Here is a 237,170-nt window from a genome sequence, read left to right as displayed (position 1 = left end):
ATCCCAGGGTCCCACGGCCGTGCTGGGCCGCCCCGCTTCCTCCCTGGCCTTCTGTGGTCTCCAGGCGAAGGTCTTTTGTCACTCGGTGCGTGCCCGTTTTTGCGGGTTAGTTGTCCGTCCCCCTGGGCCCCCCCTGTTTCCCGCTCCCACCCCCCCCCTCCGGCCAAAGAGGAGATGGTAAATTTCTGGAAAAAAACAAAAAACAAACCAAAAAAAAACTGGATGGGCCAGTTAAGAGTCCAATAAAATTTATCAAAAGTGTTGCTTAAATAAAATGTAGAAATTTCAAAAGTTTTTTTTTAAATAAATGCTGATCTTTTGAACATTCTGTTCATTTAATGAATCCTGAATTTTTTTTCACTGTTTCCGTAAAAATAGCACAATGCATGTGACCCTGACTCGGTGTTATGGCGGCCTGAAAAATAATCTTTGTATCAAAGGAAATAAATAAAAAAACATTTATTTAATTGTAGAGCTTCACAAAATTCTTGCTTATACCTTTTTTTTAATCAATAATGCAAAAAAAAAAAAAGTTTTAAAAAACTGGACCCACAAACTTTTAAATGTGTGAATATAAGGGAGTCATAATCTGCAGAAACTTGCAGACAATTCTATACTGTTTTCGCAGAATTTCTTGCTTCGACATTCCCATGTTAAGCCTGCTTATGAGGACAAGAGATACTTGCACCTATGTATGCTAGAACACAAGGCCAATTTGTGTCTGCTTTATACCTCCTTCAGCTTTGCCACCTCCCGATTTCGTTGTTTCTCAAATTCCATCATCCTACCTCACATTCCTTTTCTGCACCAACTTTTCAAACCACCTGCCCACTCTTTTGCGTTACCTCTTTGCTCTACTCCAGACATTTTACACAGCGCTTCGTCCTCGGTACCACAACCCTTTTTCTCCTCGTCTGGTGTGTGTAGTGTGTGTCCACTTGTCTCTCTCTATTTGCCTGTGGCTGTGTGTTAGTACCATGGAGCAATTTTGAAGGTGGACAGGGCCAGAGAAGGGAGGCGGGGGAAGGGAGAGGAGACGGACGTGGCAATCTGTAGACCTGGGGGGCACACAACAACAACACACAGAGAGAGACTGGGAGGACAAGGGAGGGGCGAGACGACAAACTAAGGAAATAAGGACAAGTGCTCAGGAACCAAACGATGACATAGGAGTGATGGAGAGACTGTGGGCCTATGAATTATTTGTAATTGATGCTTTAACTCAATGTCTCTGCCGGATTTTGGCATCACAGCAGCGTATCGAGTAATAACACTTGCTCCTTTACCACATATACATGCCACTCTCATACATGTCCACACATTTGTTTGAGCTTTGATGTTAATTTGTCCGGCATGTTGCTATGGTGACCTCTCGTCCCCATCCCCCCAGCAGAGAGAGGAGAGGGTGACAAGAGATGAACTACAAGACACTGAAAAAAATTTGCCCTGGATAGGAGCGTACTCGCACACACCATCACAAATAAGAAACACACATCAACGTCACATGTGTGCAACACTTGCACACTAAATATTAAACCACTTTTTATTAGGATCCCTTCTTATGTGCTTTCACTGTCCTAACTATTTCAAAAAAGGTAACCCCACACAAGAGAGATGCTCTTCATCTTCCATTGTGTTTCTGTTTAAAGCCTCTGTCTGTTTTCCGTGTCATGTCTTTTTTCGTGCAGCCTCTGACACGAGTTACAAAGAGGGAGACATATGGTACGGTGGGAGGAAGAGAGCGGAGGGTTTTCTCAACCGGAAATAAATAAAGCTGCTGGCACCCTCCTCTCTCCTCCTTACTCCGGACTCCTCTGTCCTCTCTTTCATCGTGCCCTCCGTGTCCCCTCCTTGTTTTTTTTTTCTACAAGGATACATCCATTGGCCTCGCTTATGGTCTTCCTATTTCATTCTGTCTTTCTGTTTCAGGTTCCTTGCGCTATCATGGTATGTACTGCACGGAAACTCCTTGTGATGTTTTGTGCAGTGACATGTCTGTTGACCTGCTGGTGCTAGTCCACATTAAAGAGCTGGACCTCCCCAAAAATGAACATTCTGTCATTCATTTACTCAAAAAAAAGACCTTATGTGATGTCTGAAACACAAAGGATGATGTTTCAGCAGAATGCCTACAAGCCTGCTCTTATAATTACCGGACTTCGGTGTGAATGTGTGCCGAGGGGCGTTACGGCACATTAAACCCACGCCTCCCCCCCCACCACCCCTATAAACATAGTCCACCTGTGTTCAAACCCTGAGCTCAGAAGAAAGAATGTCATACAGATCTGTAAAGGACGTAAGAGTAAGTTAACCAATGACAAAATTTGCATTTTTTAGATGAAACCTCCTTTTAATATTGTGTAGTTCTACTCTGACCCCATAAGTAATCTCTGTGTAATTGAATATACTTTCTCATTTGACAAGTCTTTTGCATAATATTTATGCCCAATTTAAAGCAGGGACAAAATGGCCAGTGGTTCTCAGCCTTTTTGTCCCATTCAAGGCACACATTTTTGTCCAAAAACAGGTTTTTGTCCCACTTTTGTCCTTTTCAAAGGCCCCCCTGTCTAAGCTGGATAATATGTATCTTTGGTATGTCTTTTTAGTAGTAAAAATAAACATGTTTTAGTGGGGTTTTTCGTAGCATGTTTAATTGAGTAAGATGTTTGTTAATATAACCTAACTTTTAATAGACAAGAAGTAATATAACAACTCATTGGGGCCACCGTTTTGAAAGTTTGCTTGATGCCCCCATGGGTCCTGGCCCTCTGGTTGAAAACCATTACCCTTAGAGAGACTCGCATGCAAAAAAGCAAAACACAGCAAGTACACAATAATGAGCTACATGATTCTCTCGATTACAAAAATGGAACCAGACGCCTTTGATCCTTCTTATTACTTCAAACATGCCGAGCAAGAGAGCCTATATTTATTAAGCCTCATATTGCCTAAGTTGAACCTTTCATATTAACTAGAACCAAAATGGTCATGCGTGTAAGTAGTGGTGGCTGAGGTCTCCTGTATCAGACCTCCAAGTCTCTCTCTCTCTCTCTGTTTTTCTCTCGTATTTAAAACGGGTCACAGGCTCTTTGGTTTTAAAGTTAATCCAAGAAATATGCAAATATAGCATTGGGATTGTCACAAGTGCAGTGGAGGGTAAACATGCTGTATACACTCTGATGTGTGTGTGTGTGTGTAGGAGAAGAGAGGCCCTCACACGCAAGTCTGAGAGCATCTCCTCATGTTTGCATTTAATCGTGACTAGCGAGCATGGAACATTACAGAGAACAGAGTAATGTGTGCGTTCTCTTTCAGGTAGATGGCAGTCTCTTGTTTTAAAATGTAAGAATATATAATGGTCTGTTCACACTGAAAGAGCTTTTCAGCACAGCACAGCTTCTATATCCTATATATATGACAAAAAGGTTCTTCTATGGCATTGTGAAGCTACCTTTTAAAAATATACTAAAATTATAGTTAATACGTATGCTCACCAAGGCGGCATTTATTTGATTTACAAATACAGTAAAACAGCAACATTATAAAAAAAAAAAACAGGTTTGACCGTCACAGGATAAATGAATAAAATAACACCGAAATCGAAAAATATAATAATGAATTTTGAGCATCATTACTCCAGTGTTCAGTGTCACATGATCTTTCCGAAATCATTTTAACTATGAATGATCTGGTGCTCAACAAAAATTGATTGTTGATGTGGTGGTGTTGGAATGAATGTACTTGAGATTATGTTAATATGCACGTTTTGTTTTGTCTTATATGTTCATTAAAGTATTTGGTTTTTTAGTAAAATTACAGTATGTAAGATTTTCGTGGCATATGTTATACCAAAGTTCCAAGGATTTGTAAATCCAGAGAAACTTCCAGTTTTAAATAATGCCCTCGTCCCCTTGTCATTGTCTCCTATCAATTTCCGAAACTATGGCACCACACGGCACACAAAATGCTGCGGTACAGTTAACTAAATCCATTATGGCTGTCACAAATAAAAATGAAAATTAAATGAAAGTGTTGACCGCAGCATTTAATTTAGATCTGCTCAATGTTTTATGCATTTTTACAGTGTTGCGCATTATAACCAATCACACACAAGTCTGTTGAGCTTATGAATGCAATGGCCAATCAGATGCAATTTGTAAATTTGATAGTATTGTGGAAACTGGCGATCATCCATTTTTAATCACTCTTTGGACTGATGTGAAGTAGCTTGAAAATATATATAACTAGGATTCAGACAGAGCAACAGTTGTTAGTCTGAGATGCATTTGAATATTTTTATGATAAATCAAAGTGGTTTATTTATGTCAGGCATACACGTTTTAATGATTTCATAGGAACACATTTGAATTAAGTTAACTTTGAAAGACTTCTCATGACATTCGTGTTGATCACAGCAGTGCAGGGGGGGCCGCTGGCCATCAGAGCAGGTGCATGATCTGAAGCTGGTCTCAAAGCTCCGTTACGTTAGCCATTTTTGGAAGTCCTTATTCTACAAAAAAACGAACCTGCCTGCTTTGTGATACTTTAGAAGAAACAGTTTTTATGTCTCCTCTTTTTTTCAGTCTGTTTTTTTTTTTGCCTCCACCCTCTCTCTCTCACTTCATCTCCCCTTTTCCTGGCATTAAGTCCAGACCTGACACTGACACTGACTCTGTGTGTCATCCCTCCTCTCTCTCTTTCCCTCTCTCCCTCATTGCTTCAAGGACCAGAGTGCCTGCAGATGCATTTTCTCTGTAGACACTACCCCTCCCTCGCCTCCTCTCTTTCGCCCTGTCTAACTCTCTCAGCTTCTTTCTCTCGCTTTCCCTCTCTCCCATGCTCTCTCTCCTCTCTCTTGAACACAGTCTAAACATTAACAAAGCAAGACGAACAGACGGAAGGAGAGAGGGATGAACAGAAAGTGATAGAGACACTGAGCAAGTGTGGACCACTTTTACAATTCATCATCTACCAGGTGAGTCTCTGACTTCACAGCGACTGAGACCTTAATACAGATTCATGACTCTTTTATTGGAAAATTACTGGTTAATCTGTGGAAAGGTTATGGAAGACTTGACCTTTGACATTTTTCTGTTTGTTTTAGGCTTGAAAACATAATGTTGTGTTAACCCACCAAAGGCAGCATTTAAATAATTCAATTGTCTTTGCTTGAGACTCATACAAAAGTCCATATTTAATAACTGAACTAGTTCATTCAGTTAGTGCAAAACCTTTCCAACCCCCATTTTTTACGTCTATATACATGGCCGCATGATTTATTATATTAGTAATTATTAATTTACGATTATACTTCTGATAAATTCATTGTATATTTTATTATATACATAAGTCAGCATGTATTGTATATAAAAGAAGCCTTTGTATATGGATTGCATAATTTTTTAACTGTTCATTTCCTGGGTATATGTAGCTCTGATAATGTTTATTATATTATTATTTATATATTATTGTTAGTATATGTATTGTAATAATAATAGATATTACATTTTATTTATTGTACATATACACTAATAAATACAGCTGTAATAAAAAATTTTTGCACCTGCTCTGTGTTGTTCCGCTACACGTCACTTCTCTATATTTTGTTTCTACCTTCTGTTCCAGATTATTCTTTGCCTATTGAGGGGCCATGGTTTTACTCTCAAAACCAATGCAAAATTATTATTATACAAGCACTTTATATTTTATGGCTGGATCTATAGTATTCATGACGAGAGGCCTCCTTCCATGTAATGTTAGTAGTCTGACGTAGAACTGTCAGTGGAACGCGATGAGATATTTTTTTCTAACTCTTCAACAGTATTTAATTTATTTAGCTGAACACTGCTTATATAAATTATGTGCAGGTGCTGGCTTTTTTGAAACTTAAAATACACTTGCATTTTGGTTGTATGGCGATCATGCCTCCATGTTCACACTGAGCTGCATTTGTTGTGTAGTCGGAGTTTGTAGTCGAAAACGTGGATTGTGTGCCATTGTGTGCGTGATATCTATAATTATCTCACTTTGTGTTTTGTTGGACGTGAGGTGTCTCTCTGTTGTTTTCGTAGCATGGTATGTGTGGGTGTGTGTGTGTGTGTGGTGTTGTTAACATTATTAGTGGACAGTATACTGCTCCAGTCATGCGTGTGGTGTGTACAACGATATTAGACTAGAAGTTATGTACTTTCTTAATTACTCGCTGTATGTGTGTGTGTGTGGTGTAATGAACTTGTGTGTGGTGTGGGTGTCTGTGGGGGGGGGGGTGTAATGTATGTAGATTGTGTACGTGGGAACGAGAGATACATAGATAGATAAAGAGAGTTTTAGATGCAATAGTAAACATACTTTAAAGACATTCGATGGGTCCATTCATGCTCCACTTCTAGTTTGATGTGACCATTTTAATTACAGTTGTGATAAGTAAATTTTTTTAAGTGTAACAAAATTGCATTTGTGTCGTCTCAAGAAAAATACTACATTTTAATAAATGCTGGTTGTAGCTATTCCTTCAGAAACGGTAACAGGGTGGATTTTTTTAACAACCACTTTTAAAGTCAGATGTTTACTATAGAAAATCGGGACTTGATTAGTGTTTTAGATATACATGCAAAAAACATAATATAAATGGATAACAGTAAATTGGACTTTAACTTGTCATTGGAAAGTTAACTTCTGAAAGACGACAATGATGGCAATATGACAAATATGGAATAAGTTGATTTATTTTAAAAATTGGATAATTTGATAATAACAGGGTGGCACAAAACTAAAATCTAGGTTTTACTAAAATGTCTGCATATAGTTGTTAGTATTCTATAGCAGGGGAGATGTTGGAAACAAAGACTGAAGAATCAGGCCAAAAATTTATCATATAGCAAAATTAAACCACAATTTATAAAAAAAAAAAAATGATGAATAAAGAATGTTGCCTGATGTGTTTCCTTTTAAGTGAAATTATTTATAATTTATTAATTAATTAAATGGTAATTCTCTGTTAGAACACATTAACATAATCACTAATCACAGCCATTGGAATTCAAAACGAAATTGTTGGACTCCACATAGGCCTAAAGAATGAAAATACACCGTTTACTCTGCACATTAATAACTGAATTTATTGTATTTGATTTTTTTCCGATGACCTTTTTCACTGTTTTATCTCTTCTGTCCTTCATTCAGGGTTGGAGTGGCCTGGGTGATAGAAGGAGAGGGTCACTGTTTTCTCATACAGGTGACCATTTGATGTTTGACAATCGGATCATGCTGGAACTTACAAAACAGCTCCAACTGACTGGGCCCAACACACACTGGTACCACCCGGCCGACACCATCCCTCCCCAACCAGGAACAGGTACGTTGATGTTCTGAGTGATTATCTTATCTTGTATGTATTAGTAAAAGCACCTCTGTGTGTGAAGTACGCTGTACGTCTGCTTGTGTTTGTGAAGTCCAGCTTTTGGGTGAACCAGCAATTCTGTACTTGACTGAGAAACAAACAGAGGGTGCCCAACAGCTACACCATCAGCACCACGCATGTACACCCACCCCACACACAACACGGCAGTCTCTGGCCTTTGACCTCCTCTGTTTCATTACAGGAGGCGGAACTAAAGTGAGCAGCCAACATTAGACACAGAATTAGATGCCCATAATACAGTTGCTGCTTATTCACACGTACGCAAATAAGGTCAAACTGTCCAACACAAGATGCTGCAGTGCACTAGAACTACTCAGTCTTCAAAGAGACAGTTCTCTTTATGTAATAACACACATTTGCACACTGAAATGCAGCACTCTTACAAGACTCTCTGAAGTTGAATTTTTTTCTCTCTCAGATGGTTGTGTGGAAGATCTGAATGTGCAGGATGGCCGAGCAGGGAAGGAGTGGTGCAGGGAGAGAGGGATGAGGTGGACGAGTCGCAGCTACACCTGCAGCTAAAGAGGAAGCTGCAGAGGAACCGCACCAGCGTCACCCAGGAGCAGATAGATGCCCTGGAGAAAGGTGTGACTCAAAGCGCTGTGGCTCGCGCGTGAGCGTTTTCTATGCAAAATAATCTCAGTCCTAGAGACGAAGCATTTGTGTGGGATTGTTTTTTTGCGTTTGGGAAAGATGGATCTTTTTCATGTTCTGCCACATTCCTTTTCTTATATTTTTGCACAATTTTTTTTTTTTCTGTGTGGAACACAAAAGAAGATATTTTGAAAAATGTCTGTGTTTTTTTTTTTTTTTCTCCACAACATTGAAAGTCATGGGGTTTCAAAATGTTCTACAGTAGAATGTCACGCTGGTTTGGAACTACATGACAACATTCTCATTTTTTTGGTTAAACTGTCCCTTCAAAAAAAAAAAAAAAGTGCAGTTTTGCTTGTATTTAAAGTTTGGTCGTTCTGTTAAAATGTGTTTTTTCCAGAGTTTTGAAAGGACTCATTACCCAGATGTCTTTGCTAGAGAGAGACTTGGCTGCAAAGTTGATTCTTCCAGAGGCCAGAATTCAGGTGATACTGGCTTTGTGAAATAGTTTAATGATCCTCTTTGAGGTTTTTATGGTGTTAATGCTGAAGTGCCTTTAAACAATAAGACACTGTCCATCATGCAACTGACCATATTGGGTGATGACAGGTATGGTTCTCCAATCGGAGAGCTTAAGTGGAGAAGGGAGGAAAAGCTGAGAAACCAGAAGGAGATCAGGGGGCACCAGTTCCTGTTCTCAAACACATACTCCCCTGAACACGTCCTTTACCTCCCCTGTAATCACTCCCATCACAGATTAGCAACAGCTCAGGTACGAATCGTTTTTATGACTTACTTCACAATATTAGAACAAGTACAGCTTTGCTAAACAACTGACCGATAGATTTCTCCACTATTTTTTTCTTTTTTTTATTATTTATTGATTGGTGTTTTTTTGTTTTGTTCTGTTTGTTATGTTTTTTTTTTTTATTTTTTTAAAATCATATATTAATTTATAGTTCTGTATTGCCATGATTGGTACTTACAATATTACCAAAGCATCCATAAATGCTAAAGCAGTGATAAGTTGTAGTAGTAGTTAGTAGTAGTAGTAGTAGTAATTGTTTGTTGTTAATGTTACTATCCCTCTTGTGTTCTCTCATATAAGGCTCAATGCACAGTCGGAGTGATTCGTCTCTCCTCAGGCTACAGCTCTCTGTCTGTCTTCTCCAGTATGCAGTAAATCATGATGACTTTTCCCTTGCTGTATACCATATTGATCTTGATAGGCAAGATGTCTAACCAAATAGACATGTAATTCTACATCAGTACTGGATAGTGTACTCAGTCATTTTAGTTTTGACTTATAATAGTGACACCTAGTGGCGCGCAAACGCAAACGTTTGATGTTGCAAATGCCTACCAACATTATTTAAAATAACTTTTTCTGAGTACCACTTAAGAATTTCATACAGGTTTTAAACGCCGCGAGAGGGAAAAAGAATTAATACTAATCATAGGCCTATTTAATTTAGGGGAGAAATATCCGTTTAAAGCTCTAGTCACGCACGAGCGGGTTGTGTAACGCTACAGGTTCTGTTTACAAATCTCACAAACTAAAGACCGTTCGAATTTAGAATCCCCCACAGATTTACTCTCTCTGAATTAGTGAAGGCGAGTTATTGGTTACACAAAACGATGATAACTGTTTGGGGGGAAACTGTTTTAAAGTACAGTCGGCTACTATGCAAAATAAACGATTTATTCTATCGAAGACAATATTTGTTTTTAATGTCTTAATTAAAAAAGAATGTCCTCTCAAACATAGCAGCATCTGCCTTTTTGTTTCTTTAAAGCATGCAAAACAAAGTGCTTTCTACAACAGTAAATAATGCAGACAAACAATTCTAGTTGACGCACCTATTACGCAACTGAAAGGTAAAACCCTGGATCCGCCTGACATTCAAAATAATTTAAAATAGCTTAAAAGCGCCCTCTAGTGTTTCTTGTGGAATTACACGCAGCCTGCTGTAGTTTCTAAAAATAATCACTCGCACGTATACAGCAGGTTTACAGTTCAACCAGGTCCGATTTAGTCCATAAATCCGCTCCCTTTAGTCAAACAAATATATCTTCTTTATATTTAATGACCTCATGCACTCTTTTAAATTACAGCAACACACCCAGTTTGCTGCTCTGATAGGACAGTGGCACATTGAGCTAAAAACATCATAAAAACCACAGACTACACTTATGAGGGGTGTTTCTCGCATAATAAGCTGTCAAATGGTTTTATTACTGAATCTGTTGATACTCTAAATGAAGTGAGATTAATCTTTTATCTTTATTTGCTCTTCTCTCCTCTAGTCTTTGCCCTCCCAGTCCACTCCAACTTACTCCTGCATGTTACCTCCTTCTCCTTCTGCCCTCCCCCCTCTTTCCCGTAAATTTGACTCCTCATCTTACACCTCTCCCCACCTCCCACCCCCACCCACGGCCAGCGCAAACACAGGTAAGTGACGTTTTGTAACATATACTCCACCCTCACAGCCCAAATGAATACTCTAATCCACAGGCCAAACCACTGCATGAGCAAACAGTGTGTGAATATGGTTTAGCCACTTTGTGGTTTTCCTTCTGTGTTACAAATAAGTCATTAGAGCTGGCCACGAGTGAAGAGCGCACTGATAAGGCCTTGTGTTTCTTTCAGGATTCTTTCCAGGTGTTTCCGCAGCAGGACAGACTGCAGTTCAAGGCAGCGATCAGGAGCTGGGTCAGTACTGGACGAGACTGCAGTAAAAAAACACCTTATCATTATCAGACAAAACCAGCAGAGCTTCAATCAGCAACTTTGAGCAAATTATTTAACAAATCGTGTGTCAGGAAACCCTGCTTATTTAGATTATGTACACATCAGGGAAGCAGTCTATGTAAGCCATAATCCTGTGGAAAAAAAAATGGTGGACCTCACTGACCTGCACAGATGGAAGAGAAAATGGACTCCAGCCTTTTTGAGCTGCATAGTTATATAGGCCTACTCAGCACCATGCCAGACAATAGCTAGTCTGGCTAACATTCTCAGCTACTGGAGTTAAGTGCACATCTAAAAAAATTACAAAAACACCTTGCCTCATGTTGATGCAATGAACAATGTTGTTTAATAGATGTGCCGCTAACAATCAATGTGATAAACTGCATGTGACCAAAAATGAGGATGTATTAAAACTGCCTCTGTAGTTTGCTGTTCAAAAGTTTGGGTATTGTAAGATATTTTTAATGTTTTCTTTATGCTTACCAAGGGTGCATTTATTGATTAAAAATACAGTAAATGCTGAAATATTTGTACAATTTAAAATAACTTATAATATTATTTAAATATTTATATTTTAAAGTATATTAATAAGATTTATTTCTGTGATGGCAAAGCTGAATTTTCAGCATCATTACTCCAGTCTTCAGTGTCACATGACGATTCTAATATGATGATTTACTGCTCAATAAACATTTCTTATTATCAATATAAAAAACAATTTCGCTGCTTAATATTTTTGTTATAACCCTAACTGTGAAATTTGTTTTTTTCCAGGATTCTTTGATAAACAGAAAGTTTAAAAGAAAAGCATTTATTTGAAATAAAAATATTTTGTAATGTTATAAATGTCTATACTGTCACCTTTGATCAATTTAATGCGTCCTTGCCAAATAAAAGTATATTATTATTATTTAAATCTTACTAAACCCAAACTTTCGATAGGTGATGATGATGGTATTGAAAATGATAGATTTTGAGAAGTTCTGTTATGAGTCTATCAGTTACCAGCCCATCATAATATTGCACAGACTTGGAGAAACCAATGACAATCAAGCTATTACCCACAAGCTAAGCAGTGACAATCAATCAATCAAGTGCACAAAGTAGCTCAAAAGAATCAAAACTGAATATAAATTGCTGTTGCCAATGACAATCAAAATGCATTATTGCAAAAGGCTGCAAAGACAATCAAACATACTGACCATGTGTAATATACTGAAGTTAAGTTAAAGATTTATTACTGTACATTGTTAAATGGACATTACTGTGATTTGATTCTTGCTTTATTTCATCACTCTGTAACATTCATAGGTTTTTCCCCGTCAGATCCCATGAACTCACTGTAGATTTGTATGTTTGAATGTGTGTGAATATGAAAGAGAGAGACAGCAGCAATAGAGAGAGAGTGATAACATTTTAACATGTATTTATCATTAGAATTGTGAACATTTTAGTGTAAACCCTTTTGTGGAATTACTAAACATTGAAATAAAAATATTACATTGATTTTACACAACATGCATGTGTGTTTGTGTGTTTTCAGTCTTCATCATGCAAAGTATTTGTATTCATTCTTTCTTCTATGATTTTCTTTTTTTCTTTTTTTTTTTCCCCTCATCTTTATCTTTTTCTCTAGAGTAACTGTGAATTGGTTTCAATAGCGGCCGTTTGGGTTGTGTTTACTTATTGCTGTCACTGATCAGTAGCATTTCCTGCCTGTGTGCTGGTGGATTTCCTGTTTTTGTTACTTACATCACCACACCCATTGAAAATAATGTTCTGACAAAGTATTCTCACAGGGACTCAGACAGCATAGGGGTTATGAATAAGGTTTGATGTCATAAGATATTTTCATCTCACATACCAGAACAAAAATCTAGAAAATACTGCCACATGGTTATATATTTTGTATACAATAACCAAAGATATATTCAAATAAAACTTGGTTTAACAGAATTTTCTTATGGCACTCACAATGCAATTCCGGAAACTGGAACGGATACAGATACGGATACTTAGAGGTCTGGCTCTGCCCATATCTGAGATTTATCCTCCAAATTTCTGGTGCACTACACTTGATGAGTTTAATTAAGGCCGATGTTAACGGGCTGTAGAGACCAGGAGGGCAAAGCACGCAAATTTCTTAATTTGTGCAGAGGTCACTATAATAGTCACGTCTCTTCTATTCCCATAAGGCCTTGAGTCCCCAATCAGAGCATATTTTATCTAGTCTGTGTGAACATGGGGTCTCCTCCCCTCAATATCATGGCTCCATCTCTACCCCTCCCTCTATCTGTTCATCTCTTGCCCTCTGCACACAGTCGTGGCCTGTGGTTCTCACATCCTCTGTTTCTCATGCAAACATCCCTGGAACAGCTGAATGTGACAAATACACATTCTGATGCATTTTACTTTTGTTTAAATATTAAAAGGATGTTTCTGTTTGAGTACAAGTTAAGCTCAGATGACAGCATTTGTGGCATAATGTTGATTACCGCAAAAATACATTATATATATGTGTGTGTGTGTGTGTGTGTGTGTGTGTGTGTGTGTGTGTGTGTAAAATACTACTTTTTAAAGCACTTACAAAGAAGGTGAATGGAAGTCAATATGTAAATGTAAAAATACTTACTGTTTCAGAAGTATAGCCTAAAGACATAAACAATAAGTTAAAACAATTTTATAGTGTGAAAAAGAGCTTGCTTAACATTTCTGTGCAAAATTATATCCAATTTTACAACATTGTCACCATGAAATGTAACTCTGTAAACCCTAAACCTCAAAAATTACTGTTAAATTATGATTTAAACAACATATAGCTAAAATTTTAACAGAAAAATTAAGATAAATTTACATTAATAACATTATATAATAAATATAAAAATAGATATACAATGACAAGCTTCACATTTTTGCTTTTAAATCCCCCCAAAACTGGCCCCATTTACTTCCATTGTAAGTGCCTTACCCCAATGTTGATTTTTTTTTAAAGAAAACAAAGGTCCAAATGATTTTTGTGTTAATCAGCATTATGCCACGCATGAATGCTGCTGATTCAGAATCCGGAATATTCCTCCAGCAACTCACCTCATTTGACAGATCCTTTTCTAATCCAAAATGATTAAAATATTGAGCATATATGCCAGGTTGGCCTGATAAACAAAAGTAAAGTTATTCAGGTATAATTCTAGCACACAGCTTAGGTCACTGGGGTTCTTTTACTATATAGCAATATAGCATAGAAAATAAACAATAAGAACAATTCAGATAGGCTACATTTAATTTTCCTTAATGAACACAACATCTTTCTTTTTTTTCTCATAGAGGGGTAGCCATTTTGAACTCTGCACCACATTTAGAGTCCACCAAACTCTGTGTGTGTGTGTCTCTGAGAGTTCTTTGCTGGTTTCCTGTCACAGAGGAAGTGCCTCACCCAGCTGTGTTGCTCCCTATTGGCTCACGATCAGGAGAACAGTGATTTGGGGCTGATAGGGTGGCCGAGCGAGGGATAGATAGAGGGAGTGCGGAGCGAAGAGAGGGACAAGCAGTCAGGACAGGTCAGAGGGTAGGCAGGAAGAAGAGAGTGCACAGCTAAATAAAGACAGTCAAAATGAAGAGAGCAAGTGAAGGAGGGTGCAGACGCGAGAGCATATCATCTCTGCTAAAGAGGAAATAACTCTGAGGTAAGACATCAGAGAGCAGATGAAGCTTCAGAGAAGAAAAACATAGCTGCACGGACAGATATGAATTTTACAAGTAGCTATGAAGAAAAAGCTTGAGAGTTAGTCAACTTTGGATGATGAAGAATGTTGCTGCTGAGAGGCTTTTGTGGTAACTACAGATTTTATTTTAATTTCTGTACTGATATTTTCTGTAATTTCTTAATGATGAACAACACTGTGACCTTTTAAAAATGTTGTAGACTTTCAACGGTACTTAACCCAGAATATTTGCAAACTGATATACTCCTTAATCTCTCATTACTTTTCTCATAAATCTCAATTTCCTCTTGCTCTTATTTGGTCTTTTCAGCTTGAATCATTCTCAGCACTTTTATTTTTTATTTTTTTGCTAATGATGAACTTTTTTTTTTTCAATGCTCATCCAAACTTTCTCAACAACTGATTTCATAACATGTTAGCATGTCTCTGTTTCTCTGTCTGACCGTCCATCTCTGTCTCTCCCAATCCTTGTACCAGTGTCTGAATTACAGATGACGCTGGACGGGGTTTGGGGGGGGCTGAGGGAGGACAAATGCTCCCCAACTTTCCTGTCATCAATACAGACAGAAAAGTACCAGTCACTAAATACTCTCTTTTCTCAGTGGCTGACAATTCTGTTGTTTTTTGTCTGAAAATAAACCCTATTTGGTGAAACACATAACTGAGTGCTTTTATTTTACCTTGTTTTTTTTTTCATTTATTTTAATTTAGAGTGCATTCAATTCATCAAAACAGAAATTTGTCTTTAACACCATGCAGTACACAAGACAGACAGAAGTGAACAGTAAATAAACCCTATTAACAAAAGTAAACATTGCAAATAGGCATATGTATACGTTACAAAATAGCAAAGTAGCATTAAAATTAGGAGTAAAATAGCTCTACACTTAAAAATAAAGGTGCTTGTTATTAGCAGCGATGCCATAGAAGAACCATTTTTGTCAAAGGTTCTTTAAAGAACCATCTCTTTCTTGCCTTTTTTATATCTGAAGAACCTTCTTTCGCCACAAAGAACCTTTCGTGAAACAGAAAGGTTCTTTATGGAACCATTAAGACAAAAAGGTTCTTCTATGTTAATCGTGAAGCACCTTTATTTTTAAGAGTAGCTATTGGCTACTTAAAATTGTCGCGCTGATGAAAATTATAGCCAATGGAACACGTGATTTATTTTATGAAAGTTTTGTTACTGTACCAATTGAACATACTGTAATATTGAACTCTGTCCACTGGGAAAATGGCTTCGTCCTCTGCTTCTCCTCAGTGACATGCGCAGTGCGCGCAGCTAAACTCGGTCATTCCGTAGGACGGACTAATTGACGCGGTAGTAGCGAAACCTGCAGGGAGGGAAGGCGAAGCGCTGTCGGTATCGACAGGGAGTATCTATAACACCGATATGAATCACAGCTTCAGATCTGATTTGATTCGCCGTGAGATCTGACCTATATCTGAACTCTCCAATAGCATCAGACATAAGCGACTCTTAACTCGTCTGAAGTTTGACACATTTCGCGCGTACTGTATCTGTTTTGATTTAAGTATGCTAATCTTGTTTTAATAATCTTGTCTTTGTCGTTGCGTTTGGTTGCGTTCAGTTTTAACCCTCGCGACTCAGCTGACTCCTTCGGACGTCGAGGTGACATTATTTACCAGGTATGAACTTTTGTAAGACAGGTATTTTCTGGTGATGTTTGATTTCATCCAAGACAGTCTGTTGTTATCCTGACAGTCATATTTATGACTGTGAATATTTACTTGAATTCAGGTGTAAATGGTGGCATTGTACAGTGTGTCATAAAAAGAGTATCACGAATTGTTCATGTATGTCAAGAGTGAGGCAGAATTAATGTAAATAATCTTATAAACATGTTTTTCCCTTTTTGTATCTTAGCAATTAGTTTCAATCAGTCATTCATTTATGCGTTCAGTGCTACCAGCTTGATATTTCTCTGACACACAAACAGCCCACATCTCTAACCACATCTATAATGAACTTTGTAGATGTCTATTTTGTCTGTTAGTGACTTTACAATAGACTACTAACCAACCTAGTAGCCTATAGTAATTAACATACAGACAGACCAGACATCTACAGAGTTAGTTACTAGGGTTTAAGTTTTTCCACGTAGAAGGCCACTGCAAAACTGAAAACATACAACAAGGGTTGCGTCTCTACACGTCAGTGTGTGAAAAACAAAAGCAGGGAGCCACAGTCACCTGATGACACTGAGAGAGACTGTTTGACTTTCTGTGCTTGTTTCACTTGACAAGTGAAATGAAAGGACGTTGTTTTTTACTTGTCATGAACATGTAAAACGCTATTCCAGCCTGGTCAGGAGTTTGTAAGTCTAACAGTTTTGCAATGAGCTAAATTCCTCTTCTAATCTAGAGTACGTATGAATGTATTGTGAGTGATAAACATGCCACTACAGCAGAAGCTGGATGACGATGTTTTCTCGCTTCTGCTGTGAAATCCACACTTGCATGTCTAAGCTGGAAACTGGTTAGAATTGTGTTTGTTTAAATATTTTTAGCCTTTTGTGGTATTATGTAAACGTATACTTATAGTCTTTAGACCGCCTATTATTTTGCATTTTAGTACAATTATGGGTATATTTAATAATTCAAGTAATCACATAATATAGTATTTCATTATTCCACACATAAAGTCCAAAAGTAGCGTAGTAGTTTAATATATTAAATAAAAAAAACTCATTTTCTCATTTATGTGTGCAATAAAAACTGGCAGGGTCTAGTCTCATAAAAGTGGGGTAAGGAGGGAAAGCCGGTCAAGGAACAAACACATGAAAACATGTCAAGTGTTCTGAGTTGTGAAACTGCCTTGTTCTGCTAAAGAGAAACACAATTGCATACCCACAGTGGAATTTACAGGCTCTGATGAATCGTAATAACCTGTAAAGAGGAGTGAGTTTATGAGCAGAATGCTCACAGTGAATGAGAAGAATAATGGAATGATAATATGTTCTACAAAAAACTGTCATGGTGCTCTTCTGATGACAGTTCTCTGATATTAGGCTTATATACCACACACACACACACACACACACCCACATAAATGCACTGATATGTACTAATATATATTACCAGGAAGACACAAAGTCTTGTTTTCTTAGAAATGAAACAAAATTGAGAACAGAGATCTGTCAGTGGGCTATAAAATCTTTTCCCTTTCAATTAAGTAATTTTTTCTGAGCCCATTGGCATATATTTGTACTTTTTAAATCATAAACTCACTTCATTTTGGTCAGATTCTCTGTCATTTTTCTTTCCCAGTGTATCTTGATTTAAGAATCGTTGAAGTGTTTGCTAATATAGTTCATTTTTGCTCCATAGACATTTACATTTAGAGAACATATTAAATAAAATATTGATAAATTCTAAGTTTAATTCAGTAATCAGGCATCATATCTGCTAAATGGGGTGCTTCCGTTATGCAATCAAACAGAAAACTGTTATTACTTGTCTTCAGTGATCATTTTTAACGTTAATGCATTTCCACCAAAAGTTATGGAAAACCCTACTTAGAGGGCAGTATATGTTGTTGTCATGTTTGAAATGTTTGTGAAAGGCTATAAATGATGTAGATAAAATAACTGAGGTAAACAGACTGGAACTTCCAGCTCTCATTCTGTGTCTTTGTATGTTTGCGTGAGAAATAGCTCATAAGTAGCCTCTGTGTCTGTAGTTGTACTTTCACTTCCTTCATGTACCCACTATTAATTGCTGAAGTAACTCACTTCTCTTTCGATTGGATGGATTATTGGTTTTATTTTACAAGTGCCCCACTGCCCCTATTATGGGTTATGAAAGGTTCATATTTTGGTTTTGGGAGGCCCCAAAAACAGGTTGACATGCTTACAAGGTCAAAAAACACATTTATTGTCTTATAATATGCAATTATTTTTTACCTTATTTGTTCAAAGACTCTCAAACGATTCGCTCTCTCATTTTTCCAAACCCCTCCTTTGCGTGACACTAAACTGCAGTGATTGGTCGACTGGTCTCATTTTCATTTCATCATGAGCCTGTAATGCCTGATAAAGCACAGTGCTGCTTTGTGTACAGTGTTACCGGGGTATCGGCTATTTTTATCGCTCCAAATGCGGCACCTAGTGGCAAACCCAGCCGGCACATGACCGACCTTCAACGTTGAAATATGGTTCGAATAATGACAGTTGTTTCAATGTTGAAATTTTTTTTTTTTTTTTTTTTTTTTTTTTTTTTACAAGATCTGTATATTGAATCAACTTCAAGCTGGCTGTCTGGTGCAGTCTCAACAACCTGGAGCTGAACACTCTCAAAACAGTGGAGATGATCGTGGACTTCAGGAGGAACCCCACTGCTCTCCCCCCACTCACCATCATGAACAGCACTGTGGCTGCAGTGGAGTCATTCAGGTTCCATTCAGAAGTGGGACAATCACAATGACTCCATTGTTAAAAAAGGCCCCAAACAAAGGTTGTACTTCCTTCGCCAGCTGAGGAAGTTTAACCTGCCACAGGAGCTGCTGAAACAGCCATCCCATCCCTGAGTCTGTCCTGTGTACTTCAATAACTGTCTGGTTTGGTTCAGCTACCAAAATCAGACATCAGAAGACTACAGAGAACGGTTCGGACTGCTGAAATGATTATTGGTGCTCCCCTGCCCACCCTTCAAGAACTGTATACATCCAGAGTGAGGAAAAGGGCTCAGAAAATCACTCTGGATCCCTCACATCCAAGTTACCCCCTTTTTGAACTTTTGCCATCTGGCCAGCGCTTCAGAGCTGCAAATACCAGGACAGTCAGGCACAAGAACAGTTTCAACAGCACATGAACTGTTAAATGTTCCCCACTCATGCAATAAAAATATACAATATCCTTATATTTATTTGTTACCCCTCCATCCTAGTACATCCCTGCATCTCACTCTATTCTATTCCATTATCATATATAGCACAACTGTACATACAATTTATTATAAAAATATACAATATCCTTATTTTTTTTTTATTTTTTTTTTGTCTGTGTGTTGTTGTTGTCTCTGTGTACTGGAACCTTGTCACTAAAACAAATTCCTTGTATGTGCAAGAATACTTGGCAATAAAGCTCTTTCTGATTCTGATTCTGATTCTGATTCTGATTCTGAACTTAATGTCTTTAACAACATTCAAAATAATTTATGCCTTTTAAATTATTATTAAGATCATTATTATTATTTTATTAGCATTTTACAATATTTTGATCATGAAACCTAAAGAATGAATTTGCATTTCCATTCAGACCAACGTCAACATGAAAACAGCTTGGGATTCATTTTAAAAATGACTCGTTTTAATGATTCAGAGTTGACTCTTTCTTTTGAGAGACAATAACATTATACACAGTGCACTTTCAGATTTAAACGTTGCAGGATGTTTTCATTCACCTAGAGCTGTGTTAAACACTGCATGATAGGTCATTTTCAAAAATCCATAATAGGGGCACTTTAATGCACAATTGTTCACTGAACATTACACATACAAAGTGTGCATTGAACGCCAGTTAATCGTTTGTCTTGACAGAGAGTTGAGGCTCCGGTTTAGTTTTTTACTTGTGGAAAGAACATTGGCATTCTTGAGTGGTGTTTTGTATTGTTGCATAATATGAAAGTGTCCTCACATTTTAAAGAGTTTTAGTTCTCTCTCTCTCTTAGCGATGGCAGACGTAGTCAGGCCTGCTTCCCCCTCACCCTCCATCTCCCTCCTGGAGATCAAAGCGGAGGCGCGGTTGGTGCTGAAGTCTTTTCTGCGTCACTCTCTCTCGATTCCTCCCGGTGAGCGCCCTGGAAGGATAGGAGGAGAATACAAGGACCCCAAACAAATACAGGTGACACAGTCATTCAAACTGATACAGAATTAAACACTGTAATGACACAAAATAAAACAACTCATTTTGTAAGAATGACTGAACATCACAGACATAAACAAGACAATTATACAGCAAGCACCAGAGATTATGATAATCTATCTGACCGGTCTCTGAAGTGTATTTTTTGGACTCTTTCATTCCTTTTTGGCTTTGAATTCCTTTTAAATCATTCACGATATATTTTATTTGATTTTAACCTATTTTCGAAAGAATAGTGGAAGCTGGAATAGTGCTAGATGAATTATTTTTTCATCTGTCAGTTATTAATAATTAGTTGAATATATAATATAATATAATATATATTGTTACAATAATATAATATATATTGTTGCTTACCTCACTACTGTGACAGTTTCTCAAGGATCCTTACTACTAACTCTACTACTTTATTCAGTAGTCCTGGGGAACTTTTAGTGGTCAAGTCATCTAATCTTGGACCAAAGCCATTCTATTATCCTTAAATATATAAACATGCAAATTGGGGTAGTTTACCCCGAAAATGAAAATTCTGTCATAAATTATTCTCCCTCGAGTTGTTCTAAACTTACATGAGTTTCTGAACACACAAGAAGATATTTTGAAGAATGACTTTAACCAAAAGATAGCTGGTCCTCATTTACTTCTTTGGAAGTCAGTGGGGACTACATACAAACTCAGGCAGGTTTGGAACAACATGAGGATGTGTAAATGTTGACAGAATTTTAGTTACTGGGTGAACTATCCTTTAAAAGAAAATTTACCTGTTCAAAAAAGTTGAATATTTTTTGTTAACATGGAAATGAGAAAGTATGACCCATCTTTCTCTTTTTAGAGCCTCAACAAAAGACAAAATAAAGAAAGATGCAAATGGGTGGGACTCCTTGGATGAGGAGATCAGTGCCGCAGAGGAAAAGAAACATGGCATTAAAGATTTAATAAAAAGAAGACTGAGATCCCGTTCGTCTATGATCCGCCGTGCTAAGAAAGACGGCAGTTCTGACCCGACTCCAAACAACACCCTGGAGAAGCAGAGTCAGCCGGGCCAGTCTGACAAGCCATCAACAAATGGAACTCACAGTTTCCCCAGAAAAACAGAGGTAAAATCACAAGGACTTTTTTATAATGCAACGCAACAGTGTTTTTTTTTTTTTTTTTTGTCATATAATATTTAAATTGCTCATTTTATGTAGCTTCAGAAAAACTTGCATTGCAAATGAATTTGATAATCAAAACCTTAAAAGTGCATTTTTTAAATGAATGGTAGGCTCCTACACTTTCAGCTTTACACTGACTTGTGCTCATGCTGGTAGTGTGTAACCTCTTAATATAGGCACCAAAATAAATATGCATTGCCTAACATGCAGTGAAACAAGCAAACACTGTTGACTATATCTGTAGAGGCCAAAACTGGCTCTTGTTTCATCTGGTGCATGAACTTCAAAGCTAGTTAAAAACTTTCATGGGTTCAGTTTTACAAATTTACTGACCAGCCAAGTAGCCAAAATGCATTCGTTTTTTTAACTTCTTTCTTAACAGTATGTGCATTAACATTGCTCTTCAGAAAACTACTTCTTAATGAGACATTTTCTTTTAGGGAGAGATATTCACACCATCCTCTGCATCTGAAGAGGAAGGCGACAGGAAATCAGGGGACAAAAATAAGAAAAAGAAGAAAAAACTGAAAATATCTGATATACTCAAAAAAGTGTCATCATTCAAAAAAGAAGAGCCTCGTCCTCAGCACCCCGCCTCCCTGTCTCTCAACAGTGCAACAGAGGTTTCACAACCTGAGGACAGTTTCTGTGCACACCGGCTGTTTCACCATGTAAGTTTCAGACGTAAATGAATTTCTTTAACTTGTTTTATGGATACAGTTGAGACACAGTTAAGGATGTTTTAGATTGTCTTACTATGACTGTTCAAAAGGGTCTGTTTTTTGAAAGAAGTCTCTTATGCTCATTAAGTGGTGAAAAAACAAAAAGAATGGAATATTATATATTTAGTATGTAATACTTATATCCAGAGTATAAAGTAAAGTTGTTTTCTATTTGAATCTATTTTAAAAAGTAATTAATTCCTGTGATTGCAAAGCAAAGATTTCAGCAGTCTTCAGTGTCACGTGATCCTTCAGAAATCATTTTAATATGCTGATTTGCTGCTCAAGACACATTTCTTAATATAATAAATGAATTTTTTTTCCATGATACTTTGCTAAACAGAAATTTCAAAACAACAGCATTCATTGAAAATCTAAATATTTTGTAACATTTAAAAAAGGCACTTTCTATCAGTTTATTGCATTCTTGCTGAATAAAATCTGAAATCCTACCGACCCCAAACTTTAGAATGATAGTGTGTGTATGTGACGTGATGTGATCTGTTTTATCTCAGCTCATCCACCTCATTTTTATGACGGTGTGGCAGAAACTCTGGACAGAATCGCACACAAACACAGTGTGAAAAAGAAATCCCCAGTTAAACCAGAGGCTGTGCCAAGTACACTCAAAGGTACAAGTAAACCCTTAAGCCAGACTTGTTTATGTTTAAATTTGATCTTAATGTGTGCAGTAGATGCATTGTCAGTATCAAAGCAAGAGCAGTTGAACCTGTTGTCTTAGGTACAGAATTTCATGTTCAGTCCTTTAACAATAGCTTATTGTTATAATGGGTTGATGGTCCAGCTGATGCTTTTTGACTTGTATTGTTTGCATATTATGTTACACTTATTCTTTTCATCGTAGACAATGACAAAGAGGCTGTGGTTCAACAACTAGTTCAGATATTAACTTCAGAGGGGGATGCCATAAACGGAAGGTACTAGTGATCCCTAAGTCTTACTGGGATATAGAGTATTCTTAGCTTCTTATAATAAAGTTTTTCTTACATAAGTTTTGACTGTTCATGGTTATTTTTAGTTAATTACTTTGTGTTTGTCATTGTTAGTCATTGTTGATCATTGTTAATGTTGTAGATAAATGCCAACCCCTTCCTGCGGTCCACCCTCACACGCCTCTCCTACCCATCCTTTGCCAAACTCCTTGACACGTATGCCAGTCAGAGTGAGGAGCCCCCCGCTCCGGCTCCGGTCAGCCCTACGCTGCGGCGTCTCGCCATCACTATGGATGTATCTCGACAACGAGTGGTCACGGCCACTGGAGTTCAGCGTCTGACGGGGTATGCTGAACGCTACATGGAGAGCTTCGCACCGTGGGTGAGGAGTCACGGAGGATGGGTGAGCAGTACTTTTAGCATTTTCCTCAGTCTCACTATGATATTCTGTGTTTTGTATTTGTTACTTTCCTCCAGAAGGGGGCAGAGTTGTTTAGTAAACTGTGTTTTCATTCACAGGGGAACATTGCACAATTGGATGAGGTGCTGGAGTTTGATTGACCTCATTATGTTCATTATGAACTCTGGATCATGTAGCATGACCTCTGTGAGGAACGGAACAACAAGAACCAGCCAGCTGGACAATTGACACTATTTGATTATATGGGTTTTGTGCTGATGTATTTATTTTTTTATTTGTAATTTGAATGTTTTGAAATTTTTTTGATGTGAGTTTTATACCAAAATACATGATTTCAATCATCTACTGTTGTATGGCATCCTTATTTAGTTGTAATGACCTTAACAGACATTAATATAGTACAGAAAATTGGTTTAGTATAACGAAATCATCTGATTTCCATTTAAAAGAAATTCACTTTTGATCACAAGTTCATTGCAAGCAGTTATAAGGGTATTTAACAAAGAGTGCAATAATACTAGGATTTACTTTTCCACCTACTGTATACAGTACATTCACTTTATATTCATTTAATCATCTTAAGCACAAATTAATTATATAGGCATTTACCTGGTAAGTTCATTTATCTGAAATTCATCCGAGCTGTGCAACGGCATAATTTATGTGCACATGCATATCACATACAGTATCTCTAATAGGCAAGTCCATTTAAACATTTATTACATATTCAGAATAATGTTTTAAAAGCCCCTGGCACAATGGGGCGAAGGTAGGGTCAGTCCATGTATTTTTCTGCACGTAGGATTTGGCAGTACATCAGCATGGAGAACACCAAAGCAAGAATCTGGAGGGAGAAAAGTGCCGTCGCATTATATCTGAGTGCATGCAGCAATTGTATAATAAACAGACTATATGAGAAACATGAGTTTCAAAGTACCTGAACGATTCCAATGCAAACTCCAAACCCAAGCACTGAGGTGATGTTAGCCAGAAGCCAGTCTTTGGCCTTCTCATAGCACGGCTAAGTACACAAAATAATAAGAGTAATCAGGTTCAGTCAGCTGGTCATTATGACAAAATCAATTCTGACATGACAATCGGGGGTCTCTTATCACACACTAAAACAGTTTATTTTGAAATAAATATTGAATGGAAGTACATTATCTTTGCTTATTATTAATTATTCTTGAATTATCAGCAGCCGTTACTTCAGGCTTCAGTGTAACATGATCCTTCAAAAATCATTCTGGTATGCTGATTTGGAACGAATCAAGTATTTCAAGGAGCCATATAACAAAGAGCATTACCAGATGTATGTAGGGTTTTGTTCTTGCTTTCATTTTATGTTAAGCATATGGTTGCGATTACCAATAGTTGGTGAGATTTAGGAATGTGTGGTACTTAGCTGACCCTGTGACCCCAGAAATGATCTGACCTCTTCCCAGTGATGGCAGTGTTCAGTTTTATCTCTGCAGCAGGATTCAGGGAGTTTGCCACTGGACGTTTTGTTGAGCCCAGTCGGTGTGGTTGCTCACACCACAGCACTTGAACTGAAGGAAACAGAATCCATGATTCATGCTGAATAATCTCAGCCTTCATATTTGTGACTGTTATAAATTCAACTCACAATTCTCTGCATGTTGTCCCAGGAATCTCTTAGCCCCTCATTTGTGCGATAGTCTTTCATTCCCTCTCTTAGGTCATCCTTGGCTTTCTTGTTCCAACTAAATGGGTTTTGTTGTTTAAAACAGAGAGAGAAGCGGATAAACATAATAATCCAAAATAATATAAACAGGAAGTTGAAGGCTGAAAGGAAGGGCTGAAATATTTGCAAGGCTCAGACGTTAGTCCCTCACCTCTTCATGATACACACTCAAAACCAAAATCAGTGCCACTTCTATCAGGGACTAGAAAACAGGAGGATCACAAACAAAAAACTGAAAGAACCAGAAAGAACTATTAGACCACACGAATGACAACAGTATATATTTAAGATAAACAGACATGGTGTATTCTGACAGTATGCCCATTTAGCAAAGAAAAATCACTAATGAAATCTTTTTAATATCTCAGTTGTTTCTCTTAGGCAGCAATGAGATTAAACACAGAGCATTTAGAAACTTTTGCTTCTGTTTCTAAGATTTTTCTCCTAAAAAAAAAAGCCCTACTTTGCTCACATATGACTGCTCAGAAAAGATCTCAATAACGTGTTATTTTGGGCTCAGATTTGTCAAGATCAATGACATTCTTCGATTAAAATATGAGATCAAATAGTCCAAAGTATCTGAACTGTGCTATAGACACCAGTTTCACAGTTCTGTACTCGATAACTGCCTCTCATTTGTTTTTATTTATATGTCCTCTAAGGAGAAACACCAGAGATAAAGATGATACAACTGAATGAACATCTTTATATTCAAATAAATTAAACAGTTTGACATGAAATTTAAATGATTTAACTACACACATTGTATATCACATAAACATACTACAGGTTTGTGGTCGGTAAGATTTTTAACGGCTTTTGAAAGAAGTCTTTTATGCTTAGGAAGGAACTGATCAAAAATACAGTAAAAACAATAACATTATAAAATATTATCACAATTGAAAATACTATTTTCTATTTCCACATATTTTTAAATGTAATTTATTCCTGTGATGGAAAAGCTGATTTTTGTTTCTTAACTCCAGGCCTTCGGGTTCGGTCACCTGATCCTTGAAGATGATACTTGAATGAACGTCGACCTCTGGGCAGTTTTGCACACTTCTGTTTTTACTGATGTCAGTAAGGATCCAGGTATCTTACCGTCATCAATAGACACTTCTGCTCTTTCAGAGCACCAAGGCATCCGAGGAACCCTGTTACCATGGTGACGCCTCCAGCAACAAGCAGCAGGTTGGCCGCAGAGAGTGAAGGGAAGGACAGTGGTAGAGATGAAAACTCTATGACTGTGTGAAGGCGAGCCACACCCCAACACCAAATCAAACCACATCCTCCCAACTGCACAAACAGGCACACGTAAAGAAAGATAGCAATGCCATCCTCATCGTGTTCAGAGAAGTCACTTCCCATCGGTGTAAGCAGTTTAGGTTGTTCTGAGGGGACACTTGTAGTAGGCCTGCAATGGACCTTCATAGACTTTAATTAACTAATAGGCTACTTAATTGCATGGCCTTGCATATTTTATACATGTTAAACAGTTAAGGTTGGAATACAATACATGACTTTAAAATTCTGACAAGATTTTAAAATGCTATATACTTGCTAAATTTTTAGAGAAAAGTTGGACCTCAGCATTATACACTAAAGGAGTGAGCATCACACCTTACCAGACTTTCAAGTCATTACAAACCAATAAACTTAAGCAGAAACATGTGCCCTTTGCCAGGAGTACCAATGACCAAATGGAACGCTAGGAGTTCTGAAACTCTAGTCTTAACAGGGATACTCCACCCCCAAAATGAAAATTTTGTCATTAATCACTTACCCCCCATGTCGTTCCAAACCTGTAAAAGCTCAGTTCTTTGGAACACAATTTAAGATATTTTTGGATAAAAACAGAATAATGACTAAAACAGAGAATACTTTTTTGTACATGAAGAAAACAAAAATAACGACTTTATTCAACAATTCCTCTCCTCTGTCTCTCCCCACATCAGCGTAGCACCATTTTGTCAAATCTGAGATGTACGCAGGCGGCGTACGCTCTTCTGTGTCAGCCGCGCTGCACTGTTGCACTGTTTTCTTTCAAACCAAAGCGTAAATATATGTATAAAACGTATCCTTGTGGCGCGGCTGAAGAGCGTACACTGCCTGCGAGGAGAGGAATTGTTGAATAAAGTTTGTTATTTTTGTTTTTTTCGTGTACAAAAAATATTGTCGTCGCTTCATAACGTTACGGTTGAATCACTGATGGCAGATGGAGTATTTCTGATGATGCTTTCATACTTTTCTGGACCTTGACACTGTTTACTTTACTTGGATGGCAGTCTATGGGGACAGTCCCAAGCCTCCAAGTTTTCATCCAAAATATCTTAAATTGTGTTCCGAAGACGAAACTAAGCTTTTATGGGTTTGTTGAACGACATGGGGTAACCGTGATAATGATAACATTTTCATTTTGCGGTGGAGCCCTTTAAGCTAGACACGTGATTTCTATGAAAACTGTCAACTCTAATATCCAAAATCTGCAGACTGGCTATGACTTTCATTAAATGTAAATCAGGGGGGAAATCAGTTCCATAATTAAGATATTACTGATGAAATCTGAGAGCTTCCTAACCCTCCATAGACAGCAGGGGTCCTACAACGATCAAGGCACAGAAACATAGTAAGGACATTGTTAAACATCGCCCTTTAGTTCAGTTTTTGGCTAAGCAGCGTTCTTCGTCTGTTTTTTTCTGAAGATTTTGCAAGTAAGTAGGTGGCTACAAGTGATTTTTTTTTTTTTTTTTTTTTTTTTTTGTGTGTGTATGTGAAGATTTTCAGAGTGAATGATTCAATAATTCAATCCACAGCACTCATTCAGGTAAAGCCACTGCTGTCCTGTTATTCAGAGATGCTAACAGTTGATATTAAAGGGATAGTTCACACCCAAAAATGATAATTTTTTTGTCATTAATTACTCATTACTTGAAGCATGCATGTGTGTTCCTCTGCTTGTAAACAAGATGCAGTGCAATGCTATTCTATACGTCAGCAACCCCACAAACATATGTGTGTGAATGGCAGCCGGCGGACTGACCCGAAGGAGAAGAAATTGTTGACTAAAGTCTTTTTTTTTTTGCGCACAAAAAATATTTTTGTAGCTTCATAAAATTACGGTCTTTGAACCACCGATGTCACATATGGACGATTTTAAACAATGTCCTTACTATGTTTCTGTGCCTTGATCGTGGTAGGACTCTTGCTGGTCTATGGAGGGTTAGAAAGCTCTCAGATTTCATCAGTAATATTTTAATTATGTTCCAAAGATGAAAGAAGGTCTTGCGGGTTTGGTACGACATGAGGGTGAGTAATTAATGAAAGAGCTTTCATTTTTGGTGAACTAACTTATTGTTTACTGAACTGTGGCGGTATTACAAGATACTTCCTATCTTGATTCTTGATTAAAACTGGAACTGTTTTTGTTTTCGTCAAAGTGAAATTACCATGGATACCAAAACAGAATATCTAAGTTATGATATTTCTGTCATAGAGCACCCTTTTGTTTAAATGCAATAACACAGCCTTTGTGCATTTGATAGCCTCATATCATTAAGAACTGGGTTTAAAGTTCAAGAAACTCTTATGGGTTTGAATCAATGGTTGGATGTTCTTACTGAACTAAGCTTCCACAATCAGCCAAACTGTATGATTTGATAGAAGAGAAAAGCAGGAACTAACCCAGAAGATGAGTGAAAAAATAAACATGAGGTATTTCACACAGCAGAGGCAAACCTCGTGACACAGACATTCTGCATGAAAGAAGAAAGACAGGAATAGAGTCACCAAATGCACGATAAACGTATTGTTGTGTGCTTTCAGCGTGTAAACTTTCACACTCTCCTGAACTGAATGTAGCATGGAGAGGAAGGCTGTTTCCAGACAGGAAAAACCACCTTGTGTTGTACTGCTGATAGCATTAACTATAAAGCTATTACAATTAAAGCTATGATCCATGTCTGAAACATGCACTCATGTAGGGCCTCTCTTATACATTAAACTCAACAATGTATAACAATGTTTAATAATATGTTCCACTTCATTTTCCATGAGCGAAAGGCAGCAATCAGGCTGGTGGTTATTTTGCCCTTTTTGTTCAACAAAATGAGGTTCACATGTGACCACAGAGTATATTATGGGCCAAAATGTAAACATATAAGCCTCCTCAAAGTTAGGCAGCACATGGATTTATGACCTGATTCCAGTGGTATGTCAGTAATGGTTCTGGCAATTGGCACCATATGAATTTGTGAATTATAATGTGTTATTTAAATTTGAGAACAACAGAAGCCTAATCCTACTTTTATTTTTTTTTTATTTTTTTCAATTAGAAATGCTTAAAAAAAGAGGGGGAAGTAGCTCGAAGCATAACACACTATTTTTTTTTTCTTTCTTTTTTCAGCCTACTATTTTTTTAACAGTTCTACAAGTCCATAAATATGTTTATTTTTTTTTCTGATCTAAATAACAAACACAAAATATCCCCTAAGTAAATATCTGGGTTCCATAAACATGATATTGAATAAAATTTGTCATTGTTTTCTAAGGTACATTTCAGTACTGATCAAGAGGTTCGTAAACGGTACACAAATCCTTATTTTTAAAATTGCAAAAATTTATATTAAATGTGAAGCAAAGATATCACTTACCCTTGATGTAGATGGGAGACAGAAAAAGTGATTGACAGGCAATTGAAGAGTTTCTATTATTTTCACTTTGTCCCTGCAATCCAAAGCCTTCCTGTATTGTTCTTTTTGTTTCGTACTGATGAAGTTCATGAGATCTTGCGTTATTTATTAATAGATCAAAATGATCCACATTGCAGATGTGATTCCTCCAGTTCTTCTGGTTGTTAATGACTCTTCATAAGGTACAAAAAACCATTAAAGGATGAAATATTGGTCATGCAGTTTTGTGGGTTACAGAATTCTTCGTAAGCTATTCTTTCTTTGTTGTATAATTCCTTCAGACTCCTTCATTTCTCTCCCGGATTTCTCTTAAGGTTCCAAAATATATTTTCTTTTTAAATGTAACAAACAACGTCAAAGTATTTGTTTGCTTGTTAGTGTGTTCCCTGCACCTAATTACATATTTCTGTTTCCCCCTGGCATTCTATCTTTTCTATCAGCTATTTTCCTCCCTCTCTTGTTTCCAAATAAACTTCCAGATGTAGGTTATCAGCCCTCCCCTCTCACTCTCTTCCCTCTCTCCTCTCCCGCTGGTCCTCAGAGTCATCCATTCTCTTTCCAGACCCTCCTCTCCTGAATCGTTCTCCCTCCCCGGTTCTCTTGGTTTTGTCCACAAACAATCCTGTGGATGGTGGCCAGCAGACGCACATTTGAAGGCTTTGCAGTTTCTCTGTGTGTATCTTTCTGTTTAGACTGTAGATCTTTATAATCTCTTAAAACACAATACTAAACCCTTTGTAGAACAAAAGAAACACTTTTTTTGTTATTAACAATTTGTAGTTTTGAATTTATTCATGTACATAGGGGGAGAAGGGGAATTATTCATATATTATGTTACACACACAACACTTATACTTAGCTATCTAAATGGGGGACATTCCATAGGTGGTAATGGGTTTTTGTATCTACACCTAAAAACTTATAAACTTAAGTTTTACAAAAGACAAATGAGGACGGCCCCAAAGGGAGGTTTTTTGGAGTTTTTTTTCAAGAAGATGGGTTACCTCACTTTTGGGGGTACAAATTTTCTCCAGAATAGGTTAAGGTAGTTACACAACACACACACACCATACACACATATTATATATAGATATATATATATATATATAATATACACGCTAATAATATATTGCTGAATGCTGGAGCTATTCTGTAAATGTCCCCCAGTCAGTTTTTAATCACAATTATGGAGGAAATTTGCAGTCGGAGAATATTTGTCGGCCTAGCCAAGGAATCTTGTTTGTGTGTTCCATCTGGTGGTCATTGGTAATATAATTTTATTTAGTTGAATATGCCTTTTCTGTATTTTGATCATTTCAAGAAATGGGTATTTCGTTAGAGGACAATTGAAGTTTTTGGCATGAGATTTTAAACAATAACTAGCAATGTCATTGTGTTAGGACTCTCACACTATGTGACTACAATAGCACTAACAAAGTACCCAAGGAAGTATCTTAAAACTTATTCTTGCGTTGGAGTCTGATATCTGTAAAAACAAAAAAATAAAAATAAGATCACTGTTCTCTTCAAATACAAAAACCCCACCATTACATCCTTCTGTACCATCACTGAGTGACATATCTACTTTCTTGTTAGGCCACACCCTGTGTCCGCCTTTCCGAATGAATGGCGATGCTGGTGCTTCTGATTTCAACCTGTAAAATTTTAGTGAGATAGGTGTGGATAGTCACTTGCTTAGTCAATTACGTCGACCGAAACCCAAATATTAGATTTTCAAATACCGTCCCTATGGCGTCGTCTTGATGTAGCATTATAGGGAAAAAGTGAGATATGCTTAACGAGGTGATTTGAATGCGTGTGCCAGTTAGCCACTTCTAGATAAGGACAGTGACAGCCTCAGGATTACACGAATTGTAATGATTATACAATTGCATAAAATGTTAAAAGAGTATCAGAAAAGAAAGTGTTGGCTGCTAACACCAGTCACCCAGAAAATTTTGCAGTTGTTTCTGCAAGATCAACACAAAGAAAATATTTTTGTAAAAAAAACTGCATGGAAACAGTGTTTGGATGTTACCAAAAATCTGAACCATTGTTTACTATGCATATATTTGCCCATAACTCTCTATGCTTACAGTAAACGAATGTTTCATTCTCAAGAATGTAAGTCTTAAAATCTTAGAAAGTGTTAGCTGTTTTTTAACAAACACCAGTATTGTAATCAATGGCATTTATGTGCTACTTGTCAATAAAACCTCATGTCCTGTAGCCAAGATAGTAACCAACCTGTAACTTGTTAGATGTTTAGCAAAACATACATAGCAAACATTTGAAACGACAGCACAGGAGTTATGGTCACATTAAGAATGAACTGAGTCTGTAAATATAACTTCCACGCACATCATACTCCATCTCAACTTAAAAAGATCAGCTAGGGGTCACATTGAACAAGGCTGATTCAGTTGGCTGAAATCCAAGTCCATGATATATTCCAATAGACCAATCCATGTCAGGTAGTGTGCAAATTTGTCATGAGGGGTTAAAGCTTTCCCCACAGATAGCCTATTTTGCAGTGGGTTCAGATGGTCATATGAATTCGACCATTTTAACGGAATGGAGTGATGCTGGGTTTCAAAAGTTAATTTCTATATGGAACTGTGAGTTCACAAAATCAGCACACTTATTGAACATATAATGACTATTTTCTGCTGTGCAAAATTTTGCAGGAAGTTTGGCTAATATGACAGCACTTTAAATATAAAACAACTGAGAAAGAAAAATGAGTACGAATTTTAGAACATCAATAAACGTTGCACCATTGCTCTCTATAATGGAATTGCGGACAGTTACAAACAATATACTACAAACACTTATGGCTTAGGTCTTCTTTTAGTCCTTAATTTGTTAACACAAGTAAGTAATCAAATCCAAGTCTATTCCAACACCATTCCTATAATGTTAACTTTAGTCAACAGAGAGACTTCAGGACAGCTGTGGTGGAAGACCAACATCGAATAGGCTTTCTACTACGCTCCGTACCCCGCCTCGTTAGAATCCTCCTGTATGATAATCTTTAACCCCAATTTTTTCAACTCCATTCTGTTTCTCGCATCGCTCCAGTGTTTTCCAGCCTTGTATTTCATACATACTCATCTCTGTAAAGCAGAGGCTCCTGCTAGTCCAATTTTCTTAGCCTCCTTGGTACCGTCGCCCACCCACTTGACAGTAGATGCATCTCCGCCTTCCGGAGCGACGAATGTTGTGAGCACCATCTAATACCATCTGTTCCCACTTTGCGGCAATAAGACACCTCCTGTAACACAGCATAACATTCAACCCCCGCCTCCATTTTGGACAGGCCACGCCCCCGCATCATCCTATGCCCCTTTTTTCTTTCGGACCGTGTACTTTGTCAATTATATTCATGGGGCTGAAATTCCTTGAGGAGGTTGCTTTAGCCGCTGTGACACACAGTGAATGCTAAACACAGCACAAAAATGATGGCCACACACACAATATTATTATTAACCATATGGTTTTCATGGGCATATCACTTGGTTCAATAAGCACGGGTTATTTGTGGTGGTGAAATAGGTGGAGACTGATTCTTTGTCAGACCTCAGTGATGGGTAATCAGCAGTATTTTGAGGGAGCTGTGTAGTTGATTTTGATGTTGTTGAAGTTGTAAAGGAGGGTTTCAGTGCTGGTCTCCACAGGGTTGGACCACGATGGATGGAGACTCAGTCCAGTCTGCAGGTGGTGTGGTCAGGATGGATGTGGGGATTGAGGGCTTCGGGAATCGGTAGTCATGGCCACAGTGCTGTGGGGATTTCATTGTAGGACGTCTGTAGGACTGGTCGGGACCAGGAGAGGTGAAGCTAACAGTTGTTTCATTCTGACTTGGCTTGGGGCGTCTGAAGTGTATTGTTCACTCATGTTGTTTCCAACATTCAACAGGCAAGTAGTGGTGGTCACTGTGGTTGACTCCGTTTGTACAGTGTTGTTTCAGGAACAGTTTCTGGTGCGGGGGGTTTGATTAAGGACTCAGTGGTGGAGTACTCCCACCTGTTGGTGCCTCAAGGCATTTGGTGTTATTTCATTACCAAGTGTGGTGATGTCTGTAGTAGAGTACACGGTTTTTCAGGTGTGGCGCTGATGTTTTCAGAACTCAACATGACTCCACCAGTGTAATCATTTGGTAATAGGATGGTTGGTGTTTCATCTGTCTGTGCTGTTGTCTCTTGTGCATGAGTGGACTTGAAAACAGAGTACGAGAGCAATAAAACAAGAAAAAGCGAATTACCCAAAACAAGCCTCATACGTGAGCATAATGACCTAAAAAAACACCAACTCAATCTAGAAGCTTCCTACTTGCAGTTTCAGTGTTGTGGCAAACAGAGGTGCCTCAGGTGAGCTGATATTGTCTTTGTGGAGATCCACTTATGGAGCCTCGAGAACGTGATCAAAAACTGTGGACTATGCGGTTAGGGGGAAGCTGTTTGTAGAAGAAAATTTGTTCTTTTTACTTGTTCTCTGCGGGTTGGGTTTAGAGAGGGAATATTGCGTGAATCTTGGCCGGAAGTTTTTACACAAGCCTGTTCCTCTTCTTTTTCCTTTTCTCTGTCTCTCGCTCTTCAGTGTAGCATGGGCAGTTTCAGCTTTCAAATAACATGTGACAGTAGAAAAGACACCGGAAGAAAAAGACATTTATTTAAAACTTTTTTTTTTCATAAATAAAACTCTCAAGAATAATATTTTATATTAATCAGTTGTTGTAAGATTTGTAATGTTTTCAAGATGTCTCTTATGCTCAGCAAGGCTTTATATAGTGCCGGTCAAAAATTATAATAATAATATCTGGTGAATTTAATTTTTCTTAAAGATTTTACATGCATGTGTGGGTATTAATATCTACATAATAAATATAACACAGTTCACACACATACATATGGAACAAACACATTTTATTTGGATCGCGATTAATGCGTTTGTACGGCACCTACATGATTTAATTTGATCAAAAATAGAGTGTGACTTTAAGATTCAGTAAGTCCCAAATATTGTTACAATTCAAAATAACTGTTTCAATTTTATTATATTTTAAAATATAAGTTATTCCTGTGATGGCAAGAGCCTGGAGTTTCGCGCCATTACTCCAGCAAATTACATGATTTTTTAGAAAATCCATTCTAATATGCGGATTTACTGCTCAATAAACATTTTTACTTTGTATTTTCACCCGTAAAATATTCAGAATTATTCAGAATGCAAATATATATCATTTATCATTCTAAATAATATTTACTTATTTATTTTTGCTGGAAAGGTAGAAATTAAGTTCAAATGGTTTTATCCAAATTTTACTTTCTTGGGAGTTTTGGGAGCCCCATGAATTGGTCATTGTTTGTGCAATGCTCTACCTACCATATGAGCTACACCTTCATGTGAACGGGCAGAACAGAGGTACATCCTCAGGTTATTTCAGTGCATATCTACCACATTTACTAAATCTGACAATTCGAGTGCCAGCATGATGTTATGTTCTCTATGCTGCAATGGTAGTGTTTTTTCTTTCTTTTTTTTTGTTTACCTGTCCTCAAGCATCTTACACCATCACACCCACAACTGTTTACAGTTTGTGCCCCATTTTGATCCTTTATGAGTAAGTGGTTTGGACACTTACCTCATGCCTTGAGAAACGTTCACGGCAAACTCCGACGCCAAGACCAAACTACACATGTGAAATAGCAACACTCAGCATGCCGAGCCACACCATTCTCTGTAAATTTCTCCCTCTCTCACTCCTACATGCCCTATTTCAGTTCTCCACCCTCACAGAAGATCGTCCTTATCAATGCTTTACACATCTGAGAGAGGCTGCATGCCGAAAGTTAAAAAAAAAAAAAAAAAATTTAAAAATTATGCCAAAAGTTTAGGCTATAGTTTGGGTTATTATCTGAGGCTGAAGTAGAAGAAGGGAAGTCAGGCTCGAAAGGAAGCTCTGTGCCAGGGGTTCGTGTGACAACTTCTGTAGGTTTTGACTATAATGATTAGTCTGCCTGTAAACTTGATGTGCGTTTGAGTTGCACATGTTAGGTGGGCCGTGAGTATGCTTTTGGTTAGGTGAAGGGTATGCAAAACTTCGGAGAAGTTTGGAAAATTTGTGTCTAAAGTAAGTTTGCTCAAACAGTTCTGAGATGTACGTCGGTCTTAATATTTCACAATTAAAGACTACATATCTAAAATTGAATACGGGATTTGGCCACTTTATCAACTGCCAACTTCAGTGAGGTTCAAGAAGGTTATTAGGCATTTTTACATGAGCACGTATCTTGACTTGCTATACAGCTTTTATTTCGTTCTATCAGTGTTTGACTTCAGCAGAAAACTATTGAGAATAATCACTGTCATTGCCTCTTTACTGAACATTTAGCACCTTTCATGAGGTTTGTCTCTCAATCTCTTTTTCACCACTCGACACGACACAAAGCTGCATCATTGCTGTCAACTCTTTAAAAATGAATGATTTACACCATCTCAGAATCAATATGTATTTTGACTCACTTGCTTTCATGTGATAATCTAACAAGTGCAAGACAGCACTGTGAATTTCAAAAAGACAGTGTGTTATCAGAGATTTCTGCCCCTTAGAATGCTTCTTGGGCAAGTTATTTTGCAAGTCCTGATTCTAGTGATGGTGGCCAACACATCAGATGTAATTGTGTGCCTCTGAATAGGTCTTTTGTAAATTATGTTTTTCATTCCTGTACTGTTTTCATATCAAATAGAATTTGCTATAAAAAACCTGCATATTATATTCATGAAAGGTAACTCACAAATATGTGCTATTTTTTTATGTAAAGTTGTAATGGCAAGAGAAAGCCATGCAAATGCTTATTTTATTTTAATTTTTATTTGTTTTTCAGGGATGGAATTTCTTCAAAATAACCTAGAAAATTTGAATATTTCAGCAGTGTCATCAAACATGTGTTGTAGTTGGTGTGGGGCCGCCCCTTCACTTTTCCAAGTAAGGAGAAGTACTGTTTATATTTCTGGAGTTCACGACACTTCTCTGTCCCACATTTTAGTTTTGTCTGATTTCTGAGAAGTGTTATTTTACTTACTGACACATCCATTTAATTCACTGTAAAAAAAAAAATAGTTGAAAAAACTGAAAAACTTGAGGCAACAAGCTTTCAGGACTGGGTTGAATATACTAGTATGGGAAAATTATGTATTAACCTAAATTAATGGGCCTGTGCTGTTATCAAAAACATAATATAAGTTCTGTATTCTCTATATAAATAAACTTGTTATTTTAAGTTAAGATGAGCATTAATGTTACAAAATAGATGGTAATGTGAGCATTGTTTAGATTGTCAAAAGCTTGTGTATATGTTTGTTGAGCAAACTGAAAAGGTTATACAGAGGTTATATCTACACACCAAAACAAGTTGTGCATGTGTATAATCGCATGAAATGGAAGGAACTTCACAGAGAACATTTTAATGGTGACTTGAAATGAAACACAACAAAATCAAATCAAAAGCATTACATAGAGCTAAAACATCTCATTCTGAAAAACAAATATTTGTCATCATAAGTCCCCATGCTTTGACCAAAAACACAAATTATTGCATCATCAGCGATCAAACTGAGCATGCTCAGCTGCCTGTCAGCTGGACCCTCACCACCAAAAACTTGACTGCCAGTAATTGCTGCCTGCCCCCGGGTGTTGTGATCTGAATGTACCTACTTCCCAATATCTGAAGTTGTCACGAGTTTGTTGTGTTTGAAGTGCTTTGTGTTGAAAAGAATAGAAAAGCATCCTGGAAGACGGAAGGCTCATTCTTGCCCATTTCTTAAGGAAAATCTTACTGAAGCCAAAATGTATAAGAAGACATTTAGTCAATATCTAAAAGATTTTTGTTATATACAATATATATATTGTATTATATATTGTTATAAAACATTCCCGCGCTATTGTATACATTCCGCGTCTATCTTGTTGACAATTTCAGAATTGTGGTCAAAAAAAATGTTACAAGCAATATGCATCAAATGGTTATTTATGTACGTAAATCATACATAAGGTTTAATGGCGAGGAAAAAGCAATGCAAATGTTTTGGGAAAAAAAAAACAAATAAACCTTAACAGTCATGTTGGTGGTTCTCTCCCCTCCATCATGTTTAAGCTTATGGTCCACCCAATTCAGAAACATTGTGTATCACAATGATCTAAAATATGACGTTTTAAAAAGGCCATTATGTCCAGTTTATGCTTGGGAAACTCTTATTTATGAGTGATGGCAGCATAGGTTTGTTCTGTTTCATTCATTATTTAATGTCATCATGTCTATATGCAATAGTTCAATCAACCTAGAGTTTGTCTTTTTTATTTCTATTTATTGTTTTATTTTTTGGGCACAGCTGAACACAAATCCCTCTGATGATTAAAGGTGCATGTAGGATCACAAACACAATATTCTGACTTCTATTCAGACTTTTTTAGTAACTCAAATTAAAGGCATCCATCAAAATCCCTGGTGTTTTAGGCATAAGCCTGAAGGCATAGCTGTCCAAATAGTATCCTATGGAGCCTTTCAAAGTTTGTAACTATGTGTCCTACTGTCCTGCCTCCTTCATGCGCCTGTTTGCGTACCAGAAGTATGTTATGTCTTCAACAGTCACTCTAGGATGAATCACCAAGCTGTTCTCCTCATTATCCTGTTCCTGTCCTCTCCTCTTTCATCCTCCTCTTGTCCTTATGCTTCTTGTGTCGGCCTCCAGCGTGGATCCATTGACGTACCAGAACTCCACTCTGTCCTGCAACCGAAGCTTTGGGGTCGGTCCACAGGCCTCCTTCTCACTCTTCTGACCTCCTTTTACTCTACGCTTCATCGTTTTTTTTTGGAAAACCGACAGACGCAACAAAGGAAAATAGTTATTCCTAGAAATATGGTGGCGGGTCATTGCTAAAGTCCACACTGTGAGGAAAACAGACCAGCTTGCGATGGGCAACAAAAATGATTTTTGGATTTGGGTTCAAGCATGTAGGCCCTCACTTTGCTTTCTGTGTCATTTGGTTTGATCTGTTGTTTGTGGCATCAAGGCTGTTGTAAGTTATGATAGAGATGTGTGATATTGGTGGTGGTACACAGGGTGTGTCTGTTCTGTCCTGTTATCTCTTCCTGTGGTTTGCTTGCTGGAGTTTGTAGAACATGTGTATATTTTCCTGAGTAATAGAGGGAGTTGACATCCACCTGTTGAGGTGTGATATTCAGGTGCATCTGTAACTGTGGGGTAAAACCTTGTGTGTGTGGGTGTAGACGGTTGTGGTATGTGAAATATCTGTGTTTTGTGAAGTGACCAATTGTTATCACTATGTGCTGTTTGTATCACTGACATTTTGGATGTATTTGCTGTGGTTGTCTTAATGTGCCTCTCTGTGTTCACTTGAGAAACGTGTAACTTCCCTCAGTGCCTGTGTGTCCTCTCGACTCCCCTTTCATATTTGCAAAGGTGGCCTGGGTGGAGGTAGCTTCATCATTTCCTTCACGGCTTTCGTTCTTCATCCTCTTTCTCTGTGGAATATTTCCCACAGGAACTGTTGAGACACTGTCGAACGGGTCTGATAAAGTGTCTGCAGTCTGAACGGTGTGCCCGTCAGAGTTGTAACTATACACTTGATGTTGTTCCAGTTTCATTCTGTCATCCTTTTGTGCCGTCAGTCGTTGCAAAGTTAGTGGAAAACTGTTTGTATGACGTGTATTCGCATCGCTCATAGCCACATTACTAGCATTGCTTACGCTCTCGCCATCATCCATCGTGACATTGTGAGATTTTGAGATGGAGTTAATGCTGCTCAGTTGATGCAGGGATTGCTGTTTCCTGTGTGGGTGTTGCACATCTGGGTTATATCTGTCTGTGTATGCACTTCACCTGGGCCCCAAGACTGGTGGGGGGGGGGGGGGGGGACTGGTTATGCTTTTCTGCGTTGTTGATGCGGTCAGAGGTGACGATGATGTTGCATACATAAGGATCTTTGGTTCTGAGTTTGTTTTTGTGTTTGCTGAAGTTATTTCAGTGTAGTCACTTGTGGTGTTTGTTGGCTGTGTGTTGAAATTTAAAGAGCAGGAGACGATGAGGAAACTGAGTGAACCACCCTGTGATGGACAATAGAGTCATCTCCATTCTGACTTCTGTAAAAAAGAGCAAGAGACGACATGAGTGAAAGACAACGTGACAACAGCAAGACAGGGAAAACTAATGAAGAATGATGAAAAAAAAAAAAAAAAGTTGTTTTCTTCAGCAGTGTATTAAGACGAATGAAAACACACAAAAACATTTACATTTTTATTTTTTAAATTGTGTTAATGACTATACTTGTATACATTTTATATACACACACCATGCACATTGTTTTGTTTCTGTGAATTGTGGGGACTTCCATAGACTTTCTATTACTTTTATACTAACCAACAATATTTTCTATCCCCTAACCCTAAACTTACATTTGCAGTGTTACTCTTCAGGATAAACATCATTTACTATTTATAATATTTTTTTTTCCCTCATGGGGACCGCAGGCTGGTCCCCACAATGTCAAAAAAAATCAGGTTTTACAATTCTTGTGCATGGGGACATTTAGTCTCCACAATATAGCATAAACAAGTACACACACATATAATCTTTAGTAAACATGATAAAGTGTCTGCTCTGTCATATTATTGTATATACATATTTATATATATATACATTATATATATATATATATATACATAATATATCTATTAGATATATATATATATAAATATAAAAAATATTTCTGACTCCATAAACTTACGGAACGGTTAGCAATATGTGTGTGTGTTTATATATATATATATAGATATATATTTATACTATACGGAGCGGCATGTGTGTGTGTATATATATATATATAAACACACACACACACATACTTACATACATACACATAAAAGTGAAAGGGACGAAAGTACATAAAACATACATAGTACATAACACATACATAAACACACATAAACTAAATCACCAGGGTCAACTCTATAACATTAGAAATCTTGCTATTCGCTTGTGAATAGTCTCATTTCTGCTAAAATAACAGTTCTTTTCACTTCATTTAATGATCTGACAAACACTCCCAGGCCCTACAATGAACACAACAAACGTCAATATAAAATGGCATAAAACTTTCACACTATGCTGAATGTGCTCAGAAGATAAACGAGGAACTCTTACATAAACTTCGTCATGTATAACTTAACATTTAGTTTTTACGCTATTGATAGAAACAAATCAAAACAACTCTTACCTGATGTTAAGAACTCATCACGCCGTCTCTTCCTGATGCACACATGATTTCTTCGGCTTGCGCTGTGGTGCCTGCTGGGTACTTCTCTTCCTAGATGAAGCTTTCAAAATGACATGAGGAAATGACAAGTTTGATCACCATGCCAACAGTGTAGGATGAGGTGAGGAGGTGGGGAGTAAAGCAGGATGTTGGTTCAGTAGACTCCTCCTTCTTCTCTCCATTCAGTGCTGCTGTGGAAAAAAAAAACAGAACAGAGATGTGAACACATCCTGTTGAACTCATATCACATTCAGATTGATCAATTGCACATCGCTAATGAGGGAAAACCAAACTTACCAGAAAGATGCTGGTGACAACGGTGACGAACATGTCACTACAGCTTTGTGTGCTGTGTATGGATATAAATACTTGTATTGTATAAATATGTCAACAACTTTTATTGTGTAAATGTTTATTTAATGCATAAACTTTTATATGCAAAAAAGATGTGCAATATTCTTATATTATTTATTGACCCCTCCAACCCCCCCCCCCCCAATCTCTGCATGTGTACTCTCTTCCTAATGTTTCATCTATTGTTCATACAATTGTATTTATTTTGAATTTGTTTTTTGTTTTTTTGTTGTTTTGTCCTCTGTGTATGGAAGCGTTTGTGCACTAAAACCAATTACTTGTATGCATAACATACTTGGCATTCTAAAAGTGCTTCTGATTCTGATTTTTAACATAAGTGCTGATAGATTTGGTTGGATATAATACTTTGACATACAGGACATACACTACCAATTTTAGGGAAGTAGTAAGATTTTTTTAAAGATTTTTAAAAAAATTTTTTATTTTCCGCGCAAACTGCCTTTTATTTTTTTATTTTTTTTACAGTAGAATTGTCAAATATTATTACAATTTAAAATAACTTTTTGCATAATATAATATTTAAAAAAAAAACATAATTAAATATTTCAGTATAGCTTTAAATGCATTTTATTCCTAACTTTTCAGCAGTCATTACTCCAGTCTTAACTGTCACATGATCTTTCATAAATCATTCTATATGGGGATTTGGTGCTTAAGAAACATTTATTAACATTTTTGAAAATAACTGCACTGCTTCACACTTTCAGGATTCGTTGATGAACAGAAAGTTCAAAAAGAATATAATTTATTTGAAATTGAAAACTTGTTTGTTTACTATCGCTTTTTATTCATTTGTATCCTTGCTTTAAAAAGTATTGCTTTCTTTCAAAATTGCATTACTGAACTCATTTGAACATCAGTGTATGGTAACTTGCATTTCATTATTGCTTTTTTTTTTTTTGCCTGCTGGTACCTTTTTAGGCCACGACCCAACAGTTGAGAAGCACTGTGACTTCATTTACAACTTCTCATTTTTATTACACTTCTTTTTGTCATCCCTGTTTATTCATTTCAGTCCTGCAGATCTCATTCTCCTTTTCCACTCACTATTCTCCATATCCTAATTCTGCTATACAACTCCATATTGTTCCATATTGTCTGTTTATCTCCAATCCTTTTTGTCCTTCATTGATGCCATACATTGCTGTGTCCGTGTTTAATTGAGGATTGTCTTGGATTAGCTGTTTGAGAAAGCCCCTTAATCTGTTTGAGTCACTGAGACACAGTTTATGAGAGGAGAGCTGAGGGTAATCACAGAGAGTGCCAGGCAACAGATGGGCCTGTGTTAGTTAACCTGAGAGAAACCTTTGAGGAAAAACAGATCTCTTTGGGCAAAGACTTTAGATGGACAGTGAGGGTGTCAAAGAACTACAGAGTGAGGAAGACATGGAGCAGGAAGTGTCCTCTGACAAAGACGAGGACAGCGAACCAGAGGAGGAAGACGAAGCAGAGGAGGATGAGGAAGAAATGGCAGAAATGCAGGACAGAGGGGATCTGAGGGACGTGGAGGTCTGGAATGGGTTTATTTCGGGAGCAGGACTTGCAGCTGAAGAGGAGGCGCTGCTGGACTGGACGCCAGGTGACCCCGTGACCCCTCAGTATGTCCTCAGGCTACCAGGATACACAGACGGTGAGGACACCAGTTTATTTGTGTGCTTTTGTTCTTTAACTGCAATATTTTCTTTACTTTACTCTTATGGGTTATGTGTACAGACTACCTGTGCTCCCCAGAAGATAATATCTACAATATTAGCTTCTCACGATTCAAAATAAGAGACCTGGAAGGAGGATTGGTCATTCTGGACCTAAAACGACAATGTCCGACAGGTGTGTTGATGTCTTTTTAACACTTATTTTCTGTTTCACATGGGTGATTTTGTAAAAGACACATAACTTGGCTGTGTTATATTTCAGATTGCGTTTGAGATAGAAATGTGTTTATGCTAATGCGGAGCCAAACATGTCATTTGACCTCTAGTGGACATTATGTGTAGTAGCATTTAACAAATGTCTTGTATTTCACTCGTTCCTAAATCAGTTTTATGTATCTATATACCATTATAGTATTTATTCAGATTTTGCTTTAGCTTTTATTTTTATATTTTCGGTTTGTTTTCATTCAAGTTTTACTGATTTTGTTATGTGATTTTGTTTGTCAAATAATACAATGTATCAATGTATATTTATGTACTATTGTAGTATTTATATACACTTTGAATTACCATTTACTTTTATATTTTCAGTTTATATAGTGATTTCATAATGTGATTTTTGTCATGTTTTGTCAAATAATACCATGTCAAAGCATTGTATTTTTACTATGATAGTATTTATCAATATTTTGAATTAGCATTTAATTTTACATTTGCAGTTTATTTTCATTTTTGGTTACGTTTTAGTGTTTTAATGTGCTTTTGTCATTTTTATTATTACAGATTTTTGCTAATTAATATATTTTTTATTTCAGATGCAATATTCTCATTTTCATTTAAAAATGTCGCATTTTCAGTTCAAATAGAAACAAACACTGTCCTAAACATGGTATGAATTCCTCTTCTTTCTCTCACAGAAATCAAGGATGTCATAGAGCTGGATGCAGGCCGTTTCATTCAGTATCATTTCAGTCCTGCATTTCTCAGCCTCAGGGAGATTGGAGCCACGTATGTTTTTTTTTTTTTTTTTTTTTTTTTTTTGCTTTAGAGCCTTTAGAATAGATTGATTTTTGTTCATCCAAATCAGTATTTGCATAATGTGTAATCTCTCTTGGGAACAGGCTTGAGTTTACAGTGGGTGGTAAGGCAGTCAACAAGTTTCGGCTAATTGAGAGGCATTACTTCAGGGATCTGCTGCTGAAGACATTTGACTTTGAAATCGGTTTCTGTATCCCACACAGCAGAAACACCTGTGAACACATTTACTGCTTACCAGATCTGGATTCACACACAAGTGAGTAACACACAAACTTATGATGCATTTCACACATTTTACAACTGCATGAAAAATATCCACGTGAACGTAAGACTACAATGTTGACTGTGTTGTGTTATTTCAGTTGAGGAGATGATCAACCACCCTTTTGAGACGCGGTCAGACAGCTTCTACTTCGCCAATAACACACTAATCATGCATCATAAGGCAGAGTACTCCTTCAGCTAGTGAGAGCCAAACCTGAACATCAATCACAGTATGGCAGCAGAAGACTGGTAACATAATATACAGAGTAGTGCTGTATGTTTGGTTTCATAAACCATAAGCTATAGGAAAAGGCTTTTCTTTGTTACTTTCCTGATGTTTGTGCTGGAGAGATGTTGTGTTGCTTGCACACTAATAAAAAAAACGTTATCAGAAAACATGCTGGTGATTTGATGTTTTGTCAACTCAGCAAGAATAGATGAGGTAAAGGGAAGCCCTGATGATGATTAAGAAGAGAACAAATATCTTGAGGATCCATTACATGCATGGTTTATTTATTTATTGCAGTTAATGTTTCCCTTTATTCATTCAATCACGCCGAAGCTCATAGCATCCTGCCTATTTTTATCAGAACACAATGCATATACCCTTTCCTCTTATCAGGGGGTCTTACGCCTCCAACATATTTATAGCTAATCACATGAAATCATTCTAATATGCTGATTTGCTGCTCAAGAAACATTTGTCATTGTTATTAATTTTGAAAACAGTTGTGCTGCTTACAATTTTTGTGGAAACATTTTTTTCACATTATTATATTAGCGTCTTTTGTAACATTACAAATGTTTAATTAATTACTATTATTTATTTATTTTTAAACTACTAACCCCAAACAATTGTCATATGGTTATTCATACACAGCAGCCATGATCAGGAGTTACACGTGCATTCATGAGGTCACTCCCACTGAGGGGAAGAGAGAGAGAGAGACGAGAGAGAGAGAGAGAGAGAGAGAGAGAGAGAGAGAGACAGAGAGAGAGCGAGAGAGAGAGAGAGAGCGCGAGAGAGAGAGAGAGGTGCAGGACGTTATTGATCAAAACAACTCCCAGCTCTTGGGAAGGAAACCTGAAGCGGCGTTCAAGCGTGACTGTGTGGATGAAGAATACATGCACTATTCTCAGTGACTTCAACATCATTTGTATGTTGTTGTTAGTTGTTGTAGATGCCTAATGTTAACAAAATTCAGCTGTTTGAATTGTGCTCTAGGATATATTCGTGATTCGCTATTAATAGTTTTGCTGGTTTACTTACTGTGGTAGTTTGAGGGTGTGAACAGTGTGGACATACTGAATGAATGACCATGACCGCTGTTCTCACAATGATCGGCGCCGCGCTTCAGTGTTGTGAGCGCGCGCGACCTGTGATGATGCCGAATCAGTACGCGCGAGGAGTTGGTAAGAAAATACTCTCTGTGTGAAAATGAACATGCAATAAAATATTTTAATGTAATACAGTATTTTAATGTATAATTTATTTTAATGTAGGCCTATATCGAATGCAGTGTTGATTAGATAAGTGTCAAAAACGTTTTTTTAAGGGGCAATAGGCCTATTTGTCGCCTGAAATTAATTTTCAGGTTAAAAATTTTACGTTCATGATCATGTTCATAAAATTTCAACATTAAAAGTTGTTTTAAAGAAATCAGTGAAAAACCAAATTAAATAAATGACCCATCTGATCGATTTTGGGTGATATAATCTAATCATCATCAAATACAAAAGTAACTGTAAATAATAAACAAGCTATCATAAAAAATCTCAAACATAAACTGTGTAGATTTTAAAAATAAATATATTAGATTATGCATCTCTCTATATACAGTCTTTGTGAATTTCAAGTTTGTGTGCTTCAGTGCTTTCAGAACATGTATTTTTATATATATTAATCTATATATTAATCAAACAATGTATGTGTGTGTGTGTGTGTGTGTTTGTGTGTGTAGGACTGGTTGATTCGGTATGGGTATTTACCATCTCCAGACACTCTAACTGGTCAACTTCACTCCAGGGAGGGTATTGAAGAAGCTGTCCGTAAAATGCAGCGTTTTGCTGCTATTAAAGAGACTGGCAAACTAGGTGACAGTTTTTTTCTACACTTATTTGTACTGTAATGCTTTATAGGTTCAACCAGATAAAGAGCACTATAAGCTTTCTGTCACTAGCTCTGATGATTCCACTTGTCCTTTTTTGTCAAACTTTAGATCATGCCACTTTAGAACTGATGGCCAGACCTCGCTGCTCTCTCCGGCACACCGTCAGCTCTGAGGATCTGCTGAAAGGAAAGTGGAGAGGTAAAGAGAAGCTGAAGGGGTGTGATCTTTAAGTTTCCAGCAATATATTTTAAACATAAAAAAAAACATTAAAAACCTGATAATCAGTAAACTAAGTTGTCTTACCATACATTGAAAACTGTAATTGATTTATGGTTTTTGCAAGTAAAAACTATGAATTACAATATCATTTGTAGTGAAAGTTACAGTAAAAGGACATTCCCACAAGTCCCAGATATATTATATATTTTACAGAAATAATTTTACTGCTCATTTCTGTAAATGTACATTATGTTTTGTGATACATTTTATGTTGAATAGTTAATATTTATTGCATTATTTTAGTGTAATTTGTGTTAATGATGGTGTTTTGGCTGTATACCAAGAGTATACTGACCACTTACGATAAAACTCTGTTTCATCCTGTGGCTTTGTATTGTATCACCTTTATATGGTGAATTTCTGGTAATCATAGTTGCTGTTTTTTTAATCAAAAATTTTACAGAAATATATATATATATATATTATATATATATATATATATTATATATATAGATATTATATATATATATATATATATATATATATAAAATGTTGATCACTTTTCAACTTTCAACTTGAGATTCCCAGAGGAGACAAAGATTGTACTTGTGTCCAGAGTGCAGTAGCAGCTATGATATGTGCTTTGTCATCTGTTATATATTCAGTTATCATGGCTGGGGTTTTGGTTCTTATATTTTACTGATAATATTCATATTATTTGTGTATTATTTACTGTGTTGTTTTTTAATGTTGTGATATTGCCTGTGAAGTTAGTGAAAATGTACTTGATTTTTACTTAATTGCAGATTCCCGCCATCGTCTGGATTGGAAAGTGTCCACTGGTTGCACACTTCAGAATCTCAGCAGATGTGTAATATAGAGACTGTTTGTCTGTTTCTTGAATACTGTGTATTCGGGCATCTTTTTGTGACATCCTCCTTTCTACAAACTATATAGCATACACTGTACTACACACTATAAATAAGTTTATAAGTACACTAGTAGATAGTCTCAAAGCTAACACACAGGGGACTAAAAGCTAAAAAACAATATTTTAATCAGTATTGGATTTTCTTCTGAAACAAAATATCATTTCAAATAAAGATTAAATGTATTTATTCTTTGTATTAGATTTTATGAAATAATGTAGTAAAATAAAACACGTTAGGCTTATTCTCTGTTTGTTGTTTACATACAAAATGAATTCAGCCAGATGCACACTGTATGTTTTTTTCCCCACAAAGTAGCCCACTAATAACAATTTTTGGAGATCATAAAATAAATGCACTCCCTTTTCTTATTTTTATCATACTTTTATTCAGCACAGGGATGCAATAAATTGATCAAAAGTTCCAGTTTAAAGTCTCTTATGCAGTATAAGAGACTTTAAAAAACAACTCACTTTGAAGCACAAACACGCTTGCGTGGATGAAGCGAGTGAATGGAATTGTGGGAAATGTAGTCCACAGTCAAATCCCCGAACATTATCGCGAGGCTCGTCACGATGACGTCCAAATGAGCGTTACCTGTTCATTCTAGGCAACGTTGCGCACATCGTTTTTATTTTACAAGGATTATTTGATATAAAATCGCTGGGTTTTCGCCTGCTGTGCCACAGTTGCTCGGTCTTTGGCCTGTAAACGGTTCTACCTGTTGTTCTCTCCCTGAGCGGGATCCCGGAGGTAAGATACGTAGCACTCACGTTACTGAAGCTCAACGAGCAGTTAGCATGCTGTACTGTTCAGGGATCGTGCTAGCACACAGGACAAAGTTAGCGCGCTGAAACAACTCAAATGCTGTTACACCAGTAGACACTGAGGGTATTTAGTGAGTAACGTTGTTACATAAACACTTAAAATGAAAGAGAATCCGCGGATTGTTGTGTGGAGGAAGCATTAGCAGCACAGAAGGCCTCGGCCTGTTGCTGGTTTAAGACTGTTTAAGACTTGTGGGCGCGATACAGTGTCTGTAACGTTATTAAAGTACAGTAAACGGGCTACCGAGACAGCAGGACATAGTATGGGATGTTAGGATCGTTTACTTCGCCTTTAATGCTACATTTTTAACATATGTTTGATCAGTTGAGTATAACACAGTCTCTGTAACGTTAATTATTAAACAGCCCAAGACTGCTTTAGATCCATATTCGTGTGATAATTTTTTCTTCTTTCCAGTCATGTCAGAGAAAGTGCTAGATTTTTGTATTTCTGGACAGATTTTGTTAGTGATTCAGCACATTAAAAGATGTACTTAATGTACACGTCTTTAGAAAGCCATTCGTTTTGGCAAAATTTGCGTCATGGTGTGATCTGGAATAACATTGTGAATTTGCCATTCTGGGCATTTTAGGGCTGTATAAATTCACTGCTGTTTTTGAGACATTAAGTACAATACAAATAGGGGGGGACAAATAGGCCCGTAATTGCATTTTTGCTACGCTTCAAAAAAGGTCTCAAATTTTTGTTCAAAATCTCGGGCCATTGTAAGCGTTTTCCAGTCACTAGGCACATAGAAAGAACATTTCAATTTGATACATTTGTTCTGTTAAAAATTGTGTTAGTTACCTGGCACAGTTTTGTGTGACCTTAGCAAGTTCTTTATAGTTTTTTACCCGTTTAGTGTATGTTGGGTATTATTTGTTTTATACAAACTTGCTGTTCTGCTAGGGTCTCTAAATAAAGATAAATCCACTCAAGATTGGCATTTTTGCAAGATTAAAAAAAAGGAAGTCAGCACAATAAGTTGTCATTCTGTTAAATAATCTGTTTTTGTTACATTGTGATGAGTTGGCAAACAGAAACTAATAGTTCTGTAGTTTTAATTCCAATTAGCTTCCTTCCTTCTCTATTAACTGTTTACATGTTTTAGTGTACATTTAAAAAAAAAAAAAAATCAAAAAGGAACAAAATCATAATGCTTTTTATTTTCGTGGTTAAAACTCACCGTTAACCACAAATGCAGAAGGTGCCATAATGTCTCCCAGTAGCACTCATTTATTCACATTATTTATGTATCAAATGCTTTTATCCCACCTTTGGCCACTTAAGGTGTTGTGATATGCAAAGTTGTTCAGTTCAGTGCTTGAGTTCTCATGCTGTGTCTGGCCTCTCAGAGCAGAGATGTATAACGGTATTGGGTTGACCACGCCGCGAGGCAGTGGCACGAATGGCTACGTTCAGCGGAACCTGTCCAGCGTACGCGTGAAGAGGAACAGGGACGAGCGCGGAGGAGAGCGGGATGAGAAAGACAGAGAGAGACTGGAGAGCCAGCTGAACAGACAACCTAACGCTGACATCCTAGAGCACCAGAGGAAGAGACAGCTGGAGGTGGAAATGTGCCGAGCTGCAGGACATGATGGAGGAGCAGGGGGTAAGATGAGAGAAAAATATGAAAAATTCCCTGTGTTTCTGGTTTGTATTTAAAAATGATTTAAGCTAGGTGCACACTGTAAGGGTTTTGTTTGGATACTGTAAGATTTAAAAAAAATAATGTAATACTTTTTTTCTATTCAACTGTGACACTTAAAACTGATTAAAAGTGACATTAAAAATGTTTGTAATGTTATACAAAATATCTACTTTAAATAAAAGCTGTTTGAACTTTCTGTTCACCAAAGAGTCCAGTAAAAGAATGCATCCCGGTTTCCACAAAAACATTAAGCAGCTGTTTTTAAACATTGATGATAATTACAAATGTTTCTTGAGCATCAAATCAACATATTAAAATGATTTCTCTAAACTAAATACTGTAGTAATGGCTGATGAAACATTCAGCCTTGCCATCAGTGAAATATTTTAAAATAAATGACATTTATTTTACTGTATGTTTGATCAATAAATGCAGCCTTGGGCAGCATAAAGAGAATTCCTCTCAAAACCCTTGAAAAACTCCTACTGACCCCAAAAATCTTGAACTGTAGTGTATATGCACTGTGATTTTTCCTGTGCTCTACGGCTTGCTTGGGTTTGTGTTATGGAAAGCATTCTTCAGGAGCAGATATTAAGTCCTCCTGTGTGACAGGTACTCACTCTGCAGAGGGAGATCGAAGAGAAAGTCAGCACCTTCCGCTTGATGCCTCCAAGAAAAACAGAGAACCTGCCCCTCCTCCAACAGAGAGGCCAGTGTGAGTACACTTCAGATCATCCAGACAGAAATAAAGGCGCTTTAATGGCCTTTTCTGTGCACTGTTAGTAGTTTTATTCCCATCCATGTTTTGCCTCTTTCTCACAGTGTGACTGCAGACTCATGCACTGGCAGCTGCTAACCAGCAAAAAAATGACCGTCTCAGAGAAGCGTTCGGTATCAGAGACTCTGACAGTACGTTGATGGCTCATCCTTTCATTCCTTTCTAGAAGAGACCCCTGACCGAAGGAGCGAGAGAAGGAGAAGAGGGAGCAGGAGAGGCTGGAAAGAGAGAGTCCAGCAGCAAGCACGTCCACAGTAGTGACCAGTGAGTAGATGGAGTAGGGGAGATTGAAGGGGGTCTTTTCCTGAGGAATCACTTTTTTATTTTTTTTTTCCTTTATCTTTTGAGATAAAAGAGGCTTGATGTTCTGCAAAAGCGTACTGTACCTTTCAGAAGTACAGACTTTGACGTGTTGTATCTATCTGTGGACTTACTTCTCTGTTCTATCTTTCATCATTTTATTTCAGAATGATTGAGTCTGATAACTCTGATTTCAATCTCCTGAGCGAAAAAAAGAGCCGGAAAGAAGAAAAAGAAAAAACAGAAAGCAGAGAAAGGTAAACTGGAGAATGGAGAAGTAATTTGGAACACTTTAAGCGTGAGTTTTATAAGAATAATATACTAATGAGTCAATTTTCACTCTTGTAATAGCTCTGAGAGCCCTTCACCTTCTCCTCGACGAGAGAAGAAAAAGGACAAAAAGAAGAAAAAGAAAGGTTTCATTTAAAGCCCTTAAATTACAATATTCTGTTGAATTCATATTGGGATAAGATGTATTAAATTAGGGTCAAATCAATACACCTAAATGATTTTATTCACGTTTATTTATTTGAGTCACTCTGGAATATGTGACCATTTAAAAAAAAAAAAAAAAAAAAAAAACTTATTGGGGATGATATTTTACATATGTAAAATGATTCTTCAAATCTCACACTGCTGGACAGTGTGGACATCATTTGCATTTTTCATAAACCTATCCAGGAGGAAAAAGGTTTAATAACCAGATTATTTGCATATGGTAATAATATCACTATTAACTGAGATGCTTTTAGGCATGTTGTCCATACACTTTACCCTATAGCTGCCATATTGAGAAAAATCCTTAATTTAATAATTGTGAGCTTTGTCATGTTTGACCCATAGTTTGAATGATTTTATCCATTGCAAAATCACCAACATTTTAGACCTGGATACATTTGATTTTGTCATGTTTGAAAATGAATTTTTGTGTGTGAAAAATGTTTCGCCATTAGAAATGAGCAAGAACTTAAAATGATTCTGCATCATTTCTTAAACTGCTTACATAACTAAAACATTGTTGCTTTCAGAGAGGAAAATCAGTGAAGAAGTGACACCAGAGAGGTAGGTTTTCTCCCCCTCCTCATCAACTCTGTTAACCTTTGATTAACAGTATGTTTACATAATTTAAAATGTTATCAATTGTGTCTGTCCCACAGTTCATCAGATGACAGAGAAACAACCAAAAGAAAAAGGAGTGACAATGAGACACCCACCTCCCAGTAATGAGCCCCCCCCCCCCCGAAAACGGCAGAGTGCAAATCCTCCCAGCCCAGCTCACAGGTACCATTACATGTGCACACCATTGGTGATCCCATAAAACAGTGAGTGCCTTCCAGATTTTTACTCTTTTATAGTCTGATAGCAATTGCAAGAACCATTTTTCCACTCTATAAAACTACAAGTATCTTTCCTATTAAATTGTTTTTTATTTTTAATTGTTCTAAAATACATCAAATATTGTATGCTTGCTCACATTTTGAAATGGTGTAGTTCCTAATTAGTGAAAGTTAATTGTAAATATATATGCATGACGTCTGTGTTTCACCAGTTTCAGCCCATCCCCTCAAAGAAGGGAAACCACAGAATAAATCAGATTCTCGCCAGATGAGGGGAGGAAAGGGAGATCAGCACTGATCAGAAAGGCAGGCCGTGGACGTAGTGAGGAAAGTCCAAAACGGGTGGAAGGTCCGAGAGGTAATTGTGTTGTCTTTGGAAGTCATAGAGGCATATGCGTAATTATTTAATCTGATTTATTCAATTGGTTTGTTTCCTCCCATTCTTGTATATGGTCTTTCCTTTTTAATATGCATTATATTTTTTTTTTTTTAAAGTTAAACCATAATATTTGTTTAGGGCCTTGATCTGAATACCACTTTTGCAGCTTCAAAGCTTCGATAGTAATCAACACTGAATATGAATCAATTAACCAAATAGGGGCTGAACATATTCTTCTCTATAATAAAGACAGGAATCTCTGGTGTGTCAGTCTGTTTTTGCAATTTTTATTGTGTGCAAGAACCGTTCATGCCAATCACTTCAAGACGCTGCAGGGGTGTGTGTGGTTGCTTTAGCTGCGGACCCAAGGGAGTGCAGTGGCGCATTTTTTTTTGGTGCAATATGGACACTAGACACACGTTCAGAATGAAATAAACTTTTAATAAACTACAGAACAGCGTGAGCCAGAAGCGGCGCGGCCTCACACGGGGCAGGGCCGGCTTATATGCTTCCGAGAAACACACAGGTCTGTTAAGGAGCAATACTTTTTAATATAGGACAAATTATTTATTAGGCTGGTCTACTAGTTCTTATTTTTTTTTTTTTTTTTTGTCTTTTGACTCTATGACTGCCATAAATTGCAAGTATTTTCCAAACAAATTAAGTGCTCGTTTTTATCATGTGTAAATTACTGATTAACATGGCTGATAAATGCAGCTCTTTTTTTTTTTTTTTTTTTACACCAACAATATACTATAGGCGTACTACTTACAGAAATTAGGTGATTTTTCAAACTTCATGTGCTGTTGTGGTAGGTCAGTTTCAAATTGCATATCTGGCACACTGCCTTTGTCTTGTCCTCATTCAATTAAAAGTGCTCCCACACAGCTGAGGGTCTTCTGCATTTTTGTCTTCTCTCTTCCAGATGAACTGAATCATGACGTTCCACTCATGGGCGATTCATAATCAGCTTTTCTACTATCGGGTCCGCAACGGTGCTCTTTGCTTAACTGTTCCATTCCGTGCCGATCCGGGCCAGTTAGCACAGATAAACGGTTTCATTTTCCACTGTGGCGCTTATAATAGACGCTCATTGAAATGCAAGACAAATTGCGTCAGTCCTTCCCTGGTAACAAAAGTGTAATATAACAGCGACATGGACGATGATCAGATACTTTCTGTTTGGGGTGACTCCTTTTTTTTAAATTTGAATATTTACTACTGTTCAATTAACAGAAAAAAGACAACTCCTACGTGAAAAATAAAATAAACCCGAAGGCGACGACGGGTATAATATCAATAAGCGCAAATGTTTTCACCATAGACCCAAACTGCTCTCAAGACATTTTTTTTTATTTTGAACGTTAGCTTAGCTGTTACTTGGCTGTTTGGAGAAACTGGTAGCCAGGCAACAGAGTGGCGGAGTCAGGGCACCCCCTCCTCGAACATTAAGCACTGGCTGTCTAACCGGAGCCTAGAATTCCCGGGGCCAGAAAGGAGAACAGTTTGTAAACCGTTGATACCGCGCCAGTAACACAGGCTCATGTGGAAATACAACTGTAACCATACCTGACAGTCCTTAGAAACCGTTCGGAGAGAAGAAAAGAAAAACGCTATATTCAAGCGCGCATGAGACTGTTTTATTGGGGGATGCCAGGTGCTCAAAAACAAAAAAAAGATTATTCGAATCTCAAAATGAAAATCGAAAATGCCAACCCACCGAACGAATATTTTGAATAATCGAATATTCTGGTGCAGCCCTATTATTAGTATGTATTTCCTATTCTAAACAATAACCACCATTAATTACAGCTGAACACATTCAGATGGTCATTGGCCTTTTGTTGCATCTCCCTGTGTTGCTTGTGTTTTTTTTTTTTTGATTGCATTGCCACAAAAGCATTGAGTTTTAATATAGTATGTCAAGATAAAAATAGTCGCATATTCTAAAAAATGCACCTCAAGACCTCTACATTGAATGCAAGAATTGTCTTTGTAAAACACTTGATGGCTTGGCCGAGTTATACAGCCTTTCCTTGAACTAGATTAGTTGAGCAGTTGTTCAAGCAACCCTCTGACTAGGTGATTTTAAAAGTAGTTTTTGCACCTCCCTCATGTGTTGTCTTCCCCATTTTTAGAGGTACCTAGACGCTCAAGAACACCTGAGCCAGTATAAGAGACAAAGGCCGACAACGCGAGAGAGAGAACAAGTGCAAGAAAAACCTCAGAGAAGAACGACACAGGACTCCTCATTCACCAATCTCCTCCACGCAAGCAGCAGCGACAACAGAGCGAAGAGAAAAGAGAAACCCTCGCCGCGGAAAAGAGAACAACTCTCTGTCTCGCTCTCCGTCTCACTAAGCAGCAGAGAGACAAGAACCGCCTCCGGGGACAATGAGAGAAGGGACAATGAGAGAAAGAACAAAGGTCAAAGAAGACATGACTCGTCCTCTGTCCCCGTCCCCTCCTCCACGTAAAGATAGAACAGAAGAGGACACAAGTGGAGAGAAAGAGAGAGCTGTTTCCCCCAGGGACAGGGAGAAGGAGAGGCGATGGGGACAGGGCGAGAAGACACAGACCGATGAATAGCGATAGAGATACAATCCCATCTACTAAAACAGATGAACCGAGGGACGGGAGAGTGAAAAGGGAAGGAGCGAGAGACAGAAACCGATCTAGTGACTCCATGTCTTCTGCTAAGCGTTCACCTTATGCCAACGGAAGCAAAAAGAAGGAAATCATGAACTAGAGAAAGAACGAGGAAGAACAGCGAGGAGAAGGACAGAATACGGGAGGAGGAGATGAAGAAGAAGCTTTGGAGAAAAGCCCAGAGGAGTGTGACCAGAGGAAAAGAGAGAAACCGACACCAGAAGAAGAAAAGTGGTCTCGATCCAGAGACAGTAAATCCTCATCTAGCGGGACATCCTTAAGGACAGACGAGGTGCCAGAGGAAGTGTGTATGGAGCAAAGACGGTGGCCAAGAAACACTGGAGGTCCTCACGACCAGAAGAAGGACAAACAGATGCAAAAGAAAAGGCCGGGATTGAAAGACCAATAAAAAGCTGCAGAGCAGTCAGTAGTAGTAGGAGTTGCCAGCAGCAGCAGCGGGGAAAGTGACAGTGACAGCTACCTCTTCGTCATCTTCATCCTCACTCCTCCTCCTCTTCATAATCTTCATCCTCGACGATGAAAAGAAGACAAAAGAAAAGTGTCAAAAGACAGCAGTGCTGCTGGTATGTCAGTTCTACTGCTGTCATAGCTCAGGGGCCTATTGCACGCCGAGAGAAAGAGTGAGAGAAGGAGAACAGAGGAAGAAATGCAGAGAGTGATGGAAGGCCAAGAGAACGATTGTACTCCTCCAACACAAAGACAGAGATCACCTCCTGAATTCCCAGAGAAAAAGGTTATGACTTGCTTGATAAGTAGAGAGAGCGAAGACCTGCCACTCATAGTCTCCTATCCACAGGAGCCAAAGACCGGGAACGTGGAAAGAGATGTGGTACACTCCCCGCTGGGGGAGTTCACTCCCACTCCCTCCACCGTCCCCGAAGAGGCCGGGACAGAAGGAGCCCCAAGTGGGGACCAGTACACGCCTCCAGAAGAAACCAAAATCTCAGAGCAGAGATCAAGGGAGGCGAGCGATACACCCCATCAGAGCTGGGACCGAGAGTCTTCACCCTCCCTCTCCTGGCCAGAGGAAGAGATCCGACCAACGGACCGAAAGAAAGATTGCGTCACGTTTGTCTCCGAGGGGGAAGGGAAGGAAATGACGTGCCCACAGGTCAAACAGACGGGCTTATCGACCTCACCGAAACGTACTCCAAACACGCACACTTACCAGGGACCCCAAATGCTCCGCGCTCCCTTCCCAGCCCCAGACGAGGAGCGAAGGGAGGACCATCGCCTTCACGAAACTCATCCCCTTTTCCTAAGGGACCGCAGCCGGGAGCGCCTCATATGGCGAGAGGAGAGACAGATTTAGCGGCAAGGCCAATGGACAGACGACCGGAGGAACGTTGCCAGAATGAGGGAGAACAAGGAGCAGGCAGATCTAGGAACGCCCCCGAGAGCCAAGTCCTCTTTACAGGTTAGTCAGAGAACCACAGTTTTTTTGGAAAGCCAAACTCAACCTTAAAAGTATTTTACAGTTAGACAATCTGTGGTTATTTTTTATTTTTTTTTACTTATTTATTTACTCACAAGGAGTCTGACCAACAGCCAGTGCCTCCACACAGAGATCTGATACTGATCACTCAGTCTGTCTGAGATTACATTAAGTAACAGAACAAACTGAGGACCGACTCGATCCACAAGAACTGGTGGCAATATCTTCAAAGAAATCGTCTTACCTTGTCAAAGCGCTATCGATTCTGGGTAGTTCTGACGTTTCGGAACTAGTTGCAAGTGCATCTAGGGCAAAAGCTGCTTTAAAAACCACGCAGAGTTATGCTCACAAACAATGTTGATTTAATTTACATTGTCATTTTGCAGACACCAACTTTATCCAAAGCGACTTACAATTGGGGGATACAATAAAGCTGTGCCTTCTTAAAGAGGCAAACATGACACAGGGACGTGCTTGTAAATACCAAGTTTTAGACATAATTACAAAGCTATTACAACTAAGTTACGAAGCTGAGACAGAAGAAGGAATCAAAAAAGAGGAGAGGACAATTTTTATTTTTATTTTTTTGATGGATGATGACAAACCAAGTAGCATCTTCGGAAGAGATGAGTTTTCCAGCTGTCGTTTTGAAAATTGTCAGGGATTCCACATTCCGGTATAGGGGAAGATCCGGGGAAGATCATTCCACCAGCCAGGAAATGGTGAAGGAGAATGTTCTGGAAAGTGATTTTGAGCCTCTCTGTGATGGTACCATGATGCGTCGCTCACTCATTGCGGATCTCAGACTTCTAGAGGGGGATGTAGAGTCAATGTCTTGAACCTGATCGCGAGCCACAACGCGGATTAATGCCAGTGCACGGAGATAACGAGAGGTGTTAACATGGGCTTTTTTTTTTTTGGGCTGCGTTTGAAGATCAGTCCGTGCCACTGCATTCTGGAATCATTGTAGATGTTTGATTGTGCTTGATTTGAAGTGTCCAGACCAGAAGAGCATTGCAGCGTAGTCCAGCCTAGAAATGAACAAGGGCCTGGACCAATGAAAGGTTGTTGCACATCATCCGCTGTGGAGGAAAATGGCCTGATTCTTTCTGATGTTGTGTGGCAGATGCAAGACGCTGGCACGAGAATCCGCAGTAATAAATTTTCAATGTGGTGGTCTTGAATGGTCAGCTGGTCATCAAAGGTTTACACGATTTCTGACTGAATTGATGGGGTTAATTTGAGAAAAACCCTAAGCTGGATGAAAATCATACCGTAGAGTTGGGTGGCGGAAGACAAAACTCAGATGTCTTGCCAGTTGAGCCACGTTGATGTTCTTTGTTTTCGTTTCATCATGCTGGGAGGAGATTTCCGCCAGGCCAGCCCTGAAGATCCTTTGCAGCTACTGTTGGATCCATCTGGTTGAAAAATGAAAGATAGAGCTGTGTATCATCAGCATAGCAATGGTAGGAGAAGCCATGTGCCTGTATGATGGGACCCAGTGATGTTGTGTATATGGAGAAAGAGGAGGGTCCAAGAACTGGGTCCCTAGGGAACCCCTAGTGACAAGTTGATGTGCTTTGGATACCTCTCCTCTCCCCAAGCACGCCTCTGAAAGACCTTCTTACTACAGTAAGATAGGATTCAAACCACCGAAGTGGAATCCCTGTGATGCCCAGTGATGAGGCAGACAGGAGGATCTGATGATTGACAGTGTCAAAAGCAGCAGATCGATCCAGCAGAATAAGAACTGATGATTTGGAATCAGCTTTTGCAATCTGCATGGTTTCCGTGACTGACAGTAGCACAGTCTCAGTTGAATGGCCACTCCTGAAACCAGACTGGTTAGCATCCAGTTTGTTGTTCTGTGAGAGAAACAATGACATCTGGTTGAAAACAGCTCTTTTGAGGGTTTTCGCTATGAATGGAAGGAGAGAGACAGGTCTGTAGCTATCTGTAAGTGAAGTGTTTAATGTGGGCTTTGCTATGAATGGAATGAGAGGGACCAGTCTGTAGCTGCAGTGGAGAATGTGCCTGTGAGGAGAGACGTGTTGATAAAGTGTGTGAGTGCTGGTAAAAGTGTGGGAGAGATTGCTTGGAGGAGGTGTGAGGGGATTGGGTCTAGAGGGCATGTTGTAAGGTGGCCTGAGAAGAGAAGTTTTGATACTTCTGCCTCAGTGAGGGGACAGAAGCAGAAGAGTTTTAGCGGTGGGTGTGGTTGGTTTGATGTCCTGTGTGTATTGGGCTGAGAATTGAGATAATTTAGATAATAGAAGTTAATTGATAAAGAAAATCTATTTATGACATTATTTTTGACAGCATCCTCATTTTACAGTATTTTTACAAGAGCCTAAAACTTTTAACAGTACTTTAGCTTTGCAGGTTCTTGGAGACTTTGCCACAATATACACTAGTCGAAGTGAATCAAAACCTTTCATCAAAGTTTGAGGAACTTATTTTGATCCACTTCAAATGTTGACTACTGTATATATTTATGATACATACACCAATATGGGTTTTCAAGTGTCTTTCCAGTGACATGCTTAAGTGATTTCAAATATATATATAGTTATATATATATATATATATATATATATATATATATATATATATACACATACACATACACACACACACACACACATCTCTATTAATTCAGTGACTACCAAGACTGCATTTATTTGATTAAAACCCATTTCAAGGATCACATGATCCTATAGAAATCATTCTAATATGCTGGTTTGATGCTTAAGAAACATTTATTATTATTAATCTTAAACCATTGTGCTGCTTATTTATTTATTTATTTATTTTTTTTTGAAACCATTAAAGGGTTAGTTCAGCCAAAAATGAAAATTATGTCATTAATGACTCACCCTCATGTTGTTCCAAACCCGTAAGACCTCCGTTCATCTTTGGAAAACAGTTTAAGATATTTTAGATTTAGTCTGAGAGCTTTCTGTTCCTCCATTGAAAATGTATGTTAAAAAAAAAAAAAGCTTACGGTTCATTCTGTAAATAGCGTGTGAAATTAAAAAAAGTTTAGAATAAAAATTCTGTAATTGCTGTTATCATTACAAAAAGATTTTCTCCCGCACCCAGGTTTCTCAGGCGCTTCACCCTCTCCTGTACTGCCAAGCGAGAAGTCGCTCACTGTCAAGAGAAAGAGAAAGGAGAGAGAGCAGGAGAGGAGGAGGAATCGAGGCTTTTCTAGAGAGACAGCGCGTGGAACAGGAGAAAGAAAGAGAACGAGAGCGAGAACAAAGAACGAGGGCGCCACCCAAAGATCCCACTCCTCCACGCCGGCTTCTTCATCATCATCCTCTTCCTCCAGTTCGTCCTCTTCAGCCTCGGGCCTCTCCCCTCAAAGACAGATGAAGGGTGTGAAGTCTACAGATGCAGAGAAAGACAGATCAAGGGAAAGTGATGTAAAGCAACCAGAAAAGAACTCGAAACATCCGGCGCCTTCTCCTCCTAAAGACACCCGCCTCCATTCCAACCTAATCGTGATCATTCGCTTCCCCGCTCGCGTGAACCACCTGTCCGCTCCTAGATCACCAATGACCAACCAGTCATGCAGCAGGGATCCACCTGGTGACCTGATCAAGAGGCCAGTCCCCATCATCTGTCCTTGAGCGGCACCACGGACCGCCAGTGAGAGGAAAGACTGCCGTGAATGGGAAACCAGAGAGGAGGAGACCTCTGGCTAACAGCAGAAGAGAAAGCAGCTCAAGCTCTTCTTCATCTTCCCTCATCGTCGCCCTCTTCCTCATCATCATCTTCATCCTCATCATCCTCCTCATCCGACAGCTCAGACTCTGAGACAGAGAAAGCCAAAGGGTAAGTGCCAAATCATTCTGCATTTATTCAGTTAAATGTGTATATAAATGGTACCCTTCGTTTCAATGTTTATTTTTCCAGGAGTGTTAAAGCAAGTACAACTAAAGAAGCAAGCAAGAAGGCCAAAAGCCGAGCTTCTTCGTCATCATCATCCTCGTCAGAAAGTGAACAAGAAGATAAGACAAAAAGGTAGAATATTTTCCTTCTTTTTTTTTTTTTTTTCGCTCCTCTGCTAAAGAAATGTAGAATTTTCCACTGCATTTAATTCAAATTCAAAATTGACCTCCAGGTTTGCATGCATGAACCAACAATCTTACATTTTCAGTTTTAGGTTACTGAATTATTGAAATAACTGAAAATGCCATATGCCAAATTACATTGGCTGTGACTTAATTTAAAAATAAATATGCATTGTGTGTTTCAAAGTGTTCTTTACACAAAAGCAGCTCGTCTGAATCCAGTGATTTCACCCATCTCAGAGTGTCTTGTTTACACACACATTCCTTTCTGCATCTACTCTGAATCTGGGTCACTTGTAATGTTTTTTTGGGAACACATGAACCATCTTCCCAAACTCTTTTAAGAGGAGCGCTTATGAACTGCTTGTTGTCAACAAACGAGAAGCTTTAAGTGCTCTCTGCACTTTTCCACCAAAAAAAAATCCCAGTTAATTTACAATGGTTATTTTACAGTTAATTTACAATGGTAATATTTCCTGTTTTTTTTTATTATTTAGTAGTAAAAAAAATGTAATTCTTCTTTTTTTTTTATAGTCTTTTTGATATAATTACAAGGTTTTGGTCAAATTGTCCAGCCCTTTAAACAGCCACAGGACGCTTAGATCTCTAAAAAAAAAAAAAAACACATTTTAAGTGACAGTTGATCATAAAAAAAACTTCTGTGAATAATGAACAAGTTAAAAAACATTATAGGAAATTTAGCTTTTTTTAAACTTCTGTCAAAAGTTAACAATAATTTAATGCTAGATGATAAAAATAGGTTATGAATATGGTCTTTCCCCATGCAGTATCCCTTATCAAACTGAAATAAGTCGCAGTAGATAAATTGTTCACATGAATTGCATCCCATTTCACTGCTGTACACTAAAACACTGTCTGAATGATTTCCTTTGAACTCTGCAGTCCCTCCACGGCCCAAGAGAGTGCCAGCAGACTCACTGAGAGACTCTCCGGTCCCTCAGTTACTCTCCGCCACAGCAAGGCAGCGAAGACCTGCACATTCTCCACCCTCACGACGGTCAGTTCTGAACAGATCTACATATTATTACTGTAATTTTCAACCCACTACTCTTGCTGATATTGATCTTCATCTCTGGTTTCCACCAGCACTGCAAGCAGGAAGTCGAGAAGCAGATTCGCCAGACAGTCGACGAGTGAAATAAGTTGAGCCTTTTTTTGTTTATTCTGGACTCTCTTATCTTGACCCTCCGACCTGAATCATCCAGTATCACACGGATATACTGGAAATGTGATTAGTTTTAATGGTGATATTTCACCATAAGAAGGGAAGGTCCTCAAAACCTGGCTTCTTTGTAACTCGTCCCAAAAAGGGAAGGATTGTATAACCTTGGACTTTTATTATGGTGTAATTAATGTTTAAAGGACGACGGCCACGCTGAGAGACCGGAATTATCTCGACAACCTGTTGTTTTCTGATGCCAACAGATGCGCGGATGCTATTTGTATGTACACACCACACACACACACACAGCCCACACACACACAAACAAAATCACACGTGTTTTTTGTGATCCTGTGGTATTTACTGTCTGCTACAACTTTGTTCTGAATGTAGAATGAACATCTGTAATTTGGGGCTCTCCTAGAAATGGACTACCCAGAATTAAGAATCTGAATAATGCGTGCTGACATATGTGGACAAGACCGGTCTGTTCCTTTTTGTTTTATTGTGGAAAAAAGACTTAGAAAAATAAAAAAAAAAAAAAAAAAAGAATTGAAAACAAAAAAAACAAAAAGAAAATTATGCATAATCAAATTGGCAGTAGAATTTCGAAAAGGTTTAAGTTAGAATCTTTCTGGTCTGAACTGAAGTGTAAAGTTACATCAAAATACATATGCATTTTCTTATTGGGTTTATAAGATAGGAATGGGGGTACAGGTGTGGTTCTTTTTTTGGTTCGGACCCCTTAGCATCGCGTGGTTTGATGTCATATATCAAGAGAAGATAAACAATATACAATTATTTATAAAGATGATGAAGTCAGGATATTTTGTTGAGATGAACTGATAATTGAAGTTGATGTGAAAGATTAATATAAAAAGTAAGGGACGGGTTGTTTAGTCAGACAGTAGGGACGGGTTTTTTTTTTTTTTGTTTTGGCTCCCTATTTGCTTATTTTTACCAGTGCTTGCGTGTGAAGGTTTGAACTTGTGTTTAATGAGGGATTGGATTATTTTGTTATGAAATAATTAACATGGGAAATTTCACAATTGAATAAATTAATTCAAAGCTCTCCTCTCTCTCTCTCTCTCTCTCTCGCTCTCTATCATCTCTATATATAATCTTATATGATCTATATATATAATTAATATACAAGAACAATCTCTCTCTCAACAACAATGTGCTAAACACTATGGGGTAAAGCAGGTTCCCACCCAAAATACTATGGATCGGGGGGAAAATAGATATAATAATTGTTGTGTGCAATGGGACATTAACCACCACCTTTCATCAAAAAGAATAATTATTTTGAAAAAAGATTGATTAATATAATATTTTGCAATATCCATGTTTTGGATTTAACAACCGTAACACCAAGAGTAATTAACCATGATAGACTCTGTATAATAATAAAAAAACCAAGGTAATTTGCGCGGGTAAAGACTTGTTACATGTTGTAGCGGGCGATAAATCGAGTCTCTGTATAGAATGCGACCGGAGGGACCGAGAACGATAGTTAAGACCGTCACGCGAATAAGAAGAGTAAGGTTTTGTTTACGTAGCAGGACAAGGTAGTAACAAAGAAGAGTTTAAAAAAAGGTCGAGCGATAAACGTCTCGTGCGAACAGTAAGTCTTGTAGAAGTCTGTATTATTGGGTAATATTTAAGCGACGCGCTGATTTGTTGTGTTCGTTTTTGAATTTGAACACAGCAAGCAAGCAAGCAAAGCACACGGACAAAAAAACGGAAAAAGCCGAAACGAACAACAGCAGCACGAAAAAAAAAGAAAACGAAGGAAAAGTTTTGTATGGGAAATGGCCGAAAGATTTATTAAAATAACAGTAGTAGTTAATAAAAACTCCATTCACATGGGGGTCCAGTTCAGCAGTGAGTAATAAAATAGGATCTCATGCAAGTTACCGCAAAGCCGGAATTTTTGTCAACTCACCAGAAAACATATAGGAAAACATCGTTAATCGCAGTGTAACGTTTACCCACTAAGTTTCGCGGTTGGTGTTTCGAACAAAAGGCTTCAGACACATTTTTATAGGCCAATAACTGTATTTAATGGACCGATAAAAGTGACTCTTCTGTGAATACCTGTCCCCCTGTCCGTCTCATGGGACACGCTGGTCTCTCTACCAAGCTGCTGCACACATGTCCGTGGTCTCGCAAGAGTTTTCTCTTCTCTCCTTCGGTGCGCTTCCTGGCAGCGGGGAACAACTACCGATGAGATTCGCGTCTGTTCAGGTAATGCGAAGAGAGATTTTATCCTGCAGCTATAACAGCAGCTCCAGAGGGTGGCGTTGTTGGCCAGAGCAGGTCTCATAATGTTCGTGTATGTGGAAGCATCTTCTGTCTGTATCTAGTGCCGTGTTGATGTTGAACGGTTTCTCGTTCTTCACAGTCTTTCCAGCAAGCACTGGTCCAGATGCATCAGAGTGGGAGCACAGAGAAGGAAGCCCATCCTTAACTTCCACTGGTTAGACTCAGATGAATTCCTCACAGATCAGTGTTACCTTTGAACAGTCCTTGATTGTCCCACTCGCAAACATTACAGTTTCCAGTGTGCAAAACGAATGACAAGTGCAAGGTCTTTTTACTTGTTTCAGCTCATGATGGTCGGTGTTCTCTCTTCTGTCCACGGACACTCATCTGCTGAGTGCTGGACGGAGAGATCATGTGCCTGGAGTGGGCAGAGCTCATCAAAAAAGTGATAGGTCCGTTGTTTGTTCAGTAAATGTATGTGTATTGTTTCTTTTTGGGGTTTGAGGGAAAATGTTATATTTCTTTTCATTGTTGTGCTTTGTACATATAGGATCCTGTAAAAACAACAAAAAATTTGCTCAGCGCATTTGATATCTTTTGTCTCCATAGAGCACCAAAGCTGCATGGACAAGGAAAACCCAGTTATGAGTGAGAGAACTGATTATATCATTCTGATTCACGTTGAACTGCAGACACTCAAGATAGTGATAGTTCGGTTCTATGAGTTTTTCTTATACTGTGGGAACTACCTGAATGGGATGTCAAATGTTTGTGCAATGCCTCATTCCATAACAGGACTAGTCTTGAAATACCAGAGATCAATGCCATGAATCATTAACCCAAAGGTTTGTACTTCATCTATTTTTGTTGGTTATTCCTAATACATGCTCTTCCTTAAGTAATCATATTTTGTTGTACGTGTATTAAAATGTTTTTTATAAAAATTTGATTTGTTTAAACACAACATTAGGTTACTTTTGCTTAATTTCCTGAAGTTTAATTATGTTATTTTGTGTATGCTCTAAGTACTAAATAGTTTATTGATTTAATGCTCCATTTTTTTTGTCTATTTTCTCTCAGGACCAACAGCTTTGATAGTTGGAGGAGGTGACAATAACATTCACATCATGGACATGGAGGGACTGGCATCTTTAAGGTTAGTTAGCTACACCTTTGTACCTCCAGGAGCATTTTTTGAAGCACAGGCTATGATTTTTTTCTTGGACATCTGCTTAAATGATATCAAGGGTGCTTGTTGTCCAAAAAAAATGAAATATAATAAAATAAATATCTAACAAAACAAATGATTTGACATGTTCCTCCAACTATAGAAATTGTAACTGCAGGACAACACCCCATACTTGACTTTGCAAGCAGACATTTTTAAAGAATTTTAAAGAATTAAACATTTTTGTTTATTAGTATCTAAGGATTTTTCTAGCTCTGTAAATAAAAAACAACAACAAACAGGAAAGTTAGCCAAACAAACGATTTGAGGTACACTTACAGTGCTTTTGTTTTTGAGAGGGCAAATGTCACAAAAAAATGGTCACTAGTTTGTGCAAATGCTGTTTACAGCACTGAAAAATAAATTGGGAGAAAAAAAATAAAATAAAATAAAATATGAACACTACCGGTCAAAAGTTTGGGATTAGTAAGACTTGTGATGTGTTTTTTTAAAGAAGTCTTTATGCTCAAGACTGCATTTATTTGATCCAAAAATACAGAAAAAAAAAACAGTAATCTTGCAAATGTTATTACAATATCAAATATTGGTTTCTGTTTTAATATCCTTTAAAATATAATTTATTTTCTGTGATGCAAAGCTGAATTCCATCAGCCATTACGCCAGTATAAAGTGTCACATGATCCTTCAGAAATCATTCTAATATGCAGGTGCTTGCTAATTTATTATCAATGTTGGCAACAGTTGTGCTGCCAAACTTTTTTTTTTTTTTTTTTTTTGGAAACTCCGATACTTTTTCAGGATTCTTTGATGAATAAACACGGGTTAAAAAGAAACAGCATTTATTGTTGTTGATTGTTTAATGTCTTGGCCCCTAATGGGCTGCATATTCAGCTTTTTAAATGAATAAATTACAACACAGTAGGATCCTCTAAATGTTTCTCCCCCTTGTTTTGTCCTGCAGTCTGTACTGAAGGGCCACACTGACTACAATCCACTGCCTGTGCTTTAAAGAAAGGGAAAAGAGGGGACTCACTCTCTGGAGAGGGAGATGATGGAGGGGGAGGTGTGCCGTGAGGATATGGGTGTCAGTGTATAACACTGCGCAGTTTCTATTTCCCTTACTCTTCTTTGATGAAGATTAAAACCAGGAATAGAGAAACATTATTTAATAAAAGTATACACTTCCTACTCCACCCAGAACTCACGGACAAACCGCCCAGTTCACTGTATTGAACAGTTTTTCAAATACGAGGTAAAACAACATCTCCTCTACTTGTGATGAAGAATAAAACAAATAGCTAAAACCCAATGCAATCATGCCTGTAGAAAAAAAAAAGAACAGCACCGAAATCCCACTCTCCGCTTTCAAACTTTGCTCTGAATGGGTGGGTTCAGATGCGCCCCCACCCCAGTTTGTCGCGTAGCTGTCTTGCTACGGACTCTGATGGATGGTAAGATGACTTGTGATTGGTTGGCAGGGACAGTGAAGCTATTGTCTTTATTTGTTCTTGTTTATCTCGTGTCTGATTTCGCTTCATTTTTCTGCATATGCATTGACATGCTTGTTTTTAAATACCTCAGTTAATATCTGCATGCTTGTACCACCGCTGTACTGCTCCTCTGGAAATGACCCCTCTATGTATGTGAAGATAGAATGGCATAAGGCCCCTATTGTTATAAAATGCTATCTATTTCATCTCCAGCTTCTGTGGTGGAGGCCCATCGCTTCTATTATGGCACCTCCGTTCCATGTCCCCCACCTCTGTCTTCCCGTTGCGCCCGTTTGTTTATCTGTCAAAGGAAGCTGTCCTTTCACCCGGACCTGGTGAGAAGGAACTAGTTGACTGAAAAAGCACTAGGTTATATAGATCAAAAAAATATATACATAATATTTCCATTTTATAAACACATAGTATATTATGTGCTGTGGTTGTGTTTAGATCAATGTCAGTAGGTGAGGGTACCATACGTGTCCCACTGTTTACATGGAGGGACAGTGAAAGCTCAGATTCCCTGCACTCCTTCCTCACTCAACACACTGGCTCTCAATCTCAAGAACACTGAACATAGGGTCAGTGCATATATATAAATATATTCATCTTCACTGGTTATTTGTGTGGAAAGTAAAGACTTGTGAATGGAATGATCGTAACCTTTACCCAATATTCGTCTTTCAGGTTATGACAGTAGGGGGCAGCAGTCACCAAATTGATGTGTTCACCAACTTCAGTTACAGAGCCTTTTTCTCTCTCATTTTTGAGCACACTTCAACATTTGTTTGAGTTTGATTTGAAGTCTGAGGCTGACTCTTGAATTACGATTTGATAGAATGCAACTAAACAATGTATTTTTATAAGAATTCGTTTTTTGGTTATTGTTCGCTTGTGTGTGTTTTTAGCTTTACATTTGAATCATGCATTTTACCCTGAAAAGGGCTTTGAAGGTGCACCTGGTCATTTTTTTTGTGTGTTACACTAGTAAAATACACAAAGTATAGTATTACTCATGTACATTATTATTTTTTTACAATTAAAATATAGAAAAATTGTGTTAGATTTACAATGTTAATTACTGTATCTAAACTGTATTATCTCAAGGAAATGGTCAAAACACCGGTAACAGAAATGCGGTGAGCAGTATTCAGTTGGTCATGTTGTCAAAACAGCAGCATGAGGCGACCGGCTCCATGTAAAAATACATTTTATTAAGCTGCTGATATAACTGGAAAATTCATTTCATGTATGTCATGATCATTTAAAAAAAATCTTAAAGCACTATTCATTTCTTTGTGTAAAACTTTTTTTAAAGAACTATTAGTGAGTCTATTTTTAAACATTTGAGGATAAATTTATTTTCAGACTGAAAATATTTCAGTCTCAGGACATATTGATCTGCCTACATTACCAGTCAAAATGGTTTTTTTTTTTTTTAAACATTTGAGGATAAATTTATTTTCAGACTGAAAATTGATCCAAAGTACAGCAAAAAAACGGTACAATTTTAGTTTGTAATATTAAAAATAGACTAGTTTCATTTGAAATCTTAATGTGATGATTTATTCTGTTACCTCAAAGCTGAATCTTTAAGCATTACTCCAGTCATCCTTCAGAAATCATTGAATATTCCGATTTGCTGCTCAAAAAACATTTATTAGTACATCTATTTACATTCGGAGTATTTATGTGAATAGAGAAAATGCAAAAAAAAAAAAAAATAATAGCGGTATTTATGTGACAATATCATATTTTGCAAACATTATAAAAAGTACACAAATAAACAAAACTATGGACTCCTAACTTTCTGGTATAGTGTATAATGTTACGAAAAAGTTTATTTGATAACAGCTGAATTCATCACATGAATCCTTAAAAAACGACTCAAACTGTTTTAAATGATAAAGAAAAAAATGTACTCAACTTTTAAATATTGATGATAACAATAAAAGTTTCTTGAACAGCAAATCAGCATACTAGAATGATTTGTTTTGGATAAAGTGATAAATTGCATTTTGAAATATATTCAAATAGAAAGCAGTTAAATTAAATAGTAAAAACATTTCACAACATTACTGCTTGTGCTCTATTTTGGATCAAATAAATGCGGGCTTGGTGAGCAGAAGAGACTTCTTTAAAAACAATGAAAAATCTCACTGTTCAAAAACTTCTGACCGGCAGCTTATACAGCAGTTTTAATACTGCGATCTTACCGGTTCCAGTGTGTGGCTGGAATGTCATCAGCGGCTGTGTTGCGACAGAATAGCGATGGCGATCGCAGCAGCAACAGGAGGAGGAGGAGACAGAGAAACTCAGGCACATGATGAGGAGGAGGAGACAGAGAAACTCAGGCACATGATGAGGAGGAGGAGGAGGAGAGTGACTCAACATTCAGGTGCGGCGGCCTCAGAGGGGCGGATCTGATCTCTGCGGCCGCTGGGACACTGTCCGAGCTTCTCCCTGTCTGCGGGACCGACTCGACACTGACCGACCAACCGCCAGAAACTTGTGCCAAGTCTTCCGTAATATCCCCGGCCTGCTCGGAGTATGCTGTTTAAAGTGTTTTCGGTGAGCTCCTCTTTAGATCCGAGTTTGATCTGATTATCTGAGAGCATCTGCGGCTAGTTAAGTAGCTAGCCTAGCTGCGTTTCAAAACATCCGAGTAAGAAATCACAGCCGAGGAGTCGTCGAGTTGAGTAAGGGACACAAGTTTGATGAGGCGGTCAACTTACGGAGCAGATCAAGGCGAGAGTTCAGCTTGAGGTCTGGTAGGATCGCATGTTTTTACAGGTGTGTCCGTTAAATCGCAACGTTCGCCTGATTTTGAGTTTCTGTGGACACGGCGCGTGACCCTTTGATTTCCATAAAGTAAAGACGCGAGGTCGCTTTTCTCAGAAGGACAGTCCGTTCATGATAACCTTACGCTTTAAAATGGATCTGCCTCTACAAAGTGATTATCCCTTTTTGTTCTTTTCCCTCGAATTGACTGTTAAATCCTGTTCTACTACACAGTTAAAGCGTCGAATAGTTTCACTTTTAATTTGAGCATATTTGTATTTCTGGAATTTAGCTTTGTTTGGCACCGAAAATGATTTCCTCTTCTTGTCCGATAAGCGGACCTCAGCCTAGGTGTGTCAGTTTCACTTCTCTTCCACCTTTTTTGTGTTAAAATGATCACATGTGTCTGAAGGACACATTTGAGACCAGAACTGTTGTGTTTTAATGAGAAACCTGTGCCCTCCTCGCAACGCCCGCTCGGGAAAAACACACGTCCCTTCCTGTTTTCATGGAACATTTTTGGCAGTGTACTAAGTCTCTGGCTTTCTCTTGACTCAGCAGCTAGTTGTATGTGGGCTTTTAATGATTCTGGCTGTTGTTTTGGTTTCAATTGTGAGGGGCAAGTTATGTGTGGGCATATCTCCAGATCTCTGTGCCTAAACACAAGCGTAAAGCTGGTCAATGTGGTTTCGAACTGTGTCAGAAAGCGTGTCATTTGTCTGTCAGAGAAGCTAAATTTAGTTCCACAGCTGCTGTTCTGGTTAATGGGGGGAGTAACAATATGTCTAAATTCGAACAAGATGCATAATACCTGTCTCTTCCCTTTCTTTTTTTTTTTTTTTTTTTCCAGGATTAGGGCTCAACAGGGACTTATATCACTTCCGGTTTGAAGCTGCATTCCTACAGTGTTTTGGAGTAGCAGTGATCTTTCAAAGTGTGGGAAGCTACCAGTCCCTGCATGCATCAGTTAAACGGGCGAAATGGGATTGTTGTGACTAAGATGCAATCTGTATATCTAATAAATCGAGATTTGGAGACAAAACAACTTGGATCTCAGACAAACGGCCCTGTTTTCCGGATGATTTAGTTCCTGATGCACTCATAGCTCTGCGTTATGAGCGCCACCAGCGATTAAAGAACCGCTTACTTTGTAATCTGAGTCATTTGATACTTAACCACAACAATGTGGTAATGTGTTTGCACTTGAGGGCAAGGCGACCAAGAGTAAATTTCACGTAGTTTTTAACTGTGGATCCCTCATGTGGGCGAAAGCAATGGAAATATAACTGGAAATTGAAAGAGGGTTCTAAGATGAACTAAAAATATTGCACTGAAAGTGCAAACGTGTTTCAACAATGCAAAATCACTGATTCATGAATTGGAATGCACTGAAATCACACCGATGCATCATTTTGCGCTTGAGTTTTGAGAAAAACTGGAAAGACGATTGCATGATGCTCGCAGTATTTCACCCAAAACCCTCCGCACTAAACAACCTGGTACTTTGAGACACAGGAAACGTGACCGAGGAGCTGAAAGCTGTTGTTTCATGAGGACACATTTTGAACAGAAGAATGGCGGGAAAAGACTACCATCATCTCTTCAAGTTGCTCATCATTGGTGACTCCAGTTAGTATTTTTCTGTTTTTCATACATACGCCAAAAAAATTGTCTTTTTACCAACTCAGCAAGGCACAATCCTTATAAGAGAATCATTAATATATGGCATAAAATAAGTGATTATTTTCTCTAGCACCCTGTCCACTAAGAAAGCTCATTGTTGTGGCAGTTTCTCTACGTGATCAAACATTACTACGTCAATAACAGTAAAAAAAGAGAAGCGTATATATGTATGAATTGTTCATACTAAGATCAGTAGCATGCATTTAAAAACAAATAGGGTGATTTTCTAATTTAACGCCATCTTTAGCAATCCTGTTTATACATCCGCTTTCAGATTAGAGAACTTTTGTTTGTAAGCAAATATCTCACAGTTCATCGTGCTTGTAATTTAATTGTAGTATTAACCACAGCCGCCTCATTCAGTCCATTGTGGCCACTTACACGCTAACTGTTCAGCTAGTGGCTTGTCTCTGTAAAGACTGTTTTGGAGGCTTTGGTTAGGATTCTGGTTGGTTTTGAGGCCTTTGTGACCAATGGACATGTTAAGATTACATTGCATGGCATAGAAGGACTATGTGAGAGATTTGCTAGAGCTATTTACACTGTGCTGTTGCACATGTTTTTATTTATTGTAGGGATCTTTTTAAGTTATTTATAGATCACATTTTCATTTTTGCATGTCCATGTTTAACTGTTCATTTAATAATATCTAAATCTTATAATCATGTTTCATGAAAGAAATGCTTTTCAGAATTTCTGTCATGTTTAATTAAAAAGGTATTACGGCTGAACGTTTAACACATGCTGCTCTGACTCCGTTGCAGATGTGGGGAAAAGCAGTTTGCTCCTACGATTCGCAGACAACTCGTTCTCTGGTGAGTCTTCTTGGCACAAAGTGTGTGTCTGTGTGAGAAAGACAGAAAATGAGTCAAAGGTTCTGTAAATATATGATCTAATTCACTGTTCTCAAGCAAAGCGAGACAAAGTGAGAGTGTATGTTTGCTTGAAAGTGTTGAAGAAGTTCAAGTGTTATGACTCTATATATAAAAACCGTGCTTTTTGCACTCTTCGCAGGCAGTTACATAACTACTATTGGAGTTGACTTCAAGATCCGCACGGTAGAGATTGATGGGAGAAAAAGAGTTAAACTCCAGATCTGGGACACTGCAGGGCAGGAAAGGTTCAGAACCATCACCTCGACGTAAGCCTCGCTCCAGTCTGAACTGCTGATTAAAGATGTTGTGATCTCTGCCGGTCTTCCCCTCACGTGTTTGCTGTACTTCTCTAGGTATTACAGAAACACTCATGGTGTCATCATTGTTTACGATGTCACAAATCCGGAATCATTTGTCAACGTGAAAAGATGGTTAAACGAGATATCACAGAACTGTGACAATGTCTGCAAAAATTTTAGGTTCGTTTTTTTTTTTTTTTTGGGTTTTTACATTTCATTTTTTTAAGTTGCAATGTGGGTTGTATATTCTCAATTTGTTGTAGTATCAAAAGCAAACATTTAATATGCCTTTCCACTATGATCACTAACAGTTGGAAACAAGAATGATGATCCTTCTAAAAAGCTTGTGGACACTCAAGATGCTCAGCGCTTCGGAGAGTCGGTTGGTGTGAGGTTCTTTGAGACGAGTGCTAAAGAGAATATCAATGTAGAAGAGGTGAGGGTTTTTTTTTTAAAATGCTGTGATATGTATTAAGTTCATTTAAACTCATTCTTTTTAAAATATCAGTATCATTTAAGCCCAAATTCTTTCAAAAATCCTCAGTATTTAAGTTTATTTAAGAATAAAATTTATTTAAAAGTCCTCAGTATTTAAGCTCAGTACTTAACCAGAAATATTTCATTTTTATGTTGGCTTGAATGGAGTAATAGACTACGTATCTTTCAACTTATTCATCTTTGTCTTTCTGTCCACTCTGACGTGTTGAAAGTATTATGTACATTTTTTTTTTTATGGCTTGTATTCTGTTGTTTGCAGATGTTCATGGCTTTCACTCACATGGTCCTCCGGGCCAAGAAACAGAGCCAGAATCGAGCAGAAAGAGAGAGGGGGAGAGAAAAGGACACCGTCCATATAAATTCCCACAGGGACAGAGAAAGGAGGAAGAAGGGGAAGAAATGCTGTTAGAGCAGAAGTTCCAGAACAGATGGAAAGAGGGACAAATCAAACACTTTTGCAACTCTGATCCTTTGGGTCACGTTCTCAGCTCAGAAATGTGACTTTTTTTATGTTAACACTGTGCTTAGATAAAACCAAGAGGAATAAATAAATAACTTGCTATTATGTGCCGAACATCAGCGTTTGTTTACACGGATGTTTATCAATGTAATGTTTTTGTTGTACAGCAGCAGATGTTTTTACAGCAGTGTTTTTTTGTTTTGTTTTGTTGTTTTTTTTAGATAAAAACTGGTCCAGGAAAGACACTATATACAAACTGTCTTATGTGGTCCACTGTGATTAGTGAGAGATGTTTCTTGTTGGATTAAAATTGACTTGATATATGTCATTAATGTATGCAAATAATAAATTAGCAATAAAATATGATTTTAAAAATCACAAACCCCACAGCATTGTTAATTTCTAACGTCTTGCAGTTGTGAAAAAGGCATGTCTGTAAGTGACTACTGCTGGATTGACTAAATGCTCGCAGTAAAATGCACGTGTAGTTTAACCTACTAAATAAACAGTGGAAGAACCGTTTGTTTAGATTATTTAATTTGACCTCTGAGTCATATGTTTACGACTCATTAATCATGAATCAATGAAATTCCAATCTGTTTGTCAGCTGGCTCTGTCTTCTTTCATTTGTATTATTTTTTTAATGCACCAAAAAAGTTTTATATCAAATTACACTGAATATACATGAAGGGATAATTAAAAAATAGACACGTCAAAATACCAGGCAGTCTACATAAAGAAGAAAAAAACAAGAAGAGAAAACAAAACAAAAATGTAACCGCAATCAAATATTTCCTAGAGACAGATTCAAGAATCAAAGCAATTGGCAGTGTATAGTGAAGACATTATTATGCAAAGAATATCTCCATAAAATGTAACAATGCATCATTCTTTTTGTTATTGACTAATATTTAAGTTTTTTTTTTTCATTGACCCCATTAAGAATTTCATTTCTATTACTACGCTTCCATGAAAAATACATCACAATTAAATATGCGTTTTGCAAACTATGCAAAATCTAGAAATTCACAACATACTCAAACCTTTTGCTTTGGTTTGTGTAAGAACATATAACATCTTTTAGAGACAGCAACATTTTTGGGGTAAATAAAAAAGAACATCAGATCAAATTTTTAAAGACACATAACAGGTATGAAACAAATGAGCCAAAAAAAGAGCAGTTGTTGTCGATGTTCATGACTTTCGATAAAAATATATTACATGGGTAAATTTTGTGAAGTATTTTAAAGTGTAGCCTACATCTTTAACTTTGTCCAAAATACAAAACAAAGCATTTTTCTAATTAATATCAGAGATCTGTACATTCCCCAAAAAATTAAATAAATAAACCTCTCTAGGTGGATTTCAAGTTTAGATCGAAATGAATCATATTTTTACAGTCAGCTCTGCGTCAGCTGACCGATGTCGTGGAAGGGTGACGTCACCGCGAACATGGCTGCCGAGTGCGAGTGAGTATTGGGCTTCTGGTAAATACACTCAGAAACGTGTATCTGTTGGGAATTCTCATATTAATCAGTAGTTGTTTGATATATGAACTGGATATATCTCATTTGTAAGACTTAAATTATTTGAATTACAGACCACACTTGGTTACGATATAGGAGAGTTGTCATAGGTGACTAAATAGTACATACCGTTCAAAAAAACTAATAGTACATACTTAGAAACGTATGTAAGAAATTAATTTGATCCGAGGCTAACATAAAGAATCTATAGGTAGTTGATCAGATTTAACCGGTAGGCGTTAGATTGTCGATATCGAAGTAAACAAATGGCCAAGTGTGTTGTCTCTGGCCCTTTGGCCTTCTGATGTGTGTCATACTCAGTGTTGTTACATGAAGCCAATTCTACACGAAATTCAGCTCACATCTGTTTGCCACCACAGTGTCCTCTCTGAAATCGAAGTGCTGCAGTCCATCTACTTGGATGAGCTCAGTGTTGATCAGAGAGATGAGGGGTAAATATTTGAGCAGTTATTGCTCTTTTAGTTATTCATAAATTGCTTGAGGTAATAATTCTGTCTCATTAAACCATACAGAAATAAATCTGTCAAATCTGTCTCATTTATAGAGGGCGGACAGTTAGTCTGGTGCTCTATCCCTCCACTGCGGAGGACTGTCTGTCTCAGTTTGTCCGTCTAACTTTGACAATGGATCTGGACTCTCAGGTTTGTTGGTCAAATTGCTATAATATTTGACTGTGCCAATGTTACTTCTTTATTGGCAACTTTGTGTCCCTGTTGGTCTTCTGAGAGTATTTTTTGTTCACTTCCAGTACCCATATTCATCCCCTTGCATCTCTATTCACAATCCACGTGGACTCTCGGATGATAAACTGCTCAGGTGTTTGATTATTCTTAGAAACTGCTGTTTTAAAACTTTAGAATGTCCTGTTTAGCTGTATACTTTTCACCCACCCATTGTTTTCACAAGCTTTTTGTCCTCTCAGTTTACAGAGGAGTTTGCAGATGGAGGCAGAGTCATGTATCGGGACACCTGTACTGTATCAGCTCATAGAGGTTTGGATTCCTTATTTAGTCCAAAAATACACTACTGTTCAGATGTTTGTAGAAATGTAGGCTTTTATTCAGTAAGGATGCATTCAATTGATCAAAAGTGACAGTTAAGATATTTAAAACGTTACAAAATTCTATTTCAGATAAATGGTGTTCTTTTGAACTTTCTATTCATCAATTATTATAAGTAGCATAACAGACACTGAAAATAGTAAGAAATGTTTAATGAGCAGCAAATAAGCATATTAAAAACAATGGCTGATTAAAATTCAACTTTGCCATCATGGGAATAAATGACATTTTAAAATATAGTACATTAGAAAACTTATTTTAAATAAATAATATTTCACAATATTGCTGATTTACTGCCATTTATATCAAATGAATGCAGCCTTGGGGAGCATTAGACACTTCATTCAAAAACATCTTTTAACGGTAGTGTATGTGCATACAAACATGGGTTTGTCTCAAACAGTTTCTCTCTATCATCCTCACAGAGAGCCAAAGAGATCCTGACTGAGAGCAATATCCCCCATGGAAACTGTGTCATCTGTCTCTATGGCTTTAAGGTTTGGTGTTTTAATTGTAACATGCACTTTGTGTGGTTTGTGGCCTGTTGTAAATATTGTGCTTGTTCCTCCTCTTTCAAAACCGTAGGAAGGGGAAGTGTTTACTAAGACCAGCTGCTATCACTATTTCCATTCTCACTGTCTTGGCCGCTACATCACTCACTCTGAGATGGAGCTGAAGGACCGTGAGAGGGAGCTGGAGGAGGATAAAACCAGAGACAGGACGGAAGAAGAGGTGCAGCTTCTTTTTGTACACTTTCATATGTTTTCCTTACTTCAAGCAAAATGCCACTCATTTGGTATTAAATAAATTCCAGTCAACGGTCTGTGTATTACATTATTATTATTACTATATCATTTACGTCAGTGTTACAATGTGAAAGCTTAGCTAATTGCAGTCCATAAAAAGGCAGTGGGATGAGCTTGAATAAAAGGAAGGTTTTTTTGATATATTATGTGTTTTTCGTTTCATTAACAGGAGTTAGCTGTTGTTTGTCCCGTGTGTCGAGAGCCTCTCACCTATGATTTGGATGCCCTCCTTTCCTCTCCTGCTCCAGTTTTCACACAGGTAAGACACTCGGACACACTGTATCATTCTCTGTGGATAAGGTGTTAGCAGTTGAGTCAAGCTAAACTGGCCTGACGTTTATCATTGTTAGAAATGTCAAGTGGACAATGTCACCCTTGTGTTCTGTGCCAAGCAGTACACAAGCACTGCCAAGCAGTGCGTCATTGTCCCGTGTGCAGTCTCACTTGTTAGCTGACTATGCCAGGATGTCTAGTTAGAAAGCTCAGCACCCTCATGTATGCTTACTGGGCACATGCTGTGGACACACATGAACATTGTGTTTATTATTTCTTCACACACAGCAGGACGATGCAGTCATCGGTGGGGAATTTAAGAAAAAATGGGCAGCACTCCAGAAGGTTCTGGAACGGCAGAAGAAAAGGGGTGGAGTTATTGACCCCGAAGCAGAGTCCAATAGATTCCTAATTCACATTAATGAGGTAAATCCTAGATGGAACATATATTACTTTTTATAATAATTTAGTAATAAAGGAGTCATGAACTGCCTTTGTTTTTTTATTTTATTTTATACTGTTCTCTGAGGTCCACTTATGATGTTCATAATCAAGGTTTTTACATCAAAAAACATCAGAATTTAGAAGTAAGGGTGTATTCACATCAGGAAAGTCGGTTTGGAAGTGGACTGAAACCACCTCTTCAGCTGGGTCTCGGTGCGGTTGTTTGGTGCCCAAAAGGTCCGCACCAAGAGGGGAAACAAACTTGAGTTCGATTCAGTCGAACCAAACAAGACAGGTGTGAATACACCCTAATAGTCATTTTTCTGTCCTGTTTTGACCCCCTCATCTGAACGCTCTGTTTGAAGAGGCAGCGGCGGATTGCAGACTCGGAAGTAAAAATAAATTCTAGGTTAAAAATACATAAATACTCAGTACATATTAATCAGACAAAGCAATTGTGATCACGTAATGAAAACAGTTACTCACACTTATGTGGTACGACATCGGATTCAGTAAAACATAGTCGGCACAGCATCGTTTTTTAGTTTCAATCTTTCTGAAAATTCTGTGTCAAATTGTGCCTTGTTTGTAAACGAGTCCACGGTAAAATGAAGTAAACAAAGGAACAAGTTCTTACTGTTCTGGTGCTTCATTAAAAAATAAAGTTCATCATATAAAGTTTATAATTTTGTTTCTGCGTAGACCTGCATTTGCAGCTCTTGTCATTTACAACGGTGGGCGGGGCTAAACAGGCAGTGATGTAGAAGCAAGCGCTGATCTTCTTTAATAGAGGTGGTGCTTATCCACACATCATAGAGTGGCACATTCTAAAACCTGTAGTCTTGGCAGATTGGCTTTAACATAAGCTGTTTTTAGACTAACAAGAATGTTTTATATGATATTGTTTTATTGTGTTTGTGAAGATCAAGTTCATTTTGATTTCTCAGTTCATGACCCCTTTAATATTTATTCACCCAAAACAGGAGTGATGATCGTATTTAGCTGCAGTGTGTTTATGGTCTGAGTTCTCAAAGTCAGAATGTGAAAAATTAAATAAATAAATGAATGTGGGATGTGTGTTTTTCCTCAGGCTCCAGCTAATGTTTCTGACACTCCTGCAACGGATGCCTCCGGTGGCGAATCTTTTCAGTCACTCCCTTCCTCATCCCAAGATTCCACCGATGCAACCCAAGTCTCTCAAAGTCATCACACTATGGGCCAATCACAGCGCCCGTGCACTCATGAGAGAAGGCAGCAAGGTGACTTCAGGAGAGGTCGTAGAGGAAGAGGGGGCGGAAGAGGGGGATCAGCCCGTCACACGATGCCTACACCTGGAGGAGAACGATCGGGCAGGCTCATGCATTCTTCTGATAAGATTAATCATGTCAACTCAGCCCCACTGAACACCACACCACAGGGAGAAAGTACAGCACAAGAACAGAGATGTGAACTCGGTGATAAAATAACACAGCTTAGGCAGCCTTTGACCAGTGAAGAAGAAAAAACAGTTTCTCAAGAGAAGGTTAGGTCCGAATCCAACTGTGGACAAGATGTGAGCCAACCAAAAGTGTGTATTTCAAAAGATGTGACTCAGACAATCTTACAGGAAGGACATCCAGAAAGGGAACTTGTGGGTAGAGGATGGAAGCGTGGCGGTCGTGGCTCCGGAAGACATCATGGACACTGGCAGGAGAGGAACTTCAGGGGACCCAGTCACTGGGATAATTCTGCAAGCGTTGGCCACCGTGGAGGAGGACACCGAGCCAGAGAGGGAGGGGCTGGGCATTATCACAGAGGGGGCGGGGCTCATAGAGGTGGTGGCAGGGGTTTGCACCAGAGAGTGGAAAAAGAATTTAGGAAAGAGGGAGTGCTCTGACAATGGGAGAGGGGAGGTACAGGCAGAGGAACAAGCGTACCTCCCAGTTTCACCAGCTGTACCATCATTATGTCAGTGTCTATAATAAAATTCTCCACAAGCAGTAAACTGACCCATGTTTTTCCTTCCTCTCTTGGGTTCGTCATCGTTGTTAGTGAAAATAAAGGAGTAGACAGTGCAATTAGGAAGGAGTCTAACCACTGCAGACGTTCAATGATGGTTAACTTTTTCCAAAGCAATTGTGAAAATGTCCAAAATCTATAAATCAGAACTTTGAAAGGAAGTAGTCTGTTCTTTCTGTTGCAGGTTAAATAAGATAAAACAGTTAAATAAACAGGATAAATGTATATATATATATATTTACATATATATTTACACGCGAGCATGTAATATATAAATAATTAACATTTTAACAAACCTATCAAAATGTATAATGTGTTTGCTCTTGTTAAAAAACGTTTATATAGAATAAACATTTCTATATAAAAGTGAAACAAAACAGTGGCACTATTACATAAAACTAGGACTAAATGCGTACTGCGCATGCGCGAGTCAACGCGGCGTGCGCAATGTTTTCAAATGGACAAAGATTTCTGACGTAGCGATGTCGATGTCCAACAATCGCCACCCAAACATGAACAATTCATACGATAACTGCGGTTCAGAAGAGCGAATGGACGTTGAAATAGACGCTGGTCACGCTGGAACCGACCGAGGAATCTTGGAGACGGGAACGCGAGCAACATGTTCATCAAACGGCAGTGGCGGGGAAGAGGATGAGGCGGAGGCCGCTGATCGAGAACGAGAAGCCGGGGGCTCGAGTACTCCGCACTCCGGGGATGGGTTGTCGCACGTCGGCGGCAGAGAGCAGGATGTGTCGGTAGAAATCGGGGAGACCTATCTGTGTCAGCGTGCGGACAAATCATGGCGTAAGCTCATAACGAAAAATGCTTATTATGATGTTTTATTCAGATATACTTAATTTGCCATCTGTGGTTAAATTCTGTATTACTTGTGTATTATCATTTATTCATTATTATTATGAAAACATGCTTGAGAAATTAATAAGCGACAGCCAATGCAAACCCAAAATGTGTATGCACATACTTTTTATTTATTCATTTGTTTTCTACTTCTCTTTCAGATTCAGCAGAGGTGATTCAGTCTAGGCTGAATGAGCAGGAAGGCAGAGAGGAGTTTTATGTCCACTATGTTGGATGTGAGTGGAACTGCGTTATGCACAAATGCTTTACAGGTTTGTGTATGACAGATTCACTGAGCACAAGCTCTCTTTTGTCATTTGCAGTTAACAGACGTTTAGATGAGTGGGTTGGAAAGGCTCGTTTGGCCCTGACAAAGACTGTGAAAGACGCCGTGAGAAAGAGTGTGGAGGAAGGTGGTGGAGGTGAACTTGTGGACCAGCCAGAGAGGAAGATCACCCGAAACCAGAAGCGTAAACATGACGAGATCAACCACGTTCAGAAGGTACCTGTCAGCACGTTTCTGCACATCTGAACGACAGTGTTGATCAGTGTTTAGTCTGAGGAAGGCCACACCAGTCTGATAGCAACATGTGTAATTATTTGACTGCTTCTTTTCTCCTTTCAGACGTATGCAGAGATGGACCCCACTACGGCAGCTCTGGAGAAAGAGCACGAGGCGGTAAGAGGGGGCAACATTTGCGTTCTCACAATGCTTATGATGTTTTATGTCAATAGCAAGCCATGTCCATCCGTTTTCTCATTTTTATCAAAAATGTTGCTTTTACTTTCAGATCACGAAAGTAAAATATGTGGACAAGATCCAGATTGGGAACTTTGAGATCGATGCATGGTACTTCTCTCCATTCCCCGAGGACTATGGAAAACAACCCAAGCTTTGGATCTGTGAATACTGCCTGAAGTATATGAAGTACGAGAAGACTTTCAGATTCCACCTGGTCAGTTCACACAGTGGTGTGTTGTTGATACACACAGTAACGTCTGTTATTAAACCATAGGGGGTGCTATACATCTGTGCTAATGAGTTTAATGGCTTGGAATAGAGTGCAGCAGTGCTGAGGTATTTTTGTGGGCCAACCCAGAAGTTAGCATCACCCTGCTTCTGTCAACAAAAAAAATCAACAGGATTTTTCTAGTCGATTATGGAATTTTTTTTTTTTAAATAAGCTCTTTGACCAAGAAAAGTTGAATAGATTGTGTATTGTATTAGACCTTAATTCAGCCATTTAACCAAAAGCCTATTCAAAAAAACCCTGGAAGTGCAAATTCCCGTAGCACTTTCTACAAGCATTTGTTCATAGATCAGTGTTGTTCTTTGTCTATCAGCTGATTTTAAATTGTGTTTTTTTTGTGTGTGTGTGTTAGTTTTATAGCATTTCTGGCTTCCCATTTCCCACCTTATTGTTGAATTTATACTGTCTTTTGTTTTCCTGTTTCTTTGTTCCTCGATGGCTCCTGTTTCAGTCGCAGTGTCAGTGGCGTCAGCCTCCAGGCAAAGAGATTTATCGCAGAAACAATATCTCAGTGTACGAGGTTGACGGGAAGGACCATAAGGTGAGCCAGGTCATACCTGCCGTTTAAATGAAGCATAGAAACAAATTATTTCGTGACAGATTTCAAATCCCTATGCAGTTGCGACTTTTCCCTACAGTTTGTTGTTCTCACTGTAGATCTACTGTCAGAATCTGTGTCTCCTGGCAAAGCTCTTTCTGGATCATAAAACACTTTACTTTGACGTAGAGCCGTTCATCTTCTACATCCTCACTGAAGTCAACAAACAGGGAGCACATATTGTGGGTTACTTCTCTAAGGTAAAGTGTATCTTCTGTTTGTTTTCACAGCGTATCTCTTTATTTGTATCTTGAGTAACAGTGTATTCTTGATGAGCAGGAGAAGGAGTCTCCAGATGGGAACAATGTGGCTTGTATTCTCACTCTTCCTCCATACCAGAGAAGAGGATATGGAAAATTTCTAATAGCATTCAGTAGGTTTCACCCCTGATTGACCTCTCAGCAGATGTTCCCTTCTGATATAAGCATACACACTGATAACTTGTGTCATGCTCTGCTCAGGTTATGAGTTATCTAAGCTGGAGAGTACGGTGGGGTCTCCAGAGAAGCCTCTGTCAGACTTGGGGAAGTTGAGCTACAGGAGTTACTGGTCTTGGGTACTTCTAGAGATTCTGCGAGACTTCAGAGGGACGCTGTCCATCAAAGACCTCAGGTACACATCCAGTCCCCCAAATACAAGAACAAACCTGCATGTAAACAAATTTAGTTTAGAGTTAACTGCCAAGGCTTTGATGAAGAGATCTAACTAATGCATAATGTCCACACCCACAGCCAGATGACCAGCATTACTCAGAGTGACATCATCAGCACACTACAGTCTCTGAACATGGTCAAGTACTGGAAAGGTCAACATGTCATCTGTGTCACACCAAAACTCGTAGAGGAACATCTCAAAAGTGCCCAGTACAAGAAACCACCAATAACAGGTAACAGATCTGCCCCTTGTTCTATTCTTGGCTTTATATTTGTGTTTACGTGCTTTTAAGAGTTTAAGTATTTACATTTTGTTTCTACAGTGGACACACATTGTTTGAAATGGGCTCCTCCCAAACACAAGCAGGCCAAGTTCCCTAAAAAGTGAACGTGGCAAAAAATGAAGAGCGTGAAACTGCCCCTTCACCCGAGATGTTTTTCACCGCTAAACTAAATGTCATGCAGAAATACTTTCTCCAAGACGGAAAGATCTCAGATTGTACATTTGCGCTGTAATTAGTCTGTTTTTTTTTTTAAATAAATGAATAGTAATATTCATGTCATTGTTTTGTGAGTCATCTTTACTTAAAAATGAACATTTCAGTGCATCGGTATGGTTCTGTGAGTGTAGTTTAATATTATACCAGACTCCTCTTCATGTTCACGTGGCTTTTGGAAGAAGAAAGTTGTAAAGTCAAGCTACATTATGCTGAATTATTCATTTGGCAGTATAGAATTACTGATTCACATGAAGCACCTGTCTGGCCTTTAGGTGAAAGTTGATCCCTATATACACTGTACTGAGAGTAAGTTATGTGTGTGTGTGTGTGTGTGTATATAAGATAAAGAGGGTCAAATGACTGACCCTTCAGCTTGAGGAACAATAACTTGGTTACAATAATACTAAAGGATTTTTATACCACTGATACTGAACTTTATACTGTTTCATTCTTATTAATGGCAAATTATTTCATAAAGCTTTATTTATTTATTATATCTGAATAAAATGGTAAATTATGTGTTCTAGATGCTTCAAGGTAACCATGGTGTTTTTTGGCAGACTTCTTGTTAACCAGTTATTTGTATAATCTTGTTTTTTAATGTGAATACAGTGATTGAAATATGGTTACTGTAGCGATACAAAGATAAAGTAGTTGTTATTGCCGTTTTACTAAAAAACATGTTTTAATTTTAATAATGATTTAAGTAATAGTGTAAACGTTGCATCTAAATATAGAAAATATTGTAACAAGATGTTATAAATTAAAACAAAACTAACTGTTTTTAAGTATTTTGAATATGAATCAGTTTTTTCAGACTGTAAAACAGCGTAAGATAAACTACGGCAAAATACTATTGTGTGGCTTACGAAAAGATTACTCAGAATTCAGTTCATTATTACCAGAAAATAATCTCAATCTAACCGAGCGACACGTAGGGGCTCTTCTCTCGTGCACTCGCCGTGTGTGAGTCTTCTTTCCGCCGAGAACAACGGGCTCATTATTTGGGAGGAGATTAAGACCGCGCGCTGTGATTGGACGCTGGCAGCAGGTAGAAACGCACAGGTACTTTCACGCATTCTCTGGCGAGTGAAGATTCCTGCGTTTTCACTCGCTGCTCTTTTCTTAATTCTCGATCACATCACCTTTGTCCTCAGCTCTCAGTATGAGATATGAGTGTATGTTTCGTTCTCAGAGCGAGGCATCACTGACTTGGCTCGGCGAGAGTCCTCAGGTGTTCGAGGACGTTTTCTTGTGCGTTAGAACTTAAACGTTTAAAGTTGATTAACATTTTTTATTGTTCGGATATATATGACTGGATTATTTTTTGAATATTGGACCTCTTACATTACAAGTGAGTTTTTTGGACCTTAACTGTTGATAACAATGTTGGTTTGTTGCATTAGAGCCCAGTAAGTGTAACAAGGGTGAATTAGTTTATTCATGAACGTGGTTATTTACAGAAACTTGTCCAGCTGAACAGAATGACTGATTCATGGCTACAGCTCCTTTGTACTGATGTTAACAGGTAAGACTTTAGGCTGTAGTAAATGTCTATTGCTAACTATTTGATTCAATGCATTCGTTAAATTCATCATTTGTCTTTCTGTGTCTTAAAAACTTCAGGTCTGTCGAAGTGTGTGGCACAAGGTAATTATTTTTCAGTTTATGGGTCAGTGGCAGATTACATCTGAGAGGAAGAAGAAATCTTTTAAAGACTTTTTTTAATGTGTCCTGTTAGGAATGTAATGTACTCATGTTGGTTAAATACGTTTTTTAATAATGATTTAAGAAAAAATGATTTGAAGTGAAAAAAAATATTTCAATTAAGTACTAAAATACTTATTTCAATAACAAAAGTAATATTTGTCAAGGTAGAAAAATATTTAAAGGCTACACAGTTTATTCCGAATAAGACATAACTTTCTATTATAAAAAAATAAAAAAAATTAAAACTTTTATAATGTCATGATTATTTCATGATAACGTATGTTTTACTGGTTTCTTGTCACTACAAAATTGTCCTTGCATGTCAGTTAGAGTTGGGTATTGTCTGAATTTTCTCAATTCCGATTCTTATCGATTCCCAGTTTCGATTCCAATGTGGTTTAAAAAAATGAAGTCAAACATTTAGATATCACACATATTTATTCTGTCTCTTTTTGCAAAACATTTAATTGCTGCTGAATACCATGAACATAAATCAGCTGGCTAAAAACTGGACTCGATTAAGAGCTGTTTCCACTATTTAAAATAAAGGTGCTTCACGATCCCATAGAAGAACCTTTTTTGTCTTAATGTCTGTTTCACAAAAGGTTCTTTGTGGTGAAAGAAGGTTCTTCAGATTATAAAAGGTAAGAAAGAGATGGTTCTTTAAAGAATCTTTGACTGAATGGTTCTTTGTGGAACCAAAAATGGTTCTTCTATGGCATCGCTTGAAGAACCTTTTAAGCACCTTTTTTTTTTTTTTTCTTTTTTCTTTTTTAAGAGCATGTGTGCAAAATAGAGTTGCACAATTCTGGATAAATTGAGACTTTTTTTTTTTTTTTTTTTTAAACAGAAGTTGTAGTTCTCATGATTTTGAAGAAAAAAAAAAATTGACAACTAAACAAAATCTCATTGAATTTATGAATGATTCAATGACTCACTCAAGATTAACATGTTTCATTACTGGAAGAATCAGTGTTTTTGAACGAATCTTTTGAATGAATGATTCAAAGACAAATACATTTTTAACAGCCCCTTTTCGCCACCTAAAAAAAAAGAAAGATGCGCACACAGGAATTGATAGGTGGGACTGAATTTGACATTTTACAATTATCCGATTCTGGAATTGGAATTGGTTACAGTGACTATATTACTTCAGATTTTATATTAATGATATTTTAAGACAAATTGATTCTTATTTTTAATTTCATTTTTTTATAAATAATAACAAAATGTTATGCTAAATTATTGTCCATTTAAATTATTATTTGAATTTATTTTTATAGATGTTTATTTATATTTATATATATATATATATATATATATATATATATATATATATATATATATATATATATCCAAAGTGACTTGCATTATATTTAAAGCCTCATTTAGGCCTACATATCCAAAAGATTAAATCCAAATGAAAGACACAAAGTCAAAACATGTTCACCACATTAAAGGAAAGCTCATTTTTGTTTGAATTTCTTTTTTCATGTATTTTTAATAGCTTAAAAAAAGATGTGGATTAAAAAAAGAGCATCATGTCTTTATAAACACCTTTATAAACTTTCTCCTCCTTACTTACCCAGTTTTCACTCACGTCTTATGCTCCTGTTTGTGTAGCTTCTCATTAATACAGTGAGAAGATGTAATGATACTCTAGGGGTGTTGTAGGGCAGGTGTGATCTGGTAAGGAAACCTCTACTGTGTATGTACGCTAAATCTCCTCTGACCTGTTCACGTAAGAGTGCGGCAGGCCTCCGCTAGGGAAGCGTATCGTGGGAGGAGCTGAAGCATCAGCAGGGGCGTGGCCATGGCAAGTGGACATTCAGTTGGGAGCCAAAGGCCATGTTTGCGGTGGATCCATAATTGCAAAAAATTGGGTCCTTTCTGCTGCACACTGCTTCCCTAAGTATGTCTTATATCATATCATCAATGACAGTGTAGATCATAGAGAAGTTAATGTTCTCTATCTTCTATCCTCAGCCCCTCAGACGTGTCTTCGTATCGCCTGTACATGGGACGCCATCTGCTCAATGGCTATAACCAGTTTGAGATGGTCAGTCAGGTGCAGCGAGTGGTCGTTCCAGAAGGATACTCAGCCCCTCAGGAGGGCAGAGATGTAGCCTTAGTGCAGCTGCGCTCTCCGGTCACCTGGTCAGACAGGATCCAGCCTGTGTGTCTGCCATATGCTGGAGTCCAGTTCAACAGTGGAACCTTATGCTATGTCACAGGCTGGGGTCACACTCAGGAGGGCGGTTAAGTGCATCGTAAAAGAAATAAGGGGAAACTAACAGATTTTACTGTTTAAAGTCATGCCAAAGGATGTGGATTTTCCTCTTTGGAGTGACAGCTGGATTTCAGTTTAATTTCTGTAGTGGTAGGAGGAGGAGAAATAGTTAAAAAGCAAGAGGAATAAGTAGATCACATGTATTTCACTGAACTATTGATTTTTTTTCTACTTGTATAAGGGTTGTATAGGGTAGGGACAAACTCACACTATGAAAATCAAACTAAGCAAAAAAATAAAACGCAAACCTTGAACAATAATACTTCTCACCTATTACGAAAAAACTGTCTTAAAAACTGAATTTAGAAATAGTTGAGACGCTGACATTACGAAATACATAAAATGTTTCTATTTACAGTCTATACAGTTGCCTTTAAGGATGAAATAGGCAGGTCAAATTGACCCTCAAATATCCTAATCGTAATAGAAATTTATTATGAACAGTAAATACGACAACACGTCAGAATACAAGCATGTTCAGGACCCTGAATGAGAAAAAGATAACATAAGTTATCAAGTATTTCTGACGTCTCTGAAATCAATCCAGAGCATAAAATAAGATTCAGAAGATTTATTTATTGTCCTCCAGAGTGAGAAAAAAAAGTTTCCTGATGCCTTGCATTTATGCAAACTGCCCATTGCTGCTGCATGGAAAAGATAAAAATGATTTGACATGGAAATGAGAGATAAGAGATTGCTTCCTGTCAGTAGCAAATACATATATGATATAGCAATCATTCAAAAAAAGAAAAAAAACAATGTCCAGACAAAGCCTCCTAGCTTATCACAGATCTATTCCCTATTTTATGTTCTGTTAGTTTAACAATGTTTTGGACATTTGGTAATTATTTGCATTTTGTATTTCGCGTTTTGCTCTTTTATTTTTTTTTTAATAGTTTCTCTCGCGGGAGTCGGGGCGCTACAGGAAGTGCAGGTGCCCATTATCAACCAGTCCTCCTGCCAGTCAATGTATCAGATTTTGTCATCTGATTTAGTAAGAGTTGACATCCTCTCAGACATGATCTGTGCTGGATATACAGAGGGAGGCAAGGATTCCTGTCAGGTATGTGATACTATCACACCGCCATTGTACTGAGTATCTACCATTGAAATAACATCATTTGTCTCTTACAGGGGGACTCTGGAGGCCCTCTGGTGTGTCCTGGTGGCAATGGGACTTGGATTCAAGCAGGAGTTGTAAGTTTTGGACTTGGCTGTGCTCAGAAGAACCGGCCAGGTATCTATTCCAGAGTCTCCAGCTTCGCGAGCCTCATCCGCACCACAGTTCCAGAAGCTCACTTTTCCGGTCACGCTCAGAGGAGTGAAAGTCAAACGCTTCTGGTTCTAGGCCTCTCTTTTGCATTAGTACTTTTGTGGAGATAGTATATTAGTAAAGTATATGCAATGTACATGAGAAACACAAAGTCAAGTTTTGTCCGTGTGGCATTGATTTGCCATGTCCTGAATGCTTTTGTGGGGCACAAAATACCCAGTGCTAAGCTTCATAGGTATTTCAAATCGTTTTTTTAAATAATAATGTATATGTGACATGTTTATGATCCTTCCTAAGCACAGATCTAGTTGTTATATTCTATTGTTACATTGAATTATATTTCTTTTATGCAGTTTCAGTAATGTCACCAAGACCTCAGAACACTGTAAAATGCCAATATTGAACAGGATAAATGCAATATAATTTTGTATTTCTTGTATTGATTATTTGTAATGAAAAAATCAAATTGATTTGATTGCATAAGTCAACAATATTGACTTATAATATTGATATAATATTGCACATTACAGCGTTGTGTGTTCACTGCTTTCATCATACATTCAGTAACAGTATTGTAACTTCTTAAATAACTATAGGATTTATATTAAATTAGAATGCCACCTGTGTTTTCCCTTTCGCTGTGTTTTTATTTATTAATGTTTTTAGGTTACACAGTTATAGCCATCGCAAAGCCCCTTGAGCTTTTTTTAAATGCATCATATACTTTCTGGGACTCACACATACCTAAAGATTTAACCCTCTATGGTACAGAGTTGCCATATGGCTTATTTCCTTGTTATTCTGAAAAAAATACAATATAATACAATATGTTAATTAAATGGGCGGGCTTTAAGATAGTCTATGATGTGCTGTTTTTAAGTCAAATGACATTTGAACGTTCCTCCAAAACACTTTTTCTCACTGTCACCCTCACGCGGAGGACATCTGCTGAAGTGCTCCAGAAATTGCTCTGTTAACCTAATTTCTGAACATCTTCTCTTAAGGGGGATTTTTTAGTGCTCCAGAAATTGCTCTGCTTTGGTTAGTAATTTGTATTCACAAATCAACATTGTTTAACATAGCTTTACTGTAATGACTGCTGTTATCTATTTATTTGAAGTGCTTATTGAAGTAGATTTGTATTTATGTATGAATAAGAAATTATTTATTCTTTTCAGAAAATGAATACAGCAATATTTCACGAAAAGGGCAAAAGGAAGAGTGCAGAGTTGGCTCCTCCGAGTGATGACAAAGAGGATGAGTTGGCCTTCAGTGACTGTAACGATGAGTGTGTGTGTGTGTGTGTGTGTGTGTGTGTGTGTGTGTGTGTGTGTGTGTGTGTGTGTATTTGTGTTTGTTTTGCAGATTTTGATGGAAATTAAGATCGTATGCATCAATTTCTAAAAGAAATGTCATAATTTAATAGAAAAAACTACTTTTTTTGGCCATTTTCCATTGTGGTACATATGGCAACGTTTTCCTAAACACCCCCCAAAATGTTTTGGTTTGTATAATTGAAGCTATTTCATGTTAATAAAAACATTTACAAAAAAAAAAAAAAAAAAAACTAAATTCATGGATAGAACATAATGCATACCATATAGGGTTAATTTCTTATATTTAATCTTTAAGTCTGGATGTCAGGTGGTTTTAAGTGTGTATTGCACGCGTTTACTGTATGATGGTAAATTCAGTCTAAAACATCACGAGGTGAAGGGATGAAGGTGTGACATCAGCGGTGACGCCGCCAGGCTCAGACCGACACAACAGCCTCCAGTCCGCGCAGTTTCACAGATAACACTGCTAACAGAAGGGGACTCTGCAACACTGATCAAACTCATCTTCTGCACAAGAGTCTGAAACGATTTCAAGCGCGATTATGGCGTCAAATGGTAAGATGTGTTCAGTGTAATAATGATTTCTCGATTTATGATAGTCGCTATTGTTATTAACGTTACCTAAACACAGCATATGATGCAAAACGCTACTCGCGATTTTCCGCTAATCTTCTTTTTGGGTCACTCGTGCGTGGTGAGGACATTTCGTGATGTTATGTACGTGTTACCGAAGCGATAGACGTATTTAAAGCGTTTATGGTTTAATTTGTGAAAAACGGAGAACATGTCGGCATCCGCCATTTTGTTCGCAGCGCTTTTGGGTTTAACTGTCTTGTTCTCCTTCTGCTGACCTATATTTGAACCCACTGTACATCGATTTAAATTCAGTTTCAATAAATTAATAATGCTAGATATGACTGATTCGGTCTATCTGGCGTTCTCGACACCCCATATACACTCGACGCGACAAAACCGGAACGCTTCCGTTACCGTTAATAAATGATGAGTGAGACGGTTAGTCTCTCAAGAAACGGGAGCTTGTTTACTTGTATTAAGGGGATAGTTCATCCAAAATCTTTTGCCATTGACTTCTGTTGTATGGACCAAAAAACAAACAAACATCTTATTTGTGTTTCACAGCAGAAGGACATGCAGGTTTAGATTGGCATGGGGGAATAAATAGTGACCGTTCATTTTGTTGTGAACTATAACTTACTCTCTATCTTCCTAAGGCCAACGTAGACTGATTTTTGATCTTGCAAATACTTGTAAATGACCAAAAACAGCCACCATCTATAACAAAAATTGTCTTTTCCCTTTAGATTATGCCCAAACCTCAAGCCATGGGTGAGTTTAAAGCATTCTTCCCAAAGTGTTATCGTAATATTTAGCGATTGCTCACGTTTATGATTAAAATAATGAATGAATTGTGTTGTGCCCAGTTACGGTGGTCATGGAGGACAGTCCAGCCAGAGTTACAGTCAACCCTCCGGCCAAAATTACAGCCAGCAGAGCTATGGGGGATACCACCCAAACTCGGAGAGCAGCTCTGCTCCGGGGGGATACAGTTCCAGCTATGGACAGTCCCAGTCAGGTATCACTCATTAATGCCTCTGATTACACTCAAGATGTTGTGAACAGGCCATCTTTTGCTATCATATCTAAATGCTTGTTGTTCTATAGGAGGATATGGGTCTCCGCCGCCCTCTCAGGGCTATAGTCAGTCCGGTCAGTCTTACAGCTCTGGAGGCTACAGTAACAGCAGCCAGCCTCCTCCAGCTCAAAGCGGAGGCTACAACCAGCAGTCCTCTTATTCAGGCTATAACCAGCATCAGTCTGCTCCTCCGGCTGCCTCTAGGTGAGATTTCAGCTGGATGTCAATGTGTCTTAAGCTAGTTTTGTTAAAGATAATACTCAAAGTTTTTTTTAGTGAACAGAATGTGATGATGTTGAGTAGAAAATGTTAAACCCATTTTGTGTTTCAGCAGCTATGGCAGCAGCTCGCAGTCATCTGGCTACGGTCAGCAGCAGCAGCAGGAGGGTGGGGGTGGATATGGTGGCAGTGGGGGTCAGTCTGGAGGATACGGGGGCAGTGGAGGACAGAGCGGTGGATACGGGGGCAGCGGGGGGCAGCAGCAGTCCTCTCAACATGGAGGAGGGCCTTACAACCAGTCTCCCAACTACAGCTCTCCTCCAGCTCAAAACTATGGGCAACAAAATCAGTACGGACAGGGAGGTGAGCTTGAGAGATTCGCTCGGCGTATAGAATCGTCGTCATATAGAATTTGATGGTAATAGGAAATAGAGCTGTTCAGTTTGTAGTTCAAAACTTAAGAATTTAATTGCCATTTTCCTTTTTTAAAAACTTAAGCAACTCAATTTGGCTTAAATATTTGGCTCATTTGTTTGTTGTAGAACTAAACAAGTAATTCTAAGCACAAACCTTATAGACAATAAAAAAAAAAAGAATTTCCAAAGAAATAATACTAGTATTCTGTAGTATTTTGTCTAAAATAAAAAATGAAACGCATAAAGACTAAAATAAGTAGAAACGAGTGTATTTAGGCATCATAATATTATAATAAATATGGTAAAAAAAAAATGTATATTTATAAATATTCCATTTAATTTCTATAATTCCATTCCATTTCTAAATATTCCATTTAAAGGGATAGTTCACCCAAAAATGAAAATTCTGTTGTTAATTACTCACTCTCGTGTCGTTCCAACCTGTAAGACTTTCATTCATCTTCGGAACACAAATTAAAATATTTTTCGATGAAATCCGAGAGCTTTCTGACAGCAACGTAACTACCACGTTCAAGACCCAGAAAAGTAGTAAAGACATCATTAAAATAGTCCATGTGCCATCAGTGGTTCATTCTTAATTTTATGAAGCTATAAGAAAACAAATATAATGACTTTATACAACAATTTCTTCTTTTTTGTATCAGTCTTCGATGCACGTTCACGAGAGCACCACAGCGCATGATGAAGCTGAACCACTGATGTCACATGGATTGTTTTATCAATGTCTTTACTACCTTTCTGTGCCTTGAAGGTGTCAGTTCTGTTGCTGTCTATGGAGGGTCAGAAGCTCTCAGATTTAATCAAAACATCTAAATTTGTGTTCAGAAGATGAACAAAGGTCTTAGGCGTTTGGAACGACATGAGGCTGAGTAATCTATTATAAGTGAATCAAACCTTTAAAGGCCGGGCCACACCAAGCCGACTTCAAAGAACTAGTGAGGACAAAAGCTGACGGTGTTGTCAGCGGTGTCGGACCAAAAAGCTGCCCTCAAACTACAGATGACTGCAAACTAACACATGCGTTCTGCACCTGCGTGAGAGGAGTCAGCTGTCTATATCAGCAGCTATCAATACTTAATATTCGTCATTCAAAAAGAGAAACCGAAACAAAGATATCAGGGTAACCACAGATATGCGAAACGTAAACAAAGCAGCGATTGGTTATCATTTTGAGTATGAGTAACATTGATGACTTTCATCATTTTAAGCAGTTCATGTTGTTAGGAAAATATTTGCATATTGGAATGCTTGTGAAAGATCATGCATCATTACAATGTCTGTGTCTGTGCCGCCTTCATTCACTTTACATCACTTTCGCTTTAATTCTCCTGCACAGACTCATTCGGTAAACTGAACATCCAATCAGAGTTCTCACTCGTGCCGACGGCCCCAACACTGATTAAACATGTTGAATCGGGCAAACTGTCGCTGACTTGAGCATGTCGAGAACCGACGAGTGGAACACACCAAACAAACAAACTATCCCAACAGACGCCCGACCGTCGGCTTGGTGTGTCCCAGCCTTAAGAGTGCTATTAAATTATTAGTGTTTTTAAAGATATACTTTAAGTAAGCGTTAAGACTGGATACATAACACAACTTTTAAAATCTGAAAAGATTTTAAATCACAAGGCATCATACACTTGCTGCCTTTGAGGATCACACTTCCAGATTTTCAGGTCATTCTAAACGCAAACTCACATAGAAATGTGCATCTTGTTACAAAATTTGTACTACAATCAACTCACAATATCAACTATGTTGAATATCTTCTGACTGGACGGAATCATGGACTGAAAAAAAAAAAAAAAATTAAAAGTAGAGAAAATGATCATGCAGTTTGTTCTCCAGCACTGGTCAATATACTTCCAATCGACCAATACAGATAAACTAGAAAAAGCTCTTACATCAGCTGATAAACTATATAGTGTCAACAAGTCCTACATATCTACTCAAATTGTTATTTCAAAGTATTAATGCAGTGCAGGGCTGGAATGTTTAAGGCAGACAGGATGTATTTCAATCTCAATGTGTTGTATTTCTGTTCTAGGCTACAGCCAGGATGCCCCACCAATGATTGGTGGTGGAGGAGGCGGCTATGGTGGCCAGGACGGTGGATATGGTCAGGATGGTAGAGGTGGACGTGGTCGCGGAGGTGGAGGTGGCTTTGGAGGTCGAGGAGCGGGTGGGTTTGACAGAGGTGGTCGTGGAGGACCCCGTGGCAGAGGAGGAATGGGGTAAGCAAATATTCACGTCACAAACTTTTCCCGTCACCTTCACCACATAAAGTCCCCCTGTATGCATCTGCGTTTCATTTAGGAAAAAAGCAACAGGTAAAAGGTTAAAATAGTGCCAAAGGGTGTTGCACCTTATCAACTGGCTGGGCTGATAGTAAATGGTGGCCTAGATCTCGATTAACTAGAGTTAAAATGTCTTGAATTGTGGTGTAAAGTTACGGTCTACTCAAAACGTTAAGGAGTAAAACTCAATGCAGAAAATGCATCCAATCATGATCCAGAATGGTCTGGTGTATGATTTATTGGTGATTCTCACATTCATGTATTTACCTAAAATGATACACGATGTTAAGTTGGTGCCGGTGTGCTGAATATTTCCACGTCTTCACCTTTCACAAAATGGAACCAGCCAAAGCTTCACATAAAATTATACAAAAACTAATCGAAAGTTGCAATGAGTGACCAGGTCTTTAGTTCGTCATTGACTTATCGATGGAAAAAATGAATGAATTCTTGTGTTTTTGTCCTGTGACAATAAGTTGATCATTTTACTACTTGTCTGTAGGAGTGCATCACATCACATGTTTGCCTTCACACATCTACATTGCACCTTGTGACCAGGAGTTTAATAATTGTATAATTTATTAGAATGATTTTTTTTAGGTTACATGACTTTTTGTTACATAAAGTGTAGTACATTGTTTTCATTATGATTTATCATCAGTAATGCTTTTATTATGTTTTAGTTTTCAAGTACTTATAAGTAGGACTACTGATAATGGTATTTGGGTTTGATCCTATGTTAATATGTTCTGATACCATTAAAAAAGTTCATATGCAGAGTATTGTGAACGACTGTATTTAGCTTTTTTTTTTTTTAATTCAAAAGTAGCATTGAAGTGTTTGAGTTATTGGTGTAAATTGATTCGGTATGATGTTTTAATGGGAAAAACCTCTTCAGATCACTGCTTGAAAGTGAGGGCATGAGTGTTAGATTGCTAAAACACTTGCTTCAGCTGCATTTTTCCCCAGATGCCAAAACCAAAGTATTGGCACATGCATAGTATCAAGAACATACAGTCTTTCACAAACACCCCGAAATTTTATTAAAGTGCCCCTATTATGGATTTTTGAAAATTACCTTTCATGCAGTGTAGTGGTCGACCGATATGGGTTTTTTGACAGCTGATGCCGATCTCTTAGAGAGCAGGATGGCCGATATAAAGCCGATATATAGAAGTATATATATATTTTTTTATTTTAATCATAATTATTTATTTATTTTAATTAATGTTTGAGAAACTTGAAATAATTTGAAAATTAATTATATAAAAAATAAATGTGTAAAATAAACATACTTTAGATGACAACGTCCTGATTCTATAATTCTGTTACAATATTTTTGACAAAGAAATATTTTAAAATGTATAAAAAAGAAAGTAAACACTGTAACCAACAGGGCACTCGGTAATCTGGGAAGTTTGTGTGCATTGGGAATCATATTTTTTCAACTAAAGCCAAGGTAACACTCATTTTACATGCAGCACGCAGTAAAAATTACATGATTATGACAGTGTGCAGAGCACACGCGATCAGGCAATATACAAATGCACACTTCACAAGATCTCACCGCTGGACTACAAGGTTTGTGAAGTTATATGTTCATTAGTCATTTAAATGTTTGTTTAAATGATATGCGTATTTGCTGAATGCTGACGACAAACGAGAAAGTATTATGTTTGCTCTTCTGCTACTAATAATCTAAAAGCAATCATTATAATACTTTTTGTATACCTTTTAATTCAATTGTTCAACAGTTCTATCTGATTATTAGACAGACTTCTATCTGTATTAGGCAGAACTGTTAAACGATGACAGCAGGGACAATGTGAGCACTGTGTGCTCTGGCACTGCAGCTCTCAGCGCCGCCAAAATAAAAGTCTGCCATGTCGTCAAAATAAGGGTCCCGCCTCGAACACATCTGCCAAGCAGAAAAACTTATCGGCTGATGCCGATATTGAAAAATGAAAAATCGGCCGATATATCGGCCATTGCGATATATCGGTCGACCACTAATGCAGTGTGTAACACAGATCGAAGTGAATGAAAACATCCTGCGAAGTTTTAAATCTGAAAGTACACTGTGTATAATGTTATTGTCTCTCAAAAGAAAGAGTCGACTCTGAATTATTGAAACGTGTCGTTTTTAAAACAAATCCCGAGCTGTTTCATGTTGACGTCAACATGAAATATATTGCCCACCCACTTGTTGCGCAGGCAGACCTTGGAAAACTTGGTCTGAATGAAAATGCATATTCATTCTTTGCTTTTAGTTTAGGTGTTTTTTTTGGGGTGGTAATAGTTGTTTTTTCAGAAGAAATGTTGTAAAAGAAGCAGTGTTGTTTTTCAGGCATTACAGGCTCATGATGAAATGAAAATGAGACCAGTCGACCAATCACTGCAGTTTAGTGTCACGCAAAGGAGGGAGTTGTTTGGGAGTCGTTGAGCAAATAAGGTAAAAATAAATGCATTTTATAAGACAATGAATGCGTTTATTTGACCTTGCATGCATGTCAACCTGTTGTTGGGGACTCCCAAAACCAAAATATGAATATTTCATAACCCATAATAGGGGCACCTTAATGGCAAGGTTAAGGTTAAAATGTTATATTAAGATAACTATTTGAAGCAGCAGATGACCGATCCATCTGGCTGTGATCCCACATTCTGGTCCACACCTTAAGGTGCTGTCATGTAAAAAAACCCTGTTCTCTAAATCTTCTCCATCCTCTCCTACAGGATTATTGTGTGTTGCAATGCTTTAATGAATCTTTAAATCTCCTCCTAGGCTGTTTTCTACAAGGTTCAGCGATTTAAGCTTATCCTTTTGAAGAGGATAAAACCGAAACACAGGCTCTAGAAAGCTGGGAACTGGGAAAGATTAGTCTCAAGAATAAATTAGGCATGTGTGACTATCAATAAAGAAATAAATAAAAACTTATGGCCAAAAAAAAAAAAGGTTTTGCATTAGGGAATGTTTAAAGATCGTTTAAATTTTTAAAAGGATTCTAAAACAGTATGGAACAGTTGGTTTCATCCAAAAGGGGGGAGAGTGGTCACATCAGTCATGTCTCTATTAATTTAAATGCAAAACTGAATGCAGTGTGTGCAGTTTCTGTCCAAAGTAACAGAACATGGATATTGTTTGGGTGAAGGTCCCGGGCTAAAGATCTGATAAAAGAAAATAATTAATTTGGTGAAACAAAATGATTGAGTTCACAGATGCACTGCAAATCTGTACGGTAAAAAAAAGGTAATTATTTTGAGCAAAGTAGTGGCAAAATGGTTATGATATAGGGGCCCCACATGATCTTGGGAAGGAAATATCAAAAGGGTTTCCCAGAAGCCCATATAGGTTATGAGGAAAGGTGAACCTAGTGAGAGGGGACAGCAGGGATGGGGGGGGTGGGCGGGCAATGGGGATCTTGTAGAAAAGATGATGGAGATGGGTGGGGCCTTTCCAGCCTCAAGAGTGAAATGGGGCACTACCCTCATCAACCTTCAATTCGTCTCGCTTCTCTCTTCTTCTCCGTCAGAATGGGTGATCGTGGAGGATTCAATAAGTTTGGTGGTAAGTGACAAACTCTTTAAACAAGGAAATTAAGGGGTTTAAAGAGAGCCTGGTAAAAGAGGGAGGAGTGGGCATCTGGTTGTGTCACAGACAAACTTGCATTAGAAGAACACACTGAAGTGAATGTGGTAACCACTTGGTGTGTGTGGTAAAACAACTACCCTTTAATAGATTTAGCAAGAGTATGCTCAATATGGATGGTTAAGAAAGAAATACAAACTCATTTGAAAACCATCATGGAAAATCAATAAAAATCTAAAAACCTAAAAAAGGGATATTTTGCCTAAAAATTACAATTCAGTAATTTACTTACCCTCATGTTGTTTATGTCTAAACAACGTTTTCTTCTGTTGAACATAACAGAAGGTATTAGAGAATTGAAATTTTTTGGGGGTGAATTATTGCTATTATTTCAACATTCTTTCTCTTGTTACACACTTAAAAAAAAAATATTCTCAATATAAGAAAAAATATAAGGAATATTTAGTAATAGGAGTCTATTGAATTAGAAGCTATTGAGCAGACTCAGAAACATGAAACAAAATGGTTGTTACCTGATAGGTTTGGTGACTCCAAATGGATTGTTGAGGTTTATTATGCACTTTTATCAAAAAGCACGGTTCTTTAGTTGACATGCAAAAAAAAAAAAAAAAAAAAAAAGTCAGCTGTGTTGCAAAAAAGACTTTTTCAATGCTTGCACCTACTGTGGCAGTATCGTTTTGTGGCAGTTGGACATTAAACGTGAAACGCACATACCTTTATCAGCTTGACTGTTCTTACGATGCATGTAATGCCTCCAGAAGTCTGGGAGAATATTGGATATTAAAAAGTATTCATCAATTTGAATGAAAAATATCTGTACCCTTTACTGATTTTTATTTTACGGGGCCATTTTTTTTTTTTTAACAACCACACAAAAATAAGTTTGAATTTACCTGGAAGAATCCAATACATTCTTTTTTTTTTTAATTGTTTTATTTTGAATCTCACTTTTTGTTGCACCCAACTTGTACTCTGAGCACTTTTGCTTTTTAAAAGGTGGATTCAGGTGGCCAACAACTGGATTCTAGAGGTTGTTCAAATCCATGTCAGGTGGTTTTAGTGGTGTACTTGTCTGATAAAGGTCCTGATGGAATAATTCAACAGAAACAAGTATATGATCTAAAACAGCAGGAATGGAGACCTGGAGATAGAAGGGGTCAATATTACAAAGCATGTTCACAATATATAATAAGTTGAAACATGCGTAATATGTTCATAATGGTTTGAACATGACAGCATCGGCTGGAAACCAACATGCTGGTGTTCTCCACATGGTTTCTAACTGGTAACTACATCAAATGGCATCTAAAGGTATAACAAGGTGTTGAAACTTATCTGGCTAGCTCAAATACAATTTGATGTGCAACCAGATCCAGTGAAAATTGTCATGGGTTCCGTATGGAAAGAATATTTGCTGAAGATGGTGGATTGTATGGTGAACTTCAAGGGGATTTCAAAGCTTGCTACAGGAACATCTGGCTGTCTAATACAGTCATGCTCATATTTCCTAATACTGAAAGTACAACTTTTTTTTTTTATAACTTCAGATTAGACTGGTAAAATGTGTGAGATGGTGGTTCATCGTTGATCATCGTAATCTTCTTAAAACGTCAGTGGTGTTGGTAACTATTCTAATGGTTTGCCAAATTACTTGCAGTTGTATAAATGTTGTGAAAAATGGTTTCTTAACCTGGGAAAATCTAATATCTAGATGTGCTCAGAGAGCAATGATATAACCCATTGTGTGACTGTTTGGAAATCTGCTTTTGTGGGATGGAGAATGAAAACCTTATCATATGGCCAATAAACGTACGGTCATTGATGTAATATGTCCAAATATCACGTATTACTGTGATGTGCAGTGCTGATGATGGAGTTACTCCTCATTAAAAAGGTGAAGGAAACTGGTTGCAGTGGTTTCCAGTGGTATTTTAAGGTGGAATATTAAAAGTTGTCTTTATTAGCTGTGCATGTTTTAAAGTTGACGAATGCCTACAACTAATAAATATGATGAAACAAACAACAACAAAAGACCCAATCGCCGCTCTTTGCAAAGCTGACTGTAAAAGTATGGTTGCAGGGGTTTGAACCAGAAGGTTATTGCATGTTTTTTTTGCAATGAGGGATAAAAAGCCACTACATGGAGTTGTCTGAGATGTTTTTCGGATTGCCTTTGAGTATAAATCAAACTATTGGTATGGGCGGAAAGAATCTCCCACTTGAGACCTCGGACTTATTCAAATGTTGGCCAGTTTTCATCAGTTTTGAAAATGTGTAGTGTTGGTTGGTGCTTGTGTGGTGTTCCTCTCTCAAATATCCAGCTACAGATTTGCATCAGATCCTGTATTCTATATTTGGAGCATACATTATATATAATTGATGGTACAGAAGTATATGACCCCCAAAATGATTAAGAATGAGTAATATAAGTGTGCGTAATTTGTGTATTTGTGTACATATGTTATATTAATGACTGTTACTTTCACTTCAAAGGGCCCAGGGATCATGGAGCTGGGCCCAATAGTAAGTCAAAAACATAATCGTATATTACTTGCATTATTAGACCATTTTCCAGCCTGATTTATAAATATCTGAATTTTTATTTTTTTATTTTTACAGTGCAGGAGCAGGATAACTCTGACAACAACACCATCTTTGTACAAGGTCTTGGAGACGACTATACCGTGGAGTCCGTAGCAGATTTCTTCAAACAGATCGGCATCATCAAGGTGGAAAAGCAAGAGAAACTACCACTGTGTAGCAACTATCTTTGCATAGTTCTCCTTGTCTTAATATCATTTTATTTTCTCGCACAGGTCAATAAGAAAACAGGATTGCCCATGATAAATCTGTACACAGACCGAGAGACAGGGAAGCTTAAAGGGGAGGCTACTGTTTCCTTTGATGACCCTCCTTCTGCAAAAGCAGCCATCGATTGGTTTGATGGTATGTTGGTCAGAGTAGATCACACTAGTGCCTTTTCCCTAAAACAAGTTTGCAGTCTGTTTATTTTTCCTGGACATCTAAGTCACATCTTTCCTCCTCAGGTAAGGATTTTAGTGGAAATCCTATCAAGGTGTCCTTCGCTACTCGCAGAGCTGAATTTGGACGTGGCGGTGGCGGCATGAGAGGGGGTCGTGGTCGAGGAGGTAAGATTATATCTCGCTGTGGTATTTTAAGTCATCTCCTTTTTTCTTTTAGTCTTTGTTTTGTTTTCCTGACATGGTTTTCTTCTCCTCTCGCAGGGCCCATGGGCCGTGGGGGATTTGGGGGTGGAAGAGATGGTGGTGGTTTCCCAGGCAACAATGGTGGCGGCGGCGGCAGCGGTGGCCAGCAAAGAGCAGGAGACTGGAAATGTTCAAACCCGTAAGTGTTGGTTCGTAAACTCTTAACCAAATTGTGAAGCGTTTACAGTTACATAATACAAAATATATAGAGTACACTCACGTGTAAAGTATTAAATACTATATCAAATCTCAACTGACGGCTTTAACATCGTGTAATGTTGCTCTTCTCTTGTGTGTGGGCAGGACTTGTGGTAATTTGAACTTCTCATGGCGAAATGAGTGTAATCAGTGCAAAGCTCCCAAACCGGAGGGAAGTGGAGGAGGAATGCCACCGGTGGGAGGTGAAGAGAAACATTTCTGCGAAGAAAAAAAAGAACAAGATGCTGCAGTCGTATGTGACCGAGTGAACTCGGTGGATTGCTGCTTTAATGTGTCTGATTTTGTAGGTGGTTTTGGTGGAGACCGGGGCCGAGGCGGTTTTGATCGAGGTGGTTTCCGCGGACGTGGTGGCGATCGAGGGGGCTTCAGAGGAGGGAGGGGAGGTGACCGGGGAGGGTTTGGACCCGGCAAGATGGACTCAAGGTGAAATTACTGATGATTCACGCTCTTGCATGTGTTAAAATGTTATTTAGTGGAAAACTGATTTTCAGTATACAATATTCACCAGTGAAAAATGTATTTCATTGCCTGTGTTGTGTTTTTCAGGGGTGAACACAGACATGACCGCAGAGACCGGCCTTACTAATGGGAGAAATTCTCTTTTGACTTTAATTGGATGTGGGACCAGTATTCACTCCACTTCAACATGTATTACCTTATTGCTTGTGTTTTGTGCTGTATGTTGTCAAAAATAAGTGTTTTTGTTTTAGTTCTGGTAATATTATTTTTTTGTATTCTCTCTGTTCTGATATTCTTAATCATGAATTTTGCGTTTTTCCTCTCTGAATTCGCTGGTGTTAAAATTGTAATATTTGTGCAATTTATTAAAAGTACCGTCTTTGAATTTTTTGGAAAACCGTGTTTTAAAATTCAAAATGTTTGTAAACTTTTAATGTGGCATTACTTTATTTCAACATCTTTTTATCCTATTTAAATGCTTTATCTATGGCGTTAAGAAGAAAAACAAACAAATGGTTTATCTCTAAATGAATGATATTTTTTTAAAATACAGTTTTATTATAGTCAAGTAAAACAAACAAACATGTATTACTTTTCATTACATTTCTTTAAAATAAACAACTGAGATTAATTTAATAATAAATTCACTTCCTTTCAGGTGTTTGCCAAGTTAACATCTTATTTTCATTTAAATTAACTTGATCTACTAAAATGATAAAAAAAAAAAAGTGAATAAAAACTATTAAAAAAATTAAAATGGCAACAAAATTAAAAATAAAATATAAAAAAACAGTCAAAATAGCAATAAAACCTATCATATTTAAATATTCAATTGTAAGAAAATAACTACTTTAAAGATTAATGGCACCATATTTTTTTACATTGTAATTTATTTATAGTTTAAATAATAGGAATTGTCAAGTGACAAAAATGATGGTGAGCTTGAGGGGCATCCCAGTTACTCAGTGCACACTTGTCTATAGAGGACCAGATGGCTAAAGTTATTTCTAATCAGTCCTCCTAGAACATTGATCCTGTCCTTTGAAAGGTGAATGATGGTGAGACCACAACACAACAGTTCAGGTCTAGAGGAAGTGTGAACCCCAGGAGTCTCTTGGGTTGTTGTGAACATTGGCATGGAAAAAACAGGAGCCAACAAAAGCACAGGTAAAAGAAAGAGATTATACTTACCTACCATTATATTCACTACCTTATGTCGCACTATTAATTGCAAAATTCCCTTCAATTTTATTAAAGAAGAACAAACTATCAATAAATGTTTAATTACCTGTGAGGTGGTAGCAGCACCACCTGCTGTCCACTAACATGAAGAGGTTTCTGAACTTGTGAATGAACAAAAATAAAAAAATAATATATGTAAAATGTAATTGAATAATAATGCCTAAAATGTGATCGGAAAGCTCGGATATTCTCGAACTTGTGTGCTATGTACAGGCTATAGTACCTTTTCTCCGTATCTGAAACACGCATGCACCAGTATCGTTACAATATGTTGGACAATGATTATTAATCTCATAATGCCTCGCAGGAGTCCACGGGGGCAAAAATGCTGCAGGGCATACTTTTATATTTATTTGCATTGTTTCTTTGATTAAGTTATTATAATGCGATTATACGAGTTATTTAGAAACACGAGCTACATTTGAATGATTTTTTTTATTATTAAAGTATATTTTGCAGCTCGTTTTACTCAATACCCCCCCCCCCAATTATCCCAAATTATCGGTTGTAGTAGTTGTGAGGAAATTGTTTCTGCGCAGAACTCATCATTTGTATGCACCCTTCTTCTAAATGTGTTGTTTTTACCGTTTAATAGAGTAAACATTATTATAAATTTGTCGTGCAATTGTTATGCATCTCAACAAATGTTTAGCTATATTTTTATGAATAGAAAAGAACCTTTCAAGTACACGCAGCTATATCAAGTACGCACTTCGATGACGTAAAAACGACTCGAAAATGCAGATTCGCCATAAAGAAGTCACGCTCACATCGGTCAAAAATATTTTGAGCTGTTCTGAGAAAAGTAAAGGCAAGAAAATAGTTTAATGTGGATGTATATTACAATTTTAATTTTTATGAGAACAGATACCCACAATCTATTTGAACGTTATTGGTCAAATATTGCATAGCAGAGGCACATAGCCGGGAATTATGTGGAAAGTGCGAGTGCCAATGCAACGGTTAGTATTTCTAGTGACTGATGGCGAGCAGGCGAGGCTCTCAGGTTAGTTACGCGATGGCCGCTCACTGTATTATGTTATTCTTTTTAGTACATTTCATCTTCTGCTGGAATTTAAAGACACACGCCGCTTCGATATAGCACCGGAATACAAGCGGCGCCGGTTTAGACTAGATTTAGGGCGCATACTTCAAAACGGAGCTAGTTTTTCACTGAGGCTTGTGTGTTTTTCTTCGCCGATGCAGGCCTAGCTGTAGCGAGCTAGCGTCTGCCGAAGCGGGCAATCCTCCTCAAGACCCGCGCTCCGCTACGTGAGGCTTTTGGTACACTGTGTAGTAATATTACTTTCTAGTTTTGGAAATTGGTTTTGATGTCGTTTGCTAGAAGTAATTGGCATTTGCCCTGCACTCCACTGTCACATCATTTTGAAGTTGAACTTCAGCTAGCTCGCGCTGTGAGCAGCTAGCAGCCTCAGTGTTTATGTTAGCTTGTTGTTGCTGCTGCTAGCTGATGTGTCAGATGGAACTGTATTATACAAAAACTGTAGTGCATTTAGTTTATTACTCCGTAAAAACACAGCGGGAGCCGTGCTGTTATTTCCCACGCTTTATTGCGTGTGATAAATGTGACATTTTAAGTTGAATATAGCATCTTTGTCTAACTAGAATATAAGGGACGTAGAATCAGTTTTAACAGATGACTACAAAATATTAGTCAGGGTCTTAAAAAAGAGACGACAACCCTAAATAGAGACCTCTCTGTGTGTGTTTTTATATGCAAAGTGAAACTTTAATTGTGGATCTGCGTTTGTCAGATTGTTTGCTGTTATTGTTTTGATGCTTACAGTGTGAGGTTTTCAAGATTATAGTGTTTGGTGCTCTTTTGCATGTGGACAGTGTCATTGTTTTTTTGTTGATTGGTGTGAGGTATGAGTTATGAGTTTTGATCTTTTTTCGATTTGAATTCGAGACGATGAGTTGTGTGATGTGATGCACTGCATATCATTTTGTTCTGGTTTCCTGCAGTGATAGCATGGATCCGGACAGTGGGGCGGACACTCAGCGAACTCTCAGTCTGCAGTGGAAGAGCTATAAGCTAGTACAAGACCCTGCTCTCCGACGGGTTACTCAGAAAATCTACAGATATGATGGGATTCATTTTAGTGTACAGGTATGGACGTACGTAATAATACACGAGGAGTGCATACGTCCACACATAAGTGCATACTCATGTAAAAAGTCTGTGTGTTCTGCTGGTTTTTAGGATTCAGGATTCCCGCCTGTGGGGGACTTGCGTGATCCAAGACCCCGCAGAATCTGGTCTAGACACACAGAGCTGTCGCTGCCAGTGCCCAAGTTTAAGGTATGCCTCTCTTTTATTATGGTTTTTAATTTATTATGATTTTCTGGTAAGCACTTTTTGTTTTTTTTACTGTACGTGCAAACCCTTTTCTTTATTTTCTGCTTGTTCTTCATAGTTGGACGAGTATTACGTAGGTCCCATACCACTTAAGGAAGTGACGTTTGCGAGGTTGAATGATAACATCAAAGAGCCGTTCCTGGCAGAGATGTGCGCCAAGTTTGGTGAGGTTGAGGAGATGGAGATTCTGTTTCATCCCAAGACTCGGAAGCATTTGGGCTTGGCCCGTGTCCTCTTCACCAGCACTAGAGGGGCCAAAGACACCGTCAAACACCTGCACAATACTTCTGTCATGGGGAACATTGTCCACGTCCAGCTAGATATCAAAGGTGTGCTTCTCTCTTGATTGTTTCTGATCATTAATATTTTGAGGTATGTGCTTTCTACATACACTGCTGTTCAGAAGTTCAGGGTCAAGGATTTATTTTGTGTTTTGTTTTGGAAAAAAAATGCTTTTATTAAGCAAGGATGCATTAAATTGTTCACAAGTCACAGTAAAGACTTTGGTAATGTTAGAAAAAGATTTTTATTTCAAATAAATTGTTCTTCTGATCTTTCAGTTAATCAAATAATCCTGAAAAAAGTCTATCATGGTTTCCACAGAAATATAATGCAGCACAGCTGTTTTCAATGTTGCTGATCATTTAAAATGTTTCTTGAGCACCAAAGCAGCATATTACAATGAAAGATTATGTAACACTGAAGACTGGCGTACTGGCTGCTGAAAATTCAGCTTGACAATCACAGAAATAAATTGTAAGTATGTCTCACAGTATTAGTCATATTATTAATCAAATAAATGCTGCCTTGGTGATCCCAAGAGACGTCTTTTTTTATTTATTCCTGATTGCTTGTCTTTCCCCCCCGGTGTAATTTTAAACGACTTTTGCCTTCATCTAACTCTCAATAAAAAATGAATCTTTAAAACATAATAAATAATTTAATAACATTATTAAATGTAATCTTTAGAAAATCTCTAAAGGAGTATCAGTGTTTCATCATTAACGTTATTCATTTGTAGCATTTAAAATGTTTGATTTTAGTTTAGGTATTTATTATACGTTTATTTAGATAATACAGAATAAAATTGTAATATCCTGAAGAAGGCTGTGTAGCTGAAACACATAGATCTACACTTTCAACAATTTTTAATGACTTAGCCCAGTTAATTAATGGCTTTTTATCTTTATTATACGAGTGCCTTGGAGTATTTCATCTCTCCAATTTCATATTTACCTTCAATTATCCAAAGAGCACCAGTGGCTACATGAAGAGACCAGTGCAGGATTCTTGCCTTCTGTTGCTTTGCCAAAAAATTTAATATGTTTGCATCCCTGCTTGCAACGAAATGTCAAAATTCATTTTAGAACCTTGCTTGTTTATAGTTCCTTCCATCTCTTAATTTCTTGAAAATATGGAGCATAGTGATATTGAAAAGTGGGAATGTCCAGCATTGCATGATGGAAATAAATGCACCACACTGTAGTTGAATTTATATTTGTGTGTGTTTTCTAGGCCAACAGAGGATGAAGTACTATGACTTAATAGTGAGTGGCTCATACACCCCTCAGACAGTCCCGACTGGAGGCAAAGCCCTCACAGAGAAATTTCAGCCCCCAGCCCCCGACTCAGCCAGATACGGTGAGTACACAAACAAACCTTAGCTCAGCCCACACTGGAAAGAATGCTTTGCTTTCCTATAAGTGTGTGCGGTTACCCAGCCAACGTGCCAACAGCATCCTTGAAGAGCAATGGCCTTCCTTGGATCGAGCTGTCTTGTAGTCTATGCTACACATTACAGTCACTCTCAAATACCCTGGTCCGTATTATTATCTTGACCACAAGTGGACCAAAAAATGTCTGAAAGACAAATAGCCATCTCGCCTCTCAGTGCATTTAGATTTCACAAATGCAGACGACACTGTTGTGTCTGTAGAAGGTGGCTGCTGGCACTGAGACTTTCAGCTTTTAACTCAATATTAATTAGCCTTTTTTTTTTTACCTTGTGTACCAGCATTATGATATTTTGTTTCCCTCACTTAGCTGGAGGACTTTTGGATCGCTTTAAATAATGTTTCCCTCAAGTGATCAATTATGTAGCCACACCCTTGTAATAAAACAATAGTGGATTTTATTGGTCATGCTGTAAGACTTTTTTTTTGTCTTGATTTGAGACAAAGGGATTTTAAATGCTATGTTCCTAAATATTCAGTTTAAGGTGGCCAGTCACAGTTCAGGGACTTTTATTTTCCATGGGTCCTGTTCAGTATTTACCATATTTTTATTAGAAATGCAACAGTTTTAAGGGGATCGTTTACCCAAAAATAAAAATTAGTCCAAGATTTACTCACCCCCAAGGCATCCTAGGCATGTCTGACATTCCTCTTTCAGACAAACACATTTGGAGTTATATTCGACATTGTCCTGTTTGTTCCAATCTGTATAATTGCACTGAATGGTGCCCCTGTTTCTGAATCCGAATAAAAAGTATCCATCCATCATAAAACTACTCCACACAGCTCCGGGGTCTTACTTTTTATCTGGATTCAGAAACAGGGGCAGCATTCACTGCAGTTATACAGACTGGAACAAACAGGACAATGTCGAATATAACTCCGAATGTGTTCGTCTGAAAGAGGAATGTCAGACATGCCTAGGATGCCGTGGTGGTGAGTAAATCTTGGACTAATTTTCATTTTTGGTGAACTATCCCTTTATAAGGAAGGATGATGCTGATAAAGATAATTATTTTCATGGCCAATATCTCATACATTTTAAATATTAAGGCTATACTTTAAAAACAAAAAAAATACACTGCCAACTATCATCTATCGGGCTCGGTGCGATTTTTTTTTTTTTTTTTTTTTTTTTTTTTTGAAAGAAGCTTTTTATAGACAAGTCTTTATTTGATCAGGAATACAGTAAAAGAGTAATGTGAAATATTATTGCAATTGAAAATAAGTGTTTCCTACTTTATTATTTATAACAGTACATTTGAATACAGTTTGTGCTCGATGTTTGTGGAAACCTCGATTCATTTTTTTTTTTCAGGTTTCTTTGAATAGAAATTTCAAAAGCGCAAGTTTTTTGAAAGAGAAATCTTTGTATGGTAATGTAAATGAGCAAAACACTACAAACTAATACTGAATGAGAAATATAAATTTTTAGATTACGTTAGTGTTTAAGATTCATAAAATTTTACACTGATAGAATTTAAGTAATTGTTAAATGATGGCGAAGCTCCTAGAAATGTGGAAACTACATATATGCAATATCAACAAATACCAATAATTAAAAAAAACTGATAATGTGTATAACTAATTATTTTTTATCTTTAGTAAATGATTCACTGATATTTGTTTTTTTCTTGTGTTAGTCGTCTGATATCCGGCGGAGGCTCTCCACAGATCAGATGGCAGCTCCTGCTGCTCCTCTAAACTCTGGCAGCACCACCCCCTGTTCTGTGGACACTGGATTTGCAGACCAGCGTCTAGACACCCCTCCAACCTCTCTGGGAGGAGCTTATACGCCGGGTTCCTCTGCTTCTTCACAGGGCGGCGGCACCCCTTACACCCCTCGCTCTGGAACCCCTTTCTCCCAAGACTCGGGATACTCTGTGGGCAGGTTGGTTTCCAGAATAACATTAAACCTTGATTAGAAGTTACTTGGTTAAGTTTCTTTAGAGATTTGAGAAAATATCCTTTTCTTTCAGGCACAGTGGCTATAGCAGCACTCAAAGTTATCCCCAGCAGGATATGCTTCCATCTTCCTCCTGCTCCTCTTCAGCAGTCTCCTCATCATCAGGATTTAAGCCCCCTCACTTTCACGAGGACCTACACGCTCCACCTCCGCAAGAACCTTCCATGTTCCACAGGGGACGGCCGGGATATCCTCCTTCTGTGCCCTTCAGACCTAATGAACCTCCCTTTCCGTATCCCAGTGTTGGAGGTTCAGGGATGCACATGCCGCTGCATCCACCCATGCCACCTCCGGGGCCTCAGTTTGAGCCACCACCACTGTCCGACAGAGATAGAGAAAGAGAAAGGGGACACAGGGATCGGGAGAGAGACTCAGGAGGGCGCTATGGAGGCGGGATAAGCTCCAGACGGTCCTCTTACCACTACCAACAGGAAACAAACTCCTCGTCCACAGCCAAATCCTACCATTCACATCACTCGCATTACGCTGATCGGCGGGAGGACAGGGACGGCAGGGGCTACCGGCGCGACAGCTCAGGCTCCCGCTCAGGAGATCACGGAAGGCATCGGAACCACCATCACTCCCACAATCACCACAGCAGCGGCGGAGGTGGGTCGAGCCGGCGGAGGAGCAGCAGAGACCGGGAATGGGAGCGAGACAGAGAAGGAGACTATAACAGCTCCGATCCACGTTATGGAGGCCACTCGAACTCCAGCCAACACTCGTCCAATAGCCTCTCCCCTCCCTCTGCCACCTCCTCTTATGGAGGAAACTCGTCGTCTAAAGACCTGTCCCCCTACGACACACCTTCATCCTCCCGGCTAGAGCCCTCGCCGGCTTTCCGTCCTCAGCAGGGTGCAGGCGAGAGGGGTTTTGGGATGGGAGGAAGCATGGATAATGACTACCGTGCTCATTCTCACCACACGCCCCTGGCGCCACCACCTCCACCTCCTCCCCTCCCGCCAGCCTCTGTCATCGCAGCCGCTGTGGCTGAAACGCTTGGCTCTCTTGATTTTGGTCAGGACAGTCCCATCCGAGAAGAACAGTGGACCAAACCCAAACGCTTTCCTAGCACCCCGCCCCATCCACCTCGGACACCTCCGACCTCCTCGCCTCCTCACGTCTCAATCCCGTCATCCTCCACCTCTCCATCCTCCACCTCCCTGCCTCACCACCTCCCCTCTTCGACAGCATCCCTCTCTCCGCCTCCTCCACAGCGTGACTCGTCCCCGGAGCCTGACTCCACCAATGAGAGCCTGCCGTTCATGCACCACAGCAGCAGCTTGGACTCGCGTATTGAGATGTTGCTGAAGGAACAAAAAGCCAAGTTTTCTTTCCTGGCCTCAGATGATGAGGACGATGAGAAGGAGGAGGACAGAGAGAGGGGAAAAACAGGCGAGAATGCAGACAGTGGGGGAAAGAAACTCAAAGAGGAGAATGGGGAAAGGCCTAGTCACAAGAGACAAGGAGAGACGGAGGGAGGCCAGCAGAGGAGGAGAGGAGAGAAAGATGCACGCCGCAGCAGGGGCAAAAGGCAAGGGGGTGGAGTGGGTGAAGGCAGGAAAACACCTCCAGAGGTGGCCTCTTCCACTCCCACTACGCACAGTTTGGTGTCAGAGTCTCTTCAGGGCCAAATGCCGCACCCTCAGGAGGAGCACACAACCTCTGACACACACAGGGCTCCACACACCCCACCCACCTACAATGGAGAGGCACAGGTGAGACCTGCTTGTTACATGTTGTTATTATTCACCTTATTTTTTTAAAAATAGGACTAGGTGCTATCATTTGTAATTTGCTTGTTGATTCTGGTGTCATGGGCCACCATTTCCAGGTCTGGACACTATCAGATCCCAAAAGCACACATCAAGCAGTGCATGTGTTTAATCATGTTTTGCTGCAGTACTACCAAAAAAAAAAAAAAAGCAATTCACACCTTTATCTCCATTCTGAATACAAGAGTGATTTGTCATTTATCAGTTGTTCAAATGTTGGTGTCTGGGACATCGTTAACCTGGAGACTGTAGTGTACACCAGACATTTAAAAATATAAACTTAAATACTTGATGTTGATGAAGAGTATTCATAAATGACTGTTATGCTTGGAAACCATTATAACACCAGAAACAATATTCGAAACCTCAAGACTCAACCAGCAAATAGCATCCAATTAATCAGAAGTCTCGGCCATTCACAAAAAAAAAAATTAAAGTGAATATATTAATGCTAAATTACAAAATGCTCTGAGATGTTCACGTCCTGAGACTCATTATTAATTTCTGTGGCAGTGCTCAGCAACAAACTCTAAGGGAGGCATTGCCTCTCATCCTCTTTTAAAGCTGATGTGCCTATTTATTTTGCTGTTATAACTATGCACTATTATTATATGGTTAGTTGTGTTTATTTGCATTAGCTTTGTTTTTCCTGCCATTCATGACCCCATCAGAACTGACTGCGACCCATTATTGGTAATAAATTGTTAATTTTTTATATAAAACAGTATTATGTGCTTAATATGTGCAGTATTAAGGGTTAGTTCACCCAAAATATGATGTGTATCATTAATGATATTTTCTCTCTATATATATATATATATATATATATATATATATATATATATATATATATATATATATATATATATATATATTATATATATATATATATATATATTATTAGGGATGTGCATTTTAAGCAATATTCGATAATCGCTGGGTATTATTCGATTAGTAGTCGAAAATCGCACCCCATCCGCGCATGCACCCACGCACTCACGCACGCATAAACACACACCCATAAAAAGAGAGAGAGGGAGAGAGACTATTCAGGCTTTCAATCTGTATGATACCAAACTGTTTAAATTTATTAGAGAATAGTCTATATCCTAACCCAAGCCAATTGATGGTTGTTTGATTGCTGAAACATATTAATATAACATAACCGGATGACGGCACTTATTAACATAACAGTTCGTCGATTTTCAACTGCTCACAAGGCTGTAGGAGCCTAGGACATTTCTATTTTAAAAATGAGCGTGAACATTAATAGCATTTTAAAAAAGTTTACAGATTAATTAAGATTAGAACAGATTAATTCAGCCATGAATATTTGGTTTAAAACACATTACATCTGCCGAGTCCGACCCGAGCCCGTGTCACTGTCCTCATTACACAGCTGCTGTTGCAGCCATTATAATAGTTTAGTTGCGGTTTTTAATGCAAAAAGTGGTCCTATTTCATTTCGATTCTTTATTCATTTAATTCAGAAATATGATGGGAACATTTTATGTTTGTTAAATTCAAGTTTGTTTGTTTTTTAAATGGCCTACAAAGCGGCCAGCGCAAGACAGCGAGTTGAGCATTTTTGATCAGTTTATCCTTCTCAAAAAAAAAAAATACAAAAAATAAGATTAGCGTCATAATATTTTAGGAATAAAGTCAAAATTACAATAATAAAATCGTTACATTGCTTGAAGTAAAAGTGAATATATTACACCTGTATACTCTGCCAAAAAATTATAAAAAAAAAAAAAGTATGTGCACCTGTCATTCTTCACATTTAACACGAAAAACAGCAATAGGCTTACTGACGATTTTTTAAACTCAAATTGATTTATTTCACGAGACACTCGTTTGTATTAAATTGTTCTGTTTTTTTTTTTTACGTGAACTCAAATATTTATTCGTTTTTATTTCGTGCTGCAAATATTAAACAGGAAAATATAATTGATTCACATGCCGCATGAAAGGAGGAGAATATCTTACTACAAATTAAAGATTGTAAAAACATGTATTGTTTATATTTTATCTCAAAATTGACAGAAGGCTGAGGCTTTGTGTTATAATAAAAAGTAACAAAGCCCAAAGCTTATTGCGATTAAAACGTTACATATTATTTCCAAGCATATATACCATAATTAAAAGCTTGTGAATAGTCACGTAACGTTATTTACTTAAAAAAAAATAAACATAACAGAGTTTAAATTTTTTTTTATATATGGGCGGTAAATGTTTATGGTTATCAACCAGTGGAACATTACATTTATTCTTTCAACAAATAACAAATCATTTTAATGCAGCTAGCTCGTAATCACTACAGTGGAGTGCATCGTTTTGTTAACTTTGTGGTTTATTATTTTTAAGTCGTTTGGGACGCGGTGACACAGAAGACCCTCTCACAACATATTGCTTTATAGAATATTTGCTTAAGTGCTTAAGTCATTTTCTAACTTTCATATGGTTCCAAGCCTATAAGACTTTCATTTATCTTTGAAACAAATTAAGTTACTTTCAGTGAAATCCAATTCATTTGCTTAAGGTTGATATTTAAAAACATCTTCATTTGCATTCCAAAGACAAACCATTTTCTTATGGTTTTGGACTGCATAAGGGTGAGTAAATGGAGGAATTTTTATTTTTGGTGAACTATCACAGTTGAAGTCACATTTTATTTTTATAAACTTTAGTTTTATAAAATTATAAAATTCTGACATGATGTAAATGATCCAGTAAGTTAACAGAAGTGAAACATGCTTTTGCTCTTTTTTCATGCTCTGGTAGGCTTGGGCATGCTCCTTTCTTTAGTGTGAGAGTAATATTTCTCAGTTTCGGTGCACCACTATATTTGTTTCTTGCTTGAAAATCCCCCCTTCCCCCATTGTGTTTAACATGTATTTTTTAGACACTTTTCACACTCACTGCTGTGTGTACATAATCCCACATAAGACTCAAATATGTTTACGTGCTCGTGCACTACAAATCATCTTGCTCTGTTCCCCAGCCAGCTGCTTGACTTACGATGTTTCTCTTTGCACATGTACAGTATTATGTGAAGCATTCGTTTAGTCAATATATTTTTCTTTTTCAGTCTATGTATAGGTAATTATTTATATGTAGGATATGCATATTCAAAATCTGTCAGTAGGTTAGTTGTATATAGGTACAGTGTTTAAGTTTAGCATTTGTATAGTTTGTATTTTTTAGCTTATGTGTAGGTAAACTTTTATATATAGTATATTTAGAAGCAAAATCTGTCAGTAGGTTAGTTGTGTATAGGTTATACTGTTTAATTCGTTGTTGTATGTCTGTATTTATGTAGCACCCTTGTCCCGTGAGGCACGACATTTCGTTCCACTGTATGTCCACACATGTAGCGGAATGACAATAAAGCTCGACTTGACTTGAACTAATCTTCACACTCTCTCCTCTCCAGCCTTCTCCTCACTCCTCTGGGGAGGATATGGAAATATCCGATGAAGATGACAGTGCCATCACCACAGTGACCCCCCATCCTGCTGCCTCTTCATCCTCCTCACCGGCCACCTCCTCGCAATCTGCCCTCCCCTCCCAAACCCCAGACCCCTCTGCGAGTCCCGCCCCGGACACCAGCCAGCACTTCAGCGCCACCATGCCACCTCCGCCCATCCCGTCTTACCCTCCCCCCCTCCCCCCCCCCACCTCTGCCCGGCTTCTCCCTGCAGCCCCCGCCACCCCCTGGCATACCACCTCCGCTTCCTCACATGGAGCTGCACCCAGAGTACCCTCCTCCGCTGCCTCATCACATGTACGACTACGCCAGCTCCATGGAGCTCATGAGCCAGTACTGCGGAGGAGCACCCATGTCATTCCAGATGCAGACACACATGCTCAGTCGCCTCCACCAAATGCGAATGGCCTCCTCCAACAGCTCTACGGCACCCCCTGGAGAAGTCCCGCCCGCCTCTGAATATCCCCCGTCATTTCACCTCCATTCAATACCCCCTCCGCCGCACCACCCACACCACCCATACATGGACCAAGATGGGAATGTTGCCACCCACTATGACCAGGACCACCGCTACATCCCTCCTCACTTACCATACGCCTACCCGGACCCTCACGCCGCACAGCTTCCACACCATCACACCATCCCGCCTCCCCACAGTCCCTGGCCTCCTCACCTACTGCCCCAACAGTTTCCTTCCCACTATCCTCCGCCTGGCTTTGGCACGGTGCCTGGCGTAGACGGAGAGCTGTACGGAGCGGCGGGTGACCAGATGGCCATAATGGGCCACAACCCCTACGAGGCCGTAGTGCAGCAGGTACTGGCAGCTTTGATCGAGGAGATGAAGAACATCATGCAGAGGGACCTGAACCGCAAGATGGTGGAGAACATCGCCTTTGGCACCTTCGACGAGTGGTGGGACCGCAAGGAACAGAAAGCCAAGGTAACATCAGAGAGTTTTCTAGATGTGACCATGGACCACAAAAACCAGTCATAAGGGTCATTTTTTGAAATTGAGAAAGGTGAATCAAAATAAGATTTCCATTGGTGTATGGCTTGTTAGGATACAACAATATTTTGGCCTAGATACAACGATTTGAAACACCTGGAATCTGAGGGTGCAAAAAAAATCTAAATATTGAGAGAAAATCACATTTAAAGTTGTCCAAATGAAGTCCTTAGCAATACACATTACTAATCATAAATTAAGTTTTGATATAATTATGGTAGGAAGTTTACAAAATATTTTCATGGAACATGATCTTTACTTAATATCCTAATGATTTTTGGCATAAAAAAAAAATCAATCATTTTAACCAATACATTGTATTGTTGGTTATTGCTACAAATATACCTGTGCTACTTATGACTGGTTTTGTGGTCCAGGGTTGGATATGTTTTTTGTGAAAGCCTTCGGTGTTCATGAACTGTACCACATCTTGCTCTCATTTTCTCAGCCATTCCAGACAGCCATGCGGGGAGTTGCAGTGGTGCGCGAGGAGGACAAGAAGGACGAGAAGACGAGCAACCGACCTCGGGAGCCGCTCATGTCTCTGGTAGACTGGGCCAAGAGTGGAGGCATGGAGGGTTTATCCCTTCGGGGGGCCTTGCGTTTGCCTTCTTTTAAGGTGCTTGACGTTATTTACCACCTATCTAACATTTATATAACATTTAAAAACAATTTATATGATTGTCATAATTTTTGTCTCTTTTGATCATCTGGTTGTAGTTTTGTGGTTGTTTGTAATTGTTTTTAATGATTGGGTTGATCTAACAGCCTGACCCACAGCAGAAATATGAATGTTGGGATTCTGTCTAATACACAAACTCAAACACATGTAACGCTATCTGTGTCTTATTATATGAGGACGTGGACACAAACTTCATCTCCAGAGCTGTTCTGAGAGTCGCTTCATTTGAGAGAATAGATTAGATAAAATAAAATTTACATTTCACAACAAACCATCAAAGTAAAAGTTTGGTTGACCTTGAAGAAATTATAACAGAAATTGAAATATTTTAAATGAAGTACATTGATAAGACTGGCACACTTTATTACCATGATTTGAAATAATCTCGTGAAAATGATGTTACTAATGAGGAATATGTTGTTCAGGTGAAGAGGAAGGAGCCTCAGGAACTTGTGGAGGGTGGTGAGCTGAAGAGAGCCAGGCCTTCCACTCCACCCGATGAGGAAGATGAGGGTATGTCTCTAATGCTGTGGTTTAGAGCTGGATTAATGACATTACTGTCAATTCTAATTGCTCTCTACTCTTTTTCTCTCGACTCATATCAGGGCAAATCTGCCGACACTGCTGTGCAGTGAAGAACAGAAGAGAGGCGTGTGGCAGAGAGAAGAGCAGCCAGGAGAAGAAGCAGAGCAAAGGCACGCAAACCATATGACCTGGACAGTGAGGGAGAAGAAACATCAGATGGTTCCTCCTCAGAGGATGTTTGGCTTTATTAGGGGTTTCAGCCGAGCCAGTGCTGAACCCTCTGTATCTGTTAGATTTTTATTTTTATTATATTTTTCTCGCCGTAAACCTATCTGGGTGCATACCAAACAAAAACCGTGAAGCCTAGAGACTTGAAACTTGTGCCAGATCGTAGAGCTCAATTTGGGGATAGGTTGACTAAAGTTTCGTCACAATCGGTCCCTAACGGGGGCGCATTACTTGCAGTAAATACTATTTTCTTTTCTACGACTTTGGCCCGTATCCCGTAGACCGGCTCTTGTCGTAGACTCAAAAACATTACATCCTTGCGATCCTTGGGTATGTGCGAACAAAAGTGTACACTCAACCAAAAAGTTTTTTTTCGTCTACGACGCACTGGTTTTTTTTTATTCCGCAAAATGAGTTATAAAATCCGAACCCTTACTTTTGCGAACTAGTCCTATAGTATTTTTTCCCTCCTGATTCCAGATCAATCAAACTTCTGCAGAAATATTCTCTGGACACTGAGATATCAATAATTATCCCAAAAAAAAGTCCGCAATTTCACATTGACTTGTGCGCAATGGGGTCCCCAAAACGTCGGAAAGTCAAGGACCAATTTCTACACAAAAGGCTATAACTTTTGACCCGACAATGAGAACTCTCACCAAACCTGGTACACATGTGCATCCCAGCTCAATCTTTGGTCCAAACAAAAAACAATTGCACTTCTTTGCCACGTGGGGGCGTCCATAAACGCACAAAAACATATAGAATGTTTATAACTAGGCAAACGTTAGTGTCCCCGATCCGACTTGAAAATTTTGTATGCAATTTCTTTGTCCTAATGGGCACAAGTGTCCTATGATGACATTTCACAGTATCTCAAAAAACATGGCTGCCATTGGCCAAAAAATTTAAAGCCCTATTTGACAGGGGTAACGGAGGTAGATCAAACGAAACTCAGTGGCATGTTGCGACTCATGGCCCTTAAGGTCGTAAGAATTTGAAAGAAATCGCCACTGGGGCACATTGCGTTTTCAAGTCGTAAAGATTGTATATTGTAACAATTTTTTCACACATCACAAATATCTGCATATCAGTGGATAGATCTCCTCATAACAAGCACTTTGTCCTAAAGAAATACCATTTGCCTGTCATCAAATATTTCATTATATCTCATTAGTTAAAAACATACTTTTGCGAGCTAGTCCTAGGTTTGTGCTCATCTCGATCAACCACTGCAGTGCAATACGCTGGACCGCTCTAGATTATAATTATCAAAAAAAGGTGAATTGTGTCGTTTGGTTCTTGTAACACTGTCATTTAGAGATGCGTGGCCACAATATAACCAATGCCTAATAATCTAGAAAAAAAAAAAAACTCTAAAGATTTTAGCAGTGTGTTTATGACTCGTAACAATGCAAGTTTCCCCCTGGCGCTAACATAACTGTGTAGAGAACACAATATTTCGGTATGAACATAAATTTGTAAAAGGATTCGGACCAGGTGTTATACGTAAAAAGCTCCTCATGTAGACAACTTTGGCGCCTGGGAACAATGTTTTCTCATCAACTCTTATTATTGATCAATAATAAGATAATTTTGCGAACGAGTCCAATAACCAGTGGACCCTGTGAAATATTCCTGGACACTGAATTTGATAATTTAGGTGAACTTCAATGATATTGGCACCAAAATTAATCGAGGACCAATTTTTACGCAAAAGTTTGATATCTGGGGAACAAAATGAGATATGGTCATTGCTACACATGTGTATGACTACTTTGGTCAAATAAAAAAATAGAGCATTGCCACTTGGGGCGCTATAAATTGAAAAACCTAAACCCACACGACCCAGTATTCGTGTCCCAAATGGCCGAGTATGTATGAGAATTCCGCCCATGCCCTCCATATGTTCCAAAAAACTTAAGCACCTATTACCACAGAGGTTGACCTGAACTCTTTTGTTTGACGCATTGCCTAAGGTCCTAAATTTTGAAAGAAATGGCCACAGTTGGCGCTAATGAGTTTTTTGCTCAGTAATCACGTGGGTACACACTTACATATGCATTCATTTGATTAGACGTCATTCACTTTGGCCTGAGCTGCATCAAATCGTTCAAAACTACACAGGATGTTTAAAAATCTTTTGCGAACTATGTTTCACAGATAATATTCTCTGGCCACTAATCAACCAGAAATGTAATTTGTCCTTTGGTTAGCCTTTAAACTGGTCAAATATGGGGCCAATATACTCAATAGGCCTATAAAAAAATATCTTACGACTTTAGTTGGACTGTAGGACGCATAAAAGTTTCATGGTGACATAAGGGTGGCTAACAGATGGGACTCTCAAAAAACACAAGATTTCAATAGCATGCCTTCTTATTTTTCTTCAAATGCTTCAATATGGGGAAGATTCTCATGAACAAAACTGTCCTAAGCTGGGATGAGTTCATTAAAAGCATAAGTTACTTGCTGCGGTCCCAAGTTTTTCCTCTAATCTCGGTAAGAACTATTTCTCTTCTCTAATCAATAATTATCAAAAATTTTTTTTTTTGGTTTTTTTTTTGGCCAAAATTTATGGAAACGCAAAACTTTAGGACTTCGGATGAATGTGGTCGATTACTCTGAACCAGCATGACAAAGTAGGTGGCGGATAAAAACACAGAGATTGCAGAAAATGAAGGTTCATATGCAAAGGCTAATCTTAACAACCTTGATAGAACTTTTCCGAACAACGTTCTCTAGGCCCTTTGTACCATGCATTATATTCACCAATAAGTTAACTTTTTTGCGGGCTGGTTGTTGCTTATTCGATCAACCACGATTGCACTTTAATTAATTTTGTTGGGCTTTTATGTAAAGGGCGTCAATAGACTGTCTATAAAACCTTAAATGAAAACTTTCAAAAATATGAAACATTGTTGGGAAAACATTAGCAGTGACTCTTGTACAAAGTTTCCTGAGATTTGCTATAAAATAGAAGGGTCTCAAACCAATATTTTAATGATGGTAAAGCCCCATTGGTTGAAAATTCTCATATATTCACACAAACCTAGATTTCATAAGATAAATCCTCATTCGACCAACTTGCCTCTGGACCAATGTTTTTTCAATAAAACTATAAAAGATAAAAATATTAGAACTCGTTCAAGGGTTTAGCTGAAAACACCACAACAAACGATTCTCTAGCCTCTCTAGTCTAATTATTAATTCTAAGCGACAACACAAACCGGTCATTTTCTGTCGCTTTCCCAAAGGCCTTCTAATACAACAGAAAGCCCACTTGTGTGGATTAAACAGCATGCAGGATTGATTCAGTCTGATTGGGTTTGCCAGTGTGGTTGATTATTGCAATTTATAACCACTCATCAGCTGATACCCATAATTGGCTCTTCAGCTAACTTCAAAAAAAAAATGCTTAACATATTCACTGGAAAGGTGGATTTTCCAACGATATACAGGTCTTTACAATTTTTTTGTAATCGAGTGAACCAGAAAATGCCCTGTGGACTCAATAACTTTGGCTATCCCTTCTTTAATATGTCGTGAGAACGATTTGTTTATGTGTCCACAATAGTGCTTATATTATTCGTTATCTTTTATAGTTGTATGCTGGTGCGGTGAGCCTATTTCTCAGTTGTGTGTTAACTGTCAGGGCATCTTGGCCAAGAACTCTTAATGCTTTTGCGCTCTATTTTACCAATTTTCTCATTTAGGCTTCTCTCATAAACTTGATGAAAGCCATTATATACAGCCAAGTAGTGCAGAAATCAGTCCGGCATTTAAACCCATCCAAGTGACGAACACCAGCCCGTGAGCCAAGTGGGCAGCATTTTCTTCCTCCTCTTCCTTGCTCACGTGAGATCAGGCGTGGTATGGCTGGCTGGCCCGGGAACCCACATCTAGGGTTATGAGTCATCTCTCACTTCATAAACCGGAGTTTTTTTTTTAGTTTGAAGGAAGGCCACTGGTAGGAAGCATTTAGCTGTGTTTAATCATATTCTTCCTTCCGACCTGTGAGGTTTCAAGATGAGAGACAGAGGAGCGGTTGAAACAGGCCGTTGAGAATGAATCATTTTCGTTTTGATATTTTGGGACAGTGCCAATGGGATGAGTCTTACTAAAATGGACAGTGTGGCAACACTACTAGATGCAGGGAAAACCCAGAAGGATGATGGGTACGTTTCCCTCTTTGTTGTTTCATTGACTAATGGCTGATGGCACTGACGGATTCAAATGCTTTGGGGAAATTCTGTCAACTTTCACAGAGATAGCATGTTATTGGACGGTACATGCATTTTTTTTTATGTCTGTTTTTTTACACAGGAGGAGGATGAGACGTGACAAGTGGGACAGAAGGTAAAGCTGTCAAGTTTTGTCTTTTGACTCATTAAATGCTATGTTCACTTATTTTGGGCAGTGGTCTATGTCATCTATCTTGTGAGTCTGTTGTGCTGCAATTTTAGAGCCCCATGCACACAAAACAACGGTTACATTTAAAACGGATCCACTTTTTCTTACATTCTCAAAAAACATTGAAAATCGTTCATCCTGAAAAAAAAAAGACGATTCGCTGGGGTAATGTGGTCTGCCTTTAATATTGAGAACAGTGAACAAATCATTAAAAATTATGTTTCTTTTTTATCGTCGTTGTTCACCCCCGCCCTTAACTATTTTCTCTATGTCAGTTAGGCGACAGGGGCTGACGAAAAACTCTTGGCCGTTTGCATCAATCATCACTTATCTTTCTGAAGAACCACAAAAGAAATTAATTTTGACACAACCAATGGCAGTTGTGCGCTATAGATGCAGAAGGATGATGGGTACCGCCTCTTTTGAAACAGACTGGAGATTTCGTCTTCACAATACATGACAGGCATTATGCTGTTTCTTACAGACAAGCTAAGTCCTGACCATATCATCAGTGACTGCTGTCAAGATTCAAACAAGGTTAGTTAAAGATCACTTTTTACAAAAACCAACTCATAAAAGAAGGATCGAGTCTGCCTACATGAAAATTGTTTCTTTTGCTCACCCTCGTGTTTTCGTACAACCTGTTACTATCTTATCTTCGACACAAAATATATTTTGAACCAAACAGTTTACGTTTGGTTGGCTTATTCTTTCTCGATTACTTCTTTTTGGGTCCAAAGGATTTCAGTCCTACAAGAGGTTTGAATAACGTTAGGCCGAGTAAAGAATGTTTTAATATTCCTGAATTTATTTTCAAAAGGTGGAAGTTCACTTTTGTTCTGTCATTTCACTTTACCAGAAGAAGAGAAAACGGGGCCTACAGCTGTGCCTGGGCATCTTCTCCGTATCCCCGTCCTCCTTCACCCCATTCGCTCCTCCTTCCCCCACTTCAAGGAAACGCGCAAGACTGGGGACTGGTTTTCCCTTCTCCGTGGAAGAGAGCGAGTTTCAAGGCCCTTCCATTTCTGTCACCTCTGCTCCCTCTCTATATCGTTCCCACTCCTGTCTCACAAGCTTCAGGGATATTCCTAACTTCCTCTTCCTCCCGTAAGCACACCCCAACAGCAGGGGGCTTGCCTCAGCCGGCGCCTCCCAAGCCCCACCCCGATGCGCACCTTTACCGTGGGGCTGTTTTCTCGTCCTAATGAAAGGAGTACGCCAGTGTTGATCCCTCCCCTGCTTCCCCCCTTCTGCCGTTTTCTTACCGTCCCTCCCACCAGTTGCGTTCCCTGCGGCCTGATTGGCCCAAAAAGAGTCAAAAGGTCTCCCCTCCATCCCCACTAAACTCCCACAAGCACAAAAAACTCCTCCAAACGTGGGCAAAAAAAAAAGTTGTGTGGGACTCCTCCGCAGGAACGCCCCCCACGGCCCGTCTGCCTCACTGTCCAGAAAACCTTTCCACTGGACCATGCCTCCTTGGGTTCAAAGTTGGGGCCTACGAAGGACCCCATCCCTACTCCAACCACGACGGAGAATGGGTCGCGCACGTGGTCGCACTCGGGGGACACTCAGCCCAGTCGGCTTCCCTCCCCTCACCTGTCATCCCGCTTTCTGGGAGGAAGAGGGGAGGAGGATGAGAAGAGGGGAGCTGGAAAGAGGCAAGCGGCTGAAGACTCAGGGAAGCAGACTGGGAGTGTCCAGCCTGCTGCAGCTGGCCTCTGCCCCCCAAACCTGATCTATCTGAGGGGGGGCTGGCTGGGATGTGGGCCCAACGGGGAAAAGATGGGACCCGAAGGCAAGAATAGCGACTCGGAGAGAAGAAAAAACAAAACGGATACCTCCGATGAGGCAGGGGAGCCAAGCTGGAGGGAAGAAAGAGGGAGGGGGACTTCTTCGCCCCCGCCCACCCACGCCAAAACCAACTCCCGGATCCAGGAGGAGGGTCTGTTCGGTCCTGAGAGCACAACTTTCTAAAAAACTGCTCCTGCTCCTCCGCACCTCAGCTCCTCTCCACAAAGAAACGAAACGGACCCCACGGTCCGCTCCCTGCCGACCCTCAACCAGCATGTTGTATCAGGGAAGCCCCGAAGAGGTCAGCGGGGATTCTCTAAGCCGCAAGAGGAAGGCTCCAGACATACGGGACTTGTTCCGGATGGGCCCTGCTGTGTCTACGCCAGGACACAATGAGACGCGACCAAGACCCTCGGCCCCAACACATGAAGGAGAAGGAATCGATTATCTAAACGAGAGTGGAGATGAAGAGAGGTGGTGAAAAGGGGAAGGCAGAGAACAGTAAATAATGTTCGTCTAGGCTAATGACAAAGAAACGAGGGGAAACTGGAAATCTCTAACAAGAAAACAGAAGGAGAAACAGACAAGAAGCAGAGGAACGAAGTTAGAGGTTGTGTTTCTGTCTGGTTTTCGAGTTAAAGATGCTTGTTGCAAGATGCAAATTCACCCCCCTTAAGCATCAATTTAGTCAAGTAATGTCGTATGAATGATTTTGTGGCTAGAAAATTATTCCACTAAACAAGCTCTCTAAATCCCTCATATGTAGTGATCAGCATGAACAACGTTTGTGTTTGTTTTGTTGTTTTGGATTTTGTGTTTGCATTTATTGCCATAAGAAAGAAGACAAAAATATAAGTCCACATGGGGGTGACTAAATAAAGGAGTACATGTATTTCTTTTACCTGTGTACTGGATTGGGGGGGGGGAGTGATTGGTGTGTTTCGGTACAAAAATACACACCCCGTATGGGATTAGCTTTTTTTTTTTTATCACAACTGTCCACTGAGCTACCTGAACTCTTTTATAACTGGCCTTTTTATAAAAATTCAGCGCACATTTACGTTTACAACAAACACTCCTTACTCCAATATAGATTTCCCTCATATATCCTCTCTCGATATGTAGTATATTATGAAATTTTGTGAAGATATATGAATGATAGTGAAACAACCTCACCAGGAATGTGTACATAAGACCCCTGATTTCCTCAGCTTCTTAGATTTTGACTCGGGAAGGCTTCTTATATTTTGGGGAGGTGGGGTCTTATCCTAAAGTTTGTTTGGAGGCTGTAGTTTCACAGGGCATGTTATTAAACCCTCACAAGCCAGAGCGGCTCGAATCACTTTACAAGAGATAGGCGTTCTCGTTCAATCCTATTCCATTGGCGGGTGGAATGATCTTTCCCACCCCATCTCAAGGAATGCTGCACACTGAACAGTTTCAAAGCCACGGACTTGAAAACACATCTTTTCGTGACGTTGTACTTTACTACCTTATTAATTTTTCGCTTGCGTTCCCGCTTTTCAGTTGCTTGTACCACTTATTCCGTAGAAACTTCAAGTTACATGTCTGAAAACTTGGTACTTACTCAGGCACTTGATTGGGGCTGCCGCTTCTCTTTTACCTGTGTCTGCATCGTGTTGCCTCTTTAAGACGCAGCTCACTTAGCTGTTCGACAAAAATGTTAAACAGAAATCGAGGAGTGTTGGACAGGTTTGTATACGTCGCACGAATGATTGTACGGTCAGTTAGATTTCCCTTCCTATTGGACTAAAAGCCCAGCTAATACTTCAATGTAACGTACATTATGTAAATCCTCCAACTTGCAATGATTATATATATGGATTCTTATATTTCCTGTTCAAAAGTAATTGTTCAACAATTTTTGTACTTATTTAAAAAAAACAAATGTTCATCAATACCAGTTCGATGTGACTCCAAACTCACTCTTTATGTTTGAAATGCTTAACATTCATAAAATACACTAAACTAACTTGACTTTCTTCCCCTTTCTCTACTTAGATCTTTCGTGGATTAATAGCCGCTTTAAATATTCACATAATCCTGTTTGTAATCAAAGGTTTGATTGGGGCTTAATTGGACTGCTAAAAGTGAAAATGAGAATGCGCTGTCAATTAACGAACCTGCAAGAATTAAGAGCTACGCCCACATACGACTGTACTGTTTGCACACCAACCCTTTAAAATAAGGGAAAGATAAACTTTTAATCGATGCCGACTGAATTGAGATAAGGAAATTTTTGGTTTGAAATGGGATGGGTTGGTGTAGAAGTTTTTTCCCTAAATATACTTACATTATTCTAATAAATGAATTCCAATCTGTATTTTATCTTTCGCGAGAGGAACCCACTGCACCGAAAGCACTGGAGACCCTCACCTGGACATAACTCGATAAGAACCTTCTTACTCCATGATAGCAGAGCTCAGAGCAGGTCTAAAATTTATGCGCAGAGGGTCTACCAAAGACCAGGTGACCGTATTTTTCATCAATCCTCGGATGTGATCAAAAACGTACTAAGGTTTACATGGAATGATCTTAAAAATTTGACATGTAATAAAGCGCTTATTCAAAAGGCGCTTTCAAAAGATACATTTTAATGCAAAACAAAATTAAATCGCTTTGGTTAAGTCATAGCTGGAGGGGCTGAGCTGTAATGGTACTTTGAAAGGTTCTCTTCACTCCTAAATTCCTTCAACTAGCGATTTATTTCCGACTGGACATCCACTATAAATTCTTTGTTTTCTAAGAAAAATGGGGATGGGGTGGGTTTCTAAAAATTATTTTCTTAATTCCCTTTCGAAGAGGTCCCATGTCAAAACATAATTCCGGATAAAGATTTTGGGCAGTTTCCCAAAACCCTTATTTTTAAAAGTATTGTGGGATGTTCCTGATGACGTGACGTCAGGAATAAGATTTACAATAAGATGCTCAATGGGGGGGGGAATACAATGGGAACGACTGCCTGGTGTTTTTGTATAATTTGGAAATTGTTGCATAGCTGAAAGGGTTTCTATTTTCTAACACTCCTTTTAAAAATATCTGCTCCCTTCCCACTTCATTCATTGACTGTGAAATGGGGTCAGCGAAACAACTTCCCATTTCAGGTCCCTCACTTTCATATCGCGCTACATGCACCCAGATGGCTTGTTTTGGGACCGCGCAGGGTTTTTTAACTGTTGTGATTTTTTACTGCTTTGATAACAAATGTTAAGCAGAGCACCACGGCGCCAAAAAGCTTACTTTTCCAGGTGCTCTCTTCGTCGTCTCCTAACTAGGACCACTTCAAAAAAAAGAAAATTTGATAGTCTGTCCTGCTCTTTTTAAAAAAAAAAACACAAAAAAAAAAAGACACACAAGCAATGGTGGCAGAAATAATATTTGTACACTACAGTGAAAAACCTCCCATCTGTATATTTGTGGAGTGGTATACATTTCAGACCCCTGTCAAGGGAAGCGATCAAAAGCTTTGATATTGAAAGCTTTTGAATCGAATAACCGGCAACAACAAACAAAAACGCTAACTACAAAACACTCGAAATCAATCAGCAGGCTACTATCATTCTAGAATGTGGTTTTAATTCATAACTCACCCCGACCAAATACAGCTTCACAGTTGTCAACATGATCCTTTCAGAAAAACTGATGCAAACAAAACAACAACAGATTTAAGTGTTTTATGAAAAATTGTTTCAAACAAACAACCCAGCCGTGGGGCCAACACCTTGATCCTACCTCCTAGGCCCCATCCTGGTCAAAGCATACATGCTCAACACAAATACGTTTTAGGATTCTTTGGTTTAAGGGAAACATATTCATTCATGTTATTGGGACCAAGGGAAGGGTTAAAAAACACATTGTGCGGTGTTTACATTTGTTTTATTTTAATGTGGAAACTGTGGTATTACAATACTTGTTTTTTATTTTTTTTTTAAAGGATTTTAGGATTTCTTATTCGTATTTGATATTAAAAGGAAAAGAAAACAAAAACAACCAATAGTCACAAAAGTACCATATATAATGTCTTTCCCTGTCAAACAATTTCGTGCATGCCTTGTTGTAGATAGCTTAGTAATAGTGGTAAAAGGTTGAATATCATTATTTTTTTTTTTTTTATAACTTACCCTCATATTCAAGTATAATATCCCAAAACAATTGAACCGTAAGTCTAATTAGCCTAATGCGGTATTTTTTGTATTTAATATAGCTTTCACATGATGTAATCTGGAATATGGTATGGTATGGGAAAAATGAAATTGATCCGTATATAAAAAAATATGCTTAGTAAAAAAGCACGTTAACTTTAGAATCACTTTAGTAAAAGTCATTCATCTTTCTCGACCCAGTCTGGTCCTTGAGTATTTGGCACAGCTTACGATTATTTAGTTTTATTTTATATATATATATATATATAGTTCTGAAATGAACTATATATGATTCAGGGGGTCAACAATGCGTAACATTATAAATTATGTTTTGCCCTGCGAAACAAACTGTTGTCAATCCTTTTAACGATGGCTAGACTAGTATAGGCTGTTTTAACGCATATAAACGTTTTTGGGTCGGTACAAAACCCAACACTCACTTTTGAACCTTGTCTATGACACGCATTTGCTTCCTTGTTATGACTAGCAGTTTGCAAGTGTTGGGTAATTTAGGGTTTGTCTTCGTGCCGAAACCTCATACCCATTTGGTTAAGCTGTCATTTTTGTGTATGCATCTTTTTGTGCTACTTTGTCCTTGTATTGCAACCTCTTATTTTTCATTACTTCTTCCCAAACCATACTTTTATTCTCCATGGGAATATGTAGAAGGGGTACATTGGAATGTGGAACAGTTTGGGAGTCTGAGTCGTCCGACGGTGAGCTTGCCACTTCTCCAGCTACCAGCGTTTATGAATGGTGGATGAATCAGGCGTTGACGATTGGTTAACTAAGAGGTAGAGGAGGAGATCACAGAACTTGGACGCTTGTGAAAAGTCTGCTGGTTGCCAGGTAAGAGGTTGTTTGCGAAAGTACCCACGAGCACGTCCTGCCTTTTTTGAGTACCAAGGCCTTGAGGAGATTTCCAAACATTTTCCAAACTCTTTTATTTCGTGAGGAATATGAAGATGGTTGGAGCGGATAAGTAGAGTCGTCGGAGTATCGCCTATCCGGCTCTTTCACCTCTGGCCAGGGAGAACCCTCTGCTTTGCGTACTGGAGATGATTCACTAGATAGGGCAAAACACAGCCCCGGCCGTGGTCGAACACAAGTCTAAAAACCGAACGACTTTTGTGCCTGCAGGAAGCAGGATTGACCCCCACGACCCAGGAGTCACCATAACCACACAGCTCCAGGTATCAGATCATTAACTTAGAAGAACCTTAGCCGCGGTTTGAGCAGATGGACCCATCCTGTATTGACATCTGGAAACACGCTCCTCTGGCCCCTGGAAACCAGGAACGTATATGGAGGGCTCTTGAAGAGCACCCTCGATAGGAGAAACTGGTTTGAAGGTCAACCTAATGGATCACTGTTGGCCAACACCGTGGCGACTGGCTCAAATAGACCACACAAAAAAACACTGGGTCCCCTCATACGCAATATATCCTTTACCAAGCTGCTGGCCTAAGAGACGTGAAAAAAAAAAAAATGCAAAGTTAAGGAGAGTTTATTACAAAACACAAACGTGCTTTTGATAGTCAGCACAGAAACTGACCAAACAAGAATTATCAATTTATTTCAATAGCCCAACGCCACAATTTACCAGAGTCCAAGCAAGGTGTAAGTGCATACAAGTTAAGGGAGGAGTTAACACAAGGCTTCATTTTTTTACATATTGACTGCTGCTTTTTCTAAAGTACCTATTTTTCCCAAGTTTGCTCCCTTACCTCTTGCCTGCACTCAACCAACATCCCCAAAAACCCTCGGCCCCCGGGTGAAAAGAAAGAAAGATAACGCAGAAATGGTGGGGCAGCTCTAAGACAGCATGCTCACGGGGCTGTGCTCCGTAGTTGAAGGCTACTATGCCATATCACGCCAGCAAGGAGAAGCGGAAAGGACGTCTACACCTTGAGCTAGAGACCAAGCCAGTGACTCTGTGCAGGGAAGCTGGGGAAAAAGATGATACCTTCAGTAGGTTCCTCACTTTAAAGTATTTATATAACTCAAATTGTGTGTTTGAGTTCTTGTTTGTTTGTTTTTTGTGGAAGGATTGTTCACCAGATTTTCTAAAATCCCCCCTACTGTAAGTGGTGTCTACTGAAAATTAAAAAATTTTACTTTAGTTGTTTAGTCCATAAGAAACCATCGGGCAGGACATGTTCTTGGGTCACGCTACGTTTGGTATTCCATCTGGAGAATCTCTTTTCTTCAGCTCGTCTGTTTTTTATAGGGGGCTTTCGGAATCAGTTCAGCTCTCTGGAAAGAGCGCTACCTGGAGCAAGCAAGGCGTGGCTCCCTCCAGTGCTATTGGGGCCACGTCACCAGCATTGAGGTTGGGACATCGGAACTGTTTGAAACGAAAACAGATGGAGGTACAAAGTTCTCAGTTCATTCACACCAAAACCTTGACCTTGATCATACTATCAGCCCTTTTATTGCATTGAGACCTCGCCATCTCCTTACAAATTCCATGTGAGACCCCCTGCAGTGTGTTTTAAGTGTTCGCTAATTCATAGCATTCTTTTTTCACATCATTCATATGTTTGATGTAAGTGACAGTGCCCGTTGTTCGTAGCATTCTGGTGGGCATCACATGAACAGCCAGGTCTCTTTGTATGTGTAATTCCTCCCCCCCAATCAGCTCTGTAAAAGAGCTACCCGATCTCTCCGTGGTCCGCGTACTATCGGGCTGGATGAACTCTTATCATGGTTTACGGGATCATGACATGGTGTGATAATGCTGTCTTGTGAGATCTGAGTTGCAATTGTGTTAAAATGTTAAATGGTGTTTCCTTAAAAACGCCATTTCTCTTTTCTGTTTGGACTTTCCTTAATTTGGTGCATGTCTCTTTCTTTGAGGTAAATAATGACATCTGCAATTGCACGGCTAGGTTGGTTGGAATAAGGGCAGACAGTGTCTGGGACGTTTGTTGATTTAACTAACCTTTTATCACGTTATATACCAGTATGTTATAGGACAAATGTTTAGACGGATAGAATGCTCCTATGCCTGGGGATTTCTTGTAAGATTTTTTCTTACATTTATTCACCAAGGGAGAATTTAGTTAGTTGATCACAAGTGCCAGTAAACATTCATAAAGTGATAAAGGATTTGTATTTTTTGTTAAGAATGCGTTTTTTGAACTTTTATTCATTCAAAGAATGCCAGAAAAAAGATCAGTTTTTCACACAAAAAATTACGCGGCAACTGTTTTCAAACAATTGATAACCATATGTAAATGTTTCTTGAGCATAGCAAAATTGGCATTTATTAGAATGATTTCTGAAAGGAGCGTGTGACAATGAAGCCTGCAGTAATGGACTGATTAAAAAAAACATTAACTTTTAAAATATATTCAAAATAGAAAACCATTATTTTTAATTACAACTACTGGTTTTTAAACATATTTTGCATTTTTTTCAAACAAATGCAGCCTTTGTGAGCAATGAAGAGGCTTCTCTCAAAAACATTCCAAAATCTTGCTGACCCCAAACTTTAGCGCAGTAATGTAAAACAAGATGAAAAGGTGTTGGTAATAATCCAAACTTAAATACATGGATCTGTTCACCTTATTAAGAATTAAAATAACTCAACATATTGGAATAATCGTGTTTATTCTTATCTGTATAATGGCCAAATTGGGGTAAATGTTCACATATAATTCTTGTGCTTTTAAAACATGGCCACAATCCGGGTTTTTATGTGTTTACATGTCTTCATGCTTTGTAACTTCTTCTCTGCCTGCAGTTCCGTAAGAAGAAGCTGAGGTTTGGCCGCAGCCGCTAACCATCGAATGGGGCCTGTTTTGCTCATGGCTACCCATTGCTTCAGATGAGATGGTCATTGAATATGTGGGAAACGAGTATCAGAACAGGTAGGGGGGGGGGGGGAAGGGACACACAAGCTATTAAAATGAGCTCTGCAAGGATGAAGTGCGTTTTTGGTTTCATCTTGAGGAACACTACTTGTTTAATCTCCATTGGCAGTATCTCCTTGTTCAACCGTCTTGTTTCTGTCCAGGCTGGACTATTGCCAATGGTGGTCTCTGGCATTGGGGGCATGTGGTCTTCCAGCCAGTTCTATCAACCTTTACAGTTAATCCAGAACGCGGCAAGCAGCAGTTTACTTTTTTGAGCCTAAAAAGAAATGCACGTCCATCACACCATCTCGTTTATCAATTTGCACTGACTTATAGCTGCTCGCATAAAATTCAAGGGGCCATTGATGTTTGGCCTACAAACCACTACTGGCTCTGCACCCCTTTACCTAAATTCATAACTTCAGACTCATGTGCCTCTAGAAGCTTGCGTTCTTCAAGTGAACGTCATTTTGTACCATCCCAAAGAAGCACAAAATCACTTTCACTGACTTTTAAATGAACTGTTCCCTCCTGGTGGAATGACCTGCCCAACTTCAATCCCAGCATCTTCAAGAATCGGCTAAAACACATCTCTTCCAGCTTTATTTGACCCTCTAACTCTAGCACTCTCTCTTCTAATTCTATTCTTAAAAAAAAAAAAAACTTGTCCCTTTTAGACCTGCACTCTATTCATTTACTAACTGCTTGTTTTCTTTAAAAAAACAAACAAAAAAAACTAATGCTAGCTTCTCTAATCTTTTTGTATTCTTTCTGTTTTCCTTTTTTGTTTTATTTAACAGTTAACAAAAGCAAAAAAGGCCTCTCACACCTAGCTTGCTCCATTCATTTTATATTCGTAGGTTTTCTTTTTATTTATAATATACTAAAAAAAAAACTTGCCTATGTGTACTGCATTAAGCTAAATGAGACCTGTCATCGCACTTGCATATCTTTGCTCTTTTGTTGATTTGGTTGCTTCCATTGTTCTCATCTTGTAAGTCCAATTTGGATAAAAGCGTCTGTTAAATGACCTAAATGTAATTTAGAATGTATTTTGTGTGTTTGCTGCACCCACCTTTGTAGATGGCTGCTGATAATGGGAGAAAGCGATATGCCCAGAAGGGCATCGGGAGCAGGCTACCTATTCCGTGTCGATCATGACCACTATCATTGACCGCCACACAAGTGTGGCAACTTGGCTCGGTTTATTAACCACTGCTGCACGGTAAGTACCCTCCTAGTGACACATATGTATCCATATATCTCAAATACCACATGACTTCTGATAAACATATTGCTGCCACTCCCAGCGTCAGTACTGCCACATTTATATAAACCCACCATCAGTATTGCATTAAACTGAAGGAGGATAGTCATGTTAACCAAGGTCATGCAAGGATACGGATTTTTTTCTAGTTTTCTAGTGTCTAAGTTAAACATTATTTTAAAGGCATGTAAACAGTCACTTATAACAAATAGAAACAAACAACATGTTGCAAGCAAAAAAACAAATAAATACAATAGAACAAAGATACAAATGAATGGTTACATGGTTATTTTAAAGTGTTCTTGTTACGTGTCATTTACATTTAAGTACTGAGTAATTTTTATTAACTACATTGTACTTCCCATTTGTTAGATATAGGCTTAGGATTGGTTTTGGGTTACTTGCATGTAATTATGCATAATTAATTGTCATTATATATAGTAGTCACCTTAAAATAAAGTCTTTTCCTAATAATCAATGCGTTAAGGCTTTCAGAGAAGTCCCTAACTGTCTCGAACCTCTTTCACACTGAACCCGGGCCATCGGATATCATTATTGTCAAATATGGTTATGGAATGACAATGTTTTACTGAGTTTTGTCCTCTATCTAATGGGCTTCCTGCAGCTGCAGGATATATCATTTTTATTGCTGATAAGACTTGGATAATGTTGTATCTGGTCTTTACACGGTTTTACAAAAGCCAAAAAAGGCATGTGGTGTTCTTCCTCCAGCTGCAAATGGAATTTGTATTTGCAGAGACAATGGTGATAATCTCCTCCAGCAAGAGAAAATGGGCTCACATGTTGCTGAACATGAACAGACCCTAATGCCAACATCTAAAATGTCCAACACTCCTATCGGAGGGGGCATGTAATTCATAGGAAACCCGTACTTGTCTGTCATCTTATTTAGGACTTCATTGCATACTCTCTCGCAGCCCAAACTGCTACGGCCAAAGTGATCACCATCCGGTCCGAGAAAAGAAGATAGTCATATACTCCAGCAGCCCATCGGTGTGAACGAGGAGATCACATATGATACAAGTTCCCCATTGAAGAGAACAAAAATCCCTGTCTGTGTGGCACGGAGAACTGCAGAGGAGACCCTCAACTGAAAGTGTCCTAAGACCTTCCCCAATCAACATTGACTTGCCAATCAACTTTCCCCTGGCCACAAGCTACTCTTTCAGCGCACAACAATGTAGGTAGTGTATGATGGTATGATCATCAGACTCTTTGAAAAGCTTCTGTACAGACACAGATGTGTCGAGATGTTTAATCAGATGTTTGGCCCAGGGTGAACTCAGCACTGCCGCAACACCTCCAGTTGTTTCTCCTCAAGGTTTTTTTTGTTTGTTTGTTTTTTTCTCCTGACCTGGCCCATATCAATTTCATTCCTCCAGTTGCAGCTGTGTTTGGTGGTGTTGTTTTGCCAAGGTCTATACTTTGAAGTTGTTCAGAAACTGCACACATATTCCGCTCAACTTATGGCACAACGTATCTAACAGTTGGCAAACACCCCTTAAAGTGCTGGTCTTTTTTTCAAAGGGCACCTTATAAAGTCCTACCTAAAACATGGATTTAAGACTTCACACCCTGTCGTGAGAGAGATGTAATAATTTTAGTTCCATTATTAATGTCCCTGTTCTGAGGCCGGTTCGCTCATGCCGTGTTTATTCAAAAATGGTCTAGTATTGTAAGTATGGTAACCTTTACTAATCTGTTTTTCACAAAGTTAGGTTGTTACAATGCCAGTGCTACAAAGTTCATCATGCACCTGCCATCATGTTAATACACCCCTTACATGAAGTGAGATCCCTTCATTCATATTTTTTTGCAATTACGACGGGCAAGTATACCTATCGAAAAGACAGGGACAGACGTTACGGGTAGTCTTTTTTTTGGCGTGATGAAAAATAATATGCGCTCTGAATATTTTAGCGAACTAAACTGGCTATATTCATGGGTTTTTTCCTTTGGCATGATATTATTGTAGAACCACCTGAATAATATGGAGGAATATCGGTCGGCATATGTTTTGAGACAAAGCACTATAACTCCCACTGCTAAGAAGAATATATTTGTAAAATATGTAGGTCCTGCGTAGATCAGTTTCCTGATCGGCCAAGATGCAAAATTTGGGTGGTGCGTATTTTTATATTTCAACACAAAATTAAAAGTCCATTTGTTTCCTCATGAGAGATGTGCATGTTCAGCAGATTCACTAGAACAGATGGTCGCGGTCTGTTTCTTCTGTGTATGTCCTTAATTTTACTGGCCGTCCTCTTTGCGCGCTTCGCTCTCTACTCTCTCGCTCTCTGCTACTTACGCTCATGCCAAAAATTGATACTGTTGACATGACTTTTACATTGCCCCAACCCCTATTTTTTTTCCTCCTCACTTTGGTCCAGATGAGGCCGTACTCCGCCAGCATTCTGTTCCTTTGAGAGGAAAAAACCTGGTAAATTATGTCAGGATTTTGCTGGCAGTCTTTAGTAAAACCGGACTCCACATACATTGTAACTCATAAACAAAAACAAATGACAAAAGATGTTGACAAACTAATTACATGTAAATATTGTAATGTGTGTTGTTTATCTCGTAGTAAAACACCGGTCTAGTCTGCTAAACTAATGTTCATCCTTTTCCTACTTCCCATTGCAAGAAAATCAGTGTCCTAACTATTCATGTCCGATATTTTGTTTTGTTTTGTTGTTGTTGTTTTCTTCCCTCCCTTTTAATTTGATTGTAAAAGTTTTTAATATTATTTGCAAATATTTCTCTTGTATTAATGCGTGGACCCTTTATTAATGGGGAAGTAAAATATTTCTGGACTTTAAAAAATAATTGCTGCGCAGTTTTGTCTTCTTCCCCCACATTTTAAGAGGTGAAAGACAAAAAAAAAAAACGTGTTTGCATGGTTGCTCAATGCATGGGTTTCCAAATGCCCGACCAGCCGCTGCACCCCTTAAAATAGAGGTATATCAGACGTGAATTTCTGCTACAGTTTATAGTTTATAACGAAATATGAGCCAGTTATGTTTTGTTACCTGCAGCAATGACCTGCTGCTGGAGCTCCTGCTGCATGGAAATGAAAATAAATGTGTCTAAGGCCTGTTTTTTAGCTTAAAGGAAAGAACCAAATAATTGTTGAACAGATAACTTGGCTTGGCAGAATCACCTAATATTGACACATAGTTGATATTACAGACTGTAGCTGACTATTATTTTGTTTCACAATCCAATTACACATCACCCCAACTGAGAGAAAACACAATAGCAAGCTCATGGCATGATCCGCTTGGTTGAACTTAAGTCACTGATTTCTGGTGTCCATGTCAGTCTTTCCCCAAGTTGTATCTTCCAAGTCTGCGTCGTGGCTCCTGGCAAGCTTTCCCAGTAGGATTTAGTTGGATGTGCATGATCTCTCTCTTGCTGCTGAAAGAGGCATATAGCGGGACTAAGCATTGAGAGTGAGTAGCATTTCTTAACTGTCTTCAGATTTTTGTAGATTTGGGCTATTGTTACAAATATAGACTACTATATACTGTAGATGTTTAAGTTGAATATGTGTGTTATTTTATTTTGATTCACTAAGGCAGTATCGAGAACTTCTCTCTATTTCGCCCTCATCCTTTCATGTTTCTGTATTCGAGCTGTTTCAGTGTGTGGCGGAAGCAAGCGGCTTGCAGAGGAAGACACATACCTCCTTCTCTAAAATGATACAGGATACAGAAACGGTCAAGGTTGAGATTCACTGCATTCATTGAGAAAATGAGGAAATCTACTGAGGTATAGGGGGTTAATTTCACAAAGGACTAGATGTGTTTCGTATAGACCACCTGCCTAATATCTTTCTATGGCTGCAGCTAAACTCATTATTTAAAGACCTTTAAGCAAAGATATAGGAACAAGGAGAGAGAGCAAGGTAGGATAAAATGGTTTAAAATATTAAGGATGTAGGGCTATTTATTCTGGGTTATATGTAGTTTATTTTTGAGTTTACCAAAGTGGCCAAACCCGCTGTGTGAAAATGTGCGGCTGCTTCTGTAAACTCAACTGATGTGACACAAGCCGCAGTCAGTCACGGCTCGAGTCAGTCATCACATTTGTGCTACTGCGAAAACCTTTTTATTTTTTTTATTTTTTTTGTCAGCCATGGACACAATAGAGGCTGTTTTTTACGTTTCACGGAAACTGACACACAGTATTCATTCTGCAGAGGAAGCCTGGGTGGGAGCGGGTAATGTTGCGATGACCAGCGCTGCTTTTGCGGTAAAAGACAGGACATGTCGAAACAAGCCATTCATTCATTCATTCATTCATTCATTCTTCTTGATTACTCTGAAATATTTCCTCTCTGTCTGTCGTGTCTGTGTGACGTTATGCCATGTCCCTTGCCCTGATCGGAAGCCTTCGGTTCCGGAATGACGGAGTTTCCCGAGTCACCGGTGGCGAACCGCTAATGCGGATAGTTGCGCTCCTGACAGCCGCATTGCGTGCTTATAAGATAACAACATCTTACCGTGACCTCTGAACAGTGCGTGTTTTTACAATCAAAGCTAAAACATTCACTATAGTTCGCGGTAAAAGAAATAGGCCTAAAAGAAAACAGAAATAATAACGATGAAATCATGTGTCTAAATGACATGTAAGGACATTATATACGTAGACTACATACATATACATATAATACGTATGCAGTGGACCGTGGAAGCAATCGAAATCAACAAAAGATGCAATATGCAAGTGTTCTGACAAGTCTCAGTTAGCTTAATGCAGTACAATATATATATTTTATACTGTTTTGCTTATATTCTGCATGGGTGTGTGTAATTTGCATTATAGAGCAAAATGTCAAGCTTCATCATTAATTGAATAAAATATAGGAAAATCTTGAGGGAAGTGGTGGAGAATTAGTCTTTATTAGTCAAGTTTTGTCATCACAACTAAAGCACTCTATTCCCAGGGAAAGCTAGAACTGAAATAAAATGTGTACCTTGAGCTGAGATTGATTCAGAGGATTTTTTATTATATATATATATATTATACTCAAGGAGCTCATTAATTAAACACAATTTGGAATTCACGACCACAGTTTTTTGTGTAATGACATTAGTTGTCTTACTTTAATAATTATTGCACATATCAGAGGAATATTCTAATTCTAATTCTTAATTATTTTCTATTCTGTATTATTCCAACATTGATTACATATTCTAATTGCTATTATTCATCTATTGTTTGTCATTTATTTATTATGGCATTATACATATAATTTGTGCTATTATAAATCTATTATATACTGTTGTACTCGCTTTTTATATTATTCACTTTACTACAACTTGTACTACATATACTTTTTAATATTACATATCACTTTTGCTATATTTTTCACTGTGCACTGTATCAGTGAATAATATTTTACACCACTGGGAACTGTAGGTTTTACTGGATCCATAAAGGCTTATCAGTTGCATTTGTTTTTTTTTTATTGTGGCGTTTATCTGTAGGCTATAGAGTGCTATCAAAATAAAAAGCCAGACTACCAGTGTGGTCACTTTTTTGATTTGTATTCACTGGTGTATTCAATTTTCTCAGTGATGGTACATTATTAGTGCTTTAAAGATGTATTATTTAGATTTTTTTTCCGGATTTTCAAGGGAATCGGAGCTGTGTTCTGACCATAGACTGTATAAAAATAGGTTCTGACCTGAAGCACAATAATAGCTAAAATGGTTGGAGTTGAACACAGAGAAAGCAATGAAACAACTTAATTTCATTTAATGTACTTTCAAATTACATTACATGTACATGTCACAGTTATACTACATTAACATTAGAATTGTAAACCGAAAAAATCAATCAAATCAACAAGTGTGACAAGTATGAGCTTTCACAATTTCTTACGAAAATTAATAATTTCCCAAACCTAACTAAATAACTGGAGGAAGAGTTATTTTGAACTCCATGATTGAAATCGGTTGATAAATGTAAGCGTTATCGTGTTTTTGTCCAGAAAAAAAATACAGCTCCCCCGTTTACCTCCATTTATTTTTAAGGCAGTCCTGCCCTCACAAACATGGCGGACACGTTGACGTATCGCAGCAATGGCTCAAAGGGCTCAAATGAGGCATCTAGGTATTTATAATGTCTATGGTTTCAAGTATACCTAGTAAGACCTTGATTAGCTGCTTCAGGTGTGTTTGACTAGGGTTGGACAAAGAGTATAGAAGCCCAAGAGGCGAAACTCTGTTGTGTTATGGGTAACAGTCTGTAGATGGCGCGTTGCGGAGGCGCGGCCGCCATTATGGACTGAAAGCTGCTGAAATCGTTAGCGCCAGTTTGCGTTAATTTTGTATAGAAATCTATACAAAACTTGAACTGGCTAGTAGCTGGCTAGTAGTACACTAGTTTCCGAAAGATGGTCAGAGTTCTTTTTTGTTAATGTGTGTATTTTGCTAGATTAAACACCTTTTTGACTATCGCTTCGATTCTATGTCAATGCCTCTTCTCTCACAAAAAGAAAAAAAATACAAACAAACTTCTCATACACCAATGCACACACAATAGATGGTGGTGTCCTGATTAATTACTGAGATCTTATGGCACCACTTCCAGTTTTAGTTACTGTTTATAGTTCATGTGTGCACTTGCTAGATTGCACATCTTTTTTGTACCTTTCCGTCTGTATAGGGACATTCACAGATTGTTTTTGTTCTTGCCATTGAAACGTTCACTGTGTGCACTTTCATGAAGATGTTGAAAAACAAGTTGTTAATATTTTTGTGAAATTCTATGTAAAGATGAACTATCTTTAGAAACATGCTCATTTATAATTTTATTTATTTATTTATTTTTCCAAATCATATATATGGTGATGTTCACTAATGTCAAAATCAACATTTGAATAAATCTTATTACTGTGTGTCCTGCCCTAATATATTATTTCATGAATTTCTGTTATTTCATATAACAAGGAAAAAATGCATAATAGAACATTAAATATTGATAGATTAAAGGTTTGCAGTAATTTTATAATTGTATCTTTGCAAACCGTAAGTGGTAGGCTAATGAAGCCGATTCGGTGGGGGACATATCCTTATGAAAAAGTACTATAGGAATCTTATAGTATTTTGGGACAAAATATTATAGTAATCTTATAGGAATACTAGGCCTATAATAATTTGGGACATACTACAGAAGTACGATAAGACTACTATAGAAATACTATAGCAGCTTAAAAATATTTATAGAGGTATTACAGAACATCACAGAAGTATGTTATGTTCTGTAATACCTGTATAATATCCTAGAGCCGCTATAGTATTTCTATAGTAGTCTTATCGTACTTCTATAGTAATATTTTGTCACAAAATACTATTTTCCTAAGGGTAATTAGGCCATGCATAACCGACACATAGACGTATATTTTCTGTCATTTAACGTCGGTCATCCTCATTAATGTATTTTAAATTGTTTTCATATTTAGATATGACGGCCAGAAAAAAATTAAGTTATGTTTAAGTTTTTGTTATGTTAAGTTTTTCAGTGCCATTGACTCCCATTATTTCTCGGCGTTTTGCTTCAGTTTTCAGTCCATAATGGCGGCCGCGCCGTCACGTCATGGGGGCAACTGTTGCTATGGAGCGTTCTATTGAGTTTCGCCTCTTGGCTTCTATACTCTTTGGGTTGGAGCTAAACTCTGCAGGACACCCCCCCTCCAGGACAGAGTTTGGTAACCCTAGTTTTATATATTAGTATTCACTCCTCAGCTCGTGTAAGAGCTGTTTGTGATGAGAGTTATGCTGTTGTTCTTTTTTGGTGGTTTTCAGTGTATTACAATGGTTCAAAGCAGATTTATTTAATCAGAAGAGTTGTTAACATTATATCAATTATTGAAGCAAGTGGGGTTTTTTTTCAGTGAAAATAAGTAACCTTAAATGTTGTTACCATATTTTTTACGGTAAAGCTCTGGAAACCACATCTGCTGGTATTTTACTGGAAGTGTCACTGATTTTTTTTTTCATTGTAGTTTAGTTATTTATTTTTTTTTTTTTTATTTTATATAAGATGTGTTTTCTGATTTTTTTGGGAGATATCAAAAATGTGAGTGTGTTGCCTCATTCTTTTTCCTTGTCTTTGTTTGTTTTTGTTTTAAACACTGCACTGCTATTTACTTTGATTTCATCTTTTTTTTTTAAAGGAAAAAAAAAACTCTAATAGCCTATTTAGTTTTTAAGATTCTTTTGTTCATAATGTGTCAGCTCTTAAGTTAAGAGCTATTGACCTGATGTAATCACTTAAGTAATATAGCCCAACTGCTAAACAGTTTTGCAAATCCTCTTGCTTAAATTTGCTTTCATCTACAGTTTTCTCCCATGCAGCGTTGAAGATTATGCAAAAAGAAGCAGTTTTAAAAGTGCTGGTAGGGTTTTTGATTTTCTTTTTTTTTTTTTTTTTTTTTTTTTTTTACCTTCATTTTACAAACATTAACACACTCTTCTCTCTCTCCACAAGTTATCACGTTCTGTTTTAACAGGTTAAATTACATTTGATATGGGTTAAATGGTCCTACCCTTGACACTAGATTGTTTTGGTGATTAAATTTATGATCACTGTGTTAATTTTTAACTACTCACACACTTAGTGATTTAGCAAATTTCAGTACAGAGATGGCGCTGTCTTGCTATCTGGCCCAAACAGGTCGAAACAGTCTTATAGATATGTCTAACATTTCAGTCATACTAAAACAAAGCTGACTCAAATTTCTTGCATTGGCTGGTCCAGACACAACACATAACTCTAACATTACGGTATCAGAATGGATAGGATGGACAGGAATGGACAGGATGAATTTTTCTTTGTGTACATGACTTCAGGCCATGTTATGGACTTGTAAGTGGTTATCTGAGGTTTGTGCAGAGGAGACAATGTGATGGTGGATGAGTGATCATGCACAAAAAGACACTCATGAAAGAAGTCAAATGAAAAAAAAAAGAAAAAAAATGCACCAGTGGGAGGGATGGGCGTCAGGTTTATGCATATCACAGTCTATTTTAAAAATACCAATATTCCATATTTTCCCTCTGTTAACCTATGCTAAAATATTTACTTGAATATTTCACACATGCACGGATTAATCTAAATTAGGTGAATAGGTAAAATATCTTATTTTTAGTTTTTTAAGGAAAGTAGGCTACATTTTAACGTGCAGCAATATGGGCGGGGGGAAAAGTAGATAGAAAAGTAGAGGCAGTTTTATAGCCTAACCCATATTCACTCTGAGTCCTGGGGAGACTTCATTCAGTCTCGTTGAAAGCCATAATTTGTTGATAAGCTGGACTTGACTCGTTTCTTTCCGTTACATTCGCAGAGAGAACCAGCTGACCGTCTCGGTAAACACTGACCGATAAACACTTCAATCAATACCAGGAGAGGATTCAAAACGGCGTAATAACATGTCTAATGAGAAATCGAAGCTGACTTACGTGATGATAACTGGAGGATGTGGTTTTCTCGGGCAGCACCTGTTGAGAGTTTTGTTGGAGAAGGAAGAAAATATCAAGGAGATAAGGCTTTTCGATAAAAACGTTTACCCAAGTCTACAAAGTCACAGTACAGGTAAGAAACACTTGAAACAAACTGTGCATTGTAATGATTACGAGCTTGTCAGTGTCCACAGTGCTTCAAAATCGATTTCTTGTTGAACATTACGTGCGTGGTTGACGACGCTACGTGCGTGTTTGGTAAAATGCTTGATGTCACGACCATATGTTTCTTCAATAAGTTTCACAACTGGACTCATTTATTTAATCTCCAAAGTACATATAAATCACAGAGGATGCTATTTTGTCGTGTTTTTAATGCTATTAAAATTTCCATTACATCGTAAATTGTGTGTTTGATAATTGTGTTTTTGAATTTTGACTGGAAATGACACACAGGCTTATAAAATAGTATATATTCACAAGATTTACATTGAACATTCTTTATTTTCTAAATCATGCATCATATTTTAAGTCGAGATGCTCTTTCATTTCTCAGAATGACACTGTTGACGCCTTGGTGGTCGCCACAAAACCCGAAGTAGAGATGAGGAATGTTTAAACGCTGAGAAATCTCTCATTTCTATGCCAGAAATAAAGATATTGTTTGTGTATTCTTTCTTTAGATTATCACAGTTTTCATGGAGGCATGGGGGAAATCTTCCAAGTTGGGGTTAGACACAAAAGTGCCCATCATTAAACACCCTTTGATTTATTAACTAGTTCCTGAGAATGTGTCTGGATTCGTGATGGTCACAGTATAGGGTGCAGCTTCTGTAAGTGTCTACGGGAAACATCTGTTGTTTCTGTGACTCCAACAACGGGAAAGAGCATTGAAATGACAGAGGAAATGGAAACGTTCATTCATAACCTTTAGCTTTATTTGTGTATATTCAGGGTTGGTTCAGTTGGTAAGATCAGGCCACATCAGTCCAGTTCTCCTCCTCTCACTTTGCACCACCAGGATGCTCCATCCGCTTTATGTCCTACCCCGTACAATGGGATTTTAAGATCTTATTCACCAAGCCCCATTGATAACATTTTTATGGAGAAACTGATCTCTCATTTTCATCAATTATGTAGTGCTTCTAAGCTGAAGCACAATGTGCTTTTGCACTATATCATTATGCAACGTCAGCCAGAGGAATAGATGCACGAGGGAAGTTAGACTTTGAATTCGGTTATCTGGTTCTAATTTGTGTGCCAAATGTTTATCTATTAGCCAAGTGTTCTTTTAATCTTTTATCTAGTGGGTCTCATACAATGTTTATCCATTGTTCTGCCCTAATGTATTCTAGTCCTCACATATATTGCTAGTTTTTATCCCAGGGTCTAATCGGGGAAAGTTCACTTTTACTTCCACAAAGATACGTGAAAAAGACAACAGCTTAGCATGTGGTCAAAGTCCAAATGGCTACAGAAAGAAGTTAGATAACCTTTTTTTTTTATCAGAAGCATTGAAACATTGACTTACTTGCATAGTAAGCCAGTAAGTGATTTTTGTATGTGACTGATTTTGTTTACTACTTGGAAAGCTTTGTTCTTAGGCAGACTTTGTCATGGTGGTTATGGTTATAAAGCTAAGTTAATTAACCATCACCAGATGTGAGAGAACCTGGAGACGTGTTTATTTGAACATCTGGAATGCACAGCAGTTGATAGTGGCTCACATTAATCGTTTGTCTTGTGTAGTGGTTTAAAAACCTGTAATACTGTGGAGCTGTTAAATGCATATGTCCAAAAGCAACTGGAAACTTCAGAGATCAGAAAGAAGCAGTTCTTTGGAGAGCAGTCATGAATGACCGTGTTCATTGTGCGAAAAATATCTGGTATGTGAGAATGAGAACAATGCATTTTGTTTAGACGAGGGTGGTGCTTCCACTGCGTAGATGGAGTTTATTGTTTGTTTCCTGTTTTAGATAATTGTGTCATTGCAATCCAGAATATCACTTACGAGCCTTGAAATTTTATCAGGAAGCTTCCAAAGGTGAATCATGGAGATAACAGGATGCTGTCCAAAGTGACCTTGGTACACCCTTATACACTGGAATACTTTGTTGTGCTACAAGGATGCAGATGGTTTGGTCTGTAGACTCGACTTCTATGGAAATCTTTTCATTATATAACAATAGCTTTATTATATGTACTGGTAGTCACGTCAGTTCTCAGCTGCGTGTGTGTTTGCATGACAGCTACCTCATTATACACAAAAACCCTTTATATAGATACACCTACATATCAGAACTCTAACAATATGCTTTTAACAATGTACTGTACCTTTCTCTTTTATGCGCAGAGCATGTGAAGGTGGTGGTGGTGCCGGGAGATATAACAGACTATGGGAACGTGCGTGATGCCTTTCAGGGAGCAGACCTGGTTTTCCACGCAGCTAGTTTAGTTGATGTGTGGTATAAGGTTCCTGAGAAGGCCATCTATGCTGTCAATGTACAAGGTGAGTGAAGAATAAGATAGCATTGACTTTGTAGAAGTGATGTCAGTGTTTTGCACTTTGAAAGGGTTTTAGGAGTTGCTTCAGAATATGGTTTAGGAAATAAACTTTGAAATGCGTAAATAGACTGGAGATTACTATAAGATTAAAAATACACTACCGTTCAACAGTTTGGGAAGTCTCTTATGCTCACCGTGGCTGTATTTATTTGATCAAAAATACAGTTAAAAGTGTACAGTTTTAAAAGGTTAGTTCATCTAAAAATTAAAATGAGACTGTGTTTTACTCACCCTTGAGTCATCCTAGGTGTATATGACTTTCTTCTTTCAGACGATTCTAGTCTGAGTTATATTACAAATTGTCCTGGCTGTTCCAAGCTCTATCATTGCAGTCAGCGGGTGCTGCAGTCATTCATAATGCGCGCATTCATAATAAACGTGCCGCACGTGGCTCCAGGGGGTGAATAAAGGCCTTCTGTAGTGAATCCATGCGTTTTTGTAAGAAAAATATCCATATTTCAAACATAATAAAGACTTTTCTCTCACTTCCGCTGACTGTCATACACTGAAGCCGTTTGGGTGGATGACGCAGCACGTATGCATTGCGCGCGCCTCTGAGATATGCTAGTTTCACGAGTTTGTTTATACAGCTACAGGATCGTGTCTCCAGCAGTGCAGAGCTTGCTCAGGAATGGCAGCAGGTTGGTGTGAGAGCATCTGCACACACAGTGAGGACAAGACTTTTGGACAATGGCCTGGTTTCAAGAAGGGGGGCTGCAAAGAAGCCACTTCTCTCTCCAAGAAAAACGTCAAGGACAGACTGAAATTCTGCAGGAAGTACAAGGATTGGACAGCAGAAGACTGGGGCAAAGTTATTTCCTCTGATGAAGCTCCCTTCCGACTGACATCTGGAAAATCGATCGTTCAGAGAAGAAAAGGTGAACGGTAGCATGAGTCCTGTGACGTGCCAATAGTGAAGCATCCTGAGACCATCCATGTGTGGGGTTGCTTTTCAACCAAGGGAGTGTGCTCTCTCATAATTCTGCCCAAAATCACTGCCAAGAATAAAGAATGTTATCAAAACATCCTGCAAGAGCGACTTCTTCTTCCAACGATCCATGAGCAATTTGGTGTGATCCGAGCATTTTTCAGCATGACGTCACAAAGCAAGAGTGATAAAGAATTTTGGATCCGTGGCCAGGCAGCTCCCGGATCTCAATCCCATAGAGAACCTGTGGTCAGTTCTCAAAAGGCGAGTAGACAAGCAGAAGCCCACAAATTGTGCTAAACTCCAAGAACTAATAAGGCAAGAATGTATCTCCATCAGTCAGGATTTGGCCCAGAAGCTAATATCCAGCATGCCAGAGTGAATTGCAGAGGTTATGAAGAACAAGGGTCAACACTGTAAATATTGACTCACAATATATTTTTTCCAATAAAAGCCTTTAAAACTTATGATATACTTATCATTGTTTTTCAGTATACCATAGAAACATGTGGAAAAATAATCTACAGATACTGAAGCAGCAAACTTTGAAAAACACAAAATTTGTCACTGCCAAACCTTTTGGCCACGACTGTAATATTGTGGAAATATTATTAAAAAAAAAAAAAAAAAAAAAAAAAAAAAAAACGGTTTATTCCAGTGATGGCAAAGCTGAATTTTCAGCAGTCATTACTTCAGTTTTCAGTGTCACACGAGCCTTCAGAAATCATTCTAATTTGATTTGCTGCTCAATAAATTTATTATTATTATCAACGTTTAATTGACATTGTTATCTATTAATTTTTTTTCAGAATTCTTTGACAAACAAAGTACTGAATTTTTTGGAGAAAAAAAAGTATGAATTTCTTTTAAAAACATCTTACTGACCTCAAACGGTAGTGAGTTTTTTATTGTTAGAGTAAATATAAGTTAGTGTTTTGTATGTTTTGGTTATCCCACAGTTTTCCTTTGGTGACATTTCCAGTAACCTTTACGGTCTGTTTGGTCCGGAAATGCATCATTTAGTCTCACAAAGAAGGCAGGAATTCTCATCCCACTCTTCCTGCATGTAATGAAGTGAGAATAATAAGATCAAAAATGTTGTTTTTAACCATAGTCCACAGCTATTGTACAATAAAACCTCCTGCAGGCCTAGACAGATCATGTGGCTTTATGAGAATAGAGCACATGCAGTTTCATCAAAAAGGTCAACGCATCACCACCTGCATTCGTAAAAACGTCTACTGTGTATTACCACAGATATGATTATTTATTTATGTGTTCAGATCACTCTTTCATTGTTTTACACTTATTCATCGGCATGTTTTCAATTCTGACTGTTTGTGGTAGACCTTACTGGTTAAAGGGATACTCCACCCCAAAATTAACATTTTGTTATTAATCACTTACCCCCATGTCGTTCCAAACCCATAAAGGTTAGTTCATCTTCGGAACATAATTTAAGATATTTTGGATAAAAACCAGGAGGCTTGTGACTGTCCCATAGACTGCCAAGTAATAAACAGTGTCAAGGTCCAGGAAAGTATGAAAAGCATCGTCAGAATACTCCATCTGCCATCATTTGGTTCAACCGTAACGTTATGAAGCGACGACAAAACTTTTTGTACGTGATGAAAACAAAAATAATGACTTTATTCAAAGTGCGCAGCTGACACAGAAGAGCATGCATTCAGCCTTTTGTTCTCCAAAATTGTTGCTACACTGATTTGGAGAGACACAGTGGAGACAAATTGTTGAATAAAGTTGTCATTTTTGTTTTTTTTTTCATTTTTTTTTTCGCAGACAAAAAGTATTCTTGTCACTTCATAACATTACGGTTGAACCAAATGATGACAGATGGAGTATTCTGACGATGCTTTTCATACTTTTCTGGACCTTGTCACTGTTATTTACTTGGCAGTCTATGGGACAGTCACAAGCCTCCTGGTTTTCATCCAAAATATCTTAAATTATGTTCCGAAGATGAACGAAGCTTTTACGGGTTTAGAACAACATGGGGGTAAGTGATTAATGACAAAATTTTCATTTTGGGGTGGAGTAACCCTTCAAGGGTTCTTAACATGTCTTGAGGCCTGTGTCATTATAGCATTAGTAGGTTACAGATGAAAACTAGAGCAAGAGATGATGAATTTATTTTCGTACTGGAATTTTCCTCTACTTTGGATCCTCTCCTATCATATCATTCTTTTCTTTGCTCTCACATTTGCACTCCACCTTACTCCTCTAGAAATCTTCTCTTTAAATACCACTGAATGATCTGCATAGTAAAAAAGCCAATGCACATCTGGTTACCTTTGTTTTTTTTCCACTTATCACTTATCTGATACTTCAGTTTTCAAGCGTAATGATTCTCATTAATGTCAGTTTAAAGCTTTGCTTTAAGTCTTTCTTTCTTTTTAGGTAGTGTTCCTGTTTTCTTCACCCTGTAGCTGTTTGCCATGTGTTTTTAATATGTATTGTTTTTGGATGTTGTTCTCCATCAGGGACGGAGAATGTAATAAACGCATGTGTGGAAATTGGTATTCAGTATTTGATCTATACAAGCTCCATGGAGGTGGTTGGTCCAAATGTGAAAGGAGATACATTCATCAGGTAAGTGTCTTTATTTTAATAGCTGTTTGATATATGTAAGAACTCCTTACAAAGTGACATGTTTTAAATTCAAAATATTCACTAAAAATTTGGGTATTGTGGAGGGAATGTCTGAGAGAATAGAAGGGAAGGGTTTGAACACGCTGAACGCATTCTGGAATGACAGAATTTCACAACATACACTACATTCCATCCTGAAATATCTTTCAAGCTGAAGAATTACAGGCCACAGTCAAGTTAGATATGCCCTTGGAGTGTTATTCCAACTTTCATATAGAGAGAGAGTCTATGTTTATGCTGTTTTCCTATAAGTCACCTGATAAGTGACACTTGTATGTCTCAAAGCACGTCTTGTGATGATTTGTCACATGTTCTAATGTTGCGATTTCTGAAGTAGCAGTTACCAGCTCTGTAACTAGTCAGCATAGATGGAATCTAGTGGTTTTTCTCTCACATTTTTTTGTGCTGATTTTGAAGGAAGCCGATGTATTTTCCATGTTATGATGTTAAAATCTGGGTTTAAAAGGACTGCACTGTTATGGTTGATGAAAGGACAATCCATTAGCCCCCAAATAATGTAATAAACAAACCTGCAAGGGGCAGATCATGTGCCTGGAAATCAACCAAAGAAAAATGTCACTCGCTCTTATCTGTGATCCAAAGACAACTTTAGGATGACGTTTAAGTAGTTTCACATCTGATGGTGCAACAAAGGCATTTTAACTGAAGTAGTCTTGCAAGAAATTTTATTAAAAGTGGGACACAGAGCAAAGCCTTGGCTTGAAAGGTTTTCATTACTGCCACATGCTTAAAGCATTAACATTTTCCTTGGAGAGTGACTAACACACACAGATTTTTAATCCTTTCCGATAGGAGTAAAATAAGCATATGGAAATATTTTCCTGTATTTTTGGAAACACAAATATGCACACATCCACATGAAAATGTAATTATTTAAAAAGCATCAGTATTACATTTCATCTCTCTCTCCCCCTTTCTTTCTCCTTTTCTGCACATTTTTATCAAGTCCTTGTGGAGTGTTTTGATATTTAATATTGTTGCTAATCATTGGTTGCTTGCCGTTGGTAATGGCTTTCTAAGGTCATGATGATAAAAACTGTTTTTGGTGGAAAGTGCGTGCTGCCATAGCCAAACTATAACAAATATGACAAACAAAAAAACCCTTAACAACCTCTTTGGAAATGTGTTCTAATGTCTGCTGCTTTTACATTATATTAAATGCTACAGTAAAATGAAATAAAATATTTCTATAAATAATTGTCATTAATAACCACAACCCAACTCAAACCCAAAAGTTATATTTGAATAACTAATAATCATACATACTCAAATCTAGTATTTTACCTAACGCTTTAGATTTTACACTCACTCTGCAAGGATAGACAGGGATAGGCATCAACTTTGTTTGAGTCCGTTAAGTTTGGGCCATTGTTTGGATATAGTGTCATTCTGTGCATGCATTTCATATTTCTTCTGTGCAAGCTGTAAGAGTGGATCTGTGTCTACTCATTTAGAGGGTAGAGGATAAACAAAGAGTGTGAGCATTATGGATCTGAGTTTGGGTATAATTTGACAGCACTGGTCGGTCAGGCACATGATTTTAGTTAAGGACCTGGTTAAGGCTTCAACTTAATGCCTTCTGGGTATAAGTAGCTCTGCTACCTATTACTTAACTACCTTTTCATTTTGCCCAGATTTTTGCCCAGATTTTAACTCTTGGTGTTGTTCTTCCTTGACACAGAGGGAATGAGGATACTCCATATAATATATTCCATGAGATGCCCTACCCTAAGACCAAAGCTTCAGCTGAGAAAATGGTGCTGGGAGCCAATGGCACAAAGGTACAACACAATCCAGTGGAGTAAAACAATCATGCATTGATTTTGAATGGATCCTGAATTTCCCTTTTTAGCATGTTTAATTATATAGAAAAAGTACAGTCGGCATTTACAAACACACAGAGTTTGATTAATGAATAGAAGCAGCTATTTCATTTTTTTAGCCATAAATAAAGCTGTTAATTGAAGTTAGATGATTAAATACTGTTCTTCTAAACTCAACATTTGTTTTTAAGACTACAATCAGGAGATGCATACTACATGTTTGCATTTTTGCCAGTCTAGAAAGTTTAACTTTAATCAAATCTACTGACATTCTGATGAAACTGGAGCTCATGCTTCTCATTTCATTGCTATTTTCCAACTTTGCACAATACTGCACCCACCCAAACCCCAAGGAAAGGAATGGCACATAGCACTCAAGTTGGAAGCCTTAAATGATTGTTTATGGTTATAGTTACGCTTTTTGTTTCAGCACGCCATGCATTTATTGGCATGTCCCAGTAAATACTATAAATCTTCGTAACGCTGTTGATGTATCTTCTGCATCTGAGTGAACTGTAAAAAGACAATCTCTTTGCTTTTCTGCTGATGTCAATTATTGATTTATTTCTCTCTCCTTTGTGCCACTCTCCATGATCAGGTAAAGGGAGGGAACACTCTCTACACATGCTCACTACGGCCAACCGGTATCTATGGGGAACAGCATCAGCTCATGAAGGACTTCTATCTGAATGGGGTGCGGACCGGAGGTTGGGTGATCAGAGGAGTTCCACAGAACACAGAGCACGGAAGAGTCTAGGCAGGTAACCATCAGACTCCTGGTGACAACAGAACACAGTGAACATGGCAACAGTGGAACTCAGGAGAATGGCTTCGTTTTTTGATAGAATTTAAATTGATTTGATGTCAGTTTATCCTGAAGGGGAATTAAAGTTAAACCCTTTAGAGAAATCAATATGCTCACTGAAGACCAGGAGTCAAATTTGAAATTCAGTCAGTTGACAGAGTTTACTGAAGACAGAACTCTCAACACTTCCAAGGGCCATAGAAAATGAATAAGAGAAGCCAGCTTCGAACTAACTTAGAATATAGAAACACTAGTACTTATGGTCATATGGATGATCAGATGACGTAACCTTTATAGGTTCTGATAGGTTAACGGTACAGACAACTCTAGCCAAATATGGTATTCTGTCCCCAATGCAAGTTAAAGACATTATCTTTGGCATCCCTTGTTCTATATAAGTACATGCAACTTTGATAAGGGTCATAGGTGAGTCATAAATTCCTAGAAGGACTCTTCTCATGCTGTTGAAGTCTGCTGGAGACTAATTTCTTTGGCATGGTCACATGCCTCTCAATACAACAAACAATTAGATAAAACATAGACACTGTCTCTTCCTTCCAAGGTTGAGCTACAGCACATTACTGGAACAGAACAATACATTCATGCAGAGAAAACCTGATCTGAGGTCCAAGAATTTCTACTTCTGATTCAGTTTAACATATAGTAACCAATGGAACTGTAAAGCAAGGATGTATAGGGTGTGGTGGATACATGGTGCATTATTAACACTTACCTTTACATGTCTTCTAAAACCAGCATCAACACAGTAAAGTGAAATAAGAACAAAGTTCAAATTGTAATAAAAAAAATAAAAAAGCATTTGATTATATAATGATTCAGATGAATGTCATTGCTTGTAATATAAATACCAGAATACATACATTAGTTTTAATTACTATGATTATATTACATGCAATACACTATGATTACATATTCATTATATGCTAGAAGAGGATGGGATTGGAAATCCACCCCTTTAATCCACTAATTTTTTCTCTAATTATAAATGTAGGGCTGTGACGGTTGTCTACTGCCACCGGTGGTAGTGCATGTGACGTCACACTCTATAACAAGCATAAAAAGTTTTGTATACAAGTGTAATAACAGTAATAGTTGCTAATTGTTTTATTTAAGTCTGTGGTAATTCACAAATTACCTCAAACGCCATACACAGCGTTTCCTTTAGATTGCCGGTTTGAGCGCAGGAAAATACAGTTTATGCATTCAGCAAATTGATTTTGTGTGTGTGGGGCAATGGACCTTGTTGGGAAACCAAATAAGACATCGCCGATCTGGAGCCATCTCCATTCATGTCACCCGTCTGCATTTGTACAAGTTCCCGTGATCGCAAACACCTGTCTGGTCTGGTTTAGTGAGGCTTTCTCCAAACTGGCCAAATACAAACGAGACATCGATAAATGAAAGATGTTAACGAGAAATGTTGGAACGATTCCTATTTCAAAGAGAGCGCGTGCAGACCAGGAGTCAATGCGCTGCTTCCTCGGCGGCGGAACAGTGAACCGGGTCTACTACACCGGAGGCGACACCGCCGCATCGCAACAGGTTGATTCTGTCTAGTGTCCACACAACTCTGTGTCAGTACCTCATAAATAGAATGAGGCAGTTTACTGTCGGGGATTTGTCGTGTCGTGCCGCATCCAGTGTAGCATCACTTATTATAATGGGGTTTCTATAGTATTTTGTCGCGCTGCGCCACTCGCGTCCGGCAGGGTGTATTTACCTTTTTTATTTAGGCTACTTTCTTGTTTAACTGTATTCTTTCTTTAATATTCATTTTAGTGTTTTGCAGGCTGCGTATTCACTGACAGAAGTGCTCAAATAAACACGCGCTGATGAGATAAATCGGGTGTGTTAGATGAGTGAGACAGTGCTGGGCTGCTACAGGACAGATTTGAAAAACATTTCAGAGACATGTTCTTAAATGTGACTCATATAAAATATATTACATGCACAGATTTAAGTCAGCTTTAATCGCCTTTTTGGTATATTCATGACTTAACTGACCACGACATTGCATGCATGTAGTTTATTTCACGCTTTGATATGAAAGAATACAGACTACAGCGCACACCGGCGCCTTTGTGTGTGCAATTGAAGAGCATGCGCTGCGAGCACAGTAGCCTACCGTTTCCATGTTTGTTTGTCTCGCGCCTGGCGCTGAAGTGCGACTGAATAAATGCACTTCTTGTCAAGAGAAAAAAGTGACAAGCAGCAGTTGTGCAGGCGATTCATTCTTTCATTTTAGCGTTTAAATTAATATTTAATATTAATTTTTTATATCAATCAACACCGTTGATCCTAGTTGGTCCCATTATCACCACGGTGGGTAAAAATGTGCCACCGTCAAAACTTTCTTTGTACATTTATTTACTTATTTATTTCGAATTATGGCAGGATTGGCATTCATTACTTCTGGTCAGGGATGGAACGGGTTCTTGAGTTCCCCTGCTCTGAATATGTATACCAACTCCTACTCTTTAAAACTACTAACGCCATGTAATGTGTAAGCAACAATCAGTGAGAGTTGACACATTAAATACTGTACTTCAAAAAAGTGGTGTTGAATAAAACGCCAACTTACCCAATCAAAAAGGATGCAGGTGAACTCCTTGTACATCTTGTCTGTGTGTTTGTGACAGAGAGAGAGAGACAGAGAAGGATGGTAAACGATTGATCAATGATTGATAAAAGTAGCAGTTTATTAACTGACTCGAGAAAGGATTAATCCGATGATCACTTTTTTCCAAGCAAAGTGGTGTTGAATAAATTTTAAACTCAGAAAAGTCAAAAGGAGCCCTGTGAACCCTGCTTAGATGAATCCTTAAAACTCAAGACTGTGACAGAGAGAGAAAGTTAATATGATGAATTATTGATCATAGGATAAATCTCTTTGGCATTAGATAAACTGCCAACTTACCAAGTAAAAAAGGATGCAGGTGAACTCCTCCTCCAATAAAGAACAAGTGATGGCAGAAAGGGAGACAGAGAGAGAAAGAAAATACACATGATAAATGATTGATCAAATGATCAATGCTTTCCAAAGTATAGCACTGAATAAACTGTAAACTCACTTAGTCAAAAGGATGCTTGTGAACTCATTGGATGAACCTTTAAAAACAAAAGAGCAGTGTGTGTGTGTGTGTCTGTGTGAGAGAGAATGAGAGAGAGAGTAGTTATGATACATGATCGCTCAGATGGTCAGTGTCTCCTAGATAAAAGTAACATTGAATTACTGTAAACTCAGAGTGAGTGAGAGAGGGAGGGACAGGTTCAGGTTTAAAGGAAGCATAAGACAGCTGCTACATTGCAATGAATATTTTCATAATCATTTCAAAAAACATCTTACCTTATTAAGCTACAAGAGCAGCTTTCTCAATAATTCACTCTTCTCTGTGTCTGAGTGTAATGCCATGAGAATGTCTTTTTTTCAGTGGCCATCATCATAAATACCTCCAGTTTGTTTGCTGACAAAGTGCTCCTAAGTCTGCTTTTGATGAATTTGAGTGCTGAGAGCGTTCTTTCACAGGCCACCTCAGGGAAAGGGTAAGAAGGAACTTATATGCAAGCCCAAGAAGATGATATGCACCTGACAACATGTTGAACCGCCTGAGTATTTCATAGCAGCACAGTGGGCAACTTTTGCAGGAGGCACAGCTTTTATGCACACATCATACAGTGTATAGCCTGCCAACTTCTTTTATTGTTGTAGTGTTATCATCAACAGTTTGTCCACCACTTGTTTTTGGCTCATTTTTATCAAGGCTTACCGCAGGTTCTATCCTCACTCCCTCATCTCTGTCCCTCTCCTCTTGAGTCTCCTCCTCACTAACACTGTTAATGCCACTGCCTCCGACACCACCACCACTTTCATCAGCTACGGAAGCTGGTGAAGGTCCTGCTACTGCCGAAAACATTTGTGTCAGTTTGACACATTTGGCAGCGTCTGCCTGAAGAGCCTGTTTTTTTTACTCGCGCAACTTCTCTTTTTTTTATTTTTTTTTGTGGTCGGCCCACTGGGAAAGTGCCCGGTATGCCAGATGGCCAGTCCGCCCGTGGTCACAGCCCTATTATAATGATCTCCATGCAAAGGCCCCCCTTCCTAAAAAGGTAGTCACATATTTGTTTTATATAAAGACATTTGCAATGTGAAAAAAAAATATATTATAAAACAGTATCTAGAAAATATCTAGTAATATTTTACTTTTTATTAGATTATTTTTAGTTATATAAACCTCAAGCATAAACCATAAGTAAACCATGGCTGTCAATAGAATCAGTTAATTGTGATTAATCTAATTATTGTCCAGTCTTTATGTTACGGTCCCGTGGTGTGTGGAACATGTAGACAGATTAGTAAAAAGAATGTGTGGTGTGTAACCTGAGTTATCAGGAGAAACAAAAAGGACAAGCAATTTTAGTTGCTTTCCTCAGTCGCAGCTCATCTGCATCTTTATTAACATTTACATTTCTGCAATGTCCTTCTTAAACCATTTAGTTCAATCTCATATTATAGCAAATCATTTTAATTTAATAAAAACAGTTCTGTACTCTTTTGTATTTTTTTACAACAATAAAATCTTCAAATATTTGTTTCCTGTATTTTACTTTTATGTTATAAAACATATTTCATCATAACTCCTTTATAATCATCAGCATCTGTAAAATACACTTTTAAAATCCCTTTAGTAAGTCCTTATGTTTTTTCTGTGTGTTAGATTTTGCTGTATTTGGCTGAGCAGTAGTTTTGGGTGGCTTGCCAATGTACTAGATTTCTCTAATACATAAAATAAGTAAGCTTGACCAAAGTTTTTGTGCGGAGAATCATTTATTGAAGGTAGCAGTGTAGCAATTCTTCAGCAGCGATGTTAGCATGTCATCCTTCAAACAATCTTAACCCAAGGTACTGTCTGTGAGATCAGCCTTTTATACCTGGTAACAAATGTGCTACAAACAATACAATAACACTCCATGGAGAGTCAATGATAGTGTAACCTCATGATGAATTGATAGGACCTCTCCCATGGAGAGTCCATGATGCACTGACCTAATGGGTTAATTACATGGGCCATTTGGGCCACACTTTTGTAAACCGTTTCCGCTGATTGCATCTGAAGCACAGTCACAATGTAAAATGCATCTGACAAACGATACACACAATGTTTTCTGTGGAAACGGTTTCTTTATAACCATTTGAATCTCTCATTCATCATCATTACATATTTGAGTTACTCATTCATCATCATTACACAGCTGCTACAATAGTATCATTCAAATTGTAACCATCAGGCATGACACAAGTTATCATCATATTCCTGTTAACACATACATTTCTCTAAATATATGCGTATTTACAATTTCTGAGTCTTCTGAATTATCACATGCTGAGGTACTTTTCTATTTACATTTAGATCAATGGCCGAAATCATAACAGACCATCCTTTGCTTTACCCGGTGAACTCTTGAAAAAGTTTTTGATTTTTTTGAGATTTCTTTTATCACATACAAGCTGTTTGACTATGTGAGTGAAACAGGTCAATTTAGCTCAAAGGGAATCATTTAAGATTTTAAAGGGAATTTGGACAGAATCACTGTTTTACGGCTGATCACTGAAACGGCCAGCGATTCACTGAACGAGCCGTTTAACATCAAATCTGCGCTGGATATTAATATCCAAAGTATAGTGAAAACACTATTAATTAGCACAGTAACAAGATCAGCAGTTTAAGACATTAACTTGTAAGCACAAAACACAAGATACTTCTCTTTTTAATATGAATAAGGCTTTATTAGATAAATCTTAGACATATAAACTAATCTAACACATAAGCACACGCACTCACACATTCACACAAGTTGCAGGAAGATAGAAAGTTAGGGAAAAGAATGAGTTTAAGAGAATGAAAATGTGAAATCCCAAGTTTACAGCAATATGTGAAATTGCATAGACATGAACAACCATCAGGTCACTTAATTAACCCTCGCATTGAGTTCCTCAATGAGGTTAAAATTATATTAGATACACCAGTACAGATCAGAGTCTATGTACGTTACTTGTGATGCCTGTTTAACGGGGTTCCCTTTGTTGTCACTGAAAAGGGGGTTTCCCGAGGTTGCTGATTGGCTGGAAGTTCAGTAGTCGTTGAAGTTACGTCTTGGGAAGCCCGTGGTTGGGCGTAGGCTGAAGATGTGGAGTTGTGGGCTGGTTGAAGGTTTCAGACGGGCACGGGAGGTCAGACTCGGAGACACGGCGTTACAAAACGTAACTCAGAACACGAACTCTCAACGGAAAAGAAAAGAAGTAAAGTTTGACGAGACTAGGTGGTGTTTCTTCTCATCGTGGCTAAGTAGCAGCAGACGTGCAGGCCGAAGCATGCTGGAACGGCATTCGAAGAACGCTAAAAGTGATGACAAAGCATGACTAAAAGCAGCAGCTAAAAAGCAGGCTAAAAGCTGGCATGACTGATAGCAAAAGCTAAACAAAAGCTAAAAGCTAAAAGCCAAATTTGATGGTGTCCTGAGTATTTAAACTGGCATTTTGGCCACACCTCAAATGTTGTCTTGACCAATTAGATATTGTCTTTTCTCGTGGTGTTGCGATGTTTGTCCCACCCATTCATAAATCATATGTTATCTTATCAAGCAGGTGGTCCGAATTTTACCCCGCTCTTGCAGGGTATAATTTGGACATGATTCCTATAACAAGAATATGATACATTTGACAAATAACTGATGGTCAGAAACGTTTCAAGCAAGAAGATTCGAACACACACATACTAAACATGAATATGATCCCTTTAGCTATTCAAGAGTTATTTAAAAAAAGACATACACAATAAGGGATTAGAAACATTATAATCAAATGTGTGTGGGTTACATGTATGATATGGAGTTAAGCAATGGACTGATATCCATTTAGAAGTCTTTTTTGAGTTCATTTTGGTGCATATATGCATTGGAAGGCATTCTCTGTGCCATTCTGGGGAGTAAGGACCAGAGGGGTTAACAGGTCTCCTTAGGAATTTCAGTCTGGTTTTGCTAGGTGGGGGGGAAGTCAATCCAAAGATCTTGTTTACTCTCATGGCTTTACATGTGAGGGTCAGACTGTCCATTTCTTCGATTACTTGCCCCAAATTAGACAATCTCTTTTTCGAATTGAAATTGTCAATAATTGTTCTAATGGTGTTAATGTTGAAAGCTGTTCTCTGAAAGAGTTGGTTGGTTATCAGACTGTGGTGCTAGGAGTTGATTTACAACATCCTGCCTTTCTGTGGAATTCGGCTCATGTTTCAACCAGGCTTCCAAACGAATCTTTAATTTGTCTGGTTCAGGCCTCATACGCTACAGACTACAAACACATAAGAAATTTGAGCGTACATTTTGACATGGATATTGACTTATTTTTTCACTTTTGTAAACACACACACCTGAGTTATCAGGAGAAACAAAAAGGACAAGCAATTTTATTGGCTTTTTTATTTTAATGACAACCTCGCACATCCACTCCCTCTATTGCCTGGAACTGCTTTGTTTCAAACGGTGATGAATAAACAAAAAGACTCAGTGTACAAAATTGACTTCCTTTTTTTTCTGTTTCATAAAATATAATAAATAATGTAAAAAATATTAACAAAACAGACATCACCACTGTGATTACACATGGGTGTATCACACACTCCCCAGCAAAGAAAAGATGGCTTCTGCCAGCATATATTTCACAATAATATCTCCTTCATTCCTTTTTTTAGTACCCAATAGTCATAGGGAGTGCCCAATAAGTGAATGTAGGCGGCGGTGAGAAAACAGCGTATGAATGTATGAATGAGTTTATTTATATTTAATCAGGGACATTGCACAAAAAACATTAGTCTAAGAAAGAAGAGATGTCGTGTGCCAGGTTATAGCAAAAAATGCTAATTTCCACCCGCAGTCCCTAGACATATGTTACATTTACAAAAAGTTCATAAAATATATACAGGATTATACATGGAAGCATTACTTCACTCCCATCATTAAGAACACTCTCCACTTCATGAAATACAGAAATTATACAAGGAAACATTACTTCACTCACATCATAAAAACACTCTCAACTTCATGTATCTAACACTTAATCACTCACAGTCTACATCATTCATATCAAAGTCATTCAGTGCTTACAGGTTTGCTTTGTTAATAGCCACTGTTTGGTCAGGTGTGTAAATGTACTTTAATTTATACATGAAATAATTTCGTTTGGAAGAGTGTTCCAAAGGCTCGCTGCTTTATAAGGTGTACTAAAATAGGATGTATTGGATGTATTAGGGTAAGTTGTATTATGGTGACATGATAACTCCCAATAGGGTCTGCAAGTCTCTAAACTATTCACCATTGGATTTAAGTGAGTAGTTGGCTGACCTAACGTGTCATAAGTAAGCCTTTGTGTGGGTCTTCTGTCACGTGTAGATTCTGTCAGTGTTTCTGCCCATGTATGAAGTTGTGACATTTGCCAAGTATGGTAACCCATACTCGGAATTGGTGCTCTGCATTTTAAACCCATCCCAAGTGCACACACACACAGCAGTGAGAAGTGAACACACCGTGAACACACACCCGGAGCAGTGGCCAGCTATATCCAGCGCCCGGGGAGCAACTGGGGGTTCAGTGCCTTGCTCAAGGGCACTTCAGCCATGGGTATTGAGGGTTGAAGAGAGCGCTGTTCATTCACTCTCCCCCACCTACAACTCCTGCCAGCACTGAGACCCGAACCTGCGACCTTCAGGTTACAAGTCCAACTCTCTAACCATTAGGCCACAGCTGCCCCCCCAGCTGTCTTTTACCCCTTCACAAGTAAATTCACCCTCATTAGGATATTTACAGGTAAGTATAGAATCTTTTCTAGGTTGTCCTCTCAGAATCTCTGTATGTGTTCTTTGTCTTTCTCTTTCAGGTTGATTGTAGGATCGTTGACATGGAAGATCACAGGTAGATGTATCACAGGTAGGTTCTGCGTCATACAGTATTTTATCTGACACTCATACCCAGTAGTAATGTTCATTACTCCCTTCATCATCTGTATCTGTTTCACTGTTTTGCATGTTTTTGTCTTGCCGTCTTGTCTTTACGCTTGTTTGTTTTCTCAAGAGGTATTTCAGGTACCTTAACAGGTAAGTCATTCACTTCATATAGAAGATTCTGATGTAAAACTTTTGATTTTGTCTGTTTCAGCTACCACTCTGTACACTGGACTGTCATTTATTTGTTCTTTCACCATATAGGTTATCTTTCCCAGGACTTCCCTTCTCTCCCAGGTTTCACACAAGTACACGGTCACCAGACTGAACAATCATTCCTCTTAAACGCTGGACATAGTACTTCTTTCCACGTGCACTGAAATTTTTGCTGTTTTCAGAAGCAATCCTGTATGTCTCCATCATTCACTCAGCCCATTTCTCTGCATATCCTCTTGGATCCTTATTTCCCTCATCAATAGGTGTCAGTTTGAACAAGAGATCGATCGGCAAAGTTGGTTGTCTTGGATGTAGCAAGTAAAAGGGTGAGTAACTTGTTGCTTCATGTCGCGTACGATTGTAAGCGTGAACAATTTGTGGTAGGTGTTCCCTCCATCTTTCTTTTTCCTTTTCTTGAAGTGTTCTCAGCATCTGAAATAATGTTCTGTTGAACCTTTCGACAGTGTTGCTCTGTGGATGATATGGGGAAGTTCTAGAAAGGCTCACTCCAAAAAGCTGCTGCAAAGTCTTGAAGAGTTTGTTTTCGAATTATCTTTCTTGGTCATGGTGCAATTTGGCTGGAAATCCAAATCAAGGAATAAAGTCATTAAAGATTCTTTCAGCTGCTGTCTTTCCTGACTTATTTTTGGTAGGATAGGCTTGAGTAAACCTTGTAAAGTGATGTACGATAAAAAGAATGTACTCACACCCTCCTCTGCTGCGTTCCAGGTGCAAGTAATCAATAGACACAAGCTCAAATGGTGAACTGGTGGTTATGATGCCCATTGGAGCTCTTGTGTGTAAAGCTGGCTTTTTCTGCTTGATACACGGACATTGTCATGTAAGATATGTCTCAATGTTTCTTTTCATGAACGGCCAATAGAACCTGTCTCTAGCAAGGCTAAGAACTTTTTCTACGCCAACATGGACCATGTTGTCATGTAGTTGCTTGAGAACAGTTTGTTTATACTGGTTAGGCAGAATGAATTGATGTCTTTGCCCGGTTTTACGAAACAGGAGTCCTCCTTCCATGTGCAGCTTTCTGCATTCATTCGTTCCATTTTTCTTTCAGACACACATGACTGGTGCAGAATAAGGAGATTTTGACTTGACAAACCAACCTCTTGCAGAAGATCTTGTATATATTCTTTAACTTCTATATATAGAGGCTTTGGCACTGGCGAGTATGATCTCTGAACCAGAATATCACCTGTGAGATTGACTGTCATTTGTAAACTTGGAATGCAGCCCACATCTTCATCATTACATGCAAATGCTAGGGGTTCTTCAAAAAGCATTTTCTTTGCCATGTTTTGTTGTTCCTTAGTCAAATGGCTGATGTCCACATGGGGATTCCAACATGATGTTACTTCTGCTCGTTTGTCATTAGACTCTTCAGTGGTCTCAGCACTATTGACTTCAACACTTGCTGGTTAAACTGTTTGATCCATCTCTACAATTTTTGCGATTGGCTGTATACTTCCAAGTACAGTTTGTCGAGGCAAGGTAATATCATGTCTGGTGTAATTTCCTACTGGAACTTGTATGATTGGCCTTTTTGTCCTGCAGACATCCAACAGACCATCACCCAAATCAAGCTAATCCAACTTCAGGTTCCCTTGATTGAATTCAAACAGAAAATCTTTTGGTACTTTACATTTTAATTTTTTTGGTTGTTTTGATTTTACTTTTGCCACTTGTCCTGCCGGAATTGATTGAATTGCACAGTATATTAGATGGCTTTTGGGTCTGTATAAAATTCACAGTTGCTCTTGCTTGCTCATTTTCTATTTCCATTGCCCCACTAAGCAAAGTCATGATAGTAGACTCAACCATTTTTCCCCTTTCTGTACCGTAATGAACTGTTCAATCACATTAAATCCAAACAGAGGTCGTTCAAGGGCCATGCTACCCACCAAAAATGGAACTTGAATCGCCAAATCAGGAATGCTGTTTCCAGGTAAGTTCACAGTCACTTCAACCGAACCATCAAAGGGCAGAGTTTCTCCATTGACAACCAGTACATTCAGAGATTTGGTTCCTAATAACTCACTCAGAGGTGGAAGTCAAATGATGAGATAACAATGTTTTTTTAAAATTGTGGTCGAGAATACTGACATGCATACCCGTGTCAAGTTAGACAGTCACAGAATAGCCATTTATGTAACAGTTCATTAAACACTTGCTTCCCACTAATTCTGCAAATTTGTTTTGTCCTGAATTCGCTTCTCTGGGTGTGTGAAGACGAGCTTCACCATTCACACTCACAACCTGCGCACGGCTATCCACTGACCTTGCTTCATCATGGTGTCGCCTGCTTGTTGGCTGCTCTCTTTCAATTGTTTGGTAAGTCCTTCCTTTGCTTTTGGACCTATTACAGCATCCTGCAGCTTTATGTCCCTCTTCTCTTTTAATTAAACAGTGACTGCATATGATGTCTGTATGCTCTGCTGTTGTGGTGCTTTCATACAGTCTTCCTTTTCTTGAATGGGTGGAATGGTTTAAAACATGGTTGTGATCTGGTTGTGTTTGAGGAACATTTGAATGAAATAGTTATTTGTTTAGTTTGCTTGGTTTGTTTCAAGGAATTAGGGATGTTAAAACATGGTTGTGATCCAAGGTTTTCTGGGGATTAATTTACATGAACAAAAAGCAGCAAACAACAGAATGTGAGGATTCACATGGTCATATTTCACATCACGCACGTGCAGCGCTTATGCGAGCGGAGGAGAAAAAACATAATAAAGCTAGGCTATATATATATATATATATATATATATATATATATATATATATATATATATATAATGATAAATAGGCCTATACGAGAAATATTTTTTACTTATTTTTTTACTTGAAATAATAAATTAAGAAAACGAAAGAAAAAACTGTGTAGAGATTAAGTTCTATTTTTTGTTTGGTTTAATTGGAAACCAATACTTTTTTCTTTAGGCCTATTTTACAAAAGCACAAAGATTTGTTTTTATTATGAATGTACACAAATAAAAGCAAACCTTTTACAATTCCAATTATCTTTATGACTAAAAGGAGTAGTTGCTTTCACTGTTAGAAGGAAAAAATTCAAGTGATTGTGCTGGCGCTGCATACTAAGCTTTGCTACCTTGACAATGCAGCCTGTTCATTATCATCATAAAATACAGTCAGTCAGACATATGAAAAAAAAACACTGTTCAGTTTAAATGTTATGTAAAATATTTGTTTTACGTGGATATTGGAACACGAGTGAAGTACATAATAAATAATATTTTGTTATTCAAGTACATTGCGAATACAGAAACATTTGATTTTGAAAACATTTGTGTCTAATGAGAGGCCCAACATTGGTTTCAGATTCATTTTTGACTGAATTAAGTCGTTTTGGCTTGTCATCTATGTTTTTAATTTTTTGTGTCGAATGAGAAGCCCAACATTGGTTTCAGTTTCGTTTTTGACCAAATTAAGTAGTTTTTAATTTTTGTTCTTTTCTAAAAAAAAATTTAATTCAAAGGATTTGTTTTGGAGTGAAGGGAACTAAAATAGCCTAGCTATGTTTACTATAATGTTTGTAAACGTTCATTAAGCGTTATCACCTTACTGCCGTTATGTAAAACATTTTGTTTTACGTGGATATTTTTTTTTTTTATTTAAGTAAATATTTTTTTTAATACACATATATTTTTTTTTATGCATGAAGCCTTTTAATTTTTTTTGTATTTTGAATTATTGCTGAAAATATAAAAACAAATTACTTTTAAACCGTTTAACTGATTGTATTAATTGTATTGTATTACGGTCGGTTAACTGGTTAAAGAAAGCATCCCTACAAGGAATCTATAATATTTGTCTGAGCTTCAACTTGAGCACTTAGCTCTTGAATGGTTTTCATTTTGCTTTTCTTCTGAGGTCTTGAGCTCTGTTCATCTCTTCATTTGACTCTAGGTTAAGCTGTACACTGTGAGCATCAGTTTTGTCTCCACTGTGTATTCTTTCCTAGTTTGCTCTGAAGTTCATTCTCCTTGCTTGAGATCTTATCTTATAAATATAATAAATCATAAAAATAAAAAAAATCACAAACCGGACATCACCATTATGATTACACATGGGTGTATCACATTTATAAAGATTAATAACTTAATTCAGTTCAGTTCAATTCAATTCTGTGGTCCCCCTTGTACTCTTGGCTTTATTTAAAGGAAAAAAAGGAGTATATTAAACATGAATTTATCTGTGCTGTTTGTATATTTATGTAATGGCTTTAAAATTGCTATAATTAAGTTGCATAAGACTCAGCCTTGTAATATTTTAATTACCTTGAATGTGTTTTTGTGCATGCAGGGAACGTGGCATGGATGCACTTGCTAGCAGCACGTGCTCTGCAGGAACATCCCGATAGGCTTGGTGGGGAATTTTATTTCTGCTACGACGACTCCCCATATAAGAGCTACGAGGACTTCAACATGCAGTTCTTGTCGACCTTCAACTTTCGCTCATTGCACGTGCCAGTGTGGGTGCTGTGGTTCATAGCATGGATGAACGACCTGATACGCTGGCTTCTGAAGCCGTTCTACAACTACACCCCACTGCTCAACGGATACACACTCGCTGTGGCCTGCACATCCTTCACTGTCTGCACAGACAAGGCGTTTCGTCACTTTCAGTACCGACCGCTCTACAGCTGGGAGGAGTGCCTGGCCCGCACACAGAGCTGGGTCAACACGTTCCCTTTCGAAACCCACACTAAGGACACCTAACAGCTGCTTCTGTGTAAGGAGGACAGTTTCCATAAACACATCTGAGTCCAAAAATGAAAGATGAGAGGAATTGTGACTGTGTGTGTCAAGCATGTGACATGACTTTTCACCTGATGATGAACATTTGGATGTTGTATTGCAGTATTCAGTATGTGTTTTCACTCAAGTACACTTAAACAGAGCACCTCTTAATCATATAAGCACAGTTGATATGATCACAGTGATCTATTAGATTAATAAAAACCTTTTAATTATTGATGTAATAACAGCTGGGAGCATAATCTTTACATTACATACAAGCACTTTCATGGAAAATGCACAAGTGAGGCTATTTTGATAGTAATCCTGTAATACAAAGCATATTGTATTCTGATAGCTGAATGTACTTTATCAGTTAAGTTTATGTAATCCACCACATATAGGTGTATATTTATACATTTCTTTGTCCAAATCATTTCACAGAAACATTTCATAACATCACTGTTATATAGTCAATTATGAGCTAATAAGCACAAGCTTTTAAGTTAATTGTTTATTAAAATATTTAATTGTTTGTATGAAACATTGCTAATTCTTCTGTTAAAAGAATAATTGCAAAACAAATTAAAATATTATATACACAAATATTACGCTTTTTGAACTGTATGCACCTATAGTGCATTGAAACTGTTTAGTTTTCAGTACATTGGATCTTCTTTCTGCCTACCCTTAGATTACTTAAATGCAGAGGTGGACAAAGAACACAACTCTATTACTACAAGTGAAAGATGTAAAGACAGATTTTTTCATAAGTAAAGGGACAGCAGTACTTCCTATTTTATGTCAGCCCTATCCACTCCTACAAACAGTGTTGCCAACTAAGTTTCAGGGGAAGTTGCTTAAGGCAGATCAATTTGTCGCTAAAAGTTGCTAAATGACGTTGTGATGTCATTGCGTGATGACATCATTGCATAACCATTACACAAAACAGTGTTTTTACATAGAATACACAACGAGATTATTCAGATCTCAGTGAAAGAGATTATTTTAAATGTTATTTGTTCATAAAAAATAATATAAACACAACATATTTTAAATTGTGAAAGTAACATGAGTAACACATCTTTATGATCTGATTTTTTACAACATTGAATTATTTAAGTTACACATTTTATGCATTTTCTTATTAACTAGTAAAACTGCACATTCTGAACAATTATTGTTTTAAGCAGTGTATTGGTAATTAGTGTGCTACACAGTCTGTAAAAATAAGACACAATGTACTGTTAATATGAATGAACAGTCCGTATTTATTTTTCACAGGTGTTTTGCCTGTGTTTTAAATTCCACATTGTATTTTGTGTTTTAAGGTTACAGTGTTACAACTAAAAAGGATAACATCCTGGCAGAAAATGACTAGTATCTTTTTAGTGTTTCTACATATTTTTTCTTACAGTGTACCTACCTGAACAACAATTATATATACAAGCTAATAACATGCTGTATCATAAATGTGCATTTATTATTGTTTATTTGGTTTTTTCAACATAATGCACATTTGATGTTTGTACTGTTAGGCATCTTTCTCCGGCTGTCTCTAGGTTGATGTGCTGGTTTTTTTTTTTTTTTTTTTTTACAACAAATTTGTTGTAATTTTGATGAAAATATGTGCCTATTTTATCATTTGAGTCACTTTACAAAAGTTGCTAAAAGTTGCCAAAAACTTTAAAAATAGCTAAATTTTTAGCTATAGGTGCTTTTTGAAAAAACTTTGCTAGGGTAGTCTGAAAAGTTGCCAAATCTAGCAACAAAATTGCAAAGTTGGCAACACTGCCTACAAAAGCAGCATGCTAGTGATCTCTCACAGCTCTGGCAGTGTGTGCACACATCTTCTGTAGTCATTTATCCACATTTGAACCAAATGGACAGTGAAATTGCTGTAAATACAGACTGATAAGAAAAAAAAGAAGGAAATCAAACCTGCTTTAAAACTCAGCAACACAACTGTAGCTGTGTAACTTTACAACAGCAACACCGCTTTAACAAAAGCAAAATAGCAAGATTTATTTGACTTAAAAACAAAAATTTCAAAAATGCTCTCTAATCGTTCTTGCGGTATTTTGATGTCATACACAGAATGGTCCAGTGCTGCTTCAAGTCAGACACTTGCTGTGTTTTGTTAGGAGACGCACAACAGTGAAACGGGGAAAAACGTGGCTGTCAATAGAATAAAATAATTGTGATTAATCTCATGGTTTCTGACTAGTTTTTCTGACCTCATTTGGCTAATTTTTATTTAATTTTATTTGTTGTTGTAGTGATTATTTGTTCTATTTAGGTAATAATTTGTGTCAATTTATCTACATTTTACACTATTTTTACACTCAAAAGTTTTGCCTCCTAGTACTTTTGGGTTTATTTAAAAAGAAAATTTGCAGGAGTACATAAAACTATAATTTATTGGTGCTTTTTATGTATTTAACAACTTTAAAATTGCTATAATTAAGTCCCTTGTATGTAACGTAATTGCAGTTTTGCTCTCTGAACCACAGTAATAATGAATTATATCAGTGACTCACAAAAACCATGTCTGCCTGGACAAGAATGAGACCAGATTTTCAACATCAGCTTCTATTGTTATAGACTAGAGGTATCATAGCAACCATTCGACATATGGAAGATTCTATCTGTTTAAAGATGAAAGTTTGAAATGCATAGTGCACAAGATAGATCTATCTTTTGCTCATTTAGTTGGAAAATATATATATATATTTTATTTCTGTGTGTGTTCCACAGAAGAAGCAAGCTCATGCAGGTTTGCCATAACATGATGAGGGGAAAAAATGATGACCGTATTTTCATTTTCGTGTGGACTATTCCTTTGAATGTAGTTAGAAACTTTACAGGGGCAGATAAAAATAGAAACCTTGAAGGATCAGGAAAAAAAACACGCAAGTTCCCAACTGGCATCAATTTATGGGCATTACCTTAATTAAAATGAGCTGTACTGTGACTCATGGGAGTTCCTCTGTCAGAGCTTCCATAGTGATTCTCACAATATTTATTCTTATGTAATGGATGAGTAAAAAGTTTACAGTTTAACAACACTAACTGCCTGTGGTTTAACCTCGAGTGAAATACTGAAATTAGTCTAAGTTACAGATACAAACTGTATGTCCACTGCGACATCTAGTGGTTAATACACATCCGAGTCATTCACTCTGGGGTATACATTTCATTTCACTCAGTTCCCCCACACCCACATAATTTAAAACTTGGTAATATAAAACTGTATTCATTTAAAAAGTTAAGACCAGTTCATCGCTGTTCTAAACAGTCCTATTCTAACACATCGATGGAAAGCTTATTTATTCAGCTTTCAAATTATGTATGAATTTCAATTTAAGCTTCCAGCGAGAGTAAGCAATACCATTTTGAAGGCAAGAACGCCGTCTTTAAGATGGCTTTACAGCCTAAAATGGTCGGTGTTCCTTAAGCTGTGTTCTGCACGGACCAGATATCATGTGACGTGTCCCACGTGCTAACCTTTTTGAAAGAGCTGCTGGATAAGGGGCGCCCCCCCTCAAAGTGTATGTGGCTGCTATCGCAGTAAGCCATTCTCTCGAAGCTGGCCAATCGATCGGCAGAAACGACCTGATCGTTAAGTTCCTGAAGGGTGCACGGAGGCTTAATCCTCCTCACCCTCAGACCGTTTCGTTTTGGAACTTGTCTATAATCCTGCGGACCCTAAGAGGGCCCCGCTTCAAGCCACTCAGTTCGGCCGATTTGCAGCCCTTATCGCTTAAAACAGCCTTCCTCCTTGCCTTGGCGTTGGTTATTCGAGTGGGTGACTTGCAAGTGCTGTCAATCAGTGCCTCGTGTCTTGAGTTTGGGCCTAATGACTGTAAGGTTGTTCTAAAACCAAGACATGGTTATGTTCCTTAAGTGCTCTCAACTCCATTCAGAGCTCAGGTGATCTCCCTATTGGCGCTCCCCGTTACAGATGGTGAGCGGGGTCCGAACATGCTCTGTCCAGTAAGGGCTCTGAGAGTGTACCTAGAGCACTCTAGCCTGTTTAGGCAGTCTGAGCAGCTTTTCGTTTGCTTTGGAGGGACTGCCGGCCACAAAGCAATTTCTCTCTGGATTGTCGATGTTGATAGCCTTGGCTTACGCCTCAGAAGGCTTGAAATGCCCTATAGGTGTGAGGGCCCATTCCACAAGAGGGATGGCCTCCTCCTGGGTGTGGTCCAGTGGAATTTCTATTGGTGAGATCTGTGCGGCCGCCGGCTGGTCGTCGCCGTCCACATTTGCCAGATTTTATAACTTAGATGTCCCTGCTTTAATGTTCCACTCTTTCCCCTTGGGCGAAGTTGGTTATATTGCCACTTCTCAGCTACTAGCTTGGAGCACATGCTCAGGTTCTTAGGGGTCTTTATTAGTGCTCCGAAACTGGGCTCGCAGAGCAGGATGTCCTGTATCTGCTTATAGCACAGTGTGATTGGATGTGTTCCCCATACACAGCATGAAGTGAACGTTCGAAAGGGAACGATTCGGTTACTGACATAACCTCGGTTCCCTGAGATAAGGGAACAAGCGTTGTCACTTGCCATGCTATAAGCTGCACAGGAATCGTTGACTGACGCTTCAGTCGAATGATCTGATGAAATGGCGCTACGAGATGACCTATATACACGTCAGCTCCGCTCTTTCCGGCGGGCTAAAGCACCATTGGTTCGTACAGCTACACAACCGCGAACAAATCAGGCTTTAGTACAGAGTAAAACAAGAGCTTTCCCATACACAACGCTTGTTCCCTTATCTCAGGGAGCCGAGGTTACATCAGTAACCAAAGTGTTTTTATTAGCAGTGGTGTATAAAGTACCTGAAAGCCATACTCAAGTAAAAGTACAGATATCTTACCAGAAAATGACTTTGGTAGAAGTTGAAGTCACCATTTAGAATATTACTTGAGTAAAAGTCTATACGTATGTAATATTTATTGTAAGTACAAAAAGTATTTTTTTTAAATCTTAAACATATATGAGTATTGAAAGTAAAAGTACAAGTAAATGCAAAATGGAAAAGAAGCAAATAAATATAGATACAAAATGTTGACACACAGCTTGAGTAGCAAGATTTTTTCAGTTTTAACTCTTTTTATCCACTTTGTATATTTGGATAAGAATAAGAAGCACTTCATCTGTAGTGTGTTTATTCATTCATAAGTAAGAATTTATTTATTGTGTATGCTTTTTTGTGGTTTTTAGTTTTTGTGTATCTGAGGGGGGGTGGATGCATTTAACCTGCTGTTAGATGGATAAATAATGTTTTGTTTTTAACATAAAACGTTGAATACTGATATTTGAAATAATTTAAAACATGAACAAAATAGTCAAAATGTGAAATAAAACCGCCAAAAGGTGACGGAAGATGAAAATAGCGCAAAAAAGTTTCAATTTAACCAGTTTTCTCCAACAATTAAAATTAATGAATGCTAACATTGTCTCCTATGATGTGCAAAACAAACACCTCTGCTAAAATCTCCGAAAAAATAGACTGGCGTTTCATGACCCTTTAAACCAGAGGTCACCAACCATTTTCAGCCCAGGATCCCTGACCTCGGCCTTTATGAAAGACAAGATCTACATATTGAAGAATTGATAGGAAAAGACATCACAGTTTGTACTTCCAATCTGAGGCCTTTTATTTAGTATTTTAATTAGTGATGCACAGATCATGACTGATTCAGAATCAATCAATCGATTTTTTTCTGATACTGGTTGCCATTTTTTCCCCCAAAATTTTTCAATTTATTTGTTGGCTCTTTGCTTTTATAACAACAAAAATAACAAAATAGACAAAAATATCTGTAGGCATTTGAAATTAGAGGCAACCACTGCATTTTAATCACAATCCAAAGAAAGATGCTACTCACATTGCATGAGCAGTTGTTTTTGATTTTAAATATACTGTATACTTTCAGGATTTATAGCAAAAACAGAACGGTCTGACTTTAGCCTTTTCTTATCTTTGGCTACATAAAACATTTGCATGAAACAAAAACAGCAGGTCTTGAACGAGACGAATTCACTCCCCGACAGCAGGTGGCGCTCATGAACCAGACGCGATATAGTATTGTCTTGGTTACCGCTGTAAACAAAGCAGAGCTTATACGGAGGTAAGAGAAGAAAATGCCATTATTGCCATCAAAACTTTTCTTAGGACAGTTCCTTTCAGTGATACATGAATATAACAGTGAACAGTGAGGTGGTTCTCTGCCTGCTACAGTATCTTCTCCTCTTTGCGCTCGTCTTCAGCGTCTCTTATCTCTGTTAACGTCCTGTGCGATGTATTTTTCATCACTGTCCCAGAAGCTCTCGAAAATAACAGAAAAATAAGCACAAAGAATACATACAGCAAAAGGATGGATGGATGTATTTAATTTTTTTTTTTTATTTTTTTTTTTTTTGTTTGTTGTATTTGGTGGGTGTTTGTTATAGATGTTGGTTGGTGCTGCTTTGATTTTATTTTTTTTTCTATTTGTTCTGGCCGGGCGTCGTTGCGTCAGTCGACGCTGCGTGGCGGGAGCGCGCACGTCGCTGTCACTCAGAGCTGGTTGTAGGAAATGCGGACACGGCGAGATGTCAGCAGGGCCGTGTTTATCTCTTCCAGCGATGCTGCCCGGTTCACACTTCAGGGAGGTTTCCTGACTTTTTAAACCGCACCGCACAAGTGTACTCAATGCCAGCAGTGCCACGGATCTGTTCTCGCGCGGATAAGTGGGCACGCAGTGCGGAGCGGCAGTGTTTAGCTAACACCGTTAGCCCAGCGGCACACTCAGACCCCCAGCCCCAGCACTTTCGGGTTCATCTTTAGGACTTTTCCATCGGCCCAGCGGCCTGCCTCGCTCCCGCCTTTACACTCGTCCAGCGGCGGCGGGGGGGTCACGGTAACCGGAGCAGACAGGAGCCCCCCCGGGACAGACGGACAGACAGACAGCTGCGGGTGAGTCTGAATAATGAAAATGTTCTCCATCATCTCTTCTCAGAGGGAACAGATATGTCAGAACAGAGGAGCTAGATTAACTGCACTGTTTTCCAGCGCCGTAAACCGGGAAGTTGCGTGGATCTACCGCACTGGATAACGTTACCGTAGAGGTTAGCAGGCCAGTTTCAGCGGCTAACAACGAGTACATGACAATTAGAAACTTGTCAATCACAAACCGTGGAGTGAGTGGTGATTATAGCGATATAAAGGCCGTGTGTGTTGTTGAGAGGCTGTTGCACGATTAACGTTAGCAGCTTTAGGTTAAACTTGTCAGACTCCTGCGGGCTAAGCTCGTCTCAGGTGCTGCATATGCTCACTTCATGACCTTGTGGGTTTTGTGACTGTAGTCTGGTTTAAAACCATAATATATTTTGTGTAGAGGTTGGCCTTTTTAAATTGAGGTTTCCCGGTATCCGGTACCGTTTAATCCAGGCACCTCACGTGTGGTTAATCTCAATATAACTGACAGCGCACAGGTTTATACCATTGCCGCCTTAAAAAAAAAAAAAAAAAAAAAAAAAAAAAAACCGCTTAAAAACCACACGTGTGGTTTGTTTACTACTCATTTGTTATCACGCTTCAGATATTACTAGGCTTGGACACCCGGAACGAGCACCGTTCTTGTGTATGGGTGGAGTCCCACAAAAGTAGCATTGTCCGATTCATGACCGAATCGTTCTTCTGAATAGAATCTTTACAGTGAATCGAATGAACCGATATGAACGATTCATTCTCGATGTGGGCTTTTTAATTGGTCCGAGCTGTTCGTGAGTCGACAGCTTGTGATGGATCTGACTCCAGGTGTGTTTGGAGGATTTGACTGTTTTGGGAAGAAAAAATAATAACATGAATGTTACAGATATATTACAGTTTTGTCACGACATACAAATTGGTTTGGATAAATACTGTTTTATTAAAATGCACAAAGCATTTCCAGCCAGGGTGTAAATTTACACTGTTTCATGTAAATGATCATTTATAACTAGATGGATACCAATTAACTGTGGTCTTTTTGAGCTGACTTCATGAGCATAACTAATCACAATGTGTCAAACGAATCACTGAATCGTTTTTGCACCTGTTTGGAAAAAGAAAAGATTTGTGAAAATGAGTAAGACTGCATTGGTATGCATTGAGATTATTAATTGCTGGTTGTGAGATGATGCTTTTTAAATTTACGTAATAATAGTCATCTGACATCTGTGAATGTTTCATCATCTTTTTGTAGACAGCCCACAGTTTGACCATCACACGTAGGCTGTGTGTCCAAATTTAGTGTGCTGTCTGCCTAAGACAGCATTTGGGCTTCGCAGACATGTTCGAATGTTCAGCCACAATGCTTCTGTAAAGGAACCACTTCCTTTTCACCTCCTGTTTGCATCTATACTCGGACACATTTATATATAGATCATGCAGAAGTCTAGGAGGCAGATCTTAGTGTAAGAGGAAATACTGGTACCCTGTTCCTGTACACCTAAACTGGACCTGTCCTGTATTACTAGTGCAGGCTTACACTGTAATCACATCTCTGTAGTTGGTCTGCATCTTTATAAATTCACTATATACAGGTCCTTCTCAAAAAATTAGCATATTGTGAAAAAGTTCATTATTTTCCATAATGTAATGATAAAAATTAAACTTTCATATATTTTAGATTCATTGCACACCAACTGAAATAAATCAGGTCTTTTATTGTTTTAACTTCTGATGATTTTGGCATACAGCTCATGAAAACCCAAAATTCCTGTCTCAAAAAATTAGCATATTTCATCCGACCAATAAAAGAAAAGTGTTTTAATACAAAAAAAGTCAACCTTCAAATAATTATGTTCAGTTATGCACTCAATACTTGGTCGGGAATCCTTTTGCAGAAATGACTGCTTCAATGCGGCGTGGCATGGAGGCAATCAGCCTGTGGCACTGCTGAGGTGTTATGGAGGCCCAGGATGCTTCGATAGCGGCCTTAAGCTCATCCAGAGTGTTGGGTCTTGCGTCTCTCAACTTTCTCTTCACAATATCCCACAGATTCTCTATGGGGTTCAGGTCAGGAGAGTTGGCAGGCCAATTGAGCACAGTAATACCATGGTCAGTAAACCATTTACCAGTGGTTTTGGCACTGTGAGCAGGTGCCAGGTCGTGCTGAAAACGAAATCTTCATCTCCATAAAGCTTTTCAGCAGATGGAAGCATGAAGTGCTCCAAAATCTCCTGATAGCTAGCTGCATTGACCCTGCCCTTGATAAAACACAGTGGACCAAACCAGCAGCTGACATGGCACCCCAGACCTTCACTGACTGTGGGTACTTGACACTGGACTTCAGGCATTTTGGCATTTCCTTCTCCCCAGTCTTCCTCCAGACTCTGGCACCTTGATTTCCGAATGACATGCAAAATTTGCTTTCATCCATATAAAAAAAAAGTTCTTTGGACCACTGAGCAACAGTCCAGTGCTGCTTCTCTGTAGCCCATTTCCTGCACACGCCTGTGCACGGTGGCTCTGGATGTTTCTACTCCAGACTCAGTCCACTGCTTCCGCAGGTCCCCCAAGGTCTGGAATCGGTCCTTCTCCACAATCTTCCTCAGGGTCCGGTCACCTCTTCTCGTTGTGCAGCGTTTTTTGCCACACTTTTTTCCTTCCCACAGACTTCCCACTGAGGGGTGCCTTGATACAGCACTCTGGGAACAGCCTATTCGTTCAGAAATTTCTTTCTGTGTCTTACCCTCTCGCTTGAGGGTGTCAATGATGGCCTTCTGGACAGCAGTCAGGTCGGCAGTCTTACCCATGATTGCGGTTTTGAGTAATGAACCAGGCTGGGAGTTTTTTTTGAAAAGCTTCAGGAATCTTTTGCAGGTGTTTAGAGTTAATTAGTTGATTCAGATGATTAGGTTAATAGCTCGTTTAGAGAACCTTTTCATGACATGCTAATTTTTTGAGATAGGAATTTTGGGTTTTCATGAGCTGTATGCCAAAATCATCAGTATTTAAAACAATAAAAGACCTGAAATATTTCAGTTGGTGTGCAATGAATCTAAAATATATGAAAGTTTAATTTTTATCATTACATTATGGAAAATAATGAACTTTTTCACAATATGCTAATTTTTTGAGAAGGACCTGTATGAGACTCTGTGAAACAGCTGATCATTGTCTTTACTTAACAATGCAAGGGTCCTCTGAATGTCTCTTACTCTTCAGGATATGGTTAAATACCATGCAGCATGTTACATGTTGTTACCTTTTATTTATTTTAACTATTACATTATGTGTAGTAGACTGATGGATCTTCTTGTTAGCGTTGTTTATCTGGTGTAACTTCTGTACAAATGGCTGTATTGCTCCTCTTTATCTTCTGCTGTGTTGTATTTTTTAGGGTTAATTGCTACTTTTGTTATAGCAGCCTGTATGTTTAGAAGTACATTTATTCGAGATGGGTCATGTTTTGTTAGATCATAATGAATTCAGAATCTATAAATGTCACTTTTAATTTCAAAGTTGTCAGAGAGTACTGTTTAAAGGTAGGCTACCAATCAATAGTCTGGGGTTATTCAGATAAAAAAAAAGATATAAACTAGTAGATTAAAGGATAAATTGCATTTTGAAATATAATGTTAAAATTATTTGGTGAGTACAAGAGAGTTCTTTCAAAAAGATTTGAAAATCTTTCAGACCCACACTTTTGAATGGCAGTGTGTATTCTGGGTTAAATACACATTGTAGCTCTCTCTAAGATCTACAAGTTAAACATGCTGACATTAGTACAGTAAATATTTAAACTCCTGTCGCAGTGTGTATGAGCAAACAAGAAATGTGTGTGCAGTTACCCATACACTTCCATTGCAAGTGCGTTTCTTTACACATTTTTTCAATTACCAATTGAAAAAAATAACAGTTTAAAAATAATATTTCTGAAATATTGAACTTTTATCTCACTTGTAATATGAATAATATGAGGATGAAAATAAATATAGAGTCTACTGTGTTCCACACAATCTTCACAATACCTTGCAAATGACAAATGAATTTTGTCTTTGATTTGGATGATAGCTGCTCTCCAAACTGTTTTGTTTGTTTTGCTTGGGATTAGATTTTTTGATTGGCTTTTAACTTATTGATCTCTTTTACATTTCAGTTGAGTTTCTCCCCGCATTTATTTAAATTAAAAAGGACAGTATGAAGTGTGACTTGCGATAATTGTGATAAAGAGACAGTCAGAGTGCTCAGAGATTGTTTTTGGCGACCCCTTTTAGGCAGGTATGCTATTATTTTCGGGTGAGAAAAATGTTTCTTTGAAGAGTCGTATGTGAGACATGCTTGTGGAATTTTATTTGGTACAAAAAAATCCTACATCAATGTTTTCTTTCTTTTCCTGCCAACTGTGAGAGTATTAGTTACATCTTTGCACCTGCTTCATTGCAGACCATGCACAAAATGATATTTTGCACGTGCTTTTAATGATAATACAGTATTTCTTTGTTCTTGTAGGAATAATTACTGACTATGGTCTTGTTTCTCTTTTGATCAGCTGTATCAGTGAGGAGCAGCAATGGCTGAAATCACCGCCCTCACTCCCTCCCCTCCCAGTATGGCTGACCAATCAGTGCCTGCTTCCTCCAGCCCACAGCCTCTCCCCTTAGAAACTCCCATCCCAAAATCATCTCTCTACGGGGACCGAGCCGTGATGGGAAACCCAACATTACAGACGGGCGGGAAAAAGCCCTCTTCTTGGGAAAGCACACCTGGCCAAAACAGTGCCGCTCTGTCTTCAACAGCAGCAGAGAGCGCCGCTGGTGCACCGGTAGAGCTACCAGCTGCTTCAGATGGAGAGACTAATGGGAAAAATGATTTAGTTGGCCAAACAGAGCGGCACACTGAAGCACAGGAGCAACAGATGTTGCCGTCGCCTGAACTTAATCCCAGTCCTAATCTCTATCCCAACGTTCAAGTTAACCAGACTTCCAGTCCTGCTCCCTCTGTGGGCATTCCTCCTCAGTTCACACCTCCTGTTCCTGTCTCCAACCCCGCCCCCTCTTCACAAGACTCCAGGCAAACAGTGGCATTGCCTGGAGAGAACCTCGAACCCAACACTCCCAGCACCACCAAGATGACCCCTGAGCCCCCAGCCGTGCTGGTGCAGGAGTCCAGTGGGTCCTGGGTTCTGCCCTCCGCTTACTCGCGACCAGCCCCGGACACGCTCAGCTATCTGGAGTCGGCCAGCCTAATGTCTGGCACACTGGAGTCTCTGTCGGGCCTCGGTGAGGACGGCAGCTCGGTGGGGTCAGACTCGGAGATCAACGGTCCATTGAGGCGTACTGATAAATACGGCTTCCTGGGAGGAGCGCAGTATAGTGAGGGCAGGTGGGTCTGTGTGTGTGAACAGAATGACACAAAACCACATTCTCACATGCTATTTTTATTGCTTCCTTTTAAGCACTTAGAGTGAAGAGAACCCACATTAGTTTATAAGAGTATTTGACATATTTCAGTATGTGTTACCAGAGTATAAATTTATCCTGCAAGCATATTAAACATTTTCTGCATTTGCGTTTCGACCGTACATGCTACTTCTGAGATTAATTAATATAATTTAACTTAAAATGAACGTTACTTATCAAATTATAGTTCAAGTCAACATGAAACTCTTCATAAACCATTTTACTTTCATAATCTGATGTGTTTTTAAATGTATCAGGATATTCATCTGAATGTAGCAATGATTTTAATGCTGTTTTACAGTATTTGACCATTATGCGCCCTAAAAAGCAGACTAGTTTTGTGATCTTGTTTTACAACTCTCATTTCTAGTTTAAACTTAATTATCAAAAATTGTTTTAATGCCCTTTCTTTCAAGAACAGTAACTTTAAAGATAACTATATAAGCATGCACATGAATGCACACAACAGCGTTCTGTTTATTATAAGTACATGCTGCGGTTATGTTGTCTGCCACTCTAAATTTATGCTTGTGCTCTTTAACATCAGCTGGATTCTGATTGGTCGATGTTTTTATTGCTCATGAGCTGGAAAAAGTACTTCTGAAAGTAGACATCAATCTTCTGTCATTATCATTTTCGTTATGGTTTTGACTTCTCTTTCTCATTAAGTTAGATTATTATTATATTAATTAAATTTTATAGTTTTTCCTTGTTTGTGAACTGGCTTTAGGAATTAATTAACTTTTATGAATCAGTCCAAACTGTCAGTTACAAAGGTAAAAATTAAAACTATACTTCATTTTCATGATTCACCATCACTAGAAATATTCTGAGAAATCTGTGTTTTTACTATAATAAAAATAATATTTATTGAATGTTTTAGTAAAATAAAAAGTAGGTAAATATTTATATTATTTATTGCATAGTTTTTATTAATTACAATTTAATACTGTTAATTTTGAGCAAAACATTGGGGGGGAACAAGCATTGATTGTTTTTTAAACTTGTTTTAGTGGTTTGTAAGCCATGTTTTTGAGTGTATAAAACATGCTGAATATTGTTCAGACAAGTTTGAGAGATTTTTTGTTTAAATCACCCATCCACCCCATAAAAATTTAAAAACTATTTGATTGACTGTAATTGTGTTTAAGGTTCATTATTTTATATAACTGAAATTTTTTATATGTTTAGTTAAAATTGAAACAGATATATTTTGTATTATTTCATTATTTCACATTCTAGGGTATGGCTCTGGTTCATTCCTTGGTTTGATAATTCAGAGTAAGCATTCATAATGGATGTGAATGGCAGGGTAATTGGCAGCACCTGATGTGAAGGGTGCTGTTAGGATATTAATAATTCACACCTCCAACCGAGAGCAGGATGAGCATTTGGTGCAGTTTTCCTGTGTCCATCTCTCTCGCTCCCTCTCTGTGTCCTTCATGTGTTTGTGGTGAGTGACTCAGATCGTGCTGAGAGGCCTCGTCTGAGTCAGAGTGCACTGACTGTCTCACTTTTTGTCTCTCTCTTCCCCCGACTGCCTCCGCTTTATCTCTAGTACTGACCAATTCTGCTTAAATGGGCAATAACACTGTTGTTTACATTTGATCATTTCCTTTTTTTAATTCCTGTTCAGCATTAACTTAAAAACACATTGACCACCACATGCTTTTTTCAGCTATTTAAAAATGGTAAATTTGGCTTAGTCTTAAATTAGACTTTCTCATATGGTCAGCGTGCTGTCTGTCAGATTTAGTTTTCTTTTAAAATTTGTTTCATTACAGATTCATTATATATATATATATATATATATATGACCAAGTTGATTTATTTCACTAATTCCATTCAAAAAGTAAAAACTTGTATACTTGTATATTATATTCATTCATTACACACAGACTGATATATTGCAAATGTTTATTTTTTTTTACTTTTGATGATTATAACTGACAACTAAGGAAAATCTCAAATTCAGTATCTCAGAAAGTTAGAATATTACTTAAGACCAATACAAAGAAAGGATTTTTAGAAATCTTGGCCAACTGAAAAGTATGAACATGAAAAGTATGAGCATGTACAGCACTCAATACTTAGTTGGGGCTCCTTTTGGCCTGAATTACTGCAGCAATGCAGCGTGGCATGGAGTAGATCAGTCAGAGGCACTGCTCAGGTGTTATGAGAGCCCAGGTTGCTCTGATAGTGGCCTTCAGCTCTTCTGCATTGTTGGGTCTGGCATATCGCTTCTTCCTCTTCACAATACCCCATAGATTTTTTGTGGGGTTAAGGTCAGGCGAGTTTGCTGGCCAATTAAGAACAGGGATACCATGGTCCTTAAACCAGGTATGGTTGCACGGTGCACCGATACTTCAAAAGTATCGCGATTCTCGGAAATGAAAAACGTCACGATTCCTAAATTTATTAGTATCGATACTTCAAAGAATGACCGCGTTCAAGATTTGTAAGGGACATTTTCATGTTGGTGTGTGCAACACACGCTTCCAGTGCCTCCCTATGGACGTCTGTGTTTTTTTTCTCCTCACACACGCAGCAAAAAAAGCTGCAGCTGTCATGTGACAAACACTACAGCGAGATGGCAGCATGTGTGAGCACAAGTGATACTGTGGCAGCCGGTCCACGACTGGTAGAAAAAGATGATGCGAGGAGTGAAATATGGAAGTACTTTCAAAGTTCAGAATCAAGATAAAGTTATTACTATTATGTTTCTTATGATAACTGAGATAATGCTGCTAAATTTATTCTTTTTTTTTTACCTTGAATGTCATTGCTCTAATTTATTTTTTATATTTTGATATTTCATATTTTGCTCAAATGTTTAATATATCTGTTGTTCATATTGTCACGGGAGGAGCAAACGACAGACACAGTGGGCGTGGCGTCAGGACTCGGAGAGGCTTTTATTAACAGATAATAAAACAAGAGGGAATAAAAGTGTCCAAAGGGGGAGAGTGTCCAAAACAAACAGGGTATCTGGTGTCCTCGCCATGCTGCGGGTTTCGTGTGGGTCAGGCAGTGTTCTGGAAGGAAGGGTCCAGGTAAGGGGCGGAGTCCGGCAGCTCATGTCTCTGGTGGCATGGGAGTCCCTCAACGCACCCTTCCTGGTCCCACGAGGACACCAGTGTGCATGCACGGGGAAGAGACCGGTCTCCCATGGAGAGGCACGTTGGCCTTTTAAACAGTGGCGGTGATTAGGCTCCATTTCCTTCAGGTGTGCCCCATCACACGCCGCCAGCCCTGGATCATCCAGCGCCCTTCCTCTCTCACACACCCAGTCCTGTCGGGAGCCTGGAAAGGGCTGCGATTTAGCGACAGGGTGCCGATAATAATTAGGGGGGAGGCAGCTGACTCGTCACAATATGTTCATTTATTAGTGTGTTATATGATTCGAATGTTGTCCCGGTTTTAAAATAAAGCACAGCAATGATATTTGAGAGTGTATTTTCCCTTTTCAGAAAAAGTATCGAAATCGCAATTCTTGACTTGGTATCGGGATCGAAACAATAATTTTGGTATCGTGACAACACTTAGACCAGGTACTGGTAGCTTTGGCACTGTGTGCAGGTGCCAAGTCCTGTTGGAAAATGAAATCTGCATCTCCATAGAGTTGGTCAGCAGCAGGGAGCATGAAGTGCTCTAAAACTTCCTGGTATACGGCTGTGTTGACCTTGGACCTCAGAAAACACAGTGGACCAACACCAGCGGATGACCGCAAACCATCACTGACTGTGGAAACTTTATACTGGACCTCAAGCAACGTGGATTGTGTGCCTCTCCTCTCTTCCTCCAGACTCTGGGACCCTGATTTCCAAAGGAAATGCAAAATTTACTTTCATCAGAGAACATGACTTTGGACCACTCAGAAGCAGTACAGTCCAGTGTCTTTAGCCCAGGCGAAACGCTTCTAACGCTGTCTGTTGTTCAAGAGTGGCTTGACACTAGGAATGCGACAGCTGAAACCCATGTCTTGCATACGTTCTGTGTGTAGTGGTTCTTGAAGCACTGACTCCAGCTGCAGTCCACTCTTTGTGAATCTCCCCCACATTTTTGAATGGGTTTTGTTTCACAATCCTCTCCAGGGTGCAGTTATTCCTATTGCTTGTACACTTTTTTCTACCACATCTTTTCCTTCCCTTCGCCTCTTTATTAATGTGCTTGGAAACAGAGCTCTGTGAACAGCCAGCCTCTTCTTTTGCAATGACCTTTTGTGTCTTGCCCTCCTTGTGCAATTCTGGTCATCTTTTGGACAACTGTCAAGTCAGCAGTCTTTTTCCCCATGATTGTGTAGCCTACAGAACTAGACTGAGAGACCATTTAAAGGCCTTTGCAGGTGTTTTGAGTTCCTGGCATATTGACATGATAGCATCACGCAGTTGCTGCAGATTTGTCGGCTGCACATCCATGATGCGCATCTCCCGTTCCACCACATCCCAAAGCTGCACCAACAACCATTCCACGTTCAAAGTCACTTAAATCCCCTTTTCTTCCCCATTCTGATGCTCGGTTTGAACTTCAGCAAGTCATCTTCGCCACATCTAGATGCCTAAATGCATTGAGTTGCTGCCATGTGATTGGCTGATTAGCAATTTGTGTTACCACGCAATTGAACAGGTGTGCCGTGCCTAATAAAGTGGCCGGTGAGTGTGTGTGTGTGTGTGTGTGTGGTGTGTGTCTATATATATATATATATATATATATATATATATATATATATATATATATATATATATATCATATATATATATATGTGTGATATTGGCTTAATGATTTTGGTGTGAGTTTGAGTTTGAGGCAGGACTGTCTCTTTGTTTTTTTGTGTGACCAATGATAGACTAGAGTTTCTGTTATGATGAAACATTATTATTTTTACAATTCTATTTGGTGGCACAGAAACTGCACACTTTGCCTTTATGTAGGACTCCAATCCGAGCCTCAGACTTGGCCTCAGTTTCTATCTCTGGTGTCAGTCACTTCTAGTCTGGTATCATTACAGCTGTGTGTGCAGTGATATGCTTGTTCATTTGGAAGACGTAATTTCTTTACAAGACTACAAAAACTCAATATTAGTTCACCAATAACAGAAGATTTCAGGATTTCTGATTATTTTCTAGAGATTCAAAAGCAGTAATTGTCTGTATTTTACAGGTGTCTGTTCTCTCAGATTCAATAAAGCCTTTTGTCAGAAGCTCATCATTATCTCAGGGCATGAGCGGGTGCTTATAGGTTTATTTGCTGGGTGTGGTTTATGTGTTTGTGAATCCCTCTCTGTCTTGTAGTGAGGCGGACATCGCTGTGGCCGTGGCGAGGCAGAGAGAGATGAAATGGTTGGACATGTTCAGAAACTGGGACAAATGGGTATCTCGACGCTTTCAAAAGGTCTGTTTCTTACTTAAAGGGTCACAGAAGGCATTCCTGACTAGGTATAGAAAATACTGTGCCTATGTATGTTTATAGTTGCTGAGTTTTGTTTTCTTTCTGATGCAGGTGAAAATGCGCTGCAGGAAAGGAATCCCCTCCTCACTGAGGGCTAAAGCCTGGCAGCTGCTCTCCAACAGCCAGGAGCTCCTCGAGTCCAATCCCGGAAAGTTTGATGTACGGTCAGCTTTGACGTCTTCTGTGAAAACAGTCATGGTGCTAAATCAACCACTCCCAAGTTCATATGCTGTTGCTGTTAAGACCGCTAACAACACTTTGTTAAATTGTCAAGAAAAATAGGCATACAATCTTGAGCCCTGTCTTACTTTTTAAATGTTCTCAGCATGTCTTGTTAATCTCAGTTGATCTGCTCAACACACTCTTCTTTTCTTATTTTACACTTTTTTTCACTATTCTTACTTTTCTTGTCTCTCAGGAGTTGGAGCAAGAGCAGGGAGATCCGAAGTGGTTGGACATCATAGAGAAGGACTTGCACAGGCAGTTCCCATTCCACGAGATGTTTGCTGCTCGGGGAGGACATGGGTAAATACAGATGAGGGTTTTATCAAGGGGAAGGGTGATGTAAGGCTTTTCTTTAGAGCATTACGCAATCTAGGAAACTGAAGGAGGGGATTTTTTCTCCCTTTGTTTTTATAGACTGTATTCACAATATAATGTGCATATTGATACCAGATTTGAACTTCCCCTCGCCCTTACTCCACCTCTGCTTCTCATTTTATCTATTATATGTTGGGGATTATATCTATACCAAATATCTAAGCAGGTAATGTCTCACCCAATTCAAATAGTATATTTAAAAAATGTAATAAAAATATAATAATAACTATTATTGTAATGCAGTTCTTATTGTCCGATCTTTCATTAATTAGTTCCATCGTTATTTTTACCTAATGTGTGTGTGTGTGTGTGTGTGTGTGTGTGTGTGTGTGTGTGTGTGTGTGTTCAGGCAGCAGGACCTGTACCGTATACTGAAGGCCTACACAATCTATCGGCCAGATGAGGGCTACTGTCAGGCTCAGGCACCAGTGGCAGCAGTGCTGCTCATGCACATGCCTGCTGAGGTAAGACAGAGTTGAACAAAGCTAAAAAGCTGTCTATGTTGCTCCGCTAGGCTGTTTTTCTTTAAAAAGAGCAACAGGGTGAAAAAAATGTGACTTAGGAATATCACCGGATATGAAGAAGCTATCACCAACTTCACTGTCATTTTCTTCTAGCAAGCCTTCTGGTGTCTGGTGCAAATCTGTGAGAAATACTTGCCTGGCTATTACAGCGCTGGGCTGGTGAGTACTCCAACTCAAAGAGACTATTACCAGGACCAGAGCGGAGAGAGTTTTAACTCCTCTTTCTTCTCTTCTCCTGTCCCTCAGGAAGCTATCCAGCTGGACGGAGAGATTTTTTTCTCTCTTCTGAGGAGAGTTTGTCCCATGGCTTACCGTCACCTGAAGAAATTTAAGATCGACCCCATCTTGTACATGACAGAGTGGTTTATGTGCATTTTCTCCCGTACCCTGCCTTGGTCTTGTGTCCTGCGTGTCTGGGACATGTTCTTCTGTGAAGGTCAGTCATATACATTATGAAAAAAATACAATAGTTCTGTTTGTGCTTAAATTCAACAATCTTTTTTAATTTCTTAATATACTGTTATTCTAAAGTTTAGGGTTGGTGAGATTTATCAATGGTTATGAAAGAAATCTCTTATGCTTACCAAGGCTGTGTTTATTTTATATGAAAATACTGTGAAATTTTATTACAATTTAAAATAACTTTTATATTTGAATGTGTTTTGAAATTAATTTATTAAAATAATTAGTTCCTGTGATCCAAAGCTGAATTTTCAGGAGTAAGTACTTCAGCCTTCAGTGTCACATGATCCTGCAGAAATCACTCTAATATGCTGATTTTCTGCACAATAAACATTTATTATTATTATTATTATCAATCTTGAAAACAGTTGTGCTGCTTAATTTTTTTGAAACAAGATTTTTTCAAGATTCTATGAAAAATAAAGAGAAGATATTTCAGAACCGAATTGAAATGGAATTTTAATGTTTATGGGTTTTTTTTGGTCAGGAGTGAAGATTGTGTTCAGGGTGGGTCTGGTGCTCCTCAAGCAGATGTTGGGGTCTGTGGATAAGCTCCGTGAGCTGCAGGGCATGTATGAGACCATGGAGCAACTGAGAAACATTCCTCCTGAAAATATCAGGGAGGAAGTTCTGGTGCAAGAGGTACGCACACAATCGCTTTTACGAGAGAACACGCAATTAGACATGTGCCAGTATTATTATTGTGGGCACTTAAAAATACAGTGAATAATTATTTATTACAAATTGTTCTGAATTTTGAATGCATTTTAGAGTATTTTTCTTTTTCCCACCAACTGGACACAAAGCACATTACACATTACACAATAAACAAACATTAGTTCCTTCATTAGTTAACAAACTGCCAATGAAAAATTCTTCTAAACATTTGTTAATCTTAGGTAATTCCAACATTTAATAAAAATCAAAAGTTGCAACTGTGTTATTTAATGAGCATTATATAAGTTTTTTAGCCTATTTTTTTTTAACAAAGATTAATAACTCCTTCAGCAAATGTAAACTAAATTTAACTAATGAGATCTTATTGTAAAGTGTCACCTATTTTTTTAGTCTTTATAATTCTTTTGCACTTTTATCAGTGTAAAAATTGTAACTTTATAATTTTTTGTGTATTCCTTTATTGTATTCAAATGTTCAGTTGTTTTTGTTATTTGAAAACAGTTGTTAAAACTGTAATACTTTTTTTGTGTTTTTGTTTTTTGTATTCAATTGTTTTAAATTAATTAGCAATTAATCGCAACATGAGATTTAATACTGGCATATCCCTACATGCAATCGAGAAGTACCAGAGTTTGCCAGATCCGTTCTCACACTCTCTGCTCTGTTTTCAGGTGGTCTCTCTGTCTGTGACGGAGGCCCTCATCGAGAGGGAGTGCGGTATTCAGGTGCGTAAGTGGCGGGAATCTCGTGGAGTGTTGACTCACCAACCGGGTCGGCGTTTGCACGGCACAAGGGCCATCTTTGAGCAGAAACACCGGGCTGCTGCGATCAGCTCTGGCGGCAGCCTGTCTTTCCTGGGCAGTCACATCCCTCCCCCTGGACCCTTACGTGTGTCATCAAGCCTCCTGTCACTTCCTGGCCTTAGAAAGTCCAAGACTCCGATTCCACCACATAATAAGAAGGGCTCCATTTCTGGCAGCTTTGGTCAGGATATCGTCCCACTGCAGCCCCTTGGGGGCGGCACCAGTGCAGTGGCCTCAAAACCTCCTGTGCCATCTGCCTCTAATGCTGGAGCCGGTGGACGTCCCCCAGCGCCGCATGGGCCCAGTCCACTAGCTACAACATCATCTACTACCACGCCACCGGCTCCAACTGCACACGCATCCAACGCGCAGATGCTCCAGCCGTCGCCTAAAGTCGTCTCTGAACACACCACCCCCACAATCCCATCGCCCACCGCAAACAACGCCCCATTACCACCTTGCCCGGAAACCACAAAAACGGCAGTGGAGGAGGAAGATGGAAAAAAGAAAAAGAAAACCAAGGACGACAAGAAACGAGAGAAAGAGGAGGAGAAGCAAAAATCACGGGAGAAGAAAGAGAAGGAGAAAGCAGAGAAAGAACGGCTGAAGAAGGAGAAGGAGAAAGCAGAGAAAGAGAAGAAAAAGGAGAAGGGGGGAAAGAAAAAAGACAAAGGGGGAGGAGGAGAGACTGAGGAGAAGAACGGAGCTGCAGCAGCAAAAGATTTGGCCTAATTCCTGCCCTGTCATTCCTTTAGCAAGAATAAAAGCATGAGAATAGTGGAAAAAAGAGGACAAGGCTAATGACTGGTGAAAAGAGAGAGAGAGAGAGAGCGAGGGAGAGCGAATCGCCTGGAATGTCCATTTCATCTCAAGTACTGATTTCACAAGGATAACTGGATCACTGCATCTGCCCCACGACTCTCATCATCTCGTCTGCAATGTGCTTTCACTCAATGCCGAAACAGGAAGCAGTTATTACTCGGCCTTTTGTTTTTGTGTTTTTTAAGATGGATATCTGATTGATGAGATCAGCTATATAATTAGTAGTCAATTCTAGTATACTGGGTGCCATGGTGTACATAGACCTCTAGTGCCACCTGTGCCAGTCCGGCCCCACAATCCCCCTCTGTCCATCACCCGAGAGCGGTCTCAACCAGAATTCCTGAATAAAACTGTTCTGTGATGAGGAAAGCGCGGCGGTGACGAGTAATAACTTATCTGTGAGTGCTCTGGAGGACCTATTTATTCATTGTAATGTTGATTGTTAGTGTGTGTTTGTGTTCTTGGATGTCTGTGCCTTGGCAGTGTAGTGAATCGTGTCACAGTCTCGTGCTGCAGACCGGTCTCGTCTTTCTTCTCTCTTCTCAGTCTCTCAAAGGAGCTCGTCTTTACAGGCGCGCTCACGTAAGAGGAACTGATAAGTGTTGTGGGAGTGGAGGAGCTAAACTGAGTGAGGGGAAAGGTACGTTCTCCTTTAAAGCAGTGGAGAGAGACACACTTTTAACTGTCTATTTAAAATAAAAAAGGTTTGAATATCCAATTTAACATAGTTACTAAAAGGAAATTAATCATAATGTTTATGATTAGTGTACCTGTTTATCTCCGCTCAAAGACTCAATCTGTCATTACATCAGCCTCACCAAAAATTCCCTTTTGACACCTAAGAGCTTATTTGATTTTTTTTCTCTTTCGAGCAAATTGCATCACATAAACGTTAAATTCTGCCAAGCGTGTCAGTCACTCAAGATATTTTGTGGCTTGATGTTGATATGGATGTAGAGTTCTGACGAGAATTTTAATACATTTCTGCACTGAGGCCTGTTGATTTCCACCACTAACCCTGATCGGTTTGTTAATGTAGGGCCCTCTCTAATCCAGCTCACATGACTCCTGAAGTCTGCGCCTTGTTGAACGGGAAAGGTTTTGGTGCAGCACTGTAGCATTAACCTTTGACCTTTGAAGCTCTTGGCTTCAGGCTGTAATGTTTGATGTAAAATCTATTAATTTAATCGAATGAGACCATAAACTATCTATTACAGCTATTATTAGTCTCCTTTTGGATTAGATTTTTTATTTTTTCTATGCAGGGGCCTGGTAGACTGGAATGGCATTGAGTTTGGTTTTTAGGAGAGCGATGTATTTAATCAGCGGATTTATTTGTCTTTTTTTTTTTTAAGCGCTGAAATTTATTTTTGCACATTTTTCTCCCAACATCCTGGAGAACAAAAACAAGCAGTTGTTATTTATTTTAGACATTGTATAACCACTAGCTTATCTAATATTACAGCAGTATTTGTGTTATGGGAGATAGTGATTTCATACTGATTATTATTTCATTCTAATCTTTTTTTATATTATTATTATTTTTATCCCAACGAAGGGGGAAGTGATCCCAAAGAGTTGAGAGAAAAGGAATGGATCTATAAAATGTGTGCTAGGCATTTATGTGTTAATTAAACATGTAAAATATAATCCTTAACACAACCTTCAACCAAACAGTGTTACTCTTGAAGTGAAGTGAACACTGGCGTATTGAACTCCATTGTAATCCACTGACCCCTCAGTATTATCAATTATTCTGATACATTCACCAGGTGACTGGACCATACTTACTAGACTCCTACTCGATATATAGTATTTTCTGTCAAGACTGAGGAGACCTGAAGTGGTTTCTAGGTTGCAATATGGTGGCCACATACTCCTGTGTTTACTGGACTTGTTCAGTCTCAACTGCAGGGGGTCAAACCACCGCCTCACCGGTCAGTGGTGCCCATACTGACCTCAGTGGGCCTTGCTTCCTCTAAAGGCACTACTGTTCAAATGGAAAGCAAGCAAATTATGTCTATGCAAATTTTTTGTTCCTAACTCTGCACAATGTAGATGTTGACATTTATGGTGTGGCCACCGGGGGCTCAAACTACCTTCACTGTTGACAGCAGCACTGGAACTGTTGAAGGAAGGGTCTTATTATCCTGAAGAATTGCTCTAAGTTCCAAGCACTAGCCTAAACCTGGTTTTGCTCCTGTCGGGCCACCTTCACTAACGCCATCTTGTCTGTATTGCCAACCAAGTGCATGACAGGTGGACTTAAAATGCTTTGGACGCTGTGCTCACCAAGTGGATGCAAGGCCATCTAGTGTTGGTTTACTAACACACTTGAGACAGCTGGTACTCGGTGTAAAGTAGTTTGACTTGTCTTATGGATTTCTGCATTGCTAAATATGACCCAATGTATGTTGTAGGATTGTTGTAAAATTTATCTTAAATCATTTTAATTTTCATTTTAATGTGTTTAGGTTAGTTTTCTCATCCTGTCGTTTGTATGTCTCATGCTTGTTTATGTTTACATTAAACCATTTACAGTTGAGGATGAAATAAATCATAGATTGAGACAGTTGTTCTAAAACTGCAGAGGAGGAAGTTCACAGTGTATTTAATAATTACAGTTGTAATGAATAATAAATCGTAATATATTAAAATCTCTCTCAAGACTGGGTTTCTTTCGGTTTATGTGATTAACAGAGTTATTTTACGTGTCTTGGAACTATCGTTATACAATGAACTAACCTTTGTCACCTTACGACAAAACTGTGATGTTTTGGGTTATGTCCGGCCTACGTGATTCATGCGTCATGTGCTTGGATACATAACCAAATTTAGTCTTTTTTGTTCCCTTGGATAGCTATGGGTTTTGGGGTGCGTTTTAAATGAAACGTTAATTAAAATTCCTTATGGATGCACCCGGGGCCGCATTAATGCACGGGCTTACCTGGGCTTAATATTGTAACCGCATTTTATTCTGTTAATTTAAAATGACACTTTATTGCTTTTGGTTTGCATGTATGGGCGTTACATGTCCTGCACGAGAAGTGTCAGTAAAACGCTCCCAAATATGAAAGAGAAAACTGAAAAATTACCAATAATAAAGTTAAGATAAGAGAAGATGCAGATCACGGCAAATGTAGGTCATGCTAGCAGTAGCTAGAATAATAAACTCCTTTTTCATCTTAACATGGTTGAGCTCGCGGGTTACTTATAGCCACCACACACTAGAGCTGTGGAATATAATCATTTTTATGATGCATCTCGATGCTGATGTGTACGATGCTGTATAAATGTAATTAAACAGGCCTAACATCATACATATTAATGACTGAATAAGTTTTATAGCTTTATTTGTAATTAATACACTAAAGAATTTGCAATGATTATACTTAAATTTGATTACTCGATTTCTGTAAAGTCTTACTTGCTTCTGTAAAATAGATGTAAAAGTAAAGCACTTCATTTTTTTTTCATAAGCCTATATTGTATTTTTCTACTGTTTATTTGCCTCTTTGTTTTTATTTTTTAATAGGCTAACAAAGGTAAAATAACGAGCTTTATTTTGATTATTACTATGGTAATGATTATTAATTAAATAATTGGAGGAAAAGATGCAATGGATGCATCATAATCAATCGAATCAAATCGTGAGGCAACTGAAGATTCACACTTGCGATTTGGCCAAAGGGGCTCAACTGTGGTTAAAATTTTTATTTTCCCTGCCCAACAACAACAACAAAAAAGTTATCATTGTTTTTTTTCAATACCAAATTTATAGATAGGCCTACCTGTTAAATGTTTAATTGCAGATAAGTGAGCAGTCACTAAATAAGAACAAATGAACCAATTATAAACAACAGCACAAATAGCCTAAATAAATGAATAAATAGAACAAAGATTAAAAAAAAATGTAACAATGCGTTAGGTTTTTGAGTTTGTAGGTATTCAGATAGCCTAAAGAAATTGAATAATCAAATGTAAATGTACTTTTGGAAGGTTTTTTTTTCCCGGAGAGAAATGCAGTTCAGCGCTCTCGCGCTGTTTGAGACGCGGCTCTGTGTGCGCGCTCAGAACACAGTGGAGCTCTCTCCCCGTCTGCTTGAATGCTTTAAACCCACTTGAATGTTTATATTTCGTGACAAATCCGTCATCTGTCCCAAGCGTCTGTCACGCTGGCATCGGGCAGTCCTTACTGTCAAGCCGGTGGCCTTAGTTTTAATTAAAAATACTAAAATACAATTTTGATGATAAACACTTAAAAATGTACTGTAGCACGTTACAAAAGTTTAAATCATTAATGTTTATTAGTCTAGTTATTGCATTAGCTGTCAAGAATAACTATCGTGATTAGCGATATTTCACATCTTCTATTTCTTTTGGTTAATGTTAATAAATTATTACACTATCATGAAGGTACATTCGTGACTTGAATAATTGCCTGTGTAGAGTTGATTAGTGAAAATGTAAATGAACTTACCAGCATGTTCAACAAGCAGTTAAACATTTGTGAAGGCCTAACTCAAAGTGCAGAACGTTTTGTAAAGGTGTACTTTTACCTTCAATAATTTACCTTCCTCTGTTCTTTAATGTTAGTTCATAGTGCATTTAACCAACATTAACACATGCAATTTAATGCTACACGTTTTAATATAGATATCTATGTAAAATATGTCCAGCTATGTGCATGTTTATTTCATGCAGTGATATTTGTGTATATTTTAAATGACATACATGTTTGGTTTTTTGTTAATGACATAGCTGCAAAATAAAAGGCTGACAACTTAAGCTTTAAGTATTATAAACATATATAAACATATATAAATATACACTAGACAGCGTAGTAGAGCAAACAATTTTTGGTTTTAGACCTTTAATATCTACACCAACTTGATTTTTAGATTGGGCTAATAAATTATTAATTTAAATAGCCTAGTTAATAAATGCAAAAAAAACAGTTGTAGTGGATGTTAAATCAGAAACTCACAGTTTTAAACAAGCCGGTCAGATTTGAACATTTTTCTCTATTAATAATTACTGGACTGATGTGGAAGCTATTGTGACGGAGCAGATATGCTATTATTGCTGTTGTAGTACCATCACTGTCCAGCAGAGAGCATGCTCTCAGTATGTTCTCATATACTGCTGGTCACCCTTGTGATTTACCGCATCACAGACCTGCAGTCTTATGTAATCTAACTTATATTTCCATCTCTATGCTCTGTAATTACAGGAGAGACAGTTTCATCCCGCCTATCACACACAGCCAGCAGACACAGCATTACAAAAAGATGTTTTATTCACAGTTTTTGTCTTTTTATTGGTTACAGAAGAGTTTCTGACAGAGCAAAGCAGGCCCAGATGCAGAAAGCAAAAGGGTAGATTTAAAAAAGAAAAAACATGGACAGAGAAATAGTGAAGAGGAGGGGAGAGAGGGAGTGAAGAGGATATGTTTTCTTTCAGTCCCTGCTCTCCTCTCTTCCTTGGATGGTCTGTCTCTCTCACTCCCTCCATGATAAGCTTGGCCTCACTTTTAGGAGGCCAAACTCTCTCGGTACAAAACCCTAATTTCTCTTTCTTTTTAGTCGACTCTCAGGGGAAAGAACAAGAATGATGACTGGTTCCTCTATTATAGAGTGAGATCACTCCATCTTGCCTCTTTTTCCCTCAGAATGAGCACTCTTCCACATTATCTAGAGAGAGATTTCAGCCAAAAGCTATAGATGATGCCTTCAGCCCTCAAGACAGCAGCAGAAGATGCAGCAACTTTCATGCATGAGAGGTGGTCGTGGGTAGTGAGTGAGAAGCAGAGAGAAAGAGAGAGAGTATGTGAGAGATACAGTAATGATGTTCATTTTATTGAAAACAATCCCATATCCCCACTTGACAGACACCGTGGTCATGAGCCTCTCCACCCTCCCAGTTCAGCCTCTGCGAGACAAGTCTTTGGAGAGATGGAGAGAGTAAGTGCTTGAGAGTAACGAAGATGATAGAAAGGGAGGAAGAAGCACAAAGTAAGAGAAGGAGGACAGAGAACAGACTGGGAGAGTTAAGCAGTGAGGGATGCACGTTCATCTCTTCATTTTCTGTCTTGTCTCCACGACCGTTTACTCCTCCTTCTCCTCTCCGTGTGTGATGACGTAGCAGATGTTCTTGTAGTCAACATTGCCAGCAACATCTGGGGGAAGGCGGCCCACAGATTCTTCATCTAATGGATGAAGAACAAAGAATTAGGATTAAATAAACATTAAAAAAAAAACTACATTTTAGAGACTTGATCTAATCCGGAAAAAATATATTAAAGTTGCAATGAAACGGAAATCTTGACAGATCTTTTTTTTTATGCATTGTGACCTACATCCAAATGAAATGGAACACTGAAGAAGAACAAAAAAGTAGGGCGGGACTTAAAAAAAAGAAAGAGGCAGAGTTTAAATGGATTAAATGATTGGAAAAGTCTTTAATTTCACTGTAAGGTCGAGTTATGATATTTTACGAGCTCCAAAAAAAAAAAAAAGAATCGTTCACAAAAAGATTAATAACGTATTATGAAAGCAGACTGAGTGAACTGCCATCTCATGCTGTTTTAAAACTATGAAGAGTAAGACGTGACCTCACCTCCTCTGCGGAGAACCTGTCGCACTGAGTGGTCAGAAGCTCCTCAAGGCTGGAAAGAGACAGATCGAATATCAGTCAGACAAGGAAACGTTGATTTTTTTTTTTGGCACATTGAAATAGTTATGAGTTAATATAGGCTTACAATTGCTTCTTGATGAAGCCGGTGCCCTCTGGGTCCAGCACCTTGAAGGCAGACACAATGACGTCTTCGGGGTCAGCACCTTTCAGAGACACGGAGAGCGAGTTACACTGACTGATTACAAAAATGGTTGGAAAACCAAAGGGAAAACAGCCAGTAAAAGGGACTTTTGCATACCCTTCAGCTTCTCTCCGAACATGGTGAGGAAAACGGTGAAGTTGATTGGGCCGCTGGCTTCCTTGATCATGGCCTCCAGCTCCTCATTCTTCACGTTCAGCTGGCCTACAGAGACACAAGGATGATCAGCACACATTCATGGATATATTTACAAAGGACACAAGCGACACAACTCACCCATTGAGGCCAACACGTCCCTAAGGTCGTCTTTGCTGATGATACCGTCTCTGTTCTGGTCAATGATTGTGAAAGCCTATGCGTGCAGGACAGAAAGAAGCACATTGTGACAGGAGTTGGTGAAAAATGAGGCTGCTCACAGCTGCAAACCAATGACTAAAGAGTCGATTTTAACAAGAAATCTTCCACTTGTAGCCTTTTTCTCTTCCCTGACAGTAGTAAAACTTCCTTCTCAGTCACATGAAACTCAAGAAGGGGCTTGATTAAGAGCAGCTGCTAACTCCCACCTGCCCCCCACAGAGACCCTCGCTGATCCTTCTTTCCATCTGGGAGACGTGTTAAGTCAATCCCAACTGTAATGTCAGACATTCCTGGAGAGGCACTTGAGAAGGCTATATAATTTATTAATAAACCATTCAAACTTCACATCCTTACTTAGCTCATTCGCAAACCAGCCTGACACTAATTCCAGTCAAGTCACCCATTTAGCATGTGCTTATACATACTTTTTTACTTAGTGTCTGAGACAATGAAAAATTAATCACAATGTTTAACAGCCATAAGTGTAGTCAACTACTGGTAAATCTGATTTTTTCTGGGATTTCTTTTGTGCATTAATTGTCATTTCAAGGTCCATTCAGAAATCTTATATGCATTTAATGTTCCCTTCCTGCAAACTACTTCAAGGGCCCTTAAACATAATCCTCATTAACTGTGTTTTATTTCCCCTTTCCTTCTCTTTTATCTTGTCCATCATATGTTACACATGATCTCTTTCTGTCCCTCTGGCATGCACTATGATCTTCAGCTGCCGTCCCTTTGGGATCAGGAGTTCAGGAGTGTCTGACAGATGGGAGGGCAGAGAAGAGGAAGGCTGAGGCTTTTTTACTTTTTCTTTTTCTTTTCTTTTTCTTTTTTTTTTTTGGATATTAGCAGACAACACAAAAAGACTAGATGGCGTCAATCTGTTGACTCAGTCCATTTGCTGTACTGACCATCTAACAGCCCTAATACAAATATGTTATAACCTTATAACAGAATTTGATCATATTAGAATTTGAATTCCAGTTCGGAAGCAACATCTATGATAAGACCCATGTCTGGGAACATTTACCCCCAGAAATCTCATTTTGGACTTATAATACAAAATAAAGAAAAAGAAAGTAACATATATATATTTACAGTATATAATGTCCTGAAAATATGGAGTTTACTTGTATTAATTATAAGATCTAAAAAAATGTTTACCTCTTTGTACTCCTGAATCTGGCTCTGCTCAAACATGGAGAACACGTTGGAGGAACCCCTCTCCTCCTCCTGCCCTCCTCTTGGCCTTCTTGGGTGCCTAGAAAAAAAAAAAATATATTTTTTTTAACAGTCAGCACAGCTGAATAGTGCATATTTCCTCTGTGTTGTTGACAATAATACATAATGACAGAAAATCATGCACTGACACTGCAGTGCCACACAGAGCCTAGAGACAAAAGACGGATTCATAAGACATTTTAACATATTTATTGTCATATTTATTGTTAATAAAACCCTGTTCAGCCACATTCTAATGAAACATGCATTTTTACATGTGATATACATCCAAATTATGATCTTTGCAAAGGTCACTCCTCGATTAATAAAACTGTATTCATTAGCTTTACATTCATACATTATGCTTTCTGGTTAAACATGCAATATTTTATATATTCTTAATTTAACATTTTAAAGAAAATAACAAAAAAAGCCCATATTTCATGGGAACTGAAAGCAAAACCACTCAGTTTAGCAGTTTCTAACTGCTGGTCCTAGTTCAAACAACACAGGATCAGAAAGAACGGCTTCAGAAAAAAAAAATGCCCAGTTTATCATATCCTGTTAAATGCATTATAAGTCCACAGTTCAATTATCCAAGAATCAGACGCTGATTCAGATTGCAAGTTCTCTTCCATTCAACCCTGCTGAGACTGAGGCATTATGTCCTTGGTTCCTATGTGTCCACCTAGATGGTGTGGGCCAGGTAACATCTAAGATTCATGTTACTCACCATGCTGAGACGGTATGTGTGAAGTCTAAGAAGCTCAAGAAGTGAAGACTGAAGCCGCGTGGTGACTTGTTCCTGGGGGGCTTATATACTGCTGAAGGCCCCTTGCTAATTATAGATCCAACCTTAAGTGTGGCTTGGGAAAAAGACAGAGAGAAGGAATAGAGACAGGGAAAACTATGAAAGGCTAGAGAGATGAGGTAGGGGTAAAGCGATGAAGGAACACAGGGTGGGATGCACTATCATCTTACAGTGCTCAGAAATAGCTATTAGAGTCTTGGAATGGGATGAATCTGATACTGATGGCAGCAGTCTGCAAGTCTCACGTAGACTAATAAGGACATGGATACATAAGGGCCTGTTTGAGAACTGCACAATCGCATAACTCAAGCAATTTGAAATGAATGGGCTGTAATCAGACTCACACCTATGTTTAGATTAGTGACGGATCAATATTTGGGTTTCAGTGTTACTTCTGAATCCTGGGGTCGGGATGGGGGAGGTTGCAATAATAGATACTGATTAATGTAAATCCAGAGATTTTTTGAGCCAATGATTATCTTGTTCATATATGCGTACACGCCCCCGTCTGAAATATAAGAGGCCGATGTAACATCTTAACCCTTGCCATCGTGTCACCTCTTTCCAAATCAGCCCTAATCAAAAATAGGTTTTAATGCCTTTCCTAGTATAGTGATGCCATAAGATTTAAGTCCAAGTCCCCCCACCCTCACCCCACCACATGGCCATGCCCAAATTCAGCCCTCTCTCTCCCCCTGGAGCTCTTTGACCTCGCTCTGTCACTCTGCAGTCACTGTGAGGTGCCGTTTGTGAAGCTGATCTGTGTATGGGCACGAAATTATCGTGTTTTCTTTCAGTTTGAGATGATCAGCAGCACAATGCAGCCCAGTGAGGGGTTGGTATGGGACACACATAAAGGGAAATCTGAAGCTTAATACAGGTTCTTTTGGAAAGGCGGGGATAATGGACAGCTGAGAGTGACCAAAATAGCAAAACAAATCTGTCTGCTCCTTGAGCTCTCCTTTTCTTCTGTTTAATCGATCATTCTCTTTCTCGTCCACTTCTAGCAACACCACAGTTTGTTTTTGCATTCCTTTCCTCCTTTAGGCTCATTTGATACCTTGTGAGTCTGTCCTTTACGTGTTTTTGGTCCCCTTTCTAGATCTTTCCCAAATCTTTCATTGTTCATTTCAGGCAATCTTTTCCTCTAGAATAGCTTAACCGCAATTATTTATAGAGTGGCATTTTTATGGAGAGACTGTTAAAGTCAGAAAGTCAAGTAAGTTGTAATGGATAAGCTTAAAAAGGTAATAATAAGCTGTAAAAGAAAATGCTTATACAGAATACAGTACATTGTATTTTCTTGCATTTCCTGTAAATAACTAATATATGTAGGCGTACTAATGTATTCATTAGTAATGATTTAATGTTAAGGTTACATTGGTAACTCTTGCAGTCTTTGAAAAAGCAGCTGAATGATTAGGCGGGTTCTCAAATTATATATAGTATGCTATTAATACACCCCTCCTATAACTATATATGGTGGAACAGCATTCAATGTGTATGAGAGAGATTAACAGGAGGGGGGAGGGAAAGTCTGGGTCAGAGGAAGCGTAGGCCTTGATATGAGATATTTCATGTCATCATAGAATAAATACAAGTTCATTGTAGGCCCTTTTCAAGTAAGTCTGACTGATGACTGATCAGGTTGTGTATACACCTGATTTAGTATCTTCACAGGGTGGCCTGTAGGCTACTGTGTCAGTCATCTTTTGTTTTGTTTATGGACTGTCAAAGTGTACATGTCTATACGTACAGTACATGTTACGTGTAAAGTGATCTTCTGACATGTATCATGAAAGCTGTTTATCACAGCAGAGACGTCTGGAATCCGGATGAGGTGAAAAAGGTTGTAGGGGATTGACATACCTGAAGTCTGCATGGTTGAAGTGAGGAGCTTCATGTTGCATCCAACACATAAGACATTTTTAAGTTTTTGTTGCCAGAGCACTGATGTATGTCTAAAAATCCCTATAACATTTCATAACGTGATTTTCATGAATCATTTTACTAACCACAATATCTACCTTTACTGAATTTTTGTGTTACATCTCACAACATTTAAAGATGAATGTGTCAACATTAAATAAATAACATCAGGATCTTAACAGAAAAATTATTAGGACTTTTATTCTTATTAGATTGATACAATAATATAATAGTTCAAAATAAAAGTTGAATTAAGTACAATAAAATATATACTAACACTGAATAAACCAATCAGCCCTACTGATTAAAAAAAAAAAAAAATCTTATTGATGCTGTCTAATATGCAGGGCTGAAATACAGACTCAAAATGTAACTTACCAAATTAACTTAGCATTAAATTAAACTTATTTTTTAAAAAAAAAAAATAATTTACATTAGAGGACAAATACTAGATAAAACAATCAAATGTATCTCTAAACAAATTATCTTCAAAATGAATCAAATCAAATGTATTATAACAAAATTGATCTATATTAAATTAATACAATGCATTGAGCATGGTGGTCATAGAAACTGCAAATACATAAAATATTTATACAATAAAAACTGTCCAACATTACTGATATCATCCAAGTATATATATGGAACATTAAATAATAAAATATCAGTTTGTGAAGCAACTAGTGACCCCTGTGCCTGAAGTAGGGCTGAATAAAGGTACTGTAGTACTGTTGGTGAGGTGCAGTGCCCTCTGGTGACCCACAGTATAAACCTCTGAAATGCCTGATGCATACAAACTTGAGTTTATTTTGATGCTTACTGACATGACTGTAATATAAGACCTGCTGCTTCTACTGTCTTTACCGTTCCAAATGTGTTGAGTAACACTAGAAACTAAAAGAAAAAAGACACATCTACATCCCCAAAGAATTGAGATGTTGTGAAAGAGGAAGAATATAAAGGGCGTGTATTTCAGTTTGTCTGCGAAACCTCCTGAATCTGTGCAAAACAAGTTCTATAAGGCAGAACTAAACAGTCCTCTTCACAAGATCACATTAGTGATAAGGCTCTCTCATTACATATTTTAAAAGATGTAACAATAAATTACATATTATTAACATGCATTTATAGCTCTACAACTAACGTGTAGTCTCTAATTAAACCTCATTTGACAGTATCTGATGTACTTTGGATCCAGTATGAGCTTTTGCCATTGTAAAATGTCTGCACATAGTTAGTTTAACAGTGGGGGTAAAGCTACTCGCGGTTTGGATCTGTTTTATGACAGTTCAAGTGAGAAGGAACTAGGCTGAGAGACCACAGGAGAGAAATGAGAAATGTTTTATCAAGAGAACACTTCAAGATCAGAGTCAGTCAGCGCTAATCTGCATGCCTTCATAAAATTAAAAAAAAAAGACTGCAGGATTCTACTAGTACTGCATCTTAATGCATTCATCAGTCTATTGTTTTTGAACAAGATTTACTATTTAGAAGACAACATGAACAAATTCATAGATGTGATATAAGCATTCATATACATATCAGATGCTGCTCTAGCCGAGATCAATGAGGTCCTCCTCGACATGTCCCACTTCCTCGCGCTTCTTCTTCAGCCATTCAGCTCTTAGTTGCTTAATCTCATTTCCATAGTACTCATGCAGTTTACTAAACTCTTCCAAAGGATCAAAGTTCACAACGGGCCACTCCCCGTAAGATGGTGCCGGACCATTTAAGGGTATGACATGCGCATTTCTCTTGGGCCAGAGCTTTGGAGATCGCTTATTGGTAGTCTTGAATTGAATAGGAGGGGCATGAAGACTATAGCTGATGGGTCTGTTCTGCGTAGATGGAGGGGGTACAGAAACTGGTGCTGTAGCTTCGCCCATCTCTGGGCACTATTGAAGTGCCATGTACGAAATAGGGTTGTCCTGAGTTCCAGGAAGCCATTATGTTATTGGATGAAGAAGTTACTGCTGAGGTCTGGATGGAATCACAAAGGCCTTTGTCTCTTTTAGCTTCTGTTTTGTTGAGGGCATGAAAAAAAATGCAATCAGACATGTTAATTGTCTTCAAGCCAGTAGACACAGAAAAAAACACATACAGATAAACGCACCTTCGTAGCGTCTCTCCAGGTCTCTGACAATCATGGAAAGGTAGATGTGACTAGCGCAGAACAGCGCACCGATCCAGCTCTCCTGGCTGAGATGATCATCAGCGGCTAGTCTATACGTGCGGAGGCCTGGTCCAGTGAACACCAGAGAGAAACAGAACTGACCATCTGTCTCACACGACTGCACCAAGCAGCCTCCAGAACAATCACACCCAACAGGTTACGATCGCCTGGACGATCCTCCTGGTAAAACAGCAGATTCCCCTTCAGCACAAACCCAGCGGCGCAGGTAAGTGTGTTCCTCTCTCTCTGTGGAAAGAAACATGGTAATAGATCGAGCACAGGTAGGGCGAGGAAGTCATCGCAAATATGATTCATTTACAGAGAGAGAAAATTATTCCAGCTGGAGCTGGAGATACATTTTTTTTTTTTTTTTGTAATGTAAAAGGACTGATTTTTGAACCTGACTATTAGTATCTGAACCTGAATTAGTATCACTAATTAGGAAATAGGCCAATGGCATGCTTTTAATAAGTTTAAGTATGTGTCTGGAATAAGTGTAACAGTCCTGTTTCTCCCCTGGTACAATTACGAATAGAGAGGGTGGTTTATTTTTAGGTTGAGCGTTTAAAATAACTATTTAATTACCAAATCATATAGTCCTGCTTGCCACTTTTATTATTACTTTTACCATTTATCTGAAATTAAATCTATTTGTTTTTTGCTATACAATGATCCTGAAGGTAAAGTCTGCAATGCGGCATGAAGAAGATCAGATAAGATGTCTCAGATATAATGTGGCCTACCTCACTTTCCTAAACCCGGCTTACATGGTAAACAAATCTGACAGCCGAGGCACTTTCATTCGCAAACCTGTCAGAGGAGAACTGGCCCCCGACTGAGCCTGGCTTTTCCCATTTTTGTCATCGATAGAGTTTTGGTTCCTTGCCAATGTCGCCTTTAGCTTAATTTGTTGGGGACACTTCATTTCTGCCAATATTGTCGGCTTGATTGCACAGATACTATTTGATTTGACCTGAACGATGACATCACTGAATCAAGGATGAACTGACTTTAATTGAAAACTGCACTGTTTACTATAGCTATTGTCTTCCCGCGTTGTCGACACAGTGTCTTCCTGTTTAACACTGTAAAGCTGCTTTGACACAATCACTGTATAAAGTGTATACTAATAAAGGAGACTTAGATTCAGCCTTTTCAAATTAGCATTCTAGATTACTTTGACAATATTTTGGTCAATTGGCACATTCCGGTCCTTACCTTTTTGTAAAGATATCCCTCTTTATCGACAGGTGAAGTGCAGGACAGGTAGTGGGTTAGAATCTTCTCATGGATCTTCATCACAACGCCACCTGGCGTGCAGCCGTGTCCTGGCGAGCTTCACGTGAACAGAAAATACAACCCATGGATACATCTAATTTACCATCGGCATTGTTTTTTGTTTTGTTTTTTTGTTTTGTTTTTTTAAGAAAAAAAATAAAAAAATACCGCCTGCATATAAATCTAAGCAGGTATGAAATCATACGTGAATAACTTGCCTATCCGGTTTACGCGGTGTCTGTCAGTGTGCTAGACAGTATATTTGCCACGTAAATAGTATGGTGTCCTTGAAGCGCTTTATGCGCTTTTTTAAAAGGATAAACAAGGAAACGGTGGAATTGTGATCGCGTCACCGCATCATTGACAGACCGACTCCGTGTTTGTCAGGGTGCAGCAAACTTACTTTGTCCGTGTCTTTCCGTTGATCTATCGTGGATATTCCGTAGAATCCCTCAGTGACAAAACATCACTTCAGGGCCAAGCTCCTCAAATCCTGGGGAGTCGTATTAAGGCAGAATGATATTAATAAGTTTCGTATTACCAGCGCGCGCCCTCACGCCGGTCTCGCAAGTGTTGAAATATAAATAACGCGACCCACTTCCTGGTAACCAAAAGCCGATGTCCTATTCTCTTTAGACTTCAAGATGAAACAGCAGCGACATGTGCGCTTTCACAGCCCCAACAAACAGGCTATTAATGAATTTATCTATAGACGAAAATGAGGAACGTAAACGCGTTATGAATAAATAAAAATAGATGCCACAGTCCATGGCTAAAAAGTTTGGCAGTGACATACATTTTGTGGTTTTGCAAAGTTTTTTGCTGCTTCAGTTTTTGTAGATTTTTTCCCACATGTTTCTATGGTATACTGAAAAAACAATGATAAGCACATCATAAATTTTAAAGGCTTTTATTGGCAAAAATATATATAATGATCCTGTCATTAGGCTATTTACAGTGTTGACCCTTGTTCTTCATAACCCTCTGCAATTCGCTCTGGCATGCTGGATATTAGCTTCTGGGCCCAAATCCTGACTGATGGGGATCCATTCTTGCCTTGTTAGTTCTCAGAGTTGATCACAGTTTGTGGGCTTCTGCTTTGATATCATTCTTTATTCCTGGCAGTGTTTTTGGGCAGAATTATGAGAGAGCCCACTCCCTTAGGTTGAAAAGCAGCCCCACACATGGATTGTCTCGGGATGCTTCACTGTTGGCACGTCACAGGACTCATGGTAGCGTTCACCTTTTCTTCTCCAAACAATCGATTTTCCAGATGTCCCAAACAGTCGGAAGGGAGCTTCATCAGAGGAAATAACTTTGCCCCAGTCTTCTGCTGTCCAATCCTAGTACTTCCTGCAGAATTTCAGTCTCTCCTTGACGTTTTTCTTGGAGAGAGAAGTGGCTTCTTTGCTGTCCTTCTTGAAACCAGGCCATTGTCCAAAAGTCTTGTCCTCACTGTGTGTGCAGATGCTCTCACACCAACCTGCTGCCATTCCTGAGCAAGCTCTGCACTGCTGGAGACACGATCCTGTAGTCTGACTCCTCAGGAGGGACCGTCCTGGCACTTGCTGGGACCCTGTCCTGAAGACTTCTTCACTGCAGCTGAACCGCTCTCCTTGAACTTCTTGATGATCCTGGAATGGTTCTTTCAGGTGCAATATGCTTTGTAGCAATTACCTTGCATGTGAGGCCATTTTGATGCACCACAATGTTGCACGTGTTTCTTTGGAGGTAACCATTGCTAACAAGAACACAATGACTGGAAGTGCTTCGATTCATCTTTCTAATTCTGTCTGTCATTAAATATTACTAGATGCGGTTATATTCAAAACAGTGCGTTTGCAAATGGTGGCTTTTGAACAGTTGTTCTGCTTCTCAAATGTATTCTCAGACTGTATTTACTTTTCAAAAAAGATCGCATTATATCTCCTAGAGATTGGGGACGTTTGACATTGAGGCTCCGAAACCTGTTTTACCATACTCTATTGAAGCGGACCTGTTTTGAAAGAATACATACACAAAGAGACACCCTTGTGTCCAGGCTTGTATCAAATCCCTGTGATCACCTGACTAATGACGTTTTGAGGCTTCATACGTCACAATGAAACACCTGACGCGAGGTGACTGATTGAATCTTTGGCGCAGCTTCATTCATTATGAGGAGAAGCGAAATGCTTGGTTTCCTCCCTGCTTCACAGTAACACACGTTCATGTGGGGACAATGATTTTAGAATGAAGAGAACTGCTGAGTAATGCCTTGAAACTGGAATCAACAAGATGTGTGAATAATTTGAAAGCGGCTGATACAATTGCAGCTGACCACTAGATGTCACTGGTAGACTCTGTCTTTGAGGCTTTGAACCTTTTTTGGTACAATCAGGAAAAAGCCTCAAAAGCTTCACAAGGCTTCATCTGCCCATGCATCGAAAAATATGGCAGACAAGTATAGGTGTGGCATTCAGTATCCCAGAACTGAATGTCAAAGTCAGTAAAAGAATCACAGATAATGTGTCAGTGTACACTGGTAAAATGATTGCAATTTTACTGGCATTGCAATGGGTGGAGGAAAACAGGCCAATGTGGAGACTCATATGTTCTGATTCAAGTTCATCCTTCATTACAATTAAAACATGTCATTCACAGAGCAGAGCAGATATAATGATTGAGTTTCTTCAAACAATATCTAGGATCCAGATGATGAGATTGTATGTACCAGCGCATGTGGAAGTAAAAGGAAATGAGTTAGCAGACCAATATGCAAAGGAAAAACAAAGAAAGTAGACATAGATATGCAGATAAAGTATGGTAAAAGTGAAATGAAGTGTTTAATCAGGCAACATGTGAAGAATAGATATTGGGAGGAAGAAAGAGCAGGGAGATGGTTTATAGTGTTCAAAGAACTGTTGGTAAGTACAGAGTGACAGGAAGAAATAGACAAAATATCATCTCAAGGCTTAGATTTGGTCACACTGCTCTTAATAGCAGTTTGAAGAAAATGGGAGAACATGAAACTGGAAAATGTGAGTATTGTAATATGGAGGAAAATGTAGAGCATGTTATAATGAAGTGTTCAAGATACGGAAAGGAAAGAAAGATACTGATTGATGGCCTCATGTAAAATAAACTCTGGTTTTCTGTGATAATAATTTGTGGGGATTAATTTTGTGAATATTTATTTTGAATGTTTATTGGGTTATTTAATTTAAATGTTCTTTTGTTTTGTGTGATTCTGAGTGAAGGTTATGGTCCTCATAATCCACCACTCCTAATCAGGGGGTGGCGTGTAGGTATGTGCACCTAAAAGTTGTATTGCCATCCGCAGTTCAGCATTAAACACAAGGAGAAGAAGGAAAAGAAGATTTTACCATGGGCTAATTCCATATCTGTATTTTTTTATTTTGATTATTTTTACATCTGACCAGTCTGTTATTAAGCGTCTGTGTAGGTCGAGCTAAAAGTTTGTTTTATATATACGGTCTTTGTATACGTTAGCTAGCTGGCACACACTTTGACGTAAGTTACGCGCTCCGTACGCACGCACGCTCGCAGTATAGCCGGTTAGCTCGCGCATTGCACAGCAGTGGTGTAATATTACTGAACGATTAAATGTGCTTACTTGCTCAAATTTCGTTGTATTAGGTTATTATATATTATCACAATTTTGTAGATGTGCATTAAGTCATGGGCCCAATTCTTTAAAATCGAATTTTAGGTGTGTTTATGCGTGTGTACAGGCATGCGCAGTCATGTGTTGCCCTCTAGTTCCACTGCTATTAGTTTGGTGTTTTATACTTAGTCTCGCTAATTAGCTTTAAACCTTAACCACTCCATAGTGCACAGATTTCATGAATTCGATCTGTTATGTAGTTATGTTAAGAGTATGAAAAACTTTCAGGTAACACTTTATTTTGATAGTGCACTGTTAGACATTCTTCTAACAGCAAGCAACTTTTCATCTACATGTCAATAGCAGTCATTAGAGTGTATTTAGTAGACTGTCTGCTTAATATCATTCTAGCACCTTGTTTTGATTGGTTTGTTTGTTTTTTGGGTCCACAACATACCAACATAGCGCCTATAAGAAATCGTTTGCAAGTGGTAGTTAACTTATTCTACTAACCCTAAACCTAACCTAACAGTCTTACTCAAAGTTGCAAAGTACTTACAGTAGTAGTAGAATGTTTAAAGTGGACTATCCAGAATAAAATGTAACCAACTTTCCCCAGTGTAATACTAGATGAGTGCACTAGACACGCACAACAAAACTGTAGGTTCCAAATGTCTTATTGAGTTGCCTTTTTTAGCATGTCGAAAGGGAAAGTGATCTATTTGAGGATGGAGATGGGGAGATTACTGTGTGGATGATGTTCCGAAGAAGAAGGTCGGGTTCCATATTAACTCTTATGCTGTCAAAGTGTTCTTTTGCAGCAACATGAATATTGATTCTGTTGTAATAGATTGTGGTGCTCTGTGAATCTCAAGCTCTGTTCTGCTCTATCCAACGGTTTTTTTTTTTTTTTTTTTTTTTTCAGGATTGTTGTGATTGGTGTGAGTGGCCAGGGATCCCGATTTAAGGAGGAACACACTTTGGACCAGTGAGAGGAAGATGAATAGAGAGGATAGAGAAAATGGCAACAAATTAACATCCTTGCCAGTGACGATGTGGAAGGTCTGTGAATAATAATTTGGCCTCATGCAGAATAATGAAAATCAATGCTTCTGCACATTGCAGAATGTTTTTTTGTTTGGATCTTCCTCTAGACCTTTGTCAGTGCCTGCTAGTTAAAAGGCTGAGAAGTGACAAAGTATCTTTGAAACACTAGATTGCTTGTGTTTTATTTAGGATTTACGTTATTTTAATATTACTTATCTTAGACTTTCTTTGTGCCCCTTACAGGGTCAGGAAATGGCAACCATGACTATGACGAGGGGTATACGCATCACCCCTTTTAATCTCAACCGAGGAAATGCAATTGGAGGGACACTTTTGATTTTCAGAGGGAAACTATTTTGTCAACAGAAGAGGAAGATATCAGAGACAACTGGCTGGACAATATCGACTGGGTACATTTTATTGCATGGATTTTGAGAAGGCTTGACTAAATCTCAGTTTACGCGTGAAGTTTTCAAGAGATTTTTAAGCGGACCCTGGACCCACAACCACTCCTAAGAGTCATTTTTTGTAATTGAGCTTGATACGTCATCTGAAAGTGAAATAATAGTTTCCATTATTTACAGTGTGTTAGGACTGGACCATATTTTTACTATAGATACAGGACGATTTGAAAATGGGGGGGAATCTGAGGGTCCAAAAAAAAAAAAAAAAATGCCAATTTAACAGTGGTCCAAATGAAGTTCTAAAGCAATCATATTACTAATCACATATTAAGGTTTCTGGTTAGATATATTTACGGTAGGAAATTCACAGATATCTTTACTTACATTCCTACTGATTTCATGGAAGATCTACTTGTTGGCTATTGCTACAAATAATCTGTTGCTCCCTGTGACTGCTATTTCTGTACTAGGGTCCACAAAATATTGATCACACTGTATCTCTTCAACAGGTGACGATAAAGAGCAGCCCGTGAAAAAGAAGAGGAAAGGCCTTCGCAGCGGTAAGGAGGTGAAAGGGAGTACATAGAAGAATTGGTGCTTGAAGACGAGGCAGAAGAGGAAATAAAACGTGAGGAGCAGCAGGAAAGAAAGACAGTGAGGAAGATGAGGAGGAAGAAGAGGAAGAAAAGAGACCTGCAGAGAAGACCCTCTGGCTAAGAAAGTTAGAGCCAGAATCAGCCGAGGAAGCTGATTGAGCTGAAAGCTGCCTGGAAGAACAGTGGCTGACGCTATGAGGTAAGACTTGGCCGGTCCGGCGGCCACAAAAAAGGAAGAAAGGCAGGGGACTGAGGAGAAGGAGGAGGGGAGGAGAAAAAAGTGGGAAGGGGGCGAGAGACAAAGACGCTGATTAAAAGGGACAAACTGACAGCACTGGCAGTAGAGGTGGTGGGGATTGGAGATTGGAACTTATCAGGCAGACTTACGAAAAATGGCCTAAAAAGTGAAAGGGATGACTCGAGGAACCGGCAGCCAAAGGTGGACTAGCGAGATGATCCAAGAGGAAAAAGATGAGCTCTAGGACAGTTCGGTGAGGAGTTTGATGAGACAGCAAGCTGCAGAAAAGGAGAGGGAATTATAAAGGACAACAGCAGACGGTGGTGGTGGGGGGGGGATGTGGGGGAAGGGGGAGAAGGGGAGAGAAGGAGAGGGGAAAGATCCAACTGGGGGGGGGGGGGGTTGTCGAAGCACTTTTCTGGAGGGGGGGGGGGGGGGGGGGGGGGGGGGGGGGGAGAGGAAAAAAAGAAAGGGGAAGAAGGAAAGAAAAAGAAACTAAAGAGAAGAAGAGAGAGAAAGAGAGAAGAAAAGAAAGAGAAGATAAGAAGAAAGAGAAGAGAGAGCAGGAACGAGAGGAAGAGAAGAAGAGATAAGAAGGAGAGAGGCGAAGAAAGGAGAGAGAGAGGGAAGAGAAAAGAGAAAGAGAGGAAAAATGGATGAGGAAGAAGAAAGAGAAAGGAAAGAAAGAAAGAAAGAAGAAGAAGAAGCAAGAAAGAGAAGAAAGAAAAGAGATTGTTTTAAAATAAGAGAAAGAAATAAGGAAAGAAAAACAAGAGAAGAGAGAAACAGAGAAAGGAAAGAGAGAAAGAGACAGAAAGAAGAGAAGAAAAAGAGAAAGAAGAGAAGAAAGGAAGAAGAAAAAAAAAAACAAAAACACAAAAAAGACAGAGAAGAGAAGAGATGAGAAAGAAGAAGAAGCCCCCCCCAATGAAGAGAGAAGAATCAGAAAAGATAAAATAGGAAGAAAGGGAAATTAAATAGAAAAGAAAGAAAAAAGAAAGCGAACCACAGAGAAACAGAAGCAGACAGACAGAACAGAATAAAGAGGGAGAAAAAGGGGGAGAAATAGAGAGAGGAAGAGAAGAGAGCAGACGAAAGAGAAGAAAGAGAGAAGAAAGAGAAGAGAGGAAGAAAGGAAAGAAGGAAGAAGAGACAAAAGAGGAGAGAAGAGAAGAGAAGAAGAGAGAAAAATAGAAATTATGATAAGAAAGAGAGAAGACGAAAGAAAGGGAAGAAGAAAGAGAAAGAAACGAAAGAGAAAGAGAAGAAGGAGGGAAAGTACAAATATGAGGAGAAGAAGGAGGAAGAAAAAAGAGAGAGGTGGGAAGAAGAAGGAAGAGGGAGAAAGAAAGAGAGGGGAAAGGGGGACGAAATAGAAGAAAGAAGGAAAAGGAGGGGAAAAAGGGAATGGAAGGGGGTAGGGGGAAAGGAAAAGAGAGAGGGGGAGAAAAAAAAAACATGAACGATAGAAGGAGAGGAAGGAGAAATAGGAGGAGAAAAAGAGAGAGAGAAAAAGAAAGAAGAGAGGAGAGAAAGAGAGAGAGAAAGCCGACGGGAAAATAGGGAAGAGAAAGAGAAAGAGAAATGAAGGAAGAGGAATAAAGGGAGAAAGAAAATCGGCAACAAATATAACATCCTGCCCCAGTGACGAGTGGAAGGGCTGTGAATAATAAGTTTGGCCTCATGCAGATAATGAAATAAGTTCTAGCACATTTGCAGAATGTTTTTTGTGTGGCTCCATCTAGACGCGTGAGTAGTGCCTGCTATTAACAAGCGTGAGAAGTGACAAAGTATTGAAACACACACTAGATTGCTTGTGTTGTATTTAGATTTACGTTATTTTACATATTACCTTATCTAGCTTTCCTGTGTGCTTCAAAGGTCGGAAATGGGCAACCATGACTCTGACGAGGGATACGCATACCCCTTTTAATTCACCGAGGAAATGAGGAGGACACTTTGATCAGACAGAGGGAAACTTTTTTGCAACAAAGAGAGATATCAGAGGACAACGGCTGGGGACAATATCGGGAGGGGGAACTGGGTACCATGTTATTGATATGGATTTGAGAAAGTGTTTGATATATAAGTTTAAGCGTGAGTTTTAAGAGATTTTAAGAGACCCTGGACCAAAACCACCATAAGAGTCATTTTTTTTTAATGAATGTATACTCATCTGAAAGCTGAATAAATAAGGGTTCCATTGATTTACAGTTTGTGTAGGATAGGACAATATTTTTAATAATAGATACAACTATTGAAAACTCTGGAATCTGGAGGGTCCAAAAAAAAACAAAAAAAAGCCTTTAAAGTGTCCAAATGAAGTTCTAAGCATGCATATTAATATAATCACATATTAAGTTTGATATTTTTACGGTTAGGAAATCCACCAAAATTATTTTCTTACATCCTAATGTTTTTTTGGGCATATGTATTGTGGGCTATTGCTACAAAAATCCGTGCTCCCTGTGAATGCTATTTCTGTCCAGGGTCCAAATCATTGATCACACTGTCTCTCTTACACAGGTTGAAGATAAAAGAGCAGCCCGTTGAAAAGAAGAAAGGCCTTGCAGCTACGCGGAAGAGAAGATTGGTGATGAAAGCCGAGGAGGCAGAAGAGGAAAATAAAACGTGAGGAGCAGCAGAAAGACAGTGAGAGATGAGGAGGAAGAAGAGGAGAAAGGCCTGCAGAGAGGGACCTTGGCTACGTACAGCCATATCAGCTCGCAGGAAGCCGTCATTGAGCATGCTGCTGCCTGGAGAGACAGTGGCTGCGCTCTGAGAAGACTGGTGGTCTCGGAGAGGGACACAAGAAGAAAGGCAGACTGAGAGAAGGAGAGGAGGAAAGAAAAAAGAGACTTCGAACAAAGACGCTGATAAATGGACAAAATGACAGCACTGGCAGAAGGCCTGGTGTGGATTTGGGAGCATTTGAAATTTATCAGCAGACTTCCGAAAAACCTGAGCCTACAAGTGGAAGGGGTGACGCTTGAGGAAAGGCAGCCAAAATACCTAGCGGATGGGATGTGGGAAAAAGAGGAGCTAGACATGTTCGGTGAGGAGTTTGATGAGAAGCAAGTTGCAGAAACGGATGGGATAAAAGACAACAGCAGAGGTGCGGTGATTTGGACAGGGAGTGTTTTTTAAGGTGCAATGATCAATACAGTTTAAATATCAACTTTATTAGTAGAGTGTAGCAGCTGTTGGAACTGAGTTCGGATAATGATTGCTGGTGTCTTTGGATGATTAATTTGATTCCAATGGCCTGACTTAGTAATAGCAGTTTTGTGTTTCTCTCTAGGCAGTGATGAGGTCATGTGGGAGTACAAATGGGAAGGCAAAAACGAGGAGGGGATGGAAACTCGTGGAGGCTCTATGGGCCCTTCAGCAGCAAAACAGATGCAGGTAAGGGACCACTATCGGTGCGTTATATCAAAATCTTATTTGCCAGAAGTATTGAGAACAATTATTTCTTAAATTAAAATGTAAAACAAGATAGAGTCATTATTGCTGTTTTGTTGTATTTTTTTTTTATTTTTTTTTTTGGAGTGGTCTAGGTTTATAGTGGTCGCGTTTGGGAAACCAGTTTAAACATTTTGGCATTTATGTTTGGTTGCTTATAGTAGCAAATAATTACCATGCATCAACACTGAGTAATGTTTGCCCTTTATTTTGAGTTTATAGTATTTTTGATTAACGGAATAAACAGGTTATTATTTTTATTATTATTTTGGTGAAGGTTTAAGTATGTAAAGTACATCAGTTTAAGAGAAATGTGGCGTATACTCTATTCAGGAGGGCGTGGATGGAAGCTACTTCAAGGATGGAGTAGTGTAGGAGGATTGACCAGGAAGGAGGCCCCCTTCTACAACTCAAGCGAATCGGACTTTGAACTTTATACATGATCTGTTGATTTTACTGATGTGTTTTAATTTGATTTCTTCCGCCCATTCTGAAATACGGCTCTCTGAATAAATTGTTTACTTTTAATAATTGTTTTGGTTCTTAGGATAAGTGGCAAACAATGCACGAGGTGTGCACCTGTGTTTGATACATGATGTGGGTTTTAAAATAACGACTTGGTAGGGCTGGCATCCAGGCTGGTGTGCTGGCTAATGTACAAACTATTCTGGCTCAGCACGTTTACTGGATACAAGTTTTAAAGGAGTGATTCATGCTATTTTGCTACATCGCAAGATTCATATTCAAAAAACCGGCGGGGATGTTATAAAACCCAATGAAAGATTTTAAAAGTTCACACGGGTTAGAAAGACGGCTGTCGCCGGCCCCTCGATATTGGTTGCATTTCTCCCTCCCGAAGCACAAGTGAGTCGCAAGGTCGGCTGGCGTTTGAACAGTTCTAATTGGCTGAAAATCTAGCCGTGACACCCAGGGGAGGGGCATCTCATACTCTGCGGGCTTCTGATTGGCTCTTCGTCAGACCGGGAACACGCATCGCACCGAATAAGGATCATGGAGTCTGAAGAGGTTCGGTTGCAATGGTGAAAGTCGTGGCGGCGAGTCCGGCGTGGGGGGAGTGGAAATGTCACACAAAACAACGGCCTATAACGAAGATGCTTTCACAGCCTCACCGCGCACGTTTCCCCTCAGACGGTTTTTAGGTCGAGTGTGTATTTTAGTTCTATAATTTACATCTGTGACTCAAGTATAATATAGTTAAAATACCCGCTTTCAATGCAGTGTATGTGTCGGTCAGTTTGTGCGCCAGATAGCAACGCATAGCCCAGCTAGCCCCGGTGTACCTCGACGACGTACACAAAACCACACCAGCGTCTGGACACGTAACGTTATATATATCGAACAGAAACATAATCAAGGGACTGTAACTCACCGAAAGAATCAGCACGGCTTCATCTATTGTGTCGTGAAATTGAGCTTCAGCGAGTCAAGTCCTGTTTGACTGCGGTCACGGTTTGTTTTCCGTTCAAGTGCGTGTCTGAGGTCCAGAGACTGCCGCTGTTTGATCTCTTCTCAGTACGAAGTAGTGCTGGATGTCCGAGTCTATCGCACACTAAAACGACCGAAAACCTGTTATACTTGTGTTAAAAACATCTAACTCCATACCTGGTTTGATATCCTAGCAAGATATTAGAAAACAAATGCTACCGGTTTTCAACGTGGTGCTGACGGTTAGTGGAAGCTCAACGGTGCGTTATAATGTCGAACAGTTTGTAACTTAATCAACCTTTTCGCCACTATTAGTTAATACCCTGACAACAGAACCGCATTTATTAAAACACGGACAATAATATAATCTCACTGTACACAGCATCAGTGTGTGAGAACTAATTAAATGGTTCGATTTCTTCTCAGTTAGGTTTCTTTATTATTATAATATTGTATTTTTTTTTGCTAGGCGTTTTTGTTGTTGTTGTTGTCAGCATTTTAGCTCAATGAAGATTGGGAAGTCAGCATGTAAAATCAATGAAAGCAATCAATGGACTGTACTCATAGCCTTACACCTGTTAGTGCATCATTCAGTGGTCGTGAACGAGAAGATTTGATGATATATACACTAAAAGCACATGACAATATTATTACAATACAGTTACAGCACTACCTACTTTAGTGACTGACGTGACATACAGCTAAGTATGGTGACCCATACTCAGAATTCGTGCTCTGTATTTAACCCATCCAAAGTGCACACACACAGCAGTGAACACACACACACCTGGAGCCATCTATGCTGCGGCACACGGGGAGTAGTTGGGGTTCGGTATTGCCGGCCCGAGACTCGAACCCACAACCTTAGGGTTAGGAGTCAAACTCTCTAACCATTAGGCCACGACGTCCCCGTACTTCTATGATCAAGACGTTATTTTGAAATATTTATTTTCAGAATCAGTCGTCATTTCTTCACCTTTATGTCATTCCAAACTTGTCTGATATTATTTCATAAACGGAGATCTTTCGAGAAATGTCTTGGTCGGACGTTGTTGTTTGGTTGCCACAGTATTATTCAAAATAATTTATTTTATGTTCCGCTGAAGAAAAACAATCATATGCGTTTGGAACGGAATGAGAATGAAAATGATTGCATTTTGCATTTTTGAGTACCTTTATTAATTCATTTTATCACTAGCCTCGTAATTATTCTATCAAGATTTGTGTTTTTGGTAGACTAGGAAATAGTGAAGAGCAGATGCTCAAGTGTTGTCAAACAGACATTTATTATAGCTTTTAACTTAAGTTCACTTTTTGAAGTTAATATGTTGATAAGTACTCTTATATAATTTGACACAAAAACGTCTTTGCTCATGCTTGCCTTGTCTTTACTGTGCACTTCAGTTTTCAACCCTCCGCGTGTAGTCTGTTATTGCATATTGTTTTTTTTAAACCCGTTCCTAAAAGGGGTTTGCAGTTAATGTGACAACTACTGCATAAAGGTTATTTACTAACTCATTTTCATATTTAAATTGCAAGCTATAATTTTGTTTAACCTTTTCCTATCCTTTTGTTCATCCTTAGTAAATTCTAGTGAAGTGGCTAACCAATGACCTGCTTGTTCCACTGTTGTGATGTTTTAGAAATAAGGGCGGCTAACAGAAAGAGTGGACTGCATCTCAGGACTAGAAAAGGGACTCAACGATGAAGCTCCAGTCCACTACAGTCTCAACACTTGCAGGCTCATCATCAAGCAAGACGAAAACAACCGCATGGTAATGTCATGTTTTGTCATCCCTCAGCACTTCTTTCACTGTTCTCCTTGGTGAACTGCAACACAATTATCTGACTACTTCTTTATCAAGACTCAAGTCACAACCCTCAGAGCAAGCGATGTTTTTCTCAGTGAAGCTCCAGATGTAAAAATAAGACTTTTATTGTATAGAGCAACAAAGCCGAGATGTAGTCATCGCAGTCGGAATAAGTCTCCGTCGGTCAGGCACCTTTACTGGTACTCTTGTTTTATCGGATCTCTTTTTTTTATCCAAAAATAGGTAATTCATTTTTTTTATTGGTCTCGCTTATGTAGTTTGCCACTATTAATTAATGGTCCACCTGGCTCATTTTCCAACTGTGGAATCTGGTCAGATCGGCCATTTTTAAAATAACATTTATTCTGCTGCCGCCTTTTGGTTGGAGGTGTTCAATTCGGACATGCATCAAGCTTATTTGTGTTGTCACTGTCATATTGGGGAAGTCTCCCAAAGTTCATTGGTTGACTTATGTTCACGGTATCCCAGTGGGAAAACACTGGTACTGCCCAGTGAAGGGCACCTAAAACTCACAGTCTGTAAAGACAATCCAGTATTGGAGGATATCAATCAATATTGATCAGTCTGTTGATTTCTTTGTGTTCTACCAGGCATCATATTTTTGAGTAAAAAAGATCGTCATAAATCATGAGGTGTTACTTTTATAAGAGTTCATATGAAGGGTGCAAGGGAGGTTAACACAAGACACAGTGGAACGGAACAGTGGGCACACACTTTGTGAGGCGCATTTCAGAGGAAAAAAATGCAGAAAAGGGGAGAAAAGTGTAGACAGTGCGTTGGTAAAACCAGAATAAGGAGTGTTGTTCTGGGGTTTTCTAATCATTTAGTTCTGCCACTAGTCGCGCACCCACTGGTTCTATGATCACATGGACTCCAGTTTACACTTTTGTTCTCAATCTCTACATGCGGTGGACAGTAGGAGGAAAATTTGCTTGTTCCCCAACCTTACGCTAGTTTACGTGTACGTCATTTATGTTGTTTAATTATAGAACTAAATGTATTTGGAAATTACACGCAAAAGCAAAAAAGTTAACCCAGGTATGCAGAAATGTGGGGGAGAAATCTATCTTCACGGCTTAATAAATTCACTTTAATATTAGATGCTACTGACTTTTGTCTTTGTTCATATTGAGTTGCAAACAAGTCAGGTTAAAAAAAAAAAAAAAAAAAAAACCTCCTTTTGTTTTTCTCTCATAGTGAAATAAATTTTTAGGCATATTAAAGAGGATACTCCACTCCACAAATGAAAATTGTTCATTTATCAACTTAACAACCATGTCGTTCCAAAACCCGGTAAAAGCTTCAGTTCGGTCTCTCGGACGGCGCAATTTAAGAAGATTTGGGATGAAAACCTGGGAGGTCTGTGTCTGTCCCATAGGACTGCCAAGTAACTATAACAGTGACAATGGTCCAGAAAAGGTTATGAAAGTCATCATCAGAATTCTCCATCTGCCATTCAGATGTGCATCTGGGTTATATGAAGCGACAAGAACACTTTGTTGTAAGCAAAGGAAAACAAAAATAAACGACTACTGTATGCTGCATATGTTCTTTTGTGTCATTCCGTGCAACAAGATGCGCTTGTTTTCTAAACACCGTAGAAACAGCGCATCCTTGTGGCTGCAGCTGATTACAGAAGAGCATAAACACAATACGGTTGATACTGGAGAAACCACAGAAGGAGGACCGTTTGACCAAAGGAATTATTGAAAATAACGTCATTATTTTTTCTTTGCTTACAAAAAGAAGTTCCCATCACTTCATATAACCCAGATTGCACCGTACTGATGGCAGAGTGGACTATTCTGACATCGACATTTCATTAACTTTTCCTGGACCTTGTCACTCGTTATTTACTTGACAGTATATGGGAACAGTCACAGGCCCTCCTGCGTTTTCATCCAAAATATATTAAAGTTGTTTTCCGAAGACTGAACGGAGCTTTTAGCATGTTTGGAAACGACATTGGGGGTAAAAGTGATTAATGGACAATTTTCATTTTGGGGTGGAGTATCCCTTTAATGTAAAAAAGCCCTTTGAATATTGATCAGCCATGAAACTCTGATCAATCTGAATTACATTTGCTTTTACATTTTTTTCTGACTTTATATTAAAAAAAAAAAGTTAAAATTCTTGGTGAATAATATCCTAGCCATAATTCCTAATTTTGCTCCAACAATAAACTACACACCAGTGAAGCTTTGCAACGGGCTTGTGACTAGTTATCAGTAACTACAAGAATTTTAAGCACGTTTATATATATACAGTCATTGAGTTATTTTGTTCAAAATACTTCACAGGATAAGTAGTTTCTCCTTTCGGCTGAACCTTGTTACCTTCATCTTTTTTTTTATTCGGATTTTCAAATATTCTTTTGCCTGGGGAAAATCAAAATTGTAATGGTCCTCTTCAAGGTCTTGTGTAATTAATATTTTTAACATTTTACATTTGTAAACAAATTTTTTATTATTATTATTATGCAAACCAGATATACTATTTACAGGTGACAAAATCAAATACAAAATAACCAAGGTCAATAAAAACACTACATGTACAGCCAACATGATTTGTGTGTGTGTGAAGTTTAACTGTGTGGAGGCTGGGAGTATAAGTGATAAACAACAGGAAGGGTGTAAGAAAAAGTACAACGAGACATACAATAGTTACAAAACAGAATAGTAATAATGATGACAATAATAATAATGAGGGATAATAATAGCATTAACAAAAAAAATAGGATGAGGGAAGGTGACAAAGTAATAATAGTAATAGTAGTAGCAATAATAATGAACCTGAATGATTCATTCAGAAATGATTGGGGAAAGTTGGAGGATGAGGACCAGATGACAAAATAGCAATAATAATATTAACAATAAACTCATTCATCAGGGAAACAAGGGGGGTTTGGGCAGGATCCAGAAGAGGAACCAAATAATAATAATGGTAGTAGTAGTAATAATAACAACAAAAACACTAACAACAATATTAAAAAAAAAATAAATAAAGCTATAAATGGAAAAGTGTATTGTAAGGCTCCCTCTTGGCCCTCCGTGAGCACGGCATAAGTTAGACCCGACCCAGTCACACTACGACGAGGCCATCAAGGGAAAAGGTGCTACAGGGCACAGGGTCCCAAAGTCCCACCCCCAGCTGCCACACACGTGCCACGCTTACCCTATTTGTTGTTGTTGTTTATCTTTTCCCCTTTCCCTTTTCCTGCAATTATGTGTGCGTGTGTGTATATTTATTATTTATTTATTTTATTTTTGCTATCCCCACCCCCACCAACCCCTCCCTTGTTTTTATGTTCCAATAAAGAAGAATTACCCAAAGCAAGACATGTAGTGCTGTGAACAGCAGAGCCAAGAACAAGCAAGAAATCCAGGGCAAAGCTGGTTACGAAGTGCCCCCGGGCCCACATCACCCCCACCCACAACTGATCTGAACCACCACGGGCAGGGACTGAGATGCCACAGCCAACTGGGGACCCACAGGCAGGATAAGAGAGAGAGAAAGGGAAGAGAGAGAAAAAGGGGAGAGAAGAAAAAAAATAACCTATAAAACAAAAGTAGTAGGAGATCAGAGAGATGAGAGAGAAAAAAACACACTTTGATATGTATTTGATTAGGTTTAGAGGGGTCGAGGGGTGTAAGTTCTAAGGTGTTATTTTGACATGGAAGTTGACCGGTGTTCCATGGAGATGTACTGTAGTAAGTTTTTCCAAGATGTTAATATGTACGGTATTCCTTGTTTTCCATGATTCATGAGGGATAGTTTTCCTGGGCGATAGTTAGAGACCACTAGGAGTATTTGGCTATTTATATTGTTCAAACTGATTATGGATTTTAAATAATTTTCATCCTGTTAGGTGAAATCTATGATTGAAGTTACTTAATACTGTATAAATTGCAGGGTTAGGCCATTTTTTTTGGCGATCGTCTTCTTTTACTAAGTAATTCTAAAAACTTGCCAAAATCTGGTGTGTTCAATCCACTTCTCCTTTTTTTTTTTTTTTCTTGTTTTCAGGACCAGCTCTGGAAGTTTTTGAAGCTGAGGATGGAGGAGCCAAAATGCAGACGTGAGTGATGTGCATCAAACAAAAAAATTAAGATCTGTATAATTTTTATTCTGCAAAACATGCTTTTGAAGTGTCTTTTGTTTCTTCTTTTAGCGAGGAGCGGGGGGGAGAAAAACCACAAAACTGGTTATCACCCTGTGTGAGGCTCAACAGTTAGGAGATGGCAGCTCTCCAAAGGAGCAAAGCCACAGGCCAAAAGCCGGGTAGGTGGGCGGGATTCCCCAGAGAGCCCTTCAGCAAATAAAAAGCTGCGGAGGTTTGGGCCACTTCTAACAGTCATTCAAACTCACAAGGATGGCGTAGCTTTACTGAGATGTCGGACCGCATGAGCCCTGTGTCGGCTTTTTAAGGCCCAGTGACTCTCTGTCCTTGTATCGCACAGCGGAAATCAGCATGAAAAGTTGATAGAGTGCAAATGTTGAAAATTCACACCCGGATCTGAGGAAGCGAAGAACGTGACAAATTGTATGAAATGGGATTGGTTCCATAAAAGGCCCCTTCTTCAGAAAAGGTGCAATGACAACACTGCTCCAACAACGCCACAGAGTTGCACCGAGGACCTGAATGTTTTGTAACAACCACGAACCAGTATTGGGACCATATTGCATATGCACACACGAGGTTGGGTATTATCAAATGATGAAAAAGGCAGAAAATCAGATTAGAACGTACCTCATAGCCAGTCACAAGCCGTACACTTCAGGATTGGGACACGTGATGTCAGTCCTTGTAAAAGCACAGAGCCCTTTCCTCAGAACTAAATCAAATCTGTCAAACAGAACAGCTTTTGAATTCTGCATGTCCCATGAGTGTGTCCAGGCACATGGCCGCAGGTTTTGAGGACCGGACTGGATGGTTGTTCTGGCATCGTCTGTACAGTGTGAGAGACCAGACCCGTTAGCACGGACACAGCCTGTGGACCTAATCAGAAGTCCAGCCTTTCAGAAGGAGGAATCAAACCGTGTTGAAAAAACCAGTGTCTAACAGTAGCGTAAGGAACACAAAGCTGATCCTGGGGTCTCCTCTTTTGGCACTTTCCTCGTGATTTTGATTTGATAGAAAAAAGGCACAAAGAACAGTTGGCCCAGCGAAGAATCCTTTTCACGTATGGCCACCCAGGAAAAGCCCTAGAAAGAACTATCTGTCAGGGTTGACTGGGACCCACCTCCACTGACACTGTCCACTTTTGTGACCGTGTCAAAGCCTCTGGATCTGGTGGAGAGAAGGAATCGCCGTTCTGGAAAAAACAGTATGGAGTGGGGACACACCACTCGGCTCAAGTTATCAGACACTCCAAAAGAACCTATTTCTGTCAGAGAAAAGCGAGGCCAGAGGCTTGCAGGAGAAGCTCCTCAGACAAAGAAAAGAAAGACTTGCAGGCAAGGGGGAAATCTGCTGATTTGCAGAATTGCTAAAGGGGGTGAGGACCTACGGAGAGAATAAAAAAGTAAAAAACAATGACATTGCATTGGAAATAAAACCAGAGGGAAGAAACATTTGTTCAGGTTAGGAAAAAAGAGGAAAGGGGGGTTTCTATAATTGCAACCACTCCAAGACTCCCAAAACGTGCCAAACTGATGACAAGATGACAAATTCTGTTGATGGCCTCAGGTATAAAATGGGACGGGGCAAGGACAAGTAGAAGTCAGTGAGGAAAAAATTTCAAATGTAGGACTTTACTGAGGCTCTAGCAATTGAAAGATGATGTCACTGATTTTTAACTACATCCTCTCAAAAATGGTACACAGGAATGTCCTGATTGGACAAGACAGTGAATGGTTCATCAGAAGAGTTTCAGTATCCTAAGCAGTCATCAGGACTCTGTCCGAGAAGACCATTGAAAACGTCGAAAAAACAAGACGGCATTCTTAAAATTACAGGCGATGCTTTGCAGAGAGAGGAAAACATTCGTGGCCACTCAAGCACAAGTTTGAGGAATTCAGCCGTGACTTCAGTGGTTTGATCCAGCGGGACCAAAGTAAGCCTTCTAAAAAAGAACACTAGTCTGCGCAGCGAAAACAATCTGTTATTTTGGACTGAGGGGGCAGCGAGACATGTCTGTTTCTGGACTGAAAGCAAGAGTAAGAAAATAAAGGAACTTGAGTCACCTGGTTCGACAGCCCCAGGTGTATTCAGACAGAAAACTACAGCAGACCCACAAAGAATTTAATCCGATCAAGAAGGAAAAGATGGTTTGGTTTGCGGAAAAGGAGAGGGTACTATTGGAGGTAAACAGTGAAGCGGAGAGCCCAAGATAAGGAGACGGAAAGCCGTTCGTCAGTAGTATCATTGTCAGAAACTGGTAGCGGTCACCCCAGCCGCCCTCCTGCCGCAGCTACTCCTGCCCTGTGAAATCCCATCCCTAGTATTCGGTGACTGCCATTTCTCCCGGTCCCACACGCATGACATCAGCACCTACCTCACCCAGCAGAAAGAGCTCAACAGACCACACCACCTTCCCATCCACCTTCACTCTCCGTCCAAGCGCACTCGCCGGCACACTGTCTGCAGTGGTAGGAGATTGGTGAGCGAAATAGCAACAATGCAGCGAAATCCCCTTGTGCCTCCGTTAAGGAGGTGTATCCTGCTCGTGACGAGGTGGCCCTCTGTGCCCCTTTTCTCCTATTCCTACTTTCCCTCCACCTCCTCACAGCCCTTGCCTCGTGTTTTTTGTCCAGTCCTTTAGAGTTCTTGTCTAAAGGTTCAAGCCCAAGGGCGTAGTCAATGCTAGCGGACACCAGCACTGGGCAGCGTTTCAGATGCCTCCAGTTTTTGTCGCGGTTCTTATCAGCATCACTTACCGCCTTTAGTCCCCCTTTTCTTCCACCCTCACGTCCTCTGTCATGCTTTAACGGCCCCCTTCCTCTGTCACTCCCAAGCCTGAGACACCTTCCACCTCTTGTGTCATCACTCTGCAAGGTAATTTAGGAAAATTCCCAGCCTCCCTATCTGAGTATGCATGCTAGTTTTATTACCTGTATTGTATAATCCCATCCTGTTGATGATCTCAGACGTTTTCCTATAAGAAGACGTTAATAAAGATGCAAAGTCAGAGTTGTTTTGAAATCCTACCTTTTTCTTCCCTCACCAGTGCGTTGTCGCTTTCACAAAAGCTCTTTGGAAAGGAGACAGCCCGGTTGCTTCAGATGGAGTGTGAGGTAGTCGATAGATGAAGAGAGATTCCAAACTATTGACCTTAAACTCTCTGCAGCCATCATCAGGAGGAGAAAAGCATTATCAGCGACTCTGACAATCAAGGTGCGAGTTTTCTCTTAACTTTGGTTTGTGGTCTGAAATGTATCATTTTTTTCTTAACCTTAATTGATCTTTGCTCTCTGTATAAACAGACGGAGATTAAAGGATGGTTCAGCGTGTGAAAGGTGTCCTCTATTCGCATCCGTAAAAAGATTCCAAAGCACTCAGAATAATCTGACCCCTATGGGCCTTCCTAAGGTCATCAGGTGTGTGTGCGAAAGAAGGTATAGGGCTTGGTTATAACTATCTGTGTGTGTCTGTACTTCATCACTGCAAAGATTACATTTCTTGTTTTGTGTTTTACAGAGTAAAGAAGAAGGATTTCAGCTTGGAGGAAATCTACACAAACAAAAACTCAGCAAACCTCCTGAGGGCGTGAGAGATTTTCACACATGATTTGTTTCTGGATAAAACTGAGTGACTCGCCCATTTTATCAAACTTAATTGGTTCTCTCTTATATTTGGTAATAAAAACTGACAGAAGTGCTTGGCACATGATTTTATGATATATCTCTTATTTGTCACTATTTTAAATGACCTTCAGGAATTTCTAGTACTCAGACATTGGGGCAGAAAGAACTCCCAATAGCCCAGTGGCTTTTTAGTGCCAGCTCTAAAGCTATCAATCTGTTCATTATGCTGCAACACCAAAATAAAAAGCGTGGGCTAGTGCCATAGTTTTTTTTCTTCTATTTAAAACTATATGGATTATTCCATAGTTTTATTTCATATCACATATCACAGTTTGCTCCCTGTACAAACATCACCAAATGACTTAACAAGTCAGGGAAACACTCCAAACCTGACCCAAAAATGAAAAATTTTTGCTCATTAATCACTAACCCCCCATGTCGTTCCCAAACCCGTAAAAGCTTAGTTCAACTTGGAACAACAATTGAAGATATTTTGGATGAAAAACAGGAGACCTGTGTCCTGTCCCATAGACTGCCAAGTAAATAACAGTTGACAAGGTCCAGGAAAGTTATGGAAAGTCATCATCAGAATACTCTATCTGCCATCAGACGAGCAATCTGGGTTATATGAAAGCAACTCGGTAACACTTTTTGTAAGCGAAAAGCAAAAGACAAAAAACAACGACTTTATTCAATAATTCCTTTGTCAGAAGAGTCTCCTCTGTGTCTCTCCTATCACGCATACTGTGTATGCTATGTCTGTATCATCTGTGCCACCGAGGATGTGCTGTCAAAGTAAATACAGCTTTACAGCAGATACAGGGTGCGGAATGATTGTGTTGATATAAAGTCGTTGTTTTTGTTTCCTTTGTTGCTGTATTGGCTGTGACTAAGTGCAGCGGGTTATTGGCTACTGTTTACCAGATCTCTCTTTTTCTCTTCTATTTTGTCTGGTAAAGAACAAACGCTTGCACTTGATTCACATTTAGTTATTATTATTATTTTATATTATTTTATTAGGCAAAATTATAGGCAAAGGACAAAGACGAGAAAAGTTGTTTTTAAAAAATGCCTCTGTTATGTAACCGTCACGGTATTTCATTCCACCTGAACCGGTTCCTTCGGAACAGTAAATAATATCAGGTAGAAGGCCACAGGAAAAAGAAATGTTTTCAAATATCGATTCTGCTCGGATGTGAACCGAGTTCCTTCTATTGAATCGATTTTTTCATTTTTAAGCCCTTGTGTAGTATATTAAAGCTTCGTGATAGGATTCAACAGAAAGTATTAAAATTCTATTATGATTTATCTCACACTCATGTTGCCTTTCTAAACCCATGGGATATGCTTGGTTACTCTTGGAAAAAGCAACCCCTCTAATTGATATTTCAAATTATTTTTTTGTACAGGTTTCTGTCACTCCATTGAAAGTTCAGATTTAACCAAAACATGTCAAAAATCCAAACAGGTCAAAAAAAAATACATCGTAAAACAAAAACATTTTGTGTTCATGTGAATAAATGCATAAATTAAATCTGTTCGAAACTTAAGTATTCATGTCTCTTTTCAAGTCTTTGATTAAATCACACAATTCATAGGGATTCATTTTATGAAACCTTTGTGACCTTTTTGGATATCTCTGTTTTTGTTTTTGTTACCTGGACTTTGAGTTTGAGGGACAGAAATCTCTCAGGTTTCATAAAAAACAATATTTAGATTTTTCAAGACTTTTGGGTTTGGAACTAACATGAAGGTGAGAAAATGATGATGAAATGTTCATATTTAGCTGAACTATCCCTTTAAGACTTTACGTTTTGCAGGTTGATGGTTAGATTTTGAGATTTTAGTGGGCTGTTTTATTCTTTCTCTCTTTTTAAACTCTGATTAATGAAGCAAGTTTTGCAAACTCTTTCAGATCGTTGGGAAACAATATTTGAGGTGCCTCTTAACCGGCAGTCCTTCGTGATGGCTCTCAGGCTGTCGTCGGGCCAAAAAAAGGTGAAGCGCTTTGTCGTCGAATTCCCTGAACTGGGTGTTGCCAGGTAAGCCCACAAGAAAAACCTTTGGTCGGTTGTGGATGTCGGGGGGTGGAGCCCAGAGGAGCGCTGGGATCTGTAGAACCAGACGAGTGTGTAGGGGCCTCTTCCAAAATGGAGGATGGCCTCACCTTGCAGCAGGCTGGAGTCTCTACTTTGCTCCCAAACTTGAGGAGTTAGACAAACCGGGATGGCGCTTCAGCAGGTTGCGGGCTGAGGCAGAGAGGTCTTGGTTGTTTTGTACAATGGGATTTGTATGTATTTTTGTTTTTTTTTTATCTGTTAAAATTTCACTACAAAATTGACAAAATGAGAATAAGTCTTGCAGAGCTGTTAAAATGTTTATTACTGATGTCACTGTAAAGAATACATCACATTCTTTAGATATTTTGAAAGGTAATGGTGTTTATTTTGTAGATTTGTCTGATTTAAACACAAAAACAGCTCCATTCTGTTTTGTCCCTTTGCTAACCATTCAAACGAAACAGAAACCTTGTTTACATGAATCTGCGGCATAATGTTTTTAGATTTCTCGAATTCGTTGTACTCCCCCACATCTCCGTCTTTCAGAGAGTTTGTTTCAACTGAAGAGTCATTAAGCCTTTCCTGGGCTCAGTATATTCTCTTTTAAAACATTTAAGCTTTGGTTCAAATGAATGCGCTTATTAATACACTCTCAGGATGGGCCTGTGGGGGTATCCATTATAAAGGACGACGCTGCAACGGACTTTGTAGTGACAGCATTGAATCCAGCGAGTTACCAGTGAGGACAAAAGTTTGCGTTATTAAATTTTTAGATTATGCTGATGCTTCTCATCTAGACGCATAAAGGATTTTAAGGTTTCAGTGCATTCTGTGCTTTTACTCAGGGACTCTCGAACCTCTCCGTCCATTCACATCATTTAGGCTTTTTGTTCATCGTTCGACTTATTGGTAACGTGATTTAAGACTGGCTTGTGGTGTTTGACAACACGTGACATGGGTTTGTCGGTAAACTGTTATAGAATTCTGCGTTCCTGGATTTCTATAGAAATACAAAATTGAACTGGTGTTTGTATTTGGGTGTTTTGTTCCAGTTGGGTTTTGTAAGAATTTCACAATAAGCAGGTGCATTTTGCATGGAACCTTCCTATCACATCTTTATCATCTAAAGGCTGAACAAGGTGGCAGGTGTACACAAACTCCAAAAGCACAAGGTATTGAAACAGTACGACACTCCTTATTTACAAGCACAGCACATTTTAACGAACTGTAACCATCCACATCTCAAAGCTTTGACTGTCATGCTCTCTGTGAGGTGTCTCAATGTTTGATTGGCCACAATTTAAGAGTATAAATAAAATCAGCGTGCTGAAATGTAAAGTTGCTTTTTGTCTGGGACAGTGCTGAATGTTTTTTATGCATGGCTCACTCTCATGCATGTAACCAAATGCCTGAAAGTTTACTGTATTTTTAACTGCATTTGTTTAATTGAACGTTGTTTAAGTAGGTCACTAAATATAATCCAGTATGTTTTTGCTTACTACCAAAATGCATCCAATATGATTTTTGGTCCCGTGTGCAAACTAGTTAATCCTCTTATGATATAGGTATCAAGCTGTGGGACCTTTGATCCAAACTAAAAGGACAAGCACCTTTCAAAAAGAGATTTAAATAATGATCATTGATGTACCAAGCTATTTGGTTGTCAATACGTTGACTTTTTGGTATGGTCGAGATGCAGTGTCCAATGCCCCGTAGCACTGAAAAAAAGAGTGTCTGGTTTCTGTACTCCTTCCAGTTCTTTTGCTTTGGTTGCGATTTGAACTGTAGAAAAGCTTCTTAAGTGTCAATATATGGAAGGTTACACATAGGACGAAATCCCACCAATAATGGAACGATGAGAATTACAAACACCCAGGCTACAATGGACCCTGATTCCCCCATTTACCCGCCTTTCTCTGAATATTTTCTTACGCCGCGTCTCGTGTGCTGGACAGTCTTCATTTTGAATGAAGGTCTTTTCGCTTGTCTCCTCGAGCCCTGCAAAAAAATGAGCAAGGTGTTCGATTTCCTTTTTTTTTTTTTTTAGTTATTAGATTCTTAGATTGATGTTAGTGAATGCCATACGTTCTTTCATCACTGACTGCCTGTTGGTTTCCATTGTGTCTCATGTTTGCCCAGCAGTATCTGTTACTGTCAACAGATCTCAGCTGAGTGTTAGTTGAATAGCTGTACAGTATAGATTAGACAAAACCGAAGATCATTATTCAGGAAAATAGGCCTACTTGAGGAAACCAGCGGGGAATGATTTATTTTCATTTCACATCTTGTGTTGTGTCTAAATTCTTGAATCTGTGTTCGAAGAGCTGCACGGTGGGTTTACTAAACCATTTGAGTTTAAAAAATACGTTAAAAATAGAGCTTAGTGATACTTCTTACAATAGTAGTGCAGTCATGGCAATCAACACAGGCACTGCTATTGCAATAAAATTTTCTAATAATCTTTAGTTACCTTGACAGAGTACTTGAGGGACAGTTTCCCAAAGGCCGGAGAGGCCCACATATGATGCTGCAAATGGCAAGTTGACGATGGTCTGCGTCCTACAGATGTCATGACATAGGTGATGCGGTGCGAGTCAGCCCTCGGCTCAGGCTGTTCAAGTAAAGCATCCTCAACTTTAACTTCTTTTCGCTCGTTTGCGGACACAGCTCAGTTCAAAGTACAAAATAACAAAGTATGAATATAAGGGAGTCAGCATGGAAGTAGTGGCACATTACTGTATTTTGCTGATTTTGTAGTGCACTTTATACTACACATGGTTACAGGTGTAGTTTCATAGTTCTGTCTGAATCAAGTTTTAAAACATCAAGCAGTGATTTGTAGCAGCTGGTTTAAATGCGTTCTTGACAGTGAGTTTCGTTTTCAATTTTTAATAGGAGTAACTAAAAATATATATATATATATACATAACTCGGGGTCACAAAAGTAAGAGGGGAAATAAATGATATTAGAACTATTTAAAAGGGTTTTTCTAAAAAGTAGTGAAGGTGAAAGTGTGTTTCTATGATCTTTATTGTTTTTTTCTGCTGGGGCTTGAAAAACAGGTATGGACAGAGACAAACATTCATGGTATGATAGTAACTGGCATGAGTATAACAAGAGAGTGTTGACACATCACACTTGCTAGTTTTGGCTAGACTGTCGTGATAAATCGAAATCTCAGCTGTGTAAAGACAGCCTTCAAAAAGATAATCTTTCTCAAGGTAGGTAGCAGCAATGAAAAAAAAACATGCCAGTTGAAACACTGTTATTGAAACTAATCTCTCAGTACTTACAGACTCGCCCAGACTTTGATCTTGAGGGGAAGAAGGGTCCAAAACTCCCACAGGGTGACCAGAGATCCAAAAGCTATTTAAATAAACCAAATAAGTTTGGTGCTTTTTGCGCGAGTAGAAAGTGGCTGGTGATCAACACTCTGCTAATTACTTCTTTTCAGTTGATGTAGTGACCAGAAGTTCTAGTGTCCTGTCACATAGATGTCACATGTCATTGTCACAAACTTTATTTGAGACGACTTCCCATCCTCGACTTCCTCTTACTGTCAGTTATGTACGTGAACTATGAAGTACAGCTTCTTTAGCTCCAGTGTTCAACCTTAGAGGAGGCAGTGTGAAGGAAACGTTTTGAGGAGCTTAGCAGTGACAGAATGAAACACCACACCTCCACTTTTTGCTCCCTCCCACTGTCTTATTCACTCCCACTCAGCTCAATTACTTTCCTCTCACATTCTTAGCCCTTATGTTTATCGGTCTGTTTTCCGAACCCTTGGTGTTTCGTGACGCATGAGAAGCTTCTGCAGACTTTGTAGAAGCAGAAGCTTTGCCCTCATTGCTGATATTAGTCATTCTCTCTCACTGTTTCTTTCTCTTTCTGTTTAACAGCAATCACAGCACTCACAAGAATCAGGTTCATGAGATGTAAGCTGAGTCCCCTGCAGGGCTGGTTTGGTTGTAAGAGAGATTGGATTGTGGTTGATCTCTTAATTGGACAGAAATGTTGGGACAGGTGCCATGATTTACAGCCTGTCATGTTTCATGAATGTTCTTTGACAGACTTAAATAATGTTTCTGAATTTATTCCTTTGGGAAAACACACACACACACAAAATTTAAAACATCAAGCCTGTTGATTAATTTATATGGGGATGGGATAGGGGGGTTTTTATAGTTTTTTGTGGGGGGGGGGGGGGGGGGTTAGGGGAAACAGTAGACAGGACCTAAGGGTTAGATTTTTGTCTGCATTTTCAGATGCTTTCAAGCCCAGGGCATGCAGGTGAATCACTTGATACAATCAACTTATCCTATTCCCTGTGTCCAAATATGGAGAAAGGAACCTCATTTGTATGATTTTTTCTATCTAGAACATCAGTGGTTCTCATCCTTACTGCCCCCCACAGTCCCAGAAATATCCTGTGTGCCCAGTTGTTTGTGATTTACTTGATGAGAAAATAAATAAATAATAAATTTTACTCACTTTGTAGAAAAACAACTACAATCTATCATCTACAATGGTAGATCATCTACTTTTTTTGCCAGGTATGTTTACACATACGAGGATTTTGTTTTAGTGACAGAAGCGTGCAACGGTGCAACAGAATGACAGCGACAAGACAAGACAGTTATAAAAAGAATAAAAAATAGAATAAGTATGGAATAACAATGTACACAAATATTTTAAAGAAGAGAAAATACCTATATAGATAAATAGACAATAGATTGTATTAGATGTGTTGTACAGGTCAATAGATGTAAATAAGTAATGTGTGTCCTTACTTATTTACAAGATGGAATCCTAGGTGAGGGGGTGAGGATCTTAAATAATAAAGTAATAAAATCATATTTTTGTTGTTAATTTAGCTCATTGTATTTGGAATGCTTATTTGGTCCATATTTTAAATCATTTTAGGGTCATCTCGACAAGTTTGCTGAGGTCCCCTGGTTCAAGTTAAATATATCACCTGGTTGAGAACTATTGCTTTACATGATTGTTTTTAACTAATAAAAGTAAAGGTAATCTGTGTTGGGCAGTAACTTGTTAGTAGTAACTTAGTTAATGTAATAGTATTACTTTTGTGTTTGTAACTTGCAGTATAAACTGATTACTAATAAGATATCAGTAATAATATTACAGTTACCATCCATAAAAACAGCTTTAGTTACTTTTGATGCCTCTGATTCAATCCAACAATCAAATAATTCATAGATTTATTTTCATAATTTTCACGACTCGCACATGCATGTGATTTGTCCCAAGTGCCGCAGGCAAGATTGGAATATGGAAACGCTTACGTTCAGCAGATAGAAATAATGCATTATATTGATTTTGTCAGGGAACAAGAAAAAAAAACTCCCATTGGCTTTACTTTACTCTACATCCCCTCCCACCACACCTTCTGATCAGCATGTGCTACATAATAGATAATCAAACCTTTTGGAAAAATTAAAGTTTTTCCCAACTCCCATCTGATAAATATATAATGAAATATAATCGGGTAACGGAGGAAATTACAATTAGCTTCAAGCTACACATGACAATTATTGGGAATAATACAACACTTCTACCTGAATGTCACTATCAGTCACTACTGAGTGATTGTAATAACTTCTGACTGTGATCCAGTGTGGATTTTGCTCAAATGATAATTTGATTTGATTTGATTTGGAAATGCAGAAATATGTTGTTAGTAACATTCTAGAAGAATTTTATGTGTGAGATACACAGTTACAACTTCTGTGAAGAAAAAAGTAATGCAAGTAACTAATTAATGTTGCCCATACAAGTAATCAGTAAAGTAACAATATTACTTTTGAAAGGAGTAACTAGTAATGAGTAATATATTACATTCTCTGAGTAACTAGCCCAACACTGGCGGTGATAAATAGTATAAATGTGTTTGTGCTGTGGAGATTGTGTTAAGAAGACATAACTCAGAGCACATGACACCAGCTGCTAAAATCATTGCCACTTACTAATACCAAGAATTTAAATAAATAAATAAATAAAAATTACCTACTATTTAGCTTTTGCTCTGGACTTGTCACAGACATGCACACAAAACACTGGCTTGCGAAGGTCAGCTATTCTGAGCTGAGCTGATACATTAACAAAGAGAGAGACACTGAGGTCTGGAGAGTCCCTCTTGTTCGTCCTTGTTCATTTCATTAAGGAAAGAAAGAAAAAAAAAAAAAAGTGCTGCTGCAGGGGAATTTAACAGAACAAAAATTAAACACAATGTATATTTACAAACCAAATAAAACAAATCATGCGTATGATGTAACCACACAAATAAGGAAGTTAAGTAAATTAATTAATAAAACTACTAGCAAGTATCTTCTCACTCGTTTCATATGGTTTTGATTACGCTTACCTAAATCCCCTGAGCCAATCAGAAGGCCGCGTCGGCCCTGACGCAGCGATCCAGTCTAAACACGGAAAGCGTGATACGTGGGGACCTATGCGTGGGACGTGGTGAGGTGGGCGATTCCAGTCAAATCTACTGAAACGCCAAAGCTACAGCGCAACACCTGCACGTATTGTAATTTACGAATCTACACCAGCGTGACACATAACAGAAAACTCCATTGCATTAACAAAAAATATATTTTGCTAGATATGTGCACATGAGGTGCAATGTGTGAGGAATGCTGTTTACAGTTGAGTGTGAAAATTCAAAAGAAAAAGACCCGAAGTTATTGATATCACTCGGCTTGGTGGCTCGTTGGTGTTTAATGCACACGTGTTGACTGATGTGCAGATGGCAGAGATGGAGGACGGTGAAGGGGTGGTTGCCACAGAGCGCTTATGGCTCACAGGAGTCATGGAGAGAATACTTCCTGAAGGATGGGAGGATGAAGTAGACAGAGGTGGATGCGGTGGGCGGCAGACTGGCGAGAAATTCAGTCTCTGGCGTGTTTCAAGTGCGTGACTGACACAGAAGAAAAACAGGAAAGTCTCTCAGATCACACCACTAACTGCTCTCTCCTCTGCCAGATTGGCTTTCCTGCCACCGTGCTATCCTGAGAGTTTCCATCGAGGATTACCTTCGTATCAGCTCTGGGACACTGTGCAGCGTTACATGTCCCATAGATCTGACACTCGGGCAGGGCTTGAAAGTTCGTTTGTTTTGATTTTGTTGTCGGGTGGAAAAATTCCATTTAGCCAAACCTACTGATTTTTGCACAAAAAATACTAATATTACCCTTTAATGTTGCCCAGACCATAACGAAATTTCCCCAACAGTTAATTTATTACTCATGCGACTTAATACAAGTACTGTGTATTTTATTGATTGATTATGTATTTATTATGTTTACCTTGACTAACAAAACTTTGGCATTGGTAAGATGAAAAATGTCTTGGGACTTCCACCAGGGTCTGCTTATTATTTCAAAAAAAACAGTTTAGTTAAGTAAATAATTATAAATAATTCTGACCTACAAGTTATTTTCTATGTGAATTATATTTTCAAATGTAATTAATTTATCTTACGCGGCACATGATTTTTTCCGAAGTCATATGTGATTTGGTGTTTAGGAAAGTTTTATTAGTAGTCTCATTGTTGAAACATTTGTGCTGCTTTATATCTATTTGTGGAACCACAGTGTGATAGGTTGTTTTTATTCTTTGACGAATAGAAGTTCAGTTCAAGGTGATCAACATTTCTTTGGAAGTACAATACTTGTTTTTTATGTATAATATATATGATAAAATACAGTGTACAATTATTAGCACTGTATTTTTTGTTTTTCCAAGGGCATTTTCCAGCTCTTCTGTCTGGCACACTCGCCACTCAGGCTTCCCTGAGGGGGTGTTGGGGTTGGGAAATCAAGAAGCAACAGTTGCCAGCAGCTACAATAACATGGTTGCTTAGGTTTATCTGCACAGATGACTACTGTTCCATTTTGAATGCATTCTCTTTCTAACCATTTTTCTCCCTTCTTTTTTTCCAGATGGAACTGGGATGCTGGGAAGGATACTTTTTGCTTGGCTCAAAGGGTAATATTTGACCCCACCATTGTGAAGATGTTCTATTTTATAGTTTTAAATTGTGACCTTGTATTTCAGGAGCAAGTTAGATTCTGGAAGCCAAAAAAATGGAGGTACTGTACACACCAATGCCGTTAATGTTAAACATGTTAATGTACTACTTCTCATAATATTTGACATAATAATCTTCTTTCTTGTCTGTCAGGCTCTTCGCTGACATTCTTAATGACGTGGCGATGTTCATGGAGATTGCAGCCCCTCATTTCCCTCCGTTTTCATTCTAATCGTCTGCATTGCTGGGATATTTAAGGGGTTAAAACATGAACTGCATTCTTCATCTAAACCTTTAAACTGTTTGACAGTAAATAACTAGACAGTAGTCCATTATTTCTGTCATCCCAGTCCATGGTAGGAGTCGATGGTGGAGCAACAAGAGCTGCCCTTACCTGTCCATCAAGCTCGCCCCGAAAAAAACATGGCTGATATCTCGCCGACAAAGATGGGAGCCAGGTTTTATTCAACTTTCTCGCATTCTACTTCATAATAGTTTTCCTTTCTCGATTCTCCCAGCCAAATTCCCTCTTAATGTAGGAAATTGAGCGGTTCAAAATGGTGGTCAGTGGTTTCATGTGGTCATTGTGTCATTTCTCTGCTTTTTTTGTCCTGACAAGGAAACCCTGGTGAAACCTGGCAGGACTGTGGGTCAGCCTTGCACTCCATACCGCTCGTAACCAGATACCCATTTGTGAGTTAAACCCCTGATATGTGAGCCTCGCTCTGCATGAAGTGTGTGGCAGATACTGAGATGTGAGCATTTATTCAGGTGTGACGTGCATCCTGTTTCTTCCTGTTACACTGTTATACAACTGTTTGACAATTACAAAGCTGTTCGTCTGTGGTTATGGACACGCTTAATGAGGCATCGCTTGTCAATTGAGTCCTTCATCGGTACCTGGCTTGCATGGTCAAGCTGCTCAGTCCAGAGGATGGCCAATCAGAAGGAGCCCTGTGTTCTTGTGTATGGCCTTAAAAAACTGATTTTGTATTATTTAATATGGATTCGGTACACATTTGATTAAACAAAAGTCTATTCCGCTGTTCCCAGGCGCTCAGAAGCGCAGGACAGTTCCATAAAAAGTTGGGATGTGATGCTTGGAGACATTGTTTCAAGTAGTCTGTTCATCTGCTTTTATATTCACTTACTAACTACAAATATAATGTTGTTTTGAAAACAGTATTGACTGTTCAAACTGCTGTGGTATTGACTTCAAGGCCAGGAGCCAGGAGGAACTGCAGCGGGCGCTTAAGAAACAAACAGCACACGTATCTTATCTCATTGGAAATCAAAAAATGGTAACCCCCCCCCCCCCCCGGTCAAATTTTGCTATATAAACAGAGGTCCGAACATAATAAACACAATCTGACATAAAAATTAGGGAATTTATGCTTAGCTTATGGACTCAGCCAGAGCAGCAATGACACATTATGGGATGCATTTTTTTCTCCAGGTACTGTGTTGTGTGTCACAGGTGTGCCAGACGAAAAAGCCCGCTTCATCCATGTGGGACCAACATCATGTAGAAGCATGGTCAGGCCTTGTGTCTTCGCTGCTGTGCTGCCACGATGATTCCATCTCCTGAGCGGTTGCGGATCAAAGCAGCTTCCGACACTAAGGGTAACGCACTCGTTTCAGTTGTGATGAAAGACAGATGTCTTCATTTTATGTTTATCTTTAGATTGGATCGTACTGGTTCTGCTTCGATGATCAAGGGATGGTCGCTCTTTTCTTTAAGTCGGTAAGACACCAAAAAGCAAGATGACATATTGTGATATGTTCTTTTTTTTTTTTTTTTTTTTTGTTAAATCTATTGAATACAATACACTCAATTATGACTTACAATATATTGAATGCCCTTGTACTTCTCGTTCTTCACCAGCGACTCGTTCGTTGCATTTCTTTCAAAAAAATTAAATATGGTACCACCGTAAGGTTATGGACACGGGTTTTATTTTCCAGACCATGGGAGCTGGTTTGTCACCAGAGTAATAAGATGGTTAATCAGCTTTTCCCAGACATTCGAAAAGGTAAATTGTAATGCATGTTTGTTACATAAGATTTAGCATTTAGAGGACCTAAAAAAAATACCCCTTTCTTGGAAGTTATCAGAAATGGATCCAGTGTAAGTGGCACACAGACCCAGACCCAATACTGGAATGGAGGAATCGAGTGGCTGTGTGGAATGGCGAAAAAAGAGGAAGCTGAAGTGAAAAATTAGCAAGAACTAGCGGATCGGATGTTTTGGTTGCGGACTGCTATTCACTTTGAACATCATATCCCCCGTTTTAAAAGATGTGAAGAGCCAGCTGAAAGTTTGCAGATTTTTGCAAAGTTGGTACTTAAATATTACCATACAAATAAAAAACAAAGAGGAAGCGAATCCATGTATTCCTATACTCTAGAGGGTTATGCTTCTCTGTTAAATTTTGGGGTCAAGTCGTTTTTTAGGTGACTAAACGCCATTCAACAGTGATAAGAAAAGCTTCTCAATTGAATTTCTGAGGAGTTCATGTGATGCTGAAGACTGGAGTGATGGCTGCTGAAAATTCAGCTTTGCCATAACAGGAATATGAATTACAATTAGGATATATTTAAACAGAAATTTTTTTGTAATTTCACCCCATATTAATGTTTTAATGGATTTTTGATCACCCACCCATAACAAGGCAGCCCTTGGTGAGAACAAGGAGACTGCTTTCAACAAACATTTTAAAAAAATCTTAACCAACCCTTGAACGTTGAAACAGAAGTGTATGTGTTTTTGTACATGTTTTAATAATAAAAAAAGCCACACAAATGAATAAAAGAACACTGCTGTAAATACAAACAATATTGAAAACAAGAATCCAGTGGAATGCTGCACTTTAATCAATGAGAAATTTACCACATAACGTATTCTCATTAGAAAAATGTGTGATAATACACATTAATCATATTTCAGCTACAGCACTGATATTGATAATTATTTTAATTAAATTTGATGGAAACACGTTGCCAACATACTTAATTAAAAGTGGGGGAAAAACAGGCCAAATGGACATGAGCAAATATAGTAACTTTGAGATAGCATAGCAATAATTTGTTATATTTTATAAATAATACAATGCACTAAATGTGTCAATGCTAATTCTGAGGAAATTGAACAGGTTACAGTGCGCTTAATGGGACGGCATTTAACCAAACACTCTCTCTTGCAGTAGTCACACTACTTTTATTGATATTTTTTAAATAAAAAACAATATTTATATTTAGCAGACGCTTTATCCAAAGTGACTTACAGTGCATTCCAGGGTATACTTTTTTTTTTTTTTTAACCAGTATGCGTGTTCCCTGGGAATTGAACCCTGAACCTTTGGCGCTGCCTAACTCAATGCTCTACCACTGAGTCACAGGAACAATCTTCATTATTATCATCACATCACAATTAAATGACACAAATAGACTCCTACCATCTCAGCTCTCAGGCGCAAAGACCGACTAATGAGGATAGACTGTCATGCAAGATATAAACGTGAATAAACGTCCGAAAACAGAGGTTTGTTCTTCTCGTGATATTGGTAATGCTTCAGGAAATGTCCAGGCCGTGATAATGAGGACTTTTTCTAGTGGACCGTGTTGTGCAAACACATGTTGGTAACATACGTCCTTTACTACGCTCGCCTCGAACTGCGTCCCTGTGTGCGCTGGCCAAATATTCATATGCGGGTTACCTGTTTACGCTGTCTGTAACCCATCAGCCTCAGGTCATTTTTGTTGTGGTCTTTGTTTTTTCTTACGTTAGAAAAGTAAAGAAAGACCAAGACCGAGTCATACATGTTTGTAACTAAAGGGACACGAGGCTGAGACCGTTTCCTTTTAAGTTGTAAGCTTACTAAAAAACGATTAAAGTGATGAATCTTTAACACATTTTAGTGTTTCACTGACTGTAGAAACAGCGCTGAGAAAACATTGAAGCCCTCCTCGCTCATAAAATGTTTGGTTAATTACCAAACATTATCACAGTATCGTTTGTCATGAGTGATCCAACTTCCCTTTAAGGACTTTCCCCCACTGTTTATTACCATCTATAGCCCCTTAACTCACTGAACTCTATCGGGGTTAAACCAGTGACCGAGTTTATTTTCAGTAGAGGAGAGAACTCAAGTGCAACACATGCTACTGGCATATCATAGTACAGTCGTAGTTAAATCCACGAGCTGGCGTTTACAAGCCTACGAGCTAATTTAAGATATTCTGCTGGCTCACAATTACAGTTCCTGCAAGGACCATGCTATAAAACTAAGTTGGAAGCGTCCACTTCAATAGTTTTCATGTGTATGGCTTAGAAAAAATAACACTTATGAAGGTTTAATATAATCACATCTTACTGCAAAATGGTCTGTTCCAAAATACCGGTTTGTCCTCATTGAGCTAATAAAATATCATTTTAACTTTGGCTAATGTCAAATAGGGCTGGAACACATATCTAGTTCGAAGGAATTAAAAAAAAAAAAATAATAATATTTCACATATTTAACAGTCAAATATCATTTCTATAAATAAGAGATGCAATAGAGAACTAAACTAGATAAAAAAGTTCGTCAAGACAAACTTTAAGTTGGCTTGAGAAAGCCGGACCAGAAAGTTTGAAAAGTTTAGAAAGTTTGAAGAGTTTAAGAAGTTTAATAAAGCAAGTGATTAGCATATTGTTAGCATTACTAGCAAGTGACTAGCATGTCATTAGCATGGATAGTAAAGTTACTAGCATGTTTCTAGCATGATAAGCTAGTTACTAGCATGTTTCTAGCATGATTAGAATTGACTAGCATGTCATCAGCATGTTTCTAGCATGATTAG

At 38.6% G+C, this 237,170-nt stretch overlaps 9 protein-coding genes, 2 long non-coding RNA genes and 9 pseudogenes across 15 annotated transcripts; 16 read left to right on the top strand and 4 right to left on the bottom strand.

Moving 5' to 3' along the window:
• The window catches only part of LOC122136792, a 9,603-nt pseudogene extending 7,773 nt beyond the window's left edge, over positions 1–1,830 (bottom strand).
• Positions 1,831–7,263: 5,433 nt separating this feature from the next.
• On the top strand, positions 7,264–11,044 carry LOC122136791 (annotated as a pseudogene).
• A 4,667-nt stretch (positions 11,045–15,711) lies between these two features.
• Positions 15,712–22,013, top strand: LOC122136535. The gene is made up of 4 exons (XR_006154204.1): positions 15,712–16,138; positions 20,180–20,352; positions 21,206–21,470; positions 21,968–22,013. It is a non-coding gene; the product is annotated as an uncharacterized LOC122136535 (long non-coding RNA).
• Positions 22,014–22,179: 166 nt separating this feature from the next.
• Positions 22,180–23,966, top strand: LOC122134461 (bcl-2-like protein 12; the record flags this gene model as incomplete). Its single annotated transcript, XM_042721384.1, has 5 exons — positions 22,180–22,198; positions 22,765–22,881; positions 23,115–23,186; positions 23,343–23,605; positions 23,722–23,966. Coding segments are annotated over 5 exons (513 nt in total), but the record flags the coding sequence as incomplete, so codon positions are not given.
• Positions 23,967–24,199: 233 nt separating this feature from the next.
• LOC122136790 lies at positions 24,200–26,696 on the bottom strand (annotated as a pseudogene).
• Positions 26,697–42,937: 16,241 nt separating this feature from the next.
• Positions 42,938–45,088, top strand: LOC109054816 (protein unc-119 homolog B-like). 2 transcript variants are annotated; one of them, XM_042720246.1, is made up of 5 exons: positions 42,938–43,356; positions 43,440–43,553; positions 44,296–44,386; positions 44,620–44,672; positions 44,779–45,088. In XM_042720246.1, the coding sequence occupies exons 1-5, from the start codon at positions 43,071–43,073 to the stop codon at positions 44,880–44,882; spliced, it is 648 nt and encodes a 215-aa protein (XP_042576180.1). In that variant the 5' UTR covers positions 42,938–43,070; the 3' UTR covers positions 44,883–45,088. The 2 variants fall into 2 exon arrangements, with proteins under 2 accessions (XP_042576180.1, XP_042576179.1); XM_042720245.1 differs by having other exon boundaries at positions 44,500–44,672.
• Positions 45,089–48,659: 3,571 nt separating this feature from the next.
• LOC122136789 lies at positions 48,660–62,559 on the top strand (annotated as a pseudogene).
• A 5,424-nt stretch (positions 62,560–67,983) lies between these two features.
• On the top strand, positions 67,984–68,591 carry LOC122136536. Its single transcript, XR_006154205.1, has 2 exons — positions 67,984–68,107; positions 68,214–68,591. It is a non-coding gene; the product is annotated as an uncharacterized LOC122136536 (long non-coding RNA).
• Positions 68,592–69,682: 1,091 nt separating this feature from the next.
• On the top strand, positions 69,683–74,275 carry LOC109058464 (ras-related protein Rab-35-like). Its single transcript, XM_042720250.1, has 7 exons — positions 69,683–70,097; positions 71,158–71,936; positions 72,755–72,805; positions 73,005–73,131; positions 73,219–73,337; positions 73,470–73,600; positions 73,922–74,275. The coding sequence occupies exons 2-7, from the start codon at positions 71,882–71,884 to the stop codon at positions 74,069–74,071; spliced, it is 633 nt and encodes a 210-aa protein (XP_042576184.1). The 5' UTR covers positions 69,683–70,097; positions 71,158–71,881; the 3' UTR covers positions 74,072–74,275.
• A 1,215-nt stretch (positions 74,276–75,490) lies between these two features.
• LOC109058441 (E3 ubiquitin-protein ligase RNF25-like) lies at positions 75,491–80,237 on the top strand. Of its 2 annotated transcripts, none has more exons than XM_042720240.1 (10): positions 75,491–75,591; positions 76,029–76,100; positions 76,214–76,310; positions 76,418–76,485; positions 76,592–76,661; positions 77,156–77,227; positions 77,316–77,462; positions 77,706–77,795; positions 78,101–78,235; positions 79,344–80,237. In XM_042720240.1, the coding sequence occupies exons 1-10, from the start codon at positions 75,545–75,547 to the stop codon at positions 80,127–80,129; spliced, it is 1,584 nt and encodes a 527-aa protein (XP_042576174.1). In that variant the 5' UTR covers positions 75,491–75,544; the 3' UTR covers positions 80,130–80,237. The 2 variants fall into 2 exon arrangements, with proteins under 2 accessions (XP_042576174.1, XP_042576173.1); XM_042720239.1 differs by having other exon boundaries at positions 75,492–75,591; positions 78,098–78,235.
• Positions 80,238–80,670: 433 nt separating this feature from the next.
• On the top strand, positions 80,671–83,952 carry LOC109075464 (histone acetyltransferase KAT8-like). The gene is made up of 11 exons (XM_019091366.2): positions 80,671–81,058; positions 81,274–81,348; positions 81,436–81,614; positions 81,738–81,791; positions 81,904–82,068; positions 82,595–82,684; positions 82,801–82,941; positions 83,021–83,114; positions 83,203–83,353; positions 83,473–83,627; positions 83,718–83,952. Exons 1-11 carry the CDS (start codon positions 80,734–80,736, stop codon positions 83,780–83,782), a joined length of 1,494 nt encoding a protein of 497 aa, XP_018946911.1. The 5' UTR covers positions 80,671–80,733; the 3' UTR covers positions 83,783–83,952.
• A 581-nt stretch (positions 83,953–84,533) lies between these two features.
• Positions 84,534–89,703, top strand: LOC122136532 (serine protease 27-like). 2 transcript variants are annotated; one of them, XM_042720244.1, is made up of 7 exons: positions 84,534–84,959; positions 85,358–85,422; positions 85,521–85,544; positions 87,351–87,516; positions 87,591–87,862; positions 88,791–88,957; positions 89,029–89,703. In XM_042720244.1, exons 2-7 carry the CDS (start codon positions 85,413–85,415, stop codon positions 89,275–89,277), a joined length of 888 nt encoding a protein of 295 aa, XP_042576178.1. In that variant the 5' UTR covers positions 84,534–84,959; positions 85,358–85,412; the 3' UTR covers positions 89,278–89,703. The 2 variants fall into 2 exon arrangements, with proteins under 2 accessions (XP_042576178.1, XP_042576177.1); XM_042720243.1 differs by lacking the exon at positions 84,534–84,959 and adding an exon at positions 84,969–85,248.
• A 1,199-nt stretch (positions 89,704–90,902) lies between these two features.
• Positions 90,903–103,014, top strand: LOC109075461 (RNA-binding protein FUS-like). Of its 2 annotated transcripts, none has more exons than XM_042720237.1 (15): positions 90,903–91,059; positions 91,827–91,851; positions 91,947–92,098; positions 92,188–92,362; positions 92,490–92,740; positions 94,865–95,051; positions 98,648–98,682; positions 101,218–101,247; positions 101,344–101,453; positions 101,541–101,670; positions 101,772–101,873; positions 101,970–102,090; positions 102,255–102,352; positions 102,458–102,593; positions 102,717–103,014. In XM_042720237.1, exons 1-15 carry the CDS (start codon positions 91,047–91,049, stop codon positions 102,754–102,756), a joined length of 1,605 nt encoding a protein of 534 aa, XP_042576171.1. In that variant the 5' UTR covers positions 90,903–91,046; the 3' UTR covers positions 102,757–103,014. The 2 variants fall into 2 exon arrangements, with proteins under 2 accessions (XP_042576171.1, XP_042576172.1); XM_042720238.1 differs by having other exon boundaries at positions 90,904–91,059; positions 92,493–92,740.
• A 1,646-nt stretch (positions 103,015–104,660) lies between these two features.
• Positions 104,661–124,341, top strand: LOC122136788 (histone-lysine N-methyltransferase SETD1A-like). Its single transcript, XM_042721383.1, is given in 15 exon segments — positions 104,661–104,833; positions 105,858–106,002; positions 106,096–106,194; positions 106,310–106,580; positions 107,767–107,875; positions 107,877–107,892; positions 109,628–109,875; positions 109,964–111,668; positions 115,162–115,395; positions 115,397–116,155; positions 116,670–116,840; positions 117,329–117,435; positions 117,509–117,623; positions 123,483–124,011; positions 124,073–124,341. Coding segments are annotated over 15 exon segments (4,806 nt in total). The 5' UTR covers positions 104,661–104,804.
• Positions 124,342–142,527: 18,186 nt separating this feature from the next.
• Positions 142,528–166,240, top strand: LOC109062276 (annotated as a pseudogene).
• Positions 166,241–171,966: 5,726 nt separating this feature from the next.
• On the top strand, positions 171,967–187,595 carry LOC122136530 (TBC1 domain family member 10A-like). The gene is made up of 10 exons (XM_042720229.1): positions 171,967–172,415; positions 176,980–177,812; positions 183,181–183,280; positions 183,389–183,496; positions 183,756–183,862; positions 184,287–184,401; positions 184,555–184,620; positions 184,708–184,897; positions 185,411–185,565; positions 186,273–187,595. Exons 2-10 carry the CDS (start codon positions 177,001–177,003, stop codon positions 187,134–187,136), a joined length of 2,517 nt encoding a protein of 838 aa, XP_042576163.1. The 5' UTR covers positions 171,967–172,415; positions 176,980–177,000; the 3' UTR covers positions 187,137–187,595.
• Positions 187,596–193,063: 5,468 nt separating this feature from the next.
• LOC122133951 lies at positions 193,064–196,530 on the bottom strand (annotated as a pseudogene).
• Positions 196,531–199,715: 3,185 nt separating this feature from the next.
• Positions 199,716–201,957, bottom strand: LOC109062431 (annotated as a pseudogene).
• Positions 201,958–206,493: 4,536 nt separating this feature from the next.
• Positions 206,494–211,630, top strand: LOC122136787 (annotated as a pseudogene).
• A 19,407-nt stretch (positions 211,631–231,037) lies between these two features.
• LOC122136786 overlaps positions 231,038–237,170 on the top strand; it is a 10,694-nt pseudogene continuing 4,561 nt past the window's right edge.

The sequence above is a fragment of the Cyprinus carpio genome, chromosome B3, assembly GCF_018340385.1.
Source record: "Cyprinus carpio isolate SPL01 chromosome B3, ASM1834038v1, whole genome shotgun sequence".
Classification (NCBI taxonomy): domain Eukaryota; kingdom Metazoa; phylum Chordata; class Actinopteri; order Cypriniformes; family Cyprinidae; genus Cyprinus; species Cyprinus carpio.
The sequence above is the reverse complement of the archived record's forward strand: the minus strand, read 5'-3'. Positions and strand labels throughout refer to the sequence as shown.

Coding starts and splice junctions, on each gene's coding strand:
- LOC109054816 (XM_042720245.1), top strand. CDS start 43,071: ATGGACAGTGAGGGTGTCAAAGAACTACAGAGTGAGGAAGACATGGAG. Junction 43,357..43,439: donor GCTACCAGGATACACAGACG/GTGAGGACACCA, acceptor TTATGTGTACAG/ACTACCTGTGCTCCCCAGAA. Junction 43,554..44,295: donor AAAACGACAATGTCCGACAG/GTGTGTTGATGT, acceptor TTTCTCTCACAG/AAATCAAGGATGTCATAGAG.
- LOC109058464 (XM_042720250.1), top strand. CDS start 71,882: ATGGCGGGAAAAGACTACCATCATCTCTTCAAGTTGCTCATCATTGGT. Junction 73,132..73,218: donor TTCAGAACCATCACCTCGAC/GTAAGCCTCGCT, acceptor GTACTTCTCTAG/GTATTACAGAAACACTCATG. Junction 73,338..73,469: donor CTGTGACAATGTCTGCAAAA/ATTTTAGGTTCG, acceptor CACTATGATCAC/TAACAGTTGGAAACAAGAAT.
- LOC109058441 (XM_042720239.1), top strand. CDS start 75,545: ATGTCGTGGAAGGGTGACGTCACCGCGAACATGGCTGCCGAGTGCGA. Junction 76,662..77,155: donor TACTGTATCAGCTCATAGAG/GTTTGGATTCCT, acceptor TCATCCTCACAG/AGAGCCAAAGAGATCCTGAC. Junction 77,463..77,705: donor GAGACAGGACGGAAGAAGAG/GTGCAGCTTCTT, acceptor TTTCATTAACAG/GAGTTAGCTGTTGTTTGTCC.
- LOC109075464 (XM_019091366.2), top strand. CDS start 80,734: ATGTCGATGTCCAACAATCGCCACCCAAACATGAACAATTCATACGAT. Junction 81,615..81,737: donor AGATCAACCACGTTCAGAAG/GTACCTGTCAGC, acceptor TTCTCCTTTCAG/ACGTATGCAGAGATGGACCC. Junction 82,942..83,020: donor TTGTGGGTTACTTCTCTAAG/GTAAAGTGTATC, acceptor CTTGATGAGCAG/GAGAAGGAGTCTCCAGATGG.
- LOC122136532 (XM_042720244.1), top strand. Junction 85,545..87,350: donor GTCGAAGTGTGTGGCACAAG/GTAATTATTTTT, acceptor TGTTCACGTAAG/AGTGCGGCAGGCCTCCGCTA. Junction 88,958..89,028: donor GAGGCAAGGATTCCTGTCAG/GTATGTGATACT, acceptor TGTCTCTTACAG/GGGGACTCTGGAGGCCCTCT.
- LOC109075461 (XM_042720237.1), top strand. Junction 101,454..101,540: donor AACAGATCGGCATCATCAAG/GTGGAAAAGCAA, acceptor TTTCTCGCACAG/GTCAATAAGAAAACAGGATT. Junction 102,091..102,254: donor GACTGGAAATGTTCAAACCC/GTAAGTGTTGGT, acceptor GTGTGTGGGCAG/GACTTGTGGTAATTTGAACT.
- LOC122136530 (XM_042720229.1), top strand. CDS start 177,001: ATGGCTGAAATCACCGCCCTCACTCCCTCCCCTCCCAGTATGGCTGAC. Junction 177,813..183,180: donor GCGCAGTATAGTGAGGGCAG/GTGGGTCTGTGT, acceptor TCTGTCTTGTAG/TGAGGCGGACATCGCTGTGG. Junction 183,497..183,755: donor CCAATCCCGGAAAGTTTGAT/GTACGGTCAGCT, acceptor CTTGTCTCTCAG/GAGTTGGAGCAAGAGCAGGG.